Raw genomic sequence first — 271243 nt, forward strand, 5'->3', positions numbered from 1 at the left:
GAGGCCCTCAATGAGGTTGTCCGTCGCATTCGCATTGTGCAGCGTGGTGGTGTGCGCACCTCCTTGATGTTTGAGTACCTCACGGTTCTTCGCGATCGCCATCAACGTCTGTTGAGCATGTCCTCTCGAAGTGCTGTGGCGCAGCGGCTGCGTGACCAGCCGGTGGAAGACGCGGAGGTGCTCCGGTGCCCCCGTGCCACACGCGCCGGTGGGGACGGGTACTCGTACGTTCCCAATGTACATCTCGCGGACGGTAGCCTTTCGGAGGACCCCCGTGAAATTGGCGCGGTGTTCCGAAATTTCTTTTCGTCCCTATTTTGCTTGGACCCCGCCGTAAACATCTCGAATTTCGCCGAGCGGGTTCGCCTTTTTTGCGGAGATCTCCCGGCCTGCCCTGATGATCTGGGCTCCTCTCTGTTCCGTCCTACAACACGCGAGGAACTCTTTGACGTCCTCCGGGCTATGAAAGTCGGGTCTGCACCAGGCCCCGACGGCTTACCAGCCGAATTTTACGTCACTTTTAGGGATGTCCTCGCGAATCCCCTAGTCCAGCTTGTGAACGGTTTTCTGGAGACAGGCGAAGTTCCACCATCCTTCAGAAGAGGTCGCGTCATCCTCCTCCCAAAAAAGGGTGGCTCTTCATCGGATCCTGCGGCTTGGCGACCTATCACTTTGTTAAACGCAGACTATAAGATGGTAGCGTCTCTACTCGTCTCGCGCCTCCGTACGGTCATGCCCCATGTGGTAAGCCCAGTTCAAACGTGTTCGCGGTGCCTGGGAGAAACATTTTTTCGTCCCTGTCACTCACACGAGACCTCTTTTCGTACGCGAATTTTACCCATCTGTCGGGGGCCTGTGTCACCCTCGATCAAGCGAAAGCGTTTGATAGGGTTGAGCATAGTTATCTGTTCGAGGTCCTGAGAGCCTTTCGCTTCCCCGAGACTTTCATTTCGTTACTTCAGTCCCTATACAGCGGACTGACTGGCCATTTGCAAGTCAACGGGTGTCTTCTTCCGCCTTTTCCAGTAAGTAGGGGAGTACGACAGGGCTGCCCGTTGTCTCCCTTACTCTACGTCCTTAGTCTTGATCCGCTACTCCGACGTCTTGCATCCTGCTCCCGGATTTGTGGCTTTCCGCTGCCCGGCCGGGACTCAGTCGTGGTTAGCGCCTATGCAGACGACGTCAGTTTGTTTGTCCGCAACTCTGACAGTTTTGAGGCTGCTGGACAGCTGTTCTTGGAGCATGGCGCACTCTCTGGGGCTTGTTTAAACACTACCAAGAGCCAGGCTTTGAAGTTTGGACGCTCCCCTCCCGCTCTACATGCGGATATCCAGATTGTGAACGAGCTCCGAGTTCTCGGCGTGTTTTTTGACTCTCGTGGAGTGGCACCCCGCACGTGGGAGGTTGTAGCATCCGCCGTTGAACGTCAGGTGGCTGTTGCAGGGACCTTTACGCTCTCCCTCCGCGACAGAGCTTACCTAGTAAGAGCTGTTTTTTGTGGGCAACTTTTCTATGTTGCTCACATTGCACTTCCCCCTTGTCGGTTCGCTAGCCGCATCACCTCATGTCTCTTGCTGTTTTACTGGAGCAGGGGCACTGAGCTAGTGACAAGGTCGGTGCTCCGCCTTCCCACGTCACTGGGCGGCAGGGGCATGCCCTGCGTCAGCACGGTGTGCCGCCTGCTCTCCCTCCGCACTGTTCTAGGGGTGTTAGATGACACGGATCACCCGGCACGGTCCCTGGCTCTTTATTTTCTAGGGCCCTCGCGCCGAGTGCTTGTTCCTCGCGCGCTAGGGCAACCTCTACCCGAGCGCAGAAGCAACGCCGCCGTTTTACCAAGCGGTGGTGGCTTGCCAAGAAGAGTTGAGGCAGGCGTTACCAGACCTCGAAGTGCGCGAAGTACCACCGGCTCGCGTCGTCGAAGAGCTCTGCCTGACCCGGATCACTCGTGAGCAGAGGGATCGGGCGAACGCCTTTCCGTGGACCATGGTTGGTTTCTCGCCGCCTTCCCGGACCTGTGGAGGATTTTGAGTGGCGTCGGGGCTGGGGTGTCCTTCCAACAAGACAACGACTCCACCGCTGGGGCATTGTTCCCGACCCTAAGTGCCCCAACTGTGGACAGGTAGAAACAAACACCCATGTTTTCTTTGATTGTCCCGTTGCGCGCTCATTTTGGCGCCTGGTGCACCATGGCTTCCGGGGTATCGGCATCTGGAACTTTGTGTCAGGCGGTAGGTGCCCCCGCGGGGGCTTCGCCCTGCTCCTGTTGGCAGTCGGCCAACTGGTCCTCTGGCAGAATCGTTGTGCGGCGGTTGGCCAGCAACGACGATCTCGTGCAATGTGGCCAGTCCTCTCTCGACTGCGGGGTACCCTGCTCCGCCACCTAGACTCCGAGCTCTTTTGGTTGGGTGAGGAAGAGTTCCTCAGGCGGTGGTCTTGCCGCTACGTCCGGCTGGTCGGTGGTCACATCCACTTGCTTTTCGCGCCTCTCGCACAGGTGTGAGAGGCGTGGGGTGGGGTGAAAGGGGGGGGGGGGGGGGATTGGACGTTGGCCAGCCGAACGCTACGCCTGGCTTGCACTGACATTTCTTACGTAAAGGAGAGAACCCTCCTCATGTGTGCTGATGAGATGTAAAGAGCGGCCATGTTTGGTTCGCTAAGTTATGTTTTTTCGTTACCTCCGTCCCTGCATTTTTGTAGCGTACATGTTCCTATTTTATACCGGTGTGATTTACGTCTTGCAGTTTACAGTGTCAATACACTTTTCTTTAAACCCTGTAACCTCTACCGCTATATCTGTTCTTAAAGCCAAAATAGAAGTCACGTCCAGTTCCTCGAGTGGCCGCTGCGGGAGAAATCTTTCAGTTTACAGTGTCAATAAACTTTTCTTTAAACCCTGTAACCTCTTCCGCTGTATCTGTTCTTAAAGCCAAAATAGAAGTCACACACAGTTCCTCGAGTGGCCGCTGCGGGAGAAATGGTGGCGTTGTGTTCGTCATTAGCTCGGTGCTCGGAGACAGATTGGGGCCATTTTACCAAAACTGTCTCTATGGGAGTTTCCCAACTGAGTGTTTTAGTAACGTTGGGCTGCTCCCAGCTGAGTGGGGAGGGCCGCCATCTTCGTTCATTCTCCCGGCGGAATGCATGGGATCGGCATCTAAATCTCGATTATTTCCTTTTATAAAGCTGGCTCTGGCAAGAAAATTATATACTGTTATTCCTCGGTGGATTAAAAAGCTAATAAACGAAGTTTTCTCGACGTATAGCCACAAACGTTTATTCAGGCGAAAAAGAAGTCGGCCCGTAGCAGACGACGCGTAGCCTCAGCAGTGCCATAGCCTCCTTTATACTGGTAATGCCTGCCCAATGGTTGGTTTCCCCATGCTTCGTCGTCGTTGCGCCTGTTTCACATATTTGCTACTAGAGGCGCCAAAACTCCATACAAAAATGCAGACGACGCTTCTCCGCTGCCCGCTGCTACAGTCCACTGTGACACCATTTGTGAATTGAATACATTCGTAACCCGTGCTACATAGCTAGCGCAAAGCACCGTCAGTATAGTTTTCACATATAAAAGAAGTCTTAACCTTTCTTTTAGCTTTCACTTCTTGGTTTGGTTTCTATGCTGAAATGTTACCAGACCTCTGGTGCTTGTCATAGCGACTACAGTAATAGTCAATCCAAATCAAAAAGGAGACAGACAGGCTGGCAAACGTTCACGACGTTTGTGGGTCGCCTGTCACTTCCCGATCAGGCCAAGTTCTACTCGCTCCGAGGAAGTCACACAAGGAGCGCTATCATAGACAAACACTTTATAAATACTCAAACTGTGCCGTCGATGCTGTGGAAGGCCACGGTTGCCCTGGGGTCCGGGTCTTGCCTGGGCTGGTTCAGCACCGCCTCTTTCGTTCGTCACGGCCCATCGAACTCTGTCCACGCGCACCTACCACGAGCGCCCCTTTCTCTTCTTCCTCGCCGCTCACGGGGCCGTCCATCCACGTTCAGCGTGGCTCGTTGTCTCCCACACTACCCTCCCCTCAAGCCTCAAACTCTGGGGGGGTCCGGAGCATCCGGAGTCCCGGGACCGAGTCACTGGACTCCAAGTCGCCCATCTCCGCCTTGCTGGTGGCGGTGGGCGTGCATCAGGTGATTGGTGAACTCCTGGTGGGGGGACTTGATGAGCTCTCGCTCCCGCAACAGGTCCGGGGTCAGGTAGCTGTACGTCTGCTGGATGGCCAGGTAGGTGGTCTCGGCAAAGTTGCCCAGCGTGGCCGTCGAGACGCGGGCCGAGGTGTAGCAGACCTCGATGCCCGCCATGTGCAGCAGCTTCTTGGGCACTGGGGCGGACACGATGCGTGTGCCGCGGGGCGCCGGATTAGCCGCATCAGCACGCACCTTGCAGGGTACGATGTGGCGCTTTCCACTCTTGTTTCCCCAACAGCCGTTACGGACGGGGATGACGCACAGCTAGGCCAGGATAATGGCTTGAAGGATGGCCGTGGCCACCTCTTTGGAGCACTTGGCAGGACTGGCACCTCTTCGGAGCTCTTGGAGCACTGGCCGTTGAAGTCCCCAATGGCCACAAAGGCCTTGAAGCGGGTGCGCTGGCCGGCACGCGTCTGCTTCTGCACCGGCATAGTCTTCAGCACCTCGTCCTTCAGCGTGTCCCTGGGACTCTCCGGTCCTCCGCGTCTCCGCCGCCCTGCCTTCGTTGACGTGGTCGACGTCGGGATTGCTCACCCCGTCTCTGCCAACCAGGTTGACCACCCTGACGGTTGGTTCGTCTTGCTCCTTGCTAACCGGGTTGACCACCCTGTTGGTTGGTCTGGCCGTTCCCCCTCCAACCGGGTTGACCACCCTGTCGGCTTGTCTGGCCATTCTCTTGCCGAACGGGTTGGCCACCCGGTGCGTTGGGCTGACTGGTCTTCTGCCGGAAGGGTTGACCACCCTGGGAGTTGGGCCAGCTGGCTCTGCCGGTATCCCGGGAAGTGGAAGGTTGCCTTCCCGGATGGCGCCGCCCATTCTGGTTCCTCCGGGGGGCATTTCTGGACAGAACAAGCTCTATTAACATCTTGCAAAGATTAGATCAAGTTCTAGGCCGCAGATTATAGCGCCGCGCAAAGCACCTATCGGATCTCTCACCGACGGGTTCGCGCATTGTTCGGCTACCGCGCTTAGGCCGCGTTGCCGGTCGCGCGCGAGAGTCACGCGGAACGGAGGATTCCTCGTTTTGTTCTCGTTCATCGTCATCCCGATCACGAAGATGGTACTTTTTCAGGTCTGTAATGTGGACCGGGCCAGACTCCTCGCTCGCATTTTCCTGAGCGAGCCTGTAGGTAAGACGTGACAGTCGTGCCTTTACCACGTAGGGCCCTTCCCACTTCGGAGCAAGTGAGGCTGCGAATCCGCTCGCTGCATTGCTCAAAGGATGGGTTCTCCTGAGGACCAAGTCCCCCACCTTGTACTCCAGGTGACGATGAGTCTTATCGTACTGGGCCGCCTGTTCTATCCTTGCTGCAACGAGGTTCTCTCTGACGTCGTGCAACGCATTCGAAAGGCGAACTTTCAACTCCGCCGCGTATTTAGAGAGTGGGCGTTCTGTGGAACCTTGGTTATTTCGTAACCCGTTCTCCAGCGGAGACGATAGCTCCTTACCCAAGTTTAGAAGCGCATGCGTTAACCCAGTTGATCTGTTCACGGTCGTCCGGATTGCAAAACCCATCTCGACAATGTGTTCGTCCCAGTCCCTGTGTCTCTCCGTTAGTGCGATCAGCATGCTCTTCAAGTTTCGGTTCACTCTCTCAGTGATATTAGCTTGAGGATGGTATGGTGTCGTCCTTTTGTGCTTTATGTTTAGCGCCAAGCAGGAGTCAGTGAACACTCTGCTGGTAAAATAGCTAGCATTATCGCTGATGAGACGCGTGGGTGTACCGAAGCGCATGAAAGTTTCCAACAACTTCTCCCAGATGCGCTCCGAGACCAGCTTCCTCAGCGGGTGTAACTCCACCCACTTTGGGAAATGATCGGTTATTACCAATAAATACTGGTTCCCACGGGGACTTTTTGGAAGTGGGCCGATGATGTCGCAAGCAACCATCTCCCACGGGTAGTGACTCACTACAGGCTGCATCAGGCCTGGGGGCTTTCCCCCTCGCGGCTTCGCTTTCTGGCAGGCTGGGCAGCTACGGGCGTATCGGAGTGTGTCCTGTCTCATCCCCGGCCAGGTCGCGACGCGACATAACTTTTGAAAAGTCTTGCTGCCGCTGCCATGACCAGCCAAAGCCGAGTCGTGGAAGTATCCGATAAACCGCCTCCGTAGCCTCCTAGGAATCACCACCCTGAACGGAGAGTCGTTCCCCTCCTCGTCGTCGATTGTTGGAATGTAGCGGAGCAATAAGCCGTCCTGACCCAGCAGGTATGAATCAATATGTTCGTTAAATTGACCGCCAGCGTTCCCGGTGTTGCTTGCCATTTCCGCAATTTTCCCCAACACCCGCTGACAAAAACCATCTGCCTTTTGGGCCTCGACAAGCTCTTCCTTGCTCACCACTTCACCCCAAGCCACGATCCTCTGTTCCCTCGTGCGGCCTCCTAACACTGCGACGAGCTCCTGTTGCATCGATCCCTTCCCGCTGTCTCGCTTATGAGCGGCCGCAAGGGAAGCTTGTCTCTCGCAATCCCCTGGTTGCGTCTCCTCCTTCCAACCACTATCATGGGGCGCCCGAGAAAGTGCGTCTGCAACCTTGTTGGTGGAGCCCTTTCGGTACTCGACAGTATAGGAGTATCGCTGCAAAGTGAGTGCCCACCGAGCTAACCTCCCCGCCGGCTCTTTCAACCTTTGAATCCAGGTTAGAGCGGCGTGGTCTGTCTGAATGACGAAGGTGGTCCCGTCTAAATACAGGTCGAATTTCTTTAGAGCAAACATGACGGCCAGCCCCTCCTTCTCCGTCACGCTGTAATTGCGTTCTGGCGGTGTAAGGGTTCGGCTGGCGAATGCCACCGGGCGCAGCTGTCCGTCATGCTCTTGCAACAACACCGCACCGACGCCGTAGTCGCTCGCGTCTGTCTGTACCACGAACGGACGGTTAAGGTCTGGCAGGCACAGGCTGGCCGTGGCTGCTATCGCCTTCGTGAGGGAAGAGAAAGCTACCTCTTGTTCTCCGCCCCAGGCCCATCTCGAGCCTTTGTGGAGCAGCAGGTTCAGTGGCCGTGTGAGTCCAGCGCACCCTGGAATGAACTGCCGATAAAAACCGACCATTCCAAGGAACCTTTGAAGGCTCTTCGCGTCGCGCGGTGGTGGGTAATCAAGAATGGCCCTCAACTTATCCTCGTTCGGCCTCAAGGTACCATCATCTACGACGAAACCCAAAAGGTTGACCCTTGAGGCTGCGAGCTGGACCTTCTTTGGATTAATCGTTAACCCCGCTTTGCTCATTCTGCTTAAGATAATCTCAAGGTGTGCTAGGTGCTCCTCGAATGACCTTGAAAATACGACGACATCGTCCATGTATGCCATGGCAAAGTTGAACTTCGCGTCCCCCAGCACGATGTCCATAAGCCGTTGGAAACTCGATGGCGAGTTAGACAATCCGAACGGAAGGCGGATAAACTCAAACAGACCCCTGTGACAGGTGAACGCCGTCTTCTGGACATCGTGTGGTGCTACCTGGATCTGCAAAAAACCTCTGCTACAATCCAAGGTAGTGAAAACCCTCGCGCTACCCAACGAGTACATGATGGACTCAATAGATGGGAAGGGATATGAATCCCTTCGTGTCATCTCGTTAAGTCGGCGGTAGTCAACGCAGAGACGAGCGGTACCGTCTTTTTTTGGCGCTAAGACTACCGGAAAAGCCCAGGGGCTCTGTGACGGCCTCACGGCCCCTGTGTCTATCATCTCATCGAGAGCCTTATCTAGGAGAGCTCGCTTGTGCGCACTCAGCGGTCTGGGATTACAACCCCATGGTCTAGCATCTCCTGTGTCGATTCTGTGTTGTAAAATGTTTGTAAGTCCTGGCCTCTCGGTAAACATAGCTGCGTGTCGATGCAAGGCGTCTGCTAACCTACGCCGTTGTTCTACCGGCCCGTTATAAGAAGCGACAATAGGGAGTTTTCGTAGATCGTTTTCGCCGTCCCGCAAGCCCCTCCGCAACCCGCTACGATAGCGGGAACTCCACAGTCAAGGCTATCGACGCGCAGGCGCAGTAGCAACTTCTTCGTTGCGGAACGCTTAGCGAAGGGGGCAGCGCGGTCTACGAAAACTCCCTATTCGCTTCAACGTTTCCCGATACGACTCGCGCAGCGAATGTTTGCTCCTCTCGTGATCCGACGAGTGAGCTTTCTGTGTCCTGACCGAAACTCGGTGGGACGGCAAAGGGGATAAGGGGAGTCAACGGATTATAGTGGTACCCGTTATTCTTCAAGTCTATGATAATCCCCTCCCGGCAGACGAAGTCCTGTCCTAAGATCACAGGGATTTGCATGCCTGGCAGATACAGAAAACGCTGCCTCCTTCGACTGCCGTCGAGGCTAAGGTGGAGGCGTATAGCGCTTTGTGCCCTAGCCGATCCTGCTGCTAAACGCAGCGTGGTGGAAACTTCCCGCACGTGAAGTGCTCGTCGGCGACAGTCCTCGTAGACTCTGTCGCCGATTAGGGAAAGAGTCGAACCGGTGTCAATTAGTGCGTTGTAAATGTTACCACCGATCTCGACGCGCACGTACGGCCCCTTCTCAGATGTCAAACCCTGAGTTCGACATGCCGACGGGGCAAACACCGACCTGTCGCTGACCGCAACTCCAGCCCCGTTGGCAGACTGCTGAGGGGCCTCGGCAGCGGCCGGCAACCGCGAGTCGCGAAGTCCAATTAGTGGCGCCGGCCTCTCCCGTTTCCCTGAGACCCATGGGGGGGGGGGGGGGGGGGGGAGCTGCCGTCCATGTGCACTGACGCTTGATATGCCCAAGCTGATTGCATTTATAGCACCTGACCTGTCTCCTGCCATTGTGTGCTGAGCGTCCGCTGCTACCATCACTTGAAGCAGTGTCGCGCCGGGGGTCATTGTAGTTCCCGCGACCCTCGTAATGATTCGCGACTCCGCGGTGGTCGGCTGCGCCGCCTCCCCTAGGGGGATGCGCCCTGGAAGAGCCCGCGTTAGCTGCTCTGCGCCTCTGTTCAAAAGCGAAGGGATCTAACTCGCGGGGCACAGCAGTTGCGCCACTCCTATGTCCTGTAACGGCCACGTACGGCGTACGTGAGTCGTCGCAAGCTCCCGCGCCTCGTCCTGCCCAGGCGCAACCCGGCTCCAGAGATTCCTCTGCGCGTGGAGGGGGGCGATACGTCAACTCGGCGAGCAAGCTCGCCTGAACGATGCGCGCCTCTCTGGCAAGTGCTTCCAGATCAGCGAAATCACGTCCGCGCAAGTAGGGTTTAAATCTAGGGTGACACTGGCGGATCGCCCTAGCTACCCTCTCCGCGTCTGACGCTGCAGGGTCGGCTCTGGAGTAGAGCTCCTGGAGAGCGCGGACGTATTCTACGAGGCTCTCGTCCGGATGCTGAGTACGGCTGGCTAGCTCATCTCTGATCCGCATCTCATAGTCGGGAGGCAGAAATTCCTCTCTGAATCGTGTCCGGAAATCTGCCATCGAAAGGAACGGCCTCTGCATTCGCCTTCAACGCGCTGCGTCATCCGTCAACGCGATTGGGACGATCTGTATCAGGGCCGTTTCATCCGACGCGCCCAACGCGGCAATGTACGCGTCTAGGTCTTGCAAGAAATCGTGAACCGATGCTGCGTCGGAGTAGCCCGAATAGGTCGGCGTCGGCACGCTCAACCGCGGGCGAGGCACGGGCGTAGGCGCGGGATTCACCACCCCTGGGGCCAAACCCATCTGTCTAGAAAACGTCGCGAACATCGCCGTCATGGCGTGCACTAGTTCGCTGACGTCTCCCGTGTGCACCGCCGGAATTGGGGGTTCTAGCGCTGCCGCGCAACGCTCGCTTGCCCACTCGTGCCTTCTCCCACGTCCGAGTCAATATCCGCCACTGACTGGGTTGAGGCCTCGGGATGGGCGGCCTTATTCCGTAACCTGGACATGGCGGCAGAACGTTAAACACTGATGTCCAGCGGAGTAACAAAACAATTCAAATGGGAAAACAAAACAAACCTAAACTTAGAAATCGCGATTCGTGGGACTCCCTGGGAGCGAAAAGAAACAACGGCAGACTGATCGGGCCCCACGTTGGAAGCGCCAGTTATGTGGGTCGCCTGTCACTTCCCGATCAGGCCAAGTTCTACTCGCTCCGAGGAAGTCACACAAGGAGCGCTATCATAGACAAACACTTTATAAATACTCAAGTTGTGCCGTCGATGCTCTGGAAGGCCACGGTTGCCCTGGGGTCCGGGTCTTGCCTGGGCTCGTTCAGCACCGCCTCTTTCGTTCGTCACGGCCCATCGAACTCTGTCCACGCGCACCTACCACGAGCGCCCCTTTCTCTTCTTCCTCGCCGCTCACGGGGCCGTCCATCCACGTTCAGCGTGGCTCGTTGTCTCCCACACGTTGCAACAGCAGCCACTTAGCGTTTTTATTGCTTCTGGAGCAGAGCCGGAAAACATACGGCCTGCGGACCACATGCGGCAGTCAAGGGATTTTTCTCAGGACCGCGAACGAGCTTTCGCTGATCGAATCCGGCGCACCCGTCGGCAACGCTCTGACCGGGGACCTTAAAATACATTTTCAATTTTCTTTTTAATTTTTTTTAAGCTCACAGTTTTTTTAATGTTTTTGACCGGTTTCTTCTGGTCTGCATTGTTTTTCACGGATGCAGTTCTAGAGCCTTAACGATTTCCTGGATAGTGGCTTCGTGAAAATCTTCTTGAGGTCATGCTTGTCAGTCACGGATGCAGAGTAGTTAGTGAAAATTGGCCTGAAATACTTAGTACACAGAATTTGCAGGAAATCTTTGTAATTGTTGACATCTTTCTCTGCCTTTGCGCATTTCAGAGCCCCATGGTGCATATGTGTATCTAACGCAGTCTCAACAGCTGCATGCAAAGGCTTTTTCAGCATATTTCGTTTTTTCAGTAAAACCTCTACGGAGTTCTTCAGCGCACTACTAGCTTCTCCGATGGATAGTATAGTCATCCCCTGTCCCGGTGCCTGATGAGGGAATCACTGTGAGCCGTAGAAGCATGTTTAATGACCAGTAGGAAGCAGTCACTGCAGTTGACATGTTCCTTCACCACCCGTGCCAAATATCTACCTACTACTAGATGACGCCACACGCACACCGTGTGGCGTCACGGTGTGCGTGCCAGGAGCCGCAGACAGCCTCGTGCTATTGAGCTATGCCGGCTATGGCTAAGAGCTCTAGAGCTCTGCGAGTCGAACGACGACCGAAAGAAGTTACTCGTGTCACAAAAACATTACGTGATCACGTGACCTATTTGAACACGTAAGGTCACGTTACCGCGTAACCTAACATGGAAAACTTGCGTTATCACATAGCTTAACGTGATAACGTAGCTTACGCTAGCTACAGTGAACTGTAGTAGCAGACAGCGGACAAGCGTCGTCTGCTTTTCTGTATGGGGTTTTGGGCCCCTAGTAGCAAATATCTGAAGTAGGCGCGACGACGACAAAGAAACCATTGGGCAGGCATTTTCAGTATAAAGCGCGATCCAAACCAACGCTTCTTTTTGCGCCTGTAGGTCGTGCGCGCCCCGGATGTGACGTATTTCGTGACGTTTTTGCTGTTTCCGGCGCGCTTTCTGAGTCAGAACCGTGCGCTTTGGTTTGGACGGGCCAGCTTCGGGCAAGCGCGCACGCGCGCACGCAGGCACGAGCCCACTCCGGCGGTGACGTGACGACCAATCGAAATGCAGCTTTGGTCCCGAGCTAGTATCCAATGAAAATTAATCTGTGGGATTGTTGCGCTGGCTGCGCCGTCGCGCCGTGCGCCGTCTTCATTCCTTTGCTTTCGTGATGGCATCTCGTGTGGATCTCACGTACGAAGCTGGGATTGCTGAGCTAGTGAACCTTTGTGTGGTAAGGTATACGTCAGCAATGCAAGAACCGTCAACATGACTCGGCTGACTCCTTTCGCGGCTGCATGTGAGCAGTATTTGAGGAGTACCAAGAAGAAGAAGCGAAGGGCCCGGCGAGTACGCCACTATTGTGCGACAGATGTACCAGGACCCCGACGGCCGGGACTTCTTCGAGTCCTTCTGTATGTCAAGAACCAGGTAAGTTATGCTAGCTTTTATTTGGTATGTTTAGTATATTTTTCATCATATGTACCACCGCATAAATATAAACGTGAAGCGTGCACCATCTCAGTGAAATAAGGTACTGTACTTTCGCGAGACGCCAAATTCACAAGGTTTAGTCTTGTAACATTAACCTTTAAACGCTTGGCTGACTACATGAAGGTACTTTGCTTCCCCCTGCCCCTGCTCTCGCGATCGCGTGCGAGACAAGAACAAGAGCTGTCTTTGCCTTTAGCGGTGTGTAGCTATTATAGGTACTATCACGTGAGTTTAAAGGCTGCTTGCACGTGAACATCGCAGGTATCCTCGCTACACTAGCTGTCTGGCATGCTTTGTACAGTTGAATAATCACAATCAGGGATCACTACTTTTGTCACATCTAATGCAAACGACTGAATTTTTGTGAATTGGTCCCAGAAGCTTTTGCCCGATGGAACGGGTCGCTTTGAGAAATTCGTCCAATATCGAGCTATTGCAAATAGTCCTTTATAGTATTTGTGCAGGTGCAAGCCTTTTCCGTGCATGTAACGATGTGTAAGAATCGGTCATTTTTTTGTTTTTTTGCACTTTTTTTCTAGTGCTGTACGTCAACAGTTCATGTGTGTATAGATGCTTTCCTGAATCCCATCTGTTCATTAGTGCATGTAGCCAGTTGCGTTTGTGTATTTTCAAGGTTTGAGCATCTGCCTCTCATTGCTCCACTGCTGACCAAGGAGACTACGAGCGCCGACAACACTATCTCTGCAGGAGAAAGGCTATGCGGTCTGCAACGGTACAGCGTTCTTTTCCACCTAAATATTCCACCTAAATCACAAATTTCAAGGATCTTTATTCAGCAGCCAAGCTTTGTCACGCCATCTTTCCCGTTAACTGCATATACCATGCTCAGAAGCAATAAAACTGTATGGAGCGTATGGTCCTTCCAGTACACGGAGAGATATATCCAGAGGCTCTGTCAAATAAATACCCTTTAGCTTACACTTGCGAAGCCGGAGCGGCTAATATTTAGCTAACACTTCCGAAGCCAGCCAGGGTTGTAAGTATGTTCCATGTGAACCACAAGTGAGGTGCACATACTTTCTGCGGCAACACCAGTGTGTGTTCCGGATCCCACCCCGACACAGTTTGAGGCAGTGCTCTTCTTCGACCACTCTCCGACAGCGTTGCAAAAAAAATGGCGTTCGTCTCCTCCCTGCTCTTTTCTTTCTCTCTCGCTCCTTCGGCGCTCTCCTCTCTTTCGTTTACTTTTCTCCTCTCCGGCGCCTTCGTCGCCACACCCACTGTCCAAACACTCCCAATATACGGCTCTGCCGCCAACGAACGAGCATACGGCGCCGAGAGCCGGTGTCTTTAGCAGGCGATCTTTTCGACTCAAAACCGGCGCGCGTTCCGCAGGCGGCGACTGTCGCAGAAACAAAAACAGGCGCGGTAACAACAATGAACTGCAGTTCCTTGTCTGCTAAAGACGGCAGCTCTCGGCGCCGTATGCTCGTTCGTTGGCGGCAGTTGGCGCCGCGACCGCTTGCGCCATCTCTTGTCTCCCGTGCGAAACGGCGCCGTGTTGTTTGAAGACTGGTGGCGTCGCTGGGTTTCCATAGGAGCTAAGCCTTTTTCTTTCTTTACTTTTTCCCCAGGTAAGTTCGCTCTTTGCGTCCTATACTTCGTTTCAGCTTCGGTCCAGACGCAGCCGATGCTACAAGCGCGAGCATGTGGCCCAGAACAGTGCTTGCACTGCACGAGCGCGCGTGCTTGGCAGGGATGCTGAAAGCCCGGAGCTCGCGCTTGTAGCTTTGGCTGCGTCTGGACCGAAGCTGAAACGAAGTATAGTATGCTTCTGTTCGCGCGTGTTCTCTACGCTCTTGTACGCGCCCACATTGACTTTTCTTCGGCCTTTGACAACTTTTTGGCGCCATGAGTGCTTATTTTGTTGTATTGCGTAGGTTGTTGGAAGACGAAGAAGTACGAAGCTGTTCGTGCCAGCCAAAAAGAACCTTTATAGTCAGAGTGCCTGCGCTTATATACTTTTCTAAAGTCGCCACCAGCGACATCTAAAGTTCAAACTAGTACTAGGGTGGCGACCCCTACATCTCCCATCCTGGACATTTACTCTTCTAGTTACAACATATTTACAAATTCAGCCGTCTCGGTGGCTTGATGCAGCGTCCGTAGCGTGTCCTCAACACACCGTCTTGGAAGGGCGCCGAATCCCGACGGGGGGTTGCATGTTCTTCTTGCGGCGGCTCCGCCGGATCATCAGCTGCTGGATGTAATTCTGAGGATAATCTTGACTCAGGCAGTGAAGGCTGCTCATCCGGTGTCTTCTCTGTCTGTGTCTTGTCTGATGGCGAAAAGCGCACAAGATGACGGCGGTTCCGCTGAAGAACGCCGCTAAGCGTCTCCACGACGTACGAACGTGGACGTTGGGCTGGGCTGAGGACTCGGGCTTGGCAGTTTGCATCAGTCACCCAGACCGTGTCACCTGGCTGCAGAGGGCTCAAGGGACTGGCGCTGTGCCGGCGATGGAAATCACGAGCCTGGCGGGTCTTTTCCCTTGCGTCTTGTGCTTTGAAACTCTGGTGGTTTGGTTGAACAGGTGTAAGATTTTTGGGCAGCGCAGGAAGTCGCGTCTGGAGACGTCGACCCATTAGAAGCTGCGCGGGTGACACGCCCGTGACTCCAGGAGTGTCTCGGAAGGTTAGGAGCGCCAGGTACGGGTCGTCAGCCTTCTTGAGGAGATCCTTTACCGTGTGTACCATGCGTTCCACCTCGCCGTTACTTTGCGGGTAACGCGGGCTGCTTGTCTCGTGCCTGAATCCATACAGGCGAGCAAAGTCCGTGAATTCCTGACAGGAAAACTGGGGTCCATTGTCGGTCCTGATCACATCAGGAAAATGCCGTGACGAGCGAAACAGCTCTTGACTGCCGCGATGACTGCCGACGCCGACGTGGAGCCTAGGGAGACCACTTCCGGGAACCGGAAGTAATAATCTACTACAAGGACGTAGTCGCGTCCTTGTAGTAGTAGCAGGTGGCGTTCTCGCAGAATCACCTTGTTGAGGCGAGTTAAGTCGACGCACAGCCTGTAGCCACCCGAAACCTTGGGGACGACCACCAACCCGGCGCACCAGTCCGTTGGTGTGTCGACGTGACGAATCACTCCGTCAGCCTCAAGCTTGTCCAACTCTGCTTTGACAACATCATGAAGCGGCAGAGGAATGCGTCTTGACACACTCAGAGAAAATGGCGTAGCGCCTGGTTGCAAGCGGATCGTGTACTCTCCCTGGAGTGTCCCTAGACCGCGGAAGAGCTTAGGGTCTAGGTACAAGTCTCCTGAAGGCTCTGAAGGCCGCGAAACATGGTCAAGAAACTTGCAAACTCCCAAGGCCTGGACTGCAGGGAAGCCCAACTGTGGAATAGTCTCTGTTGCCAGTACGTACAGCAGTTGCTTGACTGACTTGCCGTGCCACGACAAGGTTGCAAGGAAAGTGCCCAGGACTTGCAGACTGTTGTTGCCAGGACCTTTTAACTCGCCCTCTGGCTTCTAGAGCTTGGAAGGGACACCAGGAAATGTGCTGGGCACGACTGAAACTTCCGCGCCGGAGTCCACTTTGAACGAAAGTGTGTGGCCATCGACGAGCACGTCGAGGAACTTCGCGTTCTGACGCTCCTCAGCCACAGCGTGTAGCTCGATGGAGATGGCTGAAGTTTTCGGAGGTTTCGATGATTTCGGTGCCGACTTATCAGAAGCTCGCTTTTTCTTGAGGCAAACTGCTTCGAAATGGCCAGTCTTGCGGCAAAAGTTGCAGGATGCACGGCGACCCGGGCAGTCAGCGCGTGGGTGTGAAGCACGCCCACAAAAAGGACACAGCTGACTAGTCTTATCAGCCGGAGCCTGCACCGACTTCCCTTTGCGTAGACGGGCCGCATCAACAGCGAGCGAGGACGATTCTGTAGAGTCACGAGCCTTCCGCTCATTATCTGCATCTTCGTGTTGGCGAACATGTGTGAGCGCTTCGTCCAGGGTCATCCGCGGACTCCGACAAAGCTGGTCTGAGAGCTTGCGGTCAAACAAGCCAACAAGGAAACGGTCGCGGACGAGCCGTTCTTCGACGTCAGCAGATGGGTAATTGCAGCGCTTGACCAAGGTGCGGAGTGCGGTGAAGAAAGCGTCAGCCGTCTCACCTGGTTGCTGCATGCGACGGTGGAATCGAGCGGACTCGTAGAGCTCGTTGGGCGGATGGACGAAGTAGTCGGAGAACGCTTTTTTGACAGCGACGACGTCCTTCTAGTCGGCCTCCCCCAGCGCGGTGGACGCGAGAACTACCCTGGCTTGCGGACCCATACAGTAGAGCATGGAGCGCACTTGAACCTCCGGCGAAGCGGTGTAGAGCCCAGTGGCGAACGTGTAATCTTCGTATGCCAGGTGGGCCAGGCGCTGGGGTTGTCGAAGTCGAAACCCGGCGGAGGACGTAGCTGGACCGTCTGTGGAAACGAAGCGCCGGACAAGGTAGTGGGCATGACGGCAGACTCATCCCCGGTGGCCATGGCGAAGGAAGGGAACCAGGACCGCGGGGGAGCCCGGCGAACAAAGTCCGATCAGGCCGCAAGGTAGGCCTTGCCTTAGAACGCTTCTGGCACCATGTTGGAAGACGAAGAAGTACGAAGCTGTTCGTGCCAGCCAAAAAGAACCTTTATGGTCAGAGTGCCTGCGCTTATATACTTTTCTAAAGTCGCCACCAGCGACATCTATAGTTCAAACTAGCACTAGGGTGGCGACCCCTACATAGGTGACGTGAGAGTCGCCCTCGTGCAGTATACATCTCTAGGCAGTTGCGTTGCCAAGACGCCCTTCATTTGCAGACGGCCGCCGTAAGTAGTGAATTGACGCTGTTATTTTGTTACTCAATTTTTTAAAGGCTGTGCACGTGTCTACGGCACTCCACTCGCGCCTTCAAGTGCCGTCCGAAAGAAAGTCGGACGGCGCGTGTATCACTGGCACCAGTGAAGTGCCGTCCAGACGGAAGAGAGACTCGCCACTGAAGTGGCGTACAGCATTGACGAAAGTTCATCTATATGCCCCACCCTTGATTCATTTCCGGAGTGCCAACATCAAATGTCCGTGTGTTATTTTTAATGTAGTGTTCTTTAAGTCAAATGCACTTGTCCCAGCAATCCTATAGCATTTGAACTGCTTCCTGGAAAAAAAAGTTTGTCGAACCTTTGCATACAACGCATCTACAAGCCTCTATTACCTCACCATATACCGATCAAAAATCTTCTCACATGCAGGTGTTCCTTTGTTTTCGTTTTTTTAGAGTTTGTAGTCAATGGCAGGAAGATACAGTAAATAGGGTCATAGCATTACCAGCTTTTTTAGGAATGGCAAGCTTTTTTTAGGAATGGCAACCATTGTGATTCAAAACCTGAGGCCGCGGGTGCATTGTCGTAATGAGCGAGCACTTCCTGTCTCAACTTTCAAAGGCGTTGTGTCATTGACTGCGGCGAATAATTTAGTAATTGGGTTTACATAGTCATAACCTGGTATTGTGGCTCCACCTCATAAATAATCGCAAGAATAAAAAACACCCTTGGCATCACAAAATACTTGACCGTGAGGTTGGTATGGTTAGTCGAACTTCGACGAAAGGAAACAATCCTTTCTGCTCAGCCTTCGGGACGGGACCCAACAAGGCTTGCTGACGTTCCCACTGTACGGAACTCTACTGGGCCTGCTATCGTTCCGTCTGGACAGAACTCTAGTGCACGTGCTATCAGTCCGTTTATACAAAACTCTAGATACTTTTTTTTTTAACTTGGAGTGTTTTGAGTTTTGTTGGTCTCTCTCAACGCTTTGTAACAAGGCGGAGTTAGCAAAGTGGTGTTACACAGATGTCTACCGCTATGGGACAACCAGAGGGGCCGAAATTCTTTTTTATTTTTATTTTAAAGTGAGAGCGTGTTAATCACCCCACGACTGGTCCAAGGAGAAGTAACAAGTGCAGGAGGCATGCAAGTACCTCGGCAAGCCCGCTTGCTATATCGCTATTCTGTTTCATATAAGTAAAAAGAAACCAAAATTTTTGTTTCCTATTTCTTTGAAACTGCATATGTCAAGACCAGCTAAGTCGAAGTTTACATGAAAATAAAATCATTTACAACAAAAATAAACAAAATAGCGTGATTTAAAAATAATCAAACAAAGATATAACAAATGTGTGTGGTGCATACAGGGACGAGAACACTGTGCGCTTAGGACCCGGCGACGTCGTGAGACGACTGCGCGTCAAGAAGGGCATGGCAGGTCGAAGGATGGAACCGCAGTATGTGTGCGTCCTCAGGTTTCCAAAGTCAACGGCAGAAGCTTTCGAGGGTGTCCCAAGCATGCACCAGCAACTTCTGGAGGATGCATGGGCACTGCTACCTTGGAAGCGCTTTCCAAGTTTCAAAGAAAATGAACGCAGTTGGCAAAAACTTGAGTCTTTAGGCCCGTTCACACTCTTGCAACCGAGTACGACCGAGAGAGACGAGATCTGTTAAAACTTCTTAAAAGTTCTTAGGACGAAGGAACACACTGGCATTCTGGCGCCATCTATGCGGTGACCCTGGAACTGCATTTCACAATAGCGAAGGTTTCGCGGGATTTCCGAGGTCAATCGTGCGTAATATTTATAAGAAAGGCTCGTTTATAACGTTGGAAAAAGTTTTTCGAGCCAAGAAAGAAAGGATAATGCGCAAGACAAAAAATAATAAATATGCCGGACCGCTAAGTTTACACTGCTACCCAATAGATGGCGCCAGTGTGCCCTCTCGTTGTAAGAGGTTTTAAGGAACCCAGTTTTAAGAGGTCGCAAGAGTGTGAACGGCCTTTAGATAACCATGCAGTGAACGGAAAACTTAACAGTTCATGCGTTCTTGGCATTCAATATACTGCTCATCAGGTTGTCGGCAGGCCTCTTCACGATGTATAATGTGTGCATTACTTTGGTATTTGTTGATTTTTCTGGAAACAGGTGCGAGCAGGTACGGGCATAGACAATGGTAATTATATTCGTGCATCGGTACAATTTTTTTTGTTATTTTATTTTAAAGCTTGCATATAGTTTTGAAAGAACTTCGTGGTTCCCATGGTGAAGTTGCAAACATTATATTGGTGCGCTCAAAACCAGTCCAAGGTCAGAACTACTGCCAAGGCATCTACAACAACAAAAACAATTTTTACCAGAAACAATGCCATTTATTATGTTGTTAAGCTAGGTCTCGCAAATGTTAGCCGAATCGGGTCCACTAATACTCATCCATGTAGGAAGGTGTCTTTAGCGCCCATGCTTGTTGTTTAATTAGACCTTGAACATGATTCATTACTACGGAGGACTTGCATTACGAATGAGTTTTCTAGTTAACGGTGGTGTTCCTGTTAACAAACCATTGTATTAGGTGGGTAGAAAATAAGAGTGAAGAAGTGAACTTTGGTCTTTCGAGGCATATGGAATCATTTTTGCTTCAGTGGAGGCTCAAGTATGCACGACACTGAAGGGAATCTCCTTTCAGTCGACGGAGTCAAGGGTACCCCAAGAGCCAGCGAGGGAAAGGGAACGGGACCTCTTGGTGTAAACGCCTTGCCGCCTGCATGGCTGTGCCCCGAACCGTGCAGTTTTTGCCGAGGTAAATAATTAGGCCATTTGAAAGTTTTGCGGATAAAAAAACATGACTCACTTGCATGCCTTGCTGTAAACAATCCAATGCAGCACTGAAGTTTGCGAGTTGCAGATAATGTCACAGGTAGGATAGATAACCTCTACATTCTCAGAGTTCTGTGGACTAAGGGGCTGCCCAAAGTTTACACAGCAGGATGGCGCCCCGTTAAAGAGCACCAGCATATGTCGTACCATAGCCTTCTTTACACTGAAAAAACCTGGCAGATTGCCACGAGAAGTGGTTGCCGAAATGGAAAAGGTGGAGTGGCATACAACGGAGAAGAGTTTCGCCGCAGCGGACGCGAAACACGAAAGAATTATGTTTCGGGCCCTCGCCACTGCAAAAGCTGGGCGCTGACGTCCAGGTTCCCCGAGGAATGGCTTTTTAATGCTCTGTGCTAACAAATCCTCACGCTCCAAATTTGTGACCAGGCACTCTATGACTCCGTCGTCGAACTGGCAGGCTTTGTGAGTATAGAGGTGCTATGGTCACACTCTAATCCACTTTACTCCTTCTTTTTGCAGGGGGAGAGCATCTTTTTGTTTGCATTCTTAAAAAAGAGGGTTAGACTGTTATGATTAAATTGGTGCGGACAACCACTAACAAGCTCTGTTCGCTGTCGTCAAGGCCTACGCTATTCTTATCAATGCCGATCTTCGCAAAAGAAAACAAGATAGGGGAAGGGACAAGAGCGGAGGAAAGCCGTGCCGTTTGCGTGGTCGATGTAACTACTCATGTTAAAGATAAATCACATGTAACTATGGTTGTTTAAGATAAGTCTGTTTGAAAGGGTGTCTTCGCTATGCCAATCTGTAAACATTTTTTTTTAAGATGGAGACCAAGTGAGATAACTATCATCCGCTGTCTTCTCAACTGGTTATTTCGATATTTTATTAGGAGTACTTGGCCATGACTTAAAACAAACCAAAGACAAGATTCGGGCTCATATTCGAAGGCGGTTCGTTCCTGCCAAACTTCAGTAACATTTATCTAAGCAAAGATGATAAACAAAGTACTATTAGTTTTAGTGTCCCGCCATTTCTGCGTGCAAAAGATGCCTATATCGGTAAAGCACACGAAAAGTTATAGGATACTTTGTAATGCAGACATGCATTATTTTGTTACTCAGATGGAAAATTGTGGTGATTACTACCTTGTAGTAGGCCTTGTACATGAAGGCTTCATGTACAAGGCCTACTACAAGGTAGTAATCACCACGTGTGCATGTGAGGGAACGCTTCAAGCGTTCCCTCACATGCACACAGATGTTAAAGCAAGCTTTTAGCCCTCTCTAAATTCCATCGTGGCTTGCTTTCGTTACAGCTAAAAAGGGAGCCCAATAAGACGGGGACGAGACCCGCTTTCCTTCAGCTGCTCTTGTGGCTCCTCGTGCCCCGCTTGTCGGCTTTGGCGAAAAACAACCCTCCTCTCCTTTTCACAATTTTTTCTTCTACCAGCTGTTATCCCCCCCCCCCCCCCCTCCCAATCCAACGATGACCGTTCGGCCCATGGCTGTAGCTCCAACGTTGGTTTTTCCTCTTTTGCAAGACTTCTCTCTCTCACGGGGACGAGAAAGGAAGAAACAAGTGCTCGCTACCGACTAGTTTATTCAGAAAAAAAAAACGTCTTCCCTTCCTTCCTTGTCCCTGTCTTAATGTACTCTTTTTTCATTGCAGCCACAAAGCAGCTTGCCCAGCAAAGAATTTTATAATGCTTTCTTTGACTGTACTAGACACTCTCAGTAGATAAGCCCCAGTCTTGCCTAGCACCTAACTTATGCAGGGTGCTGCAGAACAGGTACAGCTAGACTTAGTACCCTCCCCTCTTTTCTCAGTAAGGACCGTGCCCCTTGTGCTTCAAGTGCTCTCAGTGCACTTACTGATGTATTACTTACGTTCCCTTTGAGCCTTAAATTGATAATCTTTTAAAAGAAAAAGTAGACAATACCAGCAGCAGCCTTTCCCGCCCCTCCACTCTCTCTCTCTCTCTTTCTCCATGGGAATATTTTAGGTTCCTCCTGATGGCTAAAATAATTTTGAATGCAATGGTCTGAATTTTTGTGGTGTCCATCTGTAACCTTATACATCATCAGGGTGTCTACCAACCTGAAATTCTCAGGGAAATCGTCAAAAAGTTGGCTTCATCAGTGAAAATGACCAGTGAAAGTGGAACGGCGATGCGGAACAAAGCTTGACGGTTGCGCATTGGCACGACTATGCTAACGTTTCTGAATTGTGATCCTTCGACCCAGTAGTGGTCAGGAAGTTTTTATCAATATAGTCAAGGGAAATTCTAGAAAAGTCAGGGAATTTGAAATCAGTAATTTGGTAGACACCCTGATGCACTGGTTCCATCGTACGAAACACTTCACAATCAAGTGAGAATTGAAGGAAGCGAAATATAGAATATAGAATTGAAGGAAGCGAAATATCACTTGCCTTCACTCTGCTGCATGGACTTTCCATCTATGACACTGTGGGCACTTAACATGTCCTTGACAATTTTACTTTGCTCACCTACAACTTCGCCTGACTTCCAGAACTTATTTCTTATCATTGGCTTTTTTTTTTTACCCAGGACCCAGAAAAGACTTTCGGGAACCTGACGTTACTTTTCACTGGAAAGTACCCATGGACATCTGGCAACAGGTGCGTTGTCTGCGAGGACCTATGAATCGCCGTCCTGGACTTTTCAGCAGGAATCTCTCTGGTATTAGCCATGTACTGAGCGTAGAAAGGTCAGAAGGGGGGGAATCGAGCGTAGAAAGGTCAGGAGGGGGGGAATCGACGAAGCACACTTTTTGTTGTTGAGCACCTCATGGGTAAAACAATACAAAGATTTCGGTAAGAGCTATGAAAGATGTGACAGCACTCGGAGCACATTCCTAGAACAGGGAAAAAGAATTACCATTAACGGTTACTGTTTTAATGTTTTCCATATGTATTTGGTGAATATTCCAGCTATCATACAAAGGTTTGTGTTTTCCATTGTGTATCCAAACTTCTGTTAGATTTCTTTTTTTTTTTGTGCATCTGTTGATTTGAGGATCCAAATCATAAAAGAAGAAACTACAGAAAGAAAAACAAAGCTTTGAAAAAACAACAAGTAGGCAAACCAAGCTTTAGGAAACTTATTGTAATTTATTTTTATTCTAATTTAATCCTGCAACACCAAGCAGCAAAGCAAGCCTTAACAAAACTTGTCATTGTAATTTATTTTCATTCTTGTCTAATAATTAAACCAGTTTTGTGTATTAGTATTATTTCTTATGATCTTATTTGTTTAGTTATTGTGATAAAACACCTGTGATAAGCTGAAGCAGGCTTTTGAGCCAATATGTATCACATTAGTTTCTAATAAAGTCATTGTTTTAAATACTTGTGGTTTGTTTTGCAGTACCTGCATGGTAGGACTCATAAAGTTGCATGTGCACAAATGGCAGTGATTTGAGCTGAGACAAAAGAGCTATCTTTATTGTTAAATTTGAAGATTCCTACAATTCATTGCCACCCACCTGTCCACTGAAAGCAGGCATGAAGCAACAGGACATGCTGGTTCACACCAGCTTTTGCCAATAGTCCAGACATGTGATAAAAAAGATATACAACCTATGGTAAATGATAAGTGTAATCAAACTAATAGAAAGTTAAGCTGCCGATTAAAAAAAACTTTTACTTTTTTTTTTGTTGTGTTCAAATTCCAATGTAACAAAATAATGCTGTTCTGAAAGCTTCTGTTGTGTTTCATGATAAATTTTAAAGCAGCATTCAGTTCAGCATCGTTAAGACCATCATCATTCATTTTTTCATGTTTCATTAAAGGAAATTGCAAGATATTAGTTCTGCATTTCGACGTTTACACTTGCAGACAATTGATGTTACCGCTTCTTTTAGGTGGAATCGAAGTTTTTATTTCAACTTTTATACTTTCACACAGTTGATGTTACTACTCCTTTTTTAGGGAAATTCAAGTTGAACCTCGGAGGCGGCAAGAAGTTTCCTAACGATCACAATGCCTCCCTTTGTTCAACAAACTGACACTTGACTAGGGCTGTTATACTTCTCCAGACAAAGTGACAGTTAGCACTGACTATCTTTCGGATAGTCGCTCATACACTTCCGTGACTCTTTTGCGATAGTAGTCAGGGGACTCTTCATAAAAGGAGGGTCCTCACAACTCTTGTTACAGTGTCACGGGGATTACCAGGAAGGAGTCCTGTGACTCTTTTTCTCCATTGGATAAGAGTCGTTAAAGAGTCGCAGATGACTACGTCACCTGGAGTCGCCCATACACTACCATAACTCCAGTGTGACGAGAGTCGCAGGATTCTTTTTGCAATAAGAGTCAAGTGACTCTACAAACTGGAGTCGTGGAGGAGTCAAATCTGCAGCGCGCAAATACCCCCCAAAGAGAGTCATATTGACTTTTTTTTTTTTAAAGACGCTATACTAAAAACGCTATACTAAAACTGTCTATTAAAACTCGCTACTGTTTCACCGGCTTCCAACGCCAACGAAACGTGCTGCGGTGAGCAGACGTGCAAGCAGGTAGGCGTTTCTTTGAACTAGAAAGGCTGAACTGGGCAAAACGACGGCTGGTAAAAATTAAAAAAAAAAAGTGTTTTAATTTTTTTTTTATATATATTTGGTTGGGAAGGATTTGCGGCGACTTTGGAAGTTTTGCCGATTGTCAAAAGTCGCGACCTTACTAGCACCATACGCTTTACCCACAATTGATAGAATTGTACATGGATTTCTCAGATTACTAAGGACGTAATAATCAACTTTAGACAATTTGTTATTTTATGACTTGTTAATTAAAATGCTGCAATTGGCACCAGTGATAATAACCCAGGCAGCACACCAATGTTGGACCTACATTGGGCCAACAACGGCAAACGCTGGCTCCGGAGGTTGGTCCAACATTGGTATTCTGGCCGAGCGCAACTTCTTCCAATGTTGGCCCAGCCATTGGCACCAACGTTGGGCCATCGTTCAACCAATGTTCCAGCCATCATTGGCACCAACGTTGGGCCATCGTTCAACCAACCTTCCAGCCGTCATTGGCGCCAACGTTGGGCCATCGTTCAACCAATGATCCAGCCATCATTGGCACCTTTTTTAGGCCATCGTTAAACCAATATTTCAGCCATCGTTGGCATCCACACTATGTCGACATAGTGTGGATGCCAACGATGGCTGAAATATTGGTTTAACGATGGCCTAAAAAAGCTGCCAATGATGGCTAATGATGGATAAGAAACAGGCCAGGGGTTCTTAAAACCCAATGTTGGAATAACCAGGATTTAAACACATTGCCATCATTGCATGGCCAGCATTAAAGATATGGCATTAACACTGGGACATGCCAATGAATCAGCTTGACTGCAGATAACGGCCTATTCAATGATTGAACTTGTATACCAATGATGGCATGGCCATTGAATTAGTGTGAAAGCCAAAATTGGCATAGCCAATGATCATTGGCTATGCCAATTTTGGCTTTTACACTAATTCAATGGCTATGCCATCATTAATATACAAGTTCAATCATTGAATAGGCCGTTATCTGCAGTCAAGCTGATTCATTGGCATGTCCCAGTGTTAATGCCATATATCTTTAATGCTGGCCTTGCAATGATGGCAATGTGTTTAAATCCTGGTTATTCCAACATTGGGTTTTAAGAACCCCTGGCCTGTTTCTTATTAGCAGCCCACTGCAAGAAAAACATTCTGGGCACAAATGGCAAGGTCCTCCTATGCTTTGTCTGTGCACTATTTTATCTGGTGAGCAAATGACTATTTCAAGATCAATTAATACTTTTTTCTGAACTTTTATTGATAGGGGATAGGGAGGAAGCTCAGCGGGGAGCCTATGCCTGGTCCTGGGGAAGGTCCTGGGGCGAGTCCTGGGGCTGGGGAGCCATTACGGCTTCCGAACACCTCTTCCTGTAGCCTCCCCTGTCGCAAGACCCTGGCAGCCACTTCAGCACCATTTTTAAGCTGCCGATTCTTCAATTGTTAGCTTCGCATTGATGGCATCTACGAAAAGATCCAAAGGTCAAAGATCAACGCTTTCAAACCCACATTGGTCTTAGTAAAGCACACTCCCAAGCAGCACTTCAACAAATGTTAAGGTTTGAGTGTCCCCTAAAAAGTCCCTCGCTCACGACTTTTCAGTCCTTGCGGCGTAGCACCCGTGGTAGCCGATGATCAGGGGTCTACGACGTCAGGGACGAGGTCCGGACGTAGTGACGAGGCAGTTGACCGATGGCCGAAGGCTTGAATCAGGCCCCGTACGCCGGTGGCAGCCTATGACCAGGTGTCCGCCAAGGTCTGGGCCGAAGGACGTAGCGACGAGGCAGTTGGGCGTTGGCCGAAGGCTTGAGTCAGGCTCAGAACGTCTGTGGCACTGAGTGGCAGCGGGTGTTCAACTGCGCCACGCATGCAGTCTTGTCTACCTCCGGAAGGTTGGCGCCCGGACTGCGTGAGAAGTGGAATGTGGGTCGGGCCTCTTGACGTCTAGTCACGCCGACGGAGGTCCGGCCTGGTCGCGTCTGCACCGTCCTTTGTCAACCGCCCGAATCCCCTCTCGCGCTCCTCGCATGCCCCCACCTCGTCTTCTTTCTCGTCCTCTTCGGCTGGTCGCGGGATCGCTCATCACACCAAACTAAAGCCTGGTTCAGACAGTTGCGTTTGACTGCGTTTTACTGCGTTGCGGCAGCGAGAAACCAGGACATGCTGCTTATATCGCGTGCCAAGATGATTCCTTGAATTGGATTCCACGCTTCATACGAAGCACAGATGTGCCGGTGACTCGCTTTCGGTACTCGACGCAACGCAGTCAAACGCACTCAAACGCAAGTGTCTGAACCGGCGGCCACTGGCTAAGACAGGCAATTGGTGGCCAGCTTAAACCAATCGATTGCCAACTTTGGTAACCCGTTGGCTCTATTACAGCTTATATTTCTGAGGGCGTTGTCACTACCGTAGTCAGTACTGCAGTTGCCGTATTTTGTACGCACTTTGAAGTCATTTTTGGGCAAGCAGGCATAATGCTCAGCTTCTTCTGTTATAGACCTTTCCAATGTTTACAAATCCACAGCTCAGCGTGCGATCTCCACAGCTCAGCGCGCGCGTGTGCGTCGCTTCGGAAAGCGAGCAAATCACGCTCGATATGCACGAACACTGAAAATGAAACCGGCCAGCAGCCCTTTTCTGGAAAGGTCTATATGTTCCGTGATAACCTTTCTTTGCAGATTGAAATGCGCATCAGCTTTATGTCACCTCCTACCTCAAACATAGGGTGTTCGAGATGTTAATTCAACGCAATTTTTTATTCGTGAAGACATGTAATTGCTTAATCAGTCGCTGGATATTTGTTTAAGGTTTTATTTTTTTGCTAAAATTATTAGTGCTTTTTATTTATTTTTTAAATTTTGTCCGGTTCAGTCTGAATTATAGGCCGCGTTTTGCGGCTCAGCAAAGGGGGTTGCCTTGAGATTTTCAAGATCACATACAGCTGACAATACACCCGTGTCCTGGGTTAGGGAGGCGGGTGGAAATTTCGGGGTTGAACCCAGTTGCCTCCCCCCCCCCCCCCCCCCCCCTCTTTGGAAAGGTTTCCCGGCTGCGTCGCTAAATGGGCATAAGAGAAGAGGCACTATGCTTTTTGCCGTATAAACATATACGCAAATCGAAGGAAGCGTGCATTTTGTATTTTGTGTGGAATTTACTAAGCAAAACTATCATTTTTGGGAAGACGCGTGTTAGTTATAGTCGGTGACAAGTGGTAGAAGCTCCTCCCATCTCTTTCCATATTTGTAGATCGAAAGATCAGGAGGAGTCGACCTCCTCCCCAGCGTTTATTTTTAACCTGTCACCGAACACGGTTTTTTTTTCTGCGTGGACGTTCAAACTTGCTACAGCTCGCAATGCATACAGCGTTCTAATTCAGTTGCTAACTTGCTCTGCGTGTGAAAACAGAAGAATCGTTCCCCCCGGAGGCCTAGCTAGAGATTGTTCTCAGCGTGCGCGATCAGCACATTAAAAGAACTAAACCAATTATATATAACATTGGTAAGCCACTGGCTAAGACAGGCCAATGTTGCCCAGCCTAAGTCAATCGATTACCAATGTCGGTAATTGATTGGCTTAAGCTAGCCAACATTGGCCTGTCTTAGCCAATCGATTACCAATGATGGCAACTCATTGGCTAACATAGACCAATGTTGGCCAGCCTAAGCCAATTGATTACCAATGTTCGTAACCAATTGGCTAAGACAGGGCAATGTTGGCCAACCTAAGCCAACCAATAGCCAACGTTGCTAAGCCGTTGGCTGAGGTTGGCCAATGTTGGCCAGTCTAAACCAATCGATTGCCAACGGTGGTAAGCCATTGGCTGAGGTAGGCCAATGTTGGCCGACCTAAGCCAATCGATTACCAACGTTGGTGAGCCGTTGGTCAAGTCAGGCCAACGTTGGCCAGTATATTCCAGTGTACCACCAATATTGGTTCTACGATGGCCACATTGGCCCAACATTGGACCATTGTTCGCCAATTGAATACCAATGTTGGCCCGACGTCGTGTGCTGTCTGACAATCAAAAGTATGACACTTTTGATTGTCATACTTGTTTGCGCGTTTGAAATTAGGTCACAAGCAACAAATTATATTAGGGCTTGAAAATCTACGTATTAAAATATCTCAATTTTATTATTCTTATTAATAACACTAACTACGGCAATTTAGGCCACCAATAAACGCCACGATCACAAAAAATACGCCATTTAACCGTAATAGTGTTTCCAGAAAGGTATAATTTTGTTTTCTTTTTATTATATGAAAAACTCTGACATCGTTATCAAGATAGACAAACCGTCGAACACGGTGTAATATAAAGTCCCATGAGTCACGCGCTGCTTTAAAAAACACACCCAATTCAGCTCTCTGATTCGGATTCCGTCTTTTAATCTTTAATGCGAAAGCATTAACTGTCCCATGAGGCTCAGCCGGCGTTGGCGGTGACCGCGAAAATCAGGCATCTAAATAAACGGCAGTTAAAATAACTGCGACGCGGTTCGATCTCGAGGCGAATAGCGTTAGAAGGATGAAAACTACACGAATGACTTTTAAGATGACCCGGCGAGTATCATAGGCAAACACCCGCTGCCTTCGCTTATTGCGCCCTCGAAAATGCCCGTGACCTGACCCATGGAACGTAAACACGGCGATGGTGTGTTATACGGTTCTGGTCTCGTGTTTCGACCACGTCCCCCGGCGAGCAAATCGGGTATTATCGGGTCGCAGTCGTGCAACATCGCGCTCGCGTGCGTCCGTCGTGGAAGCTTAGCTGGCGCAACCACATTCGTTGGTAGAAATTGACTAAATAAAACAACAGCAAAAAAAGTTAAACCCGCAAGTATTCAGCATTTTAGCAGGACGTTAAAGTCTTTATGTTTTTTGTTGTTTATTTTAAATTGTTTTATGCAAAAACACGCTCCCTGCTAGTGCGCGGAGACGATGTGCCGGCAGTAACTCGTGCATGACCGCACGCCACCGCGCCACTTTATGTCCGAGATTGAAATTACATGGTCCCGTCTTGCTGATGCGCTCACGCTCTCCTGACCCAGAGAAACGGGCCTAGAGGTACCACCGAAGCGCGGGCTAGCCGCCTCTGTTGTAAACAGCGTTCCGATGTTTACGAAATCACACCCCAGCACGCGCGTGTTCGTCGCTTCGTGCGCATGAACGCTGAGAACGTCGTTGGACATATTCCGTTTCTGGAAGGGTCCCGTAGGGATCGTGAAGTGAATTTGCATGGTTGTGGCATTTGATTTGTACCAACTGCGTATCGCTGTGTGGGGCGAAAGAAAACTAACGCGCGAGAGAGAGAGAGAGAGAGAGAGAGTGTATACTTTATTGAGGTCATCAAGGATGACTTCGCTCTCGGGTGGTCACTATATGTCCGGGGTCCCATTGGCCTTGCTCTCCTCGGCTAGGATAACCAGCTGGCGCTGATCTTCCTCGTCCGAGGCTCTGATGGCCGTCTCCCAGCAGTTGAGGCGATTTTAAAGCGTTGCTGCGTCTTGTGGTTTTGGATGTTTCGGGCAGGCCAGGACCATGTGGTAGATGGGGCCTCGCTCCTGTTGACTAGTTGGGACATGTGGGCGAGGGATAGAGCTGGGGGGTAAAGCAGGTTGAATCTGGATGGCGTTGGGTTGATCTGGATGGCGTTGGGTTGGTTTGGAGCCGGCGCCACTTGACCTGTTCTCCATTGTCAAGCGTATGATGAGGTGGAGTGGTGGTAGAGTGCGTTGGTGCTCCCGGTAGTAAGTGGTGATATTCTTGTAAGTGGTGACTGGGGTGGGTGGGTCCGGTTGCTGATCTGGGTGTTCGTCCCCTGAAACCATGGCACGGGCGTCAGCTTCTTCGTGTGCCAAGTGATTGGGGGGGGGGGGGGGGGGGTTAGGGAATCAGCAGTGCCACTTTCGATGTGCAAATGTTGCTCCTTCTTTCCTTCGCAAAGCTCTCTGCCTTTTTACCATGATAAATTTGCGTTAAATTCGCAGGTCACCAGAATCCAGCTCACGAATCTGCGTGTGGGCTATGTTCATCTGCATCTTTGTCGGCTTCAACTTCAACCAGGCGCCATTCATCACGTGGTTTTTGTGACGTATTAGATTAGAACTATTTAGTCGTTTTAAGTACTTTAAATAATTATAAAGCATAAAATTAAAAAAAAATACTCCTCACAGAAAGAGCTCTAATTAATTTTAACTCAATTACAGAAAAGCGCCACGTAGCGGAGGGCATTAAACGCACTATCTGGGCCCCGATTCGGCTTTAGTGTCCTTTTTTACGTTTACTATATTACCCTGTGCCCTGACTTTTGGCGAGTACCGAAGTATGTGGGGTAAAGAAATGCTGGCCTGTGAATTCCAAGACTTCTAAACTTGCATTTTCATGATATTCATGTGGACACGTCTTTCGGGAATTAAGAAACCTTATGCATAACGTTATATTGTTGTTGCGACGGCGCTTCTCCAATCGTCGAACCTATCGATAAGTAGGTATTGAGACAGCTTTGGGGCGTTGACAGTTCGCCGCGTTTTCCCGCGCACGGCCGGCGAGATTCGGTTGGGCCTGCGTAGTATATAGTAATTGTTGAGCAAGCAAAACTCTGCCGGCGGAAACGGCGTTTCGAGCACCACTCTCCGATATCATCAGGCACTCGACGGTGAGAGGGCGGTTGTTTTGCTTGGGTTGCGTGCCCACGCGGGGTGCCTCAGCGGATGGGCGATGCTCGTATGTTATGACACCCGAGTCACTCGCAGGACACATGGCGTCGAATTTCTGGGTTCGCCATCTTGGGCTGTGACAACACGGGCTGGTCGCCTGCAACTTTCCTTGTGTCTGCTCGGTGTTCGAGGAAAATGTACCAAGTTAAGAGCGTCGAAATTCACAAGACTACCCCGCTAAGATGATTTCCGATAGAATATTTCTGCAAAAAGATGAAAGCCACAAATGGCTGCTTGTTTCGGCCATTCCTCGCTTTGGTACCTTTGCTGAAGGTGGGTTTCCTACAAAACGGTCCGAGATTTGCTTAGATTCGCTCCGGTCGTCACAAAGGGATTGTTGTCTCTCTTTGCTGGATGTGCTCTTGGACTCGTGGTTTTTCTAAAAGGAACGGTGTTCGGATTCATCGCGTGAAGCCTTTTCCACCTCCTATGATAGGACTTTGTTTTCTAGTCCCTATCTCTTCCAAAGTTGCTCTTCAAAGAAGACGATGTGCGGCCAAACTCCGAGAGGGAAAACTTCGTTTTGAGTGCAGGTTGGTTGACGCGTCTCTCGTTTGTGGGTCATATATGTAAGGTAATGAATTCTCGGTTTAAACCGATATACGTATGCCGAATTTATTTTCAAGATTTTTTTTTTTAACAGAGAGAGAAGTCAGTATTTTGCAATCTTATGGCAAAGTTGATGGACCCTTTGTTCCAAGTCCTTTGGAGAAAAGATTTGGATAGTTTTCATTGTCCGAAGGTCCCTAAGTTCTCGTTCTATGGCGGCAATTTGGAAGTTTTTATTAGAACCAGTGACAAGATTCACGCTTTTCAACCAGACTTTCGTGGCTATTGCCGGTGACAGGTAACCTTTAGCCACTGAAGCTCAATCAACTCAACAGCATTTATTAAACAGCGTGTGCGACGTGCTCGAAGAACGGAACCGAAAGATGAGGCGGAAGGGCGAAACCTTTCTCCCGTCTGCCTGGAGGAGAAAGCGTCTCGTTCCTCCTTTCTTCTCGGGTCTGATTGGGGGGACGTCAGTAGCAGGGAGGAAAACGCGCCGTTGCTATCTTTTTCCTCCTTTTTTTTTTCTTAGAGTGTAATTAGTTAACAAGCTAACACAGATAGACAATTATAGTTGTCCGGTGGGGGCCGTCAGTCATGCCATACATGTCATGAATAGAGATAGCCAATCAAAGTGTACCGGTAGGAACACTGGATATATACAGTTAAACCAAGAAGGTACCGGCAAGGTTGTCAAAATAAATGTAAGAAAAAATCAGTGAGTAGGTAAGGCATAGAGTTCAATCAGTGATATATATTTTAGTTGCTTTTTTGAAATAAGCGTAAACATGTAATCAGGAAGTGAAATAAATATTTTCAGGACATAAATATCACGAGTAGATTGTCCGGAACGAGTATAGACCTTTCCAAGAAGAGCTCTCTGGCCGCCGCCATTTTGCGAACCGAGCGACCCCTATCAGCCAGAAATTTCTGCCACCTGCCTGAGCTGTGGAAATCCGGTCAGCATGACTCCCCAGGTGCAGTGTGCATTCGGAATTCGCTGGCTTTTCTTGGGAGTTTTTACTTTATTTGCCTGTTTAGGATGCTTACCTTTTCTGTGTTATCTTCCACTGTGAGAAGCAGGGAATACCAGGGCTCGTAGCCTGCTCGGCCTTCGCAGGAAACGATCAAAGAGAACGAACGTCAAGCAGCCCGCGACCAGAGATGGCAAAATTACTTTCAAAAAGTAATTAAATTGCATTACTAATTACTTTTCTGAAAACGGCAAAAATGTAATTAAGTTACAATACAAATACCACAGACTGAAGGTAATGACATTACATTACAATTACTTTCCAAAAGTAATGAAATTACATTGAAATTACTTTGACATTACTTTTAAATACCTTGAGGCAGTAATTCGTGCTCATTTTATTGACCGTATAACACCAACACAGTGTTAACAAAACAAGCCCTCGTTTGCCCACACAGCGCGTGTGCAGGAACCAGATCCGGTAGAAGCGAGGCGCTGCGCATGCGCAGTGCCGACAGCAGCGCCAACGCAGTGATGTGACGTCAAAGGCCTTAGTTGGTTCCTATGTACCAAAACTCAGATCTTCCTGGTTACACCGCAACATCGGTGAGGGTTCTTACTAAAAGGGTGATATGTTTCCGTCTTCCTGATTTAGAAGTTTTCGTCCCTGTCAGTTTGTTAAGTCGGGCAATGGCAGCTCGTTCTTACAAGGAGTCGTCACGTGAAACGTTTCCCTTCCGCCCCTGATGCAATCCAAGTCTGTTCTGCCAAAAGCACTTTCTAAGCTCGGCAACAATTTTTCTTGGCAGTTCTGGGGAGAGGAGGAGAGCCCGCGCACAGATTTATTCAGCGCTCAAAATGGGAGAGGAAACGCGTGCCTATACCTTCCACTGCATTGCCAAGAAAAGTTGTCGCCGAGTATTCACAACTTTCAGCGATGGTGGTACCGCGGCGTGAGAATCGCGCTCCCTAGCTCCTGGATGATCGGTTTCGCAGTTAATGTGATTGCCTACACCTTCCTGACATGAAAAAATAAAGTAAGGCTCAGATACTGCTCGAATAAAGCAAAACTAGAATTACTTACGCGTTGCAGACCCAGCCTCGTACTGCTGTTCTACGGCGATCATCCAGAGGTCAGCCATTTTGTTAGGCACCCGTACGCCCCCTATAGGTCGTGAAAGTTGCGAATAGTTGACCTATTCTCTGCCATTCTTTTTAAGGAGCATTTTCCCTAACACCCGAAGAGCCCAGGTTTTTGCACATTGTCCCACAAAGGGCCTGGATACCTGATCAGCAGAAGCGTCGCTAGTTGTGGAATGGCGCGAGCTTGATAAATTGTGTACTTTCCCAGAAAACGGGGGGCGGTATCTCCTCGTAGGCTTATTCCCGAATAAACTTCCCAGAGGAAGGCAGCGAGGCATAGCGCGAGCTGTACCTGCTTTGCTCGAGGACGCACGAAACGTTTTGGGGCTTTAACAAGGCATTACGAATTAACTATTTATTCCGGTCGTTTATTGTTCACACTGGTCGAAGCTTACGGCTTGACATTGCTTGACGAAAGTACAAGGCTGGGGATCTGTTTGTTCTGTCCTCTTAAAAATCCGTTGACCTCACAGGTGACGTGTCCTTCGCCTTGCAGCCTATAAGCCGTTCACCCCTAAGCTGACAGCGCGGTGGAAGACGTGCTCGTTGGAACAGTCACACGTCTATCTTTGGCCACGTAACCACGCTCTCGTTCATGCCCATGCGCAGAAAAAAGAACGGGTCAGGGGATTAAAGGGAGGTGTTTTATTAATTCTCGTTAGCTCAAAGCTCCAAAAGCATCTGCCAGATTAGGGATGAACGAAGTATAGTGTCGTCGTGGTGACGCGACGCCGTGAATCTGTCTGCCTAGAGTTCGTAAGCCTTTGCCTTCCAGCGATGTCTACTCGGAAGCTTTTTTTTTTCTTTCTCGCCATTTCAGCCCTTCTTTGTGCGTCTGTTCAGCTCTTCGTACTACGTTTCGCGCTCAGGTGGCTGAAATTATTTCCTCTGATGCTGTTTCACATTTCCGCATGCAAACTAATTTTTCTATTTTTTAAAGCTTGCAAACGAATTTTCTAATTTAGGACCAAAGTAATTTCAAAAGTAATGAGTAATTTTCTCGAAATTACTGCGAGAAAGTAATTCATTACATTACTAAATTACTAGCCTAGAGAAATAATTCATTATACTACTCATTACTACAAAAGGTAATTTAATTACTGTAATTCCATTACAGTAATATCATTACTGCCATCTCTGCCCGCGACGCGGGCAGTTCGATGTTCTGGGAGGATTATTTCCATTGAGATAATCTCCAAAAAGCCTCCCCGGCTTGTGTTCCGAGTCTTCGCGAAAAATAGCTGACAGGGTCGGGTCCGGGGTGTGGGGACGGAATAGACACGTTCGTTCATTTGCTTCGAAACTGTGCAGAAAGGCCGCTCTCTTCTACATGTGCCCCAAAACACGCCGGATTCCGTCCGATCGTCGTTAACTATCGTTGACACTGTATATTGAATATGCTGTGTTATTTGAGACCTTTCTAAAATCCTGTTCGGATAACGCGGCACCGTGGGGTACGCACAATATTTGTTGTTCGATTGATGAGACTCGTTCAATTTCATGTGGGCGGGGAATATCCATGCAGTTCGATATCCTGTGTGGTCAAATATTTTCGACGGTTCAGACCTTTTTAAATTGACACGGCTGAGTGCATGGTGCCGTAAAAAGATCAACATAAAATGAAACAAACATTCCAGTTGCATTTGTTCTGTCGCGCACGGACTCACCAAAACAGCTTTCATTTCTTTGTTTTTGTTTCCATAATAGTACATTACATTCTTAAAAACCACGAAAAATTCCATTTGCCATAGAACACAAAAGAAAAAAATAGAACATGGCAATTTAGCCTCCGCCAGCGTCCTGAAATGCGCCTACGCAGGCTGCCACAGTCCACTGACGAGAAACTCCACAGCCCAGCGCAGTCGGGCAACACTGACGTACCCTCTCAAAACCAAGGACGCGCGCTGTAAATCGCTTCGTTCGAGACTGCCGCTGGAAAGGTCTATAGGAACGAGGTACAGCATAGCGAAGACTAAATCTGAAAACACGGGATGACTTGAAAGTGTTTTTTTTTTTAATTATCCGTTTAAAAGGGGCGCAAAATAACTGAATTCACGAACAACTCTTGGAAGGAAGGTAAACCAAGATACTCAAAGATAGTTCCGCATTCTGTCAAACCACAGTTATACGCCACGCTCTTCAGTAAGTTCCGCAGAATATTATCGATCCGTATTTGCCATCTTGTGGGGCAATTGGAAAGAATAGTAATTCCATATCTTAAAACGCCGTATGCAAGACTGCTGGCAATAGCTCAGCGCAAACAGATCGAAGCAAGATGTCTAATGGTGTACAAAAGCCAGGCAGTACTTCTGAGTTTGCTACAAATTTAAAACAGATGGTTGTTCCAAGCAAGTTCGCTGTCAAAATAAACGCCCAGGCATTTAACTGAATTGAGATAAGAAACCGCCGTACAGGAACAAGAAGCACAATCAGAGGTATGAATGAACAGAGGAATGTTTGTCAACAGTTTGTTTTAAAGAATTTCTGAAGCATACTAAGCTAGTTTTTGAGGCGTTAATCTTGATGAAAGCAGTTCATAGCTGTTAAAACAGCTTATTGTAGCTTTTTTACGGCTGATGTGTCGTTGGCGTGACACGCAACTAAAACTGTATCATCCGAATATTGGAAAATAAAACAATTTAAGACGTTTGGTACGAGATCGTTCACGTAAATATTAAACAGTAAGAGGGAGACTATGGGTCCTTGTGGGACACCGCAGGTAAGAGACACCTCTGTACTCATGCTTAGATCTCCCATAGCAACAACCTGCGAACGATTAGGAAGATAATTCTAAGAAGGGTGTGAAAATTTCTGCGAAATTCAAGCTTGTGCAATTTTGGAAGCAATATACCGCGGTCGACCGAGTCAAAAGCTTTAGAAGCATCTGAAAATAGGGCCCAGCTGTAGAGATTATTGTCAAAAGTAGAATGGAGCAGGTCGGAAAATTTTTCTGACGGTGAAACAGTTCGAAAACACTGTACAAGGCCGAATCGCCTCGGTGAAACTACTGAGAACTTGTCCAGGAATCCTGACATCGTCATTAGCGAGTGCTTTTCCAGAAGGTGACCTAGGAGAGGCAATATGGAGATTGGTCGATAGTTTTCATATTTGTCGTTTTGACCATTTTTTTTATAAAGGTATAACAACTGCTGTTTTTAAGGATTTTAGAATTACACCGGTCGTTATGAAGCCGTTTAGCGTGAATAAAAGAACAGCAGTTAAAGCCGCGAAGTTTCGACGTAGAACTCGTATCGATATGCCGTCAATTCTATTTGATTTCATTTCTTTAAGGCTAAACACCAGATAATGCAGGTCAACATCAGTGATGATTGGCAAAAGTGCTGATTCACAAAGTGAATTCTTTAGGTTGCAAAGGCCGTGAGAAGACCCAGGTGTTACACACGATGTGCTTGTAAAAGAATTGTTGAATTAATCTGCAACTAGCTGGGGATTATCTTTAAAGTACTGCAGGAGAGGCTCTGGATGTGTATTTTTTCCGCGGAGTTGGTTGACAAGGGACCACGTTTGTTTGGGGTTATATGCGGCTTTCAGTGGTGGTCCAGCCATTTTAGGTTTTGGAGCAATTTTTGGAGCAAGAAAAACCCAATTTTGGAGCAATTCGTATCACATAAACTCCCCTTTTGGAGCAGGGAAAAGCTCGTTTTGGAGCACCTTGGTATCAGGAAAACTAAACATTTTGGAGCAGCATGAACATAGAGCAGTTCTGTGCCATGTCTTTATTATTATATATATATTACGGCTGCCGAAAGTCCGAAACTATAGCGATTTATTAAACATGTTTGTAAGCCCTATTCTGAGTTCGCACGCAGTGCGACAGTATGACAACCAAGGGGTGACCAATCGTTTACGGCATTTGACATGAAAAGGAACACGCAACAATTCGCAACAAGGAAATCAAGCAACGACCACGCGATCGAAAAGAGTACAACGTTCGGTATTGATGCCGCTGGTCTGCCGGTGAACGAGCGTCCGAGCAAATTTCTACTATGGGGTCTGTAACTTAAAACGCACATGCAGAAAAAAAAACTACTCACGTTGGCTCCTCTTTAAGAGGACTTAGTAGTGGCGGTGCAGAAATGAACAGCCACAACGCCGCATATCAAAACGGTCGCAACAAAACAATAATGCGCAATAATGCCACTGGGCCGGAAACCTGAATTGGATTGTGATGGCTATGGTAACGGCTCTACCCTTTATATCGGGCGGCAGCTTGCACCTGCTTGCACCACCTAGAGCACTATATAGGTCTATAGTGCTCTAGCACCACCTAGCCTAGAAAATAAAACTCCCCCGGGTTGCCAGCCGAAAACGCCATTCTTCCAAAAAAGGATTGGTTCACGGACCGACTAGCCCTTTTTGGCGCAATTTGTGTCTTTAGGCGCAGCAAGGCGCAGGTAAAGGAGAATTTATCAAAATGGCGCAATTGGCGCAGCTGGACCACCCCTGGGCTTTGTCAAACTGCTCTCTAAAATAGCGCCGTTTTGAAGCTCTATCTTAAATTCCAGGTGGAGCGCCTTATTTTGGGGGGCAGGTTTGGATCGTACCCACAACAGGTATTTGTATTCGATTGCTTTAAAAATATCTGGGGTTATCCAATGACTTTCCCCCCCCTTTTTTTTTCTTTTAAACTGATTGGACGCTTCGCCTCGTTTCTGACAAATTGGATTTGTTCACAAAATTTCTTTTACACTTGACAAGCGTCTTTTCAGTCAATTAACGAGGACCAAGTGAAAGATTCTATAAGCAAGTCATGTTTCCGGTGATCTACAATCCAGGCGTCAGTCGTTTTATCTTCGCCTTGAGACTTTTACGTGTCATGACAGAAAAACAAGGGTGTCCACTATTAGCCCCGAGAGCGAGCACAAGCGTCGCTGCGGTCGCCGCGCCCGGATTGGGTGAGGTGTACTGTGACGTCAGGGGGAGTACTCCGCTCCGCGATCTCGCATCGGTTCGCTTCCCAGCTCTGGTTTCCTGGTTTTGCGTTGCGTGCCGCAAACTCTTCGAGAAGCTGGACTTTGTTTACCCGGTGTGCAAGACGTTGAGTTAGGCCGATATTGGCGTGCTTCCGTACATTTTATAAACCTGCTTGTCCCTTTTACCTTTCAAACTGGGCTACAAATCTCGAAAGCTTTCGGCGGAGGCAATTCCGCCGATGAACCTCCTCGTCCGTCCACACGACACAAGGCAATCTTGCGAGGGTTCGGTAAAGCGGTGGCGCAAGTGTTTCAGACGTTGCAATTCTGTTCCTTGCACGTTCATGATTTAAGACAATATTACATCCCGCTTTCAAGGCCTTTGAAGTGGCATTTATATCATGGGCCTTTGGGTGGTGGGCAAATTAGCTCGCGACCCTGACTCTGCGCTGCCACTCTGCATGCGTTTTACATAAATGTAGCTTCTTCGTGAATTAATTATATAGTTTATACACGTATGCAGGCATATTTCTTAGAAGCTGCACGATTATTGGAAATTAGTTTGTATGGTAGCAGCAAAAACGGCCAAATTGCCCCCAGTTGTCTGTATGATATGTATTGAACTGCCAAACTATGCACGGCAATAGTGCCGTAATATGGAATGTTTATAATTTTTTCTGACATTCTTTATTCCAGCCTTGGGTATTCCGAAAATACACCGTTTAGTCTGAATTGTCATTTACAATTAAAAAAGAAACTGCTGCAGGTCCCCAAAAGCTTCCTCAGCCTCCAAACTCCCTACAGCTGCACACTCTGACATCAGAGGAAAACGGGAGTAAAAGCAAGCATTCGAACGTCTGTCCAGTGGTAGATGCAGCACTATAGCAGCAGAAAATGTGGAACCTGTGAAGGGCGACAGTCTGCGCGAGAAAAGCTTCTAGTATTTTAGCTTCAGGACAATCGATTTAAGTAAAATCTCAATTTTAGGGCTTAAGGGGCTAATAACGAGCTAGATACCTTCGCTTACGTTTGTTATACGCTACTTAAGGGTTGATATAAAAAAGTCCGCAGATACCACCCGTGTAGTCCATTGAAATACTATCTGAATCCAGCAAAGGTCAAATGCAAGCAATGTATATAATAAATGTTCCTTGTTTTTTTTTTTTTTTTTTTTTTTTTTTTTTTTTACTTTGCCCCTGCACTTGGGCTGTCCTACTTGTGATTCTCTCTTCATGGCCCAGACTCTATTTAACATGTTGCTCGAGCAGCATGGAACTTTTCTGCTTCGGCGATCTTGTTTAAAAACAGATGTACAAAAAATATATACATAACCTGCCAATTCATTCAGACCATCAGCAGCATTTATTGTGCGAGATGTAAATCTACAGTGATGATCCTGCTACTGCGGCCATATTTCTTTATTTTCATATACCAGCTGTGATTCATGCGTTGCCTGCCCTGTCAACCATGCTTAAAATGTTGGTTGAAGTTTCGTATGTAGCAACAGGACATACCTCAATAAAGGCGCATATAAAAATGTACACTTCCTACGAAAAACACGCCAAAAAAAAGTTAAATAGAAACGAGCGCACCATCAGCTAGCGTCGTCACAGCCTCCACAGGGCGAGCGGGCCGAGTCGGGGAAAAATTCTCTCCTCGCCGTGACGTCACCCCGGTTCGCCGCAAGGGGGCGCCACGCGAACTTCTCGGGGCTAATAGTCGGTTACAAGTCAAGAAGGTAGGAGAAGCTCCTCCCACAAGTGTGATGCGCCCGTTTCAAATCTCTCCGCGGTCGAAAGAAGAGTTCACTGGAAACGCTCCTTGTTCCGCTTCAATGGATTCCCACTTGTCTGCGACCCCCACTTTTTAAGAAAGCGACCTTTGTATTCATTGGAGAGGGAACCGAGCCCCTGAAAGCAGCCTTTGTATCCATCGGAGGGGGAAGCTAATCCCCGAAAGTCGTATTTGTTTCCGTCGGTGGGGGAGAACTCTAATCTCCCTCTCGTTGCTTCCACAATGCTAAGTCAAAGTCGAAAGATAAAGCAAATATGTACAGAAAGGCAAGACCCTCCTCGCGCGTTGGCCGCGACGTCACGGAAGCGGTGGGACGCTATTGGATGCGGAGGTGGCGGAGGGATATCTGACTCCCTTTGAGGGGCATTTGCCGCTACCTTCTTAACCTGTAACTGACTATAGCATGCTGTAAAATAATGGTCTGCCGGTTTTTGATTAATTACGCAGAATTGAATATTAAAACTTGGACCACGCACGTTTATGTGATCAAGAGAGGATGCAGCAAGCGATCCATTTAAAAACTCATCCCGTGTTGGAGACTGAATGCTGAACTCAATACCATGAGAATAAAAGAGTGTATGGTAGTCAATTACTACCGGTTTGGACGAGGCTAATGTATCTATGTTAAAATCTCCCACAACGCACACCCGTTGTTCTAACGGCCATGATTCTACGACGCTTTCAAGCTCTAGAATAAAATTGGAAGCATTGTTAGACGGAGGACGATAGAAGCTGCCATTAGCAAAAACGATGCATGTTTCGTGATGATCCGCGAAGTCACAGATTCAGCATAAACGAAGGAAATGTCCATTGGGGATGTGCTGTATACGTCTTTCTCAAAAACAGCGATTCCGCCACCACGTCTGTTGGGGCGTGTATAGCAGAAAGAACGATATTCAGGCAAAACAAAAAGCTCCAGCGACTCAGAGGGGGTATTAATTTCTGTAAGCGTCAGTTATGTCTTAAGTTTACTGCAATCATCAAAAACTCATCCCAGTATTTTCTTAAACTACGAATGTTCAGGTTTAGCAGTCCAAATGAATTACCAGAGGTATAGGTAAAACAAACTTGGAATGCATGAATAATAATAATAAAAATAATAAAATAATAATAAAACTGTTCTTGTGTTGTTGTTGTTGTTGTTAAAAAGATACAAGCAAACGAAAAGGAGACACGGTTTCTGGTTGAACGGAGATACCGCACATATACGTCAACGAGAAGAAAATAAAAAGGAAAGCTTTATTATGTCAAAATATTAACCGAAAAAAAAAAAACACGAGTACATACTTTTTAGATAAAAACCGAAAGAAATGCGTCGAATCAAGAAAATAAAAACCGAATACGCTAAATTCTAATACTATATTACTCAATGTTTTACCGTCCTTGTTATTCCTGTTCATATAATTTTATTCAGCATAGTTTAAGAAAATGGAGTATATTAAGATTGTACGCATAATTTTGACATATTTCGAAAATCAGCTGCATTTCCAGATTAACGCCGAAAAGGCGATGCGCCGAGAAACTGAGGGTGAGGAGGGACGTCAGAACGCCGGGCTCTGCCTGGAATGGTTAGTGGGTCCACATAAAGCTGACTGCCCTTGTCATAAACTAATATAGTAAACGTAAAGAGTGGCCACTAAAGCCCTATACGCGGCCCAGCAGGTATAGTATGCACAACACCCGCTAGCTGCGTAGTGGTGCCTAATTATTTACGAATTCGTTATATTTGTACCACTAAGAAAACGTTTCCCCTGGATTTACACATTCGAACGTTTTGACAAATATTACAGCGACATGGGACCGGGGCTTTGGCAAGACGCACGACTTGGCAGCCGCCATAACGTCAGCCGATGTGGCGGGGAGCGGATGCGGTGTCCTGCTTACTGTCACCGTGTGGAGTTCTCGACGTTCTTTCCTTCTGACGAAGGTGAGACGGTTAAAGCGCAGCCACGCGGAGAGTAGTTTCGAGCGTCTCTTGGCCGTTAGCTGCGTTGCCGAAAAGCGCTTTTCTCTTTCCCATAAATTTATGCGAGCTGACGCTACAAACACGAACGTGTTGTCTTGAGCGACGCTTTCATTTCACGAGCGTGCGTGCGCTACAGGCTCGTTTGAAACGTCGAGCTCGCTTCCGTAGCTCCTCCTTTGCCCGCCCTTACGGTGAAATCGAGTACACATTTCCTCGAACGCCTACAGAACAGTTATACTTGTTATGGCTGTCTTTGTGGCGAATAAATATTTGCGCATTATTCAAATCTCTCGTACGGTGTTCCCCTTCTTTTCTGTGTCAAGTGAAGCGGTTTCAATTTTATATTGCATATTGCGCGTGGTGTGCTCTGGAATTTAGAATTTACGCGTGCATTTCAGCGATCAATTCCTACCTATATTCAAAATTCTAGATAGTCACGGCAGACTAGGTGGCGCAAGCTACCGCCTAATACGAGCGGAATCAATTATATTAGTTTTCCACCCATTCAGATAGCAGCCCTCTACATGTCTCTAGCCATGTAGTGAACGGAAGCGCCTATAAACAGGAAGTCCAGACCAAGTTCGCATCAGCCGCTAGGTGCGCTGAGAGTCGAATGAGCCGCATGGGGCCCCATACGGGAGTGGCCACTCTTTACGTTACACTATATTACTCTATGCCTTTGTCCCTACTCTTCATTCAAACGCGTTCGCACGCGAACGCGAAACGCCGGCTTTCGGCAATCGAACGCGTTCGAAGAGTGAGTAGAGACACCGACAGCTTTCCGTCTCCCCACTAATCCTTCCAATCAGAGCTCGGCGTTCTGAAGTCCCCACGTGCTCTCGTTTCCTCCTCTACCTCAGTTTCTCGACGCATGAAGCGTACAAACATATGTTCTTATAGGTGTTTCCATCTACATTCAATCACGATTCTGGCGTCGAACTTTTAATTTTGGCCCGCCAAATTATGTTTTGGAACCATTTTCGAAATGAAAAACAGCGCAAACGGCAAGCTTGGCGGATATTTTTGTTTTCAAGCGGTGGGTTTCTTTACGTAGGTCGCTCTACTAATACTCGCCGCCTGACCGGTATGCGCTCCGCCCGTCACCCATGGAGTGATATGAGACAACGAGAAGACAGCGAATGGGTTTACTGTACCTCTCGGTTGCCCGTCGTCGAGAGCCGGCAGTCCGGGCCCGCCGACCCTTGTTGTCGCCCGTCGATCAGAGCTCGCAGTCGGGGTCCGTGTCCAGGCCTGGGGATCGTCCTTCCCACGCCAGCGCTGCGTAGGCTGGCTGTTCAGGGCTATCACAGCCCGGGTCTCGCTGCGGAACCACCCCGAGATCGTCATAGTCCAGGTCGGTATGGCCAGGGCTCGCCGTTTCCACTGGTCCGTCTCCAAACCTCGCTGGTGGACCGCTCCGGGGTTCGCCATGGGCCAGGCCAGGCAGCCCGGCTCCGTCGTTCCTGCCCAGCTCCAGCCTCGCTCAGCACGCACTGTCACGCACCAGCTCGTGTCTTCTCCGCCGACCGCCTGTCACGTGCCCTCTGCCTCCGTCTTTCACCCTCGGCTCCTCCAAAGTGACCATCGAGGCAACCAGGACGAAAAAAATAAAATAAAAGTGTCAACAATCTCTTTGATGATTTTCTTTTGGCGAAGTTTGGCACGTTATTTGCTTCATTTTTTTTATTAGTAGCGAGCTATAATAGTGATCTATCGTAAAATATACCGGGTGTTTTGATTTTGTTTTTTATTCTTGCAGATTTATTTTAAAAAAAATCCATGAAAGCTACACTTATGCGGTTTGTGCGAGTGAGTGCTACGCTCAGGAGGACATTACGTGGGTGCCTAATTTTCGCGATAAGTTTGCTGATTAATTAAAATTTTCTAATTCACTTTTTAATGAGTGAAAATAGACATATGGTTCCAATTAGAAACTTGCTGAGCGCTATCTTAAACCACTAAATCAGTCATTTTCAGAAAGACTTTTAGCGCGCAAGAAGCGTAGTAGTGCACTTAGTTGCCACTCGTGGAGCAGGTACAAAAGGATAGCGGTTTCGGTAAGCCGCCCGCGCAATGTTTCCGTCTCTTATCTAGCCCCAGCTTTGTACCTGCTCCACGAGTGGAAACTTCAGCGCACTACTGCGCTTCTCACGCGCTCAAAGTATTTCTAAAAATTACTGATTTAGGGGTTTTGGACGACGCTCAGCAAGTTTCTAACTGGAACCATATGTCTATTTTCACTAATTAAAAAGTTAATTAGAGAATTTTAATTTTTTAGCCGATTTATCGCAAAGATGAGGCACCCAAATAATGTCCCCCTGGCCGTAGAACTCACTCGCGCAGATTGCATAAGTGTAGCTTTCATGGCTTTGTCTAAAACAAATTTGTAAGAATAAAAAAATAAAAAAAAACTGCATATTATATTATAGTATTTCGTTTATACACCAACTCATGTTCGGATGGATGGATGGATGGATGGATGAATCCGGCTGAGCACTTTGGATTGGGCGGTAGCTTACGCCACCTAGCCATCTTGTTTTACCATTTAAGCTTAGAATATTTAAATGTGAAAACTATATTCACTCCGCACTGCAAGGAAAGTGAGGCTATAAAACCCCCTTGCCATCATTTCATAAGAAAATACCTAGTTTTCTCTCGCTTTCTGCCACCATTCACTTAATCGTTGCTTGGTAATCTCTACTGTCTTGAAATCCACTCTTCCTTCGCTGTCTGTAAAACCCAATGACTTTATTAAATCTATGTTGTCTTCGGTAGGCATAGGGTGAAGCCCTTTACAGTAGAGTATCAAGTGCTCAGCCGTCTCGTCCTCCTCTCCACAAGCAGTGCACACTGTATCCATTTCCTGGTACTTCGCTCTGTGTGTTCTGGTTCGCAGAACACCCGTCCTCGCCTCAAACAACAATGAGCTTCCTCTAGAATTGTCATAAATGCTTTCTTTGGCAATAACTGTTTTGTTTAATCTATAGCTTTCCAGAGCCGTCTTTTTCTGCATTCCCTCCAGCCACCGATCTCTTTCTGGGGCCTTAACTTTCTTCTTAACTGAGACCTGCTCTTCCGTAACTCCACTATAGCCTAAAAACTTTCTTCTCAATTTCCTAGTGCGCTGTCTCCACTTTGTGTCTACACTCCTCATGTATAAATTGCTGAAAACCTTTCGTGCCCATTGCTCCCCCTCCATTCGCCTCAACCGATCCTCAAATTCTATCTTGCTCACCGCTTCCCTGCTCTCAAATGACGCCCATCCCATATGTCTCCTTGTACTCCCTGGTTTGGCGTTTTGCAATGTGCCCCCAAAGCCAGCCTACCTACTCCGCGCTGTTTTATTTCTAGTCTTGCATGCACTTCGGATTTCATGCATAGCACTGCGTTTTCAAAAGTCAAGCCAGGCACCATGACCCCCTTTCCAAATCTCCCTCACCACCTCATACCTGTTGTAATTCCAAAGTGCTCTATTTTTCATTACAGCAGCATTTCTGTTGCCCTTACCTATTATATACTTTTCATGCTCACTGGGATACTCTGCACCATCACATATTCATACTCCTAGATACTTCTATTTACTAGCTGTCTCCACTTTACAAACAAACCGGAGCTCCCCTAGCGGACGCCATCGGCGCCGGGCATGCGCGAGGGGGGTGTGGGCAAGAAGCTCGCCGTTGCCCATAAACAAACCATTGAAATGCGATGTTGTTGGTGTCGGTGTGAGTCCCCCTGCCCTTTTTCGAGTTCGAATTGTTGATTCTACGTCTTCCTGGCGATGTCTGACTACTTGAGCGGCGTTAGCGAAATTACCAAGGCTCGTTACACCACAAAACTTCGCGTGAATAATGTGACATGTGGCGATTCATTGCGCGTGGACGCCGCAGTATGTATGCGCTAAAGCCTGATTCGCATGATGAGATTTCGCTCGCAATTTTCAGTCGCGACGCCGCTCGGGCTGCCAAAGCGTGAATCGTAGCTGAGATGGTCGACGTCGATACTGAAAATCGCAAGCAGAATCGGACCAAGTGAATTAGGCATAACAAGTCGGTGATGGTCACTGGTAACAATGATCAACATCTTCTTGTATCTACTGTTTACATCGAGCCTGCTTACCAACCTTCAAACTTAAGTCTTTTGAGGCGTTTGAAAGAGCCATTGTTGGACAAAATACTACATAAACGTTTTTAAGTTAAGTTTCTAAATACCTGCTTCGTAAAGTATTTAAATACTACTCAAGTTACTTTCACCTTAAAGTATCTTGAGTAGAGTACAAATACTTAGAAATGTGATTCAATTAGTTTTGAAGATACTTCCTCATTGCGTAATTTGTATCGACGTCAGTGACAACGACAATTATGCAGCTGCGCAAATCTGGGTTACCAGAATTTCTTATTAGCACGCAACAACACAAAACGGAAAAGAAAAAGTATCGTTGGGCTATTTTATGCAGTCCGACTATAAGGAGCAAAATATTGTCACGAATGGCAAATGATCAGGCGGCGAATAACTGAACAAACTAAAAGTTTAATGGGGCGAACTTGTGCCCAAAACAAAATAGACAAAGGGTAGCATCGATGTCGGCGAAACAGCAGGATCAACCGCTGGGGCGAGATTGACTCCGGACCGCTACTCGGAGCACCCTTTGTAACCGCGTGTGTTTCTGGAGCATTCGACGTAGAAAGTTCGGCGCGTAGAACATTCGTAACTCGATCAGACGACAAGGTTCTCGAACTTACGAGAATGTAAATTTGAAAGAATAAATAAAAGGGAAGTCCGCTCTCTGGTATTGAACCCGGAGCGCCCGGAGCCTCCACGCGAGAGCCAAGTCCAGTAACCATTCTTCCACGCGCTCGCTGGGCGACGCGCGTGTTAATATCACTGATAGATGTTACAAAACATTTCTGGGACAAGAAAGAGGTCGCGTTATGGGGAGTAGATCAGACCGCGGCGCCCCAAGCGGTTAACTTTAGAACTAGATGGATGGGGACAACAAATACAATGGCTCAGCGCTCGGCTGACTTAACCGAACGCGGCGTCAGCGTTCGGCTGGAGTTCGTGTTCTCCGGTGAGAAGGAGGGGGGGCTCTTTTGTTACCACTCCGGCCTGCATGAACAATGCAGCATGCACCCTGCCCAGCTCAGCACAAAAGCCCAAGTGGGTCAAGCTCGCATGCTCTGGCGACTACTTTCGGGAGAGATCCGGCACTTAACGTCGCTTCACTAATTGTTGGTATTTTTTCATGACACCGTGCCCCGCGCTCTATTGAAAAAGATGACATGAACATGCCCACAAGGCCTGTGCGCATGTGCATAGGCCTTGTGTTGGGTAAACACCGAGGTGTGGGGGTGACAAATGGGTCAGAGCGCTTCGCCAATAGTGGTATCGCTGAATATCACGTCCTGCGGCGCACCTTAGACGCATCGTTTAACTACAATACATATGGGGAGTTCACTATAAACGAACTTGGGACACGATATGAGTGAATAGATAGCAAAAAGAACCCATATAATAGCCACGGCAGTGGTCGCATTTTCTTCAAGTAGGTTGCGTTCAGAAAGGCACTCAGCGTTGGGGGACACTTTATTGGAATTTTGAGAGGTCGTCCAGCTCGCAGTTCGTTTCCTGTACTGTTTTCTGCTTATCAATGTTCCCTTACAGACAGTGTTCGAGAGAGCAATAAGTGCCAAACGAACAACACAAAAAAAAAAAAAAAAAAACTCGACGTTTTGCTTTAGCGGGGTCAAATATTCGAAAAGCAAAACAAAAATGTCTACTTTCTTTTTTGTGTGTGTCCATTTCTCATTTTCTTCTATTTGTTATCTTCTTGACACTCAAGTTTGCATTGTGTTCGTAGGTCGTTTCCCTGTCTGCGCTGCGCCTCAGGGTAGCATCTTTACTTCCCTAAAACCACACCTATTGTTTGAGGATTTTTTGGGGGGAAACTCTATAGAAACAAAAGGCGCCTTTGGGAAGGCGAGGGGAGAACCTTCATTGTACGAACTTAGGGCTGAGATATGAGTCACAATCGGCACAAAAGCGATGTTTTCACGAGCTCAGTTAAAGTCACCGTAGCTAATCGGAGCTAGCAATAGGATTTGGTTGCTCGAAAGAATGTTCACCTTTGCTCGTGCCACGCCCACGCCACTTCACACCGAAAAACTCGGAAAATGGCGGAAAGACAAAAATGTATTTAAGATAATGAGTACAAGATACTCGGAATTGTAATTAAAATAGAGTATCAAATACTCTCGATCAAATGTATTTGCAAGATACCAAGATACTTCAAAAAGTATTTAAGATACAGTTTCTTGAGTAGAGTATTTGATATAGGCACAAGTCTGGAAAGAGCAGACAACAGTTCGAACGATCAGGCGGCCGTTTGAATTTGAAGACGCAATGAACGTAGTCCGCAGGTGGTCCGCACAACTTGACGGTTTTCTGGCGTTCATGTTGGAACAAAACAAATAAATCTGATGACCACAAGTATCCGTGAATTCAACCCAAGGTGCTTCCCGCCCAAGCAATCGTCGTCCGACGGCGTCTGCTTTTCCTTTTTCACGGCACATATCCAGATTCTCGGACGAACCGAGCACGTGAAAACTGACCTTCAACCTTTCTTGTCTCTTTTGCTACGGCCCCAGTCGCGGCGTTTTACGAAAAGGCAGGTTTTTGTCTGGTTCCTTACAAAACAACGCGGGAATACACATCTGGCCAGTGTTGACATCTTTTCTTTGCGCGCGCCGCTAAATTGAGACCAGGAAGTCACTAAACAGTCGCTAGATTCTCCAGGAAGTTGCTAAAATATTTGCTGAATTCCAAAAGCTTCTTAAACCTTTTTAAAGTAAGTGAACCTCAAATAATCATATCTCAGGTATTTTGAGAGGTTAAACGTACACTGAAAAACAACTAGGACGGTTTTTATTTGTAATGTTTCATTTGGGAAACGACTAGGCGGTAAGTACGAAAGTACGGATAAGAAACGGGCAGTTGTTAATTTTAACACGGAAATAATGACTGCTTTGTCTTCAAGAACAGTTCAACGGAACAGTCTAGAAGAAGAAGCGTTCTTCCTCGATGGTGACTGCACTCAAGTCACCTAAATCTGCCGATGTCGACGGTTTGTTGCCAGCTTTGTAGGCTTCAGCTGTACCAATTCGCCGAACAACTTCTTCTGGAAGTTCGTAGTCAAAACACGTCTTAGCGTGCCTTTTGAGGCCAGCTTTTATAGTCAGGATGACGTTTGGCGGAGAGCACGTGGGTACGGGGGCGCGGGAGAGATGGTCTGCAGTGCTGACAGTGTTGACATTTTTTTTTAAGCGCGCCGCTAAATTGAGCATATATTCAAAGCAAACTCGGCTAGAGAAGCAGAAGGGTTTAGCCCGCGAGCATCTCTAAAATTGTTCAAAATAACAAGATTACGGTTGAACACCAAAGTCGCTCGAAAGGTCGCTAGCCGCTAAATTAAAAAAAAAAAAAAAAACTGTCGCTAAATGTATAGAAAATCGCTAAATCTAGCGACAAAATCGCTAAAATGGCAACACTGCATCTGGCATGGGGACTTCTGCCCACAGCCCCAGACCGGAAGTGCGCCCGACGCGCCACCACCGCGCCGTGACGTCACAGGGTTGAGTTTGGGTATATGACAAAAAATGAAGTTTTTACTCCGCATTACGCACAATTTCATCTATTTTAAGCTTACATGTTAAGTTAGGTATTAATAATTGATAATCAACCATATCCATGCCACAATATTGGCCAGAATAGCACCCATGCGAGACGCAGTAACAACGCACAACTGACAAAATTAAAGCTTTAATAGCAGGCACACAAACAAAATACAATATTTATATTTGTATTTTCTAATAGACCAGAATTATACCTTGCTACTAATAAAACATGAAGCAAATAAAAACTGCTTTTAGAGCGCAGCTCTTAGGCGCCCGTTTCCGGCTTGAGCGGCGTCGCCGTCGACGTAATCGCGCGTTGCATTGTGGGACGTTTCCCATCATGACGTCACACGGCGCCTAAATTTGGCGGGAAATTTTTCCGCAAAGTTAGTAGCACTCTGTGCATTTTCTGCGTAAATTTCGACATGGTGTCGTATCGCGGGAGGCGCGGGCTGGACGGCTGAAATAATTAAAGCGGAATACGCGATGTCGGCTGACCGCGAACGTCGAACCTCTACTTCAGAACTGTTGTTTGCGGTACCGGCGAATCTGTCTTGCTCCGAAAGAGAAATCATTTACCGATCAAAACAGTTAGGATTTATTCCATACGACATGCCCGACCACCAAATTGATTCGCACGAGGAAGTTGCCGAGTCGTCGCCACTTTGCCTGGCTGAAGACATCGCTCGTCATACGAACACAAATAGACCGACCTCACCAACCGTTCGGCGCATGCGTGACGCAGCCATAACTTTAGTTCACAGGAGGCAAACGGCAGTGCACGAGAGGGCTCGTGCTGTCTCGTGCTCCACACGCGCAGAACTCCAGCGAGGTTGTCACACGTACCGAAAGGCTAAAGTTCCCTCGATGGATTGCGGCAGCGGTGGCGTAGTCGATCAAACTGGCTGGTGAGACTGGCCTATTGAAAAACGCGCAAACGTCGAGCACGTCACGGCGGTTGGGTGTAGCACGTCACGTCCGGCAACTCTCTCCTCCCCTACATATCTTCTTCCTCCCCAGTCCAGTTTCGGTTTCGGTTTCGAGCAGTTGCGTTTTTTACTTTATTAATATATACGTGACGCTGTAGCAAAATATTGATTGGGTAGTTTTTTTAACACCATATTAAATCGCCTGACAATTTTTTTATGGGTACCAGTGTCTCTTTAAATAGGTCACAAGTAAGAACTTGCCAAACTTTGCTACAAGTCATCAAGGGACATAGTTCGACATTTTTTTTTTATTATTATAAAAAAAAAGATTTTATTATGTATTGTAAAATTATTTTGAGATTCTCAGAGTGCAGTGTTTTGATTAAAAAAGTAACAAAATAGGAAGCGGTCAAGCATGCCATTCCCGATAGGTGAGATGCATGAAGTTTTCGCCTCAGCCACTTCAATAATCAATATCTTTAAAAAAAATTAGTCATACTATTTGAGCTTTCATTCTTCTCAGGGATGTATGCATGTATGTATGTATGTATGTCTGGCGGCAATTGCTCTTTTTAACGAGCATCTATAAAATAGACATGCCAATAAAGAAAAGAAGATAAAGAGAAAAATAAGGAAAATAAAAGGAACTAGAAAGTCAGAGGAATGGTTCGTAGTCTGTTGTGTACGAGGGGACCGGCGCATCGGCACGAGCAGTGAGCGCGCACCAGCCACGAGCAGAGCCTTCGGACACTGCCATCTTGGAGACATTCCAGTGAACCCGCTGCCGCACAGGCTCCGTTTTGGATCTATTAAATCAAGTATGTAATAACTAGCGACGAGTAAGACAGCGGACCTTCTACCTCAGTAGACATGACTACTCACGGCTCCATGGGGGAGTTCTCCGGCAAGGGCTGGTCGTCATGGGCAGAGCGGTTACAATATTACTTCGAAGCCAACAGCATCGGGGACGATGTCAGGAAACGTGCTGTTTTGCTGACGCTGAGTGGCCCGACCACGTTCGAAACAGTGAAAGCACTGGCAGCACCGAAAACGCCAAGTGAGTTTTCTTTCGGCGAAATCGTCGCCATGCTTCAAGCCCATTTCGATCCGCGCCCCTCGGAACTCTTCAGCCGGTGCAGACTTCAACGCAGAGATCAGCTGCCGGACGAGGCTGTCACCGCATACGTCGCAGCCCTCAAGAGGCTTGCGGCGGACTGCAATTTTGGAACGATTTAGCCTGTCGCGACCACCACCGCTGCGAATGTCACGTCCAGCGGCTCCGGTTCGGATGGATCAGTTCGAACGTCCAGCGGTTCCGGTTCGGATGGATCAGTTGGAACTTTTGGCAGCGGTTCAACACCATCTATAGCCAACATGACTATGCTGCCAATTGACATCATGCTCCGAGACCGTTCCGTGTGCGGACTTCAAGACGGCCATCTGCAGCAGCGTCTTTTCGCCGAAAGGGACCTGACGTTTTCTAAGGCTTTCGGCATAGCCGTGTGCGATCTGAGAATGCCAAAGACCATCAGCGTCAAATCAAAGAAGACTTGAAAGAAGTGACAACAGTAACACCCCAGTGACAACAGTAACGCCTTGTTACCTCTGCGAGGAGTCCAACAGTCCAAACTTATGTCAATTTAAGAGTTCGACGTGCAGATACTGCAAGAAGGTGGGACATATGCGGAGGGCAAGTTCGTCTGCTTCTTGCGCAGGGGGTAGCGGTGACGTCAGAACGCCGAGCCCTGATTGGCTGATCGCGACCCCCTATCTGAGCGTCGTCTGCTCCTTTGCAACGTCGTCTGCTCGCAACGTCGTCTGCGTCTGTCTTACCTTTCCTGCGACTTTCGGAAGTGCAGAGGGTTCACAAAACGATCTTACGCCAAAAATATGCGTAAGACAAAACTTGAGAACAAATTCGTATTCACGAAACTAAATTTTCGTAAGTTTTGCACAGGTTACTAGGAAATCCTACGACAGTTCCGAAGCTGTCTCACGCACTTGCGATCAAATCAGCATGGCCGACAACGTCGCGGTCGCGACGACCAACGGACGTTCATTTTTCTACGTGCGCTTCTGAAAGAAAAAGTAAAAAGTACTTGAAACAGACCACGACGAACAAGAACGCTAGATCCACAAACAGTCGGGAAAAGCTCCAAGGGCCACGATTCCACCGACAGCGACCAAGCGAGCACGGCAGATAGGCCTAGCAGGCACTCCGACTCAGCGACCGTCTGCCCACGACCGGCTGGCGTGCTGAATGGATTATGCCCGCGCGACCCTTGTGAACCCTTAATTCCGGTCTTATACTTCGATCGCTGACCTCGATTTTAGATTAAGAGGTCAATCTCTTCCTCTTGTTATCTCCTTTTTCCGAGGCAACGGTGACTCTCGCCGGTAAAAAAGCGGTGAATCTCCGACAGACGCAGGAAATTTAAAGCAGCCATCGCTTTGACTAGCAGACGTAAAGCAGACGACGTTAACTGCGCCAACCCGCCGACGCCATTAAAGAGTAAGGAGTCTCGCCGCACACGAAAGGAGGGAAAAAGTATTTGGGAGGGAACTTGCGGACACTAACCACCCTCACCTCTCGATTCTTGGCAAACAAACCTCGGCGCGTCGGGACACCTCGCCGGTGAGTCCTTTGACTTCCCTCCTTGATGCGCGTCTGCTAGTTGTTAGACAAAAACAACGTACCGCTCGAGTTATTTCGTCTGCCGTCTCTGAAAGGCGAAGTCGAGCTCGGTCGACTTCCCAAAGTCGCAGGAAAGGTAAGACAGACGCAGACGATGTTGCGAGCAGACGACGTTGCAAAGGAGCAGACGACGCGGAGATAGGGGGTCGCGATCAGCCAATCAGGGCTCGGCGTTCTGACGTCACCGCTACTTCCTTTCTCACGCGCAGAAGAAGAAAATGAGACCACTTGCGGGGCGTATAGCAAAGGCCTGCTTGAAGAAAAAATATTCCGCTGGCAGCAGCACGGTTCACGATGTCAATCCAAATCAAACGAGCGATTCGACTGCTCATGAACCAAGTCCTGCAAGGTCACTTCATGGCCTCAACTTCCTGAACAATCGACGGCAGTCGACAGACAAACGCATGGTGAACCTTCAAGTTGAAGATGTTCCTTTTCGTTTCGAGGTGGACTCGGGGGCAGCGTTTTCACTTATCAGTAAAGAAACGTTTCGTTTCTCACTGAAACCTCCCCAGTTCACGCAAGAGGACACTGCCCTGCGCACCTGGTCAGGTGAAAATCTAGAATCGCTGAGCACGATCCAGGTTACGGTGGAGTTCAAGAGCGTCAGAGCGTAGTTACCACTCCTTGTGATGAAGCGTCCCGGCTACAATCTACTCGGACGGAACTGGTTTGAACCTCTTGGTATTGAATTAAGCGGCGTTCATCAGATTGGGCTCGACAAAAGCTTGCTGGATGTTATCGGAAAACACGCTCCACTCTTCGATGGTGACCTGAACCAGTTCAAAGGCCCGGCAGTCAGTCTGGAGCTTCAAGAGAATGCTGCGCCAAAGTTCCTGAGAGCACGAACGGTGCCATTTGCGCTGAAACCAGCAGTTGAAACCGAATTGCAGCGTCTCACGGACCAGGGCATCCTGGAGCAGACACAACACTCGGAGTGGGCCACACCCGTCGTTTTAGTACGAAAAAAAGACGGTGGAATACGACTTTGCGGAGTCTATACCGCAGCACCGTCAACGCTGTCACACGCAAGGCGGCGTGTCCTCTACCTGCCGTTGTAGAGGTGCTGGCGAAGCTCCGTGGAGAAAAAAGTATTTTCAACGTTGGATCTTGCGCAAGCCTATCAGCGACTGAAGGGAACTGAGAAAACAGCTGATATACTCACGATCAATACTATCAAAGGGCTCTATCGGGTTAATTGCCTACCCTTTGGAGTGTCAGCAGCACCAGCCATTCTTCAGCGGTGCATTGAAACAACGTTGGCGGGACTACCCGGAGTCAGTGCCTACCTAGACGATATCATCGTCACGGGCGCCGCCCCGAAAGAACACGCGCAACGACGCCGTCCTGACACGGCTCCAAAAGGTTGGCCTACGTGTTCAGAAGACCAAGTATCGTTTTGGCGTTTCCAGAGGTGACCTACTTGGGACACAGAATCAACGCAGCAGGAGTTCATGCCACAGTCGACAAGCTAAAGGCAATCAAGGATTTGCCAGAGCCAACCTCCAAGGCCACTTTGCAGTCATTCCTTGGAATGCTGGCTTTCTACAATCGGTTTATGGAGAACAGGGCAACAGTGGCTTGTGACCTATACAAGCTGCTAGAGAAAAACGTACCATGGAGATGGGAGAAAGAGGACGCCGATGCCTTTAAAAGACTTAAGGAGCTTTGGCTACGCGAGACAACTCTTGTCCACTACGATGAATCGAAGCCGCTTCTTTTGTCATGCGACGCTTCGCCATATGGCATTGGAGCTGTGCTCGCCCAAGTGGACCCAAACGGCACAGAAGCTCCCATCGCGTTCGCGTCGAGAACACTAGGTGAAACTGAGGGTAACTACTCCCAGTTGGACCGAGAAGGGCTGGCAGTGGTATTTGGAGCGGTCCACTTCCACCAATACATCGCTGGACGCAAAGTGGTCATCGCCACTTTGCGTCCGCGGGCCACCGCGCCGACAACACGTGTCCGCGAAAGCCGCCAGAGACGCCGAGAGGCACAAAGCGACCTGTTCCGGCTGGTTCCCGGTTTTCCCGCTTGGTGGCGTCCGTTTTGCTCGAGTCGCGGAAGATCGACTCATTTATATCTTATGATACATAACTATCATATCTTTCGACTAATAAAAAATGAAGCAAATAAAAAAAAAAAACAATTATGATTTTTCGAGAATCGATTTTGTATTGCTAGATCTTCGAAACATTCGCTCATTCAAATGGTTGTAGCGGCATTTAACGTATATTAGCGAATCTGAAAGAAAGCTTTTCATAGTCCCCGAAGAAGCCCCAATGAGTGGACGGAAAAGGCACCAGTAATCCTGCTTCGTGTTCTAGTGCGATAAAGCCCTAACATTCCGGCCACGGTGGAAGAAAAGACAGACGTCGGAACAGGGCCAGAAAGGGGGCCGAAATTGCGCTCGGACTTGGAGCACCTCCCGACAGGCCCCAGTCTCAAGCTGGGGCTCCGCTCGCGCCTGCGTGCTGCAGACTCGCCTCTCGCGGCCTTTGAAAACGTGCGTGCGAATAAGGACGGTTCCTCGAGCTCCTGTCATGCTGCGCCATCTCACGGCGTTTGGTCAGCAATGGGAGCGAACCTTCGACCGTAGGCGTTGTCTTCAGGGTGGCATTGGGCTCGCTGCAGGCTCCTCTTCTGTTCCAGACAGGCGGATTTATGGGTCAGGCTTGGGGGGGAGGGGGGGGGGGGGCGAGTCTGCTGAGATACGACGCTATGTCCGAGACGTGGCTCAGATCGATTTTGTTAACCCAATGTTTGCTATGCCACCGAAAGCTAATCTTTCGGCTGGTGTATAGCAAGTTTTTCATTACAAAAAAGTTGACTTTGGGGGGGGGGGGGGGGGGGCGGGGCTTGAGGGGGGGGGGAGGTCGCTCCCCCCCCCCCCCCCCCCTTTTTTTTAAAAATCCGCCCCTGGCTCCAGAGCAGACAAAAAGCAGCGCATGCATGTGGGCCCGTCTGGGCAAGTTTTGCCCAATATTCCCGGGAAAGTTCGTCGGTTGCCGAATCTCTCCCCCCCCGCCCGCCCCCCCCCCCCCCCCCCCCAAATATATGCGTGAATACCATTCGCGTACTTCATAAAATGTTTATTAGGAAGCAAAGTGGCGAGTCTGTGCATGATGTGAATAAATAAAACAGCACAAAAAGAGGAATGGACGACGTTTACAAATCTCTATAACGCGAAATTAGAGCGCAGCTCTAAGAAGGAGGACGGGAGGGTACGGAGGAAAGGGTGTGCCCCTCCTCCGTACCTTCCCCTCCTCCTCCTGCGTACCCTCCCATGCTCCTCCTCCGTACCCTCCCCTCCTCCCACAGTTTCCCTGCTAAATATAGCTGAAAAATTGACGGCACGTGACCTCAAGAGCAATTCAATTCCCCGCTAAATTTAGCGAGGAATTGAATTGCTGTTGAAGTCACGTGACGCAATTTTTTTCCGCTGAATCTAGCGGAGAAACCGAATGTGTTCATAGGTGACAGAGACACAAAGTCATGTGACGTCATTTTCCCCCATAAATTTAGCGGGGAAACTGAATTGGTGTTGAGGTCACCTTACGTCGATTTTCCCGCTACTTTTAGCGCGGTTACGCCGACGCCTGCGAAACAGGCAAACGGGCGCCTAAGAGCAGCGCTCTAAAAGGGCACAGGGAGAAGTGGAAGGCGACTTAATACGACTTCTCGGGCGGGAACCTCGTATAGAGAGCACGAGTGGGACAGAATAATTAGCGAGGATAGGACCTAAAGTGCGCGCATTGCAGCCAGTCGTCAGAAGGGGCCGTAGCAGTTAAAAGTCGGAAGGAAGATATCTGTTCCTGCTCTTCACTGACTCTCTTGACCGCGTGATACCGAAACTAAGAGGAAAAAACTCGCCGAAATGCCCGCGCTCCACGAGACGTTCCACTGGGTCGTGTCTTTTCCTGCTGGATCGAATCGCGATTGCACGCCGCTTCCGCAGTGGCCATTCGCGTCCCCTTAGGTCGCTCCCGCCGTAGTTTCGGAGCTGGAAGTCGCCAGTGAACGAAGGGGCTTTCCTTGAATCGAACTGCCGTGGCTGGTGTTGACGACCAACTACGAATCTCCGATCGGAACGTGCTGCGGCAACGAAAAGAAAACGAAAAAATAGAGAAGGTTTAGGGAAAGTTTTTATTTATTTATTTATTTATTTATGTTGATTGTTTTTTTTTTTTCTTTTTTGGGGGGAAAGGGGGGGGGGGGGGGGGGCTTTTTTCTGTGTTTCCTTTTCCGTTCCTTTCTCGGGGTTCACCATCGCGTCGAAAATCTAAACTGGGTTCCCTCGTGACTTTGAAGTAAATAGGGAGTTGGAGTAGACCGTTTTTCTCCTCCGCTACGGTAGCCGTAAAGAAAACGCCACAGCTGCGCATGCGCGCCGCCAGCCTTGTCTGCATAGTTCAAGGCCTTGTGGCGAATTACGGAGCGTTGTACGGGTGCTTAGCGGGCTGCGGAAACGGTCTACTAAAATTTCCAAATAACTCGCCGCTTTTCATCTCGCACTCGTGCCCGGCGACGGCTGCACTGCATTCATTACTTCATTTCAAGCGGCGTTTTTTTTTTGTTTTTTTTTTGTCAATTGCTTTATATTTAAAAAAAAACAAGAAAGAAAAAAAAAGAAAACACTCCAGTGTACGTGATGGGCGAATTGTAATGTTCACGAACGGGACAAGGTTGGTGCGGCAATTGCGGGGCTCGGTGGCGGCCGGACTCGGCGGTAGGAGGCGTCGGAGCGCGTAGTCGCTGTCCGCGGCTCGGCCAGCGGCTGCGCCAGCCCCCGCAGAGGGCGACGCTGTCCGAGCGGGGGACGCGGTAGCGCGCGGCCAACGCCCCCCCACTGGCCACAAGTGGGCCAGCCGTCATGGGCCTCTGCCGGCCGAGGTCAGGCGCCTTGTTTCTCCGCCTGGCTGCGGGTGCCGCTCACCGCCGCCGGCGCCCAGCCCCACGGCACTCTCCGGGGGACATGGCGGCCGGCGGCGCCCTCTCGCGGGGCCGGCCGCCTTTCTTCTTTCCGCGTCTATAAAGCGCAGCGGGAAGAGGAAGCGCGAGTGCGGGCGGGAGTTCCCTGGCCGCGGCAGTCATGCGTCCACGCTGCTGCTGCCGCGCCGCTCTCGCGGGCCTCCTCTGGACGGCGCTGGGCCTGGCGGTCGACGGACGCGGCACCGGTGAGCCCAGACTTCGGCACGCGACCGCCGGAGCGCGGATGTCCGCGCCGCGGCCTGACGGCGCTGGGATTCGCACCTCGGTCTTCCTCCGGGGCCCGCACACCGAGGCGACGCGGGGTCAAGAGAGACGCCCGCTCCACGACTCAAGAGGAGTGCGGCCTCTCTCTTGTGCCCACCTGCCCCGTCCTGACTCCTGAAACAGACAATCTACACTGTGGAAAAGAAAAAGCGCGACCGTGCTTTTATTATTCTTAAATATGCTAGTGTCGGTACATACCCATTTTGACATATTCGCACCGTGTCGTGCTCTCATAACTAACGTTTCGGTTCTAAGTTCAGATGCCAGTGACGGCGACTTTTCGTTGGTCCAGTCTCAAATAAAGTCGACGTGACTACGCGTGTAGAAGCTATCTGCTTGGAAATCCGGTGGTCAGTGGTCGAATGCGTCGTGTGAAAGCAGACATGACACGCGACACATCCTAATCTACAGCTTTTTGAGGTGGTTATTATTTCGGTGGCAATCAGTTCATCGAAGGACGTTTAATCGACAGATCGTTGCATCGACACGCGATGTTCCATCGACAGGTCAAATTAGCTTTTTGCTGTAACAAGCTGCATGAGACTGTCGCCGCGAAGCGGCGTGTACGGGTCGGTCAGATGGGTAAATATGTTTGTAATGAGCCGTCACAGACTGTCGCCGCGAAGCGGCGTGAACGTCGGCCGGGAAGGGGAGGGGGGGGGGGGGGGGGGTTAACGCCCACCCCAATGATACACGCGTGATCAAATGTCCCTACGGCGTGCAATTCGCATAAGGAGTGTTGAGGAAACGATCGTCTTGACGAAACGTGTGTCCATGATAAGTTGTGAACGAAACGTATTTCCACGAAACGAGTTTCGACGAAATGATAGGGGCTCCTATTATTTCACTTCGATGGGGGACAGCGGGTTATTGAAAGGCAACTTTATACAACGGATGTCAGCCACCGCCATGGCTCCGAGGCCAAGCGCCGGCTTGCGCGGATCCCCAGGTGGCGGGTTCGAATTCCGGCCGAGGTGCACGCAATCTAACGGAAGCAATTGCGGAAAAGGTGTTGTGCGACCGATATTTGGGTTACACGTTGGAAGATCCCCCGAGGTGGTGGAACTAAATCCCCCGTCCTCCGTTGGGGCGTGCCACATGCTTGTTTCTCTCGTCCAGAGGGCGCGAGCGCGTCCTGGAGACGCGACCGTGTAATTCTTGTATCGACCGTAAAACGGCACTGCATACGATCATGCGCGACACACGCTGACAAGCGCACGTCACCATCTGTTTACGCGCGGTAACAAAATGTCTGAAGGAACTGCAAAAAGTTAAAACAAACAAAAGCAGAACGCTGCTCGCACTTTCGGTGTCTCATAAGAATGATCAGGAGCTTTTCTCAAGTTTTTTTGTTCTTGTTATTTTATTTCACAAAAAAACATCGTTCAATGAAATTCTGCGAGCTGAGCGTCCGCGAGCAACGTGGAAAAGCGTAAAGACGAAGAACCGAAACGCGACCGAAAGGTATTCCACAAAAATAGTCCCTGGAGAAGGGGAACAAGGGGGACAAAGGACAAACACAGCTAGATGACTGGTGCGCGACCGAAAAAATCCGCCGTCGGTCGCGCACCAGTCACCTATGGAGTTTTGTGTTTGTCCTTGGTTCCCTTCTCCATGGAATATTTTCGCCATTCTTGTCGAGCTCGCTTGTACTTTTCTCTAATTGCATTATCATCAAGATATTCGACTTTCTATGCCATAAGCGCTGTCCAAACTCGAGATCCACAGGAATATATGCCCTTTTGGCTGAGAAACTTACTGCCCCCTTTCCTGCGTTGAATTAAGACCATTCACACGACCGTAAAGGTATACCTTTAGCTAAGGGACCTTTATTCTCTGCGGCCAAACAATGAAGGATCTTCCGCGCGTGGCGTGTCCTCGCGACCCAAGAGCAAGGGCTGATTCGCCGATAGCAAAGGGACCTATGTTAAAGGTACCTTTATGTTGACTTTGTGAATGGAGGATCAGACTTATGTTATTTTACCAAGACGTACATGTTTCAAACACCAAAAGCATTGTTTCTTCCTTTGACAACCAAATCTCGTAAGAACTACTTCGCACGGCGCATAAATAATGCGCAAAACGTTTTTTTTTTTCTTCTTTTATCTTTTTTTTTTTGTGTGTGTGTGACAACGAGTATAGCTGACGGGATGAAACCCGCCAGTGCCTGTGTCAAATCAAATCAAAATGAGTTTATTTATTTATTTTTTTTTTTTTTTTTTACAAGTTGTTTGTAAGATATTTATTCAGGCAGGGGTCCCGGGGTTTCCGAAGAAAACTGTGCCCGTAAGACCGTAGGATAAAACTGACGCGTCGCCTCTCTCGCAAGTACCGACGTTTGTTGTGCTCGATGGTGGATGCACATATACCAGGACCGAGAGCTGAAGAAACTGCAGGGCGTCTTGATCTCTGGCAGAATGAGAACGGCAGGGAAGTTCTTCACTGGTACCGCCTCCAGTGCGAGCTTCTTCGATACCACTTGGGCGTCTCGTGAGCTTGGAGCGTTCACGCGCATCCCAAGCACGAGGAAAGAGGCGACGAGCGCGTCTGTAGTGGACGCCGGCCATCTGAAACAGACGCCCTGCCGCTTTCATCCTGGCAGTACTGCCCATGTACTGCCCTGCCATTGTCTTCCGACGGCTGCACGAGGCACGCGCCTCAGTGTGTTCTGGTGCATTCGTCGCAGACTTTATTGGCCACTTTATTGGCAGGTGTGGGCTTAAAGGGGGGGTCGCGGTATTTCTTAGTGATTGTATTTGAATGCGGCTCATAGATTAGACCCGAGCACTGCGTGAGCACTCCATTTGGGCTTGTTGTATTCGACAGCTCGACAAGCATTCGGGTAGAGGCCCGTGTCCGATTGCGGCAATGACGACAACAGCCGAACCATAACAATGTCTGGAACTCAGCGCGTGTCGTGCGTTTTGCCAACCTCAGCGCGTGGCTATGATCAAAACTGGAGGCATATATAATCGGCTGCAGATCACGTGGACGCTTGTTCTGGCTGCGAGTTGAGGTTGAAAGTTAGCCGCTTCCGGTCCAGTTCTCCCTTCGTTTACGTCCCCCCTCCCCCCGCTTTTTGTTTTGCGTATTACACTATGTCTGAAATTATTTCAATTTATAAAGTAATTAATTTGCCTTAAAGAAGGTATTTGAATAATTTTAGGCGCAATTCCAACCTACGACCCTTAGGTTGCGAGTTAGACACACTGCTGACTAGGCCACGCAGACACGCTTGCACGGCATTCGCGTTCCACTCTTAAATGTCTTCCTCTATAGATTCCTTAATTTTTTTATTGGGACATTTATTGCGTGGGGAGAAAAACGAACGCGTGTTTTATTGCTCGCAGACGTGAGGGATTCGTTCTAAGCGGTATTGGCGCAAAGTACGAAAATTGTGGCACTCATCGTAAAGTATACGTCGGGCTCATTGTTCTCCGTTTCGCGACTTCGAAGCTTTACTGGAGCCGCGAGGTATTCGCGATTCTAGCAAAACGGACGGCACCTGACGGAAAAGCACTCAGCTGACCGGAACAGGTCGACATTTCTGCTCGTCTCTTGTGGCTTCCCAGATTGCACGTTGTCGGCAGTTTCCGGTGGCCACCGAAGTAAAGCGAGGGAAGCTGCATTAGCTGTGTCCGCACAGCAACGAAAACGACATCCAGGAAGCCTGTGACTAACAACGACCTAACGAAATAGGTGCGCCTTACATTGCTTGTCACGTTGTGTGGGGCGACGAGTTCTCCCGGTGACTACGTCGTTGCTGGAGCCGCGAGTAGCCAACGTTGGCGTTCAGAGCAACGTTGCCTTTAACGCAACCTATGCAACCGCGTGAACCAGGCATTGCGTGTTTATTAACGTTCAGCAGCGCGGTATAAGGTACAGTAGCTAGTCCATTCATCGCTTCCCCGAAGAAGGCTATAGGCCTCGGGAGGCAAGCTCGCTTACGCCAACGCGCGGCTGCAGTTTTTGAACGTAATGGATCAAAATCAAGGCATACCATTTTGAAGCTGGTGCTTGTTTAAACCCGAGCGTTGTGGGTTGAGCTGGCACAACTTGTTTTCGGCCGCCATATTTGTCGACAGTGGCTATACCTCTATAGAGTACATAGCTCTACAGTTCAAGGCCTCTGAGATTCTTGGTGCGCAAAGCTCTTCTCCGACCATTTCATTCGTCGAGACAAACTAAAAAAAAAAAAAAAAAAAGACTCGCGGTTGTTTTTGTTGTGGTGGTGTGTACGTAAGGCATGACGACGGGACTCCCTTTTTGCCTGGACCTGGGTCCTTCCTCATCATTTCATTTCTCTTTAATTTTAGAAACAAATGTTTCGGATACGTCTTGAAGAAATCATCATTGGGCTTAAAAACGCGCTCGTTTGACCGAATTACACTCGCTGCATCTCACCGCAACACACATTACGTTTTCAAGGAAGCGGTATGTTGACATCCGAGTGTTGTTCTCTACCGTTGGGGGCTTAATTAAGTGTTCCTCGGGACGCCGTCGCCATGGCTTAATTCGCTATAGGCGGGGCTTTGACGGCTCCGGCCCTTTCGCCGCTTTGGACTTTTCTGCGACAATCTCTCCCACTGTTCGCTGATGATCAGGGCCAGCTTGCTGGAAGCCGCGTCTTAGCAAACGCTGGGTTAGACCACTAAATACGCTTCAGAGTAACGACACTTCGGCCATCTTGGTGTTTAAAACCCTGGTTGCCAGTCATCTGAGGCGTTATCTGAAATCGCAGGCAACGCTTTTCCGTCCTCCAGAAACGTTAAAACAGTTCGCGATAGAGCAAACCGATATCACCTGAGCTTCCTAACAACAGGAGTCACGTTTCTGAATTGCGACGATCGACAGTTGCGCCTGCTCTGAACTAAGCAGTAAGATGGCGGCGTCCACAAGAAAATCGGGTAACAAAGTGTCGATACTGTGAGCGCATTTAGTGGCTCTAGGCTGGGTGAAACAGAACACTGCCAGAGCCAGCGCACGAGCTGAGTGGCACTTGAATTGCGTCTCAACGCGCTCGCGCGCCTCTGCCTTTGGAGTGTTAGCGAAACTTTTGGCGACGTGCGCGACCGAAAGCGTCGCTGTGGTCGGCCTTCCACCTCTGCCTTCCACGATTGGCCGATCGCTGACTATGACGCAAGAAAAGGATTTATCATCGACGGAAATAAGAGGAATGAAGGAACTTTAATCTTGACGGTGTTGGCTGTGTTCCTCTGAGAGCGCAATGATTTCAAGCTTCCAGCATGCTATTTACAAACACCATCGAACTTGTTGTTTGCAAGGTAATGACGTCACAAGGGGGAACCGTAGGAGGGCGCCACTAAAACATCTCGCCGCTAATACGAGCTCTGCACCCCGTGTACTGTGTACACCTCTAACGTTTGAGATGCTAATGCTAATACGCTGCTCTTTGTTGGGCAAACGAGCGTTTGGAAAAGCAGGAGAAGCTTTTGCGCGCCAACAATCTCGAAGGCCGTGGCCAGTTGCTTCGGCTGCGCGGCACTTCGTGCAACCAAGAGTCGAGCAGTGAGCTCACGATTGTATCCTGCGCTGCGGAGCTCGTGAATAGCTTCCCGTGGAACTTGCGCTAGCAAAGCTTGGATCAGCACTCGTGCCACGCGCTCCTGTACCTCTGAGCCACAGAGTGTTGTCCACGTGTATATCGGAGCCATGGAGCAAATATGCGGCGAACGACCGACGAATTTCGCCCGGCGGCACGTTCGCTTTGCGGGCGGAGCGACGAAGTCACAGTTCTGACGTTACGTGCAGAGCGAACGCGGCCCGGCGAAATCGTTTCGCCATAAATTTCCTCCGTGGAGTCCAAACTTTATGCCGGCAGGTTGCATACTTGATAGTGGTTGAAGAGTCGACAGTGCACTTCGTAGCTCGCCGTATACGTAAAAGCGACGAGTCCTTTCGTGGGCTTCCAAGACATTTAGTGTCCCGACTGGCCACCACTATCCGGTGCGTGTAAATATCCCCGTGATGAAACAACAACGAAACAATGGAGACAGCGCCAACGTCTCCCCATTGATTTCCACTGATTAAAGAAAGAAAGAAAGGGGGCGCTTGGAAAGCGACGAAGCGCACGACGAATTCCAGGCGCATTCGGTCAACGTTCTTAGATCTATCAGTTGACAAGCCCCACGGAAGAGTGGCGTTAGAAATTGTTTTTTCTCCGTTGCTTGCACTCGAGCAGCTGCTGGAGGATGGCGTTATATAGCGCCACCAGCGTCAACGCCTCCACGGGCAATGAAGAAAAACCGCATTCAAACGGCGTTCTTTTTTACATTTATGTTTTCCATAAAAAAAAAAAAAAAAAAAAAAAAAAAAAAAACTACGATCAAAACCACGCTTTTACCTATTGGGCGGGCTGATAGTGAAACGAGCGCCACCGAGCGCATGCGCCACAAAGCGGCGCCAGGCGTTTGTGGGGCCGTTTGTGGTATAGTATCGCGCTGCAACATACCGAATGATGAGGTTGTGAGAAGTGCATGCGTGTATTGGCTTACTCGTATAAACTCCAAACTCTTTACACACGCGCCAGATTACAGCAGCCTCTGCTGACCTTCCTTTGTCTTACCGAGATGCCGAGCAACTGAAGCGGGCGTTGACGAGTCTCCACAAGGGCCTATGCTGGGGAGAAGAACACTGTAGAATCTAAGATGGCAATAACCTGTCCTGCTGTGGTAAAGATGAAGTAAACTAAACGAAAAAGAAAAAAAAAAAAGAAAACTGAAGGTCGCTTATGGCGGCGCTATGCACATCTGCTGCAAAGTGTTTATCGAAGGAGGTCAATTTTTCGGATCTTTCACGCGCCCCTGGCTAATCCTCCCTTCCCGCGTCCTACCTCCTGTCAGTGACAATATACCTTTCCGAAAAATTCCAGGACACCTCGCAGCAAGGGGAATTATGGGTATGATCAGGTGTACGCTAATGCCGACCCGAACGCTTCTTGTAATCTGGAAGCCTCACGATTCATATTCTCTTATCATTAGGAGCTCAGAACGCAGAAAAAAAAAAAAGTTAAGCTAACACGAAATTAAATTATTAACTACCCCATTTTGCTTTCCTTCTGCCTTGTTTGCGTTCAGAAATCACAAAATGTGAAACAGACGCCAACTTCGTCTTTGGTTCGTATGGATAACCTGATGTGCCATACATCGGAACGTCACAATGCGTGAAGTAGACGGTGGGGACTTCACGCATTTCCGGAAAAGTCTATTGAGGATTGCTGTACGCTAACTTTTCATGCACGCTAACTTCATTTGTTCTCGCGCCCTTAGGAAGCGTCAAACGCACGTTGAAATGCTCTCCTAAAGAGGTCAAATTAACCGTTCTTAAAACTGTCGTTAGGCAAATTTTGATTATGGATCCCTTTTTTTGGACCCATATCTAAAAAAAAAAAGGCATTAATATTCTCGATTCAATTCAGGCTAAGGCTGCCAGGTGTATTTACTATAATTATGATCGACATTCCTCACCATCGTCTGCTATGGCTATGACAATGTTGGGAATTGAATCTTTGTCTTTCTGGCGCACTGTCGAACGGCTAAAAATGTAAAAAAAAAAAAAAAATGTTAATGGGAATTATGTTACGCAGCGCATGAACTCCATTATTTTCACAGATATCACTCGCACCGGACGATCTCATCCTTTGAACATTGTTTTATTTCGATCTCATTTTGTTTTAAAAAACATTTTTTTCCTCGCGCCATTGAGTTATGGAACAGTGTTGATGAATCTAAACACGTACTTGCCTATGGTGATTTTATATTAGAAATAGGTAAACTTTCCGTGCCTCCATGTGTGATTGTTAAATCGATATTTCTAATGTTTTGTTTTTGTTTGTTGTTCAATATTGATTTATTTTAACCTCTGTTTTCCACCTCTGCAATGGCCTCAATTGAGGTCGCAGTATGTCCAAATAAATAACTAAATAACTCTTCAAACTCCTCGTGCCCGCCACGTTCGACAAGGGCAACTGCGCTTTCGGGCCATCAGCGGCCGTCTTGAGTTGCATGAACTCGTCGGTGGGCCGACTGACCCGTCGCCGCCCGAAGCAAATAAACACACGCGAAACACGCGCCCTTTTCTCCGGCGTCTTCTTTGCACGCTCCCTGCCGACCTCTTCCTCTCTGCATCGGGCCAATTCGTTTCCAGGAAAGTATTCTCCCTCTGCATGCTGCCATATTTGGCTACTGGGCTGTTCCGAGCGTGCGCCGTGGCTCTCGTTCGCCAAGTATTGTACTCCGTGCGTGCGTCGTATATCCGACGGACACGTGTCGGTTGGGTGTATTGAAAAAAGGTAGCGTAGTTTTTATGGCAGAGCCTACAAACAGAAAAAAAGGAGGCGGTGTTTCTTGTGGTGCTTCGCTGCAGACAATGAGGGCCATATTCGGCTGATTAAATTGAGACGAACCTCGTTCCCTCACTCATCCCCTGGCCGTAACCAGAACGAGCCCACCTCGCCCCTCTCTCTCTTTTCCGGCGTCCCATTGGTATACGACAAACACACTGAGCCTCAGTATGGGCTCTGCAGATCTAACTCAGTGCCGATAGGCCTCTCGCGGCGGCGTCGCGCGTACTCATCAGGAAGCGACCTCGATAGTCGCAGCTCGACTGCAGTGGTACACCGGTGGGTGCTGCAAGGTCGACATGCCTGCTTGGGCTACCACACTGGCGGAAGCGCAGCTGGAGCGGCACAGGAGCTCTACAGCAGGGAATGCACGAGCGGCAGAAACGGGTGCCGCGCGCTGATGCCCATAGAGACAGCCCAGGACGCTGGAACGTGGACCTATGCCAAAGCGCCACGTCACAGCATGCGCGCAAGTAGCCATGGAAACTGCCGCACGGCGTCCGTTTTTGTCCCTCATGTGTTCCCTACTTAACGCTCTCCCTACGCTGACTCAAAAGTGGCCGCGCTGTTCGCTGGGCGATCGGTAGCGGCTCCTAGCGGACGCAGGGTGCCCACAGGTCGCCGCTTCCGTTCAGCGACGTCCTCTTTGGCTTCGCTACCCAGCGCGCGTACACGATTTTCTCCCACTTTCCCCCCAACCCTCCTAAAACGCTTACAACTAGGGCTGGGCAATTGATCGATTAACTTACCGATTAATCGATTAATGCTTTAATCTTGATTAATTTGTTTAACCGGTTAATCGGTAAAATTTTGACGAACCAAAATTAAATGAAAATGAAACGCTCTCACTATGCAGACATGGACGAGCACAGCTATATGAAGTGAAACATTTAGGTGAAATATTGACTTAAGGTAAACTGTAAGGGGGAAATTTGTAACTTCAAACAAGTGCAGAAGGTTACACATGTTCCAGCGACTTCAACGCCGTGCGAGTGTCCATTTAGCGCAGCAGAGACTATTGCAAACTATTAAAGGAGGCCGCTCTTGCCGGAGAATATCAATGAACATTTTTGCCTCATGAAGCTGAAGTAATATTATTTGAGTGTGAGTGTTTTTTAACTGTTCTCAACTGTATATCGAAGCTGATTCATAACGAAAATTATTGCGTCGTTTAACAAATATTCAGCAAAAACAAAAAAAAATATATGCAATTTTAATTTTTAACAATATCATTATACATGGAAATGAACGAGACCGATGAATCGATTAATTAATCGATTAAAGGCAGGCGATTAATCGGGTTAAAATGTTTAATCGACGCCCAGCCCTACTTACAACACTTCTTGCGAACGTAAGACGACCAAAGCAGTTTCAGCAAGAGCTCTGGTCCATTTGCTGTGCTCTGTTACGGGGAGCTTTGAGTGGTTCCAGAGGCGCTACTCACGCAACACACTTTTGTGTTCTCCGGGTCCATCAGAATGATCGAGACAAGTTTTAATTTGTTCGAGGATGAAGTGTGTTACGAGCCCGCTGTAATGAAAAGTTTCCCATTCTGCTTCTTCCGTGGGTGCGTAGGGCCTTGAATCTTTTGTGCTCTTAAAGTGCTAGGAAACCCTCCTGGTAACTGGGGTAATCGCGAAGGGAGGAGGTATTTTACGCTTTCTATTGGCCGCTGTTTTAAATTGCGACATCATTACGCCCGCTGTGCTATCCCTTGGTACTTTCGTGATATCGTGGGTACACGTGGAGAGCTTTGCCGTTTGAAAAACAACTGCGCGTGCCGACGGTCGCCTGTGGACTAAGTGTGCTGGACTACTCTCTTCACCCTTAAAGGGACACTGACAGGGTATTTATGCTCGCCGAGGTTTTCAGTTGTACATGACAAATGAGAGCCCAACTACCCAGAACAAAACCGCGGCTCGAAATTCGGTTTCTTTCCACCCGAAAACCGCCGATCGAGAACTGGCCGGTTTGAGTCGCTCTCACTCTCTTCTCCGTTGTCACGGGCTGTTTTCTAAGGTTTAGACACAACCACCAAATTTAATCAAAGTCTTCAATGACCCACGACTTTGATTAAATATTGTGGTTGTGTCTAAACCTCTGAAAATGGCCCGTGACCTCGCTCCACTCTGCTCTGCTCGGAGAGAAATTCTGAAGATGACGTCTGCCGTTGCTGGCTTCAGACCACCTTGCTTCAGACGCTACGTTCGTGCGTTCATTTACAAAGAAGACGCTTCGTTTCCATGGTGATGCTGACTATAGCAGACGGACTTTATTGAGTGGAAGGAGACGGTGAGGTGGCAACATCTGGTGCGTACTTGGGCTCTTTCGTCGTGCTTTTCAATGGGCGGAACGTGAAAAAAAGAGTCCGAAATGAGAATTTAACGCAGATGGCTGATTTCATCCAGCGCCTAATATTTTGACTAGCTTTACACGAAAAGTACGAGGGGTTATCAATAAGTCTTGCCTCCTCGCCTGTAACATTTTTTACTCAGTAATGGAATTGAAAAATGTTGCATTCGAGTGAAAGTTTTGAATGTCCTCTTTTCCAGGAGCACGTAACTTTTACATACTTCAGCTATACCGCTGCACTACTCTCCGCATGCTGTCGTAGATGATCGAGGGTGGCTGTTGACGACAACAACGGCGTACTGCATCGGTAACCTCGTCGTCGGACGCAAACCCTGTACCATTCAGATGTACCTTTCTCTTAGAAAACAGCCAAAAGTCTGATGGCGCGAGGTCCGGGCTGTAAGGTGAACGAGGCAAAACATCTCAGAACTGTAGCTCTTCCACAGCGCGACGTTGGTCTCGTCAACAGCCGCTCCTCAATCGTCTACGACGGCATGCGTAGATTAATGCACCGGTAGTGGAAGTGCATCGTCGCCGGTGGGGACTATATTGAAAAGTTATGTGCTCTTGGGAAAGAGGAGATTCCAGACTTTAATTTGAATGTAACATCTTTCAATTCCATCACTTAATAAAAATTTGCAGCTTAGGAGGCTTTCTGACAAGGCGTCAGCATTCGTGGAACCCATCTTGCACTAACCTTCGACATGCCTAACTTTTAATGACTTATTTTCTAAACTAAACCTGCCGAGGTGCCCTTTTTTTTTGTTGTGATTTGGGAGATTTTCGTCTGTCTGACAAAATTAAATCTTCGTCTTGCACATTTCTGTGGAAGTTACTGCCACAGGCCGTCCTGAGTGAGGGTCATCTTCAACGGACTCTCTTTTCCACTTGAAAAGTTCATATCACATGAGCGAATGACGTTTTAGCGAACGGCGACATTTGAGCGAATCGTCGTTTTAGCGAATAACGGGGGAGCACGTTAAGCGCGAAACACGTGTACGACGAAACCGTCCGATCCGGCGTCCGACCAGGCAACACGACGGTCGGAGGCGAGGGTTTTCAACGCTCTTCGGTGCTACGAAAACCCTCTCCCCCCGAGGTCATTCCGGCAGTCCGCACGTCGGATCGGACGGTTTCGTCGTACATGTGTTTCGCGCTTTAACCCCGCGCTGCGCTTACGCCGCTTCGCGGCGACAGTGTTTGGCGGCTCATTACAAAAATGTCAGCCTACTTGGCCCACCCGAAAACGACGCTTCGCGGCGTCCGACTATTCGCTAAAGTGTCATTCGGTGGAACGTGGGCGTTCGCAAAAGCGTCATTCGATCAAATGAATGGCTCGTCCCCCCCCCCCCCCCCCCCCCCCCCCCCCCGCTTTAACGGCTTGCTCCAAAATGTTCCTTAGTAGAATGACGGAGCAGACCCACGATAAACTGCAGTCTTGCGTTCATGAGTCTCTTTTAATTTTTTCCCCCACTTTTTTTTTTTTTTTTTTCAGAAATGTTCTTATTGAGCGTTGCTCAGAATCTATTATTTTCTTACTTGATTCGCACGAGGACACTTCTGAGTCCTGACATCCTGTCTCTTCGAATATTAGACTTGCACTGAGTCGCAACTGGGCATGAGTAACCTTGAGACATGTCAAAACATGTCCAGACCTATTTAAACACGATTGCCACTGTCATACTCAGTCGTTTGAGAGCACGAGAAAACATAGAAGATCAGAAATTTCTTATAAAAGCTAATACAACATGTACTAATAAATTCAGTCATCCTTGATTAGCGTTTCGCTAGTTTGAGCACCAGTGGTAAGAACGCACTCGTCTCACACACAATTTTTGGATGTTACAGAAACAAAATGTGCAACACGGCTTACAGGCATACGCTTATAGACATGTACGCACAGAGAAACTCACGCACCCACGCACACCCGCAGTTGTAAACACATTTCTGTGACCTCTAAGAAGAGTACTTTCCAAGTTATTTAATTTAATGAACCGGAGCAGGCATACCACTGAATTCACTAGTGAGAAACTGGCTGGGCCACAGTAGCCTGTGCGACGCTAATTCTTGACAAACTATTAGCCCCGAGAACGAACACAAGCGTCGCTGCGGTCGCCGCGCCCTGATTGGGTGAGGTGTACCGTGACGTCAGGGGGAGGACTCCGCTTCGCATTCTCGTATCCGGTTCGCTTCTGCCCCGGTGTCCATTGTTTAGCCGTTGTGTACAGCAGGCACTTGTGTACAAGACGCTGGGTTAGGCCGATACCGACCTGCTTCCATACCCTTTATAAGCGTGCTTATCATTGGATTACAAATCCCGAAAGCTATCGGCGGAGGCAATTCCGCCGATGAACCTCTCTGTCGGTTCACACGGCACAATGCAATCGTGCGAGGGGTTTGTGAAGTGGCGGCGTAAGTGTTCCAGACGCTGTAATTCTGTCCCTTGCATGTTCAAGAGTTAGGAGAATATTACACCTCGATTTGCAGGCATTTCAAATGGCGTTTATATCAAAGGCCTTTGGGCGGTCGGCAAATTCGCTGGCGACCCCGACTCTGCGCGTGCCAGTTCTGCATGCGCTGGTTCGCAGATGTTTTAAAGGCCCTGAGTCTGAAGGCCTTTGAAGTACTCGTGGAACAGGGTTGTTTTACATCAATGTAGCTTCTTCGTGAATTAATGATATAGTTCGTACACGTATGCAGGCATGTTTTATTTGTTAGAAGATGCACCATTACTGGAAATTAGTTTGTATGGTAGTAGGAAACACGGCCGAATTGCCCCCTAGTCGCTTGTATGAGATGTATTGAACTGCCCAAAATATACACATCAATAGTACCGTAATTTAGAATGTTTATTCTTTTTCCTGGCATTCTTTCTTTATTCCAGCCTTGTGTATTCAGAAAAAAGACCGTTTAGTTTGAATTGCCATTTCCAATTAAAAGAGACACTGCTGCATGTCCCCAAAAAGCTTCCTCAGCCTCCAAACTCCCTACAGCTGGACTCTCTGACAGCAGAGGAAGCAGGAGGAACAGCAAGCATTCGAACAACTGTCCATTGGTAGATGCTGCAGTAGCAGCAGAAAATGTAGAACCTAAAAAGGATGACAGTTTGCGTGAGAAAAGCTTCTGGTATTTTAGCTTTAGTACAATTTGATTTAGCTAAAATCTCAATTTTAGAGCCCAAGGAACTAATAACGGTCTAGACACCTTCGCTTGCGTTTGTTGTACATTACCTGAGGAATGATATAAACAAGTCCACAGATACCACCAGTGTAGTCCATTGAAATACTATCCGAATGCAACAAAAGTCAAATACGAGCAATGTATATAAATAAATGTTCCTTCTCTCTTTGCTTTGCCCCTGCACTTGGGCTGTCTCACTTGTGATTCTCTCTTCATGGCCCAGACTATATTTAACGTGTTGCTTGAGCAGCATGCAGCTTTTCTGCTTCGGTGTTTTTGTTTAAAAACAGATAAAAAAAAAGAAATATTATAATAACCTGTCAATTCATTCAGACGATCAGCAGCATTGATAGTGTGAGTTGTAAATCGAAAATGATGCTCTTACAATTGTGGCCGTATTTCTTCCTTTACATATACCAGCTGCGATTCATGTGTTGACTGCCCTGTCTACCATGCCTGAAATGTTGGTTGAAGTTTCGCCCGCAGCTACAGGCAATACCTCAATAAAGCCACATATGAAAATTTACACTTGCAACAAAAAAATGCTCACAAAAAAAAAAAAATAGAAACGAGCACGCCGACAGGTAACGTCGTCAAAGCCTCGACAGGGCGAGCGGGGCGAGTCAGGGAAAAATTCTGTCCTCGCCGTGACGTCACCCCGGTGCGCCGGAAGGGGGCGCCACGCAAACTTCTCGGGGCTAATAGAGTAAACCTACGCAGATGAAGGAAAGCGCTCGCAGATATTTGTTGTCTCCTTTTACTTGCGCTCCAAAAAACTTCAGCGGTTTCATGACGACCCCGCTGCTGGACGTGTTGAGCTACGTTGAGCTCTCCAGTGGGATACGCCATTGTTATTCCTGGCATGTGTTGTTCAGTCTTTCAGTAAGGTTCCACCGCCCACAGGGGCCGTTAGAGATCGTCGGCATTGACCTTTTCAGCCGATGCCGACGATTTGGCCATTCAACTCGATGCGTGAAGACATCTCTTAGCCATGCAGTTGCGGAAGCCATTTCTTTTCCTTGCCATTGTTCTTCGCCACGGTGCGCCTCGACCCCTTATCGGCGATCGCGGACGCCCATTCACGGCCTACGCAGCCGAGGCTTTGCTGTGCGCCTCCAATATCACATAGCATTATCAGCCCCTCGGTGGGGTGTACAGGTTATTCCAAAAATGTACCTAAGATGCAGGTGAGCCTGGACTCAATAGAGTGAGTACACTGCCCATAAATAAAATTGACGGTTCAAGTTTCTAACGAGTATAGCTCGTTCTCGGAATTCACTCATCTTGGCTGGATTCATTACCGTCTCCGTCTGATCTGCCTTCTTAGCAAACCTACCCTCGCAATATTGATGAACACCTAAGATGAAATCAAACTTAAACAGTCATTCAAGTACAGTAACTGAATTACTGTGATTAAACTAATTTTCTTTATAATTTGTAATTATAATTCATTACTTTTGACTTGAGAGGGGATGAATGTTTCTAAGATAGCAAACATTTGTCAAATCATTCATTTTTCGAAACTCACAATTTTGAAGTCTTTGCAGTCCAGAGTATCTCCTCACAAAATGTAATCACTCAGTTCACTCTCTGGCTATTCTAAAACACCAAATTGCAAGTCTCAAGAAGCCTGATTTAAAGCATAGGATAAACTTTGAGAATGATTTCTTAGCTTTGCCTTTATTGTCAAGTGCCATCGCCTTACGAATGTTTTGACAATGTTCTCATGAATGGATTTCGGCAAACCTTGTACTGTTGTTTTCTGCAATCATGAACTGAACTATTCCTAAAGCTTTACTTTTTACCCCATGTTCAATAACTAAACATTATTTATCTATAACTTGAGGTAATTATTGTCCCATTTATTTCCTTTTAACATTTGTTATACGACACAATTTTATAAATATTTTATCAACAATTAGCATGTATGGTGGACTTGGGGAAATTACGATACGCAGTTAAAATAAAATTTGTTTACTGAGAAACCATCCTAGCGACCCGTAAGAAATTACCCAATTAAAACTACATATTTCGCTATATCTATGTTTTAAATCTAATTGCATCAGTTTTCGGAAATACGCTTGTGTACTGAATTTAAATGCGATATCTGAATAAAAAATAAATACATGTTAAGAACCCTTATACACGAACTCATCTTTGTTACGCCACAGCGCGATGGTGGCGCGTCGGGCGCACTTCCGGTCTGGGAATGTGGGCGGAAACTCCCATGCGAGACGTGTATTCCTGCGTTGTTTTGAGAGGAACCAGACAAAAAACCTGCCTTCTCGTCAAAACGCCGCGACTGGGGCTGTACCAAAGGAGTCGAGAAAGGTTTGAAGATCAGTTTTCGTGTGCTCGGTTAGTCCGAGAACGTGGACATGAGCTGTGAAAAGAGAAAACCAGACGCCGTCGGACCACGACTGCTTGGGCGGGAAGCACTTTGGGTTGAATTCACGGATGCTTGTGGTCATCAGATTTCTTTGTTTTGTTCCAACATGAACGCCGGAAAACAGCCAAGTTGTACGGACCATCTGCGGACTACGTTCAGTGCGTCTTCAAGTTCGAACGGCCGCCCGATCGTTCGAACTGTCGTCTGCTCTTTCAAACGCTTCTGCTTGTCGTCTGCTCTTTTATACGACGCTGGCCCGTAGATCAATTGTTGGCCTGGTACTTGCGATCAGAAGTAAGTGCAGGCCTCAAAAGACTTAAGTTTGAAGGTTGGTAAGCTGGCTCGTCATAAACAGTAGATACAAGGAGATGTTGATGATTGTTACCAGTGGTCATCACCGACTTATTATGCCTGATTCACTTGGTCCGATTCTGCTTGCGATTTTCAGAATCGACGTCGACCATCTCAGCTACGGTTCACGCTTTTGCAGCCCGAGCGGCGTCGCGACTGGAAATTGCGAGCGAAATCTCATCATGCGAATCACGCTTTAGCGTACATATATACTGCGGCGTCTACGCGGAATGAATCGCCACATGTCGCATTATTCACGCTAAGTTTTGCGGTGTAACGAGCCTCGGTAATTTCGCTGAGCCTGCTCAAGTAGTCAGGCATTGCCAGGAAGACGTAGAATCAATAATTTGAACGCGAAAAAGGGCAGGGCGCCTCACACCGACGCCGACAACATCGCATTTCAATGGTTTGTTATTGAGCGACGGCGAGCTTCTTGCGCACAATCCATCGCGCATGCGCGGCGCCGGTGGCGTCCGCTAGGGGCGCTCCGGTTTGTTTGTAAACATGAGTTGGTGTATAAAGAAATTGTATTTGCAATTTAATTACGTTGTGGCCTTAGTAACTGCAAAATTTCAATTTCAATTTCAACTTCTTTTTTTTTTTAATTCGCCATGCTGGAGCTTCGTTCTATAGAGTCACTGTCATACAAAGTTTCATTGAGCCTCTGCTATTACTTTTAAACGCAATGGCATTTAAAAGTAGCCGTGTACGCTGTAATTATTTGCGACAGCTGATACAATCCGCTCCACAGCGGCTGCTTGCAGTCACGTTCTCGCTTCCCCGCAAAGCACATCGTAAAAAGGTGCGAATTTTCGCCAGGTTTTCTACTAAACTTTTGTGCAGTTTTCGGCTATTCGTTTGCGGGTGTTCGTCTGCGGCTCCAAATGTTGTCTTAACTATTCCCTCGGGAAGAGGGAATAGTTACAGTCATGGTAGCCTTTCGACTACCATGACTGTAGTCAAAGCCGCGATTTGTGGCAGGTGTTGTGTACAGTTAGCGACGCCGCGGTGAATTGGAAAACGAGCAAATTATAGGAATAACTTGCGTAAATAAGCATTTATTTTATATCCGGTCATACGTGGTCGGCGGAAGATATAAATCAATATTTTCAGCAGTTGTTGTGCCGCGTGACTCCGGCAAATCCGCTGAGCGACATTGATGGACGCGAAGCTCGGTGTTACAAAATGATCCGTTTTTGACCGGTTATTTTTACGGCCAGCCTTTTAGTTTAAAAACTCATGAATTTAGCGTCGGCGAGAGGACTGTATGTACTCGAAATCGAAGCGCACTTTATAGAGCTCGTTCATTACATTCTGGGTTTTAATTCATAGTAAGAAAGTGATTTTACTCTCAGAGGTGGTTGAACCTGCAGCCTGAAACAAATTATTAAAAACATCTGTATGGCATCAACTGCAAAATGTAGATTTGGGATAGGTAAAGTGCACACACACACCCGTCGTATATATGTTCGTTAATCTCACATGACAACGCTTAAACATTATTTAAAACTGTTTTCGGTTTCTGTAGTTTCCTAAGTAAGCAAACTGAACGCCCGGAAGAACCCCTTACCATATTATACTATAAATACTATCGATGTTTAAGTCTTGCCGAACTGTGTGCGGACTCGAGAACCCTTAAAATCTATGCGTCGTAGACTAGAGGTACAAATATGTCCTATTCAAACGCACTGCTTAATATGACGAAACCATATATGACAAAGAAATGTTATTGCATATACAAAAATAGATAAAAAAGTTTATATAAAAATTTTGAAAAAGTACGTTTTTTTATTTTTAAATGACGTTGAATTTCCTATTTTTAGCATTTCTTCTCAAGTTACAGTGTTGTTTCTTCCATATAAACTATACCTAAATTAATAATATATAATCTTAAAATTGGCTTAGATACAAGTTTTTACTTGATATGTTTCATATGCCTTAAATAACTGTACATCGAAAGCCAGTTCGATTCGAACTTGGCCCATTATTGTCAAAGGTGCAAGATTCAAGATTATGCATATTATAAAATAAAATAAAAAGAAAAACACTTTTAGAGAGCTTTACTTCTTCTATACGACACGACGTCTTAAAGCAGTAAAAAGAAAAGTATAATTGTTGTAAAAAGAAAATATAAAAGTTTCGAGACTCCAAATGGTGTCCCTTAATTAAGCCAATACTGGTGACTCCCGCGAAAAGTGATCGAAGCGCCCCTGGCGAGCTTGGAGTCTCTGTAGCAGACGAATTCTCCACAACACACTGGTTTTGCCTATCTCCGTGCGAGATGACAAATGAAAGAAATATTGTCACAGGTATTCGCTGCTTTGAATGTTAAGAAATAGGTGCCACCTCATGATGAAGGACATTTTCTTCACGTGGGAAAGATGTTACAGCTTTCAGGGCGCAATTTTGGGGCTCTTTCAAAGAAAATACTCTGTCACAACTTATGTAAGTCAGGCAAAACACGAAGGCACCTTCGCCCTGTTATTGAAACAAGGTCAATGTACAAAAATTTCAGAACATAGCTACGTTTCAACTTTACTGTCCTTATCAATCAATTGGCATTGTTGTTGCAATTCCCATTTCTCATGAATGTCTTGTTTATTACCGTTTTGTCGAATAGGCAAGCTGGTTAATCCCGTTAAGATCGTCTCCGGTTGAAGAAGCAAACGACAATTTCGAACCACGTACACCCGTGAGCGATATGAAGGTGAACAGCCCTCTTTTTGTTTTTGACGCTCCTGAAAGTTTTGGAACAAGCTCTGTTCCAGGGGAGGGCTAGAACGCAAAGTTTAGACCCCCAAGCCACGTACCATTTGAGACGTTGAGAGTTAATATAGCTTTAGGGAGCCGTAAAACAGGCAAGAAATCAGGTAAGGTGTTCACCTTTATATTGCCGGCGGGTGTACGTTACTGCGATGTCGCTATGCTCTGGAAGAAGTCGACTGTGCACATGTACATCTGACGCTATTACTAAAATTAATAAAAACGGAGTTAAAAAAAAAGCAGACTTTTCGCGCGCGCAAAAGAAAAAAAGAAAAAAGAGAAGAGCGTCGTAGCGCAAATAAAGGTGATTTCGGTCACGTTATATACGGTGCACGAATTCCGATTGTTAGCGCCGGGAGGACAAACGTCTTCTGCATCTTTACTTCTATGATAAAGGCCGGCAACTCCTTAAAAATTCTACAGTTTTCAGTCTACTTTCTTTTTATGTTCGAGGCGACGCTATGCCGCGGCGTTCTTTCTTCCTTCTGCTTTTATGTGTTTTTTTTTCTATTCTCTCTCTTTTGTTTACCCGGTCCGGTTTACCCGACGTTCGATCCATCGCGTATTTCGCTTTGCCTTGCTTGGCTTCGTTGTTACTATCTTTCCTTCTCTTCGGCGGTCACTACCACCGGTTCGTCTGCTACGCTATGCCCGGACATTTTTAGGGCCGTCTGCAACTTTGTTGTTGCTGTTGTTTTCTTCCACTGTCGTCTGCGATAAACTCCTATTTTCGCCTTCGATTGACTTTCTAATTCGAAATCTTCGTATGTGATTTTTGATATTTATTAAATACATTAAAACGTGTAAGCCCGTGATACATTTCTATACGAATTTTATTTGTGTACGCGGGCACGTCTGCTATGGGTCATCGTTTGTTGATCAATCGACCGCCTTCGGGCATGCACCAGCACATACTTGGAGATGGCAGACATGCCATGTGCTGCCTACCACTGCAAAAACAAGGTTTTGCGATGTGGTCAAAAATCGTTCTTCCACTTCCCGAAAAGCGAACAAACAAGAGTAATTAAGTAACTGCAGCATTCAAATAAACTGTTAAAATTGTAAATGAACGGACAAAACGTTCATTTTTTTTTGCTCCTAATTTTTTTGTTAGTTTTTTAGCTGTCGTTAGTGGGTGCACAATTGCAAACGTGCTGACCTTGATGCTATTCTGAAGCAATACGGAGCAGCCCACTTTATTGAAAGAAACTACCGGCTGTGCGCTGATCACTTAAAGGCATCTGATTTCAAGGATCCAAAACTACCGAGCAGCGGGTGAGAATGTTTTGGCACCGATTTTTGTAGTAAAGCTGATATATGCGATAAATGCTTTGTGAAAATACCATATTATGCGTCCAAATATAAGTGCTTTGGTAATATCGATACGCCTGAAATTCCAAAAGAAAGCAAACCTCGCAAAATGATATTCAGTCTGCTTGTTATCGGTTCCTGTGGTTTCGCTTATTATTATTTTTTTTTTGTTAAACTTCTGCACAGCAGGCTTAAACCTTGAAGTGTGCCATCGCAAATGCTCAATTTTGATGAGGCTAGGTATGCCCATAGAGTTCTTATAATGTTCGCTAGAGGTTCAACTGGCGGTAGTGTCTCTGCGACTTCCGTGACGCAAGTTGAAGCAGACAGCAACCAGTTTACTTTTGCTGTTCTTCTGTGCATTCCTATCGGAAAACGCGCGTGCGCTTTGTCCCTTCGCCGGAAAATAACACGGAACGCTTTGGTTATTTGGGTCGCACCGAATAGTATGTACCCTGATTAACATTGCAAAAGTGTAATTGCTTTAGTCAGCGCATTTTTCTTCATCAGTGAACGATGTTCAACTTCTCTACAGTTCAGTCCCAAACGGGTTTTCCGCAGCAGGTGTGTAAAAACAAGCGATGATTCAAAGCAAACTTACAATCGAAAGGAATATATAGAGTGTGTTCAAGGCTCTCCAGCATTCTGGTGACGCTTATATATTGACGATATGCCAGTCCTATCACTATATGAAAATGACGCCGTCGTGCACGAGTGGATAAAAACATTCAAATTAAGAATAAATACGTGGGCTATGAAAGGTGTCTCTTCGTATTGTTTTCTCTGCCGGGCAGCTTTTATCGGACACTTGTTCTCAAAGGTTTCGAGCATGCGGGTGATGTTTTCAACGCAGAACAAACATCTTCGCACATCTTCATGAGCAGAAAAAATAAAGCGGTACTTACTTATTTAAAATCGGAATATATTATGTGGCCTTCAATTTATTTTGATCGTATATACACAGGGAGTTACTGATCCAGTGTTACTGCGTAGTTCTTGCCGTCTCCCTTAATTTCAGATGTTCTTCGTTTGTTTGGCACGTGTATCCCTCGTGCTGAAAAGCGCCGATGTCGTGTTCGCGCTAACAGAGTCCGACAGTGCACATAAATACATGTACGAAGCCGTTTTAACACCGTTTTTAATGCGATTAATTTGAAAGATAAACGCCGTAACTGACCAATCATTTCATCGGCCTGACTGAGAAATGTTCTAAGCTCTCTAGTACGTACGAATTATTCGGGATATTTGCTCTTATGATCGAGCGCAGAGAGAAAATGCACTGACCCTTTCCCATAGAAATGCATTACCGGGAAGTCAATTTCCGACTGATTGCTGTCTGCTTCAATTTGCGTCAGCACACTAGTGCTACTTGAACCTCTAGCGTCCATTATAATAACTCCATGGGCGTGCCAATCCAAGGAAAGCTTCCACCAAAAAAAAACAACAAGAAGTGGCATCCGAGAAGGACAACGTTCCAGACCAACCAATGGCCGAATGTAAACAAAATGAACAAAAAGAAGTGATTCAGAGTGCTGGAAAACGTGGCTCCATTTAAAAAAAAAAAAAATATCCATTCACCATCTGTCTATATTTTTTTTATTTTAAAATATTATCAGTCCCTCGTGGGACCATGATAACAAGGACCTGGTACAATCTGTGGCTCTCAAGAATAAAAAAAATTATGTTAAAACAATAAAAAACAATAATAAAAAAACACCCAAAAACATTTCTATTAAGCAAAACGTTATATCAAGCGAATATGGCTCGCGGACGCAGGAAACTACTTACGAGCGGTAGACGGAAATTATGTCTGTCGTTACTAATCATCACACTTAAAGGGGGGGGGGGGGGGGGCAACAATTTTAAGATTATAAGAATTTGCATCTGGTCATTTGTACGTTGTTTATCGTGTCCCGGAGGATAGAAAAAAAACACCTCCTTCATTCAAAAATGTCGCGATTCCGCTGCACAATCGCAAAGCAAAAGCCGAGCTTTTTCCCCCACCTGCAGCCACAAGCGGCAGCCGTAGGAACTACGGCGAGAAGCTTACGTGACCTCGCTCGGCTCTAAGCTGGAGCACAGCGCCCGCTAATGTCAGCATAGAGAGGGAGAGGAAGCGTCCTCCGAGAGAGCACATGGGAAGCTACACGGCACCCCGAATGACGTCACTAGGAGGGGAACCAGGTGTGACCCTGAAGGCTGGGAGTGAGTTGAGGGGTGCCATAAAAGCTAAAATTATCTTTTTTTTTTTTTTTTTTACACAACAACTAGGACACGCAAGCGAAATCGGTTTTCTGTTCTTTACTTTAGAAGTGTCAGAGGGTAACTTCCACAAATGTTTGATTGACCGAAGTCCGGAAATCGTTGCACCCCCCCCCCCTTAAAAAAAAAAAATAAGAAACCTAACCAACTAACTAAATGGGCACCATAAAGGGGTGGAGCACATGCACGTAAGCAAATATATATGTAGACTGCGTTTTAAAGTGGAAATTATGCGCTCAATGCTTTAAAGGTTCTGTATTGTACATTAATTGTGCGTCAACTTTTCCAGCCCTTCCTCCGGATGCTTTGCTACCGAAACGACGGAAGGGGCTAGAGCAACAAACGGGATACCTGAAGTGGCAGCTCCAACAGTCTCAAAAACAATGCTCAAAACTGAAAAAGACAAAAAAAGAAACAAAAAAAAAAAACCTTCGCGGTCAAAGCATTGGAAGCCTTTGAGAGTTGGAAACAGCTGGTAGAACTCGGTGACAGTCATACTGCAAAACAGTTTATCCTGAACCAAGTAAGCGACTCAAGCGAAAGTGCCATGGGCGGAGATTTACACTGTAGGACAAGAGCGTTGAAACTGCCTTAAATTATTGTTCGCCAACAGGCTACAGATTTATGAAAAAAATATCTTGGCATTGCCATCAGAGAGATCCATCCGGGCATGGCTGAGTTCCCTAGCCGTTAAACCAGGCCTCAACAAAAGCTTGTTGAACATAAGTGCCCTTAAAAACGCAAGCCTCCCTGCGCAAGACCGGTTGGTGGCAGTCATTATTGACGAAGTGTCACTAAAAGAGCATATCACCTTCTGCGCGAAAGGTGATTACATTGAAGGGTTCACTACGGAGAGTGGACCACACCTCCTTGCCAACCAAGCCCTGGCAGTGATGATCAAGACCCTAAAAAAAAAAGAAGAAAACCTGGTGCTTGGATACTACTTATCCCACAATGCGATGCCCGGAGACGAAATGGCACAAACACTGCGTCAGACCTTGAAAGAAATACGCGAGAGTGGCTTCATCCCAAAAGTGGTGGTTTGAGACCAACCCAACAACTTGAGGACGAAGCGAGAGCTGGGTATAACGGAAGGAAAATCAGTCATGGAGCTGTCCGACGGAGAAGTGTACTTCTAGAACGACACGCCACACTTGCTCAAACATACAAGAAAGAACCTAAAACAATATGACTTCAAGCATGGAACGGAAATGTACAAGTTTCGACACACTGAAGATTCCTACAGCTTAGACAAAGACTGTACCCCAAGGGCTTCACCACGACTTCGCGCCGTCCACCTCGCTGTTTCACCGTTCACTGCAATGAGAGTTTGTTTTGCGGCACGCATAGAGTTATTATAATCCACGCTCGAGGTTAAAGTGGCGCTAGTGTGCTGACGCAAATTGAAGCAGACAGCAACCAGTCCAAAATTGACTTCCGGTAATGCATTCCTATGGGAAAAAGTGAGTGCATTTTCTCCCTGCGCTCGATCATAAGAGCCAATATCCCAAATAATTCGTACGTACTAGGTAGCTTAGAACATTTCTCAGTCAGGCCGACGAAAAAATTGGTCAGTTACGGCCTTTTTCTTTCAAATTCATCGCATTACAAACGGTGCTTTAACGGCTTCGTACGTGTATTTACATGCACTGTCTGACACTGTTAGCTCGAACATGACGTCGGCGCTTTTCAGCATGAGGGATACACGTGCCAAACGAACGAAGAACATCTGGAAATTAAGGGAGACGGTAAGAACTATGCAGTAGCACTGGATCAGTAACTACCCGTGCATGTACGATCAAAATAAATTGAAGGCCACGTAATCTATTCCGATTTTAAATAAGTAAGTACCGCTTTATTCTTTCTGCTCTGAGCGAAGATGATATTCCTTCTACGTTAAAACTATCACCCGCACGCTTGTAACCTTTGAGCACAAGTGCTCGATAAAAGCTGCCCCGCCAGAGAAAACAATACGAAGAGACACCTTTCATAGCCCACGGACTTTATTCTCTAAGGTTTGAATGTTTGTATCCGCTCATGCTCGACGGGGTCATTTTCATATAGTGACAGGACTGGCATATTATCAATATATAAGCGTCACCGGAATGCTGGCGAGCTTTGAACACACTCTATATTCCTTTCGATTGTAATTTTGCTTTGAATCGTCGCTTGTTTTTACACACATGCTGCGGAATACACGTTTGGGACTGAAATGTAGCGAAGTTAAACATCGTTCACTGATGAAGAAAAATGCGCTAACTAAAGCAATTACACTTTTACAGTGTTAATCAAGGTGCATACTATTCGGTAGGACCCAAAGAACCTAAGTGTTTCGTGTTATTTTCCGGCGAAGAGACAAAATGCACGCGCGTTTTCCCATAGGAATGCACAAGAGCACCGCAAAAGTAGACTGGCTGCTGTCTGCTTCAATTTGCGTCACGGAAGTTGCAAAGACACTAGCGCCAGTCGAACCTCTAGCGTACATTATAATAACTCTATGGCGGCACGAACTAGCAGGCATTCCGTCAGCTCTGTTAAGCTCACTTACATCGAGACGAAGGACTTAACGGAAAATGCAAGGGACACAGCAAAATTCACCGAGAAACTGGATTGTCTCCTCGATTCGTTTAATTCCTTAAACTTACGCTGCACGAAAACGTTCAAGCGAGGGCTTTCGGACAAGACCCCACATTGGCAGTTTTGGGAAGAAATGGAGGCTTTCCTAAAAAAACCTTGAAGTACTGAATCGCAAGCAGAGGAACTCGCCCTGCCTTCGTGGATGGCTGGAGAACATCCATACCACCGTGAGGTTGCGTCTGGACCGAACTAAAATAACAATATGGTTTCAGGTTTCTGGTGCTTCGTCGTCTTACGCAAGACTGCATTGAAAACCTCGCCTCTATTATTCTAAGCAAAGGCGCGAACAATCAAAACTTTGACCCAGCGTCTTTCAGGTCACGATTGAAGGGAGTTTTAGCCGACAACCTGCTGCAACCAACATCACATAGCAACTGCGAGGCAGATTTCGCGGATTCTCTTGTGCAGAAGGAAGAGGTATCCAAGTATGGCTTCGAAGTCGCCTCTGACGCCTCACCATGTATGACAACTCCACGGAGATAGCGGGGAACCTCACGGACGACAGACCAGATGCAGAACTGAGCACCCAGTCCTATGTAGCCGGGTGGGCAGCCAGTCAGATATGTCAGCATGCTTGCCAAGTCCAGCTGCAATCATAAACATGGAGCACCTCGAAAGACATTCGGTTGAAGAGCGAGCAATAATCGCATGCGAAAATGACACCACCTTTCGACTTAGCTCGTCACCTAGCCGGTAATATCAGCCGTGCCGTCGACACACATTTCACTGATATATTGCACCAGACAAGAGTTCAGCTGAAGGCGCACTTGAGGCCGCTGATCGACGCTCGAAACAAAGGCACGCGGGGCAAAGAATGCTAAACGCCTGTGATCCCCTGAGTGGCGTTTGAGACCGCTAAATAAACTGCTCTTTCTTTGTTTCTGCGCGCGTTGTTATTTGATTGTCGTTGGAGTTGCGATCAGTGGATTCCGCTTTGCAAGCGGACTGACCGCATTTGAATTGTTTCAGTTGTTGGGATGACGAAACGGGGCTCCCAAAGCTCGAGAACGTCGTGGAGCCCATACTTTTGCATGGCGTCTTCTGCTTCCGTAGACTCCGAGCCCACTAGAGGCGCCACTGTCGCGTTCGCTTTCGGAGCCATCGGTTTGTGGAGGAGTTTCCAATATTGGCGAAGCTATATAGTATTTGGTATCACTCGTGAAAACTGCAAAAATGGCAAGACTTACCTTCTCCCCTTTCGAAGCCAAAAACTCAGGAACAAAAAATAGTTCCGTAGTTCTATAATTTGCGGTCTTGTTCTAGTCACACATTTTCCACCAACATATTTTTTTCAGACTCTTTTTAGGCCCCATCGTCTTTTCTTGCACGACTTGCGATGAAATCACCCATATTATATATATATATATATATATATATATATATATATATATATATATATATATATATATATATATATATATATATATATATATATATATATATATATATATATATATTGAACGAAGAGGAAAGAGAGTGACTATTGAATTTATTGTATTAAAGTTAGGGCGAAGACGCAACCTTCGTCCCGGTAGGCGAAGGTTGCGGGTTCGATCCCCGCCCCTGGACCAATTTTCGCCAGCTCTCTTTCTTTTTCCTTTCCCCTAACTTTAATACAATAAATTCAATAACCACTATCTCCCCTCTTCGTTCACAAAGGTCAGAACGGTACGTTTTCTATGAACCGAAGCTCAGGTACCTAGTCGGTAAAGCTTTCGTCGACCCTTTGGCTCCCGACAAAGATATATATCTAAACTCAAGCTCTCCTTAGTTTTGTTTTGCATATCTAATTCTTATGGTATTTTGGCAATGTATAACATCAATTAGATTTAATATTGTCTTGGCGGTTTTTTGTCTAGCTAGTAGGTGGCCAGGGGCAAGGGGCGAGAGTAAGGATTTGTAATGTATTGCACTCATGCTGCACCAGAGTTTAAAGGCACTGAATGGTGGTCGGGTTTCGCAGAAGAAAACATGAAAATTATTTGAGCTCTACCCTCATTTGACTCACGTCGTTTACTTATAATGATGACCGTGATATTTCGTACAATACTGGTTTTTCGGTTCAGACCCTTGCATCTCGGAACCACATTAATGGAATGTCTTCTCTATGTGCTACCACTATTCTTACCAAATATATAATGCACCAACTTATTAAGAATATTTGTCTCTCTACTGCGGACATAACTCACTTCATTATAGTCGTTGCCATATTTATTAACTCAGAGCTGCACTGAGTGTTAGAGCATGAAACAAAAATACTCGCGGACCGTGTTAAAAGCCTAAATTACAAATACAAGTAAAAAATGCCACATCGCTAAAACAATGTCACAATTAAAAAAAAAAAAACTTTTAAAACCGAGGAATATTTATGCTCGAAACAATCTGATCTAGACATTAGGAGCCCTACGATATTACCAACTAGAGCACCGTATTTTTTACAGTAGGTCACCAGCGTTTCCTTTTTCTTCTTGTTTCTCAACCACTAGCTAACTGTCACCTTTCAATTTGTACATAAACGACATTGTAAGTATTGATGATGATGTAAGGTTTATTATCTGCACAGATGATACCAGTGTTTTCTTTTCAGTTGACGAATATCGTGACATACTCCCCATTTCGGTTTTGCTACTCATCTATAATTATCTCTTTTATTCCCAGTCTAACTACTGCTTAATTGTTTGTGGAACACCGTGTACACAAATTTTAGACACATTCAAAGTCTGCAAAAAAAAAAAAAAAGGCAATTTGTAATATATGGCACGCTCCTTACCAGAGTCACTCGAAGCCACTGTTTAATACATTTAATATAGCACAAACTTTGAGTCATTTTTACTACAAGCTTGCCGTTTCTAACAAAACCTCTTTTCAAAACCATAAAAATATTTAATCAGCAATAGCCAACCTTGACCTAAGAAAAGTGGTCCATGAAACCCGCTGTATAGACAAACGGACAGTGCCGCATTCCAGAACAAACTTTGGAATTCAAATCCTAAGATATACGCTCCCCTATCCTTTAAATATTTTATAGACCAATTGAACATAGATATTTTTGTGTAACTAGGAAAAATGTACGCACGATATTTATCTAGCGATCCGTCAGTGTTGAAAATACTTGCATGCAAACTGAATGCATGTTACTTTTATTGTACGTCCATTTGTTTTCTTATATTTTATGTTTGTAAATATACGCACGCTATTTATCCAAGGATCTGTCAGTTTTGAAAATACTTGCATGCGAACTGAATGTATCTTACTATTATTGCATTTTCATTTGTTTTCATATATTTTCTATTTGTAATTCTGTAAAACGGCGTGTTTCCTTATTTTTCTTATCTGCGCTTGTTGGGAGAGGCAGAGGCTTCGTCAAGCAATTACTAAGTTGCTTTTTTCTCTCCCACCCTTCTTTATTTTGGAGAAAAATAAAGAATTTGAATTTGAATAAATGAAACTATCCATCTCTATAACCTAGCACAACTTTCTTTTATTATTTGTGTTTGCTTAACTCTAACATTTCCAATTATAAATAAACGTACTACATGTATTTCAAGTCTGTTCAGCTCTTCCCCGAGAGTGAAATAGCCCTTCGGGAGGGACCAACAGGGCATTGCAAACGCCATTTGCATTGGCCACAGTACGATAGGAGCTGTGGTTTAGACCAGCGTTTCAACATCCGCAGGTTGATCGATTGAACTGTAATCGATAAATTGGTTTTCTTTAACTCTTTCATGTCAGACAGTGTTAACCTGTGACCATACGCCATTTCATCGTGCTATTGTGCCGCTGGTACGCGAAACAGATGGTGACATCGGAGGGGACTTTAGTCTGCGTTCATAGCGCACAGCACTCCCATTGACGATGTTAGTGGCACGCGGGGACACGAAATTACGTTGATCGTGGGTTAGCATTCGGTTAACAGTAGAGAAAACCGAACGCAAGACGCGCATGCACGCGGCAGCAGATAGCTCCTGCTTGTCTTGGTCGCAACGTTGCCTAAGGTCGATGCGGGGAGGCGGCCACCAATTAGCCCCGTGTGCGTAGCGCTGCGGGCACTGCTCCGGAATTTCGGTTTCTAACGGCTTCGTTTGCTCGTTCGACACAATTAGCGGGAAAAATGTCAATGAAACCGAGCTGCTCTGCGTCTTTGGACGGGGAGACTGAATAACAGGCGGCCTTCACTGCCGCTGACGTTCTATCAGCTCAATACCGATTATTAAACAACGCGTACGACATGCCTGAAAAACCAAACCCCCTCCCCTCAAAAAAAAAAAAAAAAAAAAAAAAAAAAAAGATGACGCGGAAGTTTTTGTATGTTTGCCTGGAGCATGCGGAAAACGTCTTGTTTCTCTCTTCTCGTGTCCACTTGGGGGCGCGTCGGTAGAAGGGTGGAAAACGCGCTGTTGCTACGTTTTCCCTCCTTTTTTTTTTTGATCGGAGTGTGCACGTCAGTAAATAGAGAGTTTTAGGTACCGGAACAAAATACGATCGATAAACAGAAACGATCAATACCTTGGATCGGGCGTGTGGACCGATCGTGTGCCTTGAAACGGCTTTGGGGGAACCGTATTTGCAGACGATAGCAGACGATCGGTAGAGGTCGCGCCCCCTGGAAACAGAAAACTGCATCCGCGTCATCGAGAAAAGACAAATTTGCGTGTGTTTGTACAAATCGCAGAAACTCAAGTAAATAAAAATCGCACCCTAAATATATAGAGAACCTAAAATATTGTATACCTACTTATAGTTCGTCTCGTTTTTTTACTGGAATGAATGTGCTTCCGTAATATAAAACCTGGCGCACTGCGGCGTGTCGCCCCTAGCACTGCGAAGTTCTAAAATGTTCGTCTGCTAAAGAAGCAGACGAGCTTTCCGACAACAATGGCGCTCGATCTTTTTGACAATGACTTGGAGTTGGCTCTATTCAGCGAAAACAATTTAGAAAAAGTGATTTTGTACGACTTTCTGCGCACTAAGAGGAGGCGCTTGTTGGCGGCAAGGCATAGGACGTTCAATTGGCGTAGCTTTTAAGTAAGCAAAAAAGTTGTGATACCAGGAATGATGTGCGGATACCACGAAAGATGTGCAAACGTATTTTGGGTTTTTTTTTTTCTTTCAGTTTGCCAGATTTAATTATCGGAGAATAAAATAATGCCTCGACCGTACATGGTAACTTGTTTTCTAATAAGTCATGCGTTCTCAGCGGGCAAGCTTTGGTGTTTTATATCAACCAAATGTGATGTTTACACCCACCATGCCCTGATATGCTGAAACGTTGCCGAAAGCAAACTCGATTTGGCACAAGAACACGCTCGCGCGCGCTTATCATCAACATTCGAAGTCGTCTGCTAGCGATCCTGTCTCTTTCCCTCGAGGCCCAATGCAGGATCGAGTATTAAAGGAGCTGTGCAACGATATTCAATTGGAATGTATCTCTCTATACACGAGCTTACTGGCACACCTGGGACTCAAGGATACTCACACGCAACGCCATTGGCCAAGAAACTCCTTTGTTGCGGTGTAATTTCAAGGACAAAAGCGATCCTTTTCATTCAATCTCTCCTTTGCAAAATTTGATGACGTAACTCGGGGGTCCCAGTACACCCAAGTGACGATATTTGAATGCGGTTCATAGATTGGACCCGAGCATTGCGTGGGCACTCGACTTGGGCTCGTGACAATTGCTAGCTCGAGAAGCATTCGGGTTTTGACCCGTGTCCAATCGCTGCAACGACAACAGCCGAGCCATAACAATGCCTGGAACTCAGCGCGTGTCCTGCGCTTTGCCAACCCCAGCGCGTGGCTATGATCAACACTGGCGGCATATAATCGGCTCCAGATCACGTGGCCGCTTGTTCTGGCTGCGAGTTGAGGGGGTGAACGCTGCTCGTTTTTCTTAAATTTTTTTCTGGAACTTCTATTGCGTGGGGTTAAAAACGAACGCGTGTTTCATAGGTCATTAACGTTAGGGATCCGTTTTAAGCGGTATTTGCGCAAAGTACAAATATTGTTGCATTGGTCCTTTAAGAAAGCTATGGACAAATAAAACTAGAAATATTAAATCGCGAAGAAAATACAAAAATAACCAAAATATACTCATTTTCTCAAGTTGATGCGGTCATTTTTCTTGTACAAAGTTAATTCAATTAATTTTTCAATTCAATTTTCAATTCAATTCAATTTTTATTTTCAGATCAAGTCATACAAAATAAAGAGCTGGCCCACGAAAGCAGCATTCTGCTTGTATGTGGGGCCAGGCGACCAACTAGAATACATGTTGTTACAAAAAAAAGAAAACATTCCGCAGCACAAAAAAAAAAAAAAAGAAAATGAAAGGAACACAAAATTAGCAACTCAAATAAATACAAAAAGGAACACTTTAGGGCATGAATTATAGGTGCTTATAGCCAAGTCTACTCACGCAACCATGAAATAAAAGTACGCAATATCTCCAACGGTTAGGCTACGATATCTACAGCTCAGATGCTTGACACCAATTCCTTGGTTTCCTTTTAGAGCGCAGCTCTTAGGGGCCCGTTTCCGGCTTGAGCGGCGTCGGCGTCGCCGTCGCCGTCGGCGTCGGCGTAACCGCGAGGTCACGTGACCCCCGAGGTCACGTGACCCCCCCCCCCCCCGAGGTCACGTGACGCCCCTAGGTCACGTGACCCTCTTAGGTCACGTGACCCCCTGAGGTCACCTGACCCCTTGAGGTCACGTGACCCCCAGAAGTCACGTGACCGCCTTGAGGTCACGTGACCGCCTTGAGGTCACGTGACCCCCTGAAGTCATGTGACTTCTGGGGATCACGTGACCCCCTAAGGTCATGTGACCCTTCAGGTCACGTGACCCCCAAAGGTCACGTGAGCCCCTGAGGTCACGTGACCCCCTGAAGTCACGTGACCCCCTTGAGGTCACGTGACCTCAAGGAGTCACCTATCCCTCAGTACGCTTCCATCTTCCTCCTCAAGAGCTGCGCTCTAACCGGCGTTACAGGGAATTGTAAACGGCTTTCATTTTTTTAGTACCCTAGTGGATTCTATATTCATAAGGGACTCTGGGAGTTCGTTAAATAAGGAAGGAATGTAATGATTTCTTTTTTTCTTTCCATACAGTGTGTATATTTTTGGAATGACGTATCTTTCAGTACGTCTCAAATCTGTATTTCTATTTACGAGGAGGTCAATCCGTTCCTTCGCTCCTCGCAACGAGAAGTTCTTTTTCAACGCTGCGTTTAGGCCTTTAAGGACGTCATTCCAAAGGGCTGGAGTGAAAAAGGAGTAGCGCCTAGCACCTCCCGAAGTAGAAAGATTTGTCTTCTGCTGTAAACCGCTAGCGAGGAGGAGGCTGAGGGACGGAGGTAGATGCGGCGCTCATGTTGCTCTCTTACGGTACAGATAGCAGACGATCACGGTCGTACGCCCGCGTACCGATCGTTGCGCCGTGTACGGTACGACCACGAAGAAAATGTAAAGGAAAACCTGTAACTTTACTGCTGTGCACTTATTAAAACTATCACCCAACATTCAAAGGGCTCGTTTGATAGGATATGTGTGATTAGCATTTTTGCAGAAATTTTTAATTCATGCAACATTTTTAAACTAAAAGTATCCAGATCCTTGATGCAGAAGGCTGTTGCTCACTTTGTTGCCACTACAGATAATCCTCAGTCATAACAGCAGCTGTGAAAAACGGGCGATAAGTGCTCGAAATGCACATCCAATGTTTGTATAAGAAAAAAAAAAAAAACAAAAAAACAACGAACTTATAAGATGTAAAAAAAAAAAAAAACGATATGTGTGGGCCAATGGGACTCGAACTCACCGCTATCGCTCCACTACGAGCTCAAGAAGTTGGCGCTCCAATCCACTGAGCTACTAGGCTTTTTTTTTTCTTTATAACCTGATTTATTCAAACAAAACACACACAAACACATATATTTACATTACACACACGTGGTTACATGACATGGTTACATGACAGGTATATACAAATGAGAAAGAAATGTGAAATCGTCTTCCCTTCAATGTCTGACGTTGACACCTCAAAATTTCTTTAACGTTTCCAGACGATTCTTCGCTAGGCTAAACACTAGTTTATTTCTATTGGAGAAGTCCTATTGCGTTTTGTTTTTCATTTTTTTTTCTTATTTGCTGACTGAAACTTTATGGACTTGCTGTCACACATGGCGCTCCTGCCAGGCACTGCCACGAGTTATTTTCTTCATGTTTGGAGCCACGGCACGCTCTCCGCCAGCGAAATAACCGTTTTGCTAACCAAGCAAGACTGTCCATGTCGGCCATTGGTCGAGCCGGTCGTGCCTTACGGTTCGACCAGCGCATTACGGCAAGATCGCAGAAGACAAGCGCATGCGCAGTTCGTACCGGAGGGCCCTTCGTACCGTATCGGATGTGCAAAAACGGTTCCCTAAAACTCTCTAATAAGTCCATTGACGGCAACCGATATGGTACCTACATTATTTCTTTACGAGGCGTAGTTTTTAGACGAGCATTTTTGCCGGTGTTCGCTCCGACACCCGGTATCAAACACTGCACTCTAAAAAAAAGCCCGTGAGTCTGCTTTCCCGCACAATGCTCGGAGAGCCAATCAGTGCAACTTACGGAGGCAGCTCAGCGAATGACGATGCCGAAACATATGTTTAGACCAAAAAACGCAGTCTGAGTTGTGACATTAAGCTATGCAAGCATGACGTTTGGCTCTGCTTAATTTCACAACTCAGACTGCGTTTTTTGGTCTAAACATATGTTTCGGCATCGTCATTCGCTGAGCTGCCTCCGTAAGTTGCACTGATTGGCTCTCCGAGCGTTGTGCGGGAAAGCAGACGCACTGGGATTTTTTAGTGTGTGTGTGCCTCAATGAGTCTCGAACGATACACAGTACACCTACACAGTCCAAAATACACGTTTTGGCGCGCGCCGGGATCGCTGAGCGGTCGCCTGGCGAATCTTTGGCGGTTTTAACCAGGAAAGCTCGGGCCTGAGGTTATAATGAATATTCTCCGAGCGGAACAAAAGGAAGCGAGTGGTGATCGCGCGTAGAGGCGGTTTGTCTTGAAGCCTATATACTTTTTTCACAAAAGCGCAGCCATCTTGACTGTTATCACTTCTGGTATGCGGTAAAACGTCGTCTTGATCTCTCCACACCGCTGGAAGGGGTTTACGAAAAATGAGCTAGGATTGTCGCACATTCTTGATTTGCCCCACATATATTTTCTCGCAAATTCCAGGTTTAAATGGTTTATTATTTTTTCGTCCCGCATACCAGATACGGAACCCACGTGACTGAGAACGGCAGGAAACAGAACACGTCTATGGTTACTGACGAGGTGAGAAGGGCAGGGAGGATCGCTTCAGTAGTCTTGCGCGAGCTTCCCACCTTCGACAGCGCTTCGATGTCTCCTGGATCCCGAGCGCGCGCGCGCGCGCAGCCAAAGCATGGCGGAAGGCGCGCGTGCTCAAGTCCGTGCGTTCGAAAGACACTCCCTGCCTTTCTCATTCTGTCACTAAGTAATGGCGACGTGATGTTTTGGTGGCGCCCTCTTATGACTCCCATCTCTGACGTCACGACCGGGAGTAGCCAGCAACTTGTTCGATGGTGCGTAAAAGGCGCGGTGGAAGCCATCAGGTTCCCTAAATCAACGCCTTCAAAGTTGACAGTCTGACTGTTCGTGTGCGCCGATGAGAGCAGAAATTATCCAAAGCGCCAGAGTGAGCGTTTGACCAATCGTGAATGGCCAATCACAGCGACGTTTTTGGTCGCTCGCATCGCGCCAATAGCTTGGAGCAGCAAGCTATCGAGTTGCCGCGTTGACAGCAGACGGCATTCGGAAAATGGCACAGGCTGTTTATGGAAGTTCAGACGCTGCTGCGTTCGCGTGTGCGTCTCTTCCCATTCGGCGACCATTGCAGACGGACTCTATCGTGCAGACGGAGCGCTCTGGCAAGATCAGGTGCGTGCTTGTGCTCCTTCGCCGTGCTTTTCAATGGCCGGAACGGGAACAAAACGACTTCGAAGTGAGGACGCAGGCGACTGACTTCCTCCAGCGCCTAATATTTTTTGCGAGTCTTACAGGAAAAGTGTGCTTGCTTGGGCTCTCCGGTGGCTGGTTCGTTTATCTTTAACATGGGGCTAAAGTATTCAATTGTCTAATGTTCTACACCTCGGCGAAGTAATTAAGGGAAATTAAAGTAAATCAAACTGTTTTGATACATAGTTTCACTCTGTATTTTCCTCTAACATCAGAAATTATCCTTACCCTCCCTTCAGTGGAAAAAAATAAATAAATCCAGTCTTATGGCGTTTGTGGTTTTGAATGCGGAGACAAAGTCGTCTGGGTCTTCCGTAGGAGTTTTGGTTACATCAGAAACGACGCTGAGCTCTGACTGGATTTGATTGGAAAGATAGTGGGTAGACCTCAATGCTAGGTGCCGTGAGGTCTACCCACTATTTCTTTTTGTTTTCAGTCAGGCGTTCTGACATCATCGCAACCCCCGTGCCAGAAGCAGACGAACTTGCGCTCTGCATAGAGAAGCATACATGGGTAAATTACTTCCAGAATGTAATTTAATTACAATTAGAGTAACTTTGCTCCCAAAAGTAGTTTACTACAATTAAAATTACTACTACGTGAAAAGTAATTATTTACAGTTACGAATTACTTTTAAAAAGTAATGCAATTACTTTACAATTACTTATTTCTGAGAGCTACTCGACTTGGGCCACATAACTTTAAACGAGTTGTATAGAATGCAACACATTTGTTCATTCCTTGCTCCAATGTTTGAGGAGGCTTAAGTATCGCTGCATAAATGTCACATATTGTGCTCTCCTTTTATTAAGTTTCGTTGAATTCATGATAGAACTTGACAGTTTGGGGAAATGAAGTACTACGTTCCTATATTTTTAACAAATAATAATAAATCAGTTCGTATGCTGGAAGACGCCAGATCGCTAAACAAAAAATTGGGTTGACAGACTTGTTTGCCAGGCAAATAAAAATGCGACAATTAGTCATATATAAATATTTTACAAGTGCTGATATAAAACTAAAATCCGCACGCGCTATTACGACTACATTCACATACAAACATCATGTTATTGTAAATTATTTACATTGAGATGAAATTATAATAGCTCAAAAATATATAAGAACCAAATCGGGGTTCCCGAATCATTGGTGACAATATTAACAGGTGCGAGGACAGTCTCCAAAATGCTTATGCAAATAATGTCCGAAGTGAAACCAACAGGATATAAACTTGAAAATACTACAAAGATACAAATATGCGGCAATACTGAAAGAGGGACGTGAAAAGCTGAAAAAAAAAAAGAAAAATCACTTCCATATATATCATTGACAATTAAAATTCCCAACCTCGATTAAAAGGTGAAGCTCAATTTTTTTTCTTCAATATTTTGGCATGTTTACGCTATTGTTTTCTGCTCACTCCGCAGACGGCGCTACACGACATCGTTGAGTTAGGCTCCAAAGAGGATTTTCTCTCAGCCCACAATGTAAGCAAAAAAAAAAAAAAAAGAGAGAACGCGACGTGTCTATGTGTGCGAGTGTATCATGGAGCGCTAAGGCGCTTGTGCGAGCGTTAATTACTAAATAAGTAATTAAATTACAATTACAATTCCTTTTAGCCGAAAGTAATGAATTCCAATTATAAATTACCAAAAAGTAATTAAAAAACTGTAATTTAATTAGCACCCAAGTATGTAGAGAAGGCGTAGAAAAATGACTAGAGGACATTCACTTCACTTTATTTCCTTATAGACCCCTCCTAGAGCTATTATACATAAGGAGTGCTATGGCGCAACCAAAAAAAAAAATGCCACAGACCTTTATTATTGAAGGTGATCAGTTACATGATCTATGAAGGTTGACTGGAGAATGAAGAATAAAATCAACATGATTGAAATTGTGAGTTATATCACACCTGTTTCACAGTAATGACAATATTATGATGCAAATCCACCCTTTCCCGCAAAAATAATCTCCAAACTATTTTCTTATTTGTCGTTTGTCTATCATTTAATGTTTTCTATGTGAATGCGTTTTGTATTTCAATGAAATATTAACCGAGCAAAAAGATTTATACCAGGTTGAACACGAGGCAAAAGCTGTGCTCTTCTAAGAAAATCAGAGTGTTGAGCTCTCTTTCTACCTTCCTCTTCGTCAGTTACGTAATGTCCCGTTGCAAGCGAACAAAAATGCCAAACAAACAAAGACGAGAAAAAGGTAATGTATTATTGAAAGCAAATTAGAGCGCGAAAGAAAACCAAATCAAGCTTTCAGCTAACTAAAAAATCAAGCTGATTTTGTTCCAGTATGACAAGGTTGCCATAAATAAAAAAGGTACTAACTAATATTTAAACTATACTTCAAAGCTTAAATATACAGTACTTATTTCTTCCGCAATATTCTAATGACCGGGAGAATTGATAAAATAATATATTATGTTTAAAAATACATCGAGGGGGTAAAGAATTACTATTTTATATCTACAGTGGTTTATATAAAATATATCCGATATAAATCAATCTGATTTATTATTTTTTTTAATCGTGATTTTTTTTTAAAAATATTTTGGCTGATGAGCAGGTGATGCAACGAGTCTGGTGGAAAGGCCGTTCCGATCCGAAGCTTCACGGGGGAAAATCAGGCGAAACATGTTGCCCAAATCGCTGTGCAGATTGTCCTTGAAATGCAATAGGCTTTTTCACCGTCTTGTGCTTAACAAGCGTTTTCTAATAGTGTTTCCACAGAACCCCCTTATCCCAAAATTTTATCCGTCCGTCCATGCAATGCCCCCTAAATTGAGCGGGGAAATTGGCGTCACGTTATGTCATAGTATCATGTGACACCAGGACTTGAAAAAATCTGACGTGGATTTCGTCTCTAAAGCTAGCAGGGCAATAGACCCTTCGCAAAAATCCCAAAAGCCTCCGCTCGCCGAGCGACGAATAATGACAGTCCTCGGTACGCCCCTCCCATCGTCTTTCACCGCGTGGCATACGTGAGCAGGCGCAGGTTACCACGGCAACAACGCTTGAGCAGCCGAGTCGGACAAGCGACGAGCCGACGAAAATGGGAGAGGATATCGCGTTGGATATCTTGCGAGGCTTCCTCTTTCTCGTCCCTCTCCTTTGTACCGGCTCTTTCGTCTGCCGCTGCACCAACGCTTTGTCGAACCTGGTCGAACCCTGCCACGGTTGCGGTGCATATAAGTAAGTGGATTTGGTGGCACTGCAGGACGTGAAGGTAATAGAGAGTTCGTTTCACTGCACTCGTGCCCACTCGCAGCGTGGAGCGGGTTCGTTTCGGCCGGCACTCCACGAGTGGTTGCACGCTCCGAGTTCATTTCAGCGGCCTCACCCCACGCATGTATGCACTTTCTGCACCGAGAAAATCGAGCGTGCGCCAAAATACCATCCCGTCATGCCTCGCTCCGGCGAGGAGCGGGAGCAGACGACGAGAATTCGTCTGCTACAATGTGCCATTCTTTACGGGTAAAACAGCGCGAACAAGGACACAGGACAGAGAAGATGTACACAGACGGACCTGTGTACACAGACAGATGTGCACAGGCGAACAAGGACACATTCGTGTCTCCTTGTTCGCGCTGTTTTACCCGTAAACATGCTTCACCAACTAGCCCAACTTTCAACAGTATTACGATGTGCCATTCGTACAGCGGAACCGAAAGAAAAAAAGTAGATTTTCTGATAGGAATCGTGTCCCGCGGGCAACAGTTGATTCCGTTGCCCGCGGGACACGATTTCTATCAGAAAATCTACTTTTACACGAGCTTGAATTGTGAGCGTCTGCTACTTCATAAAAGAAGCAACTGACAACCCGTGCTTTATTTGCAAGTTTTTTGTCGCTCTGTTGCCGTACAGACGCTGAATTATACCGGTGTGTAAAGATATGCCCAGAACAAACGGATCAGCGGCCCCCGATATCTTTATCACCATCCGTGTGCGGGTGAAAAATCCACCATTTGTCGACAAAGCTTCCCCAATAGAAACCTGTGACTGCCCAATAAGCACCCGAGAAAGCTAAGCACAGTGACTTTACCCGAGGCTTCGACAACATCATCATGTTTAGCATGATGATGTTGCCCATGATAACATGATGTTTAACACAGGGGCGGATGCAGGAATTTTCTCAGGGGGGGGGGGGGGGGTCAGGTGTTGGTCAGCGTACCATATGTTTAGGAACCCCCTCCCCCTCTTCCTTGTTTCACGCCCTAAATTTTACACATGCAGAAATCAAGAGGGGGGTCAGGACATCCGGACTCCCCCTCTAAATCCGCCCCTGGTTTAACATGATGATGCGACGGGGCAAGTTAGCTGACCTACGTCAGCTAACTTGCCCCGTCGCATTTTGTTCGAGAAAGCTCTCGTTGTCGACGCCCTCACTAAGGCTAAAATCTGATCGAACTGTAACGACGATCGAAATCGAATGTTCCACGAAACTTTTGCTGGATATTCTAACAGACTAGTTTTAAGCCGTGCCCTTTCAGTGGTCCACGCATAATACCATGCTAAAACGGATCAAGCCTCTGAGCGGACAGCATCGTCAGTCTCTCCAGTATAAACGGTTATAAGAATTGAGAGATCGCAACCAGATGGTTTGTAGTCAGCTGGTTGCTTAATTTGCGCGTTCTGTAAATATCTCTATGACAGCCGAGTTGCTTGAAGTCATCGCATATATAAACTACAGGTCGCAGCGACCAACGTTTATAGATAAACGTTGGCAGCGAATACGCTCTCGCATTCCCACCCATCACGTCGAACAGAAAGGTGCTAGTTTCGGTTTGAAGTCGGTACTCTTCCTACTACATTGATGGCGACAGCGTCAGTCTTCTGCACTTGGTGCATTTGGCAAGTTTGTTTGAGGCCAGTTCTCCGTGCGACACTCCGCGAGTTTGATGCATTCTGGGAGAGAACTCAAACGGTGCCAGTGCGTGTGAAACGAACTCGCTATAAGTTACCACGAATAACGTATTCAAATAAGTTCCCCTGTCGCGATGCCTTCACGCTGCCACAGATTTGGTACACCGCCAACGACGTACGACGTTCCGGCGGATGGCTGCAACGGCTCCTGCTGGCGGTAGCTGCCGCGACTCGCGCGCAGTCGCGGAGGCGCAACAAAAAAGCGCGTGATCTGTACCGAGGGTTCCCAAAATTCCCTGCCTGTCGTGGCGCTGTACGTTTTGCAACAGGTATATTCATGTCATGTGTCAACTGACGTTTATTTGACGTCAGTTCACGCGGCATCGCGACGTCACGCCACGTGACACGTCATGTAACCTCATGGTATCACAAGACATCACGACCTGACACCGTAACATCAATTGCCCCTCCAAATTTAGCGAAGAGATTGGAATCAAGCGACCTGATGTCATGTGACGTGACACAGTGACGTCAAGGTGCCAAGTCTTGGTATCACGTGATATCATGACGGCACGTGACGTCAAGCCACAAGACGTCAATATTTCCCGTTAAATTTAGCCGGTGATCTTTCTCCAACAATATGTTCTTCACTCCCTGAAACGACTTTCCAATATCTTATAAACAAATGTGAACGATCGCTCATTTTTGAATATTGCTTTCCACGCCTTTTAGGGCTTTAAAGATAAAAGCCCTTGGCAAATTTCTTTTTGTTAAATCGCTTAGGGAACTGCTGCGGAAAATCTAGGAACATTTTTTCGTGAACTTCAACAAAGTCCTCTATCCAATTTACAACCAGTTGGCATGATTTTCTGATTTAATTGTCTACTTCCCGCGGACGGACCTTCTACCAGGGGCCTTACCTGGATGGATGGATGAATCCGGCTGAGCCTTTTGGATCGGGCGGTAGCTTACGCCACCTAGCCATTTTGTTTTACCATTGAAGCTTAGAATATTTAAATCTGAAACTATATTCACTTCGCACTGCAAAGAAAGTGAGGCTATTGAACCCCCTTGCCATCAGTTAATAAGAAAATACCTAGTTTTCTCTCGCTTTCTGCCACCATTCACTTAATCTTTGCTTGGTAATCTCTACTGTCTTAAAATCCACTCTTCCTTCGCTGTCTCTAAAACCCAATGACTTCATTAAATCTATGTTGTCTTCGGTAGGCATAGGGTGAAGCCCTTTACTGTAGAGTATCAAGTGCTCAGCCGTCTCGTCCTCCTCTCCACAAGCAGTGCACACTGTATCCATTTCCTGGTACTTCGCTCTGTATGTTCTGGTTCGCAGAACAACCGTCCTCGCCTCAAACAACAATGAGCTTCCCCTAGAATCGTCATAAATGCTTTCTTTGGCGATAACTGTTTTGTTTATTTTAGAGCTTTCCAGAGCCGTCTTTGTCTGCATTCCCTCTAGCCACCGATATCTTTCTGTGGCCTTAACTTTCTTCTTAACTGAGACCTGCTCTCCCGTAACTGCACTATAGCCCAAAAACTTTCCTCTTAATTTCCTAGTGCGTTGTCTCCACTTTGTGTATACACTCCTCACGTATAAATAGCTGAAAACCTTTCGTGCCCATTGCTCCCCATCCATTTGCCTCAACCGATCCTCAAATTCTATCTTGCTCACCGCTTCCCTGCTCTCAAATGACGTCCATCCCATGTCTCCGTACCCCCTGGTTTGGCGTTTTGCAATGTGCCCCCCAGCCTACCTACTCCGCGCTGTTTTATTTCTAGTCTTGCATACACCTCGGATTTCATGCATAGCACTGCGTTTCCAAAAGTCAAGCCAGGCGCCATGACCCCTTTCCCAATCTCTCTCACCACCTCATCCCTGTTGTAATTCCAAAGTGCTCTATTTTTCATTACAGCTGCATTTCTGTTGCCCTTACCTATTATATACTTTTCATGCTCACTGTGATATTCTGCACCATCACATATCCATACTCCTAGATACTTGTATTTACTAGCTCTCTCGACTGTAATATTCTGTATCTTCAGCCTCTCAACTTCATCATCATTAAAAATCATGACTGCTGATTTTTCACTACTGAATTCTAAACCTAATTCCTCCTAGGACCTACCAGCGACCTCTGTTGTAGCATTGCTGCAATGAAAATCTTTCTCTCTATGGGTACAGTCCTTGCCGGGCCCGCGGATTCTACAGTACACACGGTTAAAAGTTGAAATTTCACTAATCGCGGACTATCTACGAGTGAATAGATTGGTTATATGGAACTGAACAGTAAGATCTCACATCATTCCAAAGTGCGGCTGGCGTGTCCCTCGACAGCTTTTTGGAATTGCTACGTGTTTACCTGACGGCGACGGTGGTGTCTCATCAAGATCAGCAGTATGTGCAGAAAAGGGGTGTATGCATCGGGTCTCGAGTGGCTCCCTACCTCAGCAATGTGTTCCTCTCAACATGCGGACTTTCTATCCAACAAAGCATGAAAGATTCCCGGATTGAAGTCATCTTCCGCTACGTTGATGATTTCTTAATACTTTGTAACACGGAGGTAGAAGAATAAGACAACGGTTGCCGCGAGTATGTCATGAGATGCTTTAAACAGAGCTGCTCAGGGCTTGAGCTCACTCATGAACTACCTGGAAACAAATCTTTCAGATTCCTTGGTCTCGCGGAGAGGAGGAAAGAGCGAGGGATTCATGAGGGAAAGAGGGCTTGGCACTACTTTCAGTAGAAAGGGGCTTTAGGCTTTATAGGATCGTATCGTCGGATGCGGTCGGACTTGGAGTGAAACGGAGTATGGTATCGTTAATTTTGTTTCCTGAAAATCAACAATTTTTATTTGCAAATAGATTGGTTATATGGAATGTCGCTTCGAAAGATGGAAACAAGGTGTTCAACACGGTATTAATCACTCCCTACTTTTACTTTGTCGCTTGTTTCTTCTTTTTCTTTTTTCTGTAAGTGGGCTGGGCGTCGACTAAAAATTTTAACCCGATTAATCGCCACCCTTTAATCGATTAATCGGTTGCGTTGATTTTTGTATAAATAATATATTAAAACGAATGCAACAACTCGTCTTGCCTTTGAAGACTTGTTTTACTCTCTGTTACACGGCGCAAAAGACATTTACGATTGAGGAATCATGTAGTTCAACGATTCAAAGACTCACATATTTTTGCTCTAGCTCCGAAGACAAGGAAGTATGTCCACATTCTCCGACAGGAAGACAAGAAGTCAGGGCTTGGGCGATGCTTTCTTCTTCTTTTTTCTTTTTTTTTTTCAGGGAAAGGGGCCTCGACGAGAAGGCGTTGATTGTCGTCTGCGTTTTGGCGGATGGTCCTCGCTGCAGCGGTGTACATGCATGGGTGCTTCGCTCGTAGGTGATACTGAAGCGAACGTACGCTTCCACTGTATGAAAACGGCTTTTTGCAGATGATGCAGTGGACTTCCTTCGAGTTAAAAACTTCGCCGCTGGAGTTTACTTTAACCCCCAACTTTCCAGCGAGATTGCCTTTCATACTCGTGAACTCGTCCAGTTGTACGGGCCGAGTACTGGAACAAGTAACCATGGCGTTGTTAGCTTCCCAGCTTATTTTTCTGCTTGCTTTTCTTGCCTGGGCAGGATGTGTAATAGATACTCAACACGTGAAGTTTCGCGGTCGTAAAGGGATCAATCGCGGGCCCGGCTTGTTCGTCTGGCCTCGGTAGAACCGTAATGAATATCCTCGAACACGTGACGCTTCGCCAGCGCGAGAATTGAACCTTGCTCATACTCATAGCACCTGGCTGGGAACAGAAAACCGCCCAGGACAGATCGACCGGATGCACGCCACGAAGCGTTCCTTCGGGGGGGGGGGGGGGGGGGGGGGGGAGGGGAGGGGAGGGGGGGGGAGGGAGGGAGGGAGGGGAGGGGGGGGGAGGGAGGGGAGGGGGGGGGGGAGGGGGGAGGGGGAGGGAGGGAGGGAGGGGCATGAGTCACGCCTAGTTCGGGCAGGTTGTCCAGGATAGAGCCATGCGTGCGTCCAGTTGACTTCTCTTTGAGTACCGATTAAAACAACGATTAACCGGTTAAAAAATTTTGTCGCGATCAAAGCCTTAATTGATTAATCGGAAGGTTAATCGATCAATTGCTTAGCCCTAATTGTGACGTATTGTTGTGGTGAATTCAAAAACGGCATGAGTACTTTGTAGTCGCTTATTTCTCGGAGGTATGTAATGGAGAAAAGACTGTCAGGATGAATATAAATATAAAACATTTGCAGAATCTCGTCCCATGCACGTTGGTTCTGTACTGTTTGAGCAGGGTTAAAGTTGAAATGTGCTTCGATAAATTCCCGCGCTTCTGCGGTGCGTGTAATAAGTAGAAGGGTTAGTCCAATAAATATTCGGACAATTACGCGGGAACTCGGGAACGGTTCGACCTGTTCGTGACGATTTACGTGACGTGCGCTAGCGGGAACGAGGAAGAAAAGCCTTTCAACATGGCGGATGGAGCAGGAGGAGCATGGGGGAGCAATACAACGCACACCTCAATGCGGTCCAATGAAGAAGTTGAGGTATCGTTTCGAAGCGAAAGGTTTGTCTACGTATGATTCGCCGACGCATCCGCGTACGCTCTTCAGGAAAAGGTTCGCCATATTCCATTTGATCTCCTCGGACCGAAGGGGCATTGCGGCCGCCATAACGGGGCCAAAATTTGAGGCGGCGTATTTCAATAAACGCAAAGAACTGCTAAAATACCAACTTGAAAAGTCATTACCTAGTTAGTTTGTTGTCACTGTTTTTGTTTAGCTTTAGTTATACAAGGAATCACTGGCGGCAGGCATCGTACGAACTGAGATGAGGTACTTCCCTTCAAGCCCTCTTAAAAGAAACGTCGAACCTCGCCAAACATGGACTTCAAGAACCACATGTCATTGACTGGAAGTGAGCATAATAACCCATGGATTTGCGGGCTCTATGGTTTTCTGTGCGCATTTTAAGTGGTCGCTTCCCATGAATAGACAAAAAATCTTTAGAAGGAATTAGAAATCGGGTATGGCGTTTCCCGGGGCTCCATTCTGGGGCCATTTTTTTTTCTAGCATATAAAAATGACATTACATACATTACGAATTCCCCCAGCTAGTAAATGTACACTGACCGTACAAATGTTTTTTTTTTTTTTCTGGTAGGATAAAAATCTCTCCTAAAGAAAAAAATGGCGAACGGATATTTACCCAAAGTGTCGCCCTGGCTTAACACTAATCAGCTACAGTTCAACTCCGCTAAAACTAAACGCATTGTGTTTTGTGGGATTTTGCCCAACACAGGTACCGATAGAGTAACCAAAGGGTTATCTCAACAGCGGCGGCGATCCCAAAGGAGACGTCAAGCCTAGTAGCGCGGTCCTTACATCTCCGCGGCAATATAGACGACGTTTAGGGCTACATTACCGCGGGTCGGTTCGATAAATTATTTCCATCGGTGCCAATGATCGACAACCTTGTCTCACTCTCTCGAATACAGTGGAAGAGAAGACACACGTACCAGAGTAAGGACAGAGTCCAAGAGCATTTGTTATAACACTCTTAAAAAGAACAACAATGTCGCCATCCAAAATGCCCCCCGCGCCGCCAAACTAAGAAAAGGTCCTTATACCTGCCAGACGCGGGGTTCCTTCGCCTCACGAACAGGCCGGAGCTCACGGCGAAGGAGGCCGAGTGTTCCGACCTGCGGCCGTTATCGCAGCCATCAAAGAAGGGAGACCACAGGAATACCCACAGTTTACACCCGTACGTTAACCCCTTGATAGCCATGTCATTCTTCAATGTGACGATTGGCGTAGAACAAGTGCAAGAACAAAAATATTTAGGCGTTCGGTTCAATGAAGAACTTAAATGGACAACCCATGCGGCCAAACTCAAAACAGAGTAGCAAGTCTGTTGACTGCACACCGAAAATTTAAGCTTTTATTCCTACGGGGCTGAAAAAATTATATAATATGCTTGGTTTTTATTCTAAAATGTGTCACGGAATCATGGTTTGGGGCCCAACAAGTGCTACAGATTATGAAAAACTGATTGTTGTGCAGGAGAGAGTGCTACCACTGCTCGAAGACTACGAGGGAAAGATAGCCGAAATTCATAGCCATACATTTTTTGTTAAGCATAGCATCATTGAGGCATTTCAAATATATTATATTAAGTTGCTTCAAACGATATATAAACAAAAAAATATACGAAAGAAATGAAGGATCTGCAACTGAACGGTATTTATTCCGGCATGACACAAGAAGGAAGCTATAATTCATACGCACAGACTACGGTAAGCAGAGGCTCACTTATCAGGTTCCAAACTTGCTAAATCACATTGAAAAATATCTCGACTTTGAAGTGCCATATCTAGTATAAACAAAAAAATTGAAAAATAGGAAGATCCATTGGTGGATTAGGGAATGTGTTAGGGTGTTTTCATCTCAAATCGTGTAGGTAAAAAGGGTAAAATTTTTAATTTCGCTGAAAAAAATATATGTTATGGCGTCGTCTCTAAAAACGCAGTAGCCACAAACCGCAAGTTCGTCGGATTCTTTGTTCTCAACTTACGAATTTTAAAAGAGGCCGCTGCGGGAAGCAGTGTTTTTCACATCCATCGAGGGTCTGATGTTTCGCTCGATCTGCCGCCGTGGAATTTCAGTCCACATTATATTAACTTCTTTCAAGCACTCTGTAAGTACAGGAAAAAAGCTCTAATACCATAAAATAATTTTAGGCGTTTTGCTTTTTTTCTGTAAAAATGTCAAAAAGGCCCCCTCGGTTAATTGTTGACGAACTTTGACAATTAAATACTGGCCATCTACTTGGGTTACATCGATATTTTTATGTCTATGGAGAGCCCAAAACATGCTCTTTATATATATTATAAAATGACCCAGCTGCACAAAATATCCTTTGCGGGACGTTTATGTTAATGTTATGCGAAAACCAAAAAGTACCAATTTTGAAATCAATTTTCCCAAAAAAACATTTTCTATTTTTTTTTTATTTTTGTTAAAATGTACATATGATAGTTGTCTGCTCGAAAAGCAAGTCGAGAAAGTGTGTATTTTGTTTGTATGTTCTATATTTAAGCCTCAATATCGGAAAAAGACGTCTTCGTTTTGCAAGACCTAAGTCAGACATAGCGACTCGTGCGTTTCTGTGAATTGTGAAAAAGTTTTCTTGAATTTTTGTCTGCGTTTTGTAATCAATTATAAACGTATTTTGTGGTATTGAATAGTTATTTATGTTTTCATAAGAGCAGGAAACCACGAGAAACATATCTAACCAAATCAGCAGGCCTAGTAGACATTCAATATCGGAGAGGCACAGACGTTGTATTGTTTCGATTTATGAAACGTTCACTGCAAACTAGCACGAGTAGCTATTAGCTGTCACATTACTAAGACATAGGAAGTCACCACATCGTTGATATATTATGTACAATTCTTTCCGAAACCAAACGCTAGGGTTTGTTCACCGCACATCGCACAGATCACCAGGGAATGGCCTTTCACTTCCGTAATACACAAAAGTGGTGACACAGAAACGGTCCGAAACACACAGTGTGTCATGAAGAGGGGTAGGAAATAAAAATAAATAAATAGGAATAAAATTACCCAACTCCGATCTTCACGAAAATTGCGTTAAAAAAATAAAAGATTTAGGTTCGAGCGGTGCCAAGGCGATAGGTCCACGCCTGGTGGAGAGTCAGACAAAGAAGTCGACAACACGTAACGATAAAAAAAAAAGAAAAAAAAAAGAAGAAATTAATCAAGACGGAAAAGCCGCACACGGCAAGGACAAAAACATATTCCTCCGGTCATTCCCTAAACGGGACACAACCAAATGCGCGAGAACACGCTCTCTACAGCACCGTCAGGCCGCTATGCCATGACGATATAAACCCAACAAGTGAACAATGCTAACAAAAAAGAAAACATTCAAAAAAAAAAAAAAAAACGTTCAGCAGAACCGCACCCAAGAAACAAAGTTCAGCGGGGCGAAGAAACACGCACGAAATAAAAAAAAGTCTTAGCTGACCGACTCCGAGTCCAGTCCCACGACACTGAAGCCTGGCAGGATGACGGCGTTTAGATAATGTTCGAATCTGTTCTTCCCTCTGTTCCGCACAGCCACGACGGCTGCGCGGAACAGTGGCTGTGCGCAACAGAGTGAAGAATTGATTTGAGCAGCGATGCGCGAGAGGTTAACCAAGACATAACATGCCTCGAGCTTCATATCGGGAGAGGAGCTTTCGAGAAATCGATGTAGTTACTGTAGTTACTCAAACTTTCTTTCTCCTTCCCTTTTTCAAAAGAACACCTCAGCCGGCGCTAACTTTTCATATGGGGAGAAGACCACCCTTCACAAACGGTTATAGTTGGCAAGGAGGCTGACTTCGACCCAACTAGTCCCCGGGCTTTGCTGTTTCCAAAAGGGAAAACCCTTCGGTACTATCGGATCCCCGCGGGGAGAGATAGAGCACGGCCATTTCAAGAATAGGGCGCTCGAAGCTTGGGCGAAAACGCGGTATCGTTTCAAGCGTGCACGGATGGCTGGTTTCAAAATTTTCCCAGATCCCCAACGGAACCGGCCCTTCTTCGTGTGTGTGCGTCTGCGGGATTGTTGTCCCGCGACGCCGGTTTTAGCCCTCATGTGGTGTTGTTTTGGCCGGCAGAACTGTTGTTGACCGTCGATATTGTGAGCCCGTGGTGTCCTCATCCTCCCAGGCAACAGTTCTTTTGCTTTCCCTTCTGCAATACTCTGGCCGACTGACCCCTCCTGGGTGGCCGTCACGTACTGTTCGCCGCGTCAACGACACATTCGTACAATTTCACTCCTCGTGACACAGGGTGCGCTGCTCGCTTTACTGTCGCGGGCCGTTCTATCTAACACAAAGAGCACGAAAGGTCGTGGTCATCTGCTGGTTCCGAAAGGGCGGGACGTTCATATAGGCCAATGAGGGCCCCGAATCAATACGACGTCTGCCGATTTCTATGCATTAAAATTTTACGATGCCTGCTGGTCTGTTAAGAAGTGCTGCTTTCTCTTTTGAACTCCTCCAATGTAGCTTGCCGCCTATAATGAAATTTAAATGATCAATAATTATAACGGGGTAGAACTACTGTATTTCATTTTTATGGGAGAACATTGAAAAAATGAAAATATATTTCTAAGTTTGTGAAGACGCGCAACTCGCAAGTCCGTTTCGAGCCGTAAAAACAGGTTTTTCTACGATATTGATGCTTAAATATAGAACATACAAACAAAATACACACTTTCTAGACTTACTTTTCGCGTAGACAACTATCACATCTACATTTTAACAAAAAATTAAAAAAAAATAAAAATGTTTTTTTTTTTAAATCGATTTCAAATTTGGTACTTTTCGGTTTTAGCATAATATTAACGTAAACATACCGCAAAGGATATTTTATACAGCTGAGTAATTTTATAATACATATACACAGCGTGTTTTGGGCTTTCCATAGACATAAAAGATATTGATGTAACCCAAGTAGATCGCCAGTATTTAATTGTCAAAGTTCGTCAACAATGAACCGAGGTGGCGTATTAGACATTTTTACAGAAAAAAAGCAAAACACCTAAAATTATTTCATGGTATTAGAGCCTTTTACCTGTGCTCCAAGAGTGCTTGAAAAAAGTCATTATAATGTGGACTGAAAATCTACGGTAGGAGATCGAGCGAAACATCCGACCCATGACGGATGTGAAAAACACTGACTTCCGCCGCGGCCTCTTTTAAAATTCGTAAGTCGAGAACAAAAAATATGACGAACTTGCGGTTTGTGGCTACGGCGTTTTTAGAGACGATGCCATAAGATATTTTTTTTTCAGCGAAATTAAAAATTCGACCCTTTTTGCCTGCACAATTTGAGATGAAACAACCCGTTAGCCCCTTGGGACACACGTCCCCCTTTGGGAAACGCTGACGCTGACCACTTCACTTTTCTGTTTTAACTTTCTGTTTTGCTTCCTTTATTTCTGGCTGCCTCTTTTTGGCCTCATTATGGGGTCAGTGCTAGCGTTTCCCAAAGGGGGACGTTTATTGCGTTTCCCACTGTTAGCACACGAGACCCAAGTTGGTCGGAGACCAGTCTATTCAAGCGGCCTGGCCGCTACGCAAGACTGTACAACAAGTCACGCCCACCAGGGCTGTTATATCATATCAGCACAGTGTTATCACACTAGCATCGACCCCCTACTGGGCTAAGAATACAACACTTCTTTTCCCTTATTTCGCGACCACGAAACATGTTATACAGGACCACAGATAATCTGGTGTAGCCATATCTGTCAGGTTTTCGTTTGGTTCGAGTGGATCGCCGAGGTACCTCTGGTCCTACTTGCTGCGGAGGCGAAGTCGGTTCCTCTACAGTCCCTTCTCTCGGTTGATCCCAACTTATTCCTTCTTGATTTGCCTCCTCCTCATGCAGCGACATTTCAGACCAGGGGCCCCTTGGTGCATTCACTTTACATCGGAGGTGATCCGCGTGACAAAACCGAACGACACCACCTACGAGCACCAAGAATGTAACGGTCGACACCACTTTCACAACTTTTCCCGGCCACCAATTCACCTTTTCGTTTCTCATGGTTTTCACATACACCTCTTGACCCCTGGAAAACTCGCGACTTCTTCCCCTTTTTTCATCCACCCTGAGCTTATTTCTTTCCACTTTATCTTTCCACGCTGTCACCGCGCATGGTTTAAGCATGGACAGTCTTGTCCGAATCTTCCGACCGAGGAATAATTCGCTCGGCGCTTTTTCCGTGAATGAGTGGGGTGTAGTTCGATAGGCAAACAAAAAGTTGTCAATCCGATGCAAAGTGCGCTTGCGCCCCCAACTTTTCATCTTCCAGTTGGGCTTTCAGGAGTCCCCTTTTGGTAGTCTGTACCGATCTTTCCACGGCACCATTAGATTGTGGATGATATGGTGGCGTAAACATTTGCCTCACCCCATTCTCACTCAAAAATCGCTCAAAGTCGTGCTTGGAGCAAACGCGGAACCGAACGGTCAACCACGATGTACATAATACGAACACAACGTGGAAACGCGTTCTGACGCTTCAGCATTGCCCTAGCTATTAGCGCGTGATGATAGCGACGACATACTATCGGCAAGGCAACAGTATGAAAAAGGAACAGTTAATCTTTCTGCTTTTTTGTGTAACGACTCCCACAACCTTCGCTAAACCTCAACCTGTCAAACAGTATGCATTTTGGAATCTAAACTTGCCGTTGTAGCCCTCGTCAGGACCATAACATGTTCCAATATGTCTGGGTACGTAGAAAAAAAAAAAACCAAAAAGCAAACAAGGAATTATGTTCCTTTTCATATTGTTGCCTGCAGTACCACCGGCAATGCTTGCGGACTTCATTCGCGATCTCAGAAACGCCAAATACCTCTCTCCCTCCCCCCCCCCCCCCCCTTTTCTCCTCCCGATATCAGATCCCTCTCGCAAAGACTCGGTAAATATTTGTACCTCACACAAACAATAGGCCCCATCGTCGAGATTGTCAAATGGAATGTCTGTGCCCTTTATGCAAGAATATTCTTAAATCTGTGAAATCGCGCAAACTGTGCATCCTGCTGACTTTCTGTTTTGCAAAATCTTCCTGTCCTCTGGATCATGTCCCACCATACCAGGCTACAGAGCCAAGAGACAAGGCCATGACTTTGGTTCTCACAACCGCGGTCGAAGAGGCGTTGCAATCTATACTTGATATGACATTCCAATAACGCCATTCTCCTACCGTAATTACAGCACGCCGAGTCCATAGCCGTCAATATGCAGCTACGATAAAACTCAATCGCGGTACGTAGTATATGCATTCCACCTGCCTGATGACACCACAAATGACATTGCACTGCTTTTCCAGCTCATGAAGGATACGCCGCTGGGAATACGGGCGACGTCATTGCACATTATACATCGTGGGGATCCAATCACTGTGATCCCAGAGGTAGGCACGTCGTAAGCGAAGCCGCGAATGCAACTCTGCATGATGAACGACGGATTTCCGACACTACATTGCAACACCTATACGTCGGCCCTCGATCTGACGTACACTCTTAGAAAAAAGGATAGCTATAGTCCTCCCTAAAGGCAGGAACGCTCTTGTAGCCTATGTTGCTTCAGAAAGGGAAAAACTTTCGTCCTGAAAGCAGGGGAGCAATGTTCCTCCGTCGCCTGCATCTCATTATGGCGGCCCCGAATGGAGCAAATCGAGCTCCATAAGGCTAACGAAGAAGCTACTCTTGTTGAACGGGCCAGAGGAGCAGCAAATAAAAGCGCAACACGAGCTTTCCGCGAACTATATTTATTTCCGAAGCCGTGCTCCTCCCGCAAGTAAAGAAACTTGCGTTTCGAAAGCAGTCACTCAGTTTTCTCGTCGTCAGCACTGCGCGATGCTAAACGGAGACAACCGATATCCAGTTACTTTACGCACTTTATGCTACCTTTGCTATTCCTCGAGCCACAACTCCTTTGTCAACCGCACATCATGGAGGAGTGGTAAACCATTCGCTAAACCACAACGCTCTCAGAAGAGCAAATTCGAAGCAGCCTACTCGGCTTATTGTTGCCCGGTAACCAGAAATTATCGCGAAACGTGAAACAAGGTTAAATCGCTTCCCACCAGATGACAGGGTCAAGAAAGCAAAGTAAGTAGCTAGGCTAGGTGGCGCTAGGTACCGCACAATTCATGTGCTACAAAAATATTTTTATCTACTCATGCCACCATTCCGCTTCGGGCCCCTTCGGGCACCTTTAATATACGCACGTGTAGACACATTGCGCATACTACAAGCATCAGCTCGATACACACATTGATTGCATACAGATACATACATCAATACAACAGCACACTAACCGGATCACTACTTCTGAGCTCTGCGTTTCCGCCTTCTTTACTGGTCGTTTTGAAGGTACGGATTTCCTCGGTGACCACCTAGGCAATAAATATTAATCCCAGCATGTTGATATTTTTTTTCAATAATGTCATACCTTTGAGAGTATTTTTGAACGGCTCAGGGGATGAACGTCTCAGTAAAAAGCAAACCTCTTGCTGTAACTATTTGAAAGCCAATAAAACAAGCCGCTCCACTGCGGTTCCACATGAAGGCTCCCTAGTTCCAAGTAATGTGTTTGCTTCCCCACACGGCTCGTCGTAGCCAGTTTTGCTGTTGTTGTGTTTTTTTTTTTTCTATTTGTGCTGTTCGCGTGCGGCTGCAGTAATCGTCTTGAATTACTCTCTGTATTGGAGGTATTCACTCAGTTGGAAGTGATGTTTTACGGCCAGAGAAGTCGCTTTTCGGTCAACTTGAATGCAGTCAAAGCCGCAGCCTGCGGCAGGTGTACGGAGCTACGCCGTGGAGAGCTCGAAAACTTCTAGCGCTCATCCCAGCTCGCCATTTGGAGGGCACTTTCCCCAGGAACCGTAGTATATTTAAACAGCAAAATAAAGGATAGCTTCTTTTCTTTTTTTCTCAATATTACTTATGGTCTTTCCTTAATGCTAAAATTTCAAACTATAAATATACGTACTTTCCGTCATACTTTTATACTGGAAAGTCCTTTCCCCAGAGCGCAATCGCTCTCGGGTCTATCCGCAGGTCGATCGATTGCACCGTAATTCCTCAAGCGGTCCTGAACTCTTTTATGTAAAGCGGAACGTCAACCTGCGACCCCCCCCCCCCCCCCCCCCCCGACCAGCGGCATCAATATCCGACAGTTCACTTCATCCCATCTTGATAAACCACTGATACGCGAACACGCGGTCACAACGGCGATAATTCCAGTCTTCTGTTCACAACGCACAACGCTGCCATCATGATGTTGCTGCTATGTTGCTGACACGCAGAAACACAGAACAGAACCACGTTGATTGCCGGTTGGCACTCGGCCTCGGAAAACAGAACCGAACTCAGCACGGAAGGCACCCAGGCAGCCGGCAGCAAAACCTGCCTGTTTTGGACGCAGTTCCTGCGATTTCCATAACGTCGAAAACGTCGACGCTGTTCGGCGTGGTTCCACTACTGTAGTTCGGCGTGGGTCCCGCAATCCGGAGACGGCCATCTTACCCAGTTTACGTAGCGCTGCTGGCACTGCTCCGGAACTTCGCTGTTTCTAGCGGCTTCATTTGCTCGTATGATAAAATTAGTGGTAAAAACATCAATGCAACCGAATTGTTCTGGACGTTTGATCTGTAAGACGGAATAACAGGCGGCCTTCGCTGCCGCTGAAGCACAATCAAGTTTCAACTCAACAACATTTATTAAACAACTCACGCGACGTGGTCGAAAAATCGAAACCAAAAGAAGATGAGGCGGGAGGGCGGAACCTTTCTCCCGTCTACCTAGGAAGAAAACGTCTCGTTCCTGGTGTCCGCTTGGGGGCGCGTCAGTAGAAGGGGGAAGAGGCGCCGTTGCCACCTTTTTCCTCCTTTTTTCCTTAGAGTGTACGTCCGTATCAGCCGACTTATCCTTGCATGCTATACTTGGGAAAGTAAGTGAAAAGGCACCTCAGATCACCTCCCGTGCCTTCTATCGCTGGATCACTGGTCTAAACTCCACAAAGCCACCAGAACGCTTTAGAACCATTGAGGCGCGGGCTGGGATCAATTCCAGTCCCCAATAGATCTAGCACTACAGTGGCTGTCTGCCTACACATGAGCTTCAGGTAGCTGTCCTGGCGGCAGCTGAGGCGAGCATACCGGTGGTCAAGCAGACGGAAGGCAGCAAAGTGCGCCGAGATGGTGAACACCAGAGTGCGGTCACGCTATCCTGAAACGTAAGGCTGCCAGAGGCAGAATGCTAAAAGTAGGGGCCATCGAAGTCGAGCCTATGTTAAAAAAAAAAAAAAGCCAAAGCGACGGTGCTTTACAAATAAAGCTAGTCTGAGCACAGGGCTATATTGGTCCCTGGAAAAGTTGAATTCAGGTTTTTTTTTTCATTATTTTTTATCGGGGACTATTGATAGGAAGAAGTTTCCCGGGTACTTCTGGGCCAGTGTATTTCTGGATCACATGTCCAAGACAAAAAGCCACTGTTCCGGATTCCAGTTTTAACCTTACTATCTGAGCCCCTTAGAGGGAGGAGGCGTTGTGTTTTTATTACAGAAAAATATGTGAAAAATGTAGATTTCGTAGGATGTGGAGGGCAGCTGAAGGTTTTATGCGTCCAGGAATTCGGCTATTTCCGATGTTTATTGAAGTAATACTTGTTTTCAAAATTTATTGTGGGACAGTTAGTACTGCCAATCGCAAGGGCGCCAATGACAAATGCAGCTGCAGAAATATATTTCGATACCGGTGATTTTCTTTATGAATTCGTTTTCCCCGAAAATGTAACTAAACACGAAAAAACAAGCACACAAAAACAACTCCGACCAGTCGTTACGTCATAAGAGGATTTTCCGGCCGCCAAGTGCGTGTCGCTGAGGGCCGCGCGTGCAGTTGCAAGCTTGCCAGGTAGATTCCCCCGCACTGGCACCAGTCGTCACGTCTTTTTCTACCCTTTTTAAAAATCGCAAGATTGCGCGTGCATACCTTTGATAGGCGCCGAAGATGCCCGAGAGAGGGGATTCGGAAAACTCTTTTTGCGACGTCACGCTCCGAGAGGGGGCCCTTCAGCGGTACTTTGAAAATAATTCTCTAGAGCCTTCATGCTACAAATTAAAAAAAAAAAAAAAAAAAAAAATTGTATTTGTGATTTTGGAGGTTAAAAGTAGCCGATTTAAATGTGTTTCCTCAAACACGAAAGCGCTTCAGCTTCCCTTTAGCTTTGATAAACCCTGAATATCCAACAAAAAATAAACCCGGAAAAAAAAAAAAGAACTTTCGAATTTTACGAAAATAATAAAAATAAATAGACTCCAAAAAACAGAATTTATATCTGCTGCATAAATAACCCCCTAGCGACTTGAAATTATGCTGGTTGACAACTTGACATAAACAACGTCTTATGAATTCGGGGATTGCCGCCTCGATATTATTCGACCTGTGTTAAAGGGTTCAAATGTTTGGACGTGTATTGAGCAAAATGTATGCGAGTGATTTTTGCAGAAGGGTAATATATTGACCCTATTTGAGTCCACCTTATCGCAATATGCGCGTTAACAGAATTTTGGACCGTGTTCAGTCTTGCTCTGAACATAGCCCACCCGTCTGGTTCGTTCGGTCGTCCGTCGTTTCCGAACGTTTTTATGGCACTTGCCGAAGAGGGCATTGGTCTCTCATCTTACGAATCGTCTCCTACCGCTTGTCGTCGTCTACTGTATACTGTTTGTTGGCGACGAACGCTCAGCACAAAATAAATCGGGCGTAACGCAGCGGCGCCTCGTTTAGTGTTTATATGATACGAGCGCACTGCTGAATTGCTGCGTATCAATACGGTCGCGGCACTTTTTTTTTTTTTTTTTTTTACAGCGGAGTTGTTAAGGGCTAGTTTCCCCAGTATCGTGTCCGCGGGAAAATAAATGTCGACACGAAACTCCGGACAGCTACCGCTATCTTTGAGCGATGGCGGCCACCAGACAACCGGCTTGCTGGTTGTCTGTTTGCCGCTGTTGCTCATAGATGGCGGCAACCTTTCCACTTTCCAAGCGTGAATCGTAGCTGAGATGGTCGACGTCGATACTGAAAATCGCAAGCAGAATTGGACCAAGTGAATCGGGCATAACTAGTCGGAGATACTGGTAACAATGATCAACATCTCCTTGTATCTACTGTTTACACCGGGCTTGCTTATCCCAACCAACCTTCAAAGCTAAAAGTCTTTTGAGGCCTGCACTTCTTATCGCGATTACCGGGCCAACGTTTGGTCTACGGGCCGCGGTGTCGTCTGAAAGAGCAGACGACAAGCAGAAGCGTTTGGAAGAGCAGACGACCGTTCGAACAGTCAGGTGACCATTTGAACTTAAAGACGCATTGAATATAGACCGGAGGTGGTCCGTACAAGGTGACGGTTTTCCTGCGTTCATGTTGGAATAAAACAGATAAATCTGACGACCACAAATATTCGGGAATTCAACCCAAAGTGCTTCCAGCCCAAGCAGTCGTGGTCCGCCGGCGTCTGGTTTTCCCTTTCCACGGCACATATCCACCTTCTCGGACGAACCGAGCACATGAAAACTGACCCTCAAACCTTGCTCCACTCTTCTGGTAGAGCCCCAGTCGCGGCGTTTTGACGAGAAGGCAGGTTTTTGCCTGGTTTCCTTCAAAACAACGCAGAAATGCACGTCCCACATGGTGACTTCCGCCCACAGCCCCAGACCGGAAGTGCGCTCGACGCGCCACCACCGCGGCGTAACGTAACAGTGTTGAGTTCGTGTATACACCAACACGCGGCTCTGACGTCACGCCACGGCGCCTGGAACCAGCACCTCCTAGACAGCTTTAAAGCCTGCGCGTTACGTCACATGACGTCACGTCCGGGAGGCCGGCACGAGTGCTGATTGGATGCGAGTGCCGCGTCAACCTTCGCGTGGGACTATAATAGGAAACGAGCCCCACGCGAACGCTGACGCGGCACTCGCATCCAATCAGCGCACGTGCCGGCCTTTCGGACGTGACGTCATGTGACGTAACGCGTATGCTTTGCTGTCCAGGAGGTGCTGCTGGAACGCGTCTGGTCTGTTTAGCGTCCCGTTTCGCCAATGCATCGAAGTGGCAACAAATGACGTCACAGAAGCCGGAGTGTCACGCCGTCGTATGTCGCGATCCTGGCGGTTGGGCGTACAAGTTTCGTCAAAAAGCACGGCGCAAAAACGAGTTTCGCTGTCGTCACGGCGTCCCGGCTCCTGGCTGCCGAAGCTTCCGCGTACTTTCGAGCTGGAGAGCGACGTGCGGTGGAACATGGCGTCTACCTCGTCCAGCTCGGCTGCTGCTGTGACACTGCCAGGGCCGCGGCCGACGACAGCGTGACACTTCTACATGACGTCACCAGGCGGAAATCGACGGTGCATGCGCACAAGCGTCCCTTGTTTGTAAACTGCGTGTCGGTCTACGAACGTTCGCAAGTATGGCCTCTGGGCGCCGCCATCTTGATACTGGTGTTTGTAGGTAGATCGTCCGATTGTTAAGCACTGCTGGGGCGTGCCCACGGTTTTCAGACTGGCGCCCAAAGAGAGCGTTTTCCATCCACGGTGACCAGACTAGTTCTCGAAGCGCGGCTGCGTGCAAACGTCTGTAGTTTGCCCACGAAATGCACACTCCCTAGGCGAATGATGTGTGCACCCAGAGTGGCCGTGGCATACTTGCACACCGTGTATAGTAATAAAAACCAGAAAATTACAAATCACGATGATAAAAAATCTAAATTGAGTTTATTTGATTTATACCAAATGTATTTGGTGTGAAACAAATTTATTTGATTAAAATCACCGTAGGTAAAAACGTAATTCTTTATTATTAGATAAATTTTTAAGCGTGGAATATTGATTGTTCAATCCGCCCGATCATTGAAAACTATGCGAAAGAAATAATCGTTGTTGTTGTAAACGTTTATGCAGTTTAATAAACTACTCTTTATTGATGTAAATGCCGGCATACTATAGATAAAAACAAGCTGAGTTCTTGTTAGTGAAAAAAAAGAAGCTAGCTTAGCTTTATTTTTGGCAAACGTGTAAACAAAAACTTTCAGCCTTTCCACTCTGGTGAAGAAAGAAGACCAGCAAAGCTGCACTATGGTGGGACTACCATAGCACAGCAACCAGACAACCGGCAAGCCGGTTGTCTGGTTGCCGCTGTCGCTCATAGATGACGGTAGCTGTCTAGAGTTTAGTGTCATCATTTGCTTGCTGACGGACACGATATTGGGAAAACTAGCCCAGAACGGCTCCGCTGTAAAAACATTTTCAAATAGTTTACGCCTTTTTGTTGTCTTTGGTTTAGGGTCTCGAACCCGCGGGCGGCATACGGCCCACAACTCGCTGAGACGCGGTCCGCAGGTAACCAACGTAGCCCCCATTCGCATCTCTCAAGCGCTAGAAATAGCATGCGCAATAATGATGTTATGTCGCCGATTCATTTCTGCTCGAAACGTAGCTCTGCTCTTTTAACGTACTCAGATAGTATATACTGTCCTCTTTTTATTTGCTCTGTGTGTATAAGCGCGAGCGCTTCGCTCAAGGACGCACGTCGGCTGCACGAACTCTCGCTCAGCAGCAGCAAATGCCAAAGATAAAGCTAGGAGCTCGAGAAGTTCTCCTTCAACAAATATTTTAACTAAAATGCAAGTATTTTCTCAGAACGTTACTATAAAAATGGTCAGGAAGGCAAAAACTGTGGAATGAAGATATTTTTAGACACGTTCATCTTGATTATTTCCTGAGTAAATTGAGCAACGGGGCAGGGCGGAGCAAAGCAGATGCCAACACATTGTCGGGGCGGTACATTTTTTGTTATTTTAATCACATCAGGTAAGGGCCCAAAGTGTCTTATAAACAAATCAAAGCTAAAGGTGTCACTGGCGAAACCGCAAGTTCACAAAATGCACTGAGCACGAATGAAATCTCTTGACGCCCGACTTCCGTTGGCCCTCGACCTTTCTGGGGAGGTCTATATGGTTCCCACACTCAAATGAATTCGAGACCCCTGTCTAAATTCGACTGGCTCTCCGATGGTACTGTTGCTGTTGACCCACTCGCAAATGCTGAATCTGTGATCGCTCAATAGTTGAGGAACAGACAGCGCCTCCCAAACTCCCCTGAACGTCCCAGAAATGGAAGAAGAGTTGAAAGATGCTGTGCTCCCCCTCACTGTGAATGAACTGCGCAGAGTTCTTGACTCGGCCAAGGTCAGTCTTTTGTAATTTACTTTCAATAAGTAATTCGTTACAGCTATAGTTACTTTTAGAAAAAAGTTGTGAAGTCACCGTTACAGTTACCACAACAAAAGAGTTACTCGTTACAATTACAGTTACTTCTAAAAAGTAATGGCATTACTGTTTAATTACTTTCCCAGAACACAAAAAATAGGAAAAAAACATGAAAACTGCCTGGCTCGTTGACGGTTGCTCTGAGTTCGTAGAGCCCAAGGACATATTTCACTTCGTCCCCGGCAAGCCAGGAATAAACCCCGCGCTTTTTGCCTCGACTGTTGACACCACGCCGGAGTAGTAGTGCTAGTCAAAATATGAAACATGCGCAGTGCCCTCCGCATGTATTGATTCACGGTTGAATCACGCAATTAAAAATCGACTACACTGAAGAACAAAAAAGGCAACATAGATAGTGTTTTAAGATACTCAAGTGTTCAGTCACAAAGTAAAAGCGCGTGCGTAAAGTAAGTAGATTTTTTTTTATCAAATTTGGACGTGGTCGTGACTCTCGAGAAAGAACGTATTCACAAGTTTGTACCAGGCCAACTTCACATTTAAAATGTTGGAACGCATGACTTGGAAAGTGCAAGAAATGGCTACACTGTATACGGTTCAGTCTGCAGTTGTATTCATTTTCACAGCAGGTATTTTGATGCTGAGAGGAATAATCGGGAATTACCGCAACGCTGACGGAATTGAGTATCTGAAGTTGGCATCTATCCTAACTGAGGAACGACTTGACAAAATCTTCACGCACGTTGAGCCAGAACTCACCACACACTAAGCAGAAGCAATAAGCTTGGAAGACTCTGCTATTTGGTTTTGTGTAATAGGCAATTGTTAATTTCCTAAAAAAATGAAAGCCGTTTACAAATCCCTGTAACGCCGAATTGGAGCGCAGCTCTTGAGGAGGAGTAGGGAAGGTACTGAGGGGGGTCACGTCACCTGCGGGTAGTCACGTGACCTCGGGGGGGGGGTCACGTGATCTCGGGGGGGGGGGGGGGGGGGCACGTGACCCCCCCCCCCGGTTACGCCGACGCCGCTCAGGCTGGAAACGGGCCCCTAAGAGCTGCGCTCTAAAAAGTGCAGGGCGGTGTACTTCCGGTCGTGTCTCGATACACATACCGGAAGTAGACTGTAATACACTCTTTTGCTGCGGTGCAGGAGGTGAGGTAAATCGAACGAGCCTAATATGGCCTCGTAAAGTAGTGGGGACGTGCAGTAGCGGATTCAGAGGAGGGTCCGGATGTCCTGACTCCCGTCTTGAGTTCTGCTTCTGTAAAAATTTAGGGCGGGGAAACAGGGGCGGGCGGGGGGGGGGGGGGGGGTGTCAAACATATGTAATACGCTGACCCCCCCCCCCCCCCCCCTTCCCTTTTCCTCCCTTGTGGAAATACCTGCGTTCGCCCCTGGGACGATTATGTAAAACCACTGAAGAACGGGCGCCTAAATGGACCTTTACGCCAAAGGCCTTTAGGATTTTCAAATTACCTTTACGTTCTGCCGTGCCAGACAGCAAGAGGAAATGTCATTTAGACGATGTTTACAGCGATTGAAGTCTCGTAGCTCGGTTCAAAGGCATAAATCACGTTCACGCAAAAAAAAAAAAAAAAAAAAAAAAAAAAAAATTGAGCGACATAAATAATTTTGAAAGTTTTTCTTAAGCAAACAATATATTAAAAAAGACAAAATGACGAGTTCAGTCGAGTGATGACAACAAATTCTACTTTAAGCCCGAGCAAAGTGGTTTTTTGAAACCTGGGCGTCTCCCGCTCACTCAGTCCTAACCAGTGTTGGACAAAATACTCGATAAAAGTATTTAAGTTAAGTTACTAAATACCTGCGTCATAAAGTATTTAAAATACTACTCAAGTTATTTTCACTGTAAAATATCTTGCGTAGAGTACAAATACATAGAAATGTATTTCTGTTACTTTTGAAGATAGTTCCGCATTGCTTAATTTGTATCGACGTCATTGACAATGACAATTATGCAGCTACGCAAATCTGGGTTCCCAAAATGGTTTATTAGCACGCAACAACACAAAACGAAAAAAAAAAAAGTATCGTAGGGCTATTTTATGCAGTCTGACTATAAAGAGCAAAATATTGTCACGAATGATAAATGATGAGGCGGCGAATAAACTGAAGAAACTAAACGTTTAATGGAACAAACGTGTTCCCAAAACAAAAGAGAGAAAAGCTAGCGTCTCAGGCGTCGATGTCGGCAAAACAGCAGGATCGACCGCTGAGGTGAGACTGACTCCGGACCGCCACTCGGAGCACCTTCTGTACCCGCGTGGGTTTCTGGAACATTCGGCGTAGAAAGTTCGGCGCGTAGAATATTCGTAACTCGATCAGACGACAAAATTCTCGAACTTACCGGAATGTCAAGTTGAAGAAAGAAATAAAAGAGAAGTCCGCTTTCTGGTATCGAACCCGGAGACTCCGCGCGAGAGCCAAGCGCGGTAACCATCCTGCCACGCGCTCGCTGGGCAGCGCACGTGGCAATATCACTGATAGATGTTACACAACATTTCTGGGACAACAAGAAAGAGGTCGCTTTAGCTATTGGGGAGGAGATCAGACCGTGGCGCCCCAAGCGGTTAACTTTAGAACTAGATGGATGGGGACAACAAATACAATGGCTCAGCGCTCGGCTGACTTAACCGAACGCGGCGTCAGCGTTCGGCTGCAGTTCGTGCTCTCCGGTGAGGGGGAGGAGGGGCTCTTTTGTTACCACTCCGGCCTGCATGAACAATGCAGCATGCACCCTGCCCAGGTCAGCACAAAAGCCCAAGTGGATCAAGTTCGCATCCTCTGACGACTGCTTTCGGGGGAGATCCGGCACTTAACGTCACTTCACTAATTGTTGGCATTTTTTCATTACACTATGCCCCGTGCTCTCTTAAAAAAGATGACACGAACATGCCCACAAGGCCTGTGGGCATGTGCAGAGCCCTTGTTTTGGGTAAACACCGAGGTGTGGGGGTGACAAACGGGTCAGAGCGCTTCGCCAATAACATCTTGCGGCGCACCTTAGACGCATCGTTTAACTACAATCCATATTCCCTATACGAGAAGTTCACTATAAACGACCTTGGGACACAGATATGAGTGAATGGATGACAAAGAGAACCCACATAATAGCCAAGGCAGTGGTCGCACCTTCTTCAAGCAGGTTGCGTTCAGAAAGGCACTCAACGTTGGGGGACACTTTGTTGGCATTTTGAGATTTTACCCAGCTCCTAGCTCGTTTCCATGTACTGTTCTCTGCTTATCAATGTTCGCTCACAGACAGTATTCGCGAGAGCGATAAGTGCCGGACTGACAACACAAAAACAAAACAAAAAAACCTCGACCTTTTGCCTTAGCGGGGTCAAATATACAAAAAGCAAAACAAAAATGTCTCCTTTTTTGTGTGTGTCCACTTCTCATTTCCTTCTATTTGTTATTTCTTTACACTTAAGTCTGCATCGTTCTCGCAGGTCGTTTCGCGGTCTGCTTGCGCCTCAGGGTGGCATCTTTACTTCCGTAAAACCACACCTTTGGTTTGAGGATTTTTTGGGGGGGAAACTTTATAGAAACAAAAGGCGCCTTTGGGAAGGCAAGGGGAGAACCTTCATTGGTACGAACTTAGGGCCGAAATATGAGTCACAGTCGGCAAAAAAAGCGATATTTTCACGAGCTCAGTTAAAGTCACCGTAGCTAATGGAGCTAGCAACAGGATTTGGTTGCTCGAAAGAATGTTCACGTTTGCCCGTGCCACGCCCACCCCACTTCATATCGAAAAACTCGGAAAATGGCGGAATGTCAAAAATGTATTTAAGATAATGAGTACAAGATACTCGGAATTGTAATTAAAATAGAATATTAAATACTCTCCATCAAAGGTATTTGCAAGATACCAAGATACTCCAAAAGTACTTAAGATACAGTATCTTGAGTAGAGTATTCGAGATAGGCACAAGTATGGTCCTAACGTTGCTCAGTGCTCCCGCTCGTTTCCGTGCTTCCGCTACGTTTTTGCCCTGTTCGGTTCAGCGTCGTGCTCGCGCTTGAGATTCATCGCACGCGTCGAAGGTTCTCCTGGCGATTCTTCCAAAGTCGTATCAGCGCCCAGGTCGCCTCAAGGCTCCAATGGAAGCGCAGCGACCCCTTCCTAGTCGTAAACGCTCCTCCGTCGTTCGACATATCGCACAACGTGAGAGTGAGATACAGAAATATATACAGTACAGTTAGTAATACACTATTAAAGGATGATAAAATATAAAGTAGAGAAATCAAAGCTAGATAACTATGGTTGTAAGGAAAATCGAGACGAGGAAGACCGAAGTGCCGAAGCGGACGATGCGAGCAGACGACGACGGAGCTATAGATAGCAGGGGCCGTGAGTAAAAAAAACTATTCATAGAACGAGGTTTGTACACAATATACATGAAACACGCTCTTTTTAAATAATAAAAATGAAAAAGTATTGATTTTAGATATCGGTACGATCTTTTATTTCAATTCGCTTCTCTAGCGTAGACCGCTGCTGCCGAGAGTAGGCCTTTAGCAACCGTAAAGGAGTTGCGGGAACTCAGGTTCACGAAAAGGACCTTTACGCTAAATACCATTTGAGTTACCCTGTGGCACTGCCTAAATGACATTTACACTAAAGGTCCTTTGGCGTAAAGGTCCTTTTAGGTGCCGGTCTGACAGGGGTATAAGACAAAACGGCTCTATTAGCCGAAGTGATCACGCTGACGTATATGACTTGGTCTTCCTGGCTGCGTTCCAAATCTTGCACGAATGGGCAAGATTTGCCCATTTGGGCAAATCTTGCACTCTGACACCGTGACAACACAGATTGCAAAACGCTGGACGCGGGTAGGTTTCGGAACGCCAAGGCACAAACCCCTTACTCTGGAGTAAGAACGAGTAAATTTGGGAACAGAGCCTCTTCGTCAGAGTTTCGGTCTCAGTCCCGACCCGTCTGGATTTTCGTGTTCGTGCATGAAAGCATACTTCTGTTTTCCTTCCTTCTTTTGTGTTCTGTATTACTTGTAACGGGACACTAAGTGGCTGAGAGAACAAAGCGAAACGTAGAAAGACAGCTGAACGCTCAGATTCGCTCAGAAGAACACCACTTTCTGCTCATGTTGAGGCTTATTCGAATCTTTCCTGCTCGATGCTTTTTCAATTTTCTAAGGGCTGTACAATTGATTGATTAACCTACCGATTAATCGATTAACGCTTTAATCGTGATTAGGTTTTTCAACCGGTTAATCGGTTAAATTTAGACCATTAAAAAGAAAGTAATATTTTAATATCGCAAATGAGCCTGCAATTGTGTTGCTATGTGCAACGCCACCTCTAGAAAGATGCCCGTGAGATGGCTCGCTCTGCCATTGAGGCCGGCCTGCCTTTGAGTTGTAGACAAACATCACGCGGTGGAGTCCGCCTTGACGGTGCTTCGCGCTATCCGCGCCCCGTTTCTAGGAGCTCGGCTCGACTTTTCGCTTATAGCGGGGCGTGGTGCGTTTCTTTTTTTTTTCTTCTTCTTTTTTTAACGATAATATGCATACAATTTTGTTCCGTGCTGACTAGATAGTGCTAGTGCAGCAAGACGCCTCTTAATGATACTGTAAACGATATAATGCTTGCGAGGACGGTATTTTCGTGACTTGAAAAAGTGTATATCTCTCAATCGCGAAATAATTTGTGCCCGCGAAATATTTCAGAACCCTTCGCAAAATATTGAACCCACGAAAATATGGTCATTTACGGGATATCCATCCATGCGTCAAGTCTGACACGAGGGACTCGTCTATGAATACGAGTAGGGCTGGTCGTCGATTAAAACTTTTAACCTGATTAATCGCTACCCTTTAATCGATTGTTTTTGTTCATTTCCATGTGTAATATTTTTCAGCTAATCTTACGAAGACCGAGTTGCTTTTAAAGCATGTTAACTTTTCTGTAGTCAGAACTCCAGGGCTGGTCTTACCTTATTTGTGAATAGCTAAATACGTCCAGTCAGTTCCGGGTTCTGACATTCTGCCACCCCTCTAGAGCACAGCTCTTAGGCGCCCGTTGCCGCGTATAGCGGTGTCGCCGTCGGCGTCGGCGTAACCACCCCGCTAAAATTAGCGCAGGATTGTATTGGTTTTGAGGTCACGTGACGTCAATTTTTCCGCTAAATCTAGCTGAGAAACTGAATTTGTTCATGGGTGATGTGACACGAAGTCGTGTGACGTCATTTTCCCGCTACATTTACCAGGAAAACTGAATTGGTCTTAAGGTGACGTGGCGTCAATTTTCGAGCTAAATTTAGCGGGGGAACTAGGATAGGGGGAGAGATTACGGAGAAGGAGGAGGGGGTACGCAGGAGGAGGAGGGAAGAAGGAGGCGGAGGGGAGATGAGCACGAAAGAAGAAGGGGAGGAGAAGAGGAGGAGGATAAGGAAAGGAGGGGAGAGGAAAGGACGGGTGAGCGCATACCCTCCCCTCCTCCTCCTCAAGAGCTGCGCTCTAATTTCGCATTACAGAGATTTGTAAACGTCTTTCATTATTTAGCGTCAGCTTTTTGTGAGCTCTTTGTAAATAATACTTGTCTAAACTTTTTTTTTTTTTTTTACCACATCAGGGCACATCATGTTTCAAACACGAATTTTGGACGCGGTAGTTATTGCTTGGTTTTTTTAGTCTTCTTTAAGTAACTATAAATAATAACATTTCGCGTTTCGGGTAGTGGTAACGGAAGGAAGGGTGTTTTCAGTGGCCTGAAAACTTTCGTTCACAGATGAAGTGTGGCTTTTTTCGGTCATTTTTATTCTCCTGAGGTAACAAATATCACATGAACCAGTAAATCAATATATTGTCCTCCAAAATAACCTCGAGACATCACCATGCTTTGTCCAATCCGAACGTCAATTTCAGAAGAGATATCATGACGTTACGGTGGAATGAACCGGTACTCTCTTATACGTTGGTTGAACCGGAACACTGAACCTCTGCCCCGCTCGTGTATATGGGTGAAGGGCAGTTGCAAAGCTCGTGCCGGAAGCGCCTTCAACTCTTGGAATCTACAAGAGCCGACCTAGTGAAGCATCCGGAAAAACATTTGTTACCTTTGCAAAACAGGCAAGGGGGTTACGTTTGATCAGAGACAGAGCGTCCCGAACAAACCTTGGTCGGCACAGTTACAAAGCCAGCTCCACTTCACAGCACCTTCCACCCTTAAAAAAAAAAAAAAAAAGAGCTTGGTAATTTTTTTTTTCTTTTTAGTACAACGAGCTGTCGGAAATGGTAAGGGAATATAAGTCCTGATAATATCGCTAGTGCAGAATGCAGCCGAAAATGCATATCGCAATACAAAATTGCAAAAGATTAAATAAAAAATACTGTTAAAAATTGCAAGAAGCAAAACACAACGAAAATTCATTTCATTTCATTTCATTTATTTGTACCTCACAAGCGCCCCAAAGGGGCATACATGAGGGCGGGAATTCAACAGTATACAAGAAAAACAGAACCGTGAAAATTTGAACACATATCATGCAAAAGTACAATGTAATGAAAACAGGTGGAAAACATACATATCAATTTACGCAGTATTGAGCACACGCACTTTTAAATTCGTCGACATTTACGAAAGACACAATGTTGGCTGGAAGTTTGTTCATCGGAAATTGCCAACTGTAAAGGTGATGTCTGGAAAAGTTTAGTATGCGATGTTTGTAATAGTATCTTATGCTGATGATCAAATCGAGGAAAAATACGGTGTGGCGGCTTGAATAGTTCAAGCTTGAGGAGTGGGTTATTATAATAGATGTTATGGATGAAGGTTAGCCTAGAAAGTTTTCTTCTGATAGAGAGGAGTGGCAAATCTGCTTTTTCTCTCAGCTGAGATACGCTTGTGTGTCGAGAATAATCTTTGTAAATAAATCTGCTTGGCCTGTTTTGAATTGACTCTATTTGTTGAATTAGGTAGTCTTGAGAAGGGATTCCATATGATAGAAGCATACTCTAATTGAGACCGAACATATGATCTGTAAGCGAGTAAACGAACGTCCGGAGATATAAATTTCGTCTTAGAAAACCTAATGACCTACTAGCCTTGCTAGCCACATAATTTACGTGGTCCTGCCAGTGTAGGTTCTCGCTCAAAATAAGTCCTAGATATTTGTAGTTATTTACTTTCTCGATTGATAGATGACCTATTGAGTAGTTGAAACTTACAGTGGATTTTTTTGTGGAGAAACTCATGAATTTAGATATTGAGGTATTGATGCTCATTTGCCAGCGATCACACTACAAAGAGAGGGCGTCTAAGTCATGCTGTAGTGTGAGACAGTCGGTCTGGTTTTTGATAGTTCCATAAATTACGCAGTCGTCTGCAAAAAGTCTGACTGTGGAGGAAATGCTAGTGGCAATATCATTAATATAGATAAGGAATAACAAGGGGCCCGAAACTGATCCCTTAGGAACTCCAGACTTCACATTAATACTAGAACAAACATTACAATGAAAAGAAACTGCCTGTGTTCTGGTGGTAAAAAATTCCCGAATCCAGTTAATTAAAGAACCATCAATATTAAGAGACTCAAGTTTTTTAAGTAGGCGTTTATGGTGGCACAAGGTCAAGCGCCTTAGAAAAATCAATAAAAATAGTGTCCGTCTGAACTCGCGAATGTATGTTTGTGTGCAGATCGGCTAATAATTAAAAAAAGTTGGGTTTCGCAAGACCGGTTCTTCCTAAAGCCATTCTGATTTATGAAAAGGAAATCATTGTCTACAAGAAACATCATTATATGGGTGTACAAAACATGCTCAAGAATCTTGCGTGGGACACTGGTGAGAGATATCGACCGATAATTACAAAACAACGATTTACTACCAGATTTGTAAACTGGAGTGACGATTGCATGTTTCCAGTCATGCGGTTAATGCTCTGGTCTACGGATTGTTGATAAAGCTGTGCCAGACCTGTGCCTATCTCGAATACTCTACTCAAGATACTGTATCTTAAATACTTTTTGGAGTATCTTGGTATCTTGCAAATACCTTTGATGGAGAGTATTTAATACTCTATTTTAATTACAATTCTGAGTATCTTGTACTCATTATCTTAAATACATTTTTGACATTCCGCCATTTTCCGAGCTTTTCGGTATGAAGTGAGGTGGGCGTGGCACGGGCAAACGTGAAAATTCTTTTGAGCAACCAAATCCTGTTGCTAGCTCCGATTAGCTACGGTGGCTTTAACTGAGCTCGTGAAAATATCGCTTTTTTTGCCGACTATGACTCATGTTTCGGCCCTAAGTTCGCATAACGAAGGTTCTCCCCTTGGCCTTCCCAAAGGCGCCTTTTGTTTCTATAAAGTTCCCCCCCCCCCCCCCCCCCCAAAAAAAAAAAAAAAAAAATCCTCAAACCAAAGGTGTGGTTTTACGGAGGTAAAGATGCCACCCTGAGGCGCAAGCAGACCGGGAAACGACCTGCGAGAACGATGCAGACCAGTCATGGGTAAGTTACTTTTAAAAAGTAATTCGTTACAGTTACAGTTACTTTTTGTAAAAAGTAGCGAAGTTACCGTTACAGTTACCGCAACAAAAAAGTAACTCGTTACAGTTACAGTTACTTTTAAAAAGTAACGACGTTACTTTTCAGTTACTTTTCTATAACACAAAAAATTTAAAAAAAATCAGAAAACGCCCCTCACAACGTTTTATTGCATAAAATTAAAAAGTACGCTTTTTACTTTATATTGTAACTTAGCAGCAGTTGCCTCTCGAAGTTAGTGTTTGAAAGTTTCCATGCCAGAGTAGTGGCGCAAATCAAAATACGAAACATGCGCAGTACGGAGTAGTGGCGCTAATCAAAATACGAGACATGCACAGTATCCTTCCCGTGTATTGTTGTTTCACAGTTGATTCCCCCGATTAAAATACGTTTGCAGAGAAAAAAGAAAAACCACAACATCAGTAGTGCTTCAAGACACTAAGATGTAAGTGTTGAGTCACAAAGTACAAGCGCGTGCGTAAAGATAACTAGATATTTTTTCATTAAATGTATACGTGGCTATGTTCGGGTCGTGACTCGCGAGAAAGAACGTATTCACAACTTTGTGCAAGACCAACTTGACACTCGAAATGTCGGAATAGACTATTTGGAAAGTGCAAGGAATGGCTAAATTGCACTCGTTCATTGATATAGTATTCATAAAACACTGGAAAGTAACGACAAAAGTAACGTCGTTACTTTCATCGTTACCTCAGAAAAAAGTAACAGAACTACAGTTACAAGTTACATTTTTAAAAAGTAACTCGTTACAGTTACAAGTTACCAAAAAAGTAACAAAATTACAGTAACGCGTTACTTGTAACGCGTTACTACCCAAGACTGATGCAGACTTAAGTGTAAAGATATAACAAATAGAAGGGAATGAGAAGTGGACACACACAATAAAGTAGACATTTTTGTTTTGCTTTTGGTATATTTGACCCCGCTAAGGCAAAACGTCGAGGTTGTTTTTTGTTTTTTGTTGTCAGTCCGCACTTATTGCTCTCTCTAACATTGTCTGTGAGCGAACATTGATAAGCAGAGAACAGTACAGGAAACGAACTAGGAGCTGGGTGACCTCTCAAAATGCCAACAAAGTGTCCCCCAACGTTGAGTGCTTTTCTGAACGCAACCTACTTGAAGAAGGTGCGACCACTGCCGTGGCTATTATGTGGGTTCTCTTTGTCATCTATTCACTCATATCTGCGTCCCAAGGTCGTTTATAGTGAACTCTTCGTATAGGGAATATGTATTGTAATTAAACGATGTGTCTAAGGTGCGCCGCAAGATGTGATATTCAGCGATGTCACTATTGGCGAAGCGCTCTGACCCGCTTGTCACCCCCACACCTCGGTGTTTACCCAAAACAATGCCTCTGCACATGCCCACAGGCCTTGTGGGCCTGTTCGTGTCATCTTTTTTAATAGAGCGCGGGGCATAGTGTAATGAAAAAATACCAACAATTAGTGAAGTGACGTTAAGTGCCGGATCTCCCCCGAAAGCAGTCGTCAGAGGATGTGAACTTGACCTACTTGGGCTTTTGTGCTGACCTGGGCAGGGTGCATGCTGCATTGTTCATGCAGGCCGGAGTGGTAACAAAAGAGCCCCTCCTCCCCCTCACCGGAGAACACGAACTCCAGCCGAACGCTGACGCCGCGTTCGGTTAAGTCAGCCGAGCGCTGAGCCATTGTATTTGTTGTCCCCATCCATCTAGTTCTAAAGTTAACCGCTTGGGGCGCCACGGTCTGATCTCCTCCCCAATAGCTAAAGCGACCTCTTTCTTGTTGTCCCAGAAATGTTGTGTAACATCTATCAGTGATATTGCCACGTGCGCTGCCCAGCGAGCGCGTGGCAGGATGGTTACCGCGCTTGGCTCTCGCGCGGAGTCTCCGGGTTCGATACCAGAAAGCGGACTTCTCTTTTATTTCTTTCTTCAACTTGACATTCCGGTAAGTTCGAGAATTTTGTCGTCTGATCGAGTTACGAATATTCTACGCGCCGAACTTTCTACGCCGAATGTTCCAGAAACCCACGCGGGTACAGAAGGTGCTCCGAGTGGCGGACCGGAGTCAGTCTCACCTCAGCGGTCGATCCTGCTGTTTCGCCGACATCGACGCCTGAGACGCTAGCCTTTCTCTCTTTTGTTTTGGGAACACGTTCGTTCCATTAAACGTTTAGTTTCTTCAGTTATTCGCCGCCTCATCATTTATCATTCGTGACAATATTTTGCTCTTTATAGTCAGACTGCATAAAATAGCCCTACGATACTTTTTTTTTTTCGTTTTGTGTTGTTGCGTCTAATAAACCATTTTGGTAACCCAGATTTGCGTAGCTGCAGAATTGTCGTTGTCAACGACGTCAATACAAATTAAGCAATGCGGAAGTATCTTCAAAAGTAACTGAAATACATTTCTATGTATTTGTACTCTACTCAAGATACTTTACAGTGAAAGTAACTTGAGTAGTATTTTAAATACTTTGTGACGCAGGTATTTAGTAACTTAACTTAAATACTTTTATCGAGTATTTTGTCCAACACTGAGCTGTGCAAGAAGAAGCCCGGCATATGGCTGTGTTAGTTTTAGTAGCTTGGAACTGATGCCGTCGACACCAGGAGAAGACTGGAGGGGCAGGTTTTGTATTATATTGTTAATACCATCCGGGTCGATTTTAATCTTCGATAATAAAGAATGGTTCTGTACAAGATCACACTGGGGCAGCGGGCAAGACTCTTCGGTAAAAACATCTCCGAAGTACTCATTAAATTTGCTTGCACACTCCGTTGGTGAGATTACATTTCCATGCTGGTCTAAAAAAAATGAGGAATTGTGTCTTTAGGTGGGCTAATTATTTTCCAAAATGTTTTGGGATTTTTTTTTGCATTAAGTTTTTTAGACCATTGCCGTAAAAGTTGGATTTTGCAACCATGGTTTCATGTTAGCACAGCTTTGCCTGAGTATCGTACTGAGACCATAATTCGTCAGTATTCCGAGATTGTGCCTTTTTTGAAGAGGCGTCTTTTAGTGTTCAGCATTTTTTTTTTCAGGGATTTCGTGAACCACGGATTTTCTGGTGCATCAGGTATAGTAATTTTTGGAACAAATGTAGCAAGTATGTCTTTAAACTTATTTTTTTACCTTTGCCAATTCTCTTCTACTGACCCAGAAAAGAAATCGCAGTTAAATTCGGCCATAAAAGTTTCTAGAACACTGTTTATACCATCAATGTTTGCCTTGGAGAAGTCGTGAATTTCCTTGGACTGTAAGGGAGTATTTCGTATAGATATACTGAAGTTAATCAGGACAGCCACGTGGTCACTGATCTTCTCAAGACACGTGACCTTTTTTTAAATATTCTAGCACAGAAGTGAACAATAAATCTAAAATTGCATCGTCCCGAGTGGGTTTAAGTAGTACTTGGGTCAGGCAAAATGATTGCGAGATGTTTAGAAAGGCGGACGTCAGCAAATTGTTGCGACATTCGTCAGATACATTAACAGTGGTCCATTCGATCTCGGGAAAGTTAGTCACCTCCAAGAAAAACAGGCAAGCTTGGATAACGAGAGGTAACATTTCCAATTCGCGTCTCCCGCTCGACGCTCGCCCTCCCGCGGCGAAAACGGGAAGCGGTCTAGTGAGGGTCCCCCGATTCTCCCGCTCAGCGGGCACGGCGGAACTGCTCGCGATCACGGCTCGCGAAATGCCATTTCCGAATGCAAACAACACTCTTCACTGTCCCAACGTAGTGCTGCTGGCGGTGTGGGATTATACCTTACTGGAGTGTTTTAGTATTGCGCATACAATGCGCATAGAATCCAATGCAAGTGGTGTGCGTTTGCGTTAGAGTTGCGTGCCCCATATTGTGCGTGCGCCTCATCGCCATGCGCCATCCAAGACCGCAATTTTGGGCTCCGCGCACGCGCAGTGTGGAACAAGCAAAGCTGACGCGAACACGTAGCGCTTGCGTTCGCTCGTATACGCAATACTAAAACTTACTACTGTTTCACCGGCTTCCGACGCCAACGAAACATGCTGCAGTGAGTAGACGTGCAAGCAGGTAGGCGTTCCTTCCAACTGGAAAGGCTGAGATTGGCAAAACGACGGAGCGTAAAAATGAAAGTAACTAAATGTTATGAAAAAATTAAAAATATATATATATTTTTCAGGGTGTCGAACCGGAACCAAACCGAACCGAAAATTGGAACCGAACCGGTATTTTTTCCGGAACTGAACCCGAACCCGAACCGTTATATTGTTATCGCGATGAACCCGAACCGGAACTGAACGGGAAAAAAAATAACGGTTACCGGCTCATGTCAAAACGGTTCGGCCTCGCGCTGTTGACAATGAATGGGCTATCAATGCCATTTGTTTTTTTAAGTGCCGTAAACTGACACACACCTCGCTTACATATTTTTCTTCTCCACTCAGTCTTAGGAATATAAACGCTGCATCCATGAATCTTGACATAGGAACCAGTATTGCGCTGGTCGCGGCTTGCACGGAAGAAAGAGAATTGGAAGGCTGTGCAAAAAAAAAAAAAAAAATCGCGTCACGGGATTTTATTTTTCTACAATCCCGTAAATCCTAAATGCTGCTGTGTACTCATTTCATAACACGTTTCTAGAACGCGCGAGTTCTTGAAGCTTGCTTCCATCGGAATGAGAAAAGAAAAGGCTGTGGAGTTTGATAATGTTTGAGGGAGAGAAAGAAATTTTATTTACAGTTGAAATGAGCATTAATGAATTATATCTGCTCTTCGCTGCCCCAACCACCGGTCAGAGTATATCGAGCTATGAAGTGTCAAGATTTACATGCCGTATTTTTTCGTACCGGAAACTCGATGTATCCCGTTTCGTATGTGCTGATTTCAGATGTTTCATTTGTAATTTATTTTGATGTTGCAATTTGTCATTTATAATTTCCGAACCGGTTCGCGGATCGAATTAATCGCACCGGAACTGAACCGGAACAAAATAAATTTACCTAAACCTGAACCGTAACCGAACCCGTATTTTGTTCGGTTCGACACACTGATATTTTTCTTTTTTTACTTTTAGGCATACGGTCTGGGATGTTGACGGGGACTTTGGAGGTTTTGCCGATTGTCAAAAGTCGCGACTTTGGTAGCAAAGTATACTTTACCCACAATTAATGTAATTTTACGTGGATTTCTCACATTAGCTAGAATATTTTAATTGATTTTAGACTATTTTTATTTTATTGCTTGGTAAGTAAAAATGCTGCAATTGGCACCAGTGATCAGAATTAGTACACTTTTGATTGTCATATTTGTTCGCGCGTTTGAAATTAGGTCATAAGCAACAAATTATATTAATGCTTAGAAATTACTTAATAAAATATATGAATTTTAATATTATTATTATTAATACAAATCGCGGCAATGTATGCCCCCAATTAAGGCCAAGATCACGAAAATACGCCATTTAACCACAATAGACTTTCCAGAAAGGTATAATTTTTTTAGCATATAAAAAAACTCTTGACATCGTTATCAAGATAGACAAACTTTCAAACACTGGATGTAATATAAAGTCCTATGCGTCATGCGTTGCAATAAAACACACACACACACTTCAGCTGTCTGATTCGGATTCCGTCTTTGGGTTGTTGCACTGAGAACAACGTTTATTAATTTATACGTTTTGTGGACATATCGTAAAAATTGGATTTATTCTCTTATTCTTGTGGTGGCAATAATGTTAAACCAATTAATCATCTAAATACCCAAAACCCATTAAAAGGCCCGCAGTTCATTAGTTTTCATGACAATTATCTGAGCGAGAAAAGGCAGCAAGAACGCGCAAATATCAGCACTGATTTTTTCAACAACTACAAATATCAGCCTGGATCGAACATGTGTGTCACAAAATAAAGTTTCCGCGAACAACTTGTCTAACTAAATAATTACGATGTGAGCCACATCTTGAGTTACGAAATAATCCGAAATTAAGACCTCTAACGAGAAAATAAATCCAAAATAGAGGTTGGTTTCGGTTTCGCTCCAAAATTAAAACGCGCATCCTTGCGTAAATATTACGCTAAACACCATTCTTGTTTTCAGGGTAAAGAGGTGACTTGCACTCATAACACCCTAGCTTCCTCGTATTACCAGAAATAATTTGTGTGGCTCAGTGAAGCCAGCACATTAGACAGGCTCAGCAGCGGCACGCATCTCCGACCCTCACTATAACCGCCATTTTGAAAAATGAGTGGCGCCACCTATAGTTAGTTGGAGTCGCGAATAGAGGTATAGAGGTGATCAACAAAATCAGACGAAGAGTTCGGTGGTCGATAGCAAGCACCTACTAAAATGAACGAGGAAACAACCTTTACACGCACTCAGATTATTTCAATGTTGTCATCCATTAGAATGGGAACAGCAGGCAACTCTCTTTTGACAGCAATAAGGACTCCACCACCACGTGGCTCTATCCTATCTTTTCTAAAAATCGCAAAGTCTGGTTTGAGTTCTACCCCATTATTCAGTATATTATCAGAAAGCCAAGTCTCCGTTCCTGACACGACGTCGGGGTTGCACATTGCAATTGTATCAGCGAGAGCGTGTTGTTTAGATAGTATGCTCCAAAAGTTGGCGAGAAAAGAGGACAAATCAGGAGACGTACTCTTTTTTCATTTTTAGTCAGTTTGTATATTGGCTTGGAATGGTCCGTTGCGATTCAACAACGGTGTCTGTTTCGGTATCGTACAAAAACACCTTGTCATCCATAAAAAGTTTATCAAACACTATACGCACGCGTGATGGACCACGATGCGTTTTTGCGTAGTCCCAAAGCTTTCTGCGAGCTTCACGTATCAGTGGCGAGTGATCTTCCTCAGTCCATACCTTAGGAAATGCTAGGTTTTTCAACTTGTGTGCGTTTTCTAGAATCGTTTGCTTATACTTTTGAAGCTAAGAAATTTTACATTGATGGGGCGGGGGAAGTTTGCGTTCCTTCTACCTGCCTGGTGGGCTCTTTCAATTTCACCTGCCTATAGATCCAAGTGGTCTTTGACAAAGCAAGTTATTATTTCATCAGATCTGGCCCAGGTTTCACTGGGTTCCTCTGGAATGCCTTATAGAATACCCTATAGGGAATAGGGGGGGGGGGGGTTGTTGTTACGGTGATAAGCTTATCTTAGCATGTGCGTGGAAACAGACGTGATAAGAATATCTATGTACTATTTTTGCTGTCCTTTCGGGTTCGAATGAAATGCGAGCAGCGGAGCGCATGGCCGTCGACACATGCTGCGCCTCATGGAGGCCATTGGAAACTGATAAAACTGCGGGGTGGGAAGAAGGACGGAGCAAAGCTGTGCGTCCTCCTCCTCTCTGTTTGACCCTCGCTTAGCACAACCCAAGCTTCGACGCTGCGCCGGTGGTGCGCTGGAGGTTCCGTCACTGCTACACGACGAAGCTAGCCACTCGCAGCAGAAGCAAGCATGCTTGCGCGCGCTCTTCGGAACCGCGTCAGTGGAACATGACCGCAGCGTCATGCTCTCTCCTTTTTTTTTTTTACAGCTATGCTGTCTAAGGCTAGGTTCGGGCGGATCGTCCGTTTCCGGTGACAGACTGAGCGTAGACCAACAATTTTCGAACGCAAAGATGTATGCCACACTTCATACTTCTCTCTACCGTTGTCGCCTCTTTTCTGAGTCGTGTATATTCCCAACACCTCCTAGGACAGCAAAGCCTGCGCGTTACGTCACATGACGTCACGTCCGGAGGTCCGGTACGGGCGCTGATTGGATGCGAATGCTGCGCCAGCGTTCGCCCGTGGGGCTCGTTTTCTATCACAGTCCCACGCGAACGCTGACGCGGCACTCGCATTCAATCAGCGCCCGTGCGGGACCCCCGGACGTGACGTCATGGGACGTAACGCGCAGGCTTTGAAGCTGTCTAGGACGTGTTGATACTCCTCGCCACGCGCGGCGTCTCTCTCCCCCCTGACATTACGCAATGCCGCGCGCTCTTCGGCGGCCACCTGAGCGGCGCACTAGAGCCTGCGCCGTGATTGGCGTAGCCGCGCTATAATAACACGTTATTGTCTCTATCAGAGCGCCAGCTTCGCTGGGCTTCCCTTTTTACGGGGTGAGAGGGCTCTCAATGTGTTTTTTTGTTGTTTTTTTTGCGCATTGTGATTGATGAATTTGTTGGTTCCAACATTCGTGTTCCCCTTTGTTCCTTATTTATTTTTGCACAGAAGCTCCCTGGCAGTACACATGTCATTCCACGTCCACGCTGTTTCACTATTTTGCAGGAGCCATGAGCTCTCGGTCCTTCATGAGTACATCTGCGTGGTTCTGATAACTGATGTCAATCAAGCTCCACAGGTCTTTCGTGCACAAACGAACTGCTTTAACTTCTATTTCACACTTCGTACACACAAGTGGTATATCATTTATTGAGCGCAGTGAACGAGATCCTGGCTGCCTGCAAAATGTGGCGTGTCAATGATAAAGTTACCGAATTTCGTTAAAAGGTTCGGTGAATCCACGAGTTGGAGGACCTGCATTTTGGTAGTCCCAGCACCACAGGAGACACAAGAACTAGAGAGGAAACAAGGGGAGCGCTGGGAGCTGATATATAAAGGTTTGCCGAGTAATTGACTTCACTTAGGCGTCAGCAGCCATCCTGTAGGTTCCCTCTTGTTCTTCTGTCTCGAATGTCGAACAGTTTCTGCTATACTGATAAAAAAAAATCACAACGCGTATTAAAAAAAAAGAGTACTGCGCAAAATATAGGAGAGAGCATGACGCTGCGGTCATGCTCCGCGGATGCGCGCGCGCAAGCAGCCTGCTCCTGCTGCGAGCGGCGAGCTTGCAAGCATGGTGCCCCGACTGGTGCCCCATATGCGTGCAAGCTCGTGCAGCGTGCGCGTGATCATAGCTTTGACAAGCTTGTAATTGCACGGTCTTTCCCGCACGAGCAGAGGCATGGCAGCGTCGAAGCTTGGGTTGTGCTGGGCAAGGGTCAAACACATCGGAGTAGGGCGCACACCTTCGCAGTGCCCTACTCTCCAACCCTCAGTTTTATCCGTTTTATCAGTTGCCAGAGGCTTTCAGGAGGCGCAGCATTTGTCGACGGCCACGCGCTCCGCTCTTTGCACTTCATTCGAACCTGATAGTACTAGCTGGCTTCTGACGCAATTAACTCTTTGTGCATTATCGCAGCAAGATTATCTTATCTTATTGTGATAAATAACAAAGTCAATGTTACGCGGCGGAAACTCCAGCCACCTTGCTCTTGCGAGAGGCTATAGGACAGGGCGAATCACGAGGGCCCGTGCTGTGATGGTGTTTGTACACTTGCGAATTTACGGGCGGATGTCGGCGAGGAGCGGATTTTGGAGCCCGGTGAAGAAATCTGCTCGTCGCTGCCGGAAAACCTGAATCGGTCCGGGACACAATTTTTGGGGCCCAAGCCATGCGTTTCGCCTGACGCGAGCCAATCAGTGTTTGCCGGAAGTTGCGTTGCGCGGTGCGTTCTTCCGGTCCTTCCTGTTTGTAGCAACGGCGTCGCTCACGGATCGATAAACATTCACTTGCTGCAGGACGAGGCAGGCGTGCACGCTCAGTCTTTTCGCGGCATAGGTGAATCACCACCGCCAACGGCACCGCGGCTTCTTTGGTGTGCACTGCATCCCTACACAGCAAGTAGGACGCACGGGAAATCAAGGGTCGTGATCTTGGAAGCTTTTAGCGTGATCGCATAGCTAACATGATCGCCCGTCTCTACGTTTTGATCCCCGTTGTCTCTTCCAGATGAGTATACTGAACTAATAAAGTGTATACTTACCTTACGACAAAAGGTAACACGCGTGGAGTTTATTTGAGTTCTATAAAAACAGAAAAGCATCACTTTGCGACGAGAAACTGCGTCCGACACGCAGTCGCTCCAAAACCATCTGTTAATTTTTTTTTTTTTTTTTTTTTTTTTGCTGTGCTTTTTGGGCACGCTTCTCTGCCGGAGGGCGCCGAGTACACATTTTATTCTAGTCGGCTTTCTTTTGAAGCGATCGAGCTCTCGTCAACGGGTCTTAAACATGGACATTTCTCGCGGGGTGCTGTGTTACGTTTCTCGCGGAGTATTGTATCAGATATGGCAAAATTACTTTTAAAAGTAATTAAATTACATTACTAATTACTACCAATTTTTAATTAAATTACATTACAAATTACTACAGACTAAAAGTAATGATATTACACTACAGTTACTTTCCAAACGTAATTAAATTACTTTGAGATTACTTTTCAATACCTTGAGGCCGTAATTCGTGCTAATTTTATTTACAGTATATGTACCGAAACTCTGATCTTTCTGTTTACACCGCAACAGCCTTATGCGCCTCAAAGTTAACCATACAAACAGTCGTTTTTCTGGCGCACACGACGTAAGTGTTAAACATTATGGATAGAGCTCTTCTTTAGATGTGACTCACAGACAGCCGACTCACCGGCTTCGCTGTTCATTCAACGGTGAAGGTCCTTAGTTAAAGGGTGATACGTTTCCGTCTTCCTGATTTAGGACAATTTATAGTGCGGTTCATTATGTTAAGTCGGGCCATGGAAGCTCATTTTTACAAGGAGTAAAGAGTTCACGTGTTAACGTTTCACGCGACGTGAAACGTTTTTTATCCGCCGGGGGTGCAATCGAATCCTATTCTCCCAAGAGCACTTCTTGACATATTCCCGGTCACTCCTCTCAATGAGTATTGTTCCCAAATATTTGAAGATCCCAAGTTATTGCGCATTGTCACACAAGGGGTTGGATATTTGCAGAAACGTCTCCAGTCGAGGAAAGGGATGGCGCGCTCGAGTTCCCTAAAATGTGTACTTTCCCAACAAACGGGTGGCGATATCTGCTCGTAGACTAATTCCTGAATAAACTTCCCAAGGGAAGGCAGCGAGGCATACCGCGAGCGGCACCTGTTTTGCTCGATTCGCGGCTTTTCTGACTACAGAAAGCTTCTTTACTCAACAAGGCCATGAATACACACGAAACTGTTCCGGGGTTTTCGACAAGGCATTTGGGATTAACTATTTATCCCGTTCGTTTGTTGTTCTCAATGGGCGAAGCTTACGGTTCGACCTTGCTTGACGAAAGAGCAAGAAGGGTGGGAATCTGTTTGTACTATCCTCTCAGGTATTAAAATGGGTTGACTTCACTGCTGATGTGCCCTTCGCCTTGTAGCCTGTAGACCAACTCGTGTTTACAAACAAACCGGAGCGCCCCTAGCAGACGCCACCGGCGCCGCGCATGCGCGATGGAGTGTGGACAAGAAGCTCGCCGTCGCCCATAAACAAACCATTGAAATGAGATGTTGTCGGCGTCGGTGTGAGTCCCCGTGCTCTTTTTCGCGTTGGAATTGTTGATCCTACGTTTCCCTGGCAATGTCTGACTACTTGAGCGGCCTCGGCAAAATTAACGAGGCTCGTTACATCGCAAAACTTCGCGTGAATAATGTGACATGCGGCGATTCATTCCGCGTGGACGCCGCAGAATGGACTCTAAAGCCTGATTCGCACACTGAGATTCTGCTCGCTATTTTCAGTCATAACGTCGCTCGGGCTGCAAAAACGTGAACCGTAGCTGAGATGGTCGACGTCGATACTGAAAATTGCAAGCAGAATCGGACCAAGTCGGAGATACTGGTAACAAGTCGGAGATACTGGTAACAATGATCAACATCTCATTGTGTCTACTGTTTACACCGAGCCTGCTTACCCAACCAACCTTCAAACTTGAAAGTCTTTTGAGGCCTTCACTTACTTTTTATCGAAATTACCGGGCCAACGTTTGGTTTACGGGCCGCTGTCGTTTGAAAGAGCAGACAACAGCTCGAACGATCACTCGACCGCTTGAACTTGATGACGCACTGAGCGTAGTCTGCAGGTGGTCCGTATAACTTGGCAGTTTTCCCGTGTTCGTGTTGGAACAAAACAAATAAATCTGACGACCAGAAGTATCCGTGTATTAAACCCAGGGTGCTTCCCGCCCAACCAATCGGGGTCCGACGGCGTCTGGTTTTCCTTTTTCGCGGCACCTATCCACGTTATCGGTCGAACCGAGCACATGAAAACTGACCTTCAAACCTTTCCCGACTCTTTTGGTACAGCCCCAGTTGCGGCGTTTTGACGAGAAGGCAGGTTTTTGTCTGGTTTCTTTCAAAACAACGCAGGAATGCACGTCCTGCATGACGACTTCCGCCCTAAGCCCCAGACCGGAAGTGCGCCCGACGCGCCACCACCGCGCCCTGATGTAACAGAGCTGAGTTCGTGTACAAGCCGTTCATCCCTAAGCTGACAGTGCGGTTGAAGTTACGCGCTCGTTGGAACAGTCACAGATCTGTTTTTCGCCACGTAACCACGCTCTCGTTCATACCGACGCGCAGAGAAAGGGACGGGTCAGGTGATCAAAGGGAGGTGGTTGATTGGTTCTGGTGAGCTGGTAGCTCCTACCGGACTGTCAGCTTAGGGATGAACGAAGTATAGTATCGTCGTGATGACGTGACGCCGTGAATCTGTCTTGCCTGGAGTTCGTGAGCCGTGGCCTTTAGAGCCCGCCTTCGTGCGTTTATCGAGTTCTTCGTAGGAGGCTTGCGCTCAGATGGCCATCATTTATTTGGCCTCATGTCTCTTTCACATTTGACCATACAAAATACTTTTCTTCTTTTTTAATGCTTTTAAACGAACTTTCTCATTTGGGACATAAGTAGTTTAAAAAATAATGCGTAATTTTCTCGAAATTGTTGCCTGAAAGTAATTCATTACATTACTAAATTACCAACTTAGAAAGGTAATCCATTACATTACGCATTAGCACAAAAATTATTTAATTATTGTAATTTCATTACTAGTAATGTCATTACTGCGATCTCTGTATTGTATTACTAGCCGTGCATGACGTAGTCGGCTGTTGTTTATTTTCTTTTGCACTTTTGGTCCACATAGAATCTTATACTTGAGCTCAGTCTGCCATTAGGAACTGTAGCATTGGTGCCCGCTCACGTACGCACTCTAAATGCACCTAGGTTTGGGCATGTAAGTATTTTACCTTGGTATAGATAGGACACTCGAGCGCACCTGGCCATAAAGCACCGGAGCTTGTTAACGTCCGCACTCAGGATGTGCTGTGTCTGATCATGTAGGCCGCGAGTGCTCAGTGCTGTGGACTGGGGTGTGTACGTAATAACCTCTGTAAGCTCGGGGCCTGAGTGTGCGGTGGTTAGAGAGAAAGTGGGATCCCTCACGCGCCTATAAATGAAGAAGCGTGAGAGCCTTCAGGGAGATTCGGTTCTGGAACCCAGAAGGGTTGACGATTTATGCTTTTAACGTAAGTATTTCTTCTCCCGTATATGATTGGCCTTTGTAAACGAACGTAGTCATACTGGTCACAAAATGTATGCCCTGTCGCAACGTGCTCAGCGGAACCGAACAACTTTTTTTTTCCTGCAATTTCCGGGGTGTTGTCATCGTTGGTCATCTCCATCTCGACCGCACCACTACCTTCGGAAAGTTGACTCCATCGAAACCACGACCGGCTTGAGAAATCCACACATTTTTCAAACAACACAGCTCTTTGCCACACAAGAAATAACGATAGAATCACTCTCAGATAAAAGGGTGTAGTCTTACACCCTTTTGGTCCCAAATAACACACTTCAAAACTTGTTCGACGCACAGCGCACTGACATCGAAATGACGGCCGCAGCTTTTACGAGGGGCTTGATAACGGTGCGATATAACTTATTAAACAGCTAAAATACCTATCCAATAAAAAAAAGACACCGAGGTTTTACAATAAAAAAATGTTTTTTTTTTTATTTATTTATTTTTTTTTTTTGTAGTTAGTAGCACGTAGTACGTTAGCGATTTTAAAGCCACCACGCGGCTACCAAGCCGCTCGTGAAAGTTGGTACCGTCAGTTCGAAATGAGTGCACTGTGCGTCGAACTGAAGTTTAGGGGTGTTTTATATGGAACAAGGGGTGTAAGAGTATACCCTTTTTTTCTGAGAGTGCAAGGAAGGAAAACCAGCGTATCCCCAAAACGAGGCCAGCTATTCATGCGGGAAGCGTCCACTTGAAACGAAGGGTCGTACGTCGATTCGGGGTGCCGGAAGAAGCGCCGCCAATGACGGTGCACCGCTGCTTCTTTGGTTTGCGCTTCATGTCCTGTACATACTGTAACGAGGGAGGTGTAGAAATAAGGGAAGGATTCCCTTGGACTAAAACAACAACGTACTAGCGTTTATTGGTTAGTCGGTAGCCATTTTGGAGAGTGTTCCAGTTGCCAGACCAAGCCAGATTTATGGCTAGATTCCCCTACAGTAGATACCTTTATCCCCCTAAGAAAATTGTTTCGACAAGACTGCAACGCTAAAAGTATGTTGAAAATGTCCGACTGGTAGAGAAGTTCTCTTTCACACCAGTTATCCCCCTGAGAAAAGAAGACTAAAAAATGTGGTTTGCTCTGATACATTCCGTTAACTTGCAATGTTTCTTAGAAAGAAAAAAAAAATTCCTCATCAACATTTTGTTAGAAAAGAAAAGTTTTCTACACTGCAAAGTCCGAAAGATGACGAGGAGCACGACGAACTCTTGTCGGATAACGGAGCCCGGCACAGTTTGGTTTGGTCACTGGCGGTGCAGATGGGGCCGGAGATGAGCGATGGTTTTAAGCGAGGTGATTGCCAGGGTTGGATGGAGGGGGCTGTGGGTCTTCGATGTCGCGTTCCTCTCGTCCCGACATGATGATCACTTGCGATGCATCCTTGAAGAAGGCGGCGTTTCGCGTTATAACTTTCCCATTGCGAGAGGCCTTGACGCGAGGTCCATGAACCTCTATGACTGCGTAGGGCTTGGGGTCGTAGAACGGAGTGAACTTGTTACGCCGCTCCTGTCTGCAGATTACAAGTTTACAAGGAACAAACTTGTGATGCTGAATGTGTCGCCGTGCATCAGCAAATTCTTTGTTGTATCTTTTCCTGGATTCGTCGTTTCTTTGTGCCTTGATGTGAATATGGCTACTGTTGTCTGGGTCGGGGATTACCGGAAGTAGGTTGCTCACTGTGCGCTTGAAAAAGAGCTCAAACGGTTAAGTTCTTGTAGAGCCATGTGGGGTGAAGCGGTAGGCTAGCAAGAAGGATTGTAGCTCGTCCGTCCAATCCTTGCCTCCGATTCTGCTTGTCAAGACTTGCTTGTTGAGCGTTCTCATAAATCTCTCTACCTCACCGTTTGCCTCGGGCCAAAGTGGCGTGACACGGTGGTGTTTGAATCTGAATTCTTGAGCGAATCTTGAGAAGTCTCCGCTGTTAAATGGAGGACCATTGTCAGTCTTCAGCACCGTTGAAATGCTGAACTGGGCGAAAATGGTACGTAGTTTGCTGATGACAACTCGTGCGGCAAGTGTTCGCAGACTGTTTACTACTGGGTATTTTGAGTGGTCGTCGATGAGGACCATTGCATACTTGCCATCAAGAAATGGTCCAGCGAAGTCTAGAGACAACTCAGTCCAAGGACACTCCGGTAGTTTGGACGCAGGCAGTGGATCGCGGTGGCGTTCAGGTGTTGCCGCCTGGCAGGCAATACAGCCCTTCAGAACACTGTTCACGATCTTGTCTACCCCAATGAACCAGACTTTGCTTCGCAGCAGTTGTTTTGTTTTGGTGAATCCTTGGTGTCCCTTGTGTGCTAGGTGGACTGCCTTATGCTGTAGGTTGGTAGGTATCACGATCCGCGGCCCTCGCAGGATCAGTCCTTCTCTGGACAGGCTGAGCTCACTCATTACTCGGGAAAATGGACGGAGAAGTTCATCCATCTTGGCATTTTTGTCGAGTTGCGGCGGCAGTTGCAAGGCTTTGGTCACCTTGGTCGGCCGGGGGTCTGCCTTGGTTTCCTTTAAGACATTTTCCAAGGTCATGGCGCATGGTAAGCTGTGCTGTATCATGCAGGCGACGTAGTCTTCTGACACTTTACAAGGGTGTGAAGCCTGTCTTTTTTTTCTGGTGGGGTCTGTGGTGGATGTCGAGACAAGTAATCGCTCAGATTAGTTGACCCCTTGGTGTGTGCGACGTCGAGGCTGTATGGCTGAAGTCGAAGTGCCAGACGTTCGATCCTCGCTGACGGAGAATAACGTGGGCTAGACAGGATGTTGACGTGCGGTTTGTGGTCGGTGAGCACTCGAAAGTTGGTGCCCAACAAGTAAATCTGGAAGTGCTCGACACCCCAGACCACAGCCAACATCTCTCGTTCTATTTGAGAGTACCGCGTTTCCACAGCCGTCAAGGCTCGGCTTCCGTGGGCAACCATCTTAGTTCCAGCTGCGGAAGACTGGGCGAGAAATGCACTGAGACTATGTGGCGCAGCATCGGCGATGAGATCTGTGCTCTTCTCGGGGTCGAAATAGGCTAGAGTAGTAGAGTTCGAGAGCATTCCTTTGAGCTCGTCGAATGCTTTTTGTTCAACGCTGGTCCAAGTCCATGGAGTTCCTTTGATGGTCAGCTGGCGCAACGGTTGAGTCAGGTTTGCGAGGTTGGGGAGGAAACGTCCGCAGTAGTTGAACATCCCTAGGAGACTCCGGACTTCATTGGCATTTGTTGGTGGGGCAGCGTTCTGGAGAGCCGACACGTTCATCGGATCTGGTTGTACTCCAAAACTCGAGAAGACGTGTCCAAAAAAAAGTGAGTTGCTCTTGAAAGAAGCTACACTTCTTGGGATTTAGCGTGAGCCCACCCTTGCTCAGACGTTCCAACGTTGCCTAAAGGGCTTTGTCGTGGTCTTTCTTGGTCGTGCCGTAAACCAGGATATCATCACTGACGTTACGTGAAGCACGTTGGGAATGCTGCCGAGGACTTGTCGTATGGTGTCTTGAAATACTTCTGCTGATGAGTTGATACCGAAATTCCGACGTTTGTAGCTAAAGAGTCCGGCGTGTGTCGAGAAAGTTGTGATTGGCCGGGAGTCTTCATACAACTCAAGCTGGTGGTACCCTTCCTTGAGGTCAAGTTTGGAGAACACCGTTGCTCCATTGAGTGCTGTCAGGATGTCGTCAACTGTTGGCGTGACGTGCCGCTCGCGGCAGATTGCCTTGTTGGCGCATCGCATGTCTACGCACATCCGTAAAGTTTCCTGGTCGTGTGGCTTGGGCACTCGAACAACCGGAGACACCCACGGTGTTGGCCCTTCAGTTTCCTCAATCATGTCTAGTGCTAGCAGTCTATTCAGTTCTGCCTCTAGTAGTTTCCTCATAGCAAAAGGGATGCGACGGTGGGGTTGTGCGACTGGTGGCGCACTGTCATCCACATGCAGGTGCACCTGTTGGTCTCGAAGGCATCTAACTCCCTTGAAAAGCTGGGGGTACTGATGCTGAATATTGTTTTCTGCCAGGGTGTCTTCGACGTTGTAGGTGATGTGGACTAAACCCAGACGTGAGGCTGCAGAAAAAAATTGACCGCATCTCCACGTGGTGAATGATGTTGATTGGGGTGAAGCTCTGGTGGTGCTTGTCTGCGTAGACGCTGAGCCACAGCATGCCGAGCCTTTCGTTCGTTTTCATCCATGTCAGAAATAGAATGTGTGGTATGGAACGTGGTTTATACTCATTTGAGCATTTGACCGCAGCGTCCTCTCGTCTATAAACGTCGAGCCAATGCATGCAAAGTTTAACGCGATTATATGCGCATTTTTATTTATTTATTTATTACATGTACCCTCAGGGCCTTTGGCATTGAAGAGGGGAGTGGTTACAAAAATGGTGTTGGAGTAAAAGAAAGCAGTTACTAGAAATACAAAAAAAATGGCGTCTATTCATACAATATTAGTTAAGGCGTTCTTGAACAGATGGAGGTCTTCGATTGAAGCTGTTGGTACGGGAAGGCGATTCCACTCTTCTGATGTGCGTGGGAGAAATGACTGAAAAAAAGCATTAGTCCTGCACGATGGGACACCGACCTTATGGACGTGATCTAATCGAGATGAAACGTATTGGGGAGGTAATATAAGTTCGGTGCGGAGATGGGGGTGATAAAATAACTTGTGAAAGAGGCAAAGACGAAAGTTTTTACGACGAGATGACAAAGACGGTAAGTCAAGGCTGAATTTCATTGTGGTTATGCTCGCAGTTCTGTTATAGTTGGACAAGATAAAGCGAACAGAGTTATTCTGAACCATTTCGAGTGAGTGAATTAGATTTTCATGACAAGGGTCCCAGGCTGAAACGGCATATTCAAGTTTTGGACGAATTAGTGTTTTGTAAAGTAAAAGTTTTAGAGATGAGGGAACTTTTGCAAAATTACGTCGAAGATATCCCAACATACGGTTAGCGTTATTAATTATATATGTTATATGAACTGTCCAAGTGAGATTTGATGTGATGTGAATACCAAGATATTTATAACTAGTCACAGCATCTAGGGGCGAGTTATGAAGATGGTAAACAGGTAGATTATGATTTTTCCTGGACACCCGCATAAATTTACATTTGTTAATGTTCAATTGCATGCACCACGTTTTGCACCAAACAGAAATAGCGTTAAGATCGGACTGGAGCGTGTTAATGTCATTTTTACAAGTTATTTCCCTAAATACAACACAATCATCGGCAAACAAATGAATATAGGAAGAGACACAAGAGGGTAGATCATTAATGTATATAAGAAAAAGAAGAGGTCCGAGCACAGAGCCTTGTGGCACACCGGAGTGAACGCCACTCGGCTGAGAGAGGTGATTATTAGCTACAATGAACTGCGAGCGGTTAACCAGAAAACATTCTAGCCAGATAAGAAGTTTTGGGTCAAGGTTAAGTTGGTGCAATTTATAGAGTAATAGCTTATGGCTTACCTTATCAAAAGCTTTTGAAAAATCTAAAAAGATGCAATCGGCTAATGAGGAATGGTCAAGAATAACATTTAGTTTATGAAGGACTGATACCAATTGTGTTTCACATGAGTAGGTTTTTCGAAAGCCATGTTGTGACGACGTGAAAAACGAATTAGATTCAAGGAAGTTGGCGAGGTTCGAAGATAGTATATGTTCGAAAATTTTACATGGGATGCTGGTTAGTGATATTGGTCGGTAATTAAGTGGAGAATGCTTGTTACCTGATTTATGAAGTGGAATCACCTTCCCGACCGTCCACTCAGCTGGAAGACAACCATTATCGATGGTCTGTTGAAAAATTTTGACAGGATAACTGAACAATAAACGCTCGTACATTTTAAAAATTTGGGGCTGATGAGGTCACAACCAGGAGCGGAGGAAAGTTTAAGTGATCTAATTATGCTTTCGACACCTAAAGGATCTATGATTATCGGGAACATAGCAGGGTAGTCGTAAGAATAGGTATTTGGTAGTGAGATGTCGGAAGTTACAGAAAAATTACGCGTAAAAATTTCATTGAAGATAAACGGACATTGATGAGGGGGAATGAGATTCCCTGAACTGTCAACTAATGAAATATTATCATCATCAGCAGGATTTATCACGCGCCAAAATTTTTTAATGTCGGTTACAAGCATGGAAGGTAAGGTAGTATTATGGTATTTTTCTCTGGCTGTTTTAATGGCCGCCACGTATTCATCAGAAGCCAGTTTGTAAGCGGCCCAACGAGCATCGTCTGATGATGAATTGGCCGATCTGTACAATCGCTTTTTTCTGTTAGATAGACGTCTGATGTGGGGGTTATACCAGGGAGCATTACTGTTAGATATGATAGTGCGGGTAGGAATGTACTTATTAGTTAAGTTGTTGATCTTGGCCACGAAGATATCCCAGTTGGATTGCACGCTGCGAATTTCAAAGTCCTTTAAAAATGTTTCGAGGAAGACAGATAGATCACTATTAATAGCCTCAAAATTTGCCTTTTGATAATTACGAATAGTTTTCATTTTTCTTTTAGTCTTAACGCGCTGCAGGTTGACGTGAAATGACAAAAGGGTATGATCACTCAAGCCAGGTAAGTAAGTAATTTCTGAGATGAGATCAGGGCAAGATGTTAGTACGAGGTCTAGTGTATTCGCGACTGATTCGGTTATTCTTGTGGGTTGCTTGACAAGTTGCGTGAATGAAAACAGAGAACATAGATTTAGAAATTCATCTGCTAGAGTGGAAAAAGGTTGCATATAAGGCGATTCGCTGTCCCATGAAATATTAGGAATGTTAAAATCGCCCAGTAAAAATAAAGGTAATGTAGGATGACGAGACACAATTAGGTTAATTACATCATGTAGCTCGTTTACGAAGGTGGAAGAATAATTAGGGGAACGATAGCAAGTACCAACAATAACTCTTTGCCCATTCATTTCAATAATAGCCCATACCATTTCCAAGTTGCTGGGGATATGAATACACTGGGAAGACAATTCCTTGGAAATGGCCAAAAGAACGCCGCCGCCTCGACGCGTTGTGCGGTCGCAGCGATAGACAGAGAAACAATGTGCTGACTCGAAGATTTCGTGATCGCGAAAATGAGGATGCAACCAGGTTTCAGTTAATGCTATGATATGAGCATTGCAGGTATCTATAGCTGAGGTTAGTGAATCGCGCTTATTAGTTATGCTACGAATGTTACAGAAAAGAACCGATACATCAGATACGTTAAGACCACTGCCCCTCGCGTTTCCCTATCTCTCCTCGTGTGCTGAGGTGCTCGGCTGTGGGTTATCAGGGGCGCGTTGGGGCGCAAGTTCGACTACGCTCTCGGTTGCCATGTCATACACGTATTGCTTTTTGTTTATCACGAGCTTATTGTGGCGCAGTTGGAATGTTGGTGACTGAGGTAGGTTTTTAGCAAACTCGATAAGCTTTCTTCGAGCAATACGCGTGGCGGGCGAGAAATCTTCGCTAACAGTAACGTTTATTTCCCTCAGCTTAGCGCGTGCCGAAAGGATCTTATCTTTTATTTTGTAGCCAGAAAGCTTAACTATGATGGGGCGGCATTTGTTCGGCGTGAGTGGCCCCAGACGATGGGCGCGTTCAATGGAATTTTCAGGCATGGTATCGAGTGCGTTTGTCAAAATTCTTTTCACGTGTGCCTCAGACTGCTCCCATGACTCGCGGGAGTCGGGAATGCCATAAAAGAGTAAGTTGTCACGCCGCGACCTGTCCTCCAGTTCGTCGAGGCGGGATTCCATTGAGTCATGCTGAGTGGTTAGCACTTTTACCGAGTCCTGAATTTCGACCAGGTTCGTGTTAAAATTGTCGAGTACCTTTGTTTTTTCTTCAAGGGCGTCTAGCCGTTTTTGAATGTGGCCAATTTTAGTTTCAATATTTTTTTGGCCAGTCTTTATTGATTTTACGTCAGCGACCAGCTCAACTTGACTCTGTGCCGATTGAACAGACCGTGCCTGAAGGTCTTTTAGAAGGTGAAAAAGGACAGCCATCTGTTCGGACGGCTCGTCAGGCAGAGTGTCAACCTCCAGAAGTGTCCCAGAACGAGTATGAGGGCCCGGATTCACTTCGACGTCACCGCAGCACAATAGCAACCGAAACATCGAAAAACAATCACAAGCAATTTCACAAAGCACTCCTGGGCACGGGAACAAGAGCAAGTAGGGGTCGTTATTTTTTTGGCGCAAAGAGAAAATTGATTACAGACCTGCAAAGCGCAGAAGCGCGGCATTAGGGCCATGTCGACGCCACTGCTCCCGTGCCCACTGGAGAAGCAGTCGCGCTGCCAGCCGTTTAAGAGGAGGGCGGGAATTGATGTCGCTGTCGATGACGCTGCGGGACCACGAACTGGTTGCAGCAGACGAGGGTGATCCGGGACAAAAGAGCTGACGACGTGCTGCTGGCCGACGCTCTCGTTAGATTGTAATCCGATGGGGTATCCGGCTGTATCGCTTGGCAAAGTTGAAGACAGGGGCAGGAAAAATGCCAGGAATGCCTGCAAAGCGCAGAAGCGCGGCATTAGGGCCATGTCGACGCCACTGCTCCCGTGCCCACTGGAGAAGCAGTCGCGCTGCCAGCCGTTTAAGAGGAGGGCGGGAATTGATGTCGCTGTCGATGACGCTGCGGGACCACGAACTGGTTGCAGCAGACGAGGGTGATCCGGGACAAAAGAGCTGACGACGTGCTGCTGGCCGACGCTCTCGTTAGATTGTAATCCGATGGGGTATCCGGCTGTATCGCTTGGCAAAGTTGAAGACAGGGGCAGGAAAAATGCCAGGAATGCCTGCAAAGCGCAGAAGCGCGGCATTAGGGCCATGTCGACGCCACTGCTCCCGTGCCCACTCTTTTTCTGCCGGGAGAGGCGCTGCGGCCATTTGACCGCAGCGCCTCTCCCGTATAGACGTTGAGCGGCTACATGCAACGTTTCATCCATGACATCCCCAGCTCTTGAGTTACTACCACATCTCAGAGCCACGTACTCGTCCCGCAGTCGTGGCCGAGTGGTTAAGGCGATGGACTAGAAATCCATTGGGGTCTCCACAGGTTCGAATCCTGTCGACTGCGCAAACATTTTTTTTTCATCACTTTTTTTATTTTTTGCTTTGCACGAGCACGTGAGCTCATGAGCACGAGCACCAGCAAGATCGATGTGAACACGGACGCCGGACGGACAAGGCTAGACTCTAAGGAGCTTCGCCCCTAAAACTCGGAAGTTCTGGATGGTCACCGTTGACAACGACGATTTCGTCTGTGCCTTCCTGAGCTTTATATTTCATGGTCACGGACAGTTTGCCAAGCACTGGCAGTGGGGACGTTGCACCGTATGCGAAAAGTTTTACACCTCTTTGCTTTAAGCTGTAGCAAAGCCCGAGTTTCGCCAGGTCGCTTGATCCCACATTTGACACAGTAGCTCCTGTATCGAGGGTGAATTCTACTGGCGTGCCGTTAACCTCCACGATCACTTACGGTGACCTCGAGATGTCGCGTGAAGTGTCACTTGTGAAAGTGTACTCGTCGCTGTCCGAGCCAGCGTTCTTGCATATAGCACGGACGGTGACTGGAGCCGACCGACATACTTTGGAGAAGTGGCCAACCTTCTGGCATGACCTGCAGGACTTGCCTCTGGCTGGGCAGCTGGACCGACCACCGTCGTGCGGCCACGATCCTCCACAGTTGTATCATGTTGCATCCGGGTGTTGACGACGTGAAATATCACGAGGCTATGATGAGGTTTTCTGGTGGCGCTTGGACGGGTGGTGGTGCGAAGACGGCTTGGCGTTTTTCTATCGCTGCCACTGTGTTCTCGTTGGGCTGCTGCTGGCTTCCTTGTTCCATCAATGTGACCGTTGTGTTCCACTTCAAATAACCTGCCCTGTTTGAGGATTCCCTCCAAGTCGCGGTCATGCTGCATAGCGGCGAAGGCGTGAAGATGTTGTGGACAGCAGGATCTGATTTTTGATTTCCGTGTCTAGATCGGCGAAGGCGCAGTGTCGCGCTAGCTGTCGTAGTTTGGTGTAAAATGAGCCAAGGGACTCTCCTTCTACTTGCTTAGCTTGCCGGAAACGGTAGACATTGACCCTTGGAGCGGAGTAGGCGTCCAGCTTCTTCCGTGCTGCGGTGTAGATCGGGCTTTCGCCACCGGTGCTTGAGACAGTTGGCGCTGTTGCCACAGGTGCGGTCGCAGAAGGTTCGGGGAGCGCGCAGTAGGTGTCATGGACTTCTTCCCCGATGTAGTGTAGCAGCAAAGCGGTCTTCTTGTGCTGCCGCATGCCACCATGAAGTTCTCAAAACGTCTCACCCACTTCAACCACTTGGTGCCGACGTTATTGGCATCAGTGGCACGCGCGTTGAAGAAGGAAAGCGTGGGGAGCGTGCTGTGCTCCATCCCGTCAAACAAGATGTCCGTTGTTGGGTGTGGAGGGGTCCGTGCGGTTCAAAATCGCTGTTGGGCGATTCTTGCGTTGTTCTTACGTATTCTCGTCGCCATTGTAATGTGGGAGATGTAGAAAAAAGGGGAGGATTCCCTTGGATTAATACAACAACGTAGTGGCGCTTATTCGTTAGTTATGCACAAGACTGAGCACTACGAAGCTCACTTTTTCACCAACATATTTGATGCTGTTCCACGGTCCTACACCGAGCCGATGGTCCCTCGAATTTTCTTGTTCTTTGCCGTTGCACCAGATGTTCACTTGTTTCCAAGTTAATTGAGACGTCCGACCAGCCGGGCTGTGTTCCAAATCTTACTCAAATGGATCCGAGTTACTCCGTCGGGTCGTGTCACGTGACAACACAGATAGAAAAGCGCTGGACGCAAGTAGGTTTTGGGACGCTAAGGTACAAAACCCTTACACTGGAGTAAGATCGAGTAAATTATGGAACACGGCCCCGGAATGCTCGAGTAGTGGCGTCGTTGTTTTTTTTTTCCCGCGGCGGCAGTGGGACCACCGCGTTAACGGCAGTGGGCTCACGCGTTCACAAAGAAGAAAAAGCAGACGACCGCGAAGCAGACAAAAAAGCGATTCTAAAAGCAATAAGATGTCTGAAACTGCTTTTCTGCGCTTGCTGACAGGCATCACAAACAACACAATAGTGAGTTTTAGTAGACCGTGTTTCCCCCTCCGCTAAACCCCTCCGCTACCCGGAACTCTACAGCCAAGGCATCGGCACGCAGGCGCAGTGCACGTGGCGGTTTCTTCGTAGCGGAGGGTTAGCGGAGGGGGGAACACGGTCTACTAAAACTCCCTAGTCTTATGAAGTACAGGCATGCAAGAGATTCAAGATGATACCGGAGCATCCCAAACGATAATTTACGATGATGTACGCGCAGCCCTATGTAGCCGCAAAGTCGGAAAGGGAGGACTACAAGTAGCGTGGCGGCGGCACAACTTCCGGAATGCGCGTGCCTGCGCAGTTTGCTTGGTGACACCGGTCTATTTGAGGGTGTTGATTCATGCGTTTTTGGTTTTTTATTCTTAACATTGCTATCGGATGTCGCAGAAGAGTAAACGCCGAAGCTGTAGGCACTGTTGCGTACCGGACTGTCGCAACCCTGGAAGCTTAGCAGACGTGAAGTTCCGCAGGTTTCCGTCGAAACCGTGGAAAATACAACGCCGTCGGAGATGAATAAATGCCATAAAGCGTGCAAAATATGCATTCCGTTCACAATGCCTGACTTGAGATGCATTTCTAAATACGCCATTTGACTTGATATATGGAAGTAATGCGCTCGAAGCCCGGCATTGCCTTTGGATTCGATACGATGACTCTAGAATCAGATCAGTTATTTGACTCTCATTGCTCTCTGCTCCGCGGACACATCTTGATTGAACGCCGTTGTGTGGGCGTTTGATCGTAGTTACCAAAAACCGAAGGGAGCGTTTTCTCCGCTTCGCCGATTGCAGAACGAACTGCCATTGGCGCCTTTAGCATGATCACGTAGCTGCCCAAGATGGTTGCTCTATTTCGACCTGTGTCTATGTGGTCCTAAGTTCATTCCTGCTGCGAGAAAAGTCTACCCAAGAAATAATAATAAAAAAAAAGTACTTACCCCATGAGAAAAGGTTCTCCAAGCGGTGTTTATTTCTGTTCTATGTAAAAGTGAACAGCATAGTCAATCGACGAGAACGAGCATCAGCTTGCTACGAGCAACTGCGTACGACACCGTCCAAACAACAGCCAGCTTGCACAAAAACACATTCCTCGGACACCACAATCGTCTTCAACACGGTGACGAGGGAACTGGAAACAAGCTGATCACCAAAATGAGGTCAGCTATTCACGCGGGAAGAGTTCACTTGGAAAAAAAGGGTGGGGAAGGATGAGAGGAAGGGGGGGGGGGGGGGGGTTAGTTCCACTTTTGCAGTGCGCTTTTGTAGAGGAGGGAAGCTCGACGGGGGGGGGGGGGGGGGGGGAGTCTTTGTTTTTGTTATCTTAAAACGCGCGCAAACAATGTAAAAGAAAAAAGAACCAGTTTTGTTTATTTGCTTTCACTTATATTTGGCCGTAATATTATGACGTTCAATATTGTTCTGCTAGCTCCCGTTTCGGGTTGTTCTCTACCTATCGAGGAAGGCACCTACTAAAACTCCCTAAAGCTAGAACGACGCAACCACACACGGAAGCACATTTATATATTTAACGTTTGATAACGCGCGACAACACAACGCTCGGAGTTGGTAATAATGTAATCTCGCAAGGGTATGCCGGCGACGCTGCCAATTTTAGCCGTCCCAGTATTGCCTCATTTGGCCACGGTAGCGCTGATGACCAACCGACGGTGGCGCACTCTGGAACCCTGCCCAGAGCCACCTCGCGGGGGCGAGGGGGGGGGGGGGTGTTGCTGTTGTTGTGTTCCTCCCTCCCGTCTTCTCTTGTGCTGGCCGTAGAGCTGTCGGGATGACGTCAGGTTCAAAGCATGTATTCGCGACTCCACTGAAAGAGGGCGAGAGAGAAAAGGGCAAAGGGCCACCTGCGCTTTCCCCCTTGCTGGCCCGTTAGAAAGAGTGAAAGTCCCGGATGAGAGGCTTCGCCGGTGTTGGGTGTACGCATTGCCCGAACCTCGGTCGCGCTTCCTTCTATGTTTTAAACTCCCAAACTTAACCCTCTAATGCCCACCGCCATCCGAGCCACGGACTCGGATGGCGACAGTCCCCCGGTCATCGGGACACCATTGCTCGGTTATAGGGTGCACGAATAACGACAGAAAGCGTTGAATACAGTCCGAGGACCTATGTAGCTTGCATGGAATCCGGCAAGACGAGTGCGGCTGCTTTCCACAGGGGCTGACCACACTAGCGTGAACGGCGCCGCCGGGCCGCGCCATTCACGGACACTTTGGGACGCCGGACGGCGCCGGGCGTCAACAGAGACGTTGGGACGCCGGACGGCGCCAGGCGGCGCCGTCCGGCGTCCTAACGTGTCCGTTTTGCAGGCGTCACGTGACAGCACTGGATCCCGCGATCGCGCCTCCCGTCGGATTTCCCGCTCTTTCGTCGTCTGCTCTTCGTTACATTCTTCCGTTCCGCACTCGCTGCCTACATGGTAGGAGTCCATAATGACCTGGTGATCAGCGTGAATGTGATTATCCTAGCCTGCTCGTTGATCTTGCGACATCGCCGCGCTCTAAAGGGAAGGAGGCGCAGGTTTTGGGTCCGGCCGAGTTGGTTCTACCGAAACACCGAAGGACAGGACAGGCGTGGCGCGCCGCCGGGGCTTTATTGCCCCGGCGGCGCGCCAGAGATGAAGGCTACTTTCGAAAGTGTCACTAAATTAACACGACATCCGTCACAACACAGACGACATACAACAAGTGCCACAGAGAAACTCACTTGTAATTCCGAATTCCTTTCCTGTAATTTCCCAGCGGTTGTTCTTAGCATCCTTATCTAGGTAGTCTGGCTGCGTCTTGTCATATAAAAAGTGAAACAGTCGCACAGTTTCAAGGAACCGCTCCGTTGGGGAAGGCATCGGGGGGAAATAGGGAGAGCACACGACACGAAACACGTCCTTCAGAAAGTGAAAGACACGTCGAGGACCGGCTTGAGCGTTGCCATGGCATCGCGACGTCACTATCTACGCCACTTCCCATTGGCTCCTCTCTTCTGCGGCAAGCGGCGCCGAGCTCTGAACTGCGCACGGAGCGGTTGACTCTGCGGCGCCGCGTACGTCGCGCCGTTGAAGCCGAAAACTGGTTTGGGTCGGCAAACGGCAGCGCCGACCATCGCGCCGCAGGCTTCCGCTACGCCAATGTGGCCCCGATCTCCGGCCAGGGCCGTAACCAGGGGGGGGGGGGGGGGGGGAAGGGCTTAGGGGGTTCTGACCCCCCCCGAAAATTTTTTTCTGGGTACGGCCCTGGTATGTGCACTGGCAGCCAGCCGATTTTAATCTCCACCTCTGCGCACGCGCAGTGGCGCCGGTCGGCTACCGGGTACCAAACCGGGACCGGTTCTCCGGTTTGCTGTAACTCTCCATTATATGTAGGGTGTGTATTTTCCGGTTTTAACCGAAAAACACCGATAATCATCCGTCGGTGACGAAAATATAAAATCGGTTAAAACCGAAAAACACCGGTGGTTGGATTTTTTCGTTCTGGTTAAAACCGAAAAACACCGGTCGTAGCATTATTCCGACCTAGCGAAACCTTTTCCCCTTAGAGGTTCGTCAAACGTGTTGTCTCGTGGATCCTACTTTCTTGCAGTGTTTATACATGGCTTGCACATGGCGTCAGTCCGCCCTCCTTTCTGGGGGTCAAAAGCGTTTAGTGAACGCAGTGGAAGCTAAGCTCTCACACGCCTTTCCCCTATTGTGTCTCCCATGGCCCCCTTTTGTTGAAAAATTAACGCGGTGGAGGGTAGGCTCTCTCGTGCCCTTTCCCCATTGTGTCTGGCCAAGTGATGTCGGTGCAAGCCATGCATTCAGAGGTTGCTGTGGTTCCTGGAAGACACTGCCAACGTCCGTGTCATAGAGGAGCGTGCGTGGCCATGACGGATGCAAGCCTCTCAAAGTATGTTTGCATCTACTATAATAATCAAGTGCGAGAAATAGATGCTTCCTAAAAAAGAAGTGTATGAAATATGAAAATAAAATTGGGACTCTCTGTCTGCGATTAGTCGCATTTTTTCCACCGATAATCACCGATTTTAGCCTCGTCGTGAGACGCTCCACCGAAATACACCGGTGTTTTGAAAATAAATAAATACCGAAAAACATCCGCCGATTTTTCTCACAAATAAACACCGGAAAGTACACACCCTAATTATATGCCACCGATGCACATGATTCATAGGCGAAAATAAGACAATAGACACTTTCAAAATGGTCGCCGTTGTCCCCGAAACCCCCCCCCCCCCCCCCCCCCGAAATTTTTTTCTGGGTACGGCCCTGTCCGGCGGCAGTGGGTTGCATCCGTAAACCGAAAAGACATTTCTCCAACGCCATCCTCTTCGCTCGGAACATTTTGTGAATGGAGCGCGCACCGCACTTAACGCTTTACCGTCGATTAATATGGGGTACGCTCGCAAGGTGCATCAAGTTTTCTCACGATAATTGCTGTTTCAGCTTGTAACTCTTTGTACACGGATTTATTTTAATATTGATATTTTGAAGTGGTGACACTGAGTCGATTTTATTCTCTACAACACTTAATTGAAGGCTGATTTCCGCCGCCGGGTGTGGCTAAATATTGTCGAAAAGTTAGTTCTATCGCTTTGCTTGAATCGCGATCTCATACGCGATAACAGAGAGCCGTGAACCTATGCTGGCCGTGTACAACGCGACTAGATTCTTATTTTCAAAATAAGTAGATTGTGTAACCGGAAAGAAACCTTCAATTTCTGTTGCTGAAAGTTGAAACATGCTCATGCATCGATGTTTATAAACGTCGAAACATGCTCATGCATCGGTGTTTATGAACGTTTTATTTGAGGATCCCGCGTACCAACGAGGTTCCTAGACGGGCATTATAAGCCAGGCTTTAGCGTCATCCACCAGGTGCTCTTTGGTAATCGTTTAATTCGGTTCAAAATTCCTTTTCCTGCCTTTTTTAACAAGATATTCGTGTGTCCGATGTGATACTGCTCCTTAGAACTTGTATAGACCAAAAAACGAGCGCCGACATTTCGCTGTAGTATCCCTTTAAATGGCAACTCCGGTCGAAAACGAAACCGAAATAAATGGCTGGTATCGCTTTAGTGCTGCGAAATATGATTACAGCCGAAATATTCTGTCAAAGTGAAGCCGCGTACTCCACGAAAACCGATTTTAAAGATGCGACCAGCTGCTCTTTAGCGGGCGGCAAGCGGGTTCGCTTTTAGTCCAGGAACACTGGCGCAGCACCCTTGTGACGTCACGTCGCGGTGGAGCTGCGGTTGATTGGTCGTAACCACGTTATCTAATCCCCTTGGTTGTACCGCGTACCACAGCACCACGGTGACATCACGACGCGACCGTACGGCTGAGGATCATTGTTGCCATCCCTCTAGCAGATAGTTTCGGTTTTGCCGTAGATGCCCAAAACTAACCTTTGAGCCGCGATATTTATAGAACTACACACAATATCGTGAGAAAAAGAAGCATACTTTAGACTTCAGGGATACTGCTTTAGCTGAAAACAGTCGGAATCCCAATTTCAAAAAAATATTGACCAGAGTTGCCATTTAACGATGCATGCAACGCAATCCACTTCAGTATTCCAAAAATTAAAATAATAACCATAAAAAAGAAGTGCTATGTAGTAGCTAGGGACGCGCATTGTAATGGCAAATTATTATTTGAACAGACACGCGAGGGGGGGGGGGGATATTTTGCACTAAATAAAGGGCAACTGGCGCTTCTCAGTTTTTGCTACTCAGTTTTTTGCGAATATATGTGAAATGAGCATGCCCGGACCACTATCAAAATATATGCCCGGATATTTAATACTATCTGTATATTTGAACGGAATGCAGTGCATTGAAGAGAGATAAACGAGCGCATAATTAATGGAATGTTGAGAGTGCTTGTTTTGAGTGGTTTATAGCACCACACCAGTTTTTCCTTTTTTTACATTTATATATCAACGAGACCTTTCTCAAACCAGTCCATGATTTCTATCGCGTGAGGCTGCGACTGGCCAATGGAGTTTGCATAATGTGTATGTTTCTTCACAATTTCATTGCCGTCAGAGTGCCCGAAAGCTTACATCCTGGCACAATGGTGACGATGCCATTGGCAAACATATTAAACAAGAGAGGAGACATAGAATTGAACATCTTGAAAACCCGAAACCTACCTTTCCTAAATGTCGGGGTTTTAAGACGTTGAAAACTCACCAGCTCGCCTGCGTGTTGTTATTTTTATCATAGAATTGAACCTGAGGATACTCCTGCTTTTAGTTTAGTTCGAGAACTCTGAAAACCAGATGCAGATAACAGCTGGCAGCGATGATGAATATCGTTTTCAAAAAGAAACAAAAATGAACCATGAAAACCAAGGACAGACTACACTTTCTTGAACAGCATCGTGTGACTTACTGTGTCGAATGCTTTACATAAGTTTACAAATAGAGTGCTAGTGAGAACATTATGATCGAATTTTGAATAGAAGCCATATCAGCGAAGTTTTCTAGAAGTGGCTGGCCGTTTTTCCCTTTCAGAAAACCAAATAAGTGGAACCACTTTAAATTGCTAAGTTCGTTGATAGAACTACTTAACTTTCAGATCTTTCGTCATATGAGTCTTTCGTATGGTATTATAGGGCATGGTGCCATATAGAATATCGTATGGGTGAATATGTTGTTCTTTTTTCAGGAGGGTACCTCTAATATCTACAAGAACAGAGAAATCAGGGATACCTGGCGGGGATCCCTCAGAGAATCTTTTCAGAATTGGTTCCACCCAGCTGGGCTAACCGTGTTGCCATGGTATAAACACTGAACGAGGGAAATCCACTGATTGAACTGTGTCAGAGTTGACATACGGTCACATACCAGCTGGTCTTGTGGCACACTATCATAGGCTTTTACGATGGTCGGGGAAATAACGTATTAGGCTCCTTCTTTTCGGGCCACGGATACATTGTGTTAGAGTGAAGAGGTGGCCTTCCAACCGGCAGCCCCGCCGGAAGCCTCATTAGAGTTCTGTAAATATCCCCTTCTCCGCCCATGCAGTCATGCGCACTTTCAGGATGTGAACGAGCACTCTGGCTGTGTATTGTGCCATGGTCACGGTCAGTGATTTGTAGTTATGAAGGTGCGTCAGTCACAACCCTTTGAAACGAGTCCAGTCCAGTCTCGGTGACCAGCTTCTTTTCCGCTGGCAGTATTGTTGAAAGTTTCAGCAAGCTGATTCCTGGAACCTTTTCCTAGTCTTTTCAGAACGCTCGCGGGAATCTTGTCCGACCCCTGGGTAGTGTTGCGTTTGAGAGGAGCTTGCGCAAGTACAGCTGACGTGCTGCCGATTGCTTCACTGTTGCGCCGCATTCACACTGGTGGTAGAACCGCATTCGCAAAGCAGTTGTAAACACGGTTGCTTAAATATCCGATACAACGCACATTTGATAATGAAGACAGACGGATCTGATTCGAGGTTGAGATTCGAATGGTAGTGTTACTGCTGCTTTAATGTTCTTAATGTTTCTTTCGTGTACAACCCACAGCTTGCTGAGATCAGTGGTCTTTACCTGGTACATGAACCTCTTTACTGGGCCCTCCTGGAGGGTCATTCGGTGTTCTTTCTTCAGCTCCTGTCGTACCGATGACAGTTTGTGCCACACCGTCCAACCAGCGCTCTCCCCTTCGCGGATTGTTGCCGGATGATTCGCTTTCTTCCACACATTTCATCCGCTGCTCCTTTTTTTTGTGTGTGTGTGTTCTTTGAAACTTATCTACAACTTTCGCAGCTGCCCGTGGGGAAAACTTGCCTGGTCACACGCGATGCGAAAATCAAAAATGACAAAACTGTCTAAAATAAAGAAGGCCGGAGTGAGTCTATTCGCAGCCGTTCCAAGAAGTGCTCGCACGGAAGTGGAATCATAAAAAAAACATTACGAACTCTCCACGTTACCTGTGTCAGGTGTAAGCACGGGTTGGGCGGTATCAGTATTTCAAAAATACACTTTTTATGTATATTTATATATCGCAAAACAAATGTTCAACTGTACTTTGTATTTGTCGTTTAAAACACGTTTTCGGATGTATTACGGGTATCGCGATTCTATCAGGGAACGATGTATCTCGGTAGAAGTTTCGAGGAATGGCTGCGCTTTATGTAAAAGGCCAAACTATGATCGTTATTTTTTTGCTTTTCTTGGGAGAGGTGATGGGTGCTGTGGAGGGCGAACTGAGGCTTTACCATTGTGCAGGCCAAGGTTCATTCGGGATGCTTTTACCTCTCTGATCATACGTGACCCTTCATTTTACGGAGAACGTGTTTTATCAAACTTTTTCTAATATATATATATATATATATATATATATATATATATATATATATATATATATACTGTAAACGACTAAATTTTCGCGAGGGCCTAATTTTCGCGAATTTCGCGAGTCGCCTACAATTCGCGAAAAATACACCCCGCGAACAATTCTGGCAATATGTGAACGTTACGGAAGCTACACTCGATTCGCGAAAGTTAGAACCCGCGAATAATATCAAATTTTCAGCTTTGGCCCGATTCGCGAAAATTTGAGTCCGCGAAAATTAAGTCGTTTACAGTATATATATATATATATATATATATCTTTTTTTTTTTTTGCTCTCGACCGTATTATACTCGAGCGTAAAGGCTGGTTCACACCTTTGTGTTTGGGTGCAATTGACTGCGCTGTGCAGATTGTGATCCCTTACCGCGAGCAAACACACAGGCACGCTGACGCCGTCTATGGGGTGGCCCTGGAACTGCGTTTCACTAGAGCAAAGGTTTCGCAGTATACGCGAGATCAAATGTGCATACTATCTATGAGATATTGACGTTTATAACATTGTCACAAGTTTTTCAAACCTAATGTGAAGGAATAATGCGCAAATATATATATATATATACGGAAATCGCAAATGTCGCATAGATTGCGCCAGTGCTCTTGCCTAAGGGGTCACTAGACTGCACAACGCAATCGGCTGTAACGAAGCGTGTGAACCATGCACCCTTTACACGTAGGCTGAAGATCGATAAAACAATTAAGCCTTCAGGGGCCTATTAAAAAAACGTATACAAGAGCACTCCCAGTGGGCATGGAACCAACAACAGCGAAATTGGCGTAGTATGGCCCCCTGTTGTGCCATAATGCCCGCAAATAACTAATGAATGAAAAAGCAAACTGTCTAACTAATTTAGAAACTGTTTCCACGTCTTGCGGATGTGACATCATGGACGCGACAATAATAACAATGAAAATAAGAATATTTATTTTTACATTAGACAAAATAACCTGTGACTGCGTCCTAAGTTTTGGTGTAAGACGACCGGCGTCGAGTAGTATACTGTGACGGGCGTATTCTCGGCAGTGTTGGATAAGGTGCATCTAAAAAAAAATACCTGAAGTAAAGTGCAAAGTAAATGAGAGGTTATGTACTTCAAGTAAAGTAGTTAAGTACAACGGGTGCGATGTACTTCAAGTGCTATAAATACAATGTACTTCAAAGTGAAGTACAAGTCTTTTTAATGCAATCTTTCGTGATGCCCTTTCATTCCCCTATACAGTGTCTTTTAAAACTGGTATGCATTGCCCCAGGAGTAATTGGGGGTACATCAGGTATTTTCGGAAATGGCGGCGAATATTGGATGAAGTAAAGCATCATTTTGTGATACAAATTTAACACGATCAAATTTGGGGTTCATGCTTACACTTCACAGCGCGCAAGAACAGACACACATCGAAAGTTCACTCACACAAAGAAAGAACACTCACACTGTGCTGACTCTCAACTCTGGTTTGTATCGTGCTTCATCTTTATCTTCTTTTACTCTTATATATAAAGAACTAATTCAAGCTACGGCTGATATAGCTAGAGATGGTCGATCTTTTTTCTGCGTTCCACATTATTTTTGAAAGATTGCCGACGTCTCTGGATTACAGCCTGATCTGTTCCTTCGCTACGAAAGAAGTAAGCCTCTTTTATACCCGGACCTACAAATCATACTCCTGAAGGCCGCCAGCTACGTGGACCCTTTAAATCTGGGTCCTACCAAGGTGCTCCTGGATTTTCCATCATGGAAAACTCCGATGGAGAGCCTTCATCAGATGGAAGACCAAAATCAGGCCCTTCGGTGACGGCATTAGCGAAAGATCAAGCCGGCCAGCCAGGCCAAGAGAGAACATCAGGTCAAGCGCTCAAGGGTGTCAAGCGACGCAAAGGAGAAAATGACGACGAACCTGACGATGACGACCAAGATGAGGATATAGGAGCATTTGAAGTAACATCAGACTCTACCATGCACGTCGACGAGGAGAAAAGTGACCTGGAGGGATTCATACTCGTTACACACCGACGTCAGCGAACAACTGGTGTGCCAGTTTTACTGACCCCAGTCAAAGATGACCAACGACTCCAAAAACAGAATCCGCTCAAACTAAGCGAAGAAATAGTGGCAGCGGCAGACGCCCCTCTTGTGAGACATCATTTCACTGCTCGGGGAGGTCTCCTTGTAGATGTTGCAGACGCTGCTACCGTGAACAAGCTGCGGAAAGTTCGTTCTCTCTGTGGAGTTGCGGTCCAAGCAACCATACCGAAGACCTACATGCGGAACAACGGCCTCATGACAGGAGTACCTGATTGGTACTCGGACAGCGAGCTAACGGAATTCCTGGAACCGGCTGGTGTGATCGCAGCCCGCTGACTCTACCAACGTCGCGCAAAGGTTGGCGAAGAGGCTAAACCGACTGACAGAGTTGTTCTAACTTTCCGGCCAAACACAGAGCGCCCAGTAAGAGTGAGCCTTGAGTTCACCATACATGAGGTCTGCGATTATGTTGAAGCCCCCTCCCGATGTTTCAACTGCCAGGCACTCGGACACATAGCCAAATACTGCAAGAACGCTGTCAAGTGCAAAAAGTGCGCAGGACCACACGCAACCAAAGACTGCAAGGGAGAAGACCCCGTGAAGTGTGCAAACTGCGGTGGGGACCATCCCGCAAGCTACGTCAACTGCAAAGTGCGCCTCGGAGCACTCGCGAGAAGCAAGGCTTTTGTCAATGGACCACGACAGGCTTTGAAGCCAGTGGAGTCCGTGGAGGTCAACGATACGGCCGCATCGCAGAAATCACCTGTTGCCCCGGTTGCCATGTCAAAACCTACAGACAGCCAAACAACGTCTGGCATGGAACCACAGGAGGGGCGACGAAAATATAGGAAAACGAACAGCGCCAGTAAGAATCTAACAGAGAAACAGACGCTACTCGAGGAGGAGTTTCCTCCCTTACTACCCAGAGAATCGCAAGACCCCAACGTGTCCCAAGCTCACCGGGCTTCGTCGACGGGTAGACGCCTCTACAGTAGAGCGACAGAAAATGTCCCACCACCCCCAAAGAGAGAAATTGATCTGCCTGGGACATCAAATGTCAACGACATCGTAAGTTTGCTTTTCTCTGCCATACGAGGCTTCATTGCCCAACTACCTCCAGGCCATTTCAAGGTGGTACTACAAGGAATTATGGTTTTCGAAGTGACAATTGCTGATATGACCCGAAAATGGATGTAGTTATGGCCCAGGATCCAAAACATCAATCAACAGTACCCCCTAAACAAAGACATGTGCAATTAATGATGCAATGGAACTGTGCGAGCCCCCCAGTAAGATTGGCGGCACTGTCCTTATATTTACAAACTTATCAAATACCAATCTTAGCATTTAGTGAAGCAGGACTACCAAATAATGATAGTATTTCCGGATACACATGCTACAAAAATCCCACAATGAAATGATTTCCCCACGAATCTGCGGCGTTATTTATACGAAAAAAGCTTTCCCAACATAAGATTGACACAAATGACCTGTGCACAGAACATCTCGAACTGATAGCAGCGCATGTAGTCGTAGGTGGACATCCACTATGCATCGGCTCAGCCTATGTGCGTCCAGGGAAGGGCAAAGCTACTGTTGCGAGTGCGGTTGCCGAACTGTGCAAACGCTGCTCAGACCCTATTGTGTTATGCGGTGACTGGAACGCGCATCACAGCCTCTGGGGGAGTGCAAAAGATGATGCTAGAGGGAAAGCACTGGCTCAGGCTTTTGGGGATTCTGATTTGGCTATAGCAAATGACGGAAGTCCGACATTTTTTAGATCACCTAACACCTATACAGTGCAATAGACATCACGGCATACTCATCATACCTCGATCAGCATACAATGGAGAACCTATCCAGATACAATGGGCAGTGATCACTATCCCATATTTATAGAGCTAGCAGGCGTTTGCTCAACACAACAATGCATTGGACACTTCATTCACTGGGACAATTACAGAAAAGATCTCACAGCATCACCGGAACCCCTAGACCAGGCGATAGTGATTAGTGCTGAAAGAGCCACAATCAGAATGCGCCTTCCAAGCCATTATCCCGAGCCCGACTTGATACTATTTAAGCTTTTTGCGCAACGTAGACAAGTAGAAAGAAAACTTCAGCGAATCGATACACGTTAAGTAAAAACCCTGCTAAATAGAATAAATGCAATCATTCGTCGATATGCAAAAAAGACCAAGCGCAAGCAGTGGGATGACAGCACAGCGTCGGCCGATGCTAACAAGCTTGGAACCCACATTTGGCGAATTTTGAACTGCTTCACGGGGAAAAACGAGACCCATACATCTCACGCTTCAATGGCACTTCGTCTGGGCGAAAATCTAAAAGACACACTAGAAAGCCTTGCGGATTATTTTTCAACGCCTCAAAGTGAGGTTAGAGCGGAAAGCTACGCGGTAAAAAAGAAATCACCTCTTGACGCTCTCTTCACCGCAGGCGAACTGGCCGCTGCACTAAAAATGTGTCGCAGAAAAAGTGCACCAGGTCCTGACGGGATCACAAATCAGATGCTCCAAAACTTACCCAACGGACGACTAGAGGAACTTCTGAATTCCTTCAATATCATATGGACAACAGGAAACATACCACAAACTTGGCGAACAGCATGGGTTGTTCCTATACACAAGCCGGGAAAACCGAGAACATCATCATCTTCATATCGACCTATATCGCTAACGTCATGCGTAGCGAAACTTATGGAGCGAATGATCCATTCCCGTGTCTCGTGGTGGCTTGAGAAATATCAACTATTACAAAAAGGGATGACCGGATTCAGAAGGGGCCTCTCAACAGCGGATAGTGTGATTGACCTATTGAGTGCTGTTGAGCATAATCACTACAACAAGAACTCAACTTTGGCAATATTCTTTGACATCAGCCAGGCTTATGACAATGTACAGCATTCCGCAGTTCTGAGAAAGCTAACACAACTTGGAATGACGGGTCATTTACAGGTCTTCCTAAAGAATTTTTTCGCTGAACGAACGCTCCAAGTTCGGCTGGGACGAGCAGTGAGCTCGCAGCATAAATCCCTTTGTGGCCTGCCCCAAGGAAGTGTACTATCGCCGATACTTTTTAATATCCTTTTGTCAAAGTTACCAGAAGCACTCCCCAAGTACACTCTTCCTACTAGTATGTCAATTTACGCGGATGATATTTGTATTCGGACTTCAGGCTTCAGGCATCATGGTCTACGAAATGCTGCTCAAGCTGCGATTAAAGCCTCGAGCAAGTACTTAGCTGAGTGCGGACTCCAGTTTTCACCAGAGAAGACGGCGTTCATTCTTTTTCCCGGAAAAGATCGAAACAGCACACGAATAGATCTTCAGGTAAACGGAACTCCGATTCGTCGTGTCCGGCAGCATCGATTTCTAGGTTTCTCCATCAATTCTCGGCTGAATTGGCATTCACAGGCAATGGCTACGGCAAAGTCCACAGTAGTAGTGAGAAATGCCATTAGGAGGGTGGCAGGACAGTCGTGGGGGAACTCTCCAAGGTCTATGCTACGTCTCCATTCAGCATTAGTAGTTTCCCGCATCTTATACGCCCTCCCTTATATGAAGTTATCACGGTCCGACTCTGAACCTCTCGAACGCATCCACAGACGAGGACTTCGTACAAGCCTTGGTTTCCCCAGTTCTACCAGAAATGACCTGGTGTACATAGAGGCACAAGCTCTGCCACTGCCTCTTCTGGCAACGCAACGCCTACTTCTTTGCACGAAACAGCTACTCGAAGGAGCCTGCTCCAACGACTAGCGAAAAGGACGAGTTCGCGCTTTCACATTTCTTTACAGACTCTGAAACACCTAGGGTAGCAATCAGAAGCGCGACCAGATAGTTTTGACTACCAACCTAAGCCCCCATGGGGGGCATACATCCAAATATGCAATGAGAAGATCCCAGGTATACCAAACAAGAAAATATCAAACGAAGTGGTGCTGAAAATGACAGCGATGGAGTACATTGAAACAATTCATTTAAAGATTTTTTTGCAAGTTTACACGGATGGTTCTGTAAATCGTCATAAAAGAAGTAGCACAGCCGCCTATAATGTCCCAGCCTATAACCTTGAGTGAAGCGGCCGTATCGACCAAATGGTGTCCTCCACGACCGCAGAAATAATAGCAATTGTGGAAGCACTCCATACTCTTAAGAGATTTACACCGCAAAAAGTAGTTGTGCTCACAGACTCTCGGTGTGCACTGCAACAGCTAAAACATATACAAGGAACATCGGAAATCGCGGTGGCTGCTCGGTCCGCGACAGAATCCCTTGAGGACTCCGGTTTCAAAATATGTTTTCAATGGATTCCCGCCCACGTTGGACTCGCCGGAAATGAAAGAGCGGACAACCTTGCTACGAACGCACACAATAAAAAGCGAACAATACACGCACCTGACGATCCGAAAGCCTTCCGCATACGTGTCAAAGAACATCTCGGCTCTTTGTCGGAGGCAAAAAATAGCCAACATCAGTCCTGTCTTAATTAGTGGAAGCCTACGCCGCAGGGAGGCAACTCTACTTTACCGACTTCGCACCGGAACCGCTCGCACCAGACAACTTTTGCACAAATGGGGTAAGGTACCTTCAGCCTCCTGCGACAGTTGTGGTGTTACAGAAGATTTAAATCACCTACTTTGTGATTGTAATAAATTTGAGTCAGCGAAAAGACTTCGCTCAAGAACTTAACAGGCATAACTTCAAGATCAACGACATTACAGATTTAATATATCCAACTGGAAGAAGAGCTCGAAGAAAGCTACTATAGACCCTTTTCCTAAACTTGCTCCAGGCGACTGGACTACAAGCACGACTATAGAATGAAATACTGAGTGCCATTTACACTTGAAAGACCGGAAGTGTGCGTGACTGGACTTGTGACTTATCTTCGAAACAAGACAAACACTAAGTTTTTTTTGTTTTTTTTTGCGTTGTGTGCGTGTGTGAGTGTGTTATTCTCTTCTTCATATTCATTTATTTCAGTTAGTTTTATTCATTTTATTATTTCATTTTCATTTCTGGGCGGGACAATGCCGGCCTAACCGGCAAGGCTAAATCCGCCCAAATATTTTAATAAAGCGTCACCTCTCTCTGATATAGCTAGGTAACTTTTCCTATGTAGTCTTTTGATAAAGCTATCGAAGTGGTGCTAACACATAAGCTATCTAGCTTGACAATGTTCGCGGTTACTATGATTCCTCGCGTAGGTTTGTTATTGCTCCTGCTGATCCTGCCCAGTACGGTGCAGTTGACCAGAAGTGGAGACACCCGCAATCTCTGCAATGGATGCCTAAATGACCTGAGTCGGCCTTGATGGCATTGTTATTGTGTTCCCGCAGTCGGTCGTTGAAACATCGTCCTGCTTATCCGATGTAGCGGCCAAGCAGAAGAATTGACAAATTTGGGATATGTACTTTGAAGTCGGGAGATTTACCTTCCTCGTAAAGTATCGAAACAAAATGAAAAACGTTTTGCTATTCTCTGTAATGCAAAATTGGAGCGCAGCTCTTGAGGAGGAGGAGGGGATGGTACGGAGGAAAGGGTATGCCTCTCCCCCTCCTCCGTACCCTCCTTTCCTCCTCTCCTCCTCGCCTCCCATTTATCGGAAGTTTTTCGCTAAATTTCCAGCTTAATATAGCGAAACTTTTCCCGCTAAATTTAGCGAAAATTTTCCCGCTAAATTTAGAGGAATATTTTGCGAAAATTTCCCCGCTAAATTTAGCGGGGAAATTGACGTCGCGTGGCCTCAACACCAACTCAGTTTCCCCGCTAAGTCTAGTACGGAGAAACGGTGACGTCCTATAATACAACGCGCGCAGTTACGCCCACGCCGCTCAACCCGGAAACAGGCGCCTAAGAGCTGTGCTCTAAAATAATTGAAGTAGAGTAAAAGTAGTACATACTCGGAGTACAAGTTTTCTTTAGGGGTTAAAAGCGCTAAAAACGACGGACGAGTAGGAGAGACACAGACCACAGAGCGCTACTTGCAACTGGTTTATTATTGGAAAAACCACACGTCCCGCGAAACCAACAGGACACACATCCGATTCAGTTCCAACCGTCGCTAATCACATTTCTTACTCTTACACCATGCATGATCGTAAAAACGATAACTCTGATTCAAAGAGGGTTATCGATGGGGCACTTACACACGTACCCTCGTCACACTCGGAAATAAAAAAAAAAACGCTTCCGTTATCTCCCTTGTCTTTCTACTTTTGTTTTGTGCCAAGATGACGGTGTTGTCTAAATAGGGTAAACACTCACACCTACTGAAATGCACTGCGAGATTGCCACAGGGGGCTGACCTCAATGACAGGGCATGTTCCCTCAGTCTTTCGTTCAAACATCGCCCCGACTGCCCAACGTATACCCTCCCACAAGACCGAGGAATTCTGTACACTACCCCCACTCTGCATCCTATGGAATTTTGCTGCGTGCTTTTTCTGACAAATATCACCGTGTGTCACCCCGTTCCACCCCCCCCCCCCCCCCCCCCCCCCCCCCACATAGCTTGCTTAATTTCTGTGGAGCTGAAAGGAGAACCGAAATGCCATGCTTTTCCCCACCTTTTTGATATTATGGCTAACGTTATGTATATACGGTATCACCACTGGTCTTTTATCTGGCTTGCCCCTCTCTTCTCTCTTCCCTCCTCCACGAAACTTTTTTAGCAAGCCCTCTACCACCCCCTTAATGATCTCACAGGGAAAGCCTCCCTCCTCCAGCCTCCTCACTTGTAACCCGAAGCTTCCTGCTACGCTGTGCTGACAGGACTTCGTTAAGGCCGCGTTCAGGCAAGTTGTGGCGATTCTCCTCTTGATAATCTTGGAGTGGTTCGAGTCATAGGGCAAAACACCTTTTTTCGCCCTAGGACAGTAAGTCCAACATACATGCGACGGGAGAAGGGCCAACTTCAGATCCAAAAACTGCAAACCACCCTCCACCGGGTTCTCACTTGTGAAATTCAAACCCGAGACGCTGGTTCTGAAAATCTCCAACATGTCTGACACAAACACCGCCCTTTCTGACTCCCCTTTTTTCCGGAACAGAACAAGGTAGTCGTCCCCAAATCTGAATACATGGACGGCTCCTGCCTCCAATCTATTCTTAATGTCCCTATCACACTTTGCTAAGTACAAATCACTTAACACTGGAGCCACACTCGCACCAATACACACACCTTGCTTCTGCACGAGCTGTACGTCTTTAAAAACAATATATGTGGATTCCAAATAAAAGCCCAGCAACTCTAGAAAACCTTCCGCGGCAACCCCACATTGATTTTGGAACTTGACCTCTCCAAACACCTCAATGGCCTCACGAATAGCTACAAAAAGACCGTCATGTGGTATAGAATAAAACAGGTTTTCAACGTCAAATGATACCGCATCACAGGCACCAGGGTTAGAATGTGTCAGAAACTCCACCACACTTTCTGACACAAAACACTTAGGCACGAAACTTAGGCACGAAACAACGAAAACTTAGGCACGAAACAAAAATAGGAAGACAAGGGAGATAACGGAAGCGTTTTTTTTTTATTTCCGAGTGTGACGAGGGTAGGTGTGTAAGTGCCCCATCGATAACCCTGTTTGAATCAGAGTTATCGTTTTTACGATCATGCATGGTGTAAGAGTAAGAAATGTGATTAGCGACGGTTGGAACTGAATCGGATGTGTGTCTTGTTGGTTTCGCGGTACGTGTGGTTTTTCCAATAATAAACCAGTTGCAAGTAGCGCTCTGTGGTGTGTGTCTCTCCTACTCGTCCGTCGTATTTAGCGCTTTTAACCCCTAAACATGTTCAACCAACTAGCCCAAATCCAAACCCTTCTACAAGTTTTCTAAACTTACTTGTAGTAGTACTTCAAGTAAAGTACAAGTATTCTAAACTTCCTTGAAGCAGTACTTTAAGTAGAATGTACGTAAAGTACTTCCCAAAACTGATTCTCGGAAATGGCCACCGCCTCCAGGTCCGCGACCAAAGCATTTCGGTCACTTATTGAATGACCCGAAGCCAGGTAGACACTAAAAGTGGAGACGATTATGATTTAGATGGCACTTATTTTTACAATCATGATCAAACCTTTCACCATTTAATCTTAATATTTTTTTATGCATTTTCTGTCTAGAAGTTTTTTACTTGCGCATTAATTTGTATATAAAAATAATCAACTCAGAACTATTTATATTAGGCTGATGAGGAGAGAAACACGTTCCTGGGGCAAAAAAGAAAAGAGAACGTTTCGCTTGGCCTCCGAGATTGACGAAGGGGCCCTAGAGGCATGTGTGCTTTTTACCTTTCACAGCTTGTTCGTCAGCCGCGCTGTGCTCAACTGCAAGCCAAACAGAACGTCATAGAAAAAAATGGCAGCGACCTTTATCTGCACGCCCTTAAAGCGCATCAAATGCAGTATTTAGGGAGCGATCCTTTAGATTTGTCTGGAGCACATTAAAGAGCCGTTTCGGGGAGTGAAGAACATATTGTTTATGAATTGTTATCACGTGACAACGTCGCGTTACGCCAGCTCACGTGGCATCACGGTGTCAGGTGACAACACTGTCACGTTCGTGACTTGAAACTGTGGCGTGACGTTAGGTCACGTGACGCTTGTGCTGATATACCCTGCGGATGCTCGGGCGGACAAATGGCTAGAAGTAGGACTTCCGCTATTGGATAGTCCCTGCTTTCAAAAAAGCACGAAATGTATCCGTGCGCGCACATGCACTCACGTGCACACACACACACAAACGGACAGATAGAGAGGAAGAGAGTAGGACGGATGATAGACGGAGCTCTGATGGTACGTTTACTTGCGTAAAAACCGCTGGCGCCGAAGCGACTTCAGTCGTAGTAAACCAGATCTGTTTATATTTAGTTCCACCGCCGGGGGCCACTTTCTCGGTTCATCTCGGAATGTCGCACCTGCAATGAGAAGGTGCGAGCATTTTTGTTTCTGCGGCGGCGGTTTTCCTTTCCTTCGGTTTCCTCGGCGGCTCGCTGGCTCTGCAGCAGGCTCTCGGAGTCTCGCTGCGTTCTCAGAGAGTTTTAGTAGGTCGTTTGGGCTCTCCTGTTATGCTGTACGCAAAAGCGATGTTGCGCATGGGCGCCGCTAGCAGAGTATTTGCGGAAGTTAACGGGAGCGAGCTATTTTACGCAAATTGCGTGGCGCGGTGTTAGCGGTCTCCAAAAAACGAGTCTGCGGCGAGATTATGGAAAGCCAGGGACAGGTACGTAATTCAAGATATCCGCCACGCCGCATGTGCCTGCTTCGCGATCGCGCTTCTCAGTGGGGAATTATATATTTCTGCTACGAAAGGTAGCCGCCACCTGCCAGGACTGCGGCAGGTGGCGATTTATCGCAAATATGCTAAAAACAGTCACGAAAAAAAAAAAGAAAAAAAGTCACAATCCGTATTGTGCTCGAAAGATGCGACCTCATGCTTGGCCACTTTCGTCGTGAAGAAAGACCTAAGCAACCTAGGAAACGAGCGAGTAAGCTGACGCGAGAGAATTCTGCCGCGTTGCATTTTTGGTGAACGGCGAGAAAGAGAAAAGAGCTTGATCAGATCATAACAACCTTACAGAAAAGCTATAGCTGTTGTGGTTTAGATTGTTTCTTTGCTCTGCTTAATTTAAATTGGATAGGCTTGGGCAGCGTGGCTGTCAGTTTACTCAATTACAAGCATAATAATAATTTACTTATAAAAAGAAATCAAAGATCAGTATACACTTTATTCGATAAAAATTAATATTTTTATCGAAGTATATTCCTCTGTTTTCCTCTGTGACATATTCTCACAATCGCTCACGCTTTCCATAGTTCCACGTGACTGGAAAATAGCTAACGTAATACCTGTTCACAAAACTGGTAATCGCCAACTCAGAATTACCGTCCCATCTCTCTCACCAGTGTTTCATCTAAGCTCAAAAAGCATATACTTTACTCAAATATAATAAACTTTCTTGACTCTCATAACCTTATTTTCTAACATTAGCGCGGATTTCGTAAAGTGAAACCCAGCTAACCGCCTTCCTTACTGATATTTATTCAAGCTTCGATTCGAATATTCAGGCCGACGCCATTTTCATTGGCTTCTCCAAAGCATTCGACAATGTTCCACACCAACGTCATTTAACAAAGCTTAACGATATTAATATTCACCCCTCTGTTGTTAAGTGGATTTCTGAATTCCTAATTAACCGTAAGCAATATTTCTCCGTTAGCAATATTCCTCCGTTAGCAACGCAAAATCTCCCACCTTTACCGTAATTTCAGGTGTCCCCCAGAGAACCGTACTTGGCCCCCTTCTGTTCCTAATCTACATTAATGATATCCACTTTAATAAAGCTTCTTCTGTGCACCTGTTCGCCAACGATTGTGTCATTTACCGACCCATTCTTTCCTACCATGATCATCATGCTCTCCAGAAAGACCTTGAGTCTGTAATTCATTGGTGTGAAAAAATGGCAGATGATGTTAAACTTTAATAAATGTTGATCCCTATCATTTTCCCCATTGATCTCTATTGTAGTTGGCTGGATCGCGGACCGCGGCCTCGGCAGCTGGGGCCGAGTGTCGCCAACGGCGGCCATTGATTGACACCAGCCAATGCACGGGACTCTATGGGAAGAAAGAGAAAAAGTGTCGTTTCCCCCGTTTCCGGCAATGGAACTTTTTGACTGCCTTTCGGGAAGCCTGCCAAATAGCATGTGTACAAACCAGGCACGTAGCCAGGGGATGGGGGGAGGGCCATGGGGCCCGGCCCCCCCCCCCCCCCCCCGAAATCTTTCATTTTGCTGGGACCTCCTCTCCCCCCTCTCCCTCATACAGCATTTTGTCATGGGTGCCCCCCCCCCCCCCCCCCCAAGAAACAAAATCCTGGCTACGTGCCTGGTACAAACATTAAAACTGACAGCCCTCACAGTTCTTATAAATAAATGTGTTGTGGTCGAGGAGTGACTCCGCTGGGCGAGAAATGTAGTGCAGCTCAATGAGACCAGAGTTACTTAGAGTTGCCGCGGAGTCGGTGGTGGTTTCGACAAGTTGGGATTAGCAGACGACAAGCTCGAGGGCTTTGCTACGCGGAATTCGCTCACCCTCGGAAAGCCGCTGTCAACATGAAACTTTTTCGACATTCATCAACTTCTGGACTTCCCCGAGGACGGTCTTATTGACGGCAAGTTGCTTTGTTTACTTCACTATGAGAGCAAGTTTGCCAGCTCAGCCGAAGGTTCTCCGGCACGTTTGATATTTTTAATCGGCGCTCGAACGTTTGACAAATACCAATTCTATCTCCAAACACCCGACATAAAGATCTCAGCACACCATCAAATACTCGCCTCCGAGCACAACGTACATGCTTCAATGTTCCTACTTTTGTCTGTTTCTCCCATGGACTTGCGTGTATTGCCTGGTGTCAAGCAATGGCCGCCGGTGGCGACACCGACGGGCTCCCGACCCGCGATCCAGCCTACTAAAATAGAGATCAGTGATTTTCACGCAGTTCGCGTGCCACACCATTTTCGTGTTACCTCAGTAACACTCAAGTAATATCATGCTTATCTTATAAATACTTGGGTGTTCATCTCACCTCTGACCTATCATGGACTACTGACATAACTTCTGTTATTTCTGATACTAACCGTTCTCTCGCATATATTTACGCCGTAACCTCAACCTTCCTCCACCCTCCGTAGACCGACTAGCGTATACTACTCTTATAAGATCGAAGTTTGAATACGCCTCATCTATATAGTCTCCATGGCAGTCCTAACTCGCAAATAATCTAGAATCCGTCCAAAGCAGAGCCCTTCGTTTTATTTATAACAACTACTCACCATATACCGGCATATCAGGATTACGCCAATCAGCTAACCTTCATTCACTTTCCCTTCGCCGCCGAGTATCACGCCTGTCTCTCCTCCATCGAATTTTCTATCACAATAGCCCCCTCAAAGAATCACTGCTCTCACCTCCCCATCGTATTTTCCCGCGTCTAGATCACCTATGTAAATTACGTCCAATTCGATCATCAACTGTTTCTCACCAGACTTCCACGCTATCATTGGCCATTGAAGATTGGAATTGACCAGGGATGGTCAAAATACATGCAAATATGTATCGAAATACAAATACAAAATACTTTGTCGAAAATGTATTTAATTACAAAACTAATTACATTTTCAAAAATGCATTTAAGTACAAGATACAAATACAACCAAATGTATTTGGTCTCCTCCAAATACTTTTCCAAACACATTCCTCAAAATTTGCGTCAGCCCCTTCAGGGCACCTGCAACGGGTTTCTGGGTATCTCATTTTAATTTTGTATCGCACTCTCGGGAGTTAGTGTGCGAGGCTCTAGTAACGTAACAGAAATATAATTTAAAAAAAATGTAATCAACTTGGACGCAATAGGTAAAAAAAATACAGAGCTTCAAGCAGATTTTTTTGTCGATTACATTTTGGTATAGACCAACAAAGAACCGAGACGACCAAGACGTGCAGCACTAGCTAGAGAATTTTTTATTGTTGCAACTCGCACCAGTTACGAAAATCTGGACGATTCGCCCATTTAGAATGTTCCAGGCAAAAATATGGATGGAACTCAGGCTGGAAAGCATCACAAGTTGTCACAGGCACTTATTTAGCTAGTCTGCCTGTGAATGTCGATTTTGTCACTATTCTTGCCCTGGACTAGCAACGTAATCACAAAGTCACTAAACGCTTCTGCTTGATTGAGACACACTGCATTCGGCGCAAAACGTAGTTTTCTTTCTGCTCTGGACAGTGCCTTTAAAATAAAGCCGGAGGAGAAAAAAAAAAAAAAAAAGCCCATGGCCGAATAAAGGATGGAGACTATATCTTACAACCACATGCATAAAAACAAGAATTATCGTGACAATAAATTTGAGGGATGTATTTTCGCCCACAAACTTGTATTTAATTACAATTGTATTTGAAATACCCTCGTTTTAGTATTTAAATACACACGTCAAATACTTTACCCAATTTGTAATTAAATACAAATGCAAAATACACAAAGTATTTGAAATATGTATTTCAAATACTTGTATTTGAAATACTGCCCATCCCTGAAATTCACTACCTCACAACATCGTTTCTATTAATGATACAGTCAAACGCCGCTACAACCAACGCTTCTACTACGAAATAAATAGCCTGTACAACGGGCTATTTTGTTGCTTATCTGCTTTATTGGGGTCATTAAAGGGCGCGACGGATATAACGAAGTGACGTGTGTAACGAAGAGTTATCGCGGTCCCACACGCTTCGTTATACAGGCGGTTGACTGTACTACTAAATTTGTTGAATATTACCCTCTCTTTATCTAACCTACCTAGCTAGCTTACAGTGTTTATAATTGTGTTTACTGTTCTATCTTTCTTTGTTCTATTATTGCCACCCCCCTTGTATAATGCCTCACGGGCCCCCAAGGAAAATAAATGATGTCGATAATGATGATTTTATAGACATATGTAGCGATGCTATAGAAGCCTTACTTACAATTGTTTTAGAAACCGTAATTTTACGTGATCTTTAGTGTCTGAAGGACTCGCTGTTGCCCTACCTCTCGTAACGCTATAATCTGCACTTGGTTAACAACGTTCTACCACGGTTTCCGCCTATGTAAAATCCGTCACCACAAGCGGCGCTGGTCCAAGTGGGAGCAAAGAAAAAAGTGAAAGAAAATGAGAAGTTTCGAAATAAAAACATCTTGAATCATCTGATAGTATTTTTTATGGTAAATGCAACACCCATCACGCGTTTGAATTATTCGAAAACAATATGACCCTTAGGTCTCCAGTATAGATAGTCCGCGAGGTTTTTTTTTTGTTTTGTTTTTGTTTTTATGAATAAGTAGACGCATCTAGAGCTTTTCTCCGCGGTGGCTTTTCCGATCCCATGTCTATCTGTTAGGTTCTCCTAGCGATCTGATTGGTTGACTCCTAATGTCGGCAGCGCACCTCTGGTGCTTTAATTTGCCTCTAGGGAAAGCTTTCCCATAGTGCTACGAAACCATTCCAGACCAGGTATTCTAAGTACCTTGCCCATTCAAAGGAACGTGTCTAAACCATGAAAGTGCGGCTTTATATGCGATACATGTAGCAGAGGTCGTAGCGGATTGCGGATAGCGTACGGGAGCGACTCAACAAACTCTCTTTTGACGCCGGGTGGCACGCGCGCAACGCTCGTCTCACGACACGAAGTTCTCTCCGCGAGACCGCACGAAAGCAGATCATGCAGGCTGAAATCCCTGCCGAAAAAGAAGATCACGACGATTCATCTCCCGTGCGCCTCGCTTGCTATGTGGCGGGCCGCCCACCAACGAAGCTGTAATGCCGTCGGCGGATTCCTCGATGCCTGCAAGATCGCGAATAGGCAGAGCATGCACGCTGCCTCCTTCTTTGTCTTTCTTCGCAGGTGAATGCTTTTCCAGTCGTGGGTGACACCCTTGCTAAGAACAAACAGGACGAACGCATCGCGCAAGCCAACGACGCAAATTCCGGCCAGCGCCATGGTTGGTTCGCGTCAGGAGAAACGCAGCGCCCGGACCTATTCCGTTCGCCGCCTGATATACTAGCGAGTGTAGATACCCGGCGTCAAAATGCAGGGAAGCCAAAGTATGCAGGCGAGTTGGTAAGTAAATAGCGTAATCTAAAGTTCTAAACCCTGAGACACGGAGAAATCAAAGAACGGACAAGACCGGACGCCGCGGATCCGCAAGTGTGACCGGACCGTATATGCTACGTTCACACTTACGGATCCGCGAGCATTTTGATGCCGGATTTCAAAATCCGCGTCGGTCCAGGACCACATTTTTCCACGCGGAAAAATCTTCCATGCACGCGTCGCCAACCTATCAAAGCGCACGGAGGAAATGGCGTTTACTGACGTCACACCCGCCCGAATCGCTCGAGTTGCGGCTGTTCCCAAGCTGGGCAAATGGCATCGTCTCGCTAACCTCGCTGTGTTGGCAGGGATGCTCATCAAAACTAAAGAATTTCCCAACCCTTTACGACAAGACACGTCTGAAAAACAAAGGCTATGTCCACAAGGAAGATCTGTGAAGTAAAATTGACTCAGATACAGGCGTGAGTGGTATACGTATAAGCGTTGTTTCCCCGTTTACACGTTGTTTTATTACTGCATTGTGGTATCGCCTAGAGAACGTTGGGCGTTCTCTGTCAGCTATTTTTTTTTTTATTTCGTGGCAGTGAAATTGCGATCAGAAAAAAAGAAGGAGCCTGCGAGAGCAGTTTTTCGAAGACAACGTGGGCCTGTCTTCGCGGACAAGTTGCTTTCGTTCCGGTGCCACCTCGTTCACGACGCCGGTATATGGTGGTTCTCGAAGCAGGTACCAGCCAGCATGGACTAATAAACGAGGCGCGCTAGCGGGAGGTTCCTCTGTATTGGCAATATGCTGAGAGGCTCCAGCGTTAAGTGTCGTCGTATCCTCAAGAAACCGGAGATGCGCGGGTAAGGCGGCAACAAATACGAACGGCGACATCTTTTACCGACGAGCCAATTCGGTCGGCGGCAAGAGCGTCTTCCGCAAATGTGAACGAGCCATAAGGTCGATCTCGCGTTGGCTATTATATCCGCTTTGGCTGCCACCTGCTGCAGCGCCGTGCATACAGTCTACTCAATGGGAGGAGCCGACGGGAGTCGGGGTGGAGCGGGAAAAGCGGCGGCGCCGCCAGCGCCGCATGTGTCCGAAGGGGGAGGAAGCTTTCACGAAAATTGTGGAAAGATTGGGTCACCTGAGTAAATCACGAAAAATCAAACACTTTTTTTTCCTATACTTTGCATGTACAGTTAAATAATATTTTGTGTCACTGTGGCGCTTATTTGGGCCGAATGATGTGAGCAATAGGCAAGCCAATTGTATTTTTTTCCCATTTCACAGATTTTTCAGTCGTAATAAACGCCAGAATAGCCCAGAACGATTTTTAATGCGAAAGCATTAACTGGGTCCCATGGAGCGAACCGACGCCATCAGCTTTTGAAGCCGCGCCGAACGGCACCTAAACTCCCCTGTCTCAATGGAGCGAAGCCTGTCGTCTCTAGCAAAAATCTGAGGGATAGTCTCCCATTGGCTGGCGCGCGTCATAGTTTCAAGGAACGAGGCTCCCATTGGCTCTCGCGCGGAGTAGTTCCAAGGAACGCCACTAGAGAAGCCCTCTCCATGGCGGCCCAGCGCACGCAATGGCCCGGGCGCCGAGAAGAGGGAGCGTTTGGCCGCAGAGCCCATACGGCAAACTCTGGAGAGGCTGCACGGTCGAGCTCAGCGCGGCGCGGTCACTTCACGAGAGCGCGCGCTCGGCCGTCGGCTGCTACCTCGGCAGTACTGAAACGTGGCCGTCCACGCCACTACGCCGCACACAAACTAAGGGAGCGGAAAAACGACATTCATGCTTTCGCTTTCACAACTCATAAAAGTTGCTTAGGTGTCCTCAGAATTGTTTTTAATGATTTTAGGAAAAAAGGCTTAGGGATAAGTTTTGTATAGAAAAAACCAGATTTTATATTCTTTCTTTTGACTCTGTAGTAAATCCCAGCGCGATGCGTTGAGAAATCGATGTTTGGCCACCGTCCAATGTGGGATCGAAGCGTTAGTGTACACGCGGTAGGAGCTACGATTTGCGAGCGGGAGATCGTGGTGCTGTCACTTTGAAGCATGGATTGAGCACGTGCCCGCATTTGCCCGCTTTCCGCAGCGTGCTGTCTACTAAAACTCTCAACTAACCACCTACAGGGTGTCTCAAATAGCGGCTAGGCTCTTTAAATCGACCGCAAAAATCGTTTTCTTAAGCTATCCTGCTACGAGTTAGTGCAGCGTTGCCCACAGGTGGTGCATTGTTTCTTCAAAATTTGCAAAGAGCAAACTTACCTGTGAAAAAAGTAAAAGAAAAGAAAAGAAAAGAAAACGGCTTAATTTCTATGGAAACGCAGCGAAGACACCGGTCTTTAAACAATAGGCCGCCATTTCGCACGGGAGACAAGAGATGGCGCAAGCGGTCGCGACGCCAACTGCCGCCAACGAACGAGCATACGACGCCGGGAGCAGGCGTCATTAGCAGACGATCTATTCGACTCATAAGCGGCGCGCGTTCCGCAGGCGGCGACAATCGCAGAACCAAAAACAGACGCGGTAACAACAAGGAACTGCAAAGCAGACGACATAACTACCCCTAAAAATAGTCACAATTACCCGACAACAAATTTTTTTAATGGATTGTGTGTCCATTGATTGTGTTTTATTAGTAAGAATGATAAAATCATGCAATGGCAACTGACATCGAAAAAGCTCGCACCGCTTTTGAGTTGAAAAGTTCGTCTGCTAATGAAGCCGGCTCTCGGCGCTGTATGCTTGTTCGTTGGCGGCAGTTGGCGTCGCCACCGCTTGCGCCGTCTCTTGTCTCCCGTGCGAAACGGTGCCGTGTTGTTTGAAGACCGGTGGCTTCGCTGCGTTTCCACAGGAGTTGAGCCTTTTTCTTTTTTTTTTTACTTTTTCCTCGGATAATTTCGCTTTTTGCAAATTTCATTTTGAAAAGAAATGCACCACCTGTGGGCAACGCTGGACAAAATCTTTGCGCGATAGGTTAAGAAACATATGTGCGGTCGATTTAATGAGCCCGGGCGCTATTCGCAACTTTCACGACCTTTAGGGCGCGCACCGGTGCCCATCGAAATGGCTGTCGTCTGGATGATCGTCCTAGAACAAAAACACGAGGCTGGGTGTTCGACGCGTAAATTATTCTGCTTTTTCTATATACTGGCTCCTCTTGGAGCCTCACTTTATTTTTTCACGTCAGGAAGGTGTTCGAAAACACCTTTCTTGTGAATCCGATCATCCAGTAGCTAGGGAGCGTGATTCTCACACCGCGGTACCACCATCGCTGAAAGTTGCGAATTTGAGACACCCTGTAGATACTAGATACACATATTTGAAAAGTTTGAATCCGCTGCTCCATTCGTGGGTTTATTTACACAGATATTTGTCCCAAAAGCGCCCAGAAACACCCCGTAGAAAGAGACGTACCACGAAGCTCGATCACAGCCGAAGGCTTTTTTTGAAGCAAATAGGCCTTCCACGTAACGAAACGCGAGACTCATGCAGTACAAAACGTCCGACGCGTCCTATAAGACGCATCGCAAAGATAATCCGACAGAAATGAACCACGGTTCATGGTACGAGTTGGTTCATGGTAAACGAAAACTAAACAGCGCGCAAAAATAGAGAAGGACGAAGGGAAGATGTTTTGTTGTTCCCTCGTGTTGTTCGCACCTTTTCTTCGTCCTTGTTTATTTTTGCGCGCTGTTTATTTCCGTTTACCTTGAGCTAGGATTGGATTCCGAAACATGCTTTCCTTTCGAGACGTCGACCCCGACAAAGCATATTACCATGACTTATTCGAACCCCTCTTTCACTGAACCCCCGCCCCCGCCCCCCCCCCCCCCCCCAAAAAAAAAAAAATAAATAAATAAAAATAAAAAAAAAAAAGTGTGCGCAGTCGTATTTTTCTGCATTCGAGACTATTCTGTGTTTCAGCCCAAATTGGCGGAGATCGAATTCTACGACCCCCTTGAGCTATTTAGAGGTACGTGGCAGATCTTTGCGGAAGGAGGAGTGCGCTCCGATCGTATGCATTGTCACATGCTCCGCTGCGACGCTCTGACTGGCTCGCTGCAGAGTCGCAGCTTTCCATGTTTACCGAGTTACGGTGAAACGGAACCTCTTGAAGAATGTCGAGTTATGTGATTGCTGCGCCAAGCTGCGCCGAATTGCTTACGGTGCTGCTACACCCTGCTACATTTCCGCAAAACTGTCTTGAATTTGCGCCACCATTGCACCAAAACATAATTTCACTTTATTACTATTCCAAATATAATAGCTGACGCCCCGCTACACGGCCGGATCGTTACGTTATATTTTTTCGAGTTTTCAGAACTTTCGATTATCGCCTTGAATAACCTAGTACGTACTACACGATTTGACATCTGTCTCAAACACTAATAGTACCCGGAAGTCGCGCAATAGTTCTCATGTTTGTGGTCCGTTTTGGTGGGTCCGGTAGCTTCGTTGAGTGCGGTTCTCACCGCGCACTGGTGGGCTGCAGCGAAGCGAGAACCGCCAAGTAGACATCGCGATGTTGCGTTTCCTGCTTCGCCGCAGCGCAGCCGGGTACTAAAGGAAAAACACTCCTCTAAAGCAACAAAAAAAAAAAAAAAAAAAAAAACATTTGGTAAGGGTTGATGTAACAACTCCACCTTGCCGTAAAAAGTTCTGAAAAAGGCTGCCGCTTTTGTATAATAGACTTCAATTCTCTGACACTCTTTTTTTTTAACTCGATATTTTAGTAAGGATACTTGTGCATTGCGGTAAGCTCTATATGAACGGCTTTATAAGCTTATCTTTTTATTGGGGCTGGGCGTCGATTAAAAATGTTAACGAGATTAATCGCCACCCTTTAATCGAAAAATTATTCAATTAATTGGTCTCGTACATTTGTATGCATCATACCTAAAAGCATATTTTTGGTGTGCACTCTAAAAAAAGCCCGTGAGTCTGCTTTCCCGCACAACACTCGTAGAGCCAATCACCGCGACTTTACGGAGGCAGCTCAGCGAATGGCAATGCCGAAACATCTGTTTAGACCAAAAAACGCAGTCTGAATTGTGACATTAAGCAATGCAAGCGTGACGTTTTTTGCATTGCTTAATGTCACAACTCAGACTGCGTTTTTTGGTCTAGACATATCCTTCGCCAATTGTCATTCGCTGAGCTGCCTCCGTAAAGTCGCGGTGATCGGCTCTACGAGTGTCGTGCGTAAAAGTAGACGCACAAACATTTTTTAGAGTGTGGCTGTTGCTATTGTGTGACAAACAGCCCAATATACAATTTTGATTATGAATGAACCTCTATGTGTAGTTAAGAACAGTTCAAAGACACTCACACACACACACACACAGATTATTACTTAAGCTGCGCGAGGCAAAGAGGTTCGCTAATATTCCCCGGCGAGAGCGACCTCCTTCGATTATTCAGAATATAGTCTCTGTTGTGCTAAACGGACACTCGAACGGCCTTGAAGTGGCCGGGACGCTTGCAACCTTCTACATCTCTCAGGAGTTATGAATCTTTCCCTGACAGTTTAGTGTAGGCTCAAATATTACCTAATTTTACCCTTCATACAGGTGTACCTACTCGTACACATCTGCCTGGTGAAAGCATGTAAATTTTACTTTCTTTACTTTCGTCAAAATGTTACCGATTAACCGGTTAAAAGAATTAATTGCGATTAGAGCATTAATCGATTAATCAGCAGGTTAATCGATCAATTGCCCAGCCCTAATTTTTATGTTAGCTTTCTTGTTTAGTTATTACCATTGCATTGCTTTTACCTGTGCGATGGCACGGCAAACAGAGTAAATTAAAACTAAATTAGCTGGAGCAGAGGATGAAAACTTCGGATTAAGCTTAATGAGTCTCACCGAATGGTTTCTAAGGTTCATTTATCATTCACATGCCAATTTTTGCTTTCATGAAGTTCGACATAAAAATGTCATTGTTAATAAAAAATTAAAGCTTTGCTTTCATTTGAGTGAATTGCTGTTTTATTACAACCTTTAGGGCTTCAATGAAACATCCCCAAGTAATACACTTCCTCGGCCCAGGCTTGGGCCAGATTGGCGCGGGCTAGAGCCAACTTGACACAAGCCCTGCCCAAGTTTGTGCCAAACTGGTCCAAGTATGAGCCGGGGAAGTGTCGTATTGAGCACCTAAAGGGATCATTTTAGGTGCTCAATATTATTCTCAAATTATTTCCATGAATTCAAATTTGCTTTACCTTCGGCTCTGTTCCTAAAATAACCATTCACACTAGTTCATACTGTTCTTTATCACTTAGCATATTGTTGCCGTGCCTAGTACTTCTACGCGTAACTAAACAGCTAAGTTCTGTGTTTGAGGCTTTTAAGGGAATCAAACCTGTCATTCATCGATGCTAACAAAAGGTTGCACAGAAGTGAGAAAGCAAAGTAGGCAGTGTCTTTTGATAAGTCAACTGGTGATTCTTGACATAGACCATTCGCAGTGATAGGAATACAAATGGTGTGTGTACTTGCGCTCGGAGAGTATACTTTTGCTGCTCCAAAATTGCCTTTTAGCTGCTCCAGAAGGTGCTCCAAAATGGCTCAGACCAATCACATCACTGGAAGTCGTACCAACATGAGCGACATGGAGAAAAGCTTCCAGCGGCAGCTGGAAGGGCTCAAAAGGCTGGTTTTCTACAAAGAACTGTAGTTGAAGTGGCAAAAAACAACCTGAACACCGATGTAGAGAGGTAAAGAGGCGAGTAGTTGTGAGCGTCTCAAAGAACGGCTATTATTTCCAATCTTCGTGACTTTTTCAAGAATCTAAAAAAAAAAAAAAATTACCAAACGTTTTAACGTTTCAATCAATAACGCCGCTTAAAAAAGGAAAAAAAGAAATACCAACAAGAATTGTTGGGCTTGTGCATAAAAAGTAACATTCCGCATTCGACCTCACATATGCGGCTGCGGTCATGTGTTTGTCGAACTGGCCGGTGCATTTACGACGGCGCAGGGATTACGCGGCGGCAACTAGCTCGACCCCTCTGGAATACTTTGCGGCACGCCACAGCACACGTGCTTGCGCCCCGAAATTTACAAAGATAAAGATTCAGAGCACCGCCAAAGGTCCACAGAGCTGTGCGTGCACTCTTAACTTTCGTGGCCGTCATTTTGTGTGCCCTGTTCTTGCCGTTTCAAAGCATGTTCGATCAACTAGCCCGGTACGAGAGAAGCGTAGGAAATCAGGTCAAGACGGCGCCCGGAGGGTCAGGGGGTTGTGGAGGGGCGCAGGGGGGCAAGAAATGCCCCCCTTCCATCTGTAGTTCTCCTTCGTAAGACGTAGTTATTTTATAAAGAAAACAATGGGAGCGCTAGAAATGGTACTTGCTATTTCGAGCAATATTTTAGAAAGCATTCTTTTTTTTAATAAGCTTCAGTTGCGAGGTTTTCCCGTGTTTCGTGGACTTTCTCGGACCTGTCTTCTTAGCGCTCGTAATTTTGGGGTCCGCGGTAGTTGGGATATATGGGTCAGTGGCGGCAGGCCACACGAATCCGCCCCAGTTTCCGCTTTCCGGCCTATTTATAGAGAGGCTGGCACGAACTAATCGGCTGGGAGCGGGAGGAAAGCGAGCCGCACGGCTTGCTCGGCCGGCATTAGACGCGCCTGCTGGCCCAGATGCCCTTTGAGCCGAGCGGGGGATCGCCGGACGGCTATGCCGGACGGGCTCTCGGCGGACACGCTCGGCCGCCGGCGCGGGTCGAGCACCGCCAGAGCCCAAAAAAACAGGAGGCACCCTCTTCCGAGCGGATTACGACTGCGGCAGACCGCTTACGTTAACACCAGGAGGACATCAACAGACACTCTGGCTCCGTTCCTCGAATAAGGTACAGTCTCGAACTTGATAAAATACGGGTCCCGCTATAGAGACACATTTTGGGGGACGAACTGGGTAAATACGCTCGTTATTATGCGCGGGGTGGAGGATAAAAATCAAGGTGATTTAAATCATACCAGTTTTACTGCCATGATTAGGAAGGGAGTTTTTGTAGGCCGGCGTTTCCCCCTCCGCTAAGCCCTCCGCAAAGAAGTTGCTACTGCGTCTGCGCACCGATAGCCTTGACTGTAGAGTTCCGGGTACCGTAGCGGGTTGCGGAGGACAGGCACGTAGCCAGGATCTTGTTTCGGGGGGGGGGGGGGGGGGGGGGGGGGGGTCCGGTTGCCCATGACAAAATGCTGTATGAGGGGGAGGGGGGGAGAGGAGGTCCCAGCTAAATTGAAGAGATTTCAGGGGGGGGGGGGGGCAGGCCCCATGGCCCCCCCCACCTGGCTACGTGCTTGGCGGAGGGCGTTGCGGGACGGCGACCTACGAAAACTTCCCATTTATGTAAAGTATTTCCCGCAACAATAATCCCGAAAATAGGTTTTATTTACCGTTTGTCATAGATTTTATTTACCGTTTGTCTATCATTTGATGTTTTCTATGTGCATTTGTTTTGTGCAAAAATCAAAGAATCATCAAGCAAGAAAGAGTTATACCAGGTTGAACACGAGCAGAATGCAGTACTCTTCTAAGCAAATCGGAGCGGTGAGCTTTCTTTCCACTGCGTTCGCCAGTTACGTCACGTCCTGATGCAAGCAAATCAGAACGCGAAAGGAAGGAACAAAAACTAGAAAAGTAATGTTTTAAGCAAATTAGAACGAGAAAAAAAAAAGCTTTCAGCTGACTAAAAAAAAATAGTTTTTGTTCTAGTATGTCGGGTTTTCATAAAAAAAAAAAAAAAAAAAAAGGTTAACTAAACGGTATTTTAAATTTATTGTAAGTCTTTTTCCCCATCCTTATCAGTGATCGGGCGGAGTGATCAATCAATCCGCCAAGTTTAGAAATGCACGTAGCGATCAAGAATAACTATTTGGCAGGTATAATGATTTAAATCAAATATTCTGATCAAATAAATCAGATTTAAATCGAATAAACCCGATTTATTTCATCTAAAAGCATTTTGAAAGATGAGCGGGTAGACGCAAATTGTCTATATCCGCTGTCTCCCTCCCCTCAATTAGGGCTACACACTAAAAAAAACATGTGTGTACTTTTCCGCACAACACTCGGAGAGCCAATCCCCGCAACTTACTGTGGCAGCTCAGCGAATGACGATGCCGGAACATGTTTAGACCAAAAACACGCAGTCTGAGTTGTGACATTAAGCAATGCACAACGTCACGCTTGCATTGCTTAATGTCACAACTCAGACTTCTTCTAAGCGTTGTGAAAGATGATGGGGGGAGGAGAGGGCCAATAGGGGGTGGTTGCGCACCAGGCGCTTGGTCACTGGCTCTCGTATTTGGGTCTAAACATATATCGGCATCGCATTCGCTGAGCTGCCTCCGTAAGTTGCGGCGATTGGCTCTCGCGAGTGTTGCGCGGGAAAGTAGCCGCACGGGCTTTTTTTCGCGTGTAGTAAGAGCGTCGTCTGCTCCTCGTCTGGCGTTCGAACGCCGGACGTCGGCGTTGCTCGCTCTGATTGGAGGGAGACAGGGGACACAGGAAACCTTTGCGTTTACCCACTAATCCTTCGAATCAAAGCTCAGCACTCAGACGTCACCTCCCGCACTCATCTCCCCTCGTTCAGTTTGTCTACTGCAGAGCTCACACAGGTGACAGCAAAGCGCCAAGATGATTTGAACGGCGCTCGCTGGGGTTGACTGCGTCTGACCATGCTTACGGCATAAATGCTCGAAGGAAAAGGACACGTCTGTGTGCTTCGACCGGTGCATACTTTGTATGTGGTCGTCTGGTCATAACTTCAGCTAGTACGTTTCCAATAATTGCCCAAATGATTTTACAGGAGCATACTCGTGTGAGTGTCGGTGGCACTGAGCATAATTTTGGTGATATATGTTTTCGAAGACGCGCTAGTATGATTTCACCGGAATATAATGTTTGTAGTATGAGCGAGTCTAACCATACTTGTACCAGCGTGTTCGCGCCAAAATGTCGGTATGATTTGAACGGAGCACACATTGACTAGTATGTGCTCGACCACACTTTCAGAAGTATGCTTGCAATAAAAAGGTGATATGATTTGACAGCGGCATATATTATTATGAATCGGTCTACGCCAGTAATTAGGCCATTCACTATTTACACTACACCAGTAATTACACCACATGAGGGTCGCGGGCCGCATATGGCCCTCGACTCGCTGGGACGAGGTCGATGAGGTCCCCAAGCATCAAGCAGCTGCGAACCCCCGTTCCCATGTGTCGAGCGCTACACTCTAAAAAAAATCCGTGCGTATACTTTCCCGCACAACATTCGGAGAGCCAATCACCGCAACTTAAGGAGACAGCTCAGCGATTGACGATGCCGAAACATATGTTTACACCAAAAAACGCAGTTTGAGTTGTGACATTAAGCAATGTAAAACGTCCCGCTTGCATTGCTTAATGTCACAACTGAGACTGCGCTTTTTTGGTGTAAACATATGTTTCGGCATCGTCAATCGCTGAGCTGTCTCCGTAAGTTGCGGTGATTGGCTCTCCGAGTGTTGTGCGGGAAAGTATACGCACGGACTTTTTTTAGAGTGTAGAAATGGCATGTGCCATAATGATCTCATGTCGCCGCTTCATTTCCGCTCGAAACGTAGCTCTGCTCTTATAATGTATTCACATAGTTTATATTCTGTTTTCATTTGCCTTGTGTTTCGTTTTTATTTTTTCTTCCCAGCGTTTTGTCCTGGTACTGACCTGTAGGACAGTTCCACTAGTAGGCTGCAAGCGCGAGCAAGTTCGCTCAAGGACGCACGTCGGCTGCACGAACTCTCGCTGATTGGGACAAACTGCCGAGGATAAAGCTATGAGGTCGGGATTCTCGCCTTCAGAAAATATCACAATTCAAATACAGGTATTTTCTCAGATTGCTGCTATAAAAATTGTCAGGAAACCAAGAACTGTCGTATGAAGATTTTTTGTTTTGTTTGTTTACACGTGTTGAGTTTGCCTAATTTTCTAGTGAATAAGTAACGGGAACGACGATGTGTTTGTCTACATGTTCTATTAAAAAATGGCAGCACGTTGGCGGAGTGGTGCTATTTCAGTCTCTGCTATCACACCAGATAAGGGCCCAAAGTAGTCGTATAAACAAATCAAAGCTAAATATGTCACTAGCAAAACTGCAACTTTATAAAAAGCAGAGAGCACGAAGTCCCTTCTTTATATAACCACGAAATCTCTTGACACCTAGCTCCCCCCCCCCCCCCCCCCCCCCCACCTGCCTTACGCTCGTCCTGGACGGTTTGGAGGTGGGCTATCCGGTCCTCACACTCAAATGAGTTTGAGACCCCTGATGTACACCAACACGTCGATAGAATCTGACCGGCATGCACAGGTACTAGTGGAAATGTCTGATAACATACACGGTCATATATGCTTAAAAAGGCCAATATGAGTTCATATGCGCATGCTCGTGCTACGGTGACTGCATGTGCCATGCGTTCCCCAGAATGCTTGTTTCCTGTCGAGCAATGTAGGTAAACGGGTAACAGAGCCACGTCGGGCAGAGCTCATCTGTTTTTCGCCCTGTTACCTGATACCTTGTCTGACTAAAAAAAAAAAAAAAAAAAAAACGAAAAAACAAAAACACATAAACATTGTTATGACTTGAATGACGAATATTGGTGTATGATTCCGCCGTCTCCATACCTGCACCGAGTAACTTCGCAGTAAAATATCAATGGAATTCAAGTAGCACATGCTCGTTTCAGTATAACTAGTCCGACTATACGCAAGTCTGACGCTACAAGATGGCGGAATAGTGGGGGATGGATTTTCCGTGCGCCCGTTCGCTAACGTTAGTCGGTGTACTTACATTCATATATTTGACTAGAAAATTGAAGTGGCCAGGGCAAGAGCGAACCACGGGCGACGTACTATCGCGGATACCGTAATTGCTCGAGTAATAGCCGCACTATTTATGAACAATGCCCTTGCGTCTACTTTCCCGGAAAGCACATATACAGCCAATCATCGCGTTGCGCATAAATAACATAGTGAATAACTACAGGTTTCCCGCTCATTTCAATCCAAGCGACGACCAATTTAATCCAAGTGACACCCAATTTAATCCAAGCGCCACATTATATAATCCTTGCGATACCCAATTTAACCCCGGGGTCAGTCAGTTTAATCCACAATATACAGGGTGCGGGCCGTAAAAACTTTAACATTTGGCACGCCTAGCAAAAATCGAATTTCAAACATACATACCTGAACTTGGGCACACAAACGTCGTTTATTCCAAAGTTTTTTGCCTATTTTTTTCAGACGTTAACTCGGAAGTAGCGAATTATTAGAAAAATAACAAAAATGGCCGCGACGCCGCTCCCAGGTGGTGCACTGAACACAAAAACGCGGGAAACGCCGCACGAAAGGCTGGTGTCGGGCGAGATAATCTTGATAAAAAGTGATTTTACAGAAATTTGTGACCGACTATACCCTTTTACTTGAAATTTAGAAACTGGCGGACGCCCTCGTTTAATAAAAATATGTTCTAAAGCAGACGAACGTGTGTCTTCCTTTGTCGTCTGCTTATCTGTTGACGGGTCCGTTCCCGGTGAAAGCTCAACTTTGGAATCAAGGGTGCCGCTGCTGAGGCATCTTGATTGTTCCTCTTTATTGGTTTTGTTGCACTATCTTCTGGAGTTATTATCAAAATATTTTCCGCGCCGCCCTGCGATGCCGCAATACTCGGCAAGTGAGTGTGCCCAGGCAGTCAAGTGGTACGTGGAGCGGAACTCGGTGGCCACTGCACAACGAAAATTTCGCACTGCATTTCATGAACGCCCGCCTTCACGCCCGACTATTTTGACTTGGGCGGATCGTTTTGTGTGTGGAGAAGACTTTAAAAAAAAAAAAAAAAAAAGAATCCAGTTAGTGAACGTGAGAGCCTGCTAAAAATGAGGAGCTCATTGAAGCGGTGCTTGCTGTCTTCGAGAGCGACCCGCAATTGTCAACAAGACGAGCAGCCAGGTTGTTTGGAATTTCGGAAAAAAGCGTACGACGGATTCTGCGAAAAAATAATTTGCGCCCGTACAAGATGCAAGTTGTCCAAGCCCTGCACGATGGCGACAACGTCCGACGTTCAGAATTTAGCAAGGCACAGTTGTTGCGAATTGATCCGCCGCGACCTCTTTTAAAATTCGTAAGTCGAGAACAAAAAATCTGACAAACTTGCGGTTTGTGGGTACTGCGTTTGTAGAGACGACGCCATAACATAGATTTTTTTCAGCGAAATTAAAAATTCTACTCTTTTTGCCTGCACGATTTGAGATGAAAAAACCACCCATATATATATATATATATATATATATATATATATATATATATATATATATATATATATATATATAGATCAGTGTGTCGAACCGAAAAAAATACGGGTTCGTTTACGGTTCAGGTTCAGGTAAATTTATTTTGTTCCGGTTCAGTTCCGGTTCGATTAATTCGATCCGCGAACCGGTTCGCGAACCGGTTCGGGGCGCTGAACCGGTTCGCGAACCGGTTCGGAAATTATAAATGACAAATTGCAACATCAAAATAAATTACAAATAAAGCATCTGAAATCAGCACATACCAAACGGGATACATCGTAGTGTAAGGCTCAGGGATTTCTACCAGGAATGGTTTCTTTATGTGCACTCAAAGGTTACCTCACCGACGTTTACGCATTCGGACTTCACCTAATTGGGTCCGACGCAGTAGCTGTAAAATCCGCGATCTCCTTACAAACCCACTTACAAGTAGAACTCGCTAACTATCCCGCCACCTCGGCGTGTAAGCAATTGAAGGAACAGTGGGGAGAAAATACAGCTTTCTTTATTTGAACTAGCCTTCGGTAACTCAAATTAGACCCTTAAAGAAGTTTTCATTAAACAAGATACGGAATATGAAAAACACTTCACCGAACGCAACGCCAGAAGGACGTAATAGGATAAATATTAAACTAGAAGAGTTCGCTGTCTCACAAATACGTTAGCTTCTAAGTGCCTATACGAAACCGGATGCATTATTATCAAGCTCCACAGCCTTTTCTTTTCTCATTCCGATGGAAGCAAGCTTCAAGAACTCGCGCGTTCTAGAAACGTGTTATGAAATGAGCACACAGCAGCATTTAGGATTTACGAGATTGTAGAAAAATGAAATCCCGTGACGCGATTTTTTTTTTTTTTTTTTGCACAGCCTTTTAATTCTCTTTTTTCCGTGCAAGCCGCGACCAGCGCAATACTGGTTCCTACGTCAAGATTCATGGATGCAGCGTTTGTCAAGATTCATGGATGCAGCGTTTATATTCCTAAGACTGAGTGGAGAAGAAAAATATGTAAGTGAGGTGTGTGTCAGTTGACGGCACTTAAAAAACAAATGGCATTGATAGCACATTCATTGTCAACAGCGCGTGGCCGAACCGTTTTGACATGAGCCGGTAACCGTTATTTTTTTTTCGGTTCATTTCCGGTTCGGGTTCATCGCGATAACAATATAACGGTTCGGGTTCGGGTTCAGTTCCGGAAAAAATACCGGTTCGGTTCCGGTTCGACACCCCGATATATATATATATATATATATATGGTTAAAATTAAATATGAATTTGGCTCCAAAACCATGCCTCCAATTGAGATGAAAACGAGCTTTCTGCCACCTTTCGGGAATCGCATCTTTGACTGCTCGCTAGTTTGTCACTTCTCAAACTACTGCGCTCGGCCTCTTTCAACTTCACTTTCAAATTAGATTTTGCTATGCTTAATAAATCGAAAACAAAACTTGTATTTAAAATAAGTATGAAGAAAAATGTCGAACTACCTCTTTTTGCTAATTTTTGGTGAAGTCGGGCAATTTCTTACGTGTGACCAATTTAATATATTTTAATTACCTTGATATTACCAGAAAGCTCAAACTCAGCTGTTTTCATTGCATACAAGTTCAATATTATATACGCATACAAAATAAAATCCCCTTTCTTCTATAGCTGTGAGAGGAGCTTCAAACATGCAATGAAGTCGATTTCATTTTGAGATGAAGGAAGCAGGTCGCTATTTTTCCTAAACGGAGTTCCGAATCGATTCGATAGATTGGTGTCGCTAATACGGCATCTCTAATCCACCGTTCGCTCAAATGAACACCGCCATTCGCCAAAGTGTCGTTCGATGAAACATCATGGGCGGAGCTTCGTTCGCTAAAACGTCGTTCGATCAAGTCAGTGCCTCCCAGGTTGTACACAACTCAACGTTAATCACGGCGCATGGCGGTATGTAATTAATACTTCAAGATTTGTAGTTTCTATCATTTTAAAGAAGTGAATAGAAAAGTACCTCTAAAAAGTAACTTCACTTAGTTGCAAGTTAGTTACTGGAAAATGTACCTAAGATACAAATACAGATACCGAGAAATGAAAGCACCTAGGTTTGTACCTCAGATACAACAAAAGTACCTAGATACAGATTTCCAGTTACTTGTACCTAGGTACTTTACAACCCAGGTCCAAACTCTCTCAGTGAAATTACCGGAGCTTGTTGGCGGTACTGATTGCCACATGTGGCCTCGCATTGTCGTGGAGGGTAACCACGTTGTCCACATCGAGAATCCTGCGGCGCTTTCGCCTGATGGCAGCCAGCAGACGTGACAGTATAGAACAATAACTGTCGGCATTGATTGTTGCACCCTGTGGCATGAAGATGAAATCCAGCAGGAGCGGTCCACGGCGATCCCAGTAGACCGTTAACATCACTTTTCCAACAAATGGCCCTGAACGGATTTTTTTTTTTTTTTTTCAGAGGCGAATTTGTGTTTCCACACCATGCTCTGCTGCTTCGATTCTGTTGTGAAATGCAGTATCGACGTTTCATCGCCAGTAACAGTGCGGTTCAGGAAACTTTCACCATCCTCGGCATACCGCTACAGATGATTCAGTAAAGCCATCGTTCGCTTGCCTTTCATCATATGATCCAACTGCTTAGCCACCCACCGACATGAAATTTTCCGGTACCCTAAGGACCCGTGAACGATGTTTTTTAAACACTCCCATACAAAACGCCAAGCTCCCGGAAATTTTCCTTGAGGTGCATACGCCGATCCGCTTTCGCCATTGCATCCACGCGGGAAATGTTGTCGTCAGTCAGCGACGAGCGCGGCCTCCCCGAACGCTCATTGTCATGCAAGTCTTCACGGCCTTTTGCGAACTCACGACGCCACCACCTGACACTTCTCAAAGCGAGACACCTTTCCCCATACCTGGGCTGCATTTGCCTGAGGATTTCGAAGGGCGTTCGTCGTTTGCTCCATAGAAAACGAATCACACTTCGTTGCTCGTACGCTGTGGACGCGTGAAGCACAACCGCCATCTTCAACAACTGACAGCAGCGCCGTGCCGCGGAGCTACCGGCAGATAAGGCCGGGCCGGTCCAAGAATGGTCCACCGCTGGGAATGGAGGTGTCGACTTCGAATTCACAGCCGTAACTTGGCTAGAAAAAAAATAGGGGCAAAGACTTTCTGATTCGCCCTTGCATTCATGCGGCGATATTAGCCAGAATAGCACCCTTGCGAGGACGCAGTCAAAACGCAGAACTGACAAGATTCAAGCTTTAATTTCGGTCATACAAACAAAATACTATATCTTTTCTTTATATTTTCCGGTAAGCCACGATCATACCTTACAACTAGATTTTAGAAACATTTGCTCAATGAAGTCTACATAACTTATTTATTTTTACATATAGCGTTCAATTTATATGCAACGAAAAGAGGTAAGTTTGACCTTTCTGGTTATATAAACTTAATGAATATATCTTAGATAGTGCACACGTAAGAATTTGCTAAACTTTGCCCATAATCATCAAAGGGGGATAGTTCAATTTTTAAAGTATTTATATTAAAATACAAAATTGTTGATAGATTAATCGCAATGAGATCAATTTTGAGTGTGTCACAAAATAGTCCTAGTGCAGTAGTTTGAGAAGTAACAAAATAGCGAGCGGTCAAATATGCGATCCCCGACGGATGGGAGATTTTCGCCTGGGCCGCTTCAATGGCCTATACCTTCCAAACAAAAAATCCGCTAGGCTTGCCGTCTGCGCTGTCTTTCATTACGAGAATGGCCCCTAAACATATATTGTCTAAAAATTCTACCCCAAACCAGTGCCTGATCTTGAGATAAAAACACCCGTAAACATTTTTCCTACGCATTTATTTATGTATTAAATAGTTCTGACTCCTCAGATTCAAGTTGGTATCAATAAATTGCTGAAGTTCAAGATGTTTTACCTCCTTTTTTATATTGCAAACTTACATGGAAATGCCAAGCTTGTGTGCCCCTTCTGTTTTTTTAAGTTGTATGCTCACCAGAAACATTCTGTTTTGCAATTTACATAATGGCTTCGGTAGGGATGCTATCCCCGTGTTTTGCAGTAAAAGTAAATTAAATTTTGTTTTCTTCTGCCGTTGAGATAAACGATTTTCGAGAAGTGTAATTATCTAAAATGTTTAGTTTTGGCTTGCGTGCAAACTTTTTTATGAATATTTAATAACCCAATGTCTTGTAGTTTATTGTCGACTATTAAAGGCTGAGATGATGATAGTATTTTACATTTTTTTTTACCTTCAAGGTCATTCAACGTCACTGAGGGAAGTGCTACCTCGACTTGTCGGAAATAAAAGAATATATAGTACTATTCTTACTAACATAAAGACTAAATAAAAACATAATTATGGTTAAAAAGTAAGAAAACGCTTATTTCAAAGTACTTAAATCATAATTAATTATTAAAGTTTAATGGGTTTTATTATTATTAAAGTTTGAAGGTTTTATTCTACAGAAGTGCGAGGGATGAACGAATAATACATGCACTTGTCTTACATGGGATATAACGCCAACCTTGTTAAGGTGATCTAACCAGTGGGAAATATTATGATAGGGGTGTTAGTAGGGCCACGACACATGACCGAATGATATTACTCTGTATTAAAAAATAATAGAAACGAGAATACTTTCTTCGTAAAGCAAGACTCAATAATGATAATGTGTTTCGTTGAAGCTATACACTAGCAGCGCGATGGTAGCTAGAAAGAATGAAAAGTGCAAATTTGTTTTGAACTGATTCCACTCTTCTGGAATCAAGATTCCATAAGCAATGCCATTTTAGGCATTTCCTATGGAGCCGTAGCTTTGGTCGTCCTAGGCACATCCTGGAATCCCCTTGTAAAACTTGGTGGCTTAGTAGCAGACATGTACAAGTTACTCAAAAAAAGTAATGAAGTTAAGTTACTGAGTATTGACGTCAATAGTAATTTGAGTAGAGTAGAAATTACTCAAATAGAAAGTAATTGAGAAAATTACTAATTACCGTAAAAAAGTAGCGAATTACTTTTGAAGTTACTTTTCTGTGGTTTTTTCATGGTAAAAAGAAAGTACAGAGGTTTTGATATGTTAGCGACATTGTGCTAGCCAAATATGAATCGGCTTGTTTGTTTCACAGAAATGCTTTAATAGCTGGTTCTGCTTCTACGTGTCTAATTGTTTTGTACTTTCTTGTTTGTTTGGTCAATGATGTACTGCGAATGGGTCATTTGTACATTGAGGTTTAGCACTACCTGAGATAGATTTTATAGACAGTGTTTGCTTGTTTACAGTGTTGCATAAAGTACATCTAAAAAGGACGCAGTAAAGTACAAAGTAAATGAAAGGTTATGTACTTCAAGTAAAGTAGTAAGTACACTAAGTGCTATGTACTTGAAGTAACGTATATAACTACTATATATTTCACGGTAAAGCACAAGCACTTTTAATACAATCTTTCATTGTGCCCTTTCATTCCTTATACTGTGTTTTTTTAACTCATATTTTTTTTTACAGAAATTGCAGCAAATATTGTGTAAGGTAAAGTCGCCGCAGAGTAGTTGTTTTACTCTCGCTGACGAGCTATTTCACGCAATCAACTTAAAGGCACTTATTTCCATCGGTCTTACAGCCGCCATTACTTCACTCAGAGAAATGACCAGATGACGTCTCGAAAGAGCGCGTTTTCACACGGCGATACCGCCATTTTTTTTCCAGATTTGAGGAATGTACATTGAAGTTGGGAGTTCTACTTTCCTCGAAAAATAGAAGTACATACTCAGAAAATATGCTTCAAGTAAAGTACAATTCATCTAAACAGTAGTACTTTAAGTACCATGTACATAGAGTACTTCCCAACACTGCTTGTTTATTATTTTTGATATAAAAACGTTGGGGGAATTACTACAAGTTTCTCGAACGATCTATGAATCTTTGAAGATCTCCATATTCTGAGTTTTCAGAGGAAAGGCAACGCAAAAAGGTAACCTTTGCGTTGCCCTTTAGCGTGCGATTCTTCGAGTACAGCACAAACTACGGGAGCACAAGATGAGTTTCAGAGCAGGTGCTGCATTTTGTTGCGTCCTTTGAGTGAAGATACAGTGGGCGAGAGTTTCTACGTTGGGCAGAAGCGGGGACCAGCCATTTTTTCAAAAGGGTCGAGTCTCCTTGAGCTTCGGGACACAAAGAAACGCCAGTCTTCGGCGCAAATCCTGCAGTTACTCGGCCTCTCTTGCGTCGTGCCTGTTCGCTCCCCGCGCCTCGTAGCAGTGTTGTTGGAATGTGTGTATGTGTTAGTGTGTGTGTGTGTGTGGGGGGGGGGGGGGGGGGGCTGTGAATCTTTTTGGGGGAGTTGCGGTCTCTGCAAACAATTTTCTCCCCCCGCCTTTCCTACGCCACGTGCTTCTTCCTCTTCGCAAATATCAGCTGATCTTCCAACATCTTATCTCCTTTGTGCAGTAATATTTGTTGATAATGAAAACAATCACTAAAATTCGAATGTAATTTGTAACTTGAGTAGAAGTTATTCAAAAAAGTAATTAAAGTAAACTACTAATTACCGAAATAAAATTGTAATTATTGAAAGTTACTAAACTACTCAGAAAAGTAGTTAAACTACAGTAACTTGAGTAGAGAAGTTGAACTACGTACAAGTCTGCTTAGTAGCATCATCGTATCACCTTCACGTGACGGTCAAAGAAGGCAGAGCTGTCATATCTAGATTTATGATCATCTTAACCTTTCTTAAGCAGAGGGTGGCCAGACGTCCCGTTTTGTCCACGGAAGTCCCATTTTAAGAATACATCTCTGCTGTTCTGTCTTTTTTTCTTTTTTCTGTCTAAATGAAGCTTTGTATTTCATTTTTTGGTGGAAACGTGCCTCGAAATCAGTACTAAGCGTGGGCAATGTAACAGGAAAAAAAATAAGGCTTACTTGTTACAGACATAACTGTATAAAAAAATAAACATAGTATCAAACTTTTATCTCCCATCAGTTTTGAGCTATTGTTGTTGTTACATCTGCAATAACTTTTATTCGCATAGACGTGTTTATACGGGAGAGTTTTCTGCATCACTGATTTGGACATGTTTCGCTCGTCAGCATTTCTTCCCTATTGTTTAGAAATGGGTAAGAAAGACACGTATGTTCTCAACAAAAAAAAAATCGGAAGAAAAAAATTTTTTTTTTTTAAGTTGAATTAAATAATAGCAGAGCTTTTCTCTCTGCCTCCCTTCCCCTCCCCGATGTCCCGTTTTCTGCTCTGATAATTATGCTAACCCTATACAGGCTTTCTCAGCATACTATAACACCGTCAGTTAGAACGTTTATAGCATGTTTGGGACTAATTTCCTATAAGAGACCCCTCGGACAATGTTAGGAAGGTATTAGCTACCATGGTCAGGGGAGGAAGGACTGCGCCAATTGCGCCATTTTGCGCCAACCCACTTTCGCTGCGCCATCCTGCTCCCAAGCGCACATGTGCCAAAACTAGCCGAAAAAACTTAATTTTTTATATATTAAAGTGATGAGTGAAAGGCAGAGAGGTAAGCCTGTACATCTGTCCTAGCTGGCTACTCTGCACAGGGGAAATGATTAAGGGATAAAAAGGTGGGATGAGATGCTTAATGAGTTTAAGTTACATGTTAGAGAGTTTTACGGAACCGTTTCTGCACATCCGATACGGTACGAAGGGCCCTCCGATACGAACTGCGCATGTGCGAGCCTTCTGCGGTATAGCACATGCGCAGTTCATACCGGAGCACCCATCGTACGTATCGGATGTGCAAAAATGGTTCCCTAAAACTCCCAAATTGATGTGGTCGTGTCAACGTCAAAGCAGGTTACGTATTCTCGTTTGATGAAAGTAGGCGCCAAGTGCCTATTTTCATCTAATGAGAATGACCATGATGCATTCCGAACCAGGTGAATAGACACATTCCTTGAAGCGTAACCAGCACGAGGGCCAACACCGCGCGACTTGGTTGTTCAAGTGGTCCATCTCGAACGCGAGAAAAAGTAAATGCTTTTTTTGTTGTTCCGAAGTATACCGTATTTGGACTAAGAACAACCACAATAAAAATCGTGCGCTTATTTTCGTCCCCTGTACCAGTGCCTTCGAAGCACTTGTTTGGACGCGTTGCTTTGTCCAGTCAGTGCCACAGCTCAGCCAACAACGGCATGTGGGTGTCTGATCTCCCAAAATGGCTCCCAAGATGAGGCATGCATAGGTGGCTTTGTCAGAAGTACTAAAACATCAATTCGTCGTGTGCTTTTTTTTTCCACAGTGCGAAATACCGCACGTATTAAATCGCGTATACCGGAAATTCTCGTGTGAACGCCCACCCACGAGAAATCGTCCGTCCCGTTTTTTAGGCTGAATATCCGTAACAAAAAAAGTTGGGGCTCCAATCCACGCTGTGAAGGTGGCTGGTCATCGAAGCGGTGGTATGACCTGTCACGATTGCCTACTGCACTATACGAAATGCCGCCGCCGGTCGCAGCACGCCGCCGCTGGTCGTAGTGCCGTTTTTTTGTTTCCCTTTGCCACTATTCACGCTGCTCCTCGGGAGTCCCAACTATGCGTGGCCTATTCATCGCGGTGCTGCAGCAACAATGAAATCAGTTGCTATACTCCGTTTCATCTTATGTTTAAGTGCAGCGGATGTTACGAGCCGTCGGAGCCAATCGGAGGCCGTCTGAGTGTCACGTGACCTTAGAGAGGGGGCACAGCGACGCGCGGAAAGCGTATCACGGGCCACGTCCACAGAACAGGATTGGCTAAGATAGCTCGTAGCATCCGCTGTGTCCGGACGTATGGTGAAACGGGGTATAGGCGGGTTTTTCTTTTATATATTAAAGGCTAGTGACGTCAATCCCCACGTCGCAAGCTGCCGTCGACGCGGCAGCGTGAGCCGTTATCACCCATTATGCGGTTAGCACTTCACACGAGCGCTTCGAATGGCGTCGCCCCCTTCCGAAGCAGCCGCGAGCCTAATCTTTACCGGAACGCGTGGGAGGGTGTTCCTATTGTTCACACGCGCCTTATCATCCATCCTGTGGTTTTGATGCTTGTTTTGTGGTTTTCTTTATTGAAACTGATACTGAGCTGTATGCTGTATGCCTGATTTCAAAGGAGATATGCTGTGTTGCCTTCAATTGTTCGCCGGGAGTTTTTTTGCTCACAACGCTGACACGAAAACTTCCTCGGCTGGTATATAGAGGTATACAGCTTCGCTGTAAAACTTCCAAAGCATCGACGACCGCCCCCCCTCCCTCTCCCCCCCCCCCCCCCCCCTATTCCCGCCGGATATCTATCACGCGATGTCCGATGCGAATCACATCAACCGCGCGATCTGCGGTATCAGTGCGTGTGACAAGCGTACTCGCCGTGGATTCCCTCGAGCTTATCGCACCGTGACATGCGAATCTGCAGCGTTCGCAGTCTGCGACATGCAAATTCCTAAACCATTCCTGCGTTTTTTTGTTTGTTTTTTTTTTTTTGCGCGCGGGATATTAGTTGCCGTGGCATCTGAGTTTGTAACTCCTGATGTTTGTAGCGGGTTGTTGCGTGTATATCGCACTGTGAAGTGCGAATGCGCTGCATCCGCGTTGTGCTGCGGTTCCCGCGACAGGGGAGTTGATAGCGAATTCTCGACATCAAAACAAACCTACCAGCAGAAGCCGAAGAGGCAGCCATCGCACTCATCATGAACAGTGACCCCCACTCTACAATTATAACGGACTCCCAAACAGCGTGCCGAGCCTACCGGACAGGCTATGTATCCAAATCGGCGTACGTCCTATTCACGAAGCACCAAGATAAGCTCCCCCCGGTCAAATTGGTCTGGACCCCTGGACACGAGTCTGTACCCGGCAACCAGCGCGCCCACGCTGTCGCTCGAGCAGATACCCTCCGAGCACCGAACTGCAGACAAACAGAACAGAGCGACGGACACCCACTGACCCAGTACGCGGAAATCACAGAGTACTATCGCCTAGAACGCCAAAAGCTCCCCCCGCCGCACAAGGAGCTCACACGAGAGGAGGCTGTTGCCTCGCGGCAACTACAAACCAACACTTATCGACACCTAAGTCTACTTCGCCACTGGAACAATACAACAAAGAATGCCCATTCTGCGGCACGTACGCCACACTGTATGTGAATGCCAACGAAACCCCGCTACCCCCCTATCCCACACCCTGCGCCTTCCCAATGGGAGGCCGTGCTGCGCAGCTCCAGCCTGGATAACCAGCGTCAGCTGGTGGATCGGGCCCGCTTGGCGTCGAAGGCCACAGGAGCTCTGGACTAAGGGCCCCTCCCCCTTCAGAAAACTGATTAAATACAGTTTATTCTCTCTCGCGCGCACGTATCTCACCGTGGAACGCGAATTTGCAGTGTCTGCGATCTGTGGTATCATTAATGAAAAGACAGTGCGCAGTGTCCAGAGTAGACTGGCGGGGAAAGAATAGGAAACATTAAACTCACAGAGTTCCTTTTTCACGCAATTTGTAGAACCCCCCCCCCCCCCCCTTTTTTTTTCCCCGTGCTTATCACCATTTTTTTTTTAATTTTCTTATATATAAAATTTTGCTGTTGCATCCCGTAACATGGCTTAATCCATACTTTTAACTATTTGTCTTATCACTTTGATCGGGCGTTCTTTCATGGCCTTACGGTATATAAAGGTACATCAGAGCCCGCTGGCACCTGCTCACCTATCGGGAAAGTAAAAAGCACTCTACAAAATTAAACAAACATTTGGCATATACATATTTTTTTGTTAGTGTTTAGGGTGTTCGTTTCTGCTGAGATCACTTCCGCGCTCCTCATCCGTTTCGTAAGCGTACCAATAAAAGCGATAATTGGTTGCCTCATCTGTAAACTTTCTTGTGAAGGATGTATGGGGCGAATAAACGCGCTGTCAAACAAACATCATGCCGGCGGGAGAACAATGAGAACAGTGAGAATGTCCTGCTGAGCGACGCAAACCCTAAACCGTTGTGCTAGAACGCATTAAAAAAAATCTACTTGTGAAGAAAACCTGCCGTTTTATGTTCGCACTTGCTAACATAAAACGGCTTGCTTGTCTCTCACTTTTTTTGATCAAAATCTTAAACAAGCTTTTTGTTTGTTTGTTTATTCTCTACAGTCATGCATAGTAAGGGCTTAAGCGCATATGTATATGAATAGGGATGATATCATAAATTTTCGATGTTTTGCATTTGTACTTTCATCAAATAGAGTAGATTTGTACTCTGTTAAATTGAGTATTGGAATGCATTTATGTTTGTTACACAGGTACTTGAAACATATGTATTTTCTATTTATAAAACCTGTAGTCAGTAAGTATTGGTCTATATTTCATACGATACCATTGCATCTTGAAGTGGTTTTGTTTTTAACTTATGGAACTCTTAAGAAATAGGCACAACGTTTTATATTAATGAGGGTTAAGTTGTGCTTCTTTTGTTGACTATGCCTTCTATCCGTAAGAGGAACTTCCCCACTACCAGGAGAGTTCTCAATAGCTGCCATTCGGGTATATTACAATTAGGCTGTTTGCTTTTTATGCTATGAGCTGGATTATATTTAAGGAAAGGGTATGTTCGGAAATGGTTCTGGAACGTCACATGGATATACTTTTTCGTTGTGATATTTTTGTATTTAGAAAAACACCTCTGCGCCTACAGCCTCAAGTTTTACCTGCGTGACCAGCTCCAAGATTTACTAACCTGCTATGAATCATGACTTTCCTGAGCTGCTCCAAAGTCTTTGATGCTCCCAGATCTGCTAGAAAAGTCTGAAGCTTGCTTCCACCCCTGCATCATGGTACTCCAAATATGACCTTTTGGTGTACACACTGCTATAAAACGTTCCTAAAGTGTTTTATCTTTCTTTTTTTTTCTTTCTTTTTTTTTTTTGTAAGGAAACACTTATGACGAGCTCATCTTGCGCAAAGAAAATGGCGTCTTCTAGTTTGTCCTGTTATCCTATACGCCGCCATATTATTCCCAAAACTTACACCGACATTCACTCGACGCCTCATATACTGTCATTATCTGTAATTGCACATTTGACCGAAGAAATTCAAGGTCACCAACCTGCAAGGCCTTCCTCTGAAACAATATTTGGTAACGTCCAGCATATTTTCAACCATTGTCATATTGGTACCATGCGATGATTACCAAACGATCTTCATCATGAAAAGCGAGGCTATATTTTTATATTTTGTGAATTTGTTTTTTTATTGCGTACCCGGCGCTTTTTAGTTGTGATAGCCACTTGAGGAGTTGGAGTGAAGACAAAATTGTGTAACTTGTCTCCTACACGTTCCTCTCAAGAAGTAACTAAATACTGTTACTCGTCCCTCGGTTAAAAAGTAACGAAAATCCCGTTATGCGTTTCCTTTCATGGAGAGTTGTTAGTGCGTAACAAAAAAAGTAAGTAGATACATACAACGCGTCGCGTACAAGTTTACGCATCTGCCAGCCAGCCACCCAGTGCAGAAACATAGGCTGCGTTTACATGAATGCGACAAGAGCGCATCGAATTGACATGGAACCAATCACATGCGCCTAGTCCCTCTGCTTCCTCCCCTTCTATCCAGTGACAGGCTGGCGTTACATGGATGCAATCGTATAGCGCATCGAATCGAGCAGAGGCCAACTACACCCACCCTGTCTCTTTACTTCTTCCTCTTCTACCCATCAAAATAGTCATATCTCAATTCGATGCGCTGCGGTCGCGTCCATGTAAATGCAGCCAAAGTCGTCATATCTCGATTCGATACGCTACACGGTCGCTTTAATGTATCCGTGGCTATAGCATATCAGACACTATACGGCGAGCAAGTGCTCCAAAATGCTTCTTTGGCGCATCGGAACGCAAGGAGGAGCACGTCAATCATGGGGCAACACAGAGAACACGCAGGGAATGCACGACGACGAAGCAGACAAGCTCGCGCCATCATCGGTTGAGGTCGGCGGGAAAACAAAAGCGCATGGGCTCATCTGGAGGGTAAACAAACGTACGATGTGCGCAAAGAGCAGATGAACTTGCTCGCCATATAGTCAGTGATGATGAAGAATGCGGCAAGTGCTCTGCCTATAGCGCAAGCTTTCTGCCTTCCATGACACTTGGTCAACCACGCAACCAAAGCCCGGCGGAAGGCGGAGTTGTGCTTAACCTGACACCGATTGGCTTCATTTGGAAGCCGAGTCGATGAGCCTGTATCTCGTCCACGGCGCTGCGCGGGGAAGTAGGGCGCCCCGACGTTCAGGACGACGGAGCCTTCGGATGTAGGAGACGCGCGATTCCTTCTTGTGTAATGCTATGCATTCACAACGCAAAAAAGACAGCACAAAAGAGAGTCGTCAATTATACTCTCTACTGTGTTCGTCCTCTTTCGCTGCATTCTTAATTTATCAAAACATGTCCGACCGACACTATGTTCCCCTTTTCTGTCCAAAAGTGATTTTGTGCTTGTTTATTTTTGGGTGTGAAGAGAAAGGTGGAAGCCACGTGCCATACATCGAATTCCCATAATACCTGGTAATGACGGTGGGGGCGCCAACTATTTCCGGAATCGTTGTTTGCGCTCCATTTGCCTGCCCTTTTTATCGCACCAGAGTGATTCTTAGCAGACTTAGGGACTCGCCACACAGAGACCCGCCAAGCGTAACTAAACGTTTCTGTTTAGACACAAAACCGCGGGATCCCGCCCCCGTAAAAGCGAGTTTTAGTAGACCGTGTTTCCCTCTCCGCTAGCCCTCCGCTAGCCCTCCGCTACGAAGGAACTGCCACTGCGCTTGCGTGCCGATGCGTTGGCTGTAGAGTTCCGGATAGCGGAGGGGGAAACACGGTCTACTAAAACTCGCTATTATGATTGAGCACTAGTCCACCAATTGTAATATAGCTGCGAGCGAGTCCTTAAGAATGGCGCCACTCACGTCCTGCCGTGGAAATGTACCTTTAATTCCATTGGCTCAGTCGTGGGCGGCCACGGCGGGCTTAGGAGCCTGCATCTTATGAGCTGCGGCCTTGGCCTCTTCAAATCCTTTATGTTTGGGCAGTTCGGAAGAGCAATGAGAAAACGAAAACCGCACTAGAGAATGTGATTGGCTGCATTCTGTGGCCTGAACCATAAGCACATTCTACACTCCAATTCACCTCAAGTGCGGATGTATAGCAGGTGCTACAGGAGCGAGCTGTAAATTTTTCAGTGTCCCTGCCAAGCACGCGCGCTCGTGCAGAGCATAGCCTCATGTAGTGCCACTAAATAAGCTACGCTTCAGAGTAACGACACTTGGCCATATTGTGTCGTAAAATCATGGTTGCCATTTATCTGAAGCTTTATCTGAAATCACAGGAAACGCCTTTCCGCCCTCCACAAATGTTTAAATAGTTCGTGACAGAGCAAAGCAATATTGCGTGACCTTTCCATAACCGAATCTAATGCTGAGGAAGTCGCACTTTTGAATCATGACGATCGGCAGTTGCGTCTGCTCTGCATACGAGCCAAAATGGCGGCGCCCACAACAATGCCGGGGAACGGAGTGCCGATACTCTAAGCGCAGCTCATTTAGTGGCTCTAGCCTCATGATTACTGACAAAGTCTGGCAGATCGCCACGAGAAGCGGCCGCCAAAACGGAAAGATGGAGCGGCAGACAACGGATGAGAGGAAAGCCACGGGACTTGCACCCCGCTGCAGCGAGACGCCGAAACTATAGCGAACAAGTGTGTTTCGGGTCCTCGCCGCTGCGCCATTTCTCAGGTTCCCCGAGAAATGGCTCTTTGATGTTCTGTGCTACCAAATACTCGCGCTCCAAATCTGCGACCGGGCGCTCTATATATGGCTCCGTCGTCGAACTGCCAGGCTTTGTGAATATAGAGGTGGCTATGTGCAGAACATTCATCGCGCAGGGCCACACGTTCGGGCTTGTAGCTTCGGCGTCGCTCGCAGATAAAGTTAAACAAGACTTCCCAAAATCGCATGCGAGAAACGTGCTCTTGAATATAACCGAAATGAACCGGATGCGGCTGAAACGTTACATATCCTGCCGTCAAGCTAATTGTGGCCGCTTGGCGTGTCATGTTTGGCTTGGCATTTTGGTCAGTCTTTTCGATTTTGGCGCTCCGGCTCTTACGAGTTTCTCTTCCGCAGGTGAATTCCGACCACAGAGTCCAGCGACTGTCCCCGAACAGACTCCTGGCCAGACCCACGTGCCTCCGGACGCGCCCCCTGGGAGGCGGAGTGTGCAGTCTCCCTGGAGTCCGTCGTCGGCACGCATCAGGGGTCGCATGGTGTCGGGCGCCGCCGCCGAAGCGTTCCGGCCCAGGAGTGTAAATTGGCAGAAGTTTCTGCACGACTCAAGCTTCGATGAGCGATCACGTCGCGCAGCAGCCAAGTCAGAGCCCCGCCACACTCCGCGGCCCCTGCGGCACCAAGACATCAGGCTTTTGCTGCAACGTCGAGGGATCGAAAATTCGAGGAAACCTTTTCGAAAGGCTTTTCCACCGCGTGGACAACCCAGAGCTCCTCTACCAGAGCTGATCAAGAAGCAAGGACAAGCTCGAAGGAGTTACCGCGGCAGCTCTTCCGAACCTGACGACGGTGTCCTGTCCAGTTTCCGAGAGGTCACCCCGATCGGGCGGGCGGCGGCTGGACACCGTCGGTCCGCCCGCAACGGAGAGGCGCCTTCCAGGAAGCGCGTCCCTCGACGGGCGGCCTCGGAGTCTGCAGTCAGCTCGATGGCTTCGACTCGCGGCACAGCGGCCGCCTCAGGCTTCGTCCCCATCACCGGACCGTTTGGCAGCCAGGAGATGGCTTATTCCCCCTTCTTGGATGGAGGCTCACTCTTTGCGTCGGCCATTTCCGGTTACCCCAGCATGAGCCGGCAGTACAGCAAACAATCGCACAGCGACTTGGAGTACGGCCGATCGGCAAGCTCTTTCCCGAGTGAGGGATACGGCTCGCTCGGCAGCGGCAACTTCCAGCTCATCCGGGGTGGCATCTACGCGGACAATCAGGCCAGTTCCAGTCACGTGCCTTACTACGTGCAAGGCCCCAGCCGCGGCTACGGGGGCGCCTTTTCGTACGACGAGGACAGTGAGCCCGTGATGGGCTTCCAGGGCTTCGAGCATTTCGGCAACCCACTGCACAACGCGTTGAGCAAGCAGTCGCACGTCATCGGCGCTTCGTCGGCGCACCCTTCGCGCAGCGCCCACACGAAGGCTGTCGATCCGCTCACTGCCGCATCCTAGGTGGCCGTGAACAAGGCGTCGGCAGGTGCACACCCGACATTAAGTTGACACCCCAAAACTGCGTTGCGAGATCTCTCTTGCTGCCTTAATCAGTTCCTTCAGGAACCTACGATCTCCCGGCTGCCTGTCTGAGAAGCTTTTTCAGCATAACATCGAACACATTGCAAAAACAGGTGTCCCAAACATGGAGCCTTACGGAATGACATGGACCCGGTCGCTCAGAAATTAATGGCGTTGCACAACGAAACGTGCAGATTAATGCTCAAGATTTGAGATATCACTGTGTATCGGGTGAGCAACGAATGGGACAGTCGGACGAAATGAAGCAGTTACCAATTTCCCCTTGTCACCAATAATAACCTCTATCCCCTATGTTGATTCCCTGTATCATTGTGACACTGCGCAAGCAATGGTGTCGCCTAGGATGTAGTGCTGGTCTACGTATCCTTAGTTAGATGGATCAACGCCCGGTCGAGGTGCCCGCAGTCTGGTGAGCAGTAATTCAGAATTTGATAGCATGTTAAGGATACCCGGGTAGAAAAAATCGCTTCTTTGACCTGCGCTTTACCGCAAACACCTATTTGTTTAATTTTTTTTTTTTCTCGTTCGCACGACGGATTTTGTCAGCGAACAAATCCAATGTATGTCAACATTTCTCGAGTATGACGCCATTCATATCGATGGCTAACCGGACCTGAGGAATGTTGTATCACGTGGGTAAACATCATAAGATTTGAACCGCAGTTATCGAGCCGGGGATCGATTGCACCGAACTGTCCTGTGACTGTTCCGTTTTATAGTTTGGAATCTTGACCTTTTTCCGCTTTCGTACGCATGGGGCGTGCTTTACTCACTTTCTGGACGATGAATTAACACGCAGGTGCTAATTCATCAGGGTGTGCTCACCAGGCCGTGCTCACCAGGCCAGAAGCCGGAGATAATAGAGAGTTTAGCGGATTGTTCTTTCGCCCCGATAACGATACCTCCTTTATCCTCCGCGGCCTTGGGCATGCATCGTATCGTTATCGGGGGCCGTTATCGGGGCGAAAAAACGATCTGCTAAACTCTCTATTGCTTTGGCGGTGGTCACGAGAAACGAAATTAATAAGTGCGTCGGAGTAACTCTCGGTGACTGAAAATATGGTGCACGTGATGTTTCAATCACGGTCATCCAAAATCATGGCGGAAGAGCGCGACAAGCGGAACAATCGACATAATCAGAACGCCAGGCGCCGAGGACCGGGAGTCTGCCCTCCGAACGGTCACACTCTGTCCGAGCAAGACAGAGTTCGAGTGGCATATTCGTTTCTAACATCTTTTTGCATGATCATAATCGAAACATCACGTGCACCATATTTTCAACCATGAAGAGTTACTACAGTGTACTAGAATACTTTAGAGTTACTACATTTAATCCTTTAGCTCTTATTAAAGCTGTTTATCGCTACCACCGCTAGGGGATTCTTTTCGGCTTCTGGTTGGCCAAGAAAGCATACCAAACCCTCTATCTGCGTCTAGTGCACGCCCTGGCTCTGCTCGCTCCGCTCCTCCCATTGACCAAACTCTCTCATATATAGGTTCTAAATAGCGTTCCTAGAGCCACCGCCGTCAACGCCTCCATAGACAACGAAGAAGGATTATTTTCTAACGACGGCTTTCTTTGCGCCGATTTTTGCAGAAACTTTATGTTTACCATAAAAACCCCGATAGAATTTCTTTCCACCGCAGGTAATCTGCATCCAACGTTCCACCGATTCCGCAGCTTCTGTTCATTGGGCGGGCTGATAGCGTAGCGAGCGCCACCGAGCGCACGGGTCACAAAAGGGCGCCATGCGTTCTATATTTCGTTTCAGCTTAATTCCCAACGCAGCTGACGCTACGAGCTGTCACTCTTCCCTGTACCTGATTGGACCAGTCACGGTAGAACATACGCACAAACTTGACGAACATCATGATGGTGCACATATTACGCTGTCTGATTGGTCCCATCAGCATGCATACGATCGGCTGCGTCTGCAGACTTAAGGTAAAACTACATGTAAAACGAAGTATAGGAAGCTTGTCAACCGACTTTGTTCTAGTAACGTTGGGCAGTAACGCCCTTCTATTTCTTCGTGAATATGGGTCCAGTGTTGGCATAAAATGTCGTTGTTACGGCACTGGCCGCGTTAGGCGACCAGGCCCTCCTTATTGGCCCTCTTCAACGGCCATATTGACCAGTCGCAACGCCAGTGATATTCGAATCGAGCGTGAAGTGCCGAGAGATCAGTGATCGAAGCGTGTTAACGGGCCGCTGTTTGGGGCACGTGATCCGTGCCCCATGATCGCGCTCCCTAGCTCGTGGATGATCGTTTTCAGGATAAAAGTGCTTACTTACACCTTCCTGACGTGGAAGTATGTAGTAAGGCTTTTCATATCGCACGTATTTCACAAAATGATAATACTCCCGCGTCGCAGTTCCAACCTCGTACTGCTGCTCTAGGACGATTATCCAGATGACAGCCCCCCCCCCCCCCCCCCCCCTTGATCATTTCAATCTGGATGACCTCCGTACTGGTGTGCAATCGTATATCATTACTGCGTGGTGCACGTTCAAGACCCAGTGTCGGTTTGCTGATCAGTGCTCTCCCGACGGCTGAAACAGCTGCCTGACCTGTTTTCTGGTCACGTGACCGGCTCAGGGGGCAGAAAGCACCTAGCGTTCCATCGGATTCTTCTCACAAGACGCAAGCCTTGCCTGTCGTTTTCTTTAATTCTCGCTTAACATCGCCTTCCCCGGAAATATCTTTACATGCCGCTTGTAAAGTACGCCAATGCAGTTCATTTCCATTATATTTCAGGCCTCTTCACCGTTTTTCTGTGTCCGAATACGGATTTTAATAATCGATGCGAGAACGGAATTATGGCAGCCACTATTTCAGGAAGTGCGCCAACTTACTCGAGACCGTACTCGTGCGTTGCAACAAAGACAGTCTCTAAGATACAACGCTACTCAACCCTTACTCAGCTGGCGACTTTGTTTGGATTTAGGTCCCAGCTAGACAACAAGGTCAAGCAACCAAGCTGCTTCATCGGTATGTTGGCCCCTACAGAATCATCTCCCAACCCTCTGACGTCACCTACAGAATCAAACTTCTGGAGCCCGTGTTTGACCGTCAACAGACATTGTTCACGTAACTCGCATGAAGCCATTCCACCCACGATTCACACAGCACCATCGTTAATTCCTTTCCAGCAACCAAGCTCTTCGGTCAAGACGTCCTACACTTCCCCCAAAGCTAATGCCATGATGAAGAAAAAGACAGGCTGTCGCAGGTGCCGTGGCCACGTCATCGGTCACGTGCCTGTGGCGACCAGTTAGAATTAAAACCTCGCCATTGAGCAGACGTCTCGTGTCTTGTTCTATCGTAACAATATTTAGAAGGGAGGGGTAGTCAGCAGGATCAGCGAGGTTACGTAACTGTGGCATGTGAAGTTGGTCTTGGGGAGGTGCAGGGGTTTCCACAGGAATTGAAATTTGGGGGGTGTCTAAATATTTAGAGGGGGGGGGGGGGGTTAGGAAGGGAGGGCATTAAGAATAGAGGCATAGGCGTAGACTACGGGGGGGGCATCGGGGCTCGTGCCCCGCCTGGTGAGATCGGGGGGGGGGGGGGGGCAGAGCCCCCCCCGGGGCCCGGGTCATGATCCTTACTGAGACGCTGTTTATGTGCCACGTAACGAGTTTCTAGTAGTGGCATGTAAACAAAATAATGCCCCAGTTGCCTTTATTGACAAAATACATGGGAAATGGAATCCCAGCGTACTTCCGGGGGGGGGGGGGGGGGATGCTTTTTCGCTTGCGCGGAAAAGCACCCCCCCCCCCCCCCCCTGGAAAAATGGAAAGTCTACACCACTTCTTCCTTTAAGCTTTCCTACTCAACTCACAAATCGCGCACTCTACCAAACAGTTCAAGAAGACGGAAAAGAGGGACTCCCCTTATGCTCGGACCCTCGTTTGTGTACCCGGACACGGCCATTCTCCTCCTACAAGATTAGCCCGTCGCTCAAAACTGGACCAAAAGTTGCTTTCCCCACCCCTTTCATCCGTAAGCAGACAGTGCTGTGGAAGCTACGCGCTCGTTGGGCCAGCCACACTTTTGCCACGTGATCACGCTCTCTCGCATGCCCACGCGCAGAGAATGAAGTCAGGTAATGAAAATGAGGTGGCTGATTGGTACGGCAAGCGCATAGCTTCCACCGCACGGTCAGCTTGGGGGTGAAGAGAATAAGTGAGGTACGGTGTCGTGTGACGTGTTTTGGGCCCGGTGAGCGCTTTCTGTTCCGTGGATGTATCATAATGAAAAGGCAGAGAGCTTACGAAGGGAAGGAGGTGCGAAATAGTCCGCTGTGTTTTCAAATTTTCGTACCGAAAATCAGGCTTTTGACAATCTACGTTCTTTCTTTTAGCCCACTAAACGATATGCTATTAGTAAATAGCCAATCTGAATTCATTTATTCCAGACAAAAGTGCGTTTCATGGCACTGACCAGGTGTCGTGTTGGCGCGACCTTCAGCAATTGCCTATTTTAGCTCGGTCAGAGTAATGGCGGCTGCGAGAGGGGGGTCTGTAGGTTTACTACTGGTGTAGTCGGCGTATTGGGGAAAGGCGGTGGGTGCAATGTATTTGGTGCGTAGTTCCTCGAATAATTGTGTGGTAGAGGTGTACCCCTCGAGAAGTTTGTTGAAAGAGGTGCGGGCGACGGTCTTGGTTTAAGTAGGATTTAATAAACTTCTGATAATGTGCCAGGCCAAACCAATGTGAAGTCTGTTGCTGAGGGAGTCGCAGCCCGCGAGCCAATCGTCTGTCGGAGTGTCGCTGAATGTCCTTGTTGAGCGAAGCTAACCTCCGTTTTAGTTCGCAATTGCATTTGCTACGTTTCCACCGGCGGAGTAGACCATACCTGGCCTCCCACAGATGAGGTAGATGTTTGTCAGCTTTAAAGGCGCCTTTTTGCTGTCGGAGGGTGCGCGTGTGCTCGGGTTCGGTTCGTGTACCCATTGCGTCCGATCGTTCAGGCTGATTCTGTCACATAGGCCCGGATTGGCAGCCTGGCGGAATTTATACCCGTCCGTGATATCTGGCGTACATTTTGTAACGCGGGGCATGTATGGAGCTTTCATTGAGGGTATGATAACTGATCAGTGTGCCGTGTGTGTTTGCCCATGTGGTCTTTGCTCCTCGAAGGAGGGTGAGGTCTGGCGTGGTGTCACGTTCAACAGAGTTACTATGGCGAGTGGGACATTCGGTATATAAAAGTGGGAAGTTTTTCTGTTGAATAGTGTCGAGGAGTTTGGAGCCTTTCGGCGTGCTGCGGTTTAAAGGAGCGGTGCAACGATATTCAATTGGAATGTTTTTCACTCGACACGAGCTTACTGGCACATCTGGGACTCAAGGATACTCACACGCAACGCCACTGGCCAAGAAACTCCTTTGTTGCGATGTAATTTCAAGGACAAAAGCGATCATTTTCATTCAATCTCTCCTTTGCAAAATTTGATGACGTAACTCGGGGATCGCAGTACACCCAAGTGACGATATTTGAATGCGGTTCATAGATTGGACCCGAGCATTGCGTGGGCACTCGACTTGGGCTCGTGACAATTGCTAGCTCGAGAAGCATTCGGGTTGTGACCCATGTCCAATCGCTGGAACGACGACAACAGCCGAGCCATAAGAATGTCTGGAACTCAGCGCGTGTCCTGCGCTTTGCCAACCCCAGCGCGTGGGCGGCATATAATCGGCTCCAGATCACGTGGCCGCTTGTTCTGGCTGCGAGTTGAGGGGGTGAACGCTGCTCGTTTTTCTTAAATTTTTTTCTGGGACTTCTATTGCGTGGGGTGAAAAACGAACGCGTGTTTCATAGGTCATTAACGTTAGGGATCCGTTTTAAACGGTATTTGCGCAAAGTACAAAAATTGTTGCATCGCTCCTTTAAAGTCGACCGCTATGGGGTGGGTGAAGAGCCTTATGGGGCGGAGTTGAGCTATATAGACGCTTTACACACGCGCCAAATTACAGTCGCCATTGCTGACCTTCTCTTGTCTTACCGAGATGCCGAGCAACTGAAACGGTAGTTGACGATCCTCTACAAAGGCCGATGCTTTAGAAAAGGACACAGTTGAATCTAATGTGGCTGTAACCTGGCCTGCTATGGTAATGATGAAGTAAAATAAACGAAATAAGAGGAAACAAAAACTGAAGGTCAGTTATGGCGGCGTCCATGCACAGCTGCTGCAAAGCGTCTATACGCTCGTGATGACGTCGACAAAGTGCTTAGGTGGGCTCATTGTTTACATGAAGTTGATGAGCTGGGTTTTTGCCGAAGGAGCGGGTTGGAATGCGTTTCAGTGTGACGCTGTGAGGGGTTTCGTGAACTAGTTTGGCTGCGATGTCTTTAGGTACAAGAGTGGTGAGTGTAATGGTATCTTGAGTGTTAGTGTGGCTCATGTAGGCGAGAATTGATGCAGTAATGCCTGATTCCTGGGAGAGGATGACGTCAGGTTTTCGATGATTCTGCATAGCGAGATACTGCGTGAGGAGCTCCCGCTTTCTGGAGAGCCCTCTGCAGTTCCATTGCCGTATTTCAAGGCTGGCCATGGTGGGGTTTGTCGACCTGTATTGCGTGTAGGGTTGGATAGAGAGTTACGGCGATTGGTGCCAGTATTTTGTTTTTATCTCGCATTAGGACTGAGTCTTCAACATGTGGAAGGCACGTATTGAAGCGGGCATGGCCTTCTCTGTATATATGGTTGCGATGAAAGTGGCTTCCAAGTTAGTTTCGAGGTATTCAAGTCTGGATGAAATTTGGGAGAGGGTGATTTGCATGGTGTCGACTGCATTTTTTAGGAAAGTAATGCAGGTCTTATAGGAAGGTTGAATATCTGTGTCAGGGGAGGAAGGGGGTCGATATTATCCGATGCCTCTATTGCAGGAGATCAAGATTATGGGGGGGGGGGGGGGGGGGGGGGGGGAGTGTTGTGGCGAAAGCGACGACGTGTTGCTGTACGGGGGCTGTGGGGGTGGTTGAGGAAGAGAGGGAGTAGTCTTGTCAAGGGCTTGCATGTAGGTATTGGAATTGTGTTGATTTAACTGGCATAGGGTTATGGGGGGCAGAAGCGGGTGGCTAACTGACCAATAGTTGGGTCTCCCGGCGCTGGCAAGAGCAGGTGCAGGTGTGCGCGGTTTGAGCAGGTGGGCTGCTGCGACTGCGCCTGGTGCTGCTCTGGCGCTGGGAACTGCAACTGGAGCGCTGGCGACCCGGTCCTGAAGGTGGTGCTGTCTTGTCTTGGTTGGTAGCGTTGTGGGAGCTGTGGCTGAGTTCTCCAGTGGTGTGCGCTGGGAATCCGGCTGGTTGGTGTGAGTTGTTCCCCGGGCGGCCTCACGAAGGGCGAAGCCCTTTGAGGTAGGCCGCGTTGCGGAGGGCTTCGTCAGCATGTCGACGGGTTTTACAGACCGGATCATCAGCCGCGTGGTTTTTCTCGCAATTAGGGCAGCCTGGCTTGCAGTCGTGGGAAATGGCGTGTTCGGGGGCTTCCGCGCCGCATACTTTACAACGTGGCAGATGGCTGCGTGGCTGCAGCCATCTGCCACGTGACGAGGACGAGGACGCAGCTGAGCTAAAAGCAATAATATTTTCAAAATGTCACGAAAGTTTCAGGACAAGCTCTTTCAGTCTACATTTTATAGAAACACAGAGCGGCGATCGCAACGCTTGTTTTTCTGGCGAGCATTGTTTATACTCAGCACCATATGCAGGCGAAGAATCATGCAAAAAGGAGTGATCAAAATTGTTCACTCTAATCTACATGCACCTTCGTACTCAGATCGAATCTGGCCTAAACTAGCGTGTACCCAAGTAAACATTTTCTTATACGGGATAAATTGGCATTGGGAAGGAGCACGCCGGCGTCATTTCCTCTTTCGCCTATTGTTCGTATCAAGCATAGATTGTAGAGGGGGTCCAACTCAAACCATGGGGAGCGTTTGCAGTTTAATGGCGAACCTACACCTCCATCGCAGATTGGTCGCAAGTGCGCGTGCGCTGCGTTTTCGCGTGGCTAAAAGGAAAGCAGACGGAGAGGTGCACGGAGACGCTCACGGGCGACCCCAACGCGTTCGTCACCTGTAACTCGTATTGCAAACGCGGCCCATTAACCACGTGACTCCTATCGTGTAGTTTGAAATTCTCTGTAATATAGGCTCTCTAATTGTTCGCTGCCTCCTATCAATTGTCGCCACCTACTCATCCGGAAGCAATACGAAGCGCAAGTTCGTCTGCTTTTTGCGCAGGGGTTGCGATGATGACAGAACGCCGAGCTCTTATTGGCTGATTGAAACAGAATAGTGGGTAGACCTCAAGGCATCAAGCATTGAGCTCTACCCACTATCCTTCCAATCCAAGCCAGTCAGAACTCGGCGTCGTTCTGACGTCACCGCAACCCTTGCGCAAGAAGCAGACGACTTGCTCTCCGCATTGACCCCGTAAGTGGTGACGTGACAACATGACGCTCCGCTCCAAACGAACCGTTGCTAGGGCCGTTGTTATGAATAAATGAATAGGGGATCGACGTGATGTTAGAAATTGTCTGATAAAAAAAGTAAATAACTTTTTGTAAGCATTGTGTTTTCTCAATATCTAATCATGAAGACTTTTTCTATCGTCTCAGTACCATAACACGATCCAAAAACACCGTAATAAAGGTTCACAACCGGTTTTGCCTTGCTAGCAGACGACACAATGGCTTCGCGGGTTCAGTGGTTCTTTCTGAGGGAGTACACGACCGCGTTGAATGAAGTTGCTGACGATCAACGAAACTTTCGTTTTCGGGGTCTACTTGCTGTGGGATTTCGGAAGCGAGGAGTGCCCGTACACAGCTTTGATCGACGCTCGAGGTGAACGCCTTCCGGTGGAGCTCGCTTCCGCAATATATTGAGAAGGTAAAAACACAGTGAAGCCGAATCACGTCTGACGACGACAACGTGAAGCGTATATCAAGGTCAAAGTGCAGGCCAGCACACCTTTCAAGGATTCCTGTCAGCACAGTTACTTCAGTGCGCATACGTGTGATCAAAAGAACTGTCCGTAACAGATTTATATTGCCGCAGAGGGAAACACATTGACAAGCGTAAAACAGAAAATAAAGGTTTAATCGGCGAACTTGTGCTTAAAAACAAGAGAAAGGATGATCGTTGACGGCGGCAGCAGCGAGCGACGATGCGTCGGCGTGACAGCTGGCTGTGAGTCGACAGAGCCGCGCTCGGCTCCCTATCTACTACACTCGGCATCTGAAGCATTCGACCTAGAATGTTCGAGAGCGAACTAGGGCGAGAGTGACTAGGCAATGTCATTCTGGCCTCCTTATCTTTTATACTCGAGCTAAGAGAAAACTCGAATCTTCCAGAGGACGGAGAAGCGTTCCTTCTCAGTCATGCACGCTTGGGGTCTTAAAACTGAAGAAGCAGTAGGAGTTTTTCTCAGTTTGATGATTACAAGGCGGGTACGAAACACACACTCATATTGCGAGCCTGAAAAACCATAGAGTTATTAACAATAAACGCTAAAGGTAAAGCTGAGGCTAGTGTGCTGTTGCATTTTGAAGCAGACAGCAACCAGTCTAAATTTGACTTTCGGTAATGCATTCCTATGGGAAAACGCAAATGCGTTTTCTCTTCGTGCTCGATTATAAGTATAAATATTGCTTACTGTTTTGACAGAATAGAAAGTTTGGAACGTTTTACAACCGGATGTACAAAAATATGTGTCAGATCGTTTCTTTTTTTTTTAGAATTCATGGCGTCCGACACTGCGCTAAAATAGCCCAATACATATATATATAATACGTGTTGACGTTACAGACTGCTATTATAGGGCACGTATTTACGCATATAGTCAATGCTATGAAGCACAGAGTGAATCCGCTTGACAAAACACCCAAAGAATGCTAATGTATTCCAAGTGAAACAATCAAAACAGACGACAAGAACGAACCATGGACTTATGGAACGAAGAACACGTACTGGATTAGTAGCAAACTGTGCATGAATATTCAAGATAAAGCAGGAACAGAGTGTTGTTGCTCTTATATAAATACGATTGTTGTTGATTGATAGCTTGTATTGACATATCATGTTGTACAACATAGACCTGAAGCTCAATTTTCGCTAACTAAATAAATTACACCTTTATGATGTGAATAAAGCTACATAGTATCCGTTTTGAGTAAAGAAACTACGCTGATTTCTATTATTCCCTGGCGAAGAGAAAAATATCACGTACGTTTTTCCGTAGGAATGCACAGGAAAACTGGGAAAGTAGACTGGTTGCTGCCTGCCCCCATTTGCAACCGGCAGTCCCGTAGAAACTAGCGCCAGCTGAGCCTCTAGCGTTTATTGTAATAATTCCATATAAAAAACGAAGTTTGGGGTCTCGAACCGCTCATGTTAGTCAAAATATTTGCTTTTTTATTACAAGGCACGTTAACTGAAAAATCAGAAAGAGGGCCCTACGCTGCTTTGATATATGTTCTAAACAGATGCTTTTCTCGCTGTATTTTTTTACCAAATCTCGATGCGTAAGATAATTTTCGTCAGACAGTATCACCTATCGCACGCAAATAAAATTCGTTTTTATAAATCTGATTAGTTTTGTTTATGATTATAATTAAATTAAATGCAAAGGTGCAAGCGAGCTAAACAAGAACGACGAAAATAATCCCTGTAGAAGGGGAACAAGAGGGACAAAGGACAAACACGAACCTCCAAACACAGCTAGGTGACTGGTGAGCGACCGAAAAAATCAGCCTGGTCCGGGTATCGAACCCGGGACCTCTCCATTTCCAGTGGAGCGCTCTACCGACTGAGCTAACCAGAGGTTAGACGTCAGTAGAGCAAACGGGTTTTATCAGCTGCCACCAGTCTAACACCAACAAGGGTTAAGGTTATCATTATAATGCAATTAAATACAAAGGTGCAAGCGAATTGGACAAGAACGACGAAAATAATCCTTGGAGAAGGGGAACAAGAGGGACAAAGGAAATGGAGAGGTCCCGGGTACGATACCCAGATCAGGCGGATTTTTTCGGTAGCGCACCAGTCACCTAGCTGTGTTTGGAGGTTCGTGTTTGACCTTTGTCCCTCTTGTTTCCAATCTTTTAAAATGAGTGAATCAGAAAGCCGAACTCTGCATTATGACGATATGGCTCTGTAATGCCGGGGACACACTAGTCATATATCATACAAAAGGCAGTCTGCAAACAAGAGGCACCGCAATATCCGTGGTGCCAAGTTTTCTCCTTGAACTCATTGCCATGCGGCATTGGAAGCAGGGATCTCGCGGCGATTCGCGTTCGAATCTGCATGCAGACTGTCTTTTGTATGATGTATTAGCGGCGAGATGTTTTGGTGGCGCCCTCCTATGGTTCCCCCTTGTGACGTCATTACCTTGCAAAAAACAAGTTCGATGGTGTTTGTAAATAGCATGGTGGAAGCTTGAAATCCCAGCGCTCTCAAAGGAACACTGCCAACACCGTCAAAATTAAAGTTCTTTCATTCCTCTTATTTCCGTCGATGATGAATCCCCTTTCCTACGTCATAGTCAGCGTTCGGCCAATCGTGGAAGGCCGACCACAGCGACGCTTTCGGTCGCGCACGGGGCTAATAAGCAGTGTGACCCCGACTTAAGGTAACTTAGACTATCAAGAAGTGAAAGTATTTTATTACCACAACATCCAATGCTTCTATGATCAGATACCAACCAGTTTGTGAAAAATTAAATTAAGTATAATATTGTCCCTTTTATTAAATAATTTTATGCGTCAGGTGTTTAGAATAATGGTAACATAATTTGCACGAATGGCAATTGTCACGTGGTTATCCTAACCAGCGATGGGGCGTAACATCCGGGGTACGGTTTCGGGCTCTATCGGAGCGTCCCGAAACTTTTGCGACGATATTTTGGCCGTGTCGGCGTTTCGAGAGTTCGCCGTGACGTCACTATGGCGTTTGTTGTTGTTGCTTCAGCAGCGACAGTGTTGCATGACTGGAGTGCAAGCATTAATTTTTCTGGAAATTGAAAGTCAGAACTACTAGTCAAACATTCTCCTTCTTCTCTTCTTCCTTAGCAGACTCTTCTTTCTCTCAGATTTCTTTTTTTTTTTTTTTTTCTGATGGTTTTCTTTCTTTTCCGATGGATTTCTTGAAGAGCATGGAAGAGAAGTGCTAACGGGATTGAGGGTGGCACCATTAAATGTTGGTCGCTAGTTGAAAGAACTGTACTGTTTGTCTTTGTCCCTTCTTCCGCTCTAAGTTCATTTTCGTTTAGTCACAGCATTTCTGAACAACACCTTTTGAAGGGCTATTTGGTTCATGACTAGAGAAATAAATAAACTGCGCAAAGGACGAGGACAGAGGCAGAAACAAGTACGACACACGGAGCGCAGACTTCCAACTATTCAGCTCGCGAACCGTTGCCGTGCTCCGCGTACCGCACTACTGGAGCTTTTGAAGCATGCTTTTAAGCGCGCGCCCGGGTGGTACAGTGACCGCGGGGCGCGCGCTTACTTTGCCATAAGGGTTCAAGGTATAAAATGAAAAGTAAAGGTGATAAGCGACAGCCTTGTCGAACTGAGGAACGGACTGGGATGCTTGTTGTGCCTACATTTTTTTTATGACTAGGTGTGTGCAACAGTTACTGTAAGTCATTTGTACACTTTGAAATATAATATGCCCAACACCAATATGAGACAAAACTTTGAAAAGAACATGATGAATAACACGGTCGAAAACTTTCGCCAGGTCAACTTGGACCATTGCAACCTGATCACTACTGTTGGCCACAGACTCTAATACCCCTGTTACACGGGCACACTTAACTGCAGTTACGCTAAACCACAATTAGTGCACAATACTTGCCGACAACATTCTGCGGCGATGCAGTCAGAGCTACGGGCGAACGTGCGCTTGAGCATCTTCAGCACCCATTAAAGCAGTGCACGCGCTCTCTTCACTTCTTTTGATATAGCTGTCCGAGGGTATAGTGCGGCATCTGTGCTGCCACGTAACCGCAGTTAAAGCTGGGTTAACCGCGGTTAAGTGTGCCCGTGTAACAGGGGTATAACACACTTCTCGCAATGTGTACATTTGTTTGAATCCCGCAAGTCTGCTGATCTCCAACGAGATCGTAAATGACACGTCGTAAACTATTTATCAGGAGTTTAGCAAAAATCGTATAATCCACATTACATAACGTTATGGGCCGATAGCCGGTCACTTGTAATAGTTTGTGTTTGCCCTCGGTTTTTGGAATAAGTATAGTATGCGTTCGCACAAATGAGGGGGGGAAGCCTCTTGGTTCCCCTTGAAAAATCTCAAGCAGTATGGGACATAAAATGTCTTTTTGTAGTTGATAAAATTCTGCAGTGATGCCGTCTGGCCTTGGCGTTTTACTTCTTGGAAGGGCGTTCACTGTTTTTTCTACTTCATCTAGGGTGAAGGGCGTTTCCAATTCTTTTTTGCATTCTTTTTCTAATTGAGGTAACAAAGGTACTAGCTTATCTAGATATTCGTTATTTGTCGAGGCAGGACAGTTGCCGAATATATTTTGGTAGTGTTCAAAAAAGGCATGTGCTATAGTTTCTTTATCTGTAACGATTTCGAGGATTCCCTTAGATATCGCGTACCGTTTCTCCTCCTTTCCGTTTTTGCTCGCTGTTCTCCTAAGCAAACTTTTTCAGCACGGGAGCGCCCAACCGCGCCTTGATAACGCTCGTGATAAAATTTGTCCAATTCAGATTTCGTTCGAGTTATATCTTCCAAACCTGGCCCAGGACTTCCGCATTCGAGTTCTACCGGAACACGCAAATTACGTAGCAATGCTTTTTCTGTCTCAGCCTTCTGGAACTAAATAATAGTACCTCTCTCAATTGCTAGCTGTTTTTGTTCTTGTTTAAGAAGCTCCCATTTAACAAATATATGTTCGGTTGTTTCTATTTGCTTGATTAGATCCTTCATAGTGGCTACAAAGATTTTAACTTTTAATAATTGAACATTTAGTTTCCATATAGCTTCCCATTTATACTCTTCTTTCTTTGTTTCTTCCCAATAGTTACTAATACTATGCAGTGGTCTGTGAAAAAATACTGGTTCTACCGCATAACCATTTAAGTTGTTAATTAGGTCTACAGAACACTAGATTCTGTCTAACCTCGCGTTAGAGGAGTCTTGAAAGTGCGTAAAGTGCAGATGGTTTTCTTCCAGCTGGAAAGGAGCAACACCAAAAAGCCACCGACACCACAGTGAAATTATACCCAGTGGTTCCACTAAAGGCCACTCCCGGTAATCACGCATACACAGCGTCCCTCAAGCCGGATGGCGACAACTGAAGGTGTAAAACAAAAACAAACGATAAAACCGGGTAAAAAGAATCGCAATAAAATTAATTGAGTGCATTAATATTTTTAGAAGCTAGGTTATAATGATAAACCAATATGGAAAGGAAAAATCGAGCAGTGACCGTTAGCTTAGAAGTTCATTGCCCTAACCAAAGCCATGTTTTTAAACTTCGCCGGTCGCGTTTTCGGCGTTCTCAGTGTTGCTCTTCTGCGAATGTCTCTTTCCAAGTATATTTCCCTTTCGGTTACCGAATCACGCTATCAATATGTTCTAAATGGGCCTGCTCAGGCAAGAAACCAAAAAGCCGGGGGACTCACTTCGCCGTTCGGGATTCCGGGATTCCGCTTCAAGTCCGTTGCTGGTGCATGGGTGCAAACATTTCTTAGGGCACAGGGTAAGGTAAAATTGAAAAAAAAAAAAAAATCGATTTTAGTTTTTTTCCCAATTTGAAAAGTTTAGTTTTTTCTGCACATTTTCCATTGTCCCAGTGTTTTTAGAAAGCTATATTTCGGGCTGAAAATCACTTCTTCCGAAAGCAAGCAGCAGGTGACCACGCCTTCTTTTGGGATACACTCCCTGTTTATCGATGAATTCTCCAACAAAACAAAATCAACACAAGACCTAAAAGCTTGTCCAGTAACAGATAATATCAAAACATTATTTCGCAACTATCGCTTAGCTTTTTTTCAACCAAGACAATCACGAGACGCTGTGCACATTTTTGCCAGTTGTGTACCGTGTGTACATTCAAGCGTTTGTGTTTTTGTAACGACGAAATGGCGCCATTGAAAGCTGTTCCTTTATTCAATGGTGGCAGCATTTCACAATCCAATGTTTTGAAGTTTTGTGGATGGAACCCTGTTTGGAAAGCCATCAAGTGGCTGAGGGAAGTTGACGTCACTCTAATATACTTTACGAACCAAGCGACATGGCAGGTCACAAAAGAGGCCCGGCAAGCAAGGCGATAAGCCTAAAGGCGAAGACATGACTTTAGCAATGCCTTTCAAGCTGGCGGCTATTGAAAAAATGACTCTGAGGCTGTTGGTGCCAATAGAAATTCGTTATTCACCAGTTTTTTTTACTTTAAACTCAATTATCTCAAAACAGTGTTTCTTAGTACCTAGGTACCATTTTTTCCTTAACCTGACATTATAGAGGGTTGATTTTTTATTCCTACCACATACATGGGTGTTCAAAAATACTGAACTAAAATTAAAAATGTGCCCCTAGCAGTTTTTGAGTTACAAAGTTTTTAATAGATGAAAAAAAAACTAAAATTTCAGTACTAGAATAAAAAAAATATAAAAAAACTTATTTTAGATTGCTTCAAATAATTCTAGTTCAGTGGATAAAACACAATATTTCGAACAAAATGATATATACATGACAGGAATACTCCTAATAGTCTCCGAGAAAAATGTTCCTCAACATGGCCTCAAATGCATGGGGAGTATAGGACTTACCCTGTGCCCTTAAAATGCTCGTGCTGTCCTTCGCGTCAGGCAGGACACCGATTGTCGTTTCTCCAACGCAGTGTATGTGACCCGGTTAATTTTTTAGGCGTATGTACGTCGGACTTGAATTGTAAAACGGTCGAACGTAATGAACTGCTTGTTCACACTTAGGCCCGCTTCAGGCAGGGCAATTGCGCCCAGCAACTTGACGTCGCAACACCAGCAACACGGGCCGCCCGCGTTCACACGCAGCAACCGAATTGCTACAACTTGCCATCATCATCATGCATTTTTTTAACTATTTAGACGCACAGTTACATGCTAAAAACAAGTTTTTTTTATATCTTTAAATTGCGTTGAGAATACTAACTCATCTTTCTAAAACAGTTTATTTCCAAAAACGATCCATTTCAAACCAGAACCAAGTCTTTAGTAGTCATCATCATCGCCACAGGGGTGTCACCACGGGCGTACCAACCCGGGGGGCCGCTTGCCCCCCTCCCAGTTCTCAGAGTGTGTGTGTGTGTGTGTGGGGGGGGGGGGGGGGCATGTGTTTTGCCCCCCCCCCCCCCCCCCCACTGGAACAGCCGCCCCTGGGCAGGGCAAACACTGGACAGCGGCGCGAAAGGGACACCAAGAGCACCGCCCCCCGGCCCTGGGGGGGGGGGGGGGGGGGGGTCTGGTTTGCCCCCTTGCTCCCCCCCCTCAAGAACAAGTTGGTACGCCACTGGGTGTCACGTGAAAATATCGCATCCCTGATTGGCTGCTGCCGCTTCGAACGTCTCCGAGTTGTCCGAGTTGCTCGTCCGTTTCGAGCCGGACCCGATCTCAGCAATTCGTGTCGATCTAGGGAAAGCTAGGGAATAACCCGCCAGCAACCCCGAAATAGATGGAAAAGTTGCCCCGTCTGAAGCGGGCCGTAATGATTTCGCAACCTCTACGCATTCAAGGTTTCACACCACTTTACTGGAAAAATTTAAAATATCGTGGCAAATGACGCTAATCAGGAGCAAACCTGGGGTTTGTTAATCTGTAAAATCATAAAATAGAGGTTAGCATCAAGGTATAAGCATAAAAAGAAAGCCGCAACACTATAAAGACTGAATTTACCAGTTGTTATATATTTGCAAACAGGTTAAGCAAGTTGACTGGGTAAATTAAACATAATTCTGAATTGACTAGTCAGATGAATGAACCTCGAAGACAATTAACGGGAAGGTGCCTCTAAAAAAAGCGTTGCTCGAACATGCCAGTTTTCTGGACTCACACCTGTCTTCTCTCTCTCTCTTCAGGATCTGGCACCTGTCATTCAGCATGCGTCGAGCCCCCCGTCGAGCACCCCCCACCCCCTCCCCCGTCAAGCTCCAGATATAAATTATCTCCGCTTGGCACGCCATGCAGTAAAACCCACAGTACCTTTCTAATTTAGAAGTATAACGTGCGTCTCACTTCGTTCATTCAGTGTCCATAATAAGTGGCGCACGTTCTTTCCACAAGCCAGCAGCCTCCGGTGTGCGCGAGCACACGCAACGAAAATGACGTCAAAGACCTCCATTCGCGCTTAAGAGGACAGTGAAATGCACGGGCTTGGTGCCAAAGGAGAATAAAGACAGGCTTTTCATCTCAGCAAGTGAAAACTGCGTGCTTGTTAGACCAATTAATCGCTTACCTTTTACACCAGACACCACTGTGTAGATGAAAAACTTGTCTTTATTCTCCTTTGGCCCAAAGCCCATACATTTCACTGTCATCTTAACCGCGAATGGAGGTCTTTGACGTCATTTTTGTTGCGTGTGCTCGCGCACACCGGCGGCCGCTGACTCGTGGAAAGGACGTGCGCCACTTATTATGGACACTAAATTCCTTAGTTCAGTATCCCTTTAATTTCTTGTTCTAGTACGATGGCTCCTCGGAGAATTAAAGAGAATACCGTGAGGGCGACAGACGTGTGGAGGCAAGCTGCAAGGGCCGTACACCCAAGACAAGGACCATCAGTAACCAGGGGGATAAAATAAGAAAACTCAAGAGGCAGCTCATCATCTGGCCCACAAGAAGAAAATCGGAGACCGTATGATGGGAAATTTGTCGACCTTCATCCTTGGGTGGCATGAGAATTTTCTGGCCATATTCGTACATAAAGTGAACTGTTACTGGAACTAGGTCGACTCATTCTTCTGCAGCTTACAGGGTGTTACCAAACCTGCGGCACCAGCGAACCAACCAGAACATTTGGCTGAGGGACGTGACAACATATCATGGGGGTACACTCCTCCTTCGGAGAGCTCTCACAAACCTTGCTTCGTTGCTCTGATTAGCTCCGAAGGGCGGCAGCGTATTTTCTTCATAAAATTAGGCTGAAACAGAGTGTAGCTGTAGTGTAGCCACAGATTGACATTGCGGCATAACATTCCTCGTGAGGGTTCTGGCATCTATCATATGATATCTTATGCTATTATGAATGTCGAAGCCACAAGTGATCACTTGACAATAATCTACAACTCGTCATATGACAAACTGCGTAAATGGTTGGGTAAATGCAGTAGCGGCAGTCTTGCATATCTGGGGAAAAAAACAGTAGCTAAGAGGGCTCTCTTCCTCGTCACTATCTGTCTGAGTCAGGGCTGTCTTGAAGGCCCCTATCAAATCATTAGTCAGAAAGGGAGTTTCTGAGATACCTCTGATACATAGTAATTTCCGGCATCTATGAGACACTCGAAAAGGAAAACCTTATACAGTTGCAACCTGCGAACCAGGTTGCAAACTGTGATGACGACTTAGATCAAGTCCTGCTTTGTATGAGTCGTCTCTCAGCATTTGACATGCAAAGTGCGGAGCAGTTATGGCAATTGGAACTTCAGGCTACCGAATACTGGAACTGTTGCCATCAGCACGACAACCACAGCTTGTTGTCGTGCCAGTAGACCTCATTCTGAAGTCACCGGAAGGTAACAACAATAATCAGTTGCTGCCATCATGTTGTGTTAGCCAGTGGTCAAGAACAAGACTATTTCTCTCTTGAGCTTGGACAAAGTGTTCTTTAATTCGTTTTCTCAAAGCCCCTTTGACACGCAATGGCACGCATAACCTAGCTCAGTGGACACCCTACCTAAAAATTGGGTTGTTGTTTGGATGTTTATACAGCCTAGAACTTGGTCTGCCTCACAGGGGCGACGAGTCTCCCAGCTGTAGATGAGAAATTTAGCCAGTGCGGTACAGCCGCTAGCCTGGGGTCTTTAACGTGCATCACGCAGTAGTGATACACGACCGCACGCCGGTACGATGCTCATCCAGATCGAAACGGGCAGGGGTGGGGCTCGAACCCAGGATCCCTGGGTTCTGCAGCGCGAGCTTTCGCTCCACGTGCTCCGAGCTGGTGTGCGCTAGACCACTCGGCCACCGATCCTTTTTTTTTTTTTTTTTCTTTATTGCAAGATTTTGACAGTGAACAAAGATTCACAATGCACGATAAATTTCACTTGAACATGTGCAATATTATATTGACGACGCTAGTGAAGGCGACGATAGAACGTCGCCTGTAAGGTTTGGAGATGCGGTGAGAATTGTTAAAATTCTCTCATCATCGACAGCTTCAAAAATGCAGGCAACCACTCCAGTTCCAGACATACTTTCTCGTAGACAGCTGCTATCAAGTTTATATTTTCAATGAAATAATACCGTACTGGACGGGCATCCAGATCCGCGTGACGAACTGCCATCCTACATCTCCAAATAGCATGCAGGCCCAGTAAAAATACGAGATCATATGGGAAAGGCGTCCCTTCCACAGACAAAAAGCGTATTCCCCGAGCCGTGAGCGGTAGGTCTTTTTTAAGAGTGCGTTGGAGCACGTCCCAGAACAGGATAGCATCCCAGCAGTCCAGGAACACGTGCTCCACGGTCTCCGGTTTCTTGCACAAAATACAATCCTCGCTCCATGGTACAAACATGCCCTTTTTTGCTAACCATGTCTTTACTGGAAGCGTGTTGGTATGTAGTTTAAAATAAAAGGTTTTCACAGATCCGGGAACTAGCATTCTTTTCACGCGGGAAAGCACATCACGGTCAGTACTGTCGGAGAACAAAGAGCGATACAATGGGACGGGAAACAGGCATTCAACAAGATCTCGCTTCAGACGCTTTCGTGTGACAAAGTTTAAGTACTCTCTTGAAAATCGCACACTAAGAAATTGGTACGCACAAACAACCTCTCTAAGAAAGCCCGTTACTTGGCCTTCACATGTGTCACACGTCGAAACAATGAACTCGGGTAACTCTCTGAACAACCGTACTTGAATGACAGTTCTCAGAAACGGGTCATCCTGGTCTCGCAAAAAGAAAAACCTCGATACCAGCTGTCGTATGAACAAATGCGACAAACTAAGCCCACCCGACTTCACGCGGCGAAAAAGGTTATCTCGTCTAGTCCTTTCCCAGGTAGACTTCCATATGTACACGGCCATCACCCGGTGCATGCGTTGCAAATGCACACGAGAGCAGTGCAGAACCTGTAACAGGTACCAAATCTTTGCAACAAAAAATAAATTACACACTGTTGCCCGTGCGAAGATAGAAAATTCCTTGCCACCCCACTTCGCGGCTTTAAGACTCATCTCCTCTGTTTTGTTACGCCAGAGCTCGTTGCTTTCACGGTAATTGTTCAAAGGCACTCCCAAGTATACGCCGGGCTCTGTAGACCACTGAATAGATTCAAACACACGCGGAGTCACGTCCCAGTGGCCGTGCCAGATCCCCAAGCATTTCGCCCAGTTCACAGCACACGCTGTCTGGGCGCAATATGATCTCGTGAGTTGAACAGCCGCTGAGACGCTTTCTCTATCACTACAAAAAATCGCAACATCATCTGCGTACGCTAATATTTTAACATCACATGCATTTAAAGAAAAACCACGTATGTTCCCACTCTTTATGACACTTAGGCAGTAGGGCTCAAGAAATATGGCGAACAACAACGGCGAAAGTGGGCACCCTTGCCGAACAGAGGATAACACAGAAATGCGTTTAGTTACTTGTTTGTTAATTACAAGACTAGTCGTGCACTTACAATAGGCCATCTTTACTCCATCAAAAATAATTTTACCCACGCCAACATGGTTTAGAATGCAAAAAAGAACATCATGGGACACTCGATCAAAAGCTTTTTCAAGATCGACTTGCAACAGAGCAACTTTCCGGAAATTAGCATCACATAGTTCCAACACACTACGCGCAACATGAATGTTACTCATAATCGTACGTCCCTTGATACCGCACGTTTGATGTTCTCCCACCACATCTCCAATAACCGATTGCATTCGTCTCGCAAGGATTTTCATTAGAATCTTATAGTCCGTATTAGCTAGTGTAATGGGCCGGTAATTGGCTACATTACGAAGTTTATTAGTGTCTTCACTTTTGGGGATAAGGACTATGTGGGTAAATAAAAAGGAAGGGGGAAAAACTTGGTTTTCATAACATTCGCGGTACACTTGTAACAAAATACAAGCTAAATCTTTTTTATACTTTTTATAAAAGGCAGCACCCAAACCATCAGGGCCCGGTGATTTTCCGCTTTGCAAATCATCAATGGCTCTTTCTACTTCGGACAGACCTATCGGCTGTTCTAACCATTCTTTTATTTCACTACCTATCTTTGGCAGAAGGGGCAAAAAATTTTCTGTGAAACCTTCTTCTTTTGGGGCTTTGTGGCTCAGTAAGTTTTCGTAGAATTCAAGAAAGGCTCCCTCAATTATGCTAGAGTCACGCGTCGTGGTACCCTGATAATCAATTTCAGTTATTTCATTGGCGCGTGCGTATCTCTTTTCTGTGGCTAACGCTCGTTTTGTTGGTGCTTCACCCGCGAGAAACTTTTCTGCCCGGGCACGTATTATCGCACCTCTGTAGTGCTCAGTATCTATGAGCTGTAGCTTGCTTTTTATTTTATTAATGTCATCTATAAATAACCCGGGGGATTTACACTCTTCTAGAACAAGCTCCTTTAAAGTTGAGCGCAGCTGCTTTTCCTCTTTCTCTTTCTCGTACTTTAGAATGGTTGATCTTTCTATGGCGTCCATTTTAACTACTCGTTTAAATTCTTCCCATTCTCCGGTCATCTCGCTCCCGCAGATGTTCCTAAAATTTTCAATCCTTGCATTTATCTTGTCGTTAAACACCTCGTCGTCAAGGAGCTTGTAATTCATTTTCCAGTTGTGCCAATCAAATCGGTGTCGTTCTTTTCTTTTTGATCCTAACCCGAAAGTCACGAGGCAGTGGTCGCTAAAGCACACCTGCTCGACACTATAGTGTCCACACAGCGGAACTAGCTCAACTGACACGTATGCTCTGTCTAGCCGTGCGTGGCTACTTCCTTGGAAATGTGTGAACTGCACGCCCTTCGTGCCCTTTCCGCAATGTGCCACGTCCTCCAAGTAATGCTCATTTACCAGTTCATTCCAGACATCGGCACTGCTATCCCTCCGGCGACTATGAGGGGTCCTGTCTTCTGGAGCACATGTACTGTTAAAATCCCCCACCACCACAAGCAGTCGTTCGCACTTTAAATATTCCGCTATACTTTCAAAAAAATGGCATCGTTCCGTCTCTACAGTCGATGCGTAGATACAGATTATACGAAACTTTTGATCTGAAAAGCAAATATCACAATACACGACTCTCCCATCTTCACGCGAAGCAACATTCTCAACAATAATACCTAAAGCATTTTTCAAAAAGATGCATACACCTCCCGACCTCCCTACCGCATGGCTTACGCATACATCGTATCGCGACTCAAATTGGCGCACCATCTGCTCGGTCTGCTCCTCGCTCTCAATCTTGGTTTCCTGGACCGCTATCACGTCGAGGTCGTTTTCCAAGAACAACCTTCTGAGCTGGCACTGCCTTCGCCTTGCAGACAGTCCTCTTACGTTCAGGGTAGCTATACGCAGTGCGACCTCGAGCTGTTTCATAGCTTTAAAAACTTAGGAGCTTATGACCTTGCGCCAGCTATCAGACACTTGCCAATCAGGGGGTAGCGGGGAACCAGCTTACTGTGACAGCCGGTCTTCACGAGCCCTCGACGGCGAGCGGCTGCGTGTCGTATAGCGTCCTTTTTTCCCGGCGAGCTTCCACTGATATTCCAGGCGTCGCAGTGCCTGCTCGCTGGCAGCAGCACTGCGTACACCCAAGTCCTCCAGTCGCCGCTTCGAAGTGATCGCGTCCAGGGACATTTCCTCGCTGGGGCTGTTCTCCGGTGCCACTTCCTTTTCCTTACACGTAGCCGTATTCTCCGCTGCTTCCTCTACTGTAGCTGCATCCGAACCGGCTGAGTGCTCGAAATCCCCCGTGGTGTCCTGGAGCTTCGTGGTCGGCATCTCGGTTGGCGCTGTGACCACAAAAGGCTCCTTTTCTCCGTCAGGTTTCCCTTCACACTCCTTGCTAGCGGTTACTGTTGCCTTTGAAGTCGCCGACGCTACAGACGCTTGCGTTGAGGGCGCCGCCGCCTGTTCCGCCTCTTGTTCGTCCATCACAAGCTCGTTCGTGTCTTCCTCGGCCTGGCGTCCTCCTGCGACACGAGCGTAGGATCGAACGCAGTCTTGGCGTTCGTGACCATATCCACGGCACTCACTACAGCGAGGCGCCCTACAATCACGGCGAATGTGTCCAGACCGTTTGCACCGCAGGCACATTGGTGCACGTCCTGGAACAACCACAAGTACAGGGCCGCCGGTGAACCGAAGCTGGTGAGGCAAGCGTTCCAGCGTCATGCCTTCCTTCAGTGACAGCCGCGCCACCCGGGTCGACGACTCGACGCCGTCAAACCCGTCGATGTGCCATTTTTCTCGGATTATCTCTCTCACCACGCCAAACTCCTCCAGTGCCCTTTTCAGGGCTTCGTTGGGCACGTCGAAAGGCACCCAGTGAAGCTTGAGTCGGACCTCTCGTCGATCAGGGTCCATCGGCACACACCAACCTCCTTTCACCTTGAACTTGCCAGACATCATCAGTTTCTCCTTGGCGGCAGTCGACTTGAGGCGGACAATCCAAACGTGCCCCATCTGGAACACCCCCATACCGGTCACGTCGCTCAGGACGCCAAGTTGCCGCAAAGGTTCCCTGAAGTCTTCAATGCGGTACGGCCGCACTCCGATGTCAGCGTGCAGAAATGCCGTGCATTTCGATAAGTCATTCGCCGGTAGCGTCGGCAGAATAAACCGATAGTCAGCAGGAAGATCCAAAGCCATATCACCGCGTCCAAGCAGGGACGCTTGCTCAGCTCCAACGGAGCTCATGATTCCGCGTGCGCTTTCGACGACGTTCGAAATTGGAATGTCGGCCACCGATCCCCCTACACCCTACCTATTAGCAGTGTTTCCAGTTTGTGCTAAATCACAAAAAGAGCCCTTGCAGAATGAGGTAGTGCTGGGAAAAAGTACATTTTTAATACCTCATACCGGAGATTTCCATCCGTGTGAGTGTGGATAGGAGCAAGCTGTGGTTTGTGCTGTCAAAAGCCTTTCTGAAGTCTAACTGGACGATCTCGCACGGAGTTCGGTTGTTGAGGCTGGTGCTGAGTGCATGGGTGACAGCTGCAAGGGCCGATTCGCAGCTCCTGCCGGGGCGGAAGCCGTATTGGTGGGGCTAAGAGTCGCTTTCGCTTGTTAATGACACTCTCCATTGATCGGCAAACGATGGAGGTTATGGAGATTGATCGGTATGAGTGGATGTCAGACTTGAGGGGGCACCGTGTCCCTTTTCGAGAGGCGTTACTGAGGCAACTGTCCAAGATTTAGGAACAGTGCTGTGGGAGAGAAAATGGTTGAAGAGGCGAGTAAGGACGGGGGAGATACGGCCAGCGCAGGATTTGAGCAATGCGGGGTGGAGGCCGTCTGGTCCAGGGCGTTGCGAGGATTTGACACGGGCAAGGGCGTATTAAGTTTCACTTTGAAGAATAACTATGGAAGAGAGTGGTGGTTGCTGGTGTGGCCTCGACTGGCAGTGTTGTGGGTTGGGTGGGACAAAGGTCAGGTGCGGTAGGGTCGACTAATGCTGCTGCCTGAGAAAAGTGGTGAGAGAAGAGCTCTGCTGTGTCGCCAAGATTGGAATAGGGCCTGCCGTGATGTGTGAAGACCGGCGCATGGAACATTTTTCGTTGATAGTGAAAACATGCCCAAGAGTTTGGGCTGGTGTGTTACTTTTGCTGCTAGTTGCTGTAGGTAATCGTTATGGGAGATATGGATGAGATGCTTCACTTTGGTACGTGCTTGGTGGGCTTGGTTAAAATGAGTGGGATTTAGAGTGTTTTTGCGCTTTCTTGAATAGCCAGTGTTTACGTCTGATTAAGGCTGCAATCACCTTTGTCATTCATGGAAGGCTGCAGCGCCTCCTGTTGATCCTTAAGGTGGACACATTTGTGCTGAATTGATGATATGTCGAGCGAGAGGTCGCAGGCCTTGTCAGCCGATAGGTGATCAAACACGGTGGACAAGGGAGCGAGGTGGGTGAGCTGATTGAGATTAGGGGAATCTTTTTTTAAGAAAAACTTCTTGGCTTGATGACCTCGCTTGGGGGCTGAGCAATGAATATTGGTGAGGAGAGCACCGTGATCACTGCCTGGTAGGCTGGATTTGACTGTGCAGCGGTAGGAAAAGGTGGGATTGCTGGTGAAGGCGAGGTCGAGGAATGCAGCGTTGCCGTTTCGAGAAATGTAGGATGGGGCGTCACGAAGTTGGGTGAGGCCAGCAGTTTCCAGTACGTTTAACAGCATGTCATCAAGTGGATCCGATGGAATGGGGAGTATCTGAATCGGTCTAGTTAATGCGACTGTTGAAGTCACCAAAAATGAACACTGCAGAGAACCTGCAGGGGTCGATGTGCTGTAGGCTCTCTTGGAGGAGGGCGTACCATTGTTCACGGTGGGAGGGTGGGCAATAGGTAGACACCAGAAGAAGCTTTCCATGCTTGCAAAAGACCTCGATGAAGATGGCTTCTAGACCCAGAGGGATGAGGTGGTCGAGGCGTTGGCAGGACAGGTGTTTTGGCACGGCAAGGACGCCGCCACCCCCAGTTGAGGGGCGGTCTTACTGGTTCGCGGCAGTATATGGCTCGCTCGTGCAGTTAGCCATGAATGTGACTCAGGCGGCGAGATGTTTCGGTGGAGCCCTCGTTCGGTTACCTTTCGTGACGTCATTACCTTGTGAACAATAAGTTCGATGGTGTTCGTAATGGGTATGGTGGAAGCCTGAAATCATAGCACTCTCAAGGCAACACTGCCAACACAGCCAGAATTGAAGTTCTTACATTCCTCTGATTTCCGTCGATGAGACATCCTTTGCTGACGCCAAAGTCAGCATTCGGCCAATTGTGGTCGGCCGACCACAGCGACGCTTTCGATCGGTCACGTCGCCAATATGTTAAAGCTTCCATAGTGCTTCCGTAGTGCTTCCGCAACGTGCATTCCACACCATCAAGATCGCCGTTCTTTGCAGACGTGAGGATGACCTGAGGATGCGGGGTCCTCTGCCAGGCCAACTATACCCCCGCCCCGATGCGCTGAGCATAACGCGCTCAATTATGGCTTACTGGAATACAAAAAATTGTGTGAGATCGATTAATTAATTGCCCATTGATTGCACACTGAAGACTGAGGCGTCCAGGCATGTCTCGCTCACAGCGAATATTGTATTCGGGAAAGATTACTTCGCTGCCTTAAAGTCCGGTAGCTTGTTCTTTAGGAAGCAAACGTTGGAAAACCAAATGTGATCGGAGTCTGCAGACTCCAATCACGCACTTCTTGCACGACAACTACGCCAAACGCGGAGTTGTCGTGCGAACGTTGAACGCTGCCGATGTTGTCGCTCGCCGAAGGCGGGTCGGAGAACTGCTTGGTTGAACTGGTGATGATGGTGGGGTACGCAGGGGCTCCGTGCTGCTTATGGAATGGGAAGAGGTCATTGGCCGGGGGTGGGAGCTGACACGCCGCACAGAGCCACTCAGTTGATAACGAGGAGAGGCGTCTATACAAAGCGAGAGATGCATCTTCTCATTTCTGGTGGAGCCACAAATCACAAACGTCGCATTGGAGAGCGGTGACATTGTACAATACAGACCGCGGAACAGCGGGGGCAGGTAGGATATTGGCCGGAGTTTGAAGGTACATCACCAGTGATCAGCAATAGCAGGATTAGGTGAGGTTTATGGGGAGGGTGACGAGTGAAGAATGCTCAGCCAGAAGGTCGCTTCCTCGGACGGCGATGTTTGATGGTGATGCTGCAGTCAGAAAGTGGCATTCTAGGTACTTACGGTTTGTCGATGATAGGTGATATTTCTATCGAAGGGCCAGTTCACCGTGCCAGTTTCACGCCATATACTTCGAGGGAACCAGTAAGTAGAAAGAACCGTCGGTACTCAGCAATGGGGACACCTGCAAGCTATGCACATAAGGTATTCACTGGGTGCCATAATTGAGCGCGTTATGCTCAGCGCATCGGGGCGGGGGTATAGTTGGCCTGGCAGAGGACCCCGCATCCTCAGGTCATCCTCACGTCTGCAAAGAACGGCGATCTTGATGGTGTGGAATGCACGTTGCGGAAGCACTACGGAAGCACTATGGAAGCTTTAACATATTGGCGACGTGACCGATCGAAAGCGTCGCTGTGGTCGGCCGACCACAATTGGCCGAATGCTGACTTTGGCGTCAGCAAAGGATGTCTCATCGACGGAAATAAGAGGAATGTAAGAACTTCAATTCTGGCTGTGTTGGCAGTGTTGCCTTGAGAGTGCTATGATTTCAGGCTTCCACCATACCCATTACGAACACCATCGAACTTATTGTTCACAAGGTAATGACGTCACGAAAGGTAACCGAACGAGGGCTCCACCGAAACATCTCGCCGCCTGAGTCACATTCATGGCTAACTGCACGAGCGAGCCATATACTGCCGCGAACCTGCGCTGCTTCTTAGAAGTCGATGACCTGGCGGTATTTTAACGGAGCTTCACAGATCGCCACCAGGCGCAATCTTGAAATCTGTTCATCCGTTTTAAATTTAGTTTTCTTGACCTTTCTCCTGGCAGCCCGAAAAGACTAGTCTAGACTCGCTTTGTCGGGCTGCCGGCACAGCGTAGACCACCTTTAAGAAAACAAAGAAGTGCGAAATTTTCTTCTTGGTTCCAAGCCGCAGTCGCGCTGCTCGTGCATCATGCAAAGGCACGGTGACCGCTGCAGGTGTGATGACAGAATTATGGGCGCCTCAAGCATGCTCGAAGCATACTTGCTGATTCCTACTTCGAACAGGCTGCAGACAAATTTTCTATGACCGGTGTGAACGTCACACAAGGAAGACCTCAGACAGCGTCTGCAGACTGCCTTTGTGTGACGTATGAGCAGTGTGTCTGCGGCATTAGAGAGGAATGAAACACCAAAGTGCAGTAATTTTTATTCTTGCTCATGACTCAGGCACGTAGCCAGGGGGGAAGGGGGGGGGGGGGGGGGGGCATAGAACCGTAGAATAAAAATTATACGCGTTCAAAATTTTAATTACTGCTTATTCATATGTTATTACTGTCGCCTAAAATATTCTCAGTGTACATTGTGTGTTTGTTGTTGTTCAGTCGAAATACTGATTTTAGTGCATGCGCCGAGAATTGATGTTCAAGAAAGTTGGGGATGTGCGCACTGCGCAGTCCATCAAAGAGCGGTGAATAGACCGATGTCACCAAGCGAACTGCGCAGGCGCGCGCATTCCGGAAGTGGTGCCGCCGCCATGCTACTTGTAGTCATCCCTTCCCGGCTTCCCGGCTACATACGGCTGCGTGCACGTACATCATCATAGATTATCATTTGGCACGCCCCGGTATCACCTTGATTCTCTTGCATGTTTTTAGTTCATAAGATTGTGTTGTTTGTGATGCCTTACTTTCCACAGCAAGTGCAGAAAAGCAGTTTCAGTCGTCTTATCGCTTTAGAATCGCTTTGTCGTCTGCTTCATCGTCATCTGCTTTTTCGTCTTCGTGAACGCGTGAGCCCACTGGCGTTCACGGGTAATCCCACTGCGGCCGCAGAAAAAACAAGACAAAGAAACAACGGCGCCACTACTCGAGCATTCCGACTCCTCGGACGTCTCAATTACCTTGCAAACAAGTGAACATCAGTGCAATAGCAAAGAACAAGAATATTCGAGGGACCATCGGCTCGGTGTAGCACCACGGAACAGCATCAAATGTGATGAAAAACTGAGCTTGGTGGTGCTCATTCTTGAGCATAACGTTTAATCAGCCATCAAGTAAGAGGAGCTAAATAGACTTTCTCGATCAGCGATAGTTTTCTAAAAGTTGTTTCATTCTGGTTGGCAGCCTGTGCGACAGAGTACAGACGAACAGCGGTAGAAGCCTGGACACAAAGAACTGATCTACAGAAAGGCCATGCCTGACGCGCCGTAATAATTAACCTCTATCAAAAAGAAGCAACCATGCCAGATACCTGAAAGCTTGGGGTGGAGATGATTTTTCGTGCACAGTTTCTATTCAGTTTTATTTTGTTTGCGCAAGATCCGAACGCTAACAGTCGCCCGACGGGGGAAGCTTTTTTCTGCGGTCTCGACTGCTGCTATAATGCAGAATGGATCAGTAACACCAGCCTAATAGACCACCACAAAATGGATGAGGTTCGTTTGTTACATTTTTGACGGTAAGTACGTGTTGCACTTCTAAATTGCAATGGTATGAAAAAAAAACAAAATGAAGGCTGCTACCGAAAAAAAGTTGTTCTATATCAAGTGGTGCATATCGGGAATCGCTACTCTTTTTTAGTGATTGTCCTGAACTTTTGAAGCACAGTTGTGCTTGAAACATGTCGTCGCAGTAACAGTTATAACCACCAGAATACACCGAGTAAGAAGTGTATTAAAAACGGCCTCCGCAAAGCAGTGCGGAGGTCCTCCCATACAAAAATGTCCTATGGTCGGCTATAGAAAATTCTTTGTATGGTCGGCTTTAGCTATTTGGCCCAATTAGCTAAAGAATTTTCTATGGCTGTCCTTAGCATTTCTTATGGTCGCCTTTATGGGGCTCTTTAGCTTTGTCTATGGCCCTATCGCTGTCCAGCCATAGCGCTCTTTAGCTTTTCTAATGGTTGGCTAAAGACTCCTCTATGGCTTACCCTATGGCTCTCTTTAGCCAGCAAACTCTAAAAAAATTTACTTCATGTTCCCCAAACTTGTGAACGCTACATGGAAGATATACATACATCTCTGAACACACAGAGTACACACAACACAAGCAGAACACTACCCCACAGAACAGCAACAACGCAGCAACACCGGACTGCCATTTATACATTTAGTACGAACGTATGCTATGTTCGCACTAGCTGTATATATAGCAGTCTAATTTTTGAATCCGACTTTCCCGGTGACCCATCATTTGTCTCAAATACACGGAGAGGCGGAGCAAATATTACTCGTACTTAATACATTATTTGAATTGTCTCTTGGAATAGCCCCCATCTCTTAATTCGACACCCTGAAAAAAGCAAATGTAGATCATTAGGCTAATTAACTAAAATGTATTGATTATCTTTTTAATAAGTTTGATGAATCACGTTGACAATGCAGTGATGACATGCAGTACACTGGTGCTGAAGATTGCAATCAAGCTATTGCTTGGTTGCAGTGTTCGGCGCCATTGTAATTTATTTTCACTTTTGGGGGGTAATAATTAATTTTAATTGTGGCACAAATATTCTAATGGCTTTTTCAAACAAACGATATTACTAATTTTCACGACTCGTTGCAACAGCAGAGAACATATCTTGGGTCATGGTTTGTCACCTCTATTACAAAAATTTAGTATTGATTTAATTTTCTAACGTGGAGTGTTTTTACTAAAAAGTAAGCGCCGGTAGTGATTTTCTATAGGCGTGGAAAGAAAATGTATTGGTTCTTGGCCTTTAGACTCGGGGCCATAATTTTTTCTATAGACGAGTAAAGACAAATAATTGGTTTCCAGTATTTAAACTCGGGGCCAAAGGATTTTTTATAGGCGGGTAAAAAACATTTCTTGGTTCGCTGTCTTTAGAAGTGGGGCCATATAATATTCTATAGGCGTCTAAAGCAATTTTATTGGTTCCCAGTCTTTATACTCTGGGCCATAAAATTTTCTATAGAGGGTTAAAGACAATTTATTGGTTCCCAGTCTTTAGACTTGTGTCCATAGAATTATCTATAAGCGGGTAAAGAAAATGTATTGGTTCCCAGTCTTTAGACACAGGGCCATAGACTTTTCTATAGCTGGCTGTAGCTGTTCTTATGGATTTCTATGGCCGACCATAGAGGGCCATAGGGGGTGATAAACAGCCATATAAATTTCCATAGACAACCATAGACCATTTTTGTATGGGCTATTTGAGATAGACCAACGAATAGGCCGCTACGGAGTAAATGGTCAGAGAGATTCCAGCTTACGGAACACTCTGGCACGCTCTGTCTCGTGCCCTGTAATCTTACATATTTTAGCTGACGTGCAATAATTGTATATAAATTATGAAGCAAATCGCGAAAGAAATCGTAAAACGCTATTTTTCCTGCCGCTCTGTCCGGCTCTGTCGACCTTTCTTTGCCATGCTTCTTTCTTGCGGGAAGACATAATATCCGAGGCCTTTTTGCCTGGTGTTATTATTATAGCTACGTGGCATACAACATGTAAAGCCACCGATCGAAAACCATGAGCCAACACCTGGCTAAATGTCTCGTGCTAACTCGACGTCGGGCGCACACGCACCGACGCTGCCGGAAAAACTGGGGAGAACTACAGGTACCAGAATGCACCGCGGCAGCGGTGGCGTCTCGCAACTCCTCGTGAGATCGGCGTGTGCAAAGTGAGTCTCGCTTCACGGATCCCCGCTTTCCTCTTACTGCTACACCGTAAACACATCGAGAAACGAAATGTGCATAACTCGTCATTCTAGACTACACTCTCAAGAAAAAAGGGTGTCAAAAGGTGTATTCTTACACCATTTGTCCCATATAATACACCCCCAAATTTCAATTCGACATACAGCGCCCTACAGTCGAACAGACGGCCCAAAATTTTAGGAGCGGCTTGATAGCCGTGTGGTACAACTTATTAAAATAGCTAATGTACGTTTTACTGACAACAAGAAAAATAATAGGGGTTTCCTTGGCCCTACTGTAAAAACTCGGTATTTTCTTTATGTGGTCTTTGATACGTACTTTAGCTATTTAAAATGTTGTACCACACGGCTATCAAGCCCCTCGTAAAATTTCGGGCCCTCTGTTCGCTTGTAGGGCACTGTACGTCGAATTGAAATTCTAGGGTGTATTATATGGGACAAAGGGTGTAAGAATACACCTTTTGACACCCTTTTTTCTTGAGAGTGTAGTGTTTTATTAAATGCGTTCAGCCAACGGAGATGGCGAAAGTATACAAAGCAGAGCGTTGAATTTGGCGTGATAGCGTGTTCCGCTTATTTAGAGTGGGCAGTCCACTGAAGAGCGGTGAATTTCGGAACGTGTACATGGTTGAAGAAACATTTATTGACAAGACGTAAATCACATCGGTATACAATAGGAACATGTACGCTACAAAGATCCAGGGACAGGGGTAACGAATTATAAGAAGCGAAGATGTCCAGATGCCCCAAATAAAATGTACCTATATACTTTCATCGCAAAACATATTCAGCGGTACTGCTGATCACATTTGAAGGATAATCTGCTCTAAGGCACGCTTCTCCCTGTGGCTCGTGGCAAGCGTGCCGTGACGCCAAAATAAAACCGCCATTTAGAATCGATTATCCAATGCGGAGCCAAAACCAACGTTGGCCAAAACCAGACGACACGCTGCGTCGCTAGCTGCTGTAGTGTCACTCTCGTCACCGGTGAACCGCGTCTCCAGTGACAAACTCTGGAAGCTCGGCCTGAACACTCGACACAACGTTACTAAAACACTCAGTTGGAAAACTAAACCTTGAAATCCTGGCCCTATGTTGCGCTTTTTGGACTCCCACGGCGACTAGGGAGAAGGAAGTGACGTCAACAACGCAGCAAACGCAGATTGGATGTTTCTTCTGCGGAAATTCTTCCTCAACGACTCTCAACCATCAATATCCAATCTGCGTTTGCTGTGTTGTTGACGCCACTTCCTTCTCCCCAGTCGCCGTGGGAGTCCAAAAAGCGCAACATCCCTAGTAGCACCATATGTTGCCATAACGTAACTGGAATGTCACAAATGTAATGTAACGTTAGGGCACATTTGGGTATGTTATAGCAACGTTAGAAAACTAACGTAACAGGTACGTTCACCTGTAACATTGTTTCACCGTCACTGAACGTCGTGCAACGTTACATCACATAGGCAAACGTCCCAGGAATGTTAGAGAAGCAACATTGGAGCAACGTTTAGAAATAACCTCTTGGTAACATTTCTACCCTGACATAAGGGCAATGTTTTGCAGCGACGTTGGCCTAATGTGACGAAATGTGACACATCACCACATCACACAGAGACTGGTGAAGGATACACGAAGATACACGAAGATACTAAACTTTGAATAGTTCAATAGATTTTCTTGTTCAAACATTTTTATTTTTATACAAACAGAAAGACTACCCTAATGCTTGTGAATGGCGTATTTGAAACAAGTGTTCAAAATGTGCTCTAAACAAATTGCAGAAAACTAAAAAAATATCTGTCCAAAAGGTTTATAATAAAATTGAATTCATTTGTGTGTGTGTCATTTGCTTGCACAATTTTATAATCAAGTTTAATATAATGGGCTAAGTGGTAATGCAAGGCTGGCGAACTTATAATGAACATGGCTTACATTTCGTTGCCATACGCCTCGCAAGTGGGCTGATTTTCGTCTTCTGCGCATGAGAAAGGAAGTAGCGCTGACGTCAGAACGCCGAGCCCCTATTGGCTGATCGCGACCCCCTATCTGAGCGTCGTCTGCTCTTTTGCAACATCGTCTGCTCGCAACGTCGCCTGCGTCTGTCTTACCTTTCCTGCGAATTTCGGAAGTGCAGGTCGTTACGAGCGAGCTCGACTTCGTCTTTCAGAGAGGGCAGACAAAATAACTCGAGCGGTAGGTTGTTTTTATCTAACAACTAGCAGACGCGCATCAATGAGAGAAATCAAAGGACTCACTGGCGAGGTGTCCCGAGGCGCCGAGGTTTGTTTGCTAAGAACCGAGAGGGGGTGAGCGTCCGCAAGTTCCCGTCTCAAATACTTTTTCCCTTCTTTCGTGTGCGGCGACTCTCCTCACTCTTCAACGGCGTCGGCAGGTTGGCGCAGTTAACGTCGTCTGCTTTACGTCTGCTAGTCAAAGCGATGGCTGCTTTACCTTTCCTGCGTCTGTCGGAGATTCACCGCTTTTTCACCGGCGAGAGTCACCGTAGCCTCGGGAAACAAGGAGATAACAAGAGGAAGAAATTGACCTCTTAATCTAAAATTGAGGTCAGCGATCAAAGTATAACACGGGAAGGGTTCACAAGGGTCGCGCGGGCATATTCCAATCAGCACGCCAGCCGGTCGTGGGCAGACGGTCGCCGAGTCGCGGAGTGCCTGCTAGGCCTAACTGCTGTGCTCGCTTGGTCGCGTTCGGTGGAATCGACGCAGTTGGAGCTTTTCCCGGGTGTTTCTGGATCCAGCGTTCTTGTTCGTCGTGGTCTGTTTCAAGTCCTTTTTACTTTTTTCTTGCTGCTTGAAGTTGGGACGCGTGAGAAGCGCATGTAGAAAAATAAACGTCCGTGGGTCGTCGCGACGGCATCGCTGTCGGCCATGCTGATTTGATCGTAAGAAGTACGTAAGACAGCTTCAGAGCTGTCGTAGGATTTCGTCGTAACCTGCGCAAAACTTAAGAACATTTCGTTTCGTGAATACGAATTTGTTCATAAGTTATGTCTTACGCACATTTTTGGCGTAAGATCGTTTCGTGAATCTGGCCTCTGCTCTTCCGAAAGTCGCAGGAAAGGTAAGATAGACGCAGACGACGTTGCGAGCAGACGACGTTGCAAAGCAGCAGACGACGCTCAGATAGGGGGTCGCGATCAGTCAATCAGGGCTCGGCGTTCTGACGTCACCGCTACCCCCTGCGCAAGAAGCAGACGAACTTGCCCTCCGCATAGGATTGTTCAGTGAGCCTCAACTCGAGGATGAAGATGAACAAAATGGTTTGTTGTCGCCACACTAAAGCAGATGCAAACACCCTAAAGGCCCGTTCACACTCTTGCGACCTCTTAAACCTGGGTTCCTTAAAACTTCTTAAACCAGAGAACACACTGGCGCCATCTATTGGGAAGCAATGTAAACTCGGCGGTCCGGCATATTTTTTTTTATTTCTCGCGCATTATCCTTTGTTTCTTGGCTGGAAAAACTTTTGTCAATGTTATAAACGAGCCTTTCTATGGGTATTACGCACATTTGACCTCGGAAATCCCGCAAAACCTTCGCTCTTGTGAAATGCAGTTCCAGGGTCACCGCATAGATGGCGCCACAATGCCAGTGTGTTTCCTCATTCCAAAAACATTTAAAGGGATTGTCCGGTCGAAACCGGAAGTACTTAAGTTCTTGCGCTCATTAGGTCGAGGGAGCCTTCATGTAGACAAACATCATTTTTATTTTGATATATGATCTCCCGTTATTAATTAAACCTTTCATGAGCGTACGTACGAAACTGCACCCCAAATTTCGCCAGTGTCAATGGCTGACATCCGTAGGTGCTGCGTGACGTCACAAAACGCAAAGGTTTGTCGGATGGTCGGGATAACACGCGTTGGTCGATGGTTGTCTTGTATTTTGTTTCGAATTATATAGTCTCCTAGACTGTACCCTACTTATATACGTTTTTTTTTAATGCAGTTCCCAAGCATGTGCAAAAAAAGTCACACCTTTTAGCAGGAAATTACTCGAAGACAGCCATAAGCTTCGAGCAAACGTATGCCGTTTCGAGCAAACACAACTGCGACGGCCACCGATTGAACTAGGGGCGCTTGCAAAGCAGAGGATGCAGATTTCGCCTCCGAAGCGGCACCTAAGTACACGAAGCGGCATATGGGTACACATGTCAGCGGATCCACTGGATCGGTGATGAGGCTGCGGGTCGTTCCCTCAGAGGGGATGTCCGCGGGTCGAAGACAAACGGCGAATCGTTCAAATGCACGTCGTCACTTGACTGGGCGAGCTTGGTGAATCGTAGTCACGCTCCACTTTCACACGCAGGTCAAACAGAATCTGGCTGCACGCGTGCTAATTACAACGTCTGGTATCGTTTCCAGATGGCCTAGCTGTTGGTTTCGGTTTCGCTGCATAATCAAATTGATTAATCCGATTTGGGCGAGGAGGGGATGGACGTAGTTCTATATCGTTGGCACAGCATCACACCTCAGCTTACGAGCCTTCTGTCCGCTTAGAGCTCAGCTCGTAGCTCTCTTCTGTGAGATGATTGCTGCATAAGCGAAATCTCGATCTTGACGGGAACCTAGTCCCTACGCGCGGCAACGATCCACTTCGCTCGACACTGCACGTCTCGCGGAAAAATGTGGAACGTCATGTCTTAGCTCGCACGTGCTGCCCGGTGGTTGCGGCACCCAACCGCGCAACAAAAATCTCACCCAACTACGAAACAAGTCGAGTACAACAACAAAACCGAAGCACGCTGAGGCAGACAAAAATGCTCGCTTTGTGTTCTGTGACGTCAGAGCTTCAATGTTGCCAACGAAAGCAGCGTTTACGCTAAATGCGATTGGAGCAGCATAAATTCAATTACTCACCCGTAGGGGCATATAAAATTCAGATATTGCACGTACGACCCGACTCGAGGCAAAAACAATGATATTCAATTGTTTTCTCGAATACAAAATTTGACCGGAGAATCCCTTTAACAAGTTTTAAGAGATCTCGTCTTTCTCAGTCGTACTCGGCCGCAAGAGTGTGAACGGGCCTTTAGGCACCCTACTGTGGTTTTGTCATACTATGAACGAAACACAAACCAACAGAGACCTTGTCGAGAAGTCTGTTGAGACTTGCCTGTTTGAGCTGGTTTCCTTCCTGCCCCTTAACCTGTCTCGCCCTTACAAAAATTATCAATGAGTTTCTATTGAGTTTGTGCATTCTATAAGAACACATTAAGAATTCAATTGAAACTCATTTATCATTTTCGTAAGGGCGAGTTGGCGAGTCTGCTCAATATTCACAAGCTAACATGCACCCTTATCATTGCTTCTTAGGTTAGGATCATTCGGATGCCCAGCGTCTGGAACGCATGCTAAAGATAACAAGAGGGTCAAGTCATGGGGCGTTACTGTGTTATCGAAGGGGGAAAACTCATGCTAGTGACGTGACGACCCAAAGACCTCCCAAACATGTACAGGATGGCACGCGAGTGATAGCCAGTAAATTAAACTGGAACCTGAGCTAGCTGAAATTATCACCAAAGGTGTATTTTAGTGGTGTGCTCTATTGCGTTAACTTTTGAAGCGTAGCTCTGTTTCTGTGAAAAATATGAACATGATTACCCTACTACCAAGTCGCAGAGAGTTCTTGAGGTCGACTGAATGCTCTATCCGACCCGAGCTTCCTGCGAAATGATTTCTACTATTTAAAATAGAAGCAAGGACTAATTCCACAATGGACTCGACTCAAATCGAGCGATTGGGTGGTTCTTACTCTCGCCGTCTGGGTTGTCTGCGTCAGTGCTTGCCATAGAGATTTAGAGAAATCTCGGAGCATGCAGTATAAAATACACCCTGGTTGAAAATTTGAAATAGTTACATGCGGAAGCTCATTTTTCAGTTCAATTTATAGCCCACCAGTCTATTTCTTCGGAAAAGTCAACAAGTGGCGGCTCATTGCAACATACTGCAAGTGAGATGACCGGTGGTAGCCATTGTCTCGTAGACAGAGGAGGGGAAAAGGGAGACGGTCCAGAGGGAAGGTGAGCGAGGAGATGGAAAGAAAGAGGTCAAGTATGAAGGTCGAAGGCCAAAAGCACATGCTCACACAAGGAAGAGAAGAGGCGGAAGGGAGAGGGGACTGAGGATGAAATGGCTGAGGGAGCATGAAGGGAGAGAAAGATGAAGAGAAGTTGGGCAGGGAGGAGCGAGATCGGACGGAGGAGAGAGGCAAGAGGGGAGGAAGAGCACACAGAGGGAAGATGAGACCAATGGGGGAGAGGAAGGAGTGGAGGGGAATGAGGAGATGGGGAAGGGGTGGGGCCAGATAAAAGAGCGAGCAAGAAAGGGTGGTCCAGTAGGAAGTGGTACAAAGTCGAAGGTCATAGGCCACGGTTGCACGGACACAAGATCATACTTCCCCGACCACTCAAAATGAAGAGCCATATCCAGCGACCACTATAAAAGCAAAGATCAAAGGCCATGAACACAGAATCATTCAAGCGAGAGAGAAGGGGGAAGAGGGGAGGAAAGGTGAGGTGGATGGTTAGCGGGAAAAAAGAGGAAAATGGACGGAAGGGTGGAGGAAGAGGGGAGGGAGGGAAGAGGAGACCGAGGAGATAGAAGGGGAGATGGCGAGGAGCAACAGCCAAGGGTCCAAAGTCGAAATCAAAGGTCAGAAGCTACGAACATATAATTCTATGGAGGTAGGGGAGGGGGAGCGAGGGGCCACAAACATAAAATCATGCGAGAAAAAGGGGGGGGGGGGGGGGAAAGAAAAGGAAAGGCAACACAGGAGAGATGGTACGAGAATGGGGTACGAGATGAAAGAAAAGTGGAGTGAGGATAGGGTCAGGTAGGAAGGAGATCCAGCGTCAAGGGCCACGGATACACGGACGCACTCCGCATCCCACTCAAAATGAAGGGCCGGAAGGGCCATGAACGGTTACTGCCGTAAAAGACGAAAAGAAGCGAGGCGCGTGGACGAGTGAGTGAGTGATGATGGCGCATACTACTGTTGCTGAACGAGATTTCCAGTGCACGGGTGGCTGTCCGTCACTCGTGTGCATCTGCTTCGCTAGCAAAATGAAACGAGAATAATCGCTGCGTCACTCGTGTGCTTCTGCTTCGCTGGCAATAAAAATTAAACGAGTATAATCTCACACATACTTAGTCCTCGTTCACTTCTCGCCAAAGAGCAGTCGACAGAAGTGGTCAGAACAAAACCAAGCTCGCTCTGCGTGGACCACTTTTTGCCTACATTTGTGGACACATCACAACGGCACAGCACAGTCGCATAGCTACGGAACTACCGTTTCGACGTTAATAGTTCACTATCATTGCCGATATTATGGTCGAGATCACGCACCGATCATTGCAAGCTCACCACCGTCCGCCATGATTGCATACGAGTACGGCATCACGGTTATGGCTGTACACCTTACACCAATCTCCAATTTCTCCAATCGATCCCATGTTTTGTAACTCTTAAAAAAAAGTATTTTAGTACTGTCAGATAAATTTTTAGAGTTTATTCATACTTGAACTTCATAGTCGTTTACTCGTTTACGCACACTGTTGACAAGCCACGAAGCCAAGTCGACCACGTGAGCGCATCGACCGAACGTCAACGTCAACGGACTCTCAAGCAAGGCTTGTGTCTGTTTCATCGGTCCGCTCTGCCGCTCTCTCGGCGTGGAGGAAACGTAAACAAAGGTATGTTGCATTTTTGTTGTTGTTGCTAACTGTGCTGAACAATGGAGCGGGCGAAGCGTTCGCTATCGGAGCTGTCCGATCGCCAAAAAAGACGTAGGGTAGCCGAAAGTGTTCGCAAGGAACTTGAAAGTTGCGATACGAGCAGTGAGGAGTCGGTGGACACGGAGGAAGCATTCCCCCTGCCGACTGGACAACAGCCAGTGGCAGCACATGCAAGTTTGTCCGTCAGACCTGAGGTCTACCAGCTTTTCCCACTGGCCACGCATGAGGATCAACTTTGCTTGGAGGACCGTCTTAAAGACGAAGAAAATAAGCAGGCCCTGGTATGCTCACTGCCCTATATTCTCACTAGAGCACTGCACAAGCCGTTTCTTTCAGCCCGGGCCTGGTCACTACCCAAGTAAACATAGGAGACTAAGAGTATGGGGTATCATTTATCGGGGTTATTGGTATGGTCTGTCAGTAGCATTTGAGATCGATGCACCAACGAATACAGTTCTGATTCACAAAATACATTGGCTTGGTTTCACAGTCTGGATTTGTTTCTTTTAGAGCAAAGGGAACTGTGTGACTTGGTGAAGCATGTGACAGCAGCCCACATAAGCTCACTTTAGTGGAGTTTTGTCCCATGCCTCGCTCCCAAACTATCTGGCTCATTGGGAAACCTGGAATTGTTTGGGGGTTTTTGAATCATCTGGAAAAGTCAGGGAATCGGGAATTGTCAGGGAGATTATCAAAAAGTTGGCCAAATCGGGGAAAATGGCCAGTGCAAGTAATGCGGTGTGCGACGAAGCCAGAGAGTCGCGCATTAACGTGGCTGCGCTAAATAACATTGCCCGAAACTTTGAAAGTCTTTGACTTCTTGAGCAACATAAAGACCTATTTCAATAAGTAGTTTTAAATTGTGTGCGGTGTTCACTCATGATGTGTTTAGTAGCAGTTACCACATTTCAAAGCTTCTGTAACGGTCAGGGAATTTGATAGAAATAGTCAGGGAATTTGATAGAAATAGTCGGGGAAAACCTGGAAAAGTCGGGGAATTTAAAAGGAGGAATTTGCTAGACATTCTGACTGATTTTATAGTTACTGATGTCTGCCAAGTTATGCTGAAGTAGGGCATGAAATTGTCCATATTTCACTTAGGTAGCTGACGTGTTGTAATTGTATACTTTTAAAGCAGGAGCTGTGCGCACCTGTTTTAAGCAGAAGGCAGAAAGCGGTGAGCCAGCCATCATCGTGCAGGAAGCCGACGTCAAACGGGCTGTTGCTGAATGGGTCAGGCACGCACCAGCGAGGACCAAGAAAATGGTAATATGATATTTCTGATTTTGCTTACAAGTCCCCAGAAATAGTTTTGCATCCTAAAACAAGCCCGTATTTCAAAACAAAGGCATTAGTCTACTTGACGTAAAGACATGTTAAGTATTAAGAAATTTATTTAGGAAATGAAAGGACAGCATGTTATGACATGGTCTGCAATGAGCTTGACATTGTAGAAAATATGAGGCTCATTGACATTGCCCCACATTGTTAATGAAGACAGAGAAAATCTTTTTCAGAACAATTGATATGACCAGCTGATAAGACTGCTGATCAGCTGCAATTGCCAGGTGTCTGGCATTCATGGTACCATTCCAGTCATAGTCATATGAACACCTTGAAAAGGCTGTCTAAAGGTGCCCAGTAGACCAGTTGCTACACTAGTTTGTGGTGATTATAAAGAAACGAGTGCTGGACAGGGCCCCGATTGCTGTCTAAGAATGTTTTTAGCATGTTATCATTAGGTCCACGTTAGGCTGCAGCTAGTCAAAGAGTTTATTTTGCTAGCAGGCAGCTTTTTATGCCTCAGTGTAACGAAGCTGAAGGAGGTCTAGAAGGAGAGGGAGAATCAGACACATAACATGGCTTTCTGTGTTGCCGCCATATCAGATTGATGACCAACCGTATGAGTGTGTTGCCAGTGCTCAGCCATCAAAATATGCTTCAGCAGGCGCATCACTCCTTGTGGGAAGGCCATACTTTGCAGTGCAGAAAAGGTCTAAACTGGATGAAAAGAATGGCTTGTGCATGCAAACAAACTGAGGCAAAACTGCGCTAGGACAGAAGTAGGCTTTTTTTTATCTTGATGAGACATTGCACTGAAATAGGCACCCATTTTCTGAATGCAACCAACTTTTTTGTGTTATATTTTTGCAGGAACAGCGTGCCTCTTCCCAGGAGTGACTGGGGGGCTGCCACTAGGGGAGAAGGCAAGCATGTTTCTGATTACAAGAATGGACAGTTGGGCTAGGCTAGTTGGTAAGAGTTCATGTACAAAAAGGTGCGAAATACATGGACAAAGAGAAAACACACAGCACCTTGTCCTGTATGTTCTCTTGTCCGTACCTTTCGCGCTGTTTTTTGGCATGTTTCTGCCTGGATGTTTCTGTTATAGTTTTAAATGTCAGTAGTTGGTTACTTTGATCCCTGTTGGGAACATGGAATTGGTTAGTCGTGTTAAATGCAAAGAATTGAAAAAAAAAATATTTTATATATATTATTTAAAAGCTTTTTTGTCTAATGATTTCTTTCCCTTTTTTTACAGCCATCCCATGAGTACAGAGTGCCTGTTGTTCAAATTTTTTATTGCAATTTGTAATATGCATATGTTACCTTTCATTTCTATTCATGCATACATTCTAGCCCCAGGTAGTTCTTTTTTTTTATGTACACATTTGTATGGTATTTTTAGAGCTTTTAATATTTTTGTTCTTTTTCTAGTCACTTTTTGTTGATTGACTCCGTTACTTATTTATATGTCCTAGCCCAAGATCGGGTGTAGTAGTTTGAGAGATATTTAGAATTTTATTTTAAGCTGCTTGCTTTATGTTGCTGGGAGTTTTGATATTTGCAGTTTTATTTCCATGCAGATCAGCCTCGTAGTTTAGTGTGATCTTTACGATTTTATAGATCTAATAGCTTGTAAGAAACAAGATTACTTTGGTACTTGTAATGTTTGTTTTGTTTTTGAAATAAATTTATTCCAATAACTTCTTGTTTTCTTCCGGTGTCCTGCTTCTAGGACTTCAAAATGCTGGTTCATTAATGGCATGTAATACCCATCCGTTTACTCATATCAAGCACCAGCTCAAAAAAGGATTTCATGACAACCATATATGCAGTTTCCTGGCAATGCTTGTCAATGTTAGACAGCAATTTTCTAGTAACATTGTTCAGTAACGGCCAAGTAACACATGCAGTAATATCTGGCCAGTGCCAGTGTGTTGTTAAAATGTTTACTGAAAGTTGACAGAACAAAAGCACTGAGGACAAACACAAACCACCGTTCTTTCATTTAGTCACGACGCTTGTTTTTTGGGAAGCAAGAATCACGCACAGGTCAAGATTAACTGCATACGGAAGGCTTGATGGAGGGGACTTCAGGGAGATAAGAGTTCAGTCAGTGACACTCCATGTGTTTTAGTCAAGATTGCCAGATTTTTCCAGTTCTGGCCCTTATCTCCCTATCCTCCTCTTCCCTCCCGCCTTTGGTATTTGGTTCATCTTGACCTGTGTGTGACTCCTTGCTTTTGAAAAAATAAACATTGTAGCGAAATGAAAAGTGGTCGCTTGTATATGTTCTTCATGTTTTTATTTATTCCTTCACTTTTTAAGTAAGCCTTAATTTCAGGTAACATTACTGGGTGGTAGAATTCGTGGCCATTAGCAACAATCGGCAACATTATCTGACCAGGGGCGGATCCAGAACTCCATTTTGGTGGGGGGGGGGGGGGGGGGGGGCGGCAAAATGTGTAAGGATACTAGTATTCTCCCATTCTTTTTTGTGCACCGGGGAGTCCACCACCCATGTCAAATTGCCCTTCAAGAAGGGGGGAGGGGGTGGGGGCGGCCGCCCTCGTCGCCCCCCCCTTGGATCCGCCCCTGTATCTGACAACGTCCGAGTAACATCACTGATCTAACGTCCAGGTAACATATGGAGCTACGTTACTGCAACATTTTGATGCGACGTCACTGGGAGGTAGAACTAATGGCCATTAGCAACGTTATCTGACAACATTGCAGTAACATTATTTGGGTAATGTCCAGGTAACGTATGCAGTTACGTTACTGTAACATTGTGGTGTAACGTTACTGGACGGTAGAATCCGCGGTCGTTAGCAACGTTCGGCAACGTTAGCTGACAACATTCCAGTAACATTCTGGGTACGTTTAGTGCTACTTGGGATAGGGCCCCTGGGTCGTGGTGTCCACCGAGACCGAGCTAAATACGACAACAGCGCCACTCTTCATCGAGTCACTGAATGTTGCCAGAGTACCGAAACTCCCAGGCTCGAGGTGCCAAGATGGCGGCTCAATGTTTTTCTTTACTGTGGTCAATACAAGGAGGTTAGAAGTACTAGGAGGGGGCACGTTGCAATATTGGTGAAGCCTAGTCATAAAAAGTTTAAACGATTCTGTGCCCAGCGTGACCGCAGATCTCTCTGGCGATTGGTGCGCGTGACATGTCACGTGTGAGATGGATGGTTCATTGTAGAAGGACTCCTTGCAGGCTTGCGCGCGCTCCGTCCGGTAGGTTTTATCAGATCGAAGGCTAGACTGTGGTGTATTCTAGTGGCCCATAGTAAGACGAAGGCTAGCTATGGTCACGTGATGTGGTCACGTTGGCATGGTGAATGAGGAGAGTAAGGAGGGAAATGAGAAAGAGGCGAGGCGTCAAGGGAGCATGGCTTGTGGAGGCTACGCGGCCGACGTCATGCCCTCTCCTACCCTTCTATTCTCCATGGGTCACTATAAGTTTCTAGAAAAAATTTTTTCTTTTTCGTAAAAAGAAACGGGAAAAGCTTTTTTTTTTTTATTTTAGATTAATACAAAATGACAGGCGCTATGTGTTTTCTTAAATCTTTAGTTTACATGTGTTTGCGGCACAATTAATGTTGTTTTTATACAACCATGTCTCACCGGTGATTTCAGGTAGCACGTCCCGACCTGGGCGCGTCCTAACTTCGGTATTTATTCGCGGCGCGTCCGCTTGGGAGACGCGCGGGTTGCCACGGCGAACGGTTGCGGTCGCTCGTTCGTGTGAAGCGTGTCCCGTTTTACGCGCGCCCAGGGACATCAATTTATTTGTGGTCCCCGGGGTTCGAAGCCTCCGCCATGTCAACGCCTACGAAGGTGAAGTGCTTCTCATTCAACGTTCCGGCAAACACTCCAGTGGATGCCATCATGGACAGCATTCAAGCCGTCGCCGACACCACGGTGGAGCAAGGTTCATGGCGGCGGTCAGCACCCTGGCCACCGCTCAACGACTTGTAGCGCAAGGGTTCTTGTCGCTGGGTGACGTGGAAGTCACCCCGGAGCCAGTGGGAGCCCACGTTGTGTTTGTGTCTGTGTACTGCCTTCCCCCGTACGTGTCGGAGGAGGCACTGGTGCAAGTCCTCGCACAGTACGGCAAGATGAAGGCAATCAACCACGCCACGTTTCGAGACCGCCCGAACGTCAGGACCGGCACCCGGGTGGTCAAGATGGGGATGTCGAAGCCGGTCCCCAACTTTGTCCACATCCAGGGACACCGGGTGATAGTCGACTACCGCGGTCTGCGCCGCGTGTGCAGTCGGTGCGGGCTGGAAGGCCACATCGGCATTGCGTGCAAGCCCCACGTTGCGACCGATGCGGCGTTTTAGGACATGCGACAGCAGCATGGGCGTACCAACCGGGGGGGCAAGGGGGGCACTTGCCCCCCCCAGTTCTCAGAGTGGGGGGGCAAGGCATGCGTTTTGCCCCCCCTGAAACGGCCGCCACTGGGCAGAGCAGACACAGGCCGGCGGCGCCCAAGGAATACCAAGGGCACTGCCCCCCGACCCGCGCGGGCATATTTTTAACGCGCAGGCGATACAAACCCTAGCAACGGTGCTCACGCACGCCGGATTGGCTGGTTTGTGGAGCCTTGCCCCACGAACAAGGCTACACGGTAACCTAACGGAATCCATCCGCGAGACATGGGCCGGACGGGCCGTCCAGACCAGGACGTAGGCCCTTACACAAAATAAAGTTTTGCTTGCTTGCTTGGAGATAGGCGCTGCCGCCGTCAACATAGGCAGCGGATGCAATGCGAGTTTCCGAAGAGGTAGCGTAACTTAGTGGTGAGATGTCTTCCTCATACGTGTCAGACCCGGGTTCTATTTATGGTGTGGGCCGGCTTACTTCTTTTTATTTTTTTTCTCGAACATTTTGTTTTGTCGAGGCATTTGGCAATATTTACATTTCTTTTTTACCATTAACACTAAAAAAACGAATGTTGTTGACGAAACATCGCTAAACTAAATCGTATCGACTCTATTTACGGAAGTGCATGGGGGGCAGCGGGGCTTGGGTTGCCGACCGGACGCCGCAAAGCGGCGTGTACGGGGGGTGGGGGGGCTAGGTGGGTTAATAGATTTGTAATTAGCAGCCGCACACCGTCACCGCGAAGCGGCGTGAACGCAGGCGCGGGGGTGGGTTAACGCGCTTCGAGTGATACACGAGCAGCCCATGCGGCGTGAGCGTCGTTGTTAGGGGTTCTATCGCCTGCACCGTAAAAGGAGCAGTGTGTGCACCTCCTGTAGTGGACAAGAATTCCTACATTGGAGAGAAGCGGGGACAAGCCCTTTCTTCAAATGCGTCAAGTCTCCTTGAGCTTCGGAATACAAAGAAACGCCACTATTCGGAGCTAATCCCACAGTTACTCGACCTCTCTTGCGTCGTGTCTGTTCGCTCCCCGCGCCTCGTAGCAGTGTTGTTGCAGTGGGGGGGCTCTAAAATTTTGGGGTTTTTTGGACTATCTAAATCACTTTCTTCCTTCCCATACACCCCTTTTCTACTCCGCATGCTTCCCCCTCTGCAAATATCAGCTGACCTTCCGACATCTTTTCTGTGTTGATTGGCCAAACAACCACTAAAATTAGAAAGTAATTTGTAATTTGAGTGGAAGTCACTCGGAAAAGTAGTTAAGTAAACTACGAATTACTAGAATATAAATGTAATTAAAAGTTACTAAACTACCCAGAAAAGTAGTTAAACTACAGTAACTTGAGTAAAGTAGTTGAACTACGTACAAGTCTGGCCCGGCAGGCGCTCTGCGTAAGGGTTTTCACCTATCTGCCTAGCCCCGCACACCATCAAATGGGCCAAGAAAGGTGTAGTTTTACTGCAGAGGAGAAATCAGCAGGGTCCAAGATGGTGACAATGGAGGATGGGGGACTGTTCCAGTGGCTGATGGCTTGAGAAAGGAATGACCAATTGAAAGCGTTAGTAGAGTCAGAAATGTGCTTGATGGTGCAGACGTTGTTGAGGCGAGAAGATGTTCGGTCGGGGGGTAATAACAAAGTGGTTTTGAGGTCGGGAATGTGGTAGTAGATTTTGTGAATAAAGCACAGCTGAGAGACTTTTCTGCGAAGCTGCAAAGAGGACATGGTTAGTTCAGTTTTTAGCGCTGAGACACTGAAAAAAAAAAGTTATAAGTGGATGAAATGAAGCGAGCAGCTCTGTTCTGAAGTGCCTCTATAGGGTATTGATGAGGTGCAGTCGATGGGTATTCCAGATGGTTGAAGCATATTCTATTTTTGCCTGACGTACGTGTCAAAGGTTAGCTTACGGACAAAGGTTGGAGCGTTTTTTAAGTTACGTCTGCTTAGTCCAAGAGTTCCAGATGAATCGGCAGTAATGACTTCAATGTGGTTATTCCAGGGAAGGTCAGATGTTAGTCTTACACCAAGGTATTTATACACAGTAGCGGTCTCAATCAGATCGGAGTCCAAGAAGTAATTAAATGGCAGAGTGTTTTTTTTCTTGGTGAAGTGGATTAGTTTGCCTTTAGACTTGTTTAATGACATAATCCACTCTTTGCACCAATTGTTAATTTTATCTAGATCTTCCTGAAGCTGGTTATTATTTTGCACACAAGTTGCTTTGTTAGGGATGACGAAGTCGTCGGCGAAAAAGCGTATTTTTGAAGAAAGCCCAATAGGAATGTCATTAATAAATATTAAAAAGAGTAAGGGCCCAAGTACGAACCCCTGGGGAACACCAGAAGATACATTTATTAAGGAAGATTCATGATCATTATGGACGTGACCTGTACACGGGAAAAAAGAAAGTCACGAATCCATGCAAACGGTTATTGGTCGAGACAAACATAGCTTAGATAGCTTAGAAATGAGGCGTTGATGAAGGACACGGCCGAACGCTTTGGAAGAAAAAAAAATCTTTGTCAGTCTGGACGTGACATTCAAGGTTAGTGTGCAAGTCATGGATGAAGTCGCAGAGCTGTGTTCCGCGGGAAAGTACCTTTTGAAAACCGTGCTGCTGTTTAAAGAAATGAAATGGGATGATAGGTGCCTCATGATATTGGAGTATAGGATATGCTCAAGTAGTTTGCAAGAAATTGAAGTCAAAGAAATAGGGAGATAATTAGATGCGGAAGAGCGGCTGCCCTGTTTAAAGACTAGGAATTACCCTCCCCACCTTTTGGTCAGATGGAAGGCAGCTTTGAGATAAGGACTGAATAAAGACGAGTTTCAAATACTCACTAGAAATAACAGTGGCGTTCCAGCGGACGAAGTAAGTTTTAGTTTATCAATCAATGTTTTAATACCGGCGGAGTTAACGTTAATAGGGAGTTTTCGTAGATCGTTTTCGCCGTCCCGCAAGGCCCTCCGCAACCCGCTACGATAGCGGGAACACCACAGCCAAGGCTATCGGCGCGCAGGCGCAGTAGCAACTTCTTCGTTGCGGAACGCTTAGCGGAGGGGGCAGCGCGGTCTACGAAAACTCCCTAATAAGATGCATGCGCTCGTAAAGCTCTCCAGGGGAGTGGGGACGGAGTCCAAGCACTCGTTAGTAAACACTGATGAAAAGTATTCGTTAAACACAGAGCTATAATGCTCGACGTTGCACACCCGACATTCCTAACTCTCCCCATTTTCCAAACGTCCGTGTGTGTCCTAACGCCAGAAACCGGAATTTTAAAGGTTAAAAACGGCACGTTGCAAATATGGAACGCGCACTTTCATGCAAAGCTGACGTCAAGTGACTCAAATCGAAGAACATGCATATCTACAATATTGTTATCTCTTCTGGTTAAGGCTCAGCAACCGTTGCATCCGTTTTCGCGCACGAAACGGTGACTCCCAGAGAAAGTAAGAACGCCAGTGATTGCCTTTATTTTAACAATGTAAACACACTTGCAGGCGTGCGCTGATGAAGCCTCAAAATCAAAGCTCTCGTAGAGTGATTCGTGACTGTGCCGGCTACTACCCAACCTCGTTGTCACGCCACTTTCTGCAAGCAAACACTAAAATTGCCAGTAAACACACAAAAGCGACATCGATACAATTATCTTCTAGAATATCACCTTATTTAGTCATGACTGTTTCAATAGGCACTACAAGTTGTATTTATTTCAAGAAGAAGCAAAACGTTTTTTGTGAGAGAAAACAAAATATCAATGTTAAGTCTGGTAACGTTGTAATTTTGCCGAATCATTGCCAAATCTTTAGAAAAGTTCGACAAAAGTTGCGCCGAATTTTCGATTGGGGGAGGGGGGGGGGAGAGAGAGAGGGTCTGGTTTGCCCCCCCCACTCAAAAACAAGTTGGTACGCCACTGGACAGCAGGTTGCACGGCCCCTTGCCAGCGGTGCGGCCACGACCACGCGACCACAGACTGCGTCCACCGAAGTCCTACACCGCCGCCGCCCAGCAACCCAGGGAGACCCGCCCACGCCCCCCGCAGCGAGTTGTCGCCCCCGTCGCCCTCCCAGCCACCGAGAATTCCGGAGACAGCTCGGACCCATAAAAGGCTCTGCTCGGACCCGTCCATCCGCCCGTGAACTCCACCCCCTCCCCCTGTTGTCTCGGTCTCCGACGCTTCGTCGAACGTCGGAGTTTCCGACAGCCAAGCTTCGGGCGTTCCATCGAACGCGGTCGTCTTTACCGACGGCTAAACTTCGGACATTCCCTGGAACGGGGCCGCCATCCCCGGCAGCCAAGCCTCGCGCGTTCCATCGAATGCGGCCGCTACCCCCGACAGCCAAACCTCAGACGAAGCGTCCGAGGGTGGCTGCCGTCGAACACGGCAGCCACCCTCGAATCTCGCAGCACTGATGTCGACGGTCTGAGCGACGATTCCGACCGCCTCTTCATCGCTGAGGGAGGCGACGTGACTCAGGCGAGGGACATCCGCCACAGGGGTTTCCCCAGGAATTGAAATTAGGGGGGGTCTACCTTTTTAAGGGGGGGGGGGGGGGGGGGTTGGAGAATAGAGGAGTCGTTGCAAATTAAGGGGGTGCCTTCAGAAGATTAGGGAAGGGGGTGTACACCCCCCCCCCCTCCCCCCTAGGGTCTGTGTAAGGAAATCACTGATCCGCCCTCTACGCCAGAGGCTTCGACGACGACGCCACGTGAGTCGTCCGCAGAGTCGGCTCCGACATGCCAGACGACCGCTCGTTTGCTAAGCGCGTTTTCTCGCCTGCTGGCGGCGGCTCGGACGCGACTCCCGCCTCGTCAGCTAAAATGAAGCGTCTCGGCACGGACAATTTTGACTATGCGGTATCACTGGAATTCAAATCGACTGTCTGCCATGTTTTGCTTCTCTTTTTTTTACAGCGAAGCTGTGTACCTCTACAGCCAAGGAAAGTTTAGTGTCGTTAGCGTTTTAAGCAAAAAACTCCCGGTTTTTTGCAAAAAACTGAAGGCAAAACAGCATATCTACTTTGAAATCAGGCATACAGCATAGCTCAGTGTCCGTTTCAATAAAGAAAACCACAAAACCAGCATCAAAACCACATGATGGATGATAAGGTGCGTGCGAACAATAGGAACACCCTCCCACGCGTTCCGGTAAAGATTAGGCTCGCGGCTGCTTCGAAATGGGTTGACGTCATTCGAAGCCCTCGTGTGAAGTGCAAACTGCATAATGGATGATAACGGCGCCTGCGAACAATGCGAAGCACGTTCCTTCTCCCCGCGTGTGTTTCCCGGTAAATATTACGGTAGCGTAAGCTACTCCGAGCGGAAAAGTACCCAACAGCATATAAATCACGTAGTGACGTCTCCACGCTTTCATATGTAAAAGGGAAACCGGTCTAGCAATGGATCACACCACACCCGTGATCATTGTCGGGGACTTTAATGTGGATAAATCAAAACCGTAAAACAAGTGGTTCATCCAATTCGTCGTGGAAGAGTCTGCATTCATGTGCTCCACCAATGCAACTCAACCAGCCACCATTCATGTATCATGCATTGATTTAACCTTAGCAGCGAATATCTCTACAGTGAGAACTGAAAATCTGTGCGTATCACACTGATCATAAAGTAGTCGTGAATGTCGTTGTGAAGTAATAAAGGTTGTGGTTAACGAAGTCTTGCCCACATAAGATAGAAGACAGCTTTAGGTTGCAGGTGTTGAAGCTAGAGGGAGGAGGCTTTCCACCTACGCTTCTTGTGGGGGTGGCAGAGGGTCTGATAAAGAAACTTCGGGGAGGATGTGGTGTTTTAGGAGAGAAGCCAAGGCGTAGGCCTGTTGTAATACCTTATGTTCATAAGGTGAGCCACAATATAAAGTGGGGCAAAAACATGGGGTTCCTGTATGACTCTCAGCTCCTCAAAAACTGGGCAGATTGTGTGGAAAAGTGGGACGAGGGGAGACACGCGTCGGTGTCTGTCAGAAGAAACATAAGACCAGGTATGTGGAGTGTAGCGAGGGCGTGGTTTACAAGATTCATTTATCAGGTGGCAAAGTATACATAGGCCAATCGGGACGTTGTATCAATGATAGGCTCAGGGAGCATGCACTGTCAGTTCGATCGTCGCCCTCGGGAAATCTGGCTGCGTACTGTGACAGATCTGGGTTTGTCCCGAAGTTTGACAACACCATTATCTTGGCCCGAAACCGAAACAAAATGACAAGGGAGATATCCGAAGCTTTTTTTCATATCTGAGTGCGTTGAAGGAACGTGTGTCAGCGCTCCATCTATAGCCCTGTTTGGCTCTGAGGTGGCGTTCTTTAAAATATTTCGTAAAGTAAATAGCGGACAGATGAACACTGATTGGGTGATGTCGCATTTCTGTAGTACATGTCGCGATTTCACGGTGTATATAAATGTGTGTTTTCTGAGAATAAACTTCAGTTGCAAGTAGCGCTCTGTGTTGTTCGTTTCTTTTACTCGTCCGTTGTTTTTAGCGCTTTTACCCACACAAACATGGATCACCAACTAGCCCAAGTGCATACCCTTCTATAAAGTCTGAGAAACGAAATCTACATGAAACCAAAATTACGAACAAAAATTACGGTTGCACTTGGACTGAGCGCGTTGGTAATAGATTCAAAAATACGAAAGAGTTAGACAAAGACTAACTCTTTTCGTATTTTTGAATAGATTACGGTTCCTAAGCATTAACTTATAGAATACCCCAGCTCTTAAACAACCACCTCCAACATCATTGAGTTAATAAAAAATTCTACTTCACTTTTCAGCTTAAAGAAAGATATGAAACGTTATCTCTTGCCATTTTATGAATAGTGTTGTGAAACTGTATATTTAATCATTTTCTGTCTATTTATGGGGCTGATTATCAGTTGCTTTTTTCTGTATTTATCCTTGTTCACCGATACTTTGCTTTGTAAGCGACAAATTCCTAGCAATTTATTACTGTCATTTATTATTTGCTTCTATGAAGTGCATTATCATGTATATATTATTTATATGTAATTTTATTATTAGTTTTTTTTTTTGCTTTTTGTATCAGATTATCGTTTTGTGGACACGATATTGACTTCATAGTTTTCTGTGCGTTTATTGCTGTATGCTGCTGAGCAATGTACAGGGTGGTGGGGCATCGTCAAGTAAAATTTGTTTACCTTTGCCCCTCCACCCGCGACTCAAAGAGTCCAAATAAAGATTATTATTATTATTATTATAACGGCATTGTTTCCTGAGAGCACTCTAAAATTCAAATCGTTACTATAATCGGCGTGAACTGTTTTGTACTACTGGGTGTATCAAGGAGAGGCCAGGCTGTTTAAATCGACCGCAATATTCGGTTTCTTAACCCAGTGGTTCTCAGCCATGGATGTGTCGGGGACCCCTTGCGGACCGCTGGCAGTGATGGGGGACCTCTTCCAGCGAAGGGGGGGGGGGGGGGGGGGGGGGGGGGGAACGTTAGTAAGTTAACACATCTGGAGCATGAAATAGGTGCCTTTTATTGCTACGTAGCAGAAAAACATAAAACAAAGGTGCCACATCACTTCATTCTGGTCAGTTCATCAATACGTGGCACACTCGCGCTTCAAACTACAAAAAACGTGCCAACTAAAAAAAAAATATATATATAATTTTTGTTGAGGGTCTCGCGGACCCCACAAGTGGCTTCGCGGACCCCCTGGGGTCCGCGGACCCCTATTTGGGAACCACTGTCTTAACCTATCGCGCTACGACTTTGTGCAGCGTTGCCCACAGATGGTGCTTTTTTTTTTTTTTTTTTAAATTTGCAAAGAGCGAACTTATTTGAGGAAAAAGTAAAGAAAGAAAAAGGCTTAGCTCCTATAGAAACGCAGCGACGCCACCGGTCTTCAAACATCACGGCGCCGTTTCGCACGGGAGACAAGAGATGGCGCAACGAACGCCGCCAACGAACGAGCATACGGTGCCGCATATTTGCTCCATGGAGTTCCTGCCCTGGGTTGCGCTAGGGGGCGGCGGAGAAAAGCTCACCGGAGAAAAGCTCACCGCAAAACCGGCAGATGCAAAGAAAAGCTCACCGGCCTTTGAGCGGATGCGGAGAAAAGTTCACCAGTGTTTTTTACTTAGTCGGTTTCGCGTCAATCGTAGCAATTTAACACAATTCGGATTCGTCACTTCATTAAAAATGCATCCTCTTTTTTCTAATATTCTTGAAGTTCATTGGGCATATTTACTAATTCCTCAGAAATTAGTAATCACCCATTCTCTATATCGATGAGGCCGCAAGTCTAAAATCAGAACATCGTACACCGGTAAAAAAGACAACAATTTATTGACAGTGCGACGTCGGTAGCTCTGTCAAATAAAGATGTCAGTTCTTTGCGAGCTAATATAAATAGCGGTATGTGAGCCGTTTATGCTCCAAATATTGTGTAGTGCCTAATAGATAAGTAGGTGTTTCTTGATGTAATCAGCGTCGGCTACGCCGTTTTCTTTCTGTTAATTTCAGCAGCAAAACTTTAGTTGCGAGAACAGCTTCATCCTGTCGTGTTTGCTGTCTTCACTCCGTCATCGTCGTTTGAGCGGTTTTCATCATGTAGAACCTTTACCAACTCGCCCTATTCGCTACCCTACAGAACACTACTTCTTATATAGGTCACGAGTAACAACGGTACCAGTGTGCAGCTCTGAAGGTCATGGGGGGCTCAAGGAAACGGAACAAATGGTCCCGGAACAAATGGTCCCGGAACAAATGGTCCCGGAACAAATGGTCCCGGAACAAATGGTCCCGGAACAAATGGTCCCGGAACAAATGGTCCCGGAACAAGTGGTCCCGGAACAAGTGGTCCCGGAACAAATGGTCCCGGAACAAATGGTCCCGGAACTACGGGTCCCAAGTACGTACAAACTAGGAAAAAATGGTCCCAGATAAATATTGCCAATATGGGTTCCGCTTTTTCGAATAAATCCGATAAAATCCAATAACACTCGCCGGTAAAACATTTTACACTTTCCAATTTATACGAAAAGCTCCGAATTTCGATGCTGCCAGTTGCACGAACTCGTCCCGTTTTTTTTATATTTTTCTGGGAAACTCAAAAATGTGGTGCGCTGATTTTCTTTTTCTATTTAAACTTTTGTGCTACAAGCGTCATAAAATAATATATTTTCAACCCATATATATAAAAAAAAGTTAGGTAGCCTCTCTACCACAATAATCAAATGGGGCTCGCGTATATAAATATACTGCTCAAAAACACTGCTATATAAAAATGATGCTCAAAAACAACTGCTAGGCATTTGTAACCGGGGATTCAGCAGCATAGTCGGGCATAGTCATCAAACTGTATGGAAGGCGATCGATGCTCTACGGGCGGAAGCTTTATCTGTCTCCGTAAAAACTGCTCAGGAGTTTTTACGGAGAAAACAAAAACAGAGCTGGTCCAGATGCAGCGCCGACTGCAGACTCTCAGCCCATTAGGAGTATCTTGTCGTAAAATATAGTTTAACCTAGCTATACTCCGTTCCACCTTCCGTCTGAGCGCAGTGGACGCCAGAGGCCATCCCAGCCGATCCAGCGCCGGGAGAAAATCGCCTGACCTGCCGGTCGGGCAAAGCGACGCAGGAAGCTCAAGGTCACATGACATTCTCTCCAAGCTGGATTGGCTGGGATTACTCCTAGCGTCCGCTGCGCTCGGACTGAAGGTGAAACGGAGTATAATGCAGTTGATTTGGTTGAAGAGACATGGAGGAACACCAAATGTGCATGGAACCGCTCGTTCTGTGTAGGGATGTCGCGAACCACCCTAGGTTCGATTTCGAAAGGTTTCGATCTTTGCGAAGCGAACTGAGGTTCGATTTCGAAAAATTTCGATATTTTCGTACCGACCGAGGTTCGATTTTAAAAAATTCGCAACTTTTGTCCACAGCGGAGTTTCGAAATCGAAAAGTTCGAAGCTTTCACGGTTTCTAAAATTTTTAATTCGAATATTTCGAATCTTTTTGTACTTCAGGTTCGATAAATTCGAAGATTTCGAAATTATTTGTAAAGAAAATTCGAAAACTTCGAACGCTTCGAATTTTTATAGACATGAAGTTCGAACAATTCGAAGATTTCGATTTCTTTTTGCATAAAGTTCGAAAAGTTCGAAGGTTTCAATTCTCTTTTAACGCTAAATTTAAAAAATAAAAAAACTTCGATGATCTTGAATTTCTTTCTAATCCAAGTTTTCAAAGTTCGAAGTCCTATTTTCAAGTTTTTCCACAGTTTCAGTTTCAAATAACGTTTTCACGACTCACTGGTTTTCACAAAATCAAGTTTAGAAAAGTTAGGGTGTGATATCTAGATTCTGCGAAGTTGGTCAGGCAATTAAATGAGACGACGAGTGTCCGGGACGTGCTAGAATATTTGCCAGTGCAGAATTGTGACCGCCAGCCCCTGGGGGGGGGGGGGGGTCCTTAAACTGCATCACGCAGTAGTGATTACACGAACACACTGTTTTACGAGACTCATCCAGTTCGAAACCGCCAGGAGCGAGCAGGAGGTTGAGGCTCAGAAAAACAGGAGAAAAAAAAAAAACTATCAAGAATTCGTCGGAAGTGTTCTATTCTTGCATATTCAGAGGTTCAGAACTTCGAAACAAGTTTCTTTTACCAAAATGTGTACAGGCTAAAGGAAACACGTCCCAGGAACGTGAAGCGAAAAGAAAAAAAAAGTTTTCTTTTAATGACGTGCTGAACTTGAACACTACTAAAAATCTTCTCCCATGAGTTAATTTATTCCTTAACGTGAAAAAACAATAAATATATTATTTTGTATTCTGCAGATGGCAATGATATGTACTGTCTGTGGTGTTAATTTAAATGCGATACCTCAAACAACTTAGACGAAAATAAATATCAAGTTTAGGTTTTAATTGCATGAAGATACATGTTTGGACATTTCTTCGAAACTCACGTTGAATAACAATAATCACATCTTAAGACGGCACTTACCTAGGCTATACATAGATCATTCTTAAAAAAGTATAACTTATCTACCATGAATAGCTCCGGCTGCAGCGTGCTTCAAATCTGGCACAAACGATAATCGTCAAAAACCCGTCGTCCTTCCTCGCCCCTTCGGGGATTTATTTCTTTAAACCTAAGCATGCCAGAACATTGAAATAAACGACATTGTCTTTCGTAAGGAACGCAGCACCGCGTGTAAAAGTTCGAGAAAAAAAAATTACGAATGTACCCCACTACTTGAAATCAAATGAAACCGTCCGCCGGTCTTTCGAAGTTCGGCGAACGTCGAACTTTTCCCCTAAAAGTTCGAAGTTCGTCGAACTTCTGACTTTTCAGAATTCGAAAGTTCGAAACTTTCGAATTCTCTTGATAAATAAGTTCGAAAGTTCGAAATTCATCGAATTTTTTGGTCAGTCAAGTTCGAAAGTTCGACAAGCATCGAACCTTGCAGCGCAATAAATTCGAAAGTTCGAAAAAGATCGAATTTTTTAGCGTAATAGGTTCGACGGTTCGAAAAGCGTCGAACTTCTTAGCTTAACAAGTTCGAAAATTCGACCTTCGTCGAATTTTACGATATAGACAATTCGAAAAATCGAAATCTTTCGAACCTTTCGAACCGCTTGATTCGATCATCGAAACTTCGATTCGAAAAAAGTTCGCGGCATCCCTAGTTCTGTGTGCTACCATCACGCGTCATGGCGAGATGGAAGTAATTGTTTCATGGCTTCAACAGAATGAGGAAAGAGCCTACTGATACTATAATTATCCTAAAGCCCCTTATATAAAAATAGTAATAACTCTTATATCGTATAAGGTCACTAAATTAACAGTCAGGAGATAACTGTTGGACAGTATTTATTTCGAAAATATTGTGAGAATTTTGAAGAAAATTAAGTTCAATACCTGACCACTTTCTTCGAAGTAACCGGCCTCAAGATATAGACAAGATCCTTCATTCCACCAGGAAATCACTGATTGCATAATGGATGAAGTAATTTGCATGGTGTATCTCAGTTTCTAAATGATATTCTTGCGGGACCATTTTTTCCTACCTTGGACTTGGGACCATTAGTTCCGGGACCATTTGTTCCGGGACCATTTATTCTGGGGCCATTAGTTCCGGGACCATTTGTTCCTACACCCGTGGGGCTCACCGTAGAAGGGCACTATCACACATAGGCAACGTGTGGAAACACCAGCACGAACGGCTAGAAAACGTGCATGTCCGCAGAAGAAAGAAATCTCGATATCCTACTGACTGTTTTATCCTGTTGTTAACAAAAGCTTCAAAGGGAATTTCAGGCACCGCGCTGTTGCGCATGCACTTTCGGATTTTCGGCACAGTTCTTATTTTTAGGTTTTAGCCAGACATTATTCAGTTTTCAAACTTTTTCCTGTTCTTGAAGTTCATAAAGATTTCAGTTAGGCTTTCGTTGCCTAGAGACTAAGCCACAGAAAACACTGGCCCGCAATTATTAATTTGGGAGCAATGCGGAGGGCAAGTTCGTCTGCTTCTTGCGCAGGGAGTAGCGGTGACGTCAGAACGCCGAGCCCTGATTGGCTGATCGCGACCCCCTATCTGAGCGTCGTCTGCTCCTTTGCAACGTCGTCTGCTCGCAACGTCGTCTGCGTCTGTCTTACCTTTCCTGCGAACTTACGCCAAAAATGTGCGTAAGACAAAACTTAAGAACAAATTCGTATTCACGAAACGAAATTTTCGTAAGTTTTGCGCAGGTTACGACGAAATCCTACGGCAGCTCCGAAGCTGTCTTACGCACTTCTTACTATCAAATCAGCATGGCCGACAGCTTCGCGGTCGCGACGACCCACGGACGTTTATTTTTCTACCTGCGCTTCTGACGCGTCCCGACTTCAAGCAGCAAGAAAAAAATAAGAAGTATTTGAAACAGACCACGACGAACAAGAACGCTGGATCCACAAACACCCGGGAAAAGCTCCAACGGCCACGATTCCACCGAACGCGACCAAACGAGCTGGGCAGTTAGGCCTAGCAGGCACTCCGCCACTCGGCGACCGTCTGCCCACGACCGGCTGGCGTGCTGAATGGAATATGCCCGCGCGACCCTTGTGAACCCTTCCCGTACTATACTTTGATCTCTAACCTCAATTTTAGATTAAGAGGTCAATTTCTTCCTCTTGTCATCTCCTTGCTTCCCGAGGCAACGGTGACTCTCGCCGGTGAAAAAGCGGTGAATCTCCGACAGACGCAGGAAAGGTAAAGCAGCCATCGCTTCGACTAGCAGACGTAAAGCAGACGAAGATAACTGCGCCAACCCGCCGACGCCGTTAAAGAGTGAGGGGTCTCGCCGCACACGAATGGAGGGACAAGGTATTTGGGAGGGAACTTGCGGACAGTAGCACGCTCACTCTCGGTTCTAAGCAAACAAACCTCGGCGCCCCGGGACACCTCGCCAGTGAGTCCTTTGACTTCCCTCCTTGATGCGCGTCTGCTAGTTGTTAGACAAAAACAACGTACCGCTCGAGTTATTTCGCGAATGTCGCCGGAAAGGTAAGACAGACGCAGACGATGTTGCGAGCAGACGACGTTGCAAAGGAGCAGACGACGCCGAGATAGGGGGTCGCGAACAGCCAATCATGGCTCGGCGTTCTGACGTCACCGCTACTTCCTTTCTCATGCGCAGAAGACGAAAATGAGCCCACTTGCGAGGCGTATACGTCACCGTCACCGCTACTTCCTTTCTCATGCGCAGAAGACGAAAATGAGCCCACTTGCGAGGCGTATGAGCCCACTTGCGAGTGGGCTCATTTTCGTCTTCTGCGCATAAGAAAGGAAGTAGCGGTGACGTCAGAACGCCGAGCCCTGATTGGCCGATCGCGACCCCCTATCTCAGCGTCGTCTGCTCCTTTGCAACGTCGTCTGCTCGCAACATCGTCTGCGTCTGTCTCACCTTTCCTGCGACTTTCAGAAGTGCAGAGGCCGGATTCTCAAAGCGAACTTACGACGAAAAAAATGCGTACGACAAATTTGAGAAAAAATCCGTATTCTCGAAACGAAATTGTCGTAACTTTTGCGCAGGTTACGACAAAATCCTACGACAGCTCCGAAGCTGTCTTACGCACTTTCTACGATCAAATTAACATGGCCGACAACGTCGCAGAGTTGCTCGGTCGCGACGACCCAACGGACATTTATTTTTCTATCTGCTCTTCTTGCGCGTCCCGACTTCAAGCAGCAAGAAAAAAATGAAGAAGTACTTGAAACCGACCACGACGAACATGAATGCTGGATCCACAGACACCCGGAAAAGGCAACAAAGGCGACGATCCCACCGACCAAGCGAGCTCGGCAGAATATGCAGGCCTAGCAGGCACTCCGACCCGTTCCGGCGCAGCATTGCTCAGACGGTCCTTGGCCAAGACCATCTGCCCACGACCGGCTGGCTTGCTGAATGGAATATGCCCGCGCGACCCTTGTGGACCCTCCCCGTATGAATAGTATGATAGCTGAACTAAATTTCAAGGGTCAACCGATTCCCCTTATCATCTCGATCACCTTGTTTTCCGAGGCAGCGGTGACGAACGCTGTCGTCGAAAAGGGACTCCTCGATTCTATCTCCTTGTTTTGTGTGATATAGAGCTCAAATAAACGCCGTATGGATTACCTTCGCAACACGGTATGTACACTTTGTTATTAGTATGCCATTTTTAACTGTCGAGCTGTATCAGCTTGTGGGAGCTACGCGATGCCGGTCCAACCTTTCTTTGCCGAGTGTCACGTCAGTATCGAGTTGCAATCGTAGAAGATTGGTCCCGAAGCGCTTACCAAAACGCAGTCTGAATCCAGCACTTCGATCAAACGCACGCGTCCGCTCCGAGTGTGAACAGGTATTTGCGCGACTCTTGCTGACACTCTCGTAGTTCAAACGTATCTTTTTTAACGTCGGCTCACTCCTGCATTTCCGAGGCCGCGAGAAACGCCGCGGCGGTTTGTTTCCTTCTACGTCGCTTTGCAAACGACTGGCACAGGGCTTTTACCAACGATGACAGTTGTGTTGACTTCGTAGCGATCGAGTTTGTAGCAGTCAACGAAGCGTTTAAATCGTGTTAGCGTCAATATACCACTGCACGGACACGAACCCCAGACAAGCGGTGGTGGAAATGTCGCCCGTGTTTATGAGAATCAGCTTGAACACTACACATTTACACACAGACAGGACAGGACATACACAGAGCTGTCTGTCAACGAGTCGTTAGCCTGTGTTTGTTATTAAAAATTCACGTGCTCCGAACTATGCCTAGCTCTCTAATTGGTTGTTCGTTCTGCCGAAGACGCCGTTGGCATAGCAACAGCACCGGAAGTCATCGTTTCTCCGTAAGAAGTCGTAACTTTCCTCCTCTCACTTAAGAACGCGTTTGTGAATACCGTTTTCGCCTCATCTTACGATGATCGTAACTTTACGAACTTCTTAGCTAAGTTGTCGTAGGTAAGAGGTTTTTTATGAATCTGAGGCCAGATTCTCAAAGCGAACTTACGACGAAAAAAATGCGTACGACAAATTTGAGAGAAAATCCGTATTCTCGAAACGAAATTGTCGTAACTTTTGCGCAGGTTACGACAAAATCCTACGACCAGTGTTGCCAATTTAGCGGTTTTCCCGCTAAACTTAGCGGTTTTTGGTTCTGTTTAGCGGGATAAAGTATTGTTTTGCGGGTGGCGGGATTTTTAGCCGGTTTTATGTAACCTTGGCGGTTTCTTAGCGATATAGAAGTTATATCAATTTACTGTCAACGATACACCTTTCATATCCATAATGATAAGGATAATAAGCCACAGTCGTCTTCGCTTACTCTCAGTAATTGTCTGGTTTGGGAGAGTAACGCCTGTGACGTCATCAAAACATTAAGACGTCGAACGGTCCAACATCGGAACATGCCTCCCCGTTTTGTGCGTGCACGTTTGAACTGCATAAATGTTCCAATTTTCCTTTGACGTTATTGTCACTGATTCGTTAAATGGGCGCGGTGAAGTACGCTCAAAAATTTAGAAAAGGCTGGCTATAAGACCCCTAACTTAAAGACTGGCTACTGGAGGTTCCTGGTGATAGCAGACGAGCCAGGTGCCGCTATTTCAAAACGGAACTGTCTGTGAAGAATGTGGATTTGGTCATGCACGCTGCAACGAAGAAGCATGTTTCGGCCGCTGCGCCTTTCTCCTCTGGTAGCAGACGACTCTACAAGTTGAACGGGGCTAACTAGTCACTCACTGCTGAAGGGTCCCTTGCCATGTTCGTATGCGCTCACTCTGCAATGTTGGCTTAGGATCACTTGGGTGAACTGTGGCGTGGCGTGACAGATTTCTAGCCAAAACAAAAGGAAAGCTTCCTTTGAGATGGCATTGATATGATCTACACTGTTATTATACCTTTGTAAAGAATTAAAGCAAAAAAAAAAGTTTAAAAAGTTGTTTTGCGCAGTGTTTTGGATTTAGCGGTTTTTTAGCGGTTTTCGGGATTCCGACAGCGTGTTTTGAACTTTTGAGTTGGCAACACTGGCGTTTAAATCGTGTTAGCGTCAATATACCACTGCACGGACACGAACCCCAGACAAGCGGTGGTGGAAATGTCGCCCGTGTTTATGAGAATCAGCTTGAACACTACACATTTACACACAGACAGGACAGGACATACACAGAGCTGTCTGTCAACGAGTCGTTAGCCTGTGTTTGTTATTAAAAATCCACGTGCTCCGAACTATGCCTAGCTCTCTAATTGGTTGTTCGTTCTGCCGAAGACGCCGTTGGCATAGCAACAGCACCGGAAGTCATCGTTTCTCCGTAAGAAGTCGTAACTTTCCTCCTCTCACTTAAGAACGCGTTTGTGAATACCGTTTTCGCCTCATCTTACGATGATCGTAACTTTACGAACTTCTTAGCTAAGTTGTCGTAGGTAAGAGGTTTTTTATGAATCTGAGGCCAGATTCTCAAAGCGAACTTACGACGAAAAAAATGCGTACGACAAATTTGAGAGAAAATCCGTATTCTCGAAACGAAATTGTCGTAACTTTTGCGCAGGTTACGACAAAATCCTACGACAGCTCCGAAGCTGTCTTACGCACTTTCTACGATCAAATTAACATGGCCGACAACGTCACTCGGTTGCTCGGTCGCGACGACCCAACGGACATTTATTTTTCTACCTGCTCTTCTTGCGCGTCCCGACTTAAAGCAGCAAGAAAGAAATGAAGAAGTACTTGAAACCGACCACGACGAACATGAACGCTGGATCCAGACACCCGGAAAAGGCAACAAAGGCGACGATCCCACCGACCAAGCGAGCTCGGCAGAATATAAAGGCCTAGCAGGCACTCCGACCCGTTCCGGCGCAGCATTGCTCAGGCGGTCCTTGGCCAAGACCGTCTGCCCACGACCGGCTGGCTTGCTGAATGGAATATGCCCGCGCGACCCTTGTGGACCCTCCCCGTATGAATAGTTTGATAGCTGAACTAAATTTCAGAGGTCAACCGATTCCCCTTATCATCTCAATCACCTTGTTTTCCGAGGCAGCGGTGACGAACGCTGTCGTCGAAAAGGGACTCCTCGATTATATCTCCTTGTTTTGTGTGATATAGAGCTCAAATAAACGCCGTATGGATTACCTTCGCAACACGGTATGTACACTTTGTTATTAGTATGCCATTTTTAACTGTCGAGCTGTA

The 271243-nt window shown here is 46.5% G+C and overlaps 2 protein-coding genes and 1 non-coding gene across 4 annotated transcripts; 2 read left to right on the forward strand and 1 right to left on the reverse strand.

Annotated features, from left to right (window-relative positions):
• Positions 1-58710: 58710 nt before the first annotated feature.
• LOC8026290 lies at positions 58711-208695 on the forward strand. 2 transcript variants are annotated; one of them, XM_029982997.4, is made up of 2 exons: positions 58711-59087; positions 207218-208695. In XM_029982997.4, exons 1-2 carry the CDS (start codon positions 59003-59005, stop codon positions 208315-208317), a joined length of 1185 nt encoding a protein of 394 aa, XP_029838857.2. In that variant the 5' UTR covers positions 58711-59002; the 3' UTR covers positions 208318-208695. The 2 variants fall into 2 exon arrangements, with proteins under 2 accessions (XP_029838857.2, XP_029838912.2); XM_029983052.4 differs by lacking the exon at positions 58711-59087 and adding an exon at positions 186344-186553 and having other exon boundaries at positions 207218-208681.
• Positions 144501-145109, forward strand: LOC115322747. Its single transcript, XM_029983125.2, has one exon. The coding sequence runs from the start codon at positions 144501-144503 to the stop codon at positions 145107-145109; it is 609 nt and encodes a 202-aa protein (XP_029838985.2).
• A 10459-nt stretch (positions 208696-219154) lies between the features above and the next one.
• On the reverse strand, positions 219155-219229 carry Trnas-gga. Its single transcript has one exon. It is a non-coding gene; the product is annotated as a tRNA-Ser (tRNA).
• Positions 219230-271243: the final 52014 nt, after the last annotated feature.

The sequence above is a fragment of the Ixodes scapularis genome, unplaced genomic scaffold, assembly GCF_016920785.2.
Source record: "Ixodes scapularis isolate PalLabHiFi unplaced genomic scaffold, ASM1692078v2 PGA_scaffold9__187_contigs__length_104089568, whole genome shotgun sequence".
Taxonomy (NCBI): domain Eukaryota; kingdom Metazoa; phylum Arthropoda; class Arachnida; order Ixodida; family Ixodidae; genus Ixodes; species Ixodes scapularis.

Bases quoted from the DNA above. Each gene is read 5' to 3' on its own strand.
- LOC115322747 (XM_029983125.2), top strand. From the start codon at position 144,501: ATGCTGAACTGGGCGAAAATGGTACGTAGTTTGCTGATGACAACTCGT.
- LOC8026290 (XM_029982997.4), top strand. From the start codon at position 59,003: ATGCGTCCACGCTGCTGCTGCCGCGCCGCTCTCGCGGGCCTCCTCTGG. The intron at 59,088-207,217 runs GTGAGCCCAGAC...TCTCTTCCGCAG, and splicing joins GGTCGACGGACGCGGCACCG to GTGAATTCCGACCACAGAGT.